The following is a 233,397-nucleotide window of genomic DNA, read 5'->3' as shown; positions in this document are numbered from 1 at the left end:
CGGAAAAGAAAAGCAATCATTTTACAAATAAAGTTATACTTTTACAACAATAAAGTTGGAATATTTGAAGAATTAACTTGTAATTTTATAAGAAAAAAGTTCTAATCTTTGGAGAAAAAAATATTAGAAGCATACTCATAATATTCAGAGAAAATGTCATAATATTCAGAGAAAAACTAGGTTTTTTAAGTTTTTCTTTGGTTTTAATGTCGAATTGACTAAAATTGACTAAATTTGAAAAAAAAAAGGCAAAAATACAAATAAAACGTGGAAAAAAACAAAAGAGCAAAAATGGGAAAAAAGTAATCATTTTACAAAAAAAAGTTATACTTTTAAAGCAATAAAGTTGGAATATTTGAATAATAAACTTATAATTTTGTAAGAAAAAAGTTCTAATCTTAGGAGAAAAAAATATTAGAAGCATACTCATACTATTCAGAGAAAAATGTCATAATATTCAGAGAAAAATGATGTTTTTTTAAGTTTTTCTTTAGTTTAAAAAAAAGTCAAAAATACAATTAAAACATGAAAAAAAAGCGCATCAGAAGATGACAACCCAGGAGATCACACTACCACCACCATATTTGACTGCTGTTATGATGTTCTTTCTCAGAAATGCAGCATTACTTTTACACCACATGTAATGGGACACAAAGTTCATCTTTTGTCTGATCAGACCACAGAGTATTTTCCCAAAGGTCTCTGGGATCATCAAGATGTATTCTGGCAAAATTGAGATGAGCCTTAATGTTCTTTTGGTTCAGCAGTGGCTGTGCATTTTCCCCGGTGTCTTGGCGTCATGAACACTGGCCTTTATGGAAGCAGGTGAGGCCTGCAGTTCTTTGGATGTTGTTGTGGGGTCTTTTGTGGCTTCTTGGATGAGTTGTTGCTGCACTCTTGGGGTCCTTTTGGTTGACCGGCCACTCCTGTGAAGGTTCACCACTGTTCCATGTTTTTGATATTTGTGGATAATGGCTCTCACTGTGGTTTGCTGGTGTCGCAAAGCTTAAGAAATGGCTTTTTAACCTTTTACAGACTGATAAATCTCAATTAATCTCAGTTATGTTATGTTTTAGCAGGATGGGCAATCACTTTTTCACACAGGTCCATGTAGGGTTTTTTTTCCATTAATAATAAAAATTTTCATTTAAAAACTGCATTTTGTGTTTGTGTTGTCTGTTTGACAATCCGAAACATTTAAGTGTGGCAAGCATGCACAAAAACAAAGAAATCCGAAAGGGGGCAAACACTTTTTCACACCACTGATAAGGTAAAACTATTATAATTATTAGACATACAATTCAAAAACATGTTTTACAAGAACAACAGCATTTTACAGAAAAATACTTTCAATGAGTTTCATAAATGTGTGAGACATGTTTAGGATTTAAACCTGGATGGTGTCGCAACAATGGCAATGGAAGAGAGCGGGAGAGGGTTATAGAGTGGAATCTAATTTAATAATGATAACAGTCACTTTTATTGCAAATGTTGATCCGACACCGTAGGAGAATGTTACCATGAAGCTAGCCGTCAAGGAGCAGAGGAGGCTCTCATTGCTGATGTATATGCTGTACATATACTGTATATAGTTTTATTAACATTGCACATGAAATCATGTAGCATCAACCAGCTTCAGCATTTTATATGAAAGTAGTAAGTTCTCATGTCCATCTCACAGGTGTGTTGTTTTCAGCATCTGCTCGAACATTATTTCATTGGCCAATGGCAATACTGAGACACAGCTTGTTAATTAGCATATGATATACCCTTTATGTATTAATGACAAAAAATATCTTATATTATTTTGATATTTAGTTATTAATGTTGGACTGTATCCGCTCATGGTTCTTCAGAAGTCAGCGTTGGCTTCACATATCACTAATAGGGTAGCCCGGCTTATCTCTCAGTTGCAGGCATGGAATGATATTAGGTAGATATAGAGTAATAGAGCTGAAGGGGAGCTGGTATGACCCATAGTTGTTTTTATTAGTATGTTTCAAGCTTATGATACATTCACAGTACCTCATTCGTTATGGAATAGGTACCATTCAAAATAGGAAGATGTATATGTCAGTGATAGAGATGTTTTTTTGCGAGATACATTTTGCTACCAGGTCCCCACGTATCTAATTTGTTGTTGCATGGTGTCATAGATTTGAAAAATACATGTGATTTTCGACTAAACGTGAAAGCACCAGAAGGTTGACGAGGGCATTCCTACACGACGTGAACGCAGCATAGAACGACATCAAGCAGAGGTGAAAAGTGTGGATCACGTTTTCATCCCGCGAAGGCGTACTTGAACGGACATTTTGGTGAAGGTCGGATGGGAGCTGTGCATACGGAACACACATCGAGGCTGTGCTGACAACGAGGCCGCATTGATGTCGTCGTTCGTCGGGCAGCTCGTTGAAATTTGCTAGCCAGCAAACGGAGGAGGAGCTGCTGGCTAGCTAGCTAGCTTGCTAGCTCCCGCTGCCACCACCACCACCACCATCACCATCGCTCCTAGCCAGCTGTGCATCGCCTGTCTTCCCACCATGGGGAACACAGCCACTGCCAAGAAGGGCAATGAGCAAGAAAGCGGTAAGCAAGCACCGGTGAGATGGTGTTAAATGTGGACTTTAATGTGCGTGAATGATGAGGCTTCAGCAGCGTTAGCCGATGCTGCACTAACTGTACTGTACTCTTATCATTGCAGCACTCAGACCATTTTTGGCAGGGCAGTTGACAAGTTCAGTCGGTACATCTCCATGGCGTCTATTTATGTTGTAATTACACAAAAACCTTATATTGAAATCTTAGGAGCATCCAGTTAATGAGCGTATGTGTTATTGTGAGTGTTCCCCACTACAAATACACTAATGAGCTCGTCGCTTTAACCTTTGCAATCACACAATATCTTTGAAAAGTATTTATTTTGAGAGTTCAAAGGGTCAAACTCATACAGTCTGTATATTCACCACAGTGAAATATTTCAAGAAAGTAAGGCCTTCACAGTAAAAATTGAATTTAAATGCAGGGTGTTTACTTGTGCATTACAGTTACAGTGATGGCAGTGCTTGCTAATAATATATATATAAATATAATACATAAAACATAATTGCCTTCAGAGTAGTTGCACTTGTTGAGGTCTGTCCTATCTTATAGATTCCATGGGGAGCTTCGTAGTGTAAATGTTGGTATTAATGTAATACCGATTACATACAATATTAATATGTCAGAAGCCAGCATTTTCTTCATGACACACATGAATTTTGCATGGCGCTTTGTGGTATGGTGGCACGTGATAATGACCCTGTCTCGCAGGTTCCATCGGTGTGGCGCCCATAAACGTGTATTTTGACACACAACTTGCTCCTCCCCCTCTAAACCCTGCTCGCTAGATGTTGACGTTCTCCAACGATTTCGGATCAACGGTGAATAGTTACTCAACACTAATGGATAATAATGACATATGATCCATGAACAGAAAGAATCTGAGTAACAATGGAGACGTTGTATTTATGTTGCAGCTCAGCAACTTTGGTGCCTTTAAAGACCCACCAACAAAGTATGAAATATCAACACTTGATGGAAAAACTGCTTTCCTTGCCTACAAACAGGGAGGAAGAGAGATCACTCTACAGCACCTTGGCGTGCTTGCTCCTTAGAACAACGGCATGAACGCAGTGAGCCCTTTGTCAGCCATGCAGTCCGCTAGCATACACACAGGATGCAGAAGTAACATAATAATATATTTTATTTATAAAGCGCTTTTCACAAATACATACAGTATGTTTTGTCTTGTCTCGCAAACCCCTACTGTTAATATTTGGGCAGATCCGCCCACCCCTTGTGTTTAGTGTACTGTCTATGATAATCTTATCCATACTGGACCATCTCTCTCTCTCACACACACACACACACACACACACACACACACACACACACACAGTGGACCGATCTTGACCTGCTTTCTAATCCAAGCAGTCTAAAGGGTGTCTTATTGAAAACCAGTAGTTCCTGTCTTGTGGCCGTGTTTACTGTTATCATGATGCTGTCATGCAAACAGCAAACTCCACAGACGTATGTTTATGTTTAGATTCAGACTAACAGCGCCAGAGTAGTCTGGAAGTCTCCTAGGACTTGTCTCTCTGGCTTATAAAGTCACGTGTCACAAATATAAAGTTGCTTTTCTTTTTCTTCCAGTGTAGTTAGATTGAAGTCGGCGTAGAACAAGCCAGTAATGTGCTGATAATTTATCTCTGTGTGCCCAAGGGTGTTACAAAATTGCGGAAAGTTTTTGACATGATCTGGGCCTTATATGGGGTATGTTTGGTGACTCAAGTGGCTGTTCTAAATGATCCAGCATGCTTCACTACATGGGCACGTGATTTCTCTGAGCCAATCAATAAAGAAAAAACATGAACGACAAGGACACTTCAGCTTCTGCGCGGGTTGCCCTCCTGTTTGGTCATTTTTACAAACCTTTTACCCCATCACAAATCGTGGCAATAAAATAATCAGTTCCTGAGTCAACGTGTTGCCATCGGGTGATGTTTTAACTCTAATATGTAAACATTCTTAAAGTCATATGTAAGTCAAAAGCAACAAATTGTGTCCAACAAACTTTCTACTTCTCTGGTGGTCGTCATCACATTTTCCCTCGTTGCCATCACTGGTGCCCCTCCGTGGTGGCATCACACACAAAAACAAAGAAAAAGCAAAAAAACCTGTATGTGGGGTTGAGCCAGGGTTGTCCAAACTTTTTCCCAAGAAAGGATGCAACTTTGCCACTATGATATTTTGTAAAGCAACACATAGATATGATCAGAACATAGATACATTTCAAGATAAAAAAAATGCATAATGAAGCCAATTATTAATATAAACTTCACTTTTTGCTTTTTTTCCCTCACATTTATTTACAATTATTTAAACTTTTGGAATGGAATGAGAAGCATCATTTTTTGTAGTATTATAACTTTATTCTCTTATTTGTCTATTTTCATATTATAATTTTTTCCCCAACCTAATTTTCACAAACCACAACTTTATTTAGTTTTTATTTCATAAGAGTCTTGAACCAGTCATGATGTACTATGCATATCACTATATTGACAGTTACTATGGTACCCATTATGTCATTGTATAGTCATACACCTCGTACTTTGGTACGTGACAAAAATTAAATTAAATTTAAAAAAAACTTAAAGTACATTAGGAAAGCAGGAAGTGAACAAATGTAACAGTTACAGATTGTAAAAGAACCAGATGGAGGGCGAGGATTTAATAAGCTTTGCTTCTTCCTACTTCTTTTGGACATGTGGAACTATGAACTAATTATGTGATGCATTCAATTGTAATCTGATGCATGTTCGAATGAAATATTACCATTACCATAATGTTATGACTTTAAAAAAATGTGATGTCATAGTCTAATTTTTATGGCCTTTGTGGGCATACCTAGAAAATTGGGGAATCAATCGGAAAGTTAGTTAAAACATAATAGATTTTGAAAATCTATCTGTGGCGGTACAAATTTGTTAGTGACAGGCAGCAGCAAATAAATGAATGCAAGGGAAACACTGATGAAATATTTCTTAATATTGTGATATAATCGATCGATGTAATTACATTACTTAAAAGCAAAGTTGGAAAGCTGGGGGTAAAAACAAAAAAAATGGAACCAAAGTTCATGCTAATAATATGCTTTTCATTCAAGTGGAGATGGTGTAGAAGAAGAAAAGATGCAGTGGGACAGTCACTGAAAGTGAAGTGCTTGAACAGGAAGCTTAACTTGATGTGGTTAGCCGAGCATTGCAGAGCACTCGACTTAGTACAGGAAACTGCTGATTCTCATCGGGCCTGGAAACCCTGACTTTACTCGCCAGCCTTTTCTCTTAAAACATTTTTAAAAATTCAACTCGATATGGCCCAGGGTAAAGATCTGTCCTTTGCCAGTCGCCTTTTTCACAAATGTCGTAAAAGTAGCCAAGAGCAGAGGGTACAAGACAACGAGCTGCCTTACGTCTCCGAGTTCAGCATCGTGTGGGAGAAGTTAAGTAAGTGCTCTGCTCGCTCGTGCACGTCAGCGTTTCAAGATGCGAGCTGCATCGGTTCTGTCTCTTGTTACTTTTGTTAGGAGAGTTGGTTACCGAAACAGAAAAGTGGCATATGTGCTGTTTGTACCATTCAGTACATGCTGCGATCCGTGTTGTGTGAGCTAATAAAGCAACATATTGCGCTGACATGTCGTTGCATTACAATGCACTACGCTTAGACGTGTCACAAGCGTCTCGAATAACGCAGCCAAGATTTAATCTCACAATACTTGCACAGGATTGCGCCATTTTAGAGCAACAGCATTGAGGGTTAAAGGGAAATATACAAAGTAAGTAAATCTTCAACAAACTGCAAAGCCTGTGTTTGTGATTAAGGAAGATGTAGTCACCCATGCAATTCTAATATTTTTAATGACGCTCTTGTTTTGTTTACGTGGACATGTGGCTCTCTTATTCTGAAGGACAGTCACAGAAATGTGTTCTGTATATGTGGCGAATGTATTTACGGATAAGATGGGCTATGTTCAAAAATAAATATGTCGTATTTATTATCGTATGTTTTCACTCAGAACTTGGACGTGGTCATCGAGCACTGTAAAACGTTTCTTACATTGAAGTCGTAAAACACATACTCATCGAGCCCGAGTCACGCACACGCAACCACACAAGCTAACCCCTGTTAGCTTCCACTCAAGCTTTGTGAGAGGAAATTCAGCCAAATTTCACTGACTTTTATCGCCATTTCAAACTGTTTAGGTCAGGAGGGTATTGTTTCGTGTTTGTTATGATTTTGAGCAGTCTGCTGAGTAAATACTGCCACACACAAGCGTCGCTTCTCCGCACGAAGACAGTAGTATTTCATTCATCGTATACAGTATAGTATTCACCAGTCATCAGCTCGGCTTGTTTACGTTGTCATTTATACCGGTATAAGTCATTTTTTTATCATTGGCAGAATCTATACAAGTATCTAGGAGGAAGTCGTCATGATGAGACTACTACATTGCTTAGTTATCACTGTGTTTTATAGGAGCAGATCCTTTTACATGTTCAAGGATACCATCTTTATCCTTCACGATGGTCCTCACGTTTAATTTTTCTATAGTTCAGAGCATTTTCACAATGTTTCATTTCTTTTTTTTAATGTGCTGCCTTCAGGTGAGTCTGCATCACACACATAACAACCGTATTTTCCGGACTATAAGTCGCACTTTTTTTCATAGGTTGGCTGTTCCTGCGACTTTATACTCCAGAGCGACTTGTAAATGAAAAAACTTACATAAACACTGGACACCTTTTCTGTTCATGTTTATTTTTTGTGTAGCTGAATCACCATTGTGTTAGCATATCTTACACCTATTCAGCCTGTTCTCTATTCTTTTATTGTTAGAACTTGCCTTCCAAGAGGACGTAATGTCTGTTTTGGTCAAGTAGTGTGTAAAATAAATTACCCGCAAAAAATGCAACTTATACTCCAGTGCGACTTATGTATGTTTTTTCCTACCTAATTATGCATTTTTGGCCTTGTGCGACTTATACTCCGGAGGGACTTGTAGTCCAGAAAATACAGTAATTACTTTTTTTGCACAATATTAATAATTAATGGGAGTACGTACGTAACCAGGAAATGTATGGCAAATGTTTGAATTACCAGGTACTGTGCCACTTTCTTTATGTTTTGTTATTGTCATTTCTCCTTCCACATTTCTGGCAAATACACACTACCGCTCTAAAGTTTGGGATCACTTGCATATTTCTTTGCATTCCAAAGAAAAACACATTTTCATGCATTTCACAAACAATTTTTTCCATTTCACAAACATTTTTACCCATTTCACAAACAATTAAATGAATCAGATGATTTTCAAAGGAGGATGTACATTTTTGCATAGAGGCCTACTGTCAACAACAGTCAGTCCTCTTCATCAATCTCCTGGTATGGCTGCTAATCCAAGTTTATCATTTCATTAGGCTAATAGATGATTAGAAAAGCCATCTAAAAATCTAAACTAAAACTAAAATCTCTTACCATGCTGTTAACTACTCCCTTCAGAGAGCAGCACAAACTGAGTCTAACAAGGACAGAAAAACGATGCACAACTGTGCAAGAAGACAAATATCTGAGAGTGTGTAGTTTAAGACAAAGACGCCTCACAGGTCGTCACCTGGCAGCTGCACTAAATAGTAGCCGTCAAACACCAGTGTCAGTATCAACAGTGAAGCGGCGACTTCAGGATGCTGGACTTCATAGCAAGACTGCCAAGAAAAAGCCATATCTCAGACTGGCCAAAAACATTTCCGAGTGATCCCAAACTTTTGAGCAGTAGTGTATGTGTTTTATGGGAGTCTTTTCTCTGCTGTTTTTGGAGTATAATCTGATAACAGCCTGTCCTTATTCAACATATTACACTAAGACAGACACACTCACCGATTGTAATGTGAAAACAATAAAGCTGTCATTGTTCTAACGTTACATAAGACACCCTTGACTGTTTTTCTAATTAGCCTTCCCGTAGGCCTTGGAGGAAAATAGTGCTTCAGGGTGTGATGTCAGGTGGTGGGAGATATCGTTTGTATGCCGTCTTCTCAGTGCCATTCTGTTGCGTGTGTTACATTGAATCACACGTCTTGAATGTTTCTCCTTCTCTCTTTTTTTCTTCCTCATCACTTCCATCCAACTGGCTCAATGTTCCTGAAAACCCTTGGCGATCTTGTAGAGACTTTTGGTACGCTGACTTTTCTCTGAGATGTCCTCAGTCACAGAATGGGTGCTGGGCTCAGATCTATTTTATTATACAGGGGTGTCCAAAGTGCGTTCCGCCGCTGTCTTTTTTGATATTTGTATGGCCCTTTTGCACATTCTAAGAACACAATTAAACAGGAAAAGAGCAGGCATTTTATGAGAATAATGTCAAAATATTAGGAGAGTAAAGTTATAATAATAAGAGCGGTAATGTTTTGAGGGGGGGAAGTCCTTATATTGTTGGGGTGGGGCAAAGGTTTTTGAAGCAAAAAGTTGAAATATTAAAGAAAAAAAAGTGCATTTCAAAAGTTGTAATATGAGGAAAAAACTAAATGTACAATTAGGTTGTTATATTGCGAGAATAAAGTTATAAAAATAAGAGATAAAAGTGGTAGTTAAGAAGTTGTAATTTTAGGATAAAATCATAAAATTGTGAGGAAAAAATATTTTATCAGCATAAAGTCAATGTTAAAGAAAAAAAAGATATTATTTTTTCAAAAGCAGTACAATCGGAAAAAAAACTATATTAAATAATTAAAATAATAATCAGGTTTGCAAAAAATATTGTAATATTCCAAGTACAATTTACAAGCTGGCAACAATGGACGATCCCTGATCTGAAGCCCCAAACAGGCAAAGACAGCAATAATTCAGTGACTCTGGACTGGACTCATGTCTGCTGTGTCTGCTTTTCATGATGTTCTATCAAGTCCCTGCATTGTCTCTTATGTTCTGCATTTTGCCTCGTTGCCCTGCTTGCCTGTTTTGATGATAATTATATCACGATCACAGCTTCACTTTAAATTTGGTCAGTCCTGCCAAGCCTTCCAACAAAATGACCCACAGTAGATGACCACATATTCATGATTCGGCACTCACAACCTTGCAAATGTGTGGATTTTGTGCATAAAATCTTCATATAATCATGAGCTTATCAACCCAAATTCCTACCTCACTCACAGTGCAATCCAAATAATACAACAAGCAACTCATGTGAAGCATAACCTAACTGCACCACGCGGGCTACGTGGGCATCAAAATAAGCTATAGCATCATTGCAGGGACTTAACAGATGGTCGCCGCTAGCATAGCAAGCTACCGAGTTAGCTACTTAGCCTCTCCAGTTTACTTATTCTAACCATAAAGTGTTTCAAATGGAGTTGGGAGGAAAGCCAAACATTTACCACTTCCACACTGAATGAGGAGAACCTTTTTTTCCCCACTTGATCTCAGCCATGGTATGTCGGCTGGGCTTTGTTAGCTCAGTAGGCGTTCTCCATTGTGAGAGGTCATCTAACCGCATGTCTGGCAACATCACTGATACCCAGTGATCACAATACTACATACTACATAACTTGTCTTTCAATTTTTTTGACAAATAATCGGCCATAGTCACCCATGAAACAGCCATCATTATTATTATTGCTTGTTTTCAAAACGCAGTATAGTGATGGACGACTGTACTATTATTTATACAAAAGTATTACCCGCAAAGCATGCCAGGGACTCAGGAGTTCCACATGTGTTGCTTATTGTGTTATTTTTGGTTGCACCGTGAGTGAGGGAGGCATTTGATTTGGTGACGTCCTGGTGGTTTGTGTTATTTTTTCAGGTGACTCAATAATTTATGGGTTTTTTTTGCCTGAATAGCGGTGATCTACTGAGCATCACTTTATTGATAATTTCCTGCTCATGACTTTCCTCTTCCTGTTGAGGCTTGTGGTTTGTTTTTCCTGTTTTGTAGTCCTTTCTTGCTCAGTACTTGAAATGTGCCGGACTTTAAAACAGAATTCGCCCTTGTTTGTTTGATATTAACTGATATTATTTGAGTGTCTAATAATATATACTAATAATGTATATCTGCTTTTTTCAGTGAAAGAGTTCTTAGCTAAAGCCAAAGAAGATTTTTTAAGAAAATGGGAGTGTCCGCCACAGGTATCATGAAATGAAACCAGATCATTTATCTTCACTTTTAGATAATTTACAGCTACCTACTTCCTTCTCAGCAGGTTTCACAATTGTACTTTCATATAAAAAACAAAACCATGTGTCCATCAGCATGTGCAGTACGTGAGCTAAGACTAAGCCAGACTAAATTGGAATTGATAAAATTTTTGCTCCTCAGAGCACAACGTGCCTGGACGACTTTGACAGGTTCAAGACTCTGGGAACCGGCTCCTTTGGCCGAGTACTGCTGGTCAAGCATAAAGGAACAAACCAGTTCTACGCCATGAAGGTCTTGGACAAACAAAAAGTAGGTAAAAGTAAAAGTAGGTAAAGAAACTCTGTGCGTCTCGTGAAAGGAAATGGAATGCTTCCTCCCTGAGAGGTGCTTAACATTGTGATCTTAAAATAGTGACGGGAACGCCACTGGTGTTGGCGACTTTCCAATTCTAAATGAACACATATCCTCAAGTCATGCTTTTAAAATTCTTTTAAATTCAGAATTCTTGAAAATGCTTACAGCATACAGCAAGGCAAGTTGTGGTAATCGGGTCAATGAGTGATGTTGCTTGTGCAGGTGGTGAAGTTGAAGCAGATCGAGCACACGCTGAATGAAAAGAGAATACTGCAGGCCGTCTCCTTTCCCTTCCTCGTCAGATTGGAGTATGCTTTCAAGGTGAGTGCTGCTCTTGATGCTCTTCCCGTTACAAAACCTCTGGACTCCACTGTCTTATCTTCCTTCAACAGGACAACTCAAACCTCTACATGGTAATGGAATATGTGCCGGGCGGAGAGATGTTCTCGCACCTCAGACGCATTGGAAGGTTCAGGTGTGCATTCCATGATATTGTAGATACACCGGATGGAACTTTTGAGGTCCAATATGTTACAACTCTGGATTTGTTCGTCTTGGAATAGGCAAAGTTTATTTCTAGAGCACAGTTTGTACACAAGGTAATTAAAAGTGCTTTACAGAAAAGAAGGGTAGACTCATTCTATAAAACATAAAATAATTATTACATGAAATGACATCAAATCTAACCTTAAAGAAGCATTTATTGATAGAAGCACCGACCCATGGGGGAGTCCCGCAGGTCATAACCATTTGGTGGTCTGAGACACAATTACCAATTCCCATAAAGTACTTCCTGTCCTGCAGACAGGACTTGAACCAGTTTACAGCAGTACCAGAGATTCCCATCCGGTTTTCTAACCTCTGTAATAAGATCACATGGTCAACTGTGTCAAAGGCAGCACTGTCTCCACCCTTCCTTCTTTCAGTGAACACCATGCACGATTTTATGCAGCTCAGATAGTGCTCACCTTCGAGTACCTCCACTCTTTAGACCTCATCTACAGAGACCTGAAGCCCGAAAACCTACTCATCGATCAGCATGGCTACATCCAGGTATGGCTGGATGGATGAGACGACCATAAATATGACATTTCAGTACATTATGCTGTCTCTCTCCTCCCCCTCTGAATCCTCTTGCTAGCTTGATCGATATTCTCCTTAGATTCTTTAGATTTTCCTTAGATCAACATTTGCAATGAAAGTCAAAGTTATTAGATTAGATCATATTGGGAAATTAGGTTGCATAAAAAGTAGTTGAGTAATAGTTTTAGTGGGTGGGTTTTCGCAGAAATGGTTTTTTTTTTTTCAGAAAAATCTAAACCTGAAAGCTGAATCACAAATATGCATTGCATATGAATATTAAGTCCACAAATGTGATTGATGTTGTTCTGCCTTAAGGTCACAGACTTCGGCTTTGCCAAAAGAGTAAAGGGCAGAACCTGGACATTGTGTGGAACTCCCGAGTACCTGGCTCCAGAGATCATCCTCAGCAAGGTACTTTGTATTTGCACTGTAAGATACTGTCGTTGGCTGCATTTGAAGCTTGAAAATGCAGCGGTTAGGATTTTGTATGTGGCTTCACTCATCCATTTATTGTGGCTTCTGTTTGGTATTGTTTTTTTTTTAAAATAAAATATAGAATATAATGCCTTTTATTGTCACTATACACATGTACTGTGAGATTGTAACAATTTGAGATGCGTAACAGTTATGTCATACAAGCAATTTTAACTTTATAAATACATGAACTCTAATGATAATTATTTGGCACTGGTGCATGCTACTGAGGGGGTAAAATGACAAAAATATTACATATACATTTCACGTTCAGGCAGTACTGTTCTGAACCAACAGCATATGATCATTGCCTGTTGGTGTGATGAAATATGATCCTGAGTGTACGCCTTTAGTTCACAAAATATGTCTTTGTGCAGGTGTACCGGCTTTTAGACAGTTTTTTGTCATTTTATTTGACTCGTTGTACCAAATGTTGTGCAATGATGGGGCAAAAAAACATCAAGCACACTAAAAACCTTATCAGCCACCTGAAAATGTTTCCAAAGCAATTGGAAAGTGTGACAGGTTTTCGGTTATTGGTACCATACCGATTTTGAGAAGCATAAATTAAAAAAAAAAAAAAAAAAAGTTATCGTGCATCTCAGAAGTACATAAATACTTACGTCTCCTTCCAGGGCTACAACAAAGCTGTGGACTGGTGGGCGCTTGGAGTCCTCATGTATGAGATGGCCGCTGGTTACCCTCCATTTTTTGCAGATCAGCCCATACAGATCTACGAGAAGATTGTATCTGGCAAGGTACTAGGGGAACGGACCACTAAGCTTCTTCAGCCCTTTTAATGTCAAATTAAGTGGGCTGACTGTGCACCACCTCAATCCCTCCCGTAGGTACGATTCCCCTCCCACTTCACCTCCGACCTGAAGGATTTGCTGAGAAATCTCCTACAGGTGGACTTAACTAAGAGATTTGGGAACCTGAAAAATGGTGTAAACGACATCAAAAATCACAAGTGGTTCTCCACAACAGACTGGATTGCCATCTATGAGAGAAAGGTAAGACTTTCTACTCAATAGTATTTGTAGCTCTCTCCACGACAACAGACACAGGTCAGTTCTTTGAAACGGGCGTTTAATATATGAGCTTGTTTCTCATACATCCATGCCTTCACGCCGTGAGAACTGCATTCAACCGGATCCAAACGGTACATGTCACAAAAATGATCCCGTCATATCAAACATATTCAAATGAAACTTAATATCATAAAACTAATTAACAACTTAAAATATATACCTCGTTGGCTGCTGGTCGTGAAAAGAGGTCCTTAAAGTCTTGGAAATCCGGATGACTGTTAGCTTCCCACTTAGACAGTACGTGCAAAAGACGTGCTGTGCGTTTATAACTTCCCCTTTTGTCCTTCACTTAATGCTGCCACTTAGCAGCACAAACAAGAATATTTAGTTCCGCCATGGGAACAACGAAAACATACACAATAAATTCATTAACTTATTTGTCATTTAATTACAATAATGTACAATATTTTAACCCGTTTTAAGCTTCAATGAAATAAATTATTAATTAACTAAATTCATAAACTGATTTAATAATTATTCTTAGTGCATTTCTGTAACAGCACTTACACTCCCACCAAATCACTTAAACTGTAATTTGTGATTTTCTTGTAAACAAAACTAGGAATGAGTGAAATGCTTAGGATGCATGTGAATGTGATCTAACTAGCTTCAAGTAGTGTGACCACTTTGTGAATAGGTCTCTCAATGTGTACTGATCTGGTATGTGATTTGCCTTTATCAAATGTAGTATCAGTGATCAGTAGTTTCAGTTTTCGCACCATGCCGTCTGGACTGGGGTACGTTTCCACAACTCTGGCAAGCTTCCACTCACTTCTTGGTGAGTTGTCATCTTGTACGATCACAATGTCATCCACTTGTGAGTTCCTTAAGGGTCTTTGCCATTTTTGCCGCTGTTGGAGGTTTAATAGATATTCCCGTTTCCATCTTTGCCAGAATTCGTTGGCTAGGAACTGCACTCTTCTCCACCTTTTGTTCAGATAGAGGTTTTCCTTGCAAAACTGTCCAGGTGGGGGCAGTACGATCGACGATTTCATGGTCAAGACATGGGTAGGGGTCAGAGGCTCTGGGCCAGTAGGATCATGGAGATGTTCAACACTCAAAGGCCTGCTGTTGATTATAGCCATTGTTTCATAGAGAAACGTTCTTAGGGTTGTGGTATCAAGCCTGCCTGCAGACTTGTCAAGCATGATTGTCAGGATGCTGCGAATTGTTCGAATCTGACGTTCCCATACTCCACCCATATGGCTTGCAGAGGGGACGTTCATCACAAATTCACAACCCATTGCTCGTTGCCGTTCCTGATCCATTCCCTTGAGCAACTCTCTCCTTGCTCCCATGAAATTTGTTCCCCGATCGCATCTCACTTGGCGGACAGGTGCTCTGATGGCTATGAATGTTCGAAGCGCATTCATGAACGCATCTGTTGTCAAGTCATCCAGTGCTTCGATGTGCACTGCTCTACAGCATAAGCATGTAAACAGCAATCCATATCGTTTCAATTCCTTTCTTCCTTCCTTTACGAGAAAGGGACCAAAACAGTCAATGCCGCAGTATGTAAAGGGAGGGGATGCTTCTGTTCGCTCCTCTGGAAGGTCTGCCATTTGCTGAACCTCGGTTGTTCGTCGGTATTTCCTACATTTAACACACCTGTAAATGTGCGAGGATACCACATTTCCACATCCTATGATCCATATTCCGTGCACTCTTAACTCGTTCATGTACACGCTCATGATGATGTTTGATGAGCAGGGCTGACACATGAGATTTCTTGGGAAGTATAGCAGGGTGTTTTACATCTTAGTGCAAGGCTGACTGGGATAGCCTTCCTCCCACCCTGAGAACATTGTCGGTGTCCAAGAAGGGATTTAAGCGATGTAGCTTGGTGTACTTGTTTGAGGGCCTTCCCTTTGGAACTTTATTATGCAGATGTCTTCAGCAAAGGCTTCTGCTTGCACTAGCTTTATAATGAAGAGCTCTGCTCTTCTTCTTTCTTCAAGGTTTGTTGCTTCGTTGGGTTTTGGCTGAAGTCCTTTGAATTCTCTTACAAACCTCTTGAGCCTGGCCACAGCTCTTACTGCTCTGGACCAGTCAGAGAACTTATTGAGACGGCTTAAAATCAAATTCAGTTCTTTTGTCTTAACTGTGTGGACATGAGTCTTGCGAAGCTCAGGATCTGTGATCTCGACTTCTCCCACCATCTGCTCTTTATATGGAAGAATTTTCTGCCAAAGAAAGTCTGGGCCTTTCAGCCAGTTGGAATCCTTTAGCTGAGCTGCATTTACTCCTCTTGAAGCGGAGTCGGCTGGGTTGTTGGCAGAGCTGACATATTGCCATTGTTCGGGGCTTGTACTGGATCTGATACGTTGGACCCGGTTGGCTACAAATGTGTGGAACCTCTTCGCATCGTTGGTCACGTAGCCAAGAATCACCTTTGAGTCAGTCCAGTAATAGTCTTGAATGTTCTCAATCTCAAGCTCTCTGCGAATAACATCCACGTTGCGGACAGAAGTCACAGCTGATGAAAGTTCAAGTCTTGGGATAGTCATTATTTTGGTAGGGGCTACTCTTGCTTTCCCCATGACGAGTGAGCAGCTGATCTGTCCTGCTTTACTTATCACTCGAAGGTATGAACAAGCACCGTATCCTGTGCAACTGGCATCGGAAAAGTTGTGAAGCTCATGTCGTGTGATCTCATCAAAACTTGCAGGGAGATAACTTCTTGGGATCTTTAGGGCTGCCAATTGAGGCAGATCTCTTAGCCATGACTCCCATCTTGGAAGGATGTCCTCAGGCAGATCTTCATCCCAGCCTACTTTACCTCTACATAGTTCCTGAAGGATCTGTGTGCCGACTAGGATGAAGGGGGCTACAAACCCTAATGGATCGTAGACAGAAGCAACAGTGGAGAGTACTCCTCTTCTTGTCAGTGGGTTATCCTTGACGATGACCCTGAATCGGAATTCATCTGCTTCGACACACCACTGTACTCCAAGGGCTCGCTCGATATGCTCCCCTAGTGCCATGTCTAGATCCCTGGTTTGGGCACGTTCTTCTGGTGGTATTGTGGCAATGACATCCTTGTCATTGGACACAAACTTGTGTAGTCGCAATTTTCCTGTACTGCACAAGGCTCTTGACTCTGTCACCAGATGTATGGCTTCAGCAGGTGACTTTAAGCTTGTTAAGCCATCATCGACGTAAAAGCTTCTCTGGATGAACTTAATTGATTCTTCGCTGAACTTTCCATGGCCCTTTGCTGCCAGATGTTTCAGTGCAAAGTTGGAGCAGCCTGGTGAAGAAGCTGCACCAAAGAGATGTACGCGCATACGGTACACTGAGGGTTTGGTGTCCAGATCACCTTTGTCCCACCATAGGAACCTTAAATAATCTTGTGCTCCTTTATAACATGAAATTGATGAAACATTCTTTCAACATCACACATTATGGCTACTGGACCCTTTCTGAATCGACACAGCACACCCACTAATGTGTTCGTCAGGTCTGGTCCAGTCAAAAGATGATCATTCAGAGAGGTTTCTTGGAAGCGTGCAGTCGAAAACCACACGGATCTTCCCGGGTTTGTGGGGGTGGTAGACTCCGTGATGCGGAATATACCATGTTGGTTGGTTATCGAGTTTGGACTTTGGAACTTTCTCTGCATCTCCTCTCTCTATTATGTCATTCATGAAATGGACATAGTCCTTGTAGTATTCCTCATTTCTCCTGAGTCGTCGCTCTAATGAGGCAAGCCTGTGGACCGCACACGGTTTATTGTTTGGGAGAATGAGTTTTTCTGTCTTGAAAGGAAGCGGGAGCTCGTAGTGGCCATCTTCCTTTTGTGTTATTCCCTCCTTCGCCTTTGACAAGAAAAGAAGGTCTTCCTGGGAGACTGGATTGTCATCTGCCGTGTGATCCACAAAGTCGGACTCTAGAACTTTGATTTGAGTTTGATTTGAGTTGATCTCTTTAACTCGGTTTCTACACACAAAGTGCACTTTTGTTTTAAGCTCATCTGATGGCTGTACAGTGGGAGTAACTTGTCGTATTATGATTCTGTGACTGGTTCCTATTGCATCACTATAATTACTTGCTGGATTTGAGCAACCCACAATGCTCCAGCCGAGATCTGTTCGCTGAGCATATGGATAGTTTTCTTTGCTGGATAGGACCTCTCTTGGAAGAAGGGCTTGCTTACAGTATTTAATGATGATATCGTCCTCATTCATTCATTCATTCATTTTCTACCGCTTATCCTCGCGGGGGATGCTGCAGCCTATCCCAGCTGTCATACCTATGGACAATTTGGAGTCGGCAATTAACCTAGCATGTTTTTGGAATGTGGGAGGAAACCGGAGTACCCTGAGAAAACCCACGCATGCACAGGGAAAACATGCAAACTCCACACAGAGATGGCCGAGGGTGGGATGTAGTCCTCAAATTAGCATAATTTAACATGAAGCGTTTGTCGAAAGTGAGTAAAAAAAAAACACGAAACGCATAAAAATATGTTTAGAAATACAAAGGAAATTTCTTCTGTTCCTTTTTTTTTTGCTAGATTTTCTTACATTTCAGAAATTAAACAGAGCTGTCTGTGAGTTAAAAAAAAATTGTGTTTATTTTTTGACCCGATTGTGGTAAGTGGATTTCCGACAAATTAGATTTATAGATGGAATATCTTGGTAGTTAGAGCATCGAAAAACTGCCTATGACCTTCTAAATATGTTTTTGAACATTATTAGAGCCGTCTAGACATATAACACACACCTTACACTCCTATTAGCCAATAGAAAATAAGACCTTTAGACAGTTACTTTGTGTCAGCCCACATTTGTGTCTGCTACTGTCTCATCATTATATTATATCTCAATATGACTGACGCCTAGTGACCAGTGTCAAATACCACACATCACTATGTCATGAATGTGTCTTCTGAAGGCCGTTTATTTGTATTTTACTTCATTTAGCCATTTCTATGCTCAATGTAGGCAAAAACAGGCTTCTAACGTGGTTTTTCAAAAATATATGAATAAATCATCTCTGTTTTGTGGTTGACTATTACTAAAAACATGCAAGTTTATGACTTTCAGGAGACGCATTGATAGCATGTTGACATGTAGTATTCTACACTTGTCACTAGGTTTCAGTGATGTTACAATATTGATGCGACAATAGCCACTGCAGCGAAGTTAAAAAGAACAACAATAAACTCTCCCAATGGTACCATATACACAGTGTTTGGTCTTATTTATTATTTTATTATGTCTACTATATTGGGTAATAGTCAATGTAACTACCGTATATTCCGGACTATAAGTCACACTTTTTTTCATAGGTTGGCTGTTCCTGCGACTTATACTCCAGAGCGACTTATAAATGAAAAAACTGTTTATGTTAAAATAAATACTGGACACCTTTTCTGTTCATGTTTATTTTTTGTGTAGCTCAATAACCATTGTGTTAGCATATCTTACACCTATTCAGCCTGTTCTCTATTCTTTTATTGTTAGAACTTGCCTTCCTAGATGACGTAATGTCTGTTTTGGTCAAGTAGCTTGTAAAATGAATTACCCGCAAAAAATGTGACTGAGACTCCAGTGCGACTTATGTATGTTTTTTTCTAATTATGCATTTTTGGCCTTGTGCCACTTATACTCCGGAGTGACTTGTAGTCCAGAAAATACGATATATATTTCATGTCTAGATGGCTCCAATAATGCTAAAAAGCATATAAAGTGGTAAACAGGCTTTCTTTGCTCTAACTATGAAAATATTCCTTTCATAAATAAGGAATTCACTTACCAAGGTTGAGTCTGGACCCAATTGACTGCGATAAACGAGGGATTACTGTGCTTACTTTCATGTCAGAGTCGCCATTTTGAAAACATATATCTAGAGAGGTCTAATCACTCGCTACTATGAGTTGGCAACACTGATCCCTCCCTGCTCCGTCTTCATATTGTCTAGCAGACCAGGTCCCTTATAACATGGCCAAGTTCAATGCATAAATGAATGCATGGGAATCACTGGCCACGTATACATGGACCCAAATATTCCAATTTCATTCGGGTTATTTGCTCAAACGGAAAGAATGTAGCCTTTGTATACACCTCATTTCGAAAGAAAATTGCCAATCCTATTGGACATATAATCAGATTCACGGGGGTGGAATATTCCTTTTCCCCAATCCGATTGAGGTATCTTGTACCCGCTCAAACGGAAAGTTGTCAGGGTGTTTTCTTCTTTGTGGTATTTTTTGTTCTTCTGTTGTTTATTGGTGGTTGGCAAGCAGCTTCCGTGTGTATTACAGCCATCTGTGGAACAGAATCTAAACCCTTCTATACGCCATTCAGAAGTCCACCTTTATTCAAAAAGAAAATATATATCGATAAAAACATGTACCAAGCTTAATTATAAAATATTAGCAAGATTGAACTTTATCTTTTCCTGTTCTCGGGTGCGTTCTTTCAGCGAATGCTGAGATATGACGTAACACACAGCTTGAGATGTTCTTCGATTTAAAAAAAGAAATGGAGGCGAGCAATCGGCACTGGACTGCTGTGGAAAGTTTGTTTTTGATTCAAACTAAATTTCAAGACTGGACGAACGAAAAACTGGCAATACGGAGTTATTCCAACAAGTGAAAGAAAAACTCGAGGAAGTCGGTATCACGTGATGTTGGTGTTTACGTTTTACTGCACATGCCTCATTGACTATTCTGGTTGATTATAGCAGCGCATGTAGACAAGAGATTGGAATATTCCTTTCCATGTATACCATTGCTTTCGGAAAGGTCATTTGGAAAGAGAAAAACTCCTCATGTAAACGTGGCTACTGTAAGTATTTTGTGCATCTGTTAGTAACTTTCAGCTTTACTCTTAGGTTGAAGCACCCTTCTTACCCAAGTGCAGAGGACCGGGGGACACAAGCAACTTTGACGACTATGAAGAGGAGGACATTCGTATCTCGCAAACAGAAAAGTGCGCAAAAGAGTTTGCTGAATTCTAGTGAGTGGGTGACAGGTCCCATCAGGGCTCACGTGTTCGGGGATATTTGCACTTTCCTAGGAGTTCAGGTGGAACTGTGGCTGTCATGTGTCCAAAACAAATGCTCTGTTCTTTTGTTACACACACCTGAATGAGGTCCTTTCTGCCACGTCCTTTTTGCGTGTTCTTCAACACACAAACACATACACACGCACTTCACAATCCACACCATCTTATCCTCTCTAGTCACATTTTTTTCCATGAAATTCCAAATAATGCCCATCCTTGTGTGGCACAAAGAAAAATAGTAGCAGCTGGTATTTCATTTTGTCTTTTTTGAGTAGTGTCATTGTTTGTTGTCGATTTCACTTGAATATTAAGCTCTGAGCCACACTGACAAGTCAACGCTTCAGACCGTTGATTTGGTCGCAGATAATCGTTGTTCACACAGAGGTACACACTCAGTTATAATAGCCTTCACTATTCATTCACTGTAGAGGGAACATGTTACACAGGCATGCGCATGAGCAGTAGGAGCTGCCATGCTAAAGGGCACCTCAACAGTGCTTTGCAAGTGAGCGGGTCCAAATTACAGTCAGTCGCTAGTCTTTAAAGAGATTCATCAACTTTGCTTAAATATGTTATATAGTATATTCTTAGTAATTGTGTTCTACATTTTTTATTTTAAATTTACAAAAATGACATTTATACTTGATGGCGCAATCCATGATGAACTTGCTAGCAACTCGGCCTCATTTCTGGAGGTGACCTCATTGGGGTGATAGTTCTCAGCTAAAGCAGAGTAAACAAACACTTCCTGAGGGTAGGTGGTTGACTTTGTTCGGTATATTTTTCATCAAAATAGTAGTCATACCAAAGTGTCGTGTTGCTGCTGGATGTTCACGGTATCTGAATGATACTGTAAAGTTGTCTTCTTTTGCAAAAGACAGAGGTTTAAGACAGCAACAAATGAAGCAAGCACAGAGAACGAGATGGACGTCCAAATCCACGTCTACTTCGATTTTGTTCATTCAATAATCATTTCACTGATGACTGCTATGAAGGAACACTCTTTTGCATTTGGCTTACATACAATAAACATAAACACATTTCCAAAACACCGCTATGTTTGTTTACCTGAGTGACTACTCCAATGGCATCACTTCTCGAAATGAGGCTGAACTGCGAGAGCTAGCTTGTCATGGCTAGCACTATCAACTATAAATGGAATCTTTGCAAATTTACCCTTTCCATTAAAAAATTGAACGATGTAAAACATTATTACAAACAAATAATATATAATCATAAAATCTATATTCAAGTTGAATGCCTATATTTACGGTATATACCTATTAAAGATCAAAAGTCCCTACAATTGGAAAAAATCCTGGAGAAGTTCAGATATTTCACCCCGATAGAAATTCCGATTCCCCATCGGAATCAAGAATTGTTAGCAACCAGAATTTAAACGTGGATTGTTCAAATTCAAGTTAATTCAATCCAAGTTACAAATGCCCATTGTAACTTGAAAACCATTGGCCTAAATGGAAGGGCTTCAGAAAAAATAGGTGAAAAGAAAAGGGCGTTCCCAATATGTTTTTTTTTCCATGGGGCTTGGAATTACTTGGCCAGGCCCTATCGCTGGTGAGTGATGTTGACTTTGAAGGCTTAACAGAGCACCTAAAAAAAAAAAGCACCTGGTTTTATTATGCCTCGCTCCCACTATATTGTGGATAAAACTACCCCACATGCATACAAGTAAATGGCTCACTTTTTGTCATACCTACCGTTCCTCACCACACTATACCATGAGTCATAATAATAATAATAAATATATATTGGTATTGTATCGGAAGTGAAAAGTTGCATTGGGACCCCCCCTAAAGTGTTCTTTGTTTGTCCAAGCTCACCCCTCGCAGCTGCAAGTCCATTCATGGAAGCCCTCACGCTGGATGACATTTCCACTTCAGTCCAGTAGATGTCAGTAATGCACATTTCAAATCGCTGCTGTCCAACACATGAAGAAAGCTGGAATGCTAATGCTAAAAACAATGCTAACCACAATGCAATGTGCTTCCCTTATCATTTGTGCCTTGATCTGTGCCCAAAATTCAAAGGTATGCACATAAACACAAGCATAAGATTCACAATATGATTTAGCATGCTGGTCCGCTTCCTTTTTTTGGCGGGCCAAGTGGGCGGAGTTTGGGGAAATCTATTTTGTAACTTAGGGAAATTGTCATTTAGGTTCACTGGAGAATTGAATTGACCCATAGATGTGAATGTGTTGTATGTATGCGAGCCGTGATTGGTTGCTGAAAAAGATGAATGAAAATCTGCACTGGAGTTTGGCAACGTTTGCAGTTACAAAAGCACATTTACGGCACAGGACAAGCTCCTTTTTGAGCTGAAAACTTCTTTTACACGACTTGAGACGTTACAATGAAATTCTGACAGGAATCTTATGGAGAAGGGATTTCAACTTTTGGCCAGATAGGAGGGATATTGGTTGCCCCTCCCACCTAACAAAGTTAACAAAGTTAAAAGTTACATGCTTGTTTTGGTTAGTTTATTGATTATCATTCATTGTGTGACACTCGATAGAAATATGAATTTGTGATTATAACCACATGAGGCATTTTGTGGTTGTTTCAGCATGACCAAATGTGATTTTCTGAAGCAGATGGATGGGACAAGACTGAAATATGAAGAATTTGTCATTCATGTTATTTTATTGCAGTGTTTCCCATACGTTCATTTAATTGTGGCGGCCCATTATTCATAAATTTGGCTCTACCGCTTTGCCTTCGCTTATAAAAACATAACAGTTTTTCCAAAGAATTGACTTGCAACAAATCTAGTCAAGATGCTTTTGGCAACAAGCAATCATCTCAACGAGCAGTGGGGGTCTGCTGTGGCCCCCCTCTTGCGGATTTAAAAGCACCCACAGGCACCTGTTGAATAAAGTTAATTTGTATTTGTATTAGGGCTGTCAAATGTAAATAGTGGCAACTCATTTATTTTATTACCTTTACATTTTTAGCATCATTAACACATATCTTTGTGATGATGGCTTGAGGAGCTAAAAATAGCGTTCCTACACAACCAAAGTCTGCTGTTTAATAACTTTTCTCTGACCTGAACGCATCAACAGCAGTGCAATGCCAACACTATACGGTATATCCATCTCCAACTCACAAACACATCTCTAGTCCTCCATGGAGCCACGCTTCCTTATTGTTGCATTCACTGGCACTCCAGAAGTCACAACGTCTTACTCAGCAACAATTACATCACCCACCGCCGCCACAAATAGATTGCACTCCTGTGGGAAACACTGCCTATAATTTGTAGCATTTTTAGCCTACATCCAGGCACAGGAGATTTTTCCCGTCCCATAGTTCTTATATTTAATGAGTGCAAGTGAATTGTATAGAATCTTTTTGAGATATAATTTTATCAGGAAAACTAATGAGGTAGTATGTGATCTGCTGCACATTGACAAATATTCCCATTGCAGACGTAATCATGCAGAATGCTAATGTTTCACACACATATAATTGTCATTTTTAATGGATTTTCAATGTAGTTTTTATTGCTGATTGTGATTTAGCAGCACATTTCACTGCCATATGTTTTTACAGTTTAGGATAGATATATACTTCATTTACAGCTTAAAAAACTTTAAAAAAATCAAACAAAGCTCTTCCAATTGAATATTGTGGGGTTTTTTTTTTGTTTAACACTTGATATTGTTTGGGTTTGCTTGTTTGTTTTTTTTAGCACTGAATGTATTGTACTTTCCATTGTGTAACATTTCCCTCCATAATCTGACTACTGCACTCCAGTATTCCAGTATATCCACTCCACTACAGTATTGGATGCAGAAAGTGTCCAAAAGGTATGGAGGTGACCATTTTGCTTCTCCTGTCCAGTCATTCTTGTGTACAAAGCTATAGGACTTTTCCTTGAAGCGTAATTCTTGCCCCCACTAGTAGCTATAAAATGTGTTCCAAACGAATGCATATTCTACAAAGAGTGTTCCATATTCTATTCACCTCTTGTTTAACCACAGAAGCCACATTTGCTTGTTTGTTTCGGAGCCTTGCCATAGCGCCGCAAAATAGGCTGAAGTTTTTAAGATGACAGTATTTGTTCCATGCAGGTCAAACACTCAGGTTTTAGATGTCACACTTTGTTGGAAGAAATCACGCAAATGTTCAAAGCAGGGGTGTCCAAACCTTTCACATCAAGGGGGCACATACTGGACTAAAAATGAAAGATTCAACTTTGCCACTTTGATATTTTGTAGGAAGTCATATTTTAAAAAAAACTGCATCTCAGTTTAGTGATATAAGTGAAAAATTTTGATTTCTTGGCAGATGACAACTTTATTTTTGTTTTTTTTTTATTTTTGTTGAAAAATTACATTTTTAGAATGTGCCGCGGGCCACACTTTGGACACCCCTGGTTCAACGTCTTTGTCCCGTAAGTTATCATGGTGCTTGAGTCCCTGGAGATGAGACGCAATGCAAACCCAATCCAGTTCAAAAAGGTTTGCAGAATGAAGGTACTTGTGTTGTAGGCTAACTTGATGCAATATTATATTTTATTCTTATTAATTTTCTTCTATTTTATTGACATTTGAAAGCACTTAAATTATGTCATCAATGATCATTTCCCTACAGACACAAATTAATGGCAGTTGACGTTGGTGACCCCATTGTTCACATTGAGCCCCAGTTTAGCTCAGTGGGGTTGAGCAGAATATTGTTGTGGCTACCTGATATTTCTCATAGGACAAGATCTGCTAATGAACACCCTGATGTTGAGCATGTTTCCATCCAAAGCGCCTGTACTGTACATCGATCCTGCCGCATCTTTTTGTGTGAATCCACAGTTCTTTAAGTGTGGAATGTTTTGTCACATGTAATGTAAACAAAGGCACTTTTCCCAGTGTCTGTTCATTCCTTTGAATAAAGAACATCAGTTTGGGTTCTCTCTCTAGTTAATCACACATGCCAGTATGGGATTAACAATCTGAAATGTCTTTATATGTAGTTTGTGAGAGTTATTTTCTTTGCCCATAATAATCTAAATAGCGCACATGTTTTTTTTTTCCTCACCTAATCTTATTTGTGTTTGCAGGGGTGTGTAAAATTTGTAAAATTGCTGTAGCAAATTTTATGTAAGAAAAGATATGCCACTATAATAAAACATTATAGTTAAAAACATTAAACATTAAAAACATTATCATGGAAATATCAGTGTTTTTAATTATTATTTTTTGTTGGTTTAGTTCTTTCATATCAGCTTTTCTGTTTTTAATCACATTTTTAATATCAGCATTGCTAATTTTTATTCTGTATCAGATTTTATTTTTTGTTGATAGTTTCTTAATATCAGCACTTTTTAAATTATTATTTTTATATCAGCATTTTTTGTGTATTGCTGTAACACCAGCATGAATGTCCTGTTTATTTTTACCTAGTTTTTTTTAGTACTAGTATTTTATCATATCAGCACTTATTTTTGTTGCGAATCAACATTGCAACCCATCAACATTTTATTGTGTATTTTTTAATATCAGCACTTATTTATATTTGTTAAATATTAACATTAATTTTGTTAGTTTAGTTGCATAGTATCAGTCTTCATTTTGTTCATCTTTTTATATCCACAGATAATTTTTGTAACATTAGCATTTATATTTTCATTTTGAATAGCAGGCAAAGCACCACAGCCACTTGAAGGGTCCGAACTACGTTTCCCATAATCCTCTAGTGACGTGTGCGAAGGAAGCTATGACGCTAAGGAGCTAGTTGGCTTTGATTAATTTTTGATTTTATCAAATGAATAACCTCATATTTCGCTGATAAAACACCACGGGGACCCGGAAACTTTTTGCCGCCACACGTAAGTGTTTAACTTTGACCAACCCCTATTTAAAGAAAAAAAAGTAAAACAAAATTTTAAAATGTCTTCGATTTTGTATTAGCAAAGCCAGCTAACTGTCCATGTTAGCTTGACAAAATACGAAAAGGCAGCTTCATTCTTTCGTATGAGAGACTATTTCTTGTGACTTTTGAGCTCATTTGAGCTACATTGTGTTCTACGGTTAAAGTTAAAGTAACGTGCACGGAATTGTGTTGACGCGATTATGCTATGTTTAATGGCGCTATGGCTGCGAAATGAGAGTTTAGGGGCGTCATTTTTCACAGTTCCGTTGTCTTTTATCGCAAGAGTAGCAGCTTTGTTTGACTGACCATCCCTCCTCTCCCAAGTCCTCCTGCACAGGTTGCTGTTTGCCTCTCTTTCCCCTCACATTTCTCCTCTTAACAGCTCATTCTTATCTAGCAGCTGCCAGACTCCGAGAGGAAGGATGACGTTAAAGCTGACAACCATTCTTTCAACTCGACAGGACAACTAAAAGCATCTGATGAAAATTAACTGCAGCGTTACAGACTGTAAGTATCATTGCTATATTGAAGAATATACACTCTGGCTTGTTTATAGGTGAGAGAGAATGTGTGATAATGATGTAGTTTATCTGGGACACACATAAAGTATATTGCATGTTTACATTTACACAATACAACATGTCTGAAAAGGAGTCAGAAGAAGCGGAACATATTGAATCTACCTGTCGTCGGTTCTGCACATGCACGTGAGCGACGTGAATTCCTCTTCGCAGATTTTTTACTACAGCCCTTGCTGTTGCTGTTATTTTTGAACTGCATAAACATAAATGTCTATAAGCATACTTCATATATGTAATATGTTAATACCTGGGTTGTTTATATTATTATTATATATTATAATAATAATATAAACAAAAAATAATAAAATTATTTTTCTATATTGTGTATTTTGTACCGCTTAACTGATTATGTACTGTTGCTGCTGTGCAATGCAAATTTCCCCACTGAGGGACGAATAAAGGCATATCTTATCTTATCTTAATATATTGGGTTATTTATTAGTGGCTAACACCACTTCTGTTATCAATAGTGGCATAGAAAGCCTTTGTCTGTTTGGTATAAATGTGGAAAGATTGCATCGCAACCAAGGCTGAATTGTTAGTGCTAGCAAACCCTGCACTGATAGAAACTTTTTTCCACCTACCCAAAATCAACTGGAAAAAAACACCCCAGACCAGCTGGACCAGACGGACAAGTGTCACATAGTGACACACGGAGCACAGAGCACATGCTATCACAACACAGTCCAACTAGTGGGCCCGTTACCTTTCGGAAGTGGCGTGAGGCTCTGCGTCACCACGCCATAAAAATAGTTGTTGGTGTTAGCTGCTACAATAACAATGTCGCTGTAGCGTGGTTTGGGGCTTTAGAGTCGAAATAGGTGTGTCCCAATACGTGCATTATTAGCTCCCACATGCTGGCTTTTTTGGAAAAGGAAATATGTATAGTCATGTTTCACATAAAGGGGGGTGACATATATTGCAGATGCGTTGTAGGAATTGTGTTGTCTGATGTTTAGGAGCCATAATAGATGGACGGATGACTCAGATTACCGAAAAAATAGGCCAACCGGATGTGTAGATGTTCTTTACATGCTGAGAACTGATGGTGTTTCTGTTTAATAACTAAAGAAGAGGTTAAATGTGTGATAGTAGAGTTAATAGTTTGTAGATAGTTTTGCCAGTAAAATAAATAAAGGGGTATGAGTTGACAGATTGCTAAATGTCATAACCACATGTCAAAAGTCATGGCTCTTTTGTTTGTGTTGTTGCAGCCGTCATGGAAGACAAGGCGAATGGTTCCGCGGACACCAAAAGGTAGTGTCATAATCTATTACTGGAGACTGAAAATGATGTGTGTGCAAAAGGCTCAGTATAAAGTGCAAAACTCTTGGGCCACCATTCAACTGTTTTTTTTTTCGCTATTTTTTTTAATCATAGTGTGAATGATTGTTGTCTATATGTGCCCTGCCATTGGCTGGCCCCCACTCTAGGGTGTACCCCGCCTCTCGCCCAAAGTCAGCTGGGACAGGCTCCACCATAGCCCTGTGACCCAAGTGAGGATAAGCGGCATAGAAAATGAATTAATTATTTTTTTTTTTATATAATTTTGTTTATTTCTGTGACGTAGGATTCAGCATTTATAAATTAAATATTTTTGTAGTTTTTGTTTACAGCATTCTAAGTACGCTTTTTCACATTATTAGAGCCTTCCAGACATGGAATAACACCCCTATAGTCACCTTTACAATCCTTTTACCCAATATGTAAAAGAAAATAACACTTGTGCATGGAAAATTAATAAGTGAATGATTTTTTTAAACTTTTTTACAAAATAAAATGGTGAAGACTTAACCGTATCTCCTTGTATCGGGTGCCGGGTCATGTACTTACTCAACTTCAGAAAGTACCAGGTAACTTTTAGGAGTAGCAGATGCCTTTTAGGGCAGTCAAATTATTACATATTTTAATCAGATTAATCACGGTTTTCAAATGAATTAATCAGGATTAATCACCATTTGCAACTATATCTGAAATATGTAAATTTTTATTTTATTGAAAGTAATTATACTTCCACAATTACAATATCAGAATATCCGCGTATTGTTTGTCTTTCTCTTTCTGTTTATTTAGACCGCACATAATAAGAAAGTATTTGTGATGTTCCGATTGTCCCTGAATGCATCGCGCGGTCATCTAGTGACAGGGAGGAAGTGTCGTTCCCAGGATGAGCTGACTAGAGACGTGTTTGTGAGTTGGAGATATATACTGTATATGGTGTTGGAATTGCACTGCTGTCAGAGTACAGTTATTAAAGAGTGGCAGACTGTGGGGAGCTATGTAACAGAGAGGTGTGGTGAGGTTTTTATGTAAAAAAAAAAAATTATTACATTTTTTTATGTAAATATATATATACAGCAATTAGCGTGTTTTTCAGCTGACATCGAAAATGTACAGCAAAATATTGCCTTGGTTTGCATACATTCTTCAGTTAGCGTACAACAAGGCGCTGGCCTTGTTGTGTGATTAATGTACTGCGTGAGTCCAACTGTGCTATGTTTTTAAATCACAAAACATCCTTAGCTTCTAGCGAGCTTGCAAAGTTAAAAAATGGCAACAAGACTGTCTATGATGTCATCAGCGGTTGACGCTTGAAAACAGACGTCACCTTCCTGTTTTGTTACCAGTTATTTGTTGAATTCAGTGGTGTTTCTCATCTTCTTTATCAAAACACTGACACTTGAAACTCCATTTTGGGTTCTTCAGGAGAGAAAAACACTATTGGAAAAACAGGAAGGTTATGGCTTTGCGGTGTCACGCAGCCACGTGGTTGATTCTTTGGGAATCAAGAATCCCATCAAGAATCACGTCTTCAATGACGGTAAAAGTAACCTTAAATGTTCATGTATCCCTGCCATTCATCATTGATGTACATTTATCATATCTTTATCATATGTTTATCAAATGTTTTCTGCATGTAAAAGCATAAGACTTTTACACAGTGCTGTAGATGACTGTATGAATATACTGTACCTATGCAGTGATCTTAAATGTAATCATGATAGTTTTTGTCCACAGTCCAGTGGAGAACGGTCAGCTTCCAGACCCCGCCAACTGGGCGGTTGCCGATGTGGTCAATTATTTTAAAGCAACGGGGTTCGAGGAGCAAGCCACAGCGTTCCAAGACCAGGTTGGACTTGGCGCCCCTCTGTCTTAAAAAAAAAAAAAAATTCTTTCTTGTGGTGTCCAATCACAATAAAAATCTCCTTCCTCCTGACAGGAAATCGATGGCAAGTCCCTACTCCTGATGACGCGTAATGACGTCTTGACGGGCCTGTCGATAAAGCTGGGCCCGGCACTGAAGATCTACGAGTATCACGTGAAGCCGCTGCAGACCCAGCACCTGAAGAGCAACGCCTGTTAGCACGCCATCAGGCAGCCCGCTGCTCCCCCCGCCCCACCCCTCCTCAGTGACAATCAACACCCTGCTGAGTGTTCACAGAGACTCCACCCTCCATCCACACGGCACCTTAAGAAAGGATCGGTTTGAATTTGTTTTTACACATGTGGACCCCCTAAAACATGGGTGGCACACGGGGTCCACTCAGCTGTTTACCCTTTCAGTTCTTCTTACTCCTGCTGCTTGAAATTGTATTTTAGTTTTCATTTCTCATCTTTTATTTAAGACAAGGAAACTTGTCAGTAATGGTATTCCAGAAGTGTGTGTGTGTATTGTGTGTGTAAAATAAGTTCATGAAGTAGTGATGTTTTTAAAAGTATTAGTACGTATGATGGTGTACATGTACATAGTGAAAACCCAAATAACGTATGTGTGCGCACTACAGGCTGGTGCAAATTTAAAATGGAATTGTAATTACAGGAAGTGGAATTAAATTCATTGCAAGTTAGAAATAATTTATCAGTGTTTGGCTTAAATACTAAAAATATCAAAAAAATAACACACAAATTGGCTCTGTTTTGAATACTCTTCTGGCACTTTGTCCTCTTCCATAATTGTAATATTAATACATCAAAATAAAATGATCTGTTTCATGGAAATGCTGTAATTGATAATCGTTGATGGAAATATATAAACAGTCTTGTATGGATTATACTGTAAAGCAGTAAACTTCTTCCAGCCATACTGAAATAGGAAAGTATGCGAGCGTCACCTTTACAATTTTTTAACATATATGCTTTTTATATTTCATATACATATATAATATAAAATAAACTGTGTTATCGGTGGCAAAGCATTTTTTTGTACAAATATTTCAACATTCTTGTACATTTTTGTTTTGTAATATTATTCTTTTTATTCTCAGAATATTCTGTCTTGATTATTGTAATATTCTAACTTTCACCTAACCGGATTTTTATAAAACCGCAACTTATTCTTTTCTTTTGTTTCTTATAATTTTATGACATTCAAAAAAAAATTCTTCAATATTTCAACTACTAAAGTGACCAAATTAAATTATTCGTTTTTAAAAATTTGATATTTAATATTTTTATATTTCTACTTGATGCCATTTTTCTCTAAATATTGTGACTTTATTCTCCTCATACTTCATCTTTATTGCACCAACATTATAAATTGGAATTTCATTTCTGCTTCCTGTGTCCAACCACAATTCAATTCTAATTTTTGTTCTTTTAATTCATGAAGTGTTAAGTTTTCCCACACACACAAAAGGAATTTTCTCTGAAGTATAAATGTGTGTAATTATGCTGTCCCTACCTGTGGTGCTTCATAATGACTGTAATTGTGTGTGTGTGTGTGAGAGAGAGAGAGAGAGAGAGAGAGAGAGAGAGAATGACTTTTGATTGATGTACTTGTGCAACACTGGAGTTTGGCTATTTCAATCAAAGACTTGCAATAAATGGTGCTCTTTTCTCACCAAAGAACAACACCAGTTTATTGGTGCTTCGAATACCATACTGTATATAGCAGAGGTAGGGAACCTATGGCTCGGGAGCCAGGTAGGGCTCTTTTGATGACTGTATCTGGCTCTCAAGCATTTCTTACCACAATAAAAATGTATTTTTGCTAACATTTTAAAGTAAACCATCACCGAAATGACTGTTGAAAATAATATTCAAAATCAACAACTTTCTTATGCATTTTAATTCGTCCATCTATATTCTGCTGCAATACGGCCAACCATATCTATCTTTCCTGATGATATTTTCCAGGTCAAACACCAAAACTTGATTATTACTGGGTAATGCTGTAGTCTACCTCGGTCATTGAGATGTCAAAAAAACATGTAAATGTAAACTTTCCTCCTTTAGTCAAATAGCTAAAGCTGCAGAACCAAGCCTTCTGGTGAAGATGGCCAAAAGAATGAAATACGTGTACTGAATACGGTTCAAAACTATGCAGCAGCAGAAGTTGCATTAATGGCAGCAAGTATTTGATTTATTATTAGACACTGCGCTGCTCACGAAAGTATGCTGGCCACACCCCATTGGCGTGGGGTAGTGTGCCTGGTCTACATAATTAGAGCCCATTATATCTAAAACTGTTGGTCTTACATAAAAATGCACACATTTTATTGCATTCAAAATGTATATGGCTCTCGCAGATACACATTTTAAAATATCTGGCCTTCATGGCTCTCTTAGCCAAAAAGGTTCCCGACCCCTGGTATATAGTATATACAATAAAAACACAGTATACTTTTTCATCTTATCAGCTTTTCTTTTGTTGTACGTGCAAATGGTTTCAGAGCTTGGCTTGTGGTTTCCTGCGCACCGTCCCTGCAATGTTTCCGGATGGATTGTCGAGCGGGAGAAGAACCTGTGACGATAAGGCAGAACAAGTCAGGTAAACAAACGATGTCACGCCCACACCACTTCATGCACGGTACCGTATACAGAACTTGCCTCGTCTTTGTTTTCCAGGCCCATTTTTATCATGTCGATGGTAAAGTAGTGCTGGTTGGGCATGACGATCTCGATTTCATCCACCTGGGGAAAATGTGCACACGTCAACTAAGAAGAAAGGTAATGATTCTATTCCGGTGTGTCCAAAGTGCGGCTCGAGGGCCATTTACGGCCCAAGAATATGTTTTATACTTTATGCCGCTTTCCCTCACTAAGCTAATTCATTAGTTATATTACTACTCAGTACCACCAAAATATGCAAAGATCCTTATCAATTGCTTTGGCTCATTTGCTGAAACTGACCAGACTTTCTCAACACTCTTGGTTCTTTTAGCGAAAATCAATTTGGACGATTCAGCACAACACCGTGGTTCACCTGCAAAATATCTCATACAGGATCTCTCCCAAAACACTTAACTCATATGCCATATGAATTGTCAGTGCCTGCAAAATGCATAGCCCCTTTAGCATTGTCAATGTTTCCATGTTTTGTCACTATGACAGAGGACCATTGAAGGTCAGGACTCCTGATCTTTAACATTATTACAGCTCCCCAGACACCCCAATGTCACCATTGTTCTACGTGTTCCTGTTCTCTGTGCTTTCTGGTGCTACCATATCTTACTTATTGTGTGGAAATATGGGTTAATAACTATAAAAGCAATCGTCACTCGCTAAATGTACTGCAAAAAAGGTCAGTAAGGATAATTCATAATTCCGCCTATAGAGAACATACTAACTCCTTATTTCTAAAATCACAAATACTTAAACTTGCTGATATAGTTAATCTTCAAACAGCTAAAATAATGCATAAGGCTAGAAATAACCAATTAGCTAAAAATGTCATCCAATACTTCTCTACAAGAGAGGAGAAATATGATCTCAAAGAAGGAAACACTTATATGGTAGGACTGCATTAAAAAGCCATAGCATTTCAGTATGTGGAATCAAACTATGGAATGGATTGAGTAAGGAAATCAAACAATGCACAACGATGAACCAATTCAAGAAACAATACAAGCAGTTGATGTTTGCTAAATACATGGATGAAGAGTCTTGAATCCTTACGCCCGAAGACAGCTGGGACCCTCGTGAGGAAAAGCGGTAGAAAATGAATGAATGAAGAGTCTTGAATCAGTCATGATGTGCTATATATATATCACTATATTGACACTTACTATGGTACCCATTATGTCATTGTATGGTCATATCACCTCGCACTTCGGTACATGACAAAAAAAAACCTAAACTATATTAGGAAAGCAGGAAGTGAACAAATGTAACAGTTACTGATTGTAAAAGTACCAGATGGAGGGGTAGGATTTAATAAGCTTTGCTTCTTCCTACTCCTTTTGGACATGTGGAACTGTGAACTGATTATGTGATGCACTCAATTGTAATCTGATGCATGTTCAAATGAAATATTACCATTACCAAGAAGCAAAGTTACCATGCCATTTACTGTACAGAGTTGGCATGCCAAGGTGCATTGACAGTACCTACCTCAGGAACCCTATCCAGGACCAGAACTTGTGTATCATAGAGGGTCTTCTGCACAGAGGGTGAGAACTCTCCACGGTCGTACGGCCCTGCAAACTTCTCAACAATGCTATCTTTGATGCATTTCCTATCAGGACAGATGAGATAAAGGATTGCAGTTTTTTCATGGCTTCACACTGGAAATATATATTTTTATCACATTACCACGCAGAATCATAGCTGACATCTTGACTCTTGTTGTAGCGCCACCTGGCATAGACGGTGGTACAGAAAAGCCTGTCTCTGGCCTCTTGCAGTGTTGTGAAGCGGTCACGGAAAAAACCCACAAAACCAGACTGAGTGGTTTTCAACACCTTCATGTTCTTGAGTCCGCTGTGGATCACCGGGGTACCTGAGGAGGGTGACAGTGAGGCGGCCATTCTTCAGAAATACTCCCACTAATGTGAAATACGACAAGATACGGTAAAGTTGACGAGTGCGGTACTTTTGACATGCTGTTCCACATCGCAGAAGCGTAAAGCCTCTGGGCTGTAAATGAAGGCGTGGGCGTGATCAACCCCATTCTGAAAGAAGACAGAATGATCAGATTGCTGCACATTTATCAAGACAGTAATCAAGTACAGTAATCGGTAAGTTGATTTTTGCCAAGTATGATTTTGTACTTATAAATTGAATATTTTTGTAGTCAGAGCTTAGAAAAATCTGTTTGCCACCTTCTAAAACACTTGTTTTAACATTAGAGCCTTCTAGAGCCTTCCTATGAAATAACAACTCTATAGTCGCTTTTCCCCTCCAATTACCAAAGATAGTAGACTAAATAATTAGGGGAGATGAGTGGCAGGGATGTTGGGGGTTAAGAGTTATATTTTTTATAATAAATAAATTAAGAAAGAATGTTGGTTTGCGGTCACCAATAGTCACAAATACAGGAATTTTACATGATTTTGATTTTGATTTTACATGAACAATAATGTATATACAATGTATATATCATATATATCAATAATGTATATATAATGTATATATCATATATATCAATAATGTGACTGTGATTGTTGGTGTGACACACAAGCACCAGACTATTATTGCAGGTTTGAATGATCTCACAATATTCCCCAACACCTGCGACTTGTTTGGCAGCAAACTAAGTAACCTGAACTAAACTCCAAAACCCTGACGTCACTTCCTGTCCAGAGGGAATCCTAAATTTACTTACACTACCGCTCAAAAGTTTGGGATAAGTTGGAAATGTTTTTGGCCAGTCTGAGATATGGCTTTTTCTTGGCAGTCCAGCATCCTGAAGTCGCCGCTTCACTGTTGATATTGACACTGGTGTTTGACGGCTACTATTTAGTGCAGCTCCCAGGTGATGACCTGTAAGGCGTCTTTGTCTTAAACTACACACTCTCAGATATTTGTCTTCTTGCACAGTTGTGCATTGTTTTTCTGTCCTTGTTAACCCAGTTTGTGCTGCTCTCTGAAGGGAGTAGTTAACAGTTTTAGTTTAGATTTTTAGATGGCTTTTCTAATCATCTATTAGCCTTATAAAATGATGTGCTTGGATTAGCAGCCATACCAGGAGATTGATGCAGAGGACTGGCAGTTGTTGATGGTAGGCCTCTATGCAAAAATGTACATCCTTCTTTGAAAATCATCTCATTCATTTTCAATTGTTTCTGAAATGCATGAAAATGTGTTTTTCTTTGGAAAACCAAGACATTTTCAAGTGATCCCAAACTTTTGAGCGGTAGTGTATGTTGGTCAGGTCCGCAACTAATTAACCGTGATAAATGAGGGATTACTGTATTCAGGTCAATACAGTGCAGCAGATCTTGCGTATTTGTGGAATTATGGTGGATTTTTTTTCTGAATAAACTGTTTTTTGTTTTGGGATTTTTTTCATAAAACGCATCTCACTTACCATAATTTGGTAGTAATGTATAAATGTGTGATAATACAGGTAAAGTGTACACCATATATAATGATATGATTCACTGATTTCCTCAAGCATTGAGATTCCGCGCTTTGTCATCTGTCCTTGAATGCACCATTGTTGTGTGTTGTCACTGGCTATCCAGTGGCTCTGATTTATTATGCTGGTTTATGATACATTTTATACTTTTAAGTGTTTAATAAGTGCCTGAGGCATATTTAGGTCTTAAACGTCTGCAGTCTCCAAGACCAGAATTTCACTTGACATAGTCATGGGAAAAAGTTCAAAGGTTATTGGGACAAAAGAGACAAGTTAACCTTTGTAATAAAAGAAAAACATAAATAATAATGTATATTTGTGTATGTACCTTCTCCAGCCTTCTCCATGGCACCTCCTCCATGTACACCTTGACCCTCAGCACATGGTTGAAAGAGCTCAGGAAATGATGACAAAGATCCAAACAGAACAGCTCAATCGTTTTTACCTGAGCACAAAACAAAGCGGTAGACGGTGCGTTAGACATAACACGTTATGACGTTGTTAACAAGGTATTGCACCAATATTTTTGTAACTTGTCCTATTCAGGAGTCTAACGACCCCTGAGTCGAGGCTGTTGTTGTTTTTGTGTGGCGCTACCCACCCCCTTGAGCTTGGCCAATGCGTGGACAGTGTTCTTGATGGTGTCCGTGGGGATGATGTCAGAGTTGTCTCCGGTTAAGTAGTCTTTGCGGGACCTGAGCGTGAGCTCCACGTCGGCCTTGAGCTCGATGATGCTGTGGTGGATCCCCTCTCTCCTGATGCACAACAACTTCACGTTGTTCTTGCCGTAGTTGGTTTGCACAAATTCAGTATTCTGCCATCAGGAGACAAAACCGGTTATTCCACCTTGCAAATTTTTTCATCTCTGTATCTTGAAGGCATACTGTATATTCAGTCATCATAACATTTTAAAACAAGTTAATCGCCTGCATTGAAGTAAGGAAAAAGATAAGACCCTCCCATTGTATGGCAACTGGCAGCAAGTTATTTATCCTTAACTGATGTAGTGCGTAGCTGTCACATATACAGTGGAACCAACAGAAACCGAAATTTACCAAAACTGAAGTGCGCAATGTGCTTGAACCCTAATCAGTGAAGGGCAAACTTTGTTGTTCACTGTTCTGTGCATGTGTTCTATGACCAAATACACCAGCCATACACGCACATTAAAGATGATTAGTCGGAATCTGCCTATAGTGTCCCAACTCGCACAACCTGAGTCACCAATGTGGAGGGCTTTGCTGTTTGCTTACCAAGACAGTTTACCAAAACCGAGACATATTTTTGACATTCATTTTAATTAAAACCCGAATCCAATTAAATTGGGCGTATTTTTGGCAAAACTGTTGATTGAAAACTGGATCCGGTGAACACCAAGACACATTTTTGGTCAAAGTTTTTATCAAAAAGAAATCCAAGGAAAACCGAAGCATATTTTTGTCAAAAATTTTCATCGGAAAACTAGATTTTTGGGGGGCAAAAATGAATTTTTTTGCAAAAGATTTCACGGAAAACCTAGAAATACTGTATTTTTAAAAAACATTTTCATAGAAAACTGAATCCAGAAAATACAGAGGTGGAAGGTGGGTTAAAACCGGTGTCATTTCATTGACATGACCCAGAAACACAAACAATACAACTATTGTTTTCAAATGTGGACTTTTGAATTATGTTCTAGCAGCCCCTTGAGCCTGTTTAGGAAAACAATATATCATCTCCCTCACTTGTTGAATTGCTTTTGAAGGTGACAGCGTGTAGGTAAAACAGCCCGTAGTTACACCCATCACTTCATGCAGGACAGAGTTGAAAAAAAAAAAAAACACACACACAAAAAAAAACCACACAAAACAAAATCAGTCTTCACTACGCATCTTAAAGCTCTGCCCACTATCCATCACTTCTTTTGCAAATAGCTAACTTGATGGTGTTTTCTGTTATTAATTGGTTCCAAAGGGTCAGACGAAAACGGAAATGTTCGAAAACCTATTTAAGCGATAGTGTCACGTTTCGGCATGTCTATGTTGCGGTGCGACCCCAGGATGCAGAGAGCAGGACCAAATGCAGGTAAAATAATATTTATTCTTGCTATAATAGCAGCAGAAGAAAAGGCAACTGAACTTGCTGACGGACAAACAACAATAATCCCACAAAGGGGAGATGCACACACCTGAACTAAATACAAACACAAATTAGGGACAGGTGTGGGTGATTAAGGCAACCAAGGACGACAGGGCAAAACAGGAAGTTAAATACAAAATAAGAGTACAAAACGGACACCAAAACCTAGGCCGGAAACTCAAACATAAACTGTCACGTGCGAACCCACACAGGGCGTGACAGTACACCCCCCACAAGGACGGATCCCAGACGTCCGAAACAGTTCAGAGGGAAGGGTGGTGGGGGGACCGGAGGTGGGTCGCCGACGGGACCCTTCAGGGGGCCGGCCAGGGCAGCAGGCCCGGCGGAGCCAGCAAGACCCCTCCACGTGATGGAGGGAATGGTTAGGTCGGTAAACACCCTCCGGGGGCGCCCTCGACCAAGCGCAAGGTAGGCGTCCTCAGGGGGGCGCCCTGGGTGCGACGGCGAAGAAGCAGGCGTCCGGCCCTGACGCGGAGACGGCGAAGAAGCAGGCGTCCGGCCCTGACGCGGAGACGGCGAAGAAGCAGGCGTCCGGCCCTGACGCGGAGACGGCGAAGAAGCAGGCGTCCGGCCCTGACGCGGAGACGGCGAAGAAGCAGCGGTCCCGGCCACAGCCACTTGTTTGGGCTTGAAGCTGCGCGGCTTGGGCACGGGCGGGATCAGGGACGCCGCGCAGCTTGGCATGGGAGCCGGGTCTTGAGAACCCCTCGGGCTGCGCGGCTTGGGCACAGGCGGAATCCGAGACACCACCCAGCTTGGCACGGGAGCCGGGTCTTGGGAACCCCAGGGGCTGCGCGGCTTGGGCACTGGAGGAATCTGTGAGGCCACACAGCTTGGCACGGGAGCCGGGTCTTGGAAACCCCTGGGGCTGCGTGGCTTGGGAACTGGAGGAATCTGTGAGGCCACGCAGCTTGGCACGGGAGCCGGGTCTTGGGAACCCCAGGGGCTGCGTGGCTTGGGAACTGGAGGAATCTGAGAGGCCACGCAGCTTGGCACGGGAGCCGGGTCTTGGAAACCCCTGGGGCTGCGTGGCTTGGGAACTGGAGGAATCTGTGAGGCCACGCAGCTTGGCACGGGAGCCGGGTCTTGGAAACACCTGGGGCTGCGTGGCTTTGGCACTGGAGGAAGCCGGGGCGCCTCGCCACTTGGCGCGGGAGCCGTCGGGGAATGCACGACGGGCTGGGATTCGGCAACAGCGAGAGGGTTGAGCTGTGCCGTGGCGTGACATGGCGAGGCGGAAGAGGGCGGCCACACCTCTTGGCGACGTGCCGTGCGTCGGCGACGCCGCCGCGTCGGAGGGTGTGCAGCGGGTACTGGGAACACCGACGCCATGGGCACTAGGGTGCCGTCCGGCCCCCACACCATGGTATCCAGTTCCTCCGGCGTGTACCTTGCACATTCCTGCTCCATCGCCTCGAAGAACTGCCGGGTCCATTCGTCGAGCTCCGCGGGATCGTCATCGGGTTCGTCGAAGCCGGCAGGGCATGAGGGCGGGTGCACCTCGACTTGGCGTGGATGGGAAGGCGAACTAGGCGTCGCTCTGTGGCGCCGCGGCTTGTGTCGGCGTCGCGGAGGATTTGGAGCGTCATCGATGGGTCCGGGATACAACCACGCTGTAGCGACGAACGTGTCGTCCGGACCGCACACCAAGTCCTCCATCTCCCATAGCGGTATCGCCATTTCCTCGTCCTCCATGGCCTTCAAACGCTGCCAGGTCCAAAAATCGCTCTCCGCGAGGTCGTCGTCACTTGGTGGGATTATTCTGTCACGTTTCGGCATGTCTATGTTGCGGTGCGACCCCAGGATGCAGAGAGCAGGACCAAATGCAGGTAAAATAATATTTATTCTTGCTATAATAGCAGCAGAAGAAAAGGCAACTGAACTTGCTGACGGACAAACAACAATAATCCCACAAAGGGGAGATACGCACACCTGAACTAAATACAAACACAAATTAGGGACAGGTGTGGGTGATTAAGGCAACCAAGGACGACAGGGCAAAACAGGAAGTTAAATACAAAATAAGAGTACAAAACGGACACCAAAACCTAGGCCGGAAACTCAAACATAAACTGTCACGTGCGAAGCCACACAGGGCGTGACAGATAGACCCACATTTCGTTGCACATACTACAGCACGGAACGTTGTCAATACTAACGGTATTGCTCATCATGTCTACTATATTGGGTAAAATACTGGGTGACTATAGGGGTGTTATATCATGTTTAGAAGGCTCTAATGTAAAAAATATATATTTTTAGAAAGTCAATACAGGGTTTCCGTGCTCCAACTACAAAAATTAATTCATTTTCTACTGCTTATCCTCACGAGGGTCGTGGAGGGTGCTGTCTTCGGGCGAGAGGCAGGGTACACCCTGGACTGGTCGCCAGCCTATCACCTATCACTCATATAGACAAACAACCATTCACACTCACATTCATACCTATGGACAATTTGGAGTCGCCAATTAGCCTAGCATGTTTTTGGAATGTGGGAGGAAACCGGAGTACCCGGAGAAAACCCACGCATGCACGGGAAGAACATGCAAACTCCACACAGAGAAGGCCGAGGGTGGGATTGAGCTCAGGTCTCCTAACTGTGAGGTCTGTGCGCTAACCACTTGCAGCCACAGAGATGTATTTAAACAAAATGTAATTAAAAACAGAGAAAGATTTTTGACTAAAATTTGTATCAAAAACCGGGGCATGCTAGTACCAGAGTTTGAGTGTGCAGGATGTGGAAAGACGCCATCTGTCATCCTGGATCATATAGGGACATATATTATATTGTACGTAGGGCATGTATCTACAGAAAAGTGCAGAATGCAAAGACTGATGAAATACTTTTTCTGGTCACAACCTGGCTGGTAAATACTCATTCTTATGAGCACAATCTAAAAATGATTATACGCTGTAGTGTGTGTATGCTAAATAGTTACCTGAATGGAAGCAGTTGCCATTTTTTCTTCGCTTCAAACGATCCTCCACCGCTGCCTTGTCTTCAGCAAAAGGTGGCTTGGCAGGTCCACAAGCATTTTGTAAAGAGGGAGGTTCTCCCTTTGCCCTCCAGCCATTGGAGCATTGCTGAACCCGGATGAACCTCCAACATACGCCACTCACACTTCACTTATGTCATGCAAAAGATTAATACCGTGTGTAGGCGCATTTCATCCCTTTTATTTTTTGTAGATCTTCTTTACTTTCCAAACACTGTTTACCTGCAAAGTCTCCTCAGTATTTATTCAGTTAAATTCATAATTTGACTGTTAAGTATTTAAAAATATGCATTAAATACCGAATATGAGCCATTACTAGTAAAAAAAAAAGTTACATATTTTTTGCCTGAACTAAGCATTTTCAAACATAAAATGAAGTACCATAAAATATAAATATAAGGCATTCAGAAGACGCATTTAAAGATGTTCCGATGATATGTAGTATTGTACACTGGTCACTAGGTGCCTGTAATGTTCCTGTGATGTTGAGTGAGACACACAAGCACCATCCAGACTTGATTGTTGGAATAACAGGCTTTTAATGCAGCATTGAATGATCTATCAACAGGCACAATAATCCCTAAAATGGACTACAGTTGCAGCTGTAACCTACACCAAACTCAACGCTTGGCTGTGTGTGATGCTGCTGTTTCCTGTAGTAATGAAGCCGGGGAGCCTGTCGACTTGACAGTAATAGCCTGACTGAATACTGTAGATTAATACTGGGTGATTCTATTTGTTGTTGTTGTTGTACAATGAACTCACCATTGAATCTGATACAGGTTCATCATATACAAGCTGCCCAAATACAAGATTGGTGAGGACGACAGTTGGGTGGACTACATGTACCTGGACGCACCTGGCAACTGAGCAAATTCATGGTTAACACCACTCAAGGGGCAATCGGAAACCCCCTGGATCAGCTTTACAGCGAAGCGTTTTACCAGTTTTACCAGTAGTTTAGCAACCACTAAATTCTTTGCCAAGAAATTTCACCATAATGCTTCTTTGCAATAAATTGTTTACTGAAGTGCCTTGTGATTGGCTGGAGACCAGTTCAGGGTGTACCCCGCCTCTCGCCCAAAGACAGCTGGGATAGGCTCCAGCACCCCCCGCGACCCTCGTGAGGAAAAAGCGGTAGAAAATGAATGAATGAATGAATGAATGTTTCCTGAAGCATTTTTTGATGGTTGAAGGAAACTCACCCAGGTTTTCACGGCGACATCCAGCACAATGGAGTAACCTTATATAAATTGTACACAGCCAACTACTTATAGCCGCGTTCCTCCTTAATGGTTTATTGCACTTGGTATAGACCTGGGAAACTTTACTAATCTATTAGCGATCAGAAGGACCTGTTTATCTTATCCGAGGTGTGACCGGAACAACCTAAAGGGAATCTTCTCATACAAACGGCTTACTCTTTTATATTCTCATACAAACGGCTTACTCTTTTATATTCATTCTTTTATATTTATTCATTCATTCATTTTCATTCATTCATTTTTTACCGCTTATACTCATGAGGGTCGCAGGGGTGCTGGAGCCTATCCCAAATGTCTTTGGGCTAGAGGCGGGGTGGTCGCCAGCCAATCACAGGGCAAATATAAACAAACAACCATTCACACTCACATGGACAATTTGGTGTCGCCAATTAACCTAGCATGTTTTTGGAATGTGGGAGGAAACCGGAGTACCTGGAGAAAACCAGTCTGCACGGGGAGAACATGCAAACTCCGCACAGAGATGGCCGAGGGTGGGATTGAACTCGGGTTTCCTAACTGTGAGGTCTGCGCGCTAACCACCCAACCGACGTGCAGCCCTAGTGGTTATAATATGGGACAAAAATATTTTTTTAACACGTGCTTCGCTCATTGACCTCCTTCCTACGATTTCAGATCAACATTTGCAATAAAAGTGACTTTTATTAGATTAGATTGAGCTCCAGAAGCCTCCCCTTCTCTCCTAACTCGCAACAACATCCAGTTTTAAGTCCAATCTACAAACTCGGGTCTCCTAGCTGCGAGGTCTGCACGCTAACCACTCCAACGCCGTGCCGCTCTTTTTTAAGACTTAAAAACAACAGAAAAGTTGAATGAAGGAAATTTAATAGTAAATTTGGCAAGGGCTATAAGCAGCAAAATATGTAAAATAATACATTACTTTGTCTTTCAAAGTACTGTTGAGCTCCATTCACATATGAACAAAAGTTGTAAAAATGTCCCGACGCAAATTGTAAATATCAGGAATGTATCATTACAGTCAGATGGAAACGGTCATAAAACGCACCATTTTTCCAGCACAGCTTTTCATTGCTGCTGATGGATCAATATAAATTTGTTCCCAAGGACACAACAGGGCCAAAGAACATCCTTTTCATAACCTCTGTTGACTTTGCTCCATGTGCGCTTGGATGTCTGTGTTTGTTATGCGTGCTTCTGTGTGTACATTCCAACTTGTTTTTTTTTTCATGTTTCCAACAGGAGTACTGCCATTTGACACTTCCCAAGACTTCTGGCTCTCCCACAGCATTGCCCGTTTCCCTTCCTTCCCAGAGAAGGGTTACCTGTACCCGTCCTCTGGGAAAGTCAATGGCCAGACTCTGTGTGTGAGCATCCCCTATCAACACTTCCTCCGTATTAGTGAGTGAACCCTTTCCAAACAGTATGACTTGTTGTGTACATATTTACAGAACACAACTCTTCACCTGCATGCTCATCCGCCATGTTTGAGAACACTTGTTATATAATCACACGCACACATACTTGAACTCTGTTCACGTTACCTCTATTCCAGTCATGGCGGTTAATTGGTTCCAGACACGACCACGGTAAGTGAATTTTTGCTAAGTAGGATTTAATATTAAAAAATATTTGAAATATTTACATTATATATAGTAATATTAATATGTATATAATATATGAAATATTTTCAAAGTAGAAGCATCAAAAACCCTTTCTGACCTTCTAAATACAATTTTTAACATTACATATTGACATATAAGAGCCCTTCTAGACATAAAATAACACCCCTATAGTCACTGTTATATAAGCCACCGTAGACTTAAATAAGAAGCATTGGCAGCATACAAGCACAGAACATGCAGTTACATTCACACAGGAGCTGCTGTCGACCACTCTCTACACTGCCAAACCTGCTCCTAGCACTCAGCTAACCAGTCACAAATATTGTATTACACTCCATATCACATCTTTTAGTCATTTTTATGCTTGAAAATGTTTCATGCAGGCCACAAATATGCACAATTTGCTTACATATGTATATAGTTTTAGTAACAATAGATCATATTCAACCATTCATTCATTCATTCATTTTCTACCGCTTATCCTCACTTCGGGCGAGAGGCAGGGTACACGATAGACTGGTCGCCAGCCAATCACAGGGCACATATAGACAAACAACCATTCACACTCACATTCATACCTATGGACAATTTGGAGTCGCCAATTAACCTACCATGTTTTTGGAATGTGGGAGGAAACCGGAGTACTCGGAGAAACCCACACATGCACAGGGAGAACATGTAAACTCCACACAGAGATTGCCGAGGGTGGAATTGAACCCGGGTCTCCTAACCATGATGTAGCGAGAGACGACTGCACGTGATATGAAATATGTGTGTTTTAATGTCTTCATATTTTGTTTGATCCACATGATGTGTCGTGGTGTGTCTTCTTTCGGCTTGTGCGCTTTGCCCAACGGCAGCCCGGCAGCTGGTGTATCTTTTCCCACGCTTCTTCAACTGCTCCGTGCCGCCTGCGTTCGCCATCAAGCTGCCTGGGCTGGCCCACTTATGCGCTGGCAAGCGGCCTGTGGCGCAGTCCGATAAGAACATGGAGCAGCTCTTCACCCTGCAGGGAGAGATGTTCTTCACGTTTGCCAAATCCAAGCGTTTTGTGGATGGTGAGGGGTTTTCTTTTCTTAGTAAAACAGTTTTGGTTAGTGAATACTGTATATGCTGCTATACAAACTATAACGATACCAAATATAAATATACTAACTTCTGACCGGCCCCCATCCAGACATCTACTCAGGCTGGGTGGCTCAGATCCTCAACACAAGCCTGATGGTGAAGTCCTGGCAGAGACAAAACCACAAACTGCCCTCCAACTGCTCCCGAGTCACGTCAAGAGGATTTGCCTCCTGGCAGCCGCCCCCTTCTACTCTCTGTACGACCACTCCAAGTGGTGTGTGTCATGGGCTCACAAGGACCAGGTGACATGCTTGGCAGACCTGAATAGGGTGAAGACCCAAATGTGGCGTGGCGGGGGGGTGGTGTGACTGGTACATTGGTTGCTGAATCCAAATGGAATCTTTTTTTTTATATTAAAAATAACCTTTTGGTTGTAGCCAAGTGCTACATGCCATTTTGAACTCAACTGCTTCAATATGATTAAATTCATAAGACGTGTGTCCAGAGTGCGGCCCAGGGTGTTTTTTTTTTTCCAGAAATAAACTATAAAATAAATTGTTAAATAAATAACTAAAATAATTATATAAATTGTAGGAATATTATATAAAAATGATTATAAAAATTATTATGCAAATTTGTCTTCCTTTTTTTACAGATTGGGGACTCCTATAGAGCTTGCAGAATCTGCACCTATTCCAACTGTATTTGCTTGGCTCTTTTTCACTTTTGAAAATACTGGAAGACTGACACTTTTATTCAATTGGCGTCTATATTTTATAATGTAAGAGTCATGTCATCATCAAATGTAATCGTTTAGTCGTATTAAATTCTGTTTTTTAAATATATTTTTAAGCTTATCTGTATTTAGATGCACATTAAATCGTTTACCACAGAGATTTTGTTTCATTCTTATTATAAAAAAATATTTTTTTCAATGTAATTATGAGTTAACTATGGGCAAAATGTGTTTAATGGTGATGAAATATTAGAATTGACTACTAATTTTAATATTTTAAGGGGAAATATGTTTCCATATTATATTTATTATTTTCTCCACATTCCAAAAACATGAACGTGAGTTTGAGTCATAGTATTCCGGAGTGAAGCCCGCCTCTCGACCAAAGTCAGCTGGGATAGGTTCCAGCATATGAGCAATACAGAAGATGGATAAATGGATGGAGTTACAGCTACAACCAATATAAACTCTGTATTCATATACAATATGAATATTTACACAACCATAAAATCCATGTTCCCTTGCATGACATTCATCCATTCATTTATATTCTATGCCGCTTATCCTCACTAGGGTCGCGTTTATGCTGTGTACGTAAATAAAACGTAAATAAAGTGATTATCAAATTAATACAGTGCTATTATCTTCCTTTTTATAACACTTTTACTGTTATGTACTTGTGTGAAAGCGTTCACCGCCCACGTTTTAACACCTCTTCACCAGTAGGGGTCGCGCGTCCTAACTATGTGACCCGGATGTGAACACAGTAAGAAGCGGAAACGGCTACCAAGCACGTGAAGCAGTCCTCTTCGTAAACACACATCCAGGGCAAGATGGAGATCACAGAAGTCCCTGTCTCTACAGGCGGCAAAAGTAAGAAAAAGAAGAATAAAAACGCAAACAAGAAGAGTGAGGAGAAGGCAGACGACATGGGTGTTCGCGACGTCGGAGTGAAAGAAGAGATGAAGGAGGCCCCCGTCGCTTTTCCTCCAACATTCAGTGTGTCCGAAATCAAGAATAAACAGCGAAGACATCTCATGTTTATGAAACTAAAACAGGAGAAAAGAAAGGTAAACTAGTAATTATCATTATCACAATAAGTGTTATAGATAGGCAAACATGACATTTACATGTTCGACACTGAAAGTGTGAAAGTGGTAATACAGTGTTATTACCAATGAAATGTAATGAAAATACTTATTTACTGTTTCATTAGCTTAACCCTTAACCTAAGTCAGTGTGTGTGTGTGTTTTTTTTTGTATTCCAGCAAAAGATGGAGCTGAAGAAAAAGAGGAAAAGAGAGCAAAAAGCTCTCGGTGACAAGGTGAGTTTCTTCTTATAATACAGGGCTCTACATTAAAAACAACAATGACTTGCCCATGGGGAATCCTTAAGGTGAGGACTACTTGCCCGAACTTGCCCCATGTAAAATGAAAAGACCGCCATAATGATATCATATATCAATATATGCTGATAATTCATCAGATAATAGTACTAACGCATTGTATTTGGAGGAATGTCTGAAACGTATGTTAACATGGCATGCCATACTACCTTACACATGGTAGTCGTAGTAAGCAGTGATATTTATAAGTTGTGCTCCACAATGAAACATTATTGAATAGACACATTTGTGTACTAGTAAAGTGTTTTTAATCCAGAAAAAAATGCTCAATGGTCAAAGAATAATTTGTGACGCAAAGGTGAGGAAAAATCCACAGAGAAATGGAAGCGCTAGATTTTGTAGCTTGTGCAAAATCAGCACTTGGTATTGGATCTAATCGGTGGTGTTTCATTGTGACCACTTCAAATTGTCACAGCAATGTGATTCACTCACCTGTGCCATCATTTGATATGCTGCCGCTAATAAAATACTTGTTTAGGAGGCACTGCTTCATCACTTTTTGCTGTTTTCCTTCACAAGTTGTTGAACAATTACACCATGTTGGAAGGGACGCCATGATAGATGTTTTCCTAGTCAAACCATAGCTGATTGGTTGATCGCCAACAAGAACGGGTGTGGGTAAAACGTGGACTGTGGAGAATAAATGATTCTGATTGGTCCATTTCAAGATTTGCAAGGATTGGTTTGCAAATTAGCACCGGAATTACGCAGTCCGTGTTTTACAAACACCCAACAAGAACCGCTTTTAAAAAAAACTCTTGGCAGTATGGCATGCCAAAGTACACTTGCCCCACGGGAATATCACTGATTGGATTTACTTGCCCCAATTTTGTTTTAACTTGCCCCGGGCCATCGGTACATTGTTATTGTCGAGCCCTGTAATATCAGATATTTGTTATTATTAAGTATAATTAACGCATGTGAACCAGGGCAAACACGCCTCACCGTTATGACGGCAGAAATCCCTTTGTCATTTATTTTTCTGTTCATAAAATACAGTCAAATTGCCATGTTTCAGACATAGATGCAAATGGTGATTAAATAATGATGAATTAATTTCAAAAGTGACACCCATAATAAAAAAAACACATGCCACATATCAGATTCTTCCGGCTAAGCACTCTAAAAAGAGGACTTTAGGTCCCAAGTGACTCCCAAGATATTTTTGTTGCTTCAAAGTAAAGCTGGTAAAGTTATGTTTTATTCCCTCTGTTCCTGATCTAGGCACCGCCAAAACAAGTCCCCAAGACGATAGAGAACCAGAGAGTCTACGATGAGACGATGGTGGACCCACACGATGAAGAGGTTCTGTGGGGTTTATCCAGCCGTCCTCATTTGTGATGCATCATGGTAGATTAATTAATTTTGTGATCATGTGTTCAGATCGCATTTGATGAAGCAACAGATGAATTTTCCGCCTACTTCAACGGGCTAACAAGCCCCAAAGTTCTCATCACAACGTCGGACAGACCCAGAGGGGTGAGCGCCTGTTTGTCCTTCGGGTTCCTTCTCCTTGAAGATGCTTCAGGGTGCTTGTGTGTGTTTCCTGTAGAGGACGGTGAAGTTCTGCGAGCAACTGGCCACGGTCATACCAGATGCCCACGTCTACTACAGACGTGGCTTGGCGCTGAAGAGGATCATTCCCCAATGTGTCGCCAGGAACTTCACATACCTGATTGTCATCAACGAGGACCGCAGAATGCCCAGTATCCTCTACTGTGTCGTAAACATCTAATTCCAGACCTGCTAACATGTAGTAGTAGTTTAGTAGTAGCATGGTTTGTTCCTGGCACACATTTTCAGCTTTGAATATGCTTTGTTCTCCTGTACACATTTTGTTGTATTTTACCAGTTTCAGATTTGAGGTCCGCCTCTGTGACTGGTTGGTTGCCTCGAAGTACATTATTTCCCGTCTTTGTACACCTCATTCAGAGGGTTGACAGCGCGCCAACGCTTTCTCCTTCCATTTCGAGTCTGCTGACTGGTCCCCTTCTCTCTTTGTTCACTTGCTATGAGTGGAAGCCATCAAGCTAAATAGTGGACGAGAGTCACAAGCTCGGCTGCATGACAGTCGAGTGGTTAGCGCGCAGACTTCACAGCTAGGAGACCAGCGTTCAATTCAACCCTCAGACATCTCTGTGCGGAGTTTGCATGTTCTCCCCATGCATGCATGGGATAAGCGGTAGAAAATGAGTGGCGTATGTTGGAGGTTCATCCGGGTTCAGCAATGCTCCAATGGCTGGAGGGCAAAGGGAGAACCTCCCTCTTTACAAAATGCTTGTGGACCTGCCAAGCCACCTTTTGCTGACGACAAGGCAGCGGTCGAGGATCATTTGAAGCGAAGAAAAAAATGGTGACCGCTTCTATTCAGGTAACTATTTAGCATACACACACTGCAGCGTATAATCATTTTTAGATTGTGCTCATAAGAATGAGTATTTACCAGCCAGGTTGTGACCAGAAAAAGTATTTCATCAGTCTTTGCATTCTGCACTTTCCTGTAGATACATGCCCTACGTACAATATAATGTATTTCCCTATATGATCCAGGATGACAGATGCCGTCTTTCCACATCCTGCACACTCGAACTCTGTACTAGTATTCCCCCGGTTTTTGATACAAATTTTAGTCAAAAATCTCTCTCTGTTTTTAATTAAATTTTTTTCAAAATACATCTCTGTGGCTGCACGGCGGTCAAGTGATTAGCGCACAGACCTCACAGCTAGGAGACCTGAGCTCAATCCCACCCTCGGCCTTCTCTGTGTGGAGTTTGCATGTTCTTCCCGTGCATGCGTGGGTTTTCTCCGGGTACTCCGGTTTCCTCCCACATTCCAAAAACATGCTAGGTTAATTGGCGACTCCAAATTGTCCATAGGTATGAATGTGAGTGTGAATGGTTGTTTGTCTATATGTGCCCTGTGATTGGCTGGCGACCAGTCCAGGGTGTACCCTGCCACTCGCCCGAAGACAACTGGGATAGACTCCAGCACCCCCGCGACCCTCGTGAGGATAAGGTAGAAAATGAATGAATCGTCACTCTGCTACACTTGGTGGGTTTCCTGTAGATGTTGTTGGCTGGCATGCGGTTCCTTCGTCATGAACGTGGTCTTTCTTAACAAGTCTTAAGATGGGATGGTTCTTTGTCACCTGCCTGAAGGTCCAACTGCACACTTCAAGGTCAGCAGCGTTCGACTACGCAAGGAGATGAAAGTAAGTAAGAAAAATGATTGATGTATGATTATGATAAATCAGTGGATTGTGGTGTGTTGGGAAGGTGCGGAAATAAATTATTCAACATCTATTTTTCATGTATTTATTTTTGAAAGACTGTTAATAAGCCATGAAGTTAAAAACATGTCTTGATTGTCCCCCGTTGTGAGCTGATGAATGATGGCCAGAGAGGAGCCACCCCGCCTGGGTTTACTGCTGCACTCTGTCATCTCAACACCATCCTGCTGCTTTGTCTTCACAGAGGCGAGGCAAGGAGCCCACTGAGCATTTTCCAGAAGTGATTCTCAACAACTTCAGCACACGTTTGGGCCACAGTGTGGGCCGACTCTTTGCAGCTCTCTTCCCTCAGAACCCGCAGTTTGTGGGTCGGCAGGTGGCCACCTTCCACAACCAGAGAGACTTCATCTTCTTCCGACTCCACAGGTGAGGCCTTTGCTGGCCCGGGGTCACATCAGCACAACAGCTCGGATTACCATATGTCATTTGCATGCGTGAAGGTACATCTTCAAGAACGAGAAGAAGGTCGGCATTCAGGAGCTGGGACCTCGCTTCACCCTCAAGCTTCGCTCTCTGCAGAAAGGCACCTTTGATTCAAAGTTTGGAGAGTACGAGTGGGTCCTGAAGGTGATCTTTTCATGCATTCCACGCAGGGCAACAAAGCAACATGACATTTTCTCCAAACACACCCAGTTCAGAATTTTTTCTCAGGAAAAAAAAATGCCACTCCTAAAAAAAAAAGCTGTGCTTTGGTCCTGCTATCGCCACGTTCAGTCATGTTTTTCTTGTGTTTCCAGCGCCATGAAATGGATGCCTGCAGGCGGAAATTCCAGCTGTGAATGCAAAAAAACAAACACTTCTTCCCAGATGACACAAGGACACCACTGTTTGTTATCCCTTGCTTGTTTGTGCTCTTCACTTCACATGAGGCTAGTCCTACCATACATGAGTCCACTTCACTTTAAACACAGCATGCGTGAGCTCACTGGACTGGAAAACTTAATAGTAGGTCAGGATGGGTAGGTCATCATATGAGTCAAATATAAAATAAATCATTCATCTCGCTCACCCTGGACTACATTCACACTAATTTCATTCATGGAATCACTCCTCTCACTCCAGTACAAACATCATCACTCAACAAGAGACTGGAAATACTCCACAGAGGCAAATTGTAGTAAAACAGCAGACGTGATGAGACATAATTGAAGGATAATTGAAGCCAATTCTATCATGATGTGAATGGCCTTGTGTGAGTACACCCTTATTCTCTTAATTACACACTCAATACAGCAGAAAATGCATTTTGTACTAATTAAATTTTAAATCATTTCTGATGTGAAATAACTTCTTACACACCTCCTTGCACTTAATTGGTTCCAGGCATGAATCTCCGTTTTTACGACCTTCTAAATTTGCTCAACATTATTACAGCCCTCTAAACATGAAATCCTGCCCTTTACACTGTTACTCAATATAGTCCACATAAGAGAAAATAACACAGTAATACTTTATAATATAGGCTCACACACGTACCCCAGCGTAGTTTTTTCAGTCATGCCTCATAAAACATACTTGTACATTATAATTACACACATAGTTTTTACACACAATCACTAACTTTTGAACGTACTACCCAAAACAAGCCCAAAGGTACTCACAAGGTACTCAGGCCCTTAATAATTATGGGTGATAATTATAATGTGTAATAATTATGTGTGAGTACAGTACTGTGTTAATATTGTACGTATAATATGAATATCTCATCCCCAGTGGTGAGTACTGTGGAGTAAAGGAGCCAGTATGAAATGTGAAAACCATTTTATTCTTGGAGTCGGATATGGAAAAGCTGTACAAGGCACATGTGTGTGGTGGTGGGGGGGTTAATTAGTTGGTTTTATTCATACATTACATTTACACTTATTGTGCCACCTTGGCACCTGGATGTGTTTATTTGTTAATAATAATAATAATGAAGTGAGTTGCTTGTTCCCAATTTTCCCTCAACACTCCTTAGGCGATTTTAGTCCAGAATGCAAAACCTGCAGTAAACAGCCTCAAGGCACCACATTGGTGAATCCCTGCGAAGAGAAAATACGTTATGATATTTTTTTCAAGTATAATTCAGACCGTAGATGTCAAGCCAATGCTCACAGAGGGAGGGGATCGCTGCTATAGGAAGGAGCAGACTTTCTGCGGTCTGAACGGGTTGTTGCTGGACGACATGCCGGTGAGCAGGGGGTCCTGTTGGGCGTTCTGAAGACAAAACTGCTGCAGGTCCGCAGCGGCTTGGGACACCTAACCACAACCAGGATGAAAAGATTGATTAAGATTGCCAAATTTGTCATTTTCGGTATAGACGTCACGATCTTTTTCGGTCAAAGCCAAACACGCCCTAAAATGAAAAAGAGGCATACGCTTTTTTTTCTTACCTTTACTCGGTTCATTCCCGCTTCAAGGCGTAGCTGTTGAACGATTTTCTTCATTGCGACGATGTTGGATGACATTGTGGCGATATAACTCCTTTGGTCTCGAAACAATACAGTTCTTCAACTTGATAACAAGCGACTTCTTCATCAACACTCGACTTCCGGCTTTTGTGGAGGCGTGGCCTCTTAGTGTTGCTTTCAAGGACTCGGAACGCAATACGAACTGGCAGACACCTCAGTGTTTCACAGTACCATACTGTTCACCGCCTTGAATGTTGCTTTCAGGGGCTCGGAATACAAGTGGAATTGACCTCTCTTATATTATTAGTTTGATTGTAGGTTATTTATGTTACATTACCATACTGTGTGAAATTACGTTCTAACACTAACATGTACACTAACACTCACGAACATTAAAAAATAAAGCCGACGAAGAAATTATTCCTACATTTCCTGGAGTATTTGAATGCGACTTTCGAGGAGCGGAAACGCGGTTACAATGTGTCACTGCGACACAAGACTTCCGTACTTGCAAACAAAAAACTTCCGTACTTCGAAATGTATCTTATCCTGAGGGCGCGAATTTCCACAGTATAATCCTGAATTCGTGTCGTTGTGTACCGAAAATGACGACCGCTTCCTCATCTTTTTCTTAACTTTTTCATTGTGAATTATAACCACTTAGTTAAGGAAACAAACAATTTTGCTAGTAAGACCACTCTCTTTTGCTACGTCGCCAAGATGGCGGCGACTGAGAGCGGTAAGTGTCCACTTCTGGAGCGTGTTGTGTGGAACATCCGGGTACCGGGTACCCACTGCGTTCAGTGTGAACGCACTTACGTGCTCAAAGTATGGAAGTGCGCGAATTGAAACACAATCCTCTGTGTATTTTATCGGTTCTTTGTAGTGATTTGATTGCGTTTTGCTTATCTTGTTTAAAAAAAAACCGCAAGCTTTACAAATGATGCATTCAAAGTCCTCCTCCTTTTCTTTAGTGGCAGCACCAGAGCAACCAATGCCGGCACCCTCATAAAGTCCCTGCAGTGTGGACAATTCCACTTTAGTTTCTGAAGCGCCCGCCTCCAGCAGAGCAAACAAACCGTAGTGGTCATAAAAGAAAGACACGAGTGGTCGCAGTCTGGAACCGCAGAAGATGGAGCTGTCTTGCCAATCTGCTCACACCGTGGATAGAAGACCCATCAGCTGCAAGGTGTGTTCACGTTATTGTGGAGCACTTTTTCCTCCTCTTGAGTGTTTTTTGTCGTTGTTTTCTGTGCTCAGTTGTTGGAGCTCCATGTTCTCTATGTGCCTGATGAACAGTGGAACGTCAAGCTGAATAAAGTCCCTGCAGATGCCACAGAGAGCTTCATATCCGCCGGCTTCATCAGGTTTTATTCTGATTCAGTCAACCATTTAGTTTATGGAAACCAAATGTGCCGATATCATTTATTTATTGTTGTATTGAAGCATAAAAACTATCTGGATTTGGAATTTGAAGTAGTTGGTTTTGCTCAAAAGTTGAAAATGTATCTAATATCACAAAAGGTCACAATATCTGGAGAATAAAGTGCTAATGTCGGGGCAAAAAATAATGCTATGAGGCAAAAGTGACGAGATACAAAAATGTAAAATATTACAGGGGAAAGTCCTAATATTTTAAGACTGAAGATGTGTTTTTTTCAAGAAAAAAAAATCATAATCATAACACGACCAAAAAAAGAGTTTTTTAACAACGTATATCAGCATAAAATGTGATATTGGTCTTCTATCTTCTTCTTGGCTTAATGCATGCTAATGTTTATAACAAACCCACACTGTGCTCCTCTATAAGGAGTTTATGGCAATGATAATGGTTTTATTTCATTTGAACATGCATCAGACTACAATTGAGTGCATCCCATAATCAGTTCACAGTTCCACATGTCCAAAAGGAGTAGAAAGAAGCAAAGCTTATTAAATCCTACCCCTTTATGAAATCGAAGCTTATTAAATCCCACTTTTACAATCAGTAACTGTTACATTTGTTCACTTTCTGCTTTCCTGTTTATGTCAAATATAGAAGTCATACAGAAGTCATACTATAGTCATACAGAAGTCATACATAAGGTTGCTATATTTTCAAAATATATTTTTTAGAAATGTTATTGTTCCATCAATGTTCAGAAATAAAAATAGGTGAAAGTGAGCAAAGCAGTCCAGCTGAAGGAAGGCCAGGATACTTTGATATTTTGGTCTTTATTACAGTGCCTGGTGTTTGTTTGTGTGATTTTGGTCAGGGCTCATCCTGACGTCACCCTCAAAGCTCTGAGGACGGAACTGGGAGACTTTCTGGGCTCGGAGCGGAACATGGACAGGTTCTCCTTCCTGAAATGCGTGGGCCGCAGCCTGGCTCTGGTGGGTGGTGGAAAGACGGCGGGTGGTGACCGAAGCGCTTGACATGTTGTGTGTTGTGACAGGTGAAAAGCAAACAGGAAAAGGAGGTGAAAGTGAAAACATTTGCTCCACCACACGTAAGCAGAGCTTCAGCCTCGGAATTCCTCCATTGATCAAGCATCAGAGCGCACACTGCCGATTGCAGAAAGAAAGGCTTTTATTGTGGCGGTGTTTGTTTGTGGTCTGTTGCCAGGCCGCCCAGCCAGAGCTCTACCTCCTCTCCACAGTGGACAACCACAGCAGCCTTTACTCCCACTCTCTCAGCCCAGACACCAGCAGCAGCTCACCGGACCCCCCAACCTTTTACCCCCACAAGACGTGGAGCTCTCCAGCAGAGACAAAGGAGTCTGTGAAATTCCCACACATTCCCCAGTCTTCCCATCAGCTCCCTCCCACCTATAGCCTGGAGGAGGAGGAGGAGGAGCAGAGCTACAGTTCCTCAGAGGGACACGAAGGACACCAGGAGGAGGTGGAGGATGAGGAGGAGGAAGAAGAGGGTGGATGTGACAAAAAGGCGGAGTGTGGGCTGAGAAAGTCTCAGAACCAAAAGAGAAGTCAACCACTTTCACACTATGAAGGTAAAACTCAATCGGGGGGGAACCTGTATAGAACACAAAGTCACAGTATCAGAATGAATACATATACATGTAAAAACAACATGATGTATCCACAATACACAACATTAAAAACATAATATTAACAACTATTTAAAGAGTGTCGCAAAGCATGATGGGAGATGGCACTGGACTTACTATTTGGCATACCCTACTGCTACCACAATTGTGGCAAATTAGGAAAAGTCGTATCGCGCAGCTGGTAGATGGTTGGTTCAATTTCCAATTTGAGTTTCAAATTACTGTACTAATTTACTCTTACTTTCATTGTACGTTTTAGTGTACTTCCACAGCATTTCAGCCCAGCTTCAGCTCCTGAATGGCTCCTGTGTTCATTTGAAATTTCATTTTTAGCACTTTCAGAATAATAAATAGAAACCACAAGCTAAGAATTGTTAGTAGTAATAGTATTACAAATATTATTAGTGTTGTTGTAGCTTTGTTTTTAAATGTATAATATAATTATGATCATTTTTAATAGTGCTATTATTGTATTAATGTTTTGTTATGTTTAATTATGTAAATATATTATGAACATATTAAATGTGCTCTTTATTCTTAAATTATTTTATTATTTATTGTTATTTAAAGTATGTTTTTTATGTTACATTACAAGGTTATAGTAGTTGCTGAGGAACTAATGAGTAGTTACTGAGGTAGATTTGTTGCTGTGTTGTGTTGTTGTGGAAGGTTGAACTACTGTACATTTGTGTACCTTATCATAGTTTTCCTTTTGACACTGAATGAATCTTTCCCAAGTGAATCCTGACCATGTTTTTGCGTGACTCAGCGTTGGCTGAGAAGGAGGAAGGAAGGAGCAGAAAGAAGAAAGGTTACCAGAAGGGAAGCAGAGCGTCCAGGGAATTGATGGAGGAAGCAGATTCAGACAGGTGAGCTGCACCGTGGTTCTTCTGCTATCATCACCCTGCTGGTTCTTCTAACTCCCTGCAGGCTCGGGAAGATGTTTCAGTCTCAGAGGAGCAAAGCAGCAGTTGGGGTAAGGTGTGATTCCTATCTTTGAAAGCTGGCCTTTCTCACAGGAACAGCAACTATTTATGTTTCTTCGCTTTGAAGGCGACCGAAAGCCCGATGGTGTTATCCCGACCCGTACGCTGCACTTCTCCCCCTCCTGGTCTGGACCTGACCATGACTACCCAAAAGGCGGCTACATCCACCAACAGTAAGCTAGGAAACCAACACACACGAGCAATAAAATGCATTTAAGATGACTTTTTGTCTGCAAGGAGAGGAACTGATTGAAGAAATCAGACTGGTGAAGGAGGAACGGAAGCAGCTGGAGTGGAAAAGACAGGAACTGCTTAGGAAAGGAAAAGACTTGTTGGCCCAGAACCGACACCGCAGGAACCAAGGTGGGAAACATTTTATTTTTTTAAGATGAAGCAGTAAAAATGACTTTGTCTTTTTTATGTTTTTTTTAAATGTTTATATTTAATAGGTTGATAAAATGTTTTGTAAATAACATAAACCTAGTTTGTAAACTCTAAAAGGTAATGGTTTTGAATCAATATTTAGGGCTCGAGCACTGACCAGTGCGAAAGCCCTATTGTAATCGTAATGTTTATTAGGGCTCGAGCACTGACCAGTGCGAAAGCCCTATTGTAATCGTAATGTTTATTATTATTAGGGCTCGAGCACTGACCAGTGCGAAAGCCCTATTGTAATCGTAATGTTTATTAGGGCTCGAGCACTGACCAGTGCGAAAGCCCTATTGTAATCGTAATTAGGGCTCGAGCACTGACCAGTGCGAAAGCCCTATTGTAATCGTAATGTTTATTATTATTAGGGCTCGAGCACTGACCAGTGCGAAAGCCCTATTGTAATCGTAATGTTTATTATTAGGGCTCGAGCACTGACCAGTGCGAAAGCCCTATTGTAATCGTAATGTTTATTAGGGCTCGAGCACTGACCAGTGCGAAAGCCCTATTGTAATCGTAATGTTTATTATTATTATTAGGGCTCGAGCACTGACCAGTGCGAAAGCCCTATTGTAATCGTAATGTTTATTATTATTATTAGGGCTCGAGCACTGACCAGTGCGAAAGCCCTATTGTAATCGTAATGTTTATTATTATTATTATTATTATTATTAGGGCTCGAGCACTGACCAGTGCGAAAGCCCTATTGTAATCGTAATGTTTTTTATTATTATTATTCTTCTCCCAAAATGAGCGCCATTTTGAGGGCCTCAACATGCCCGAAAACTCACCAAATTTGGCGAGCGCATCAGGTCTGGCGAAAAATTTGATATTTTATGTGTTTCAAATATAATGTTCCAAAAAAAAACCTTGAATTTTAAAAAAAATTAGCCCCCGCCACCACTTTCACCGATCGTCACGAAACTTGGTGGAGACGTCTATCGTGACAGGACGGACCAAAAAGTCTCAAGAACCCATATTGGAAAACGAACAGGAAGTCGGCCATTTTGGATGGCGCCGGCCTTTTTCGGGCCAGAAGTTGGGGTCGTATCTCGACGAACTCCTCCTAGGGGGTTTGACCGAATGAGTCCGTTGTAGCATCAACGGACACTAGACGGATGGCCCACGTTAAATTGCGAAGGATTTTGGGCTGCTACTTAGGATGTAGGCGTGGCACGCCACCAAACTTTTACTTTAACCTTAACTTTTACCTTATCTGGCCCTGCCTGGTGTCTGGCCTTGCCTTGAAGCAATGTACATCAAAGTCAATACACAGTTTGACTGACAGACTGATGATGTCAGTTGATGGACTGTGATGTGTGTAAAGCACATGTGGTGGGCGTGGCCACGGCGAATGGTCAGCCTTCGCCATTGACCATCGAAGGCTCATATTTCACAGGCTGCTGAAATCTTACACGTAAGGTCAGAATCCAGGCCTGAGCGCCCTGGTGGTGCTCCCATGTGACACCAATCTAAATTGACACACTAGCGCCACCTAGAAGTTTCAAATCATTATCCCTCGCCACCCGTTGCACGTATCACTATGATTTTCGGTGGAGAAGTCTATCATGACAGGACGCACCTAACGCTCCAGAACCCATGTTCAAAACACAGCGCCACCAACTGGTGGAAATGTATATCTGCCATAACTTCCTGATTCATGGTCAGATTGTCTTGAAATTTTTTTTGGTGTGTTGGGTCAATCTCTGGTCTGTTATACTGTGTGTACATAGACTGTATAGCACCACCTATTGGTGGCAATGTATATCAGCTGTAACTTCCTTCCACATGGTCGGATCGTCTCTAAATTTTTTTGGGTCGGTCGGGTCACCCTCCACTCTTTGAATCTGCGTGTCCATAGACTCTAGAGCGCCACCAACTGGTGGAAATGTATATCTGCCGTAACTTCCTCCCACATGGTTGGATCTGCCCGAATTTTTTTCTGGTGGTTCGGGGTACCCTCTGGTCTATGACAGTGTGGGTACATACGCTATAGCGCCACCAACTGGTGGAAATGTATATCAGCCGTAACTTCCTTCCGCACGGTCGGATCGGCACCTAATTTTTTCTGGTGGTTCGGGGTACCCTCCGGTCCGTTACCGTGTGGACGCATAGACTGTATAGCGCCACCCACAGGCGGAAACGTATATCCGCCGCAAGTACCTACCGCACGGTCCAATCGTCGTGAATTTTTTTATGGTGGTTCGGGGCGCCGGACGGAACGTGACCGCGCACCAGCCTCGCCGCCGGCGTCGCCCCCTCCGGGCGGAAAATTGCAAGTGCCGTAACTCCCTTACCGCTTATCCCATCGCTGCGGTTTTTCGTACGGTGCGTCCGCGCGCCCGTCCGAACATGCGCGCGCCCCCGACCCGCGTGTACCCCCGACCGCGTCGGGGTGCTCGAGCCCGCTCATCACTGCTTGCAGTTTTAATTATTATTATTATTCTTCTCCGCCTTTGAGCGCCATTTTGAGGGCCTTAACATGCCCGAAAACTCACCAAATTTTGCGAGCGCATCAGGTCTGGCGAAAAATTTGATATTTTATGGGTTTCAAATATAATGTTCCAAAATTGGCTCTCTAGCGCCACCTTGAAATTTAAAAAAAATTGGCCCCCGCCACCAGTTTCACCGATCGTCACGAAACATGGTGGAGACGTCTATCGTGACAGGACGGACCAAAAAGTCTCAAGAACCCATATTGGAAAACGAACAGGAAGTCGGCCATTTTGGATGGCGCCGGCCTTTTTCGGGCCAGAAGTTGGGGTCGTATCTCGACGAACTCCTCCTAGGGGGTTTGACCGAATGAGTTCGTTGTTGCATCAACGGACACTAGACGGATGGCCGACGTTAAATTGCGAAGGATTTTGGGATATTCCATACGATGTGGGCGTGGCACGCCCCCAAATTTTGCCCTTTTTCATCTGTCCGGGCCTTGCACGCTGAGCGTAACTGTAAACGTGAATAACTTGGCTCCACGTGGTCAGATCTTCATCATACTTGGTACATGTGATCATGGCCCCGCCCCGAAGGTCCCCGTAGGTCACTTCCTGATTTCGTCGCAGCGCCACCTATTGGCGACAGGCTAAAGGCGTGTCATCTACATGAGGCCTTTTCTGGCAGGAGATTCATCAGATGAACACCGAGGTCACAAGGTCACTGCCTGACAGCCTGGTGAAGCCTGTTGATGGACCATGATGCAGGAAAAGCGCACGTGGTGGGCGTGGCCTGGCGGCGAATGCTCAGGCCTCGCCGTTTACAAAGAAAGGGTCATCATTCGCCCGCAGAAGGTTGCATGTGCTTGAAAACTCATAAGGGGGGGGGGGCAGATTCCAGGCCTGAGGGCCCTGGTGGGGCCCCCATTTGAAACCAAGCCAAATTGACTCACTAGCGCCACCTACAAGTTTTAAAATAATTATCCCTCGCCTCCCGTTGCACGTATGGGCATGATTTTCGGAGGAGACATCACTCGTGACAGGACGCACAAAAAAGTCTCAAGAACCCATGTTCAAAATCCAACAGGAAGTCGGCCATTTTAGGTGGCGGCGGCCATTTGGGGGAGGATGTAGGGGTCGTATCTCGACGAACTCCTCCTAGGGGGTTTGACCGAATGAGTCCGTTGTAGCATCAACGGACACTAGACGGATGGCCCACGTTAAATTGCGAAGGATTTTGAGCTGCTACTTAGGATGTGGGCGTGGCACGCCACCAAACTTTTACTTTAACCTTAACTTTTACCTTATCTGGCCCTGCCTGGTGTCTGGCCTTGCATTGAAGCAATGTACATCAAAGTCAATACACAGTTTGACTGACAGACTGATGATGTCAGTTGATGGACTATGATGTGTGTAAAGCACATGTGGTGGGCGTGGCCACGGCGAATGGTCAGCCTTCGCCATTGACCATCGAAGGCTCATATTTTGCCCGCAGAAGGTCACAAGCTGCTGAAATCTTACACGTAAGGTCATAATCCAGGCCTGAGCGCCCTGGTGGTGCTCCCATGTGACACCAATCTAAATTGACACACTAGCGCCACCTAGAAGTTTCAATTCATTATCCCTCGCCACCCGTGGCACGTATCACTATGATTTTCGGTGGAGACGTCTATCATGACGGGACGCACCTAACGCTCCAGAACCCATGTTCAAAACACAGCGCCACCAACTGGTGGAAATGTATATCTGCCGTAACTTCTTGATTCATGGTCAGATTGTCTTGAAATTTTTTTTTGGTTTGTTGGGTCAATCTCTGGTCTGTTATACTGTGTGTACATAGACTGTATAGCGCCACCAACTGGTGGAAATGTACATCAGCTGTAACTTCCTTCCACATGGTCGGATCGGCCCCAAATTTTTTCTGGTGGTTTGGGGTACCCTCTGGTCTATGACTGTGTGTGTACATACACTCTATAGCGCCACCAACTGGCGGAAATGTATATAGCCATAGCTTCCTTCCACATGGTCGGATCGTCTCTAAATTTTTTTTGGTCGGTCGGGTCACCCACCACTCTTTGAATCTGCGTGTCCATAGACTCTATAGCGCCACCAACTGGTGGAAATGTATATCTCCCGTAACTTCCTTCCACATGGTCGGATCTGCCCAAATTTTTTTCTGGTGGTTCGGGGTACCCTCTGGTCTATGACAGTGTGTGTAACTCCCTTACCGCTTATCCGATCGCTGCGGTTTTTCGTACGGCGCGTCCGCACGCCCGTCCGGTCGCGCGCGCGCCCCCGACCCGCGCGCACCCCCGACCCGCGCGTACCCCCGACCGCGTCGGGGTGCTCGAGCCCGCTCATCACTGCTTGCAGTTTTAATTATTATTAGGGCTCGAGCACTGACCAGTGCGAAAGCCCTATTGTAATCGTAATTAGGGCTCGAGCACTGACCAGTGCGAAAGCCCTATTGTAATCGTAATGTTTATTATAATTATTATTATTATTATTATTATTATTATTCTGCCGATTCGACGGCCATTTTGAGGGCCTGAACATGCCCGAAAACTCACCAAATTTTGCAAGCGCGTCAGGTCTGCCGAAAATTGCGATCTGGTGGGGGTCCCGAAAACAATGTTCCAAAATTGACTCTCTAGCGCCACCTTTTATTTTTGAAAAAATTGGCCCCCGACACCAGTTTCACCTATCGTCACGAAACTTTGTGGAGACGTCTATCGTGACAGGACGGACCAAAAAGTCTCAAGAACCCATATTGGAAAACGAACAGGAAGTCGGCCATTTTGGATGGCGCCGGCCTTTTTCGGGCCAGAAGTTGGGGTCGTATCTCGACGAACTCCTCCTAGGGGGTTTGACCGAATGAGTCCGTTGTTGCATCAACGGACACTAGACGGCTGGCCGACGTTAAATTGCGAAGGATTTTGGGATATTCCATACGATGTGGGCGTGGCACGCCCCCAAATTTTGCCCTTTTTCATCTGCCCGGGCCTTGCACGCTGAGCGTAACTGTAGACGTGAATAACTTGCCTCCACATGGTCAGATCTTCATCATACTTGGTACATGTGATCATGGCCCCGCCCCGAAGGTCCCCGTAGGTCACTTCCTGATTTCGTCGCAGCGCCACCTATTGGCGACAGGCTAAAGGCGTGTGATCTACATGAGGCCTTTTCTGGCAGGAGATTCATCAGATGAACACCGAGGTCACAAGGTCACTGCCTGACAGCCTGGTGAAGCCTGTTGATGGACCATGATGCAGGAAAAGCGCACGTGGTGGGCGTGGCCTGGCGGCGAATGCTCAGGCCTCGCCGTTTACAAAGAAAGGGTCATCATTCGCCCGCAGAAGGTCGCATGTGCTTGAAAACTCATAAGGGGGGGCAGATTCCAGGCCTGAGGGCCCTGGTGGGGCCCCCATTTGAAACCAAGCCAAATTGACTCACTAGCGCCACCTACAAGTTTTAAAATAATTATCCCTCGCCTCCTGTTGCACGTATGGGCATGATTTTCGGAGGAGACATCACTCGTGACAGGACGCACAAAAAAGTCTCAAGAACCCATGTTCTAAAACCAACAGGAAGTCGGCCATTTTAGGTGGCGGCGGCCATTTGGGGGAGGATGTAGGGGTCGTATCTCGACAAACTCCTCCTAGGGGGTTTGACCGAATGAGTCCGTTGTAGCATCAACGGACACTAGACGGATGGCCCACGTTAAATTGCGAAGGATTTTGGGCTGCTACTTAGGATGTGGGCGTGGCACGCCACCAAACTTTTACTTTAACCTTAACTTTTACCTTATCTGGCCCTGCCTGGTGTCTGGCCTTGCCTTGAAGCAATGTACATCAAAGTCAATACACAGTTTGACTGACAGACTGATGATGTCAGTTGATGGACTGTGATGTGTGTAAAGCACATGTGGTGGGCGTGGCCACGGCGAATGGTCAGCCTTCGCCATTTACCATCGAAGGCTCATATTTCGCCCGCAGAAGGTCACAGGCTGCTGAAATCTTACACGTAAGGTCAGAATCCAGGCCTGAGCGCCCTGGTGGTGCTCCCATGTGACACCAATCTAAATTGACACACTAGCGCCACCTAGAAGTTTCAAATCATTATCCCTCGCCACCCGTTGCACGTATCACTATGATTTTCGGTGGAGAAGTCTATCATGACAGGACGCACCTAACGCTCCAGAACCCATGTTCAAAACACAGCGCCACCAACTGGTGGAAATGTATATCTGCTGTAACTTCCTCACGCATGGTCGGATCGTCTCCTAATTTTTTGGGTGGGTTCGGTCACCCTCCAGTCTGTGACTGTGTGTGTATATGGACTCTATAGCGCCACCAACTGGTGGAAATGTATATCTGCCATAACTTCCTGATTCATGGTCAGATTGTCTTGCAATTTTTTTTGGTGTGTTGGGTCAATCTCTGGTCTGTTATACTGTGTGTACATAGACTGTATAGCACCACCTATTGGTGGCAATGTATATCAGCTGTAACTTCCTTCCACATGGTCGGATCTGCCCCAAATTTTTTCTGGTGGTTTGGGATACCCTCCAGTCTATGACTGGGTGTGTACATAGACTCTATAGCGCCACCAACTGGTGAAAATGTATATCTGCCGTCACTTCCTCCCACTTGGTCCGATCTGCCCAAATTTTTTTCTGGTGGTTTGGGGTACCCTCTGGTCTATGACTGTGTGTGTACATACACTATAGCGCCACCAACTGGTGGAAATGTATATCAGCTGTAACTTCCTTCCACATGGTCGCATCGGCCCCAAATTTTTTCTGGTGGTTTGGGGTACCCTCTGGTCTATGACTGTGTGTGTACATAGACTGTATAGCACCACCAACTGGTGGAAATTTATATCTGCCGTAACTTTCTCCCACATGGTCGGATCTGCCCGAATTTTTTTCTGGTGGTTCGGGGTACCCTCTGGTCTATGACAGTGTGTGTACATACGCTATAGCGCCTCCAACTGGTGGATATGTATATCAGCTGTAACTTCCTTCCACATGGTCGGATCGGTCCCAAATTTTTTCTGGTGGTTCGGGGTACCCTCTGGTCTATGACTGTGTGTATACATAGACTCTATAGCGCCACCAACTGGTGGAAATGTATATAGCCGTAACTTCCTTCCACATGGTCGGATCGTCTCTAAATTTTTTTTGGTCGGTCGGGTCACCCTCCACTCTTTGAATCTGCGTGTCCATAGACTCTATAGCGCCACCAACTGGTGGAAATGTATATCTGCCGTAACTTCCTCCCACATGGTCGGATCTGCCCGAATTTTTTTCTGGTGGTTCGGGTTACCCTTTGGTCTATGACAGTGTGTGTACATACGCTATAGCGCCACCAACTGGTGGAAATGTATATCAGCCGTAACTTCCTTCTGCACGGTCGGATCGGCACCTAATTTTTTCTGGTGGTTCGGGGTACCCTCCGGTCCGTTACCGTGTGGGCGCATAGACTGTATAGCGCCACCCACAGGCGGAAACGTATATCCGCCGCAAGTACCTACCGCATGGTCCGATCGTCGCAAATTTTTTTATGGCGGTTCGGGGCGCCGGACGGGACGTGACCGCGCACCAGCCTCACCGCCGGCGTCGCCGGAAAATTGCGAGTGCCGTAACTCCCTTACCGCTTATCCCATCGTTGCGGTTTTTCGTACGGTGCGTCCGCGCGCCCGTCCGAACACGCGCGCGCCCTCGACCCGCGTGTACCCCCGACCCGCGCGTACCCCCGACCGCGTCGGGGTGCTCGAGCCCGCTCATCACTGCTTGCAGTTTTAATTATTATTATTATTATTATTATTATTCTGACGAAATGACGGCCTTTTTGAGGGCCTGAGCATGCCCGAAAACTCACCAAATTTGGCGAGCGCATCAGGTCTGGCGAAAAATTTGATATTTTATGGGTTTCAAATATAATGTCCCAAAATTGGCTCTCTAGCGCCACCTTGAATTTTAAAAAAAATTAGCCCCCGCCACCACTTTCACCGATCGTCACGGAACTTGGTGGAGACGTCTATCGTGACAGGACGGACCAAAAAGTCTCAAGAACCCATATTGGAAAACGAACAGGAAGTCGGCCATTTTGGATGGCGCCGGCCTTTTTCGGGCCAGAAGTTGGGGTCGTATCTCGACGAACTCCTCCTAGGGGGTTTGACCGAATGAGTCCGTTGTTGCATCAACGGACACTAGACGGATGGCCGACGTTAAATTGCGAAGGATTTTGGGATATTCCATACGATGTGGGCGTGGCACGCCCCCAAATTTAGCCCTTTTTCATCTGTCCGGGCCTTGCACGCTGAGTGTAACTGTAGACGTGAATAACTTGGCTCCACGTGGTCAGATCTTCATCATACTTGGTACATGTGATCATGGCCCCGCCCCGAAGGTCCCCGTAGGTCACTTCCTGATTTCGTCGCAGCGCCACCTATTGGCGACAGGCTAAAGGCGTGTCATCTACATGAGGCCTTTTCTGGCAGGAGATTCATCAGATGAACACCGAGGTCACAAGGTCACTGCCTGACAGCCTGGTGAAGCCTGTTGATGGAGCATGATGCAGGAAAAGCGCACGTGGTGGGCGTGGCCTGGCGGCGAATGCTCAGGCCTCGCCGTTTACAAAGAAAGGGTCATCATTCGCCCGCAGAAGGTCGCATGTGCTTGAAAACTCATAAGGGGGGGCACATTCCAGGCCTGAGGGCCCTGGTGGGGCCCCCATTTGAAACCAAGCAAAATTGACTCACTAGCGCCACCTACAAGTTTTAAAATAATTATCCCTCGCCTCCCGTTGCATGTATGGGCATGATTTTCGGAGGAGACATCACTCGTGACAGGACGCACAAAAAAGTCTCAAGAACCCATGTTCAAAAACCAACAGGAAGTCGGCCATTTTAGGTGGCGGCGGCCATTTGGGGGAGGATGTAGGGGTCGTATCTCGACGAACTCCTCCTAGGGGGTTTGACCGAATGAGTCCGTTATAGCATCAACGAACACTAGACTGATGGCCCACGTTAAATTGCGAAGGATTTTGGGCTGCTACTTAGGATGTGGGCGTGGCACGCCACCAAACTTTTACTTTAACCTTAACTTTTACCTTATCTGGCCCTGCCTGGTGTCTGGCCTTGCCTTGAAGCAATGTACATCAAAGTCAATACACAGTTTGACTGACAGACTGATGATGTCAGTTGATGGGCTGTGATGTGTGTAAAGCACATGTGGTGGGCGTGGCCACGGCGAATGGTCAGCCTTCGCCATTGACCATCGAAGGCTCATATTTTGCCCGCAGAAGGTCACAGGCTGCTGAAATCTTACACGTAAGGTCAGAATCCAGGCCTGAGCGCCCTGGTGGTGCTCCCATGTGACACCAATCTAAATTGACACACTAGCGCCACCTAGAAGTTTCAATTCATTATCCCTCGCCACCCGTTGCACGTATCACTATGATTTTCGGTGGAGAAGTCTATCATGACAGGACGCACCTAACGCTCCAGAACCCATGTTCAAAACACAGCGCCACCAACTGGTGGAAATGTATATCTGCTGTAACTTCCTCACGCATGGTCGGATCGTCTCCTAATTTTTTTGGGTGGGTTCGGTCACCCTCCAGTCTGTGACTGTGTGTGTATATGGACTCTATAGCGCCACCAACTGGTGGAAATGTATATCTGCCATAACTTCCTGATTCATGGTCAGATTGTCTTGAAATTTTTTTTGGTGTGTTGGGTCAATCTCTGGTCTGTTATACTGTGTGTACATAGACTGTATAGCACCACCTATTGGTGGCAATGTATATCAGCTGTAACTTCCTTCCACATGGTCGGATCTGCCCCAAATTTTTTCTGGTGGTTTGGGATACCCTCCAGTCTATGACTGGGTGTGTACATAGACTCTATAGCGCCACCAACTGGTGAAAATGTATATCTGCCGTCACTTCCTCCCACTTGGTCCGATCTGCCCAAATTTTTTTCTGGTGGTTCGGGGTACCCTCTGGTCTATGACAGTGTGTGTACATACGCTATAGCGCCTCCAACTGGTGGATATGTATATCAGCTGTAACTTCCTTCCACATGGTCGGATCGGTCCCAAATTTTTTCTGGTGGTTCGGGGTACCCTCTGGTCTATGACTGTGTGTATACATAGACTCTATAGCGCCACCAACTGGTGGAAATGTATATAGCCGTAACTTCCTTCCACATGGTCGGATCGTCTCTAAATTTTTTTTGGTCGGTCGGGTCACCCTCCACTCTTTGAATCTGCGTGTCCATAGACTCTATAGCGCCACCAACTGGTGGAAATGTATATCTGCCGTAACTTCCTCCCACATGGTCGGATCTGCCCGAATTTTTTTCTGGTGGTTCGGGGTACCCTTTGGTCTATGACAGTGTGTGTACATACGCTATAGCGCCACCAACTGGTGGAAATGTATATCAGCCGTAACTTCCTTCCGCACGGTCGGATCGGCACCTAATTTTTTCTGGTGGTTCGGGGTACCCTCCGGTCCGTTACCGTGTGGGCGCATAGACTGTATAGCGCCACCCACAGGCAGAAACGTATATCCGCCGCAAGTACCTACCGCACGGTCCGATCGTCGCAAATTTTTTTATGTCGGTTCGGGGCGCCGGACGGGACGTGACCGCGCACCAGCCTCGCCGCCGGCGTCGCCCCCTCCGGGCGGAAAATTGCAAGTGCCGTAACTCCCTTACCGCTTATCCCATTATTGCAGTTTTTCGTACGGTGCGTCCGCGCGCCCGTCCGAACACGCGCGCGCCCCCCACCCGCGTGTACCCCCGACCCGCGCGTACCCCCGACCGCGTCGGGGTGCTCGAGCCCGCTCATCACTGCTTGCAGTTTTAATTATTATTATTATTATTATTCTGCCAACCGTCGGCCTTTTTGGGGGCCTCAACATGCCCGAAAACTCACCAAATTTGCTGAGCGCATCAGGTCTGGCGAAAAATTTTATATTTTATGGGTTTCAAATATAATGTCCCAAAATTGGCTCTCTAGCGCCACCTTGAAGTTTAAAAAAAATTAGCCCCCGCCACCAGTTTCACCGATCGTCACGAAACTTGGTGGAGACGTCTATCGTGACAGGACGGACCAAAAAGTCTCAAGAACCCATATTGGAAAACGAACAGGAAGTCGGCCATTTTGGATGGCGCCGGCCTTTTTCGGGCCAGAAGTTGGGGTCGTATCTCGACGAACTCCTCCTAGGGGGTTTGACCGAATGAGTCCGTTGTTGCATCAACGGACACTAGACGGATGGCCGACGTTAAATTGCGAAGGATTTTGGGATATTCCATACGATGTGGGCGTGGCACGCCCCCAAATTTTGCCCTTTTTCATCTGTCCGGGCCTTGCACGCTGAGCGTAACTGTAGACGTGAATAACTTGGCTCCACGTGGTCAGATCTTCATCATACTTGGTACATGTGATCATGTTCCTGCCCCGAAGGTCCCCGTAAGTCACTTCCTGATTTCGTCGCAGCGCCACCTATTGGCGACAGGCTAAAGGCGTGTCATCTACATGAGGCCTTTTCTGGCAGGAGATTCATCAGATGAACACCGAGGTCACAAGGTCACTGCCTGACAGCCTGGTGAAGCCTGTTGCTGGAGCATGATGCAGGAAAAGCGCACGTGGTGGGCGTGGCCTGGCGGCGAATGCTCAGGCCTCGCCGTTTACAAAGAAAGGGTCATCATTCGCCCACAGAAGGTCGCATGTGCTTGAAAACTCATAAGGGGGGGCAGATTCCAGGCCTGAGGGCCCTGGTGGGGCCCCCATTTGAAACCAAGCCAAATTGACTCACTAGCGCCACCTACAAGTTTTAAAATAATTATCCCTCGCCTCCCGTTGCACGTATGGGCATGATTTTCGGAGGAGACATCACTCGTGACAGGACGCACAAAAAAGTCTCAAGAACCCATGTTCAAAAACCAACAGGAAGTCGGCCATTTTAGGTGGCGGCGGCCATTTGGGGGAGGATGTAGGGGTCGTATCTCGACGAACTCCTCCTAGGGGGTTTGACCGAATGAGTCCGTTGTAGCATCAACGGACACTAGACGGATGGCCCACGTTAAATTGCGAAGGATTTTGGGCTGCTACTTAGGATGTGGGCGTGGCACGCCACCAAACTTTTACTTTAACCTTAACTTTTACCTTATCTGGCCCTGCCTGGTGTCTGGCCTTGCCTTGAAGCAATGTACATCAAAGTCAATACACAGTTTGACTGACAGACTGATGATGTCAGTTGATGGACTGTGATGTGTGTAAAGCACATGTGGTGGGCGTGGCCACGGCGAATGGTCAGCCTTCGCCATTGACCATCGAAGGCTCATATTTTGCCCGCAGAAGGTCACAGGCTGCTGAAATCTTACACGTAAGGTCAGAATCCAGGCCTGAGCGCCCTGGTGGTGCTCCCATGTGACACCAATCTAAATTGACACACTAGCGCCACCTAGAAGTTTCAGTTCATTATCCCTCGCCACCCGTTGCACGTATCACTATGATTTTCGGTGGAGAAGTCTATCATGACAGGACGCACCTAACGCTCCAGAACCCATGTTCAAAACACAGCGCCACCAACTGGTGGAAATGTATATCTGCTGTAACTTCCTCACGCATGGTCGGATCGTCTCCTAATTTTTTTGGGTGGGTTCGGTCACCCTCCAGTCTGTGACTGTGTGTGTATATGGACTCTATAGCGCCACCAACTGGTGGAAATGTATATCTGCCATAACTTCCTGATTCATGGTCAGATTGTCTTGAAATTTTTTTTGGTGTGTTGGGTCAATCTCTGGTCTGTTATACTGTGTGTACATAGACTGTATAGCACCACCTATTGGTGGCAATGTATATCAGCTGTAACTTCCTTCCACATGGTCGGATCTGCCCCAAATTTTTTCTGGTGGTTTGGGATACCCTCCAGTCTATGACTGGGTGTGTACATAGACTCTATAGCGCCACCAACTGGTGAAAATGTATATCTGCCGTCACTTCCTCCCACTTGGTCCGATCTGCCCAAATTTTTTTCTGGTGGTTTGGGGTACCCTCTGGTCTATGACTGTGTGTGTACATACACTATAGCGCCACCAACTGGTGGAAATGTATATAGCCGTAACTTCCTTCCACATGGTCGGATCGTCTCTAAATTTTTTTTGGTCGGTCGGGTCACCCTCCACTCTTTGAATCTGCGTGTCCATAGACTCTATAGCGCCACCAACTGGTGGAAATGTATATCTGCCGTAACTTCCTCCCACATGGTCGGATCTGCCCGAATTTTTTTCCGGTGGTTCGGGGTACCCTCTGGTCTATGACAGTGTGTGTACATACGCTATAGCGCCACCAACTGGTGGAAATGTATATCAGCCGTAACTTCCTTCCGCACGGTCGGATCGGCACCTAATTTTTTCTGGTGGTTCGGGGTACCCTCCGGTCCGTTATCGTGTGGGCGCATAGACTGTATAGCGCCACCCACAGGCGGAAACGTATATCCGCCGCAAGTACCTACTGCACGGTCCGATCGTCGCGAATTCTTTTATGGCGGTTCGGGGCGTCGGACGGGACGTGACCGCGCACCCGCCTCGCCGCTGGCGTCGCCCCCTCCTGGCGGAAAATTGCAAGTGCCGTAACTCCCTTAGCGCTTATCCCATCGCCGCGGTTTTTCGTACGGCGCGTCCGCGCGCCCGTCCGGACACGCGCGCGCCCCCGACCCGCGTGTACCCCCGACTCGCGCGTACCCCCGACCGCGTCGGGGTGCTCGAGCCCGCTCATCACTGCTCGCAGTTTTAATTATTATTATTATTATTATTATTATTATTATTCTGCCAACCGTCGGCCTTTTTGAGGGCCTCAACATGCCCGAAAACTCACCAAATTTGGCGAGCGCATCAGGTCTGGCGAAAAATTTGATATTTTATGGGTTTCAAATATAATGTTCCAAAATTGCCTCTCTAGCGCCACCTTGAATTTTAAAAAAAATTAGCCCCCGCCACCACTTTCACCGATCGTCACGAAACTTGGTGGAGACGTCTATCGTGACAGGACGGACCAAAAAGTCTCAAGAACCCATATTGGAAAACGAACAGGAAGTCGGCCATTTTGGATGGCGCCGGCCTTTTTCGGGCCAGAAGTTGGGGTCGTATCTCGACGAACTCCTCCTAGGGGGTTTGACCGAATGAGTCCGTTGTTGCATCAACGGACACTAGATGGATGGCTGACGTTAAATTGCGAAGGATTTTGGTATATTCCATACGATGTGGGCGTGGCACGCCCCCAAATTTTGCCCTTTTTCATCTGCCCGGGCCTTGCACGCTGAGCGTAACTGTAGACGTGAATAACTTGGCTCCACGTGGTCAGATCTTCATCATACTTGGTACATGTGATCATGGCCCCGCCCCAAAGGTCCCCGTAGGTCACTTCCTGATTTCGTCGCAGCGCCACCTATTGGCGACAGGCTAAAGGCGTGTCATCTACATGAGGCCTTTTCTGGCAGGAGATTCATCAGATGAACACCGAGGTCACAAGGTCACTGCCTGACAGCCTGGTGAAGCCTGTTGATGGACCATGATGCAGGAAAAGCGCACGTGGTGGGCGTGGCCTGGCGGCGAATGCTCAGGCCTCGCCGTTTACAAAGAAAGGGTCATCATTCGCCTGCAGAAGGTTGCATGTGCTTGAAAACTCATAAGGGGGGGCAAATTCCAGGCCTGAGGGCCCTGGTGGGGCCCCCATTTGAAACCAAGCCAAATTGACTCACTAGCGCCACCTACAAGTTTTAAAATAATTATCCCTCGCCTCCCGTTGCACGTATGGGCATGATTTTCGGAGGAGACATCACTCGTGACAGGACGCACAAAAAAGTCTCAAGAACCCATGTTCTAAAACCAACAGGAAGTCGGCCATTTTAGGTGGCGGCGGCCATTTGGGGGAGGATGTAGGGGTCGTATCTCGACGAACTCCTCCTAGGGGGTTTGACCGAATGAGTCCGTTGTAGCATCAACAGACACTAGACGGATGGCCCACGTTAAATTGCGAAGGATTTTGGGCTGCTACTTAGGATATGGGCGTGGCACGCCACCAAACTTTTACTTTAACCTTAACTTTTACCTTATCTGGCCCTGCCTGGTGTCTGGCCTTGCCTTGAAGCAATGTACATCAAAGTCAATACACAGTTTGACTGACAGACTGATGATGTCAGTTGATGGACTGTGATGTGTGTAAAGCACATGTGGTGGGCGTGGCCACGGCGAATGGTCAGCCTTCGCCATTGACCATCGAAGGCTGATATTTTGCCCGCAGGCTGCTGAAATCTTACACGTAAGGTCAGAATCCAGGCCTGAGCGCCCTGGTGGTGCTCCCATGTGACACCAATCCAAATTGACACACTAGCGCCACCTAGAAGTTTCAATTCATTATCCCTCGCCACCCGTTGCACGTATCACTATGATTTTCGGTGGAGACGTCTATCATGACAGGACGCACCTAACGCTCCAGAACCCATGTTCAAAACACAGCGCCACCAACTGGTGGAAATGTATATCTGCCGTAACTTCCTGATTCATGGTCAGATTGTCTTGAAATTTTTTTGGGTGTGTTGGGTCAATCTCTGGTCTGTTATACTGTGTGTACATAGACTGTATAGCGCCACCAACTGGTGGAAATGTATATCACCTGTAACTTCCTTCCACATGGTCGGATCGTCTCCAAATTTTTTTGGGTGGGTTCGGTCACCCTCCAGTCTGTGACTGTGTGTGTATATAGATTCTATAGCGCCACCAACTGGTGGAAATGTATATCTGCTGTAACTTCCTGATTCAGGGTCAGATTGTCTTGAAATTTTTTTGGTGTGTTGGGTCAATCTCTGGTCTGTTATACTGTGTGTACATAGACTGTATAGCGCCACCAACTGGTGGAAATGTTTATCACCTGTAACTTCCTTCCACATGGTCGGATCGTCTCCAAATTTTTTTGGGTGGGTTCGGTCACCCTCCAGTCTGTGACTGTGTGTGTATATAGATTCTATAGCGCCACCAACTGGTGGAAATGTATATCTGCTGTAACTTCCTGATTCATGGTCAGATTGTCTTGAATTTTTTTTTGGTGTGTTGGGTCAATCTCTGGTCTGTTATACTGTGTGTACATAGACTGTATAGCGCCACCAACTGGTGGAAATGTGTATCACCTGTAACTTCCTTCCACATGGTCGGATCGGCCCCAAATTTTTTCTGGTGGTCTGGGGTACCCTCTGGTCTATGACAGTGTGTGTACATACACTATAGCACCACCAACTGGTGGAAATGTATATCTGCCGCAACTTCCTTCCACATGGTCGGATCAGTCCCAAATTTTTTTTGGTGGTTTGGGGTACCCTCTGGTCTATGACTGTGTGTGTACATAGACTGTATAGCGCCACCAACTGGTGAAAATGTATATCTGCCGTAACTTCCTTATGCATGGTCGGATCGTCTCCACATTTTTTTTGCTGGGTTTGGTCACCCTCCACTCTGTGACCGGGTGTGTATATAGACTCTATAGCGCCACCAACTGGTGAAAATGTATATCTGACCTAACTTCCTCCCACATGGTCGGATCGGTCCCAAATTTTTTCTGGTGGTTCGGGGTACCCTCTGGTCTACGACTGTGTGTATACATAGACTCTATAGCGCCACCAACTGGTGGATATGTATATCAGCTGTAACTTCCTTCCACATGGTCGGATCGTCTCTAAATTTTTTTTGGTCGGTCGGGTCACCCTCCACTCTTTGAATCTGTGTGTCCATAGACTCTATAGCGCCACCAACTGGTGGAAATGTATATCTGCCGTAACTTCCTCCCAAATGGTCGGATCTGCCCGAATTTTTTTCTGGTGGTTCGGGGTACCCTCTGGTCTATGACAGTGTGTGTACATACGCTATAGCGCCACCAACTGGTGGAAATGTATATCAGCCGTAACTTCCTTCCGCACGGTCGGATCGGCACCTAATTTTTTCTGGTGGTTCGGGGTACCCTCCGGTCCGTTACCGTGTGGGCGCATAGACTGTATAGCGCCACCCACAGGCGGAAACGTATATCCGCCGCAAGTACCTACCGCACGGTCCGATCGTCGCAAATTTTTTTATGGCGGTTCGGGGCGCCGGACGGGACGTGAACACGCACCAGCCTCGCCGCCGGCGTCGCCCCCTCCTGGCGGAAAATTGCAAGTGCCGTAACTCCCTTACCGCTTATCCCATCGCCGCGGTTTTTCTTCCGGCGCGTCCGCGCGCCCGTCCGAACACGCGCGCGCCCCCGACCCGCGAGTACCCCCGACCCGCGCGTACCCCCGACCACGTCGGGGTGCTCGAGCCCGCTCATCACTGCTTGCAGTTTTAATTATTATTATTATTATTATTATTCTGCCGATTCGACGGCCATTTTGAGGGCCTGAACATGCCCGAAAACTCACCAAAGTTTGCAAGCGCGTCAGGTCTGCCGAAAATTTCGATCTGGTGGGGGTCCCGAAAACAATGTTCCAAAATTGACTCTCTAGCGCCACCTTTTATTTTTGAAAAAATTGGCCCCCGACACCAGTTTCACCTATCGTCACGAAACTTTGTGGAGACGTCTATCGTAACAGGACGGACCAAAAAGTCTCAAGAACCCATATTGTAAAACGAACAGGAAGTCGGCCATTTTGGATGGCGCCGGCCTTTTTCGGGCCAGAAGTTGGGGTCGTATCTCGACGAACTCCTCCTAGGGGGTTTGACCGAATGAGTCCGTTGTTGCATCAACGGACACTAGACGGCTGGCCGACGTTAAATTGCGAAGGATTTTGGGATATTCCATACGATGTGGGCGTGGCACGCCCCCAAATTTTGCCCTTTTTCATCTGCCCGGGCCTTGCACGCTGAGCGTAACTGTAGACGTGAATAACTTGCCTCCACATGGTCAGATCTTCATCATACTTGGTACATGTGATCATGGCCCCGCCCCGAAGGTCCCCGTAGGTCACTTCCTGATTTCGTCGCAGCGCCACCTATTGGCGACAGGCTAAAGGCGTGTCATCTACATGAGGCCTTTTCTGGCAGGAGATTCATCAGATGAACACCGAGGTCACAAGGTCACTGCCTGACAGCCTGGTGAAGCCTGTTGATGGACCATGATGCAGGAAAAGCGCACGTGGTGGGCGTGGCCTGGCGGCGAATGCTCAGGCCTCGCCGTTTACAAAGAAAGGGTCATCATTCGCCCGCAGAAGGTCGCATGTGCTTGAAAACTCATAAGGGGGGGCAGATTCCAGGCCTGAGGGCCCTGGTGGGGCCCCCATTTGAAACCAAGCCAAATTGACTCACTAGCGCCACCTACAAGTTTTAAAATAATTATCCCTCGCCTCCCGTTGCACGTATGGGCATGCTTTTCGGAGGAGACATCACTCGTGACAGGACGCACAAAAAAGTCTCAAGAACCCATGTTCAAAAACCAACAGGAAGTCGGCCATTTTAGGTGGCGGCGGCCATTTGGGGGAGGATGTAGGGGTCGTATCTCGACGAACTCCTCCTAGGGGGTTTGACCGAATGAGTCCGTTGTAGCATCAACGGACACTAGACGGATGGCCCACGTTAAATTGCGAAGGATTTTGGGCTGCTACTTAGGATGTGGGCATGGCACGCCACCAAACTTTTACTTTAACCTTAACTTTTACCTTATCTGGCCCTGCCTGGTGTCTGGCCTTGCCTTGAAGCAATGTACATCAAAGTCAATACACAGTTTGACTGACAGACTGATGATGTCAGTCGATGGACTGTGATGTGTGTAAAGCACATGTGGTGGGCGTGGCCACGGCGAATGGTCAGCCTTCGCCATTGACCATCGAAGGCTCATATTTTGCCCGCAGAAGGTCACAGGCTGCTGAAATCTTACACGTAAGGTCAGAATCCAGGCCTGAGCGCCCTGGTGGTGCTCCCATGTGACACCAATCTAAATTGACACACTAGCGCCACCTAGAAGTTTCAAATCATTATCCCTCGCCACCCGTTGCACGTATCACTATGATTTTCGGTGGAGAAGTCTATCATGACAGGACGCACCTAACGCTCCAGAACCCATGTTCAAAACACAGCGCCACCAACTGGTGGAAATGTATATCTGCTGTAACTTCCTCACGCATGGTCGGATCGTCTCCTAATTTTTTGGGTGGGTTCGGTCACCCTCCAGTCTGTGACTGTGTGTGTATATGGACTCTATAGCGCCACCAACTGGTGGAAATGTATATCTGCCATAACTTCCTGATTCATGGTCGGATTGTCTTGAAATTTTTTTTGGTGTGTTGGGTCAATCTCTGGTCTGTTATACTGTGTGTACATAGACTGTATAGCACCACCTATTGGTGGCAATGTATATCAGCTGTAACTTCCTTCCACATGGTCGGATCTGCCCCAAATTTTTTCTGGTGGTTTGGGGTACCCTCTGGTCGATGACTGTGTGTGTACATACACTATAGCGCCACCAACTGGTGGAAATTTATATCAGCTGTAACTTCCTTCCACATGGTCGCATCGGCCCCAAATTTTTTCTGGTGGTTTGGGGTACCCTCTGGTCTATGACTGTGTGTGTACATAGACTGTATAGCACCACCAACTGGTGGAAATTTATATCTGCCGTAACTTTCTCCCACATGGTCGGATCTGCCCGAATTTTTTTCTGGTGGTTCGGGGTACCCTCTGGTCTATGACTGTGTGTATACATAGACTCTATAGCGCCACCAACTGGTGGAAATGTATATAGCCGTAACTTCCTTCCACATGGTCGGATCGTCTCTAAATTTTTTTTGGTCGGTCGGGTCACCCTCCACTCTTTGAATCTGCGTGTCCATAGACTCTATAGCGCCACCAACTGGTGGAAATGTATATCTGCCGTAACTTCCTCCCACATGGTCGGATCTGCCCGAATTTTTTTCTGGTGGTTCGGGGTACCCTTTGGTCTATGACAGTGTGTGTACATACGCTATAGCGCCACCAACTGGTGGAAATGTATATCAGCCGTAACTTCCTTCTGCACGGTCGGATCGGCACCTAATTTTTTCTGGTGGTTCGGGGTACCCTCCGGTCCGTTACCGTGTGGGCGCATAGACTGTATAGCGCCACCCACAGGCGGAAACGTATATCCGCCGCAAGTACCTACCGCATGGTCCGATCGTCGCAAATTTTTTTATGGCGGTTCGGGGCGCCGGACGGGACGTGACCGCGCACCAGCCTCGCCGCCGGCGTCGCCCCCTCCGGGCGGAAAATTGCAAGTGCCATAACTCCCTTACCGCTTATCCCATCGTTGCGGTTTTTCGTACGGTGCGTCCGCGCGCCCGTCCGAACACACGCGCGCCCTCGACCCGCGTTTACCCCCGACCCGCGCGTACCCCCGACCGCGTCGGGGTGCTCGAGCCCGCTCATCACTGCTTGCAGTTTTAATTATTAGGGCTCGAGCACTGACCAGTGCGAAAGCCCTATTGTAATCGTAATGTTTATTATTATTATTATTATTATTATTATTATTATTATTATTCTGCCAACCGTCGGCCTTTTTGAGGGCCTCAACATGCCCGAAAACTCACCAAATTTGGCGAGCGCATCAGGTCTGGCGAAAAATTTTATATTTTATGGGTTTCAAATATAATGTTCCAAAATTGCCTCTCTAGCGCCACCTTGAATTTTAAAAAAAATTAGCCCCCGCCACCACTTTCACCGATCGTCACGAAACTTGGTGGAGACGTCTATCGTGACAGGACGGACCAAAAAGTCTCAAGAACCCATATTGGAAAACGAACAGGAAGTCGGCCATTTTGGATGGCGCCGGCCTTTTTCGGGCCAGAAGTTGGGGTCGTATCTCGACGAACTCCTCCTAGGGGGTTTGACCGAATGAGTCCGTTGTTGCATCAACGGACACTAGACGGATGGCCGACGTTAAATTGCGAAGGATTTTGGGATATTCCGTACGATGTGGGCGTGGCACGCCCCCAAATTTTGCCCTTTTTCATCTGCCCGGGCCTTGCACGCTGAGCGTAACTGTAGACGTGAATAACTTGCCTCCACGTGGTCAGATCTTCATCATACTTGGTACATGTGATCATGGCCCCGCCCCGAAGGTCCCCGTAGGTCACTTCCTGATTTCGTCGCAGCGCCACCTATTGGCGACAGGCTAAAGGCGTGTCATCTACATGAGGCCTTTTCTGGCAGGAGATTCATCAGATGAACACCGAGGTCACAAGGTCACTGCCTGACAGCCTGGTGAAGCCTGTTGATGGACCATGATGCAGGAAAAGCGCACGTGGTGGGCGTGGCCTGGCGGCGAATGCTCAGGCCTCGCCGTTTACAAAGAAAGGGTCATGATTCGCCCGCAGAAGGTCGCATGTGCTTGAAAACTCATAAGGGGGGTCAGATTCCAGGCCTGAGGGCCCTGGTGGGGCCCCCATTTGAAACCAAGCCAAATTGACTCACTAGCGCCACCTACAAGTTTTAAAATAATTATCCCTCGCCTCCCGTTGCACGTATGGGCATGATTTTCGGAGGAGACATCACTCGTGACAGGACGCACAAAAAAGTCTCAAGAACCCATGTTCAAAAACCAACAGGAAGTCGGCCATTTTAGGTGGCGGCGGCCATTTGGGGGAGGATGTAGGGGTCGTATCTCGACGAACTCCTCCTAGGGGGTTTGACCGAATGAGTCCGTTGTAGCATCAACGAACACTAGACGGATGACCCATGTTAAATTGCGAAGGATTTTGGGCTGCTACTTAGGATGTGGGCGTGGCACGCCACCAAACTTTTACTTTAACCTTAACTTTTACCATATCTGGCCCTGCCTGGTGTCTGGCCTTGCCTTGAAGCAATGTACATCAAAGTCAATACACAGTTTGACTGACAGACTGATGATGTCAGTTGATGGACTGTGATGTGTGTAAGGCACATGTGGTGGGCGTGGCCACGGCGAATGGTCAGCCTTCGCCATTGACCATCGAAGGCTCATATTTCGCCCGCAGAAGGTCACAGGCTGCTGAAATCTTACACGTAAGGTCAGAATCCAGGCCTGAGCGCCCTGGTGGTGCTCCCATGTGACACCAATCTAAATTGACACACTAGCGCCACCTAGAAGTTTCAATTCATTATCCCTCGCCACCCGTTGCACGTATCACTATGATTTTCGGTGGAGACGTCTATCATGACAAGACGCACCGAACGCTCCAGAACCCATGTTCAAAACACAGCGCCACCAACTGGTGGAAATGTATATCTGCCGTAACTTCCTTATACATGGTCGGATCGTCTCCAATTTTTTTTGGGTGGGTTCGGTCATCCTCCAGTCTGTGACTGTGTGTGTATATAGACTCTATAGCGCCACCAACTGGTGGAAATGTATATCTGCCGTAACTTCCTGATTCATGGTCAGATTGTCTTGAATTTTTTTTTGGTGTGTTGGGTCAATCTCTGGTCTGTTATACAGTGTGTACATAGACTGTATAGCACCACCAACTAGTGGAAATGTACATCAGCTGTAACTTCCTTCCACGTGGTCGGATCGGCCCCAAATTTTTTCTGGTGGTTTGGGGTACCCTCTGGTCTATGACTGTGTGTGTACATAGACTGTATAGCGCCACCAACTGGCGAAAATGTATATCTGCCGTAACTTCCTTATGCATGGTCGGATCGTCTCCACATTTTTTTGGCTGGGTTGGGTCAATCTCTGGTCTGTTATACTGTGTGTACATAGACTCTATAGCGCCACCAACTGGTGGAAATGTTTATCAGCCGTATCTTCCTTCCACATGGTCGGATCGGTCCCAAATTTTTTCTGGTGGTTTGGGGTACCCTCTGGTCTATGACTGTGTGTGTACATACACTCTATAGCGCCACCAACTGGCGGAAATGTATATAGCCATAGCTTCCTTCCACATGGTCGGATCGTCTCTAAAATTTTTTTGGTCGGTCGGGTCACCCACCACTCTTTGAATCTGCGTGTCCATAGACTCTATAGCGCCACCAACTGGTGGAAATGTATATCTGCCGTAACTTCCTCCCACATGGTCGGATCGGCCCGAATTTTTTTCTGGTGGTTCGGGGTACCCTCTGGTCTATGACAGTGTGTGTACATACGCTATAGCGCCACCAACTGGTGGAAATGTATATCAGCCGTAACTTCCTTCCGCACTGTCGGATCCGCACCTAATTTTTTCTGGTGGTTTGGGGTACCCTCCAGTCCGTTACCATGTGGGCGCATAGACTGTATAGCGCCACCAACAGGCGGAAACGTATATCCGCCACAAGTACCTACCGCACGGTCCGATCGTTGCGAATTTTTTTATGGCGGTTCGGGACGTCGGACGGGACTTGACCGCGCACCCGCCTCACCGCCGGCGTCGCCCCCTCCTGGCGGAAATTTGTAAATGCCGTAACTCCCTTACCGCTTATCCAATCGCCACGGTTTTTCGTACGGCGCGTCCGCACGCCCGTCCGGTCGCGCGCGCGCCCCCGACCCGCGCGCAACCCCGACCCGCGCGTACCCCCGACCGCGTCGGGGTGCTCGAGCCCGCTCATCACTGCTTGCAGTTTTAATTATTATTATTATTATTCTGACAAAAGGACGGCCATTTTGAGGGCCTGAACATGCCCGAAAACTCACCAAATTTGCTGAGCGCATCAGGTCTGGCGAAAAATTTGATATTTTATGGGTTTCAAATATAATGTTCCAAAATTGGCTCTCTAGCGCCACCTTGAAATTTAAAAAAAATTGGCCCCCGACACCAGTTTCACCTATCGTCACGCAACTTGGTGGAGACGTCTATTGTGACAGGACGGACTAAAAAGTCTCAAGAACCCATATTGGAAAACGAACAGGAAGTCGGCCATTTTGGATGGCGCCGGCCTTTTTCGGGCCAGAAGTTGGGGTCGTATCTCGACGAACTCCTCCTAGGGGGTTTGACCAAATGAGTCCGTTGTTGCATCAACGGACACTGGACGGATGGCCGACGTTAAATTGCGAAGGATTTTGGGATATTCCGTATGATGTGGGCGTGGCACGCCCCCAAATTTTGCCCTTTTTCATCTGACCGGATCTTGCACGCTGAGCGTAACTGTAGACGTGAATAACTTGGCTCCACGTGGTCAGATCTTCATCATACTTGGTACATGTGATCATGGCCCCGCCCCGAAAGTCCCCGTAGGTCACTTCCTGATTTCGTCGCAGCGCCACCTATTGGCGACAGGCTAAAGGCGTGTCATCTACATGAGGCCTTTTCTGGCAGGAGATTCATCAGATGAACACCGAGGTCACAAGGTCACTGCCTGACAGCCTGGTGAAGCCTGTTGATGGACCATGATGCAGGAAAAGCGCACGTGGTGGGCGTGGCCTGGCGGCGAATGCTCAGGCCTCGCCGTTTACAAAGAAAGGGTCATCATTCGCCGGCAGAAGGTCGCATGTGCTTGAAAACTCATAAGGGGGGGCAGATTCCAAGCCTGAGGGCCCTGGTGGGGCCCCCATTTGAAACCAAGCCAAATTGACTCACTAGCGCCACCTACAACTTTTAAAATAATTATCCCTCGCCTCCCGTTGCACGTATGGCCATGATTTTCGGAGGAGACATCACTCGTGACATGACGCACAAAAAAGTCTCAAGAACCCATGTTCTAAAACCAACAGGAAGTCCGCCATTTTAGGTGGCGGCGGCCATTTGGGGGAGGATGTAGGGGTCGTATCTCGACGAACTCCTCCTAGGGGGTTTGACCGAATGAGTCCGTTGTAGCATCAACGGACACTAGACGGATGGCCCACGTTAAATTGCGAAGGATTTTGGGCTGCTCCTTAGGATGTGGGCGTGGCACGCCACCAAACTTTTACTTTAACCTTAACTTTTACCTTATCTGGCCCTGCCTGGTGTCTGGCCTTGCCTTGAAGCAATGTACATCAAAGTCAATACACAGTTTGACTGACAGACTGATGATGTCAGTTGATGGACTGTGATGTGTGTAAAGCACATGTGGTGGGCGTGGCCACGGCGAATGGTCAGCCTTCGCCATTGACCATCGAAGGCTCATATTTCGCCCGCAGAAGGTCACAGGCTGCTGAAATCTTACACGTAAGTTCAGAATCCAGGCCTGAGCGCCCTGGTGGTGCTCCCATGTGACACCAATCTAAATTGACACACTAGCGCCACCTAGAAGTTTCAATTCATTATCCCTCGCCACTCGTTGCACGTATCACTATGATTTTCGGTGGAGACGTCTATCATGACAGGACGCACCTAACGCTCCAGAACCCATGTTCAAAACACAGCGCCACCAACTGGTGGAAATGTATATCTGCTGTAACTTCCTCACGCATGGTCGGATCGTCTCCTAATTTTTTTGGGTGGGTTCGGTCACCCTCCAGTCTGTGACTGTGTGTGTATATAGACTCTATAGCGCCACCAACTGGTGGAAATGTATATCTGCCGTAACTTCCTGATTCATGGTCAGATTGTCTGGAAATTTTTTTTGGTATGTCGGGTCAATCTCTGGTCTGTTATACTGTGTGTACATAGACTGTATAGCGCCACCAACTGGTGGAAATGTATATCACCTGTAACTTCCTTCCACATGGTCGGATCGTCTCCAAATTTTTTTGGGTGGGTTCGGTCACCCTCCAGTCTGTGACTGTGTGTGTATATAGATTCTATAGCGCCACCAACTGGTGAAAATGTATATCTGCCGTCACTTCCTCCCACTTGGTCTGATCTGCCCAAATTTTTTTCTGGTGGTTTGGGGTACCCTCTGGTCTATGACTGTGTGTGTACATACACTATAGCGCCACCAACTGGTGGAAATGTATATCAGCTGTAACTTCCTTCTACATGGTCGGATCTGCCCCAAATTTTTTCTGGTGGTTTGGGGTACCCTCCGGTCTATGACTGTGTGTGTACATAGACACTATAGCGCCACCAACTGGTGAAAATGTATATCTGCCGTAACTTCCTCCCACTTGGTCCGATCTGCCCAAATTTTTTTCTGGTGGTTCGGGGTACCCTCTGGTCTATGACAGTGTGTGTGCATACACTATAGCGCCACCGACTGGTGGAAATGTATATCAGCTGTAACTTCTTTCCACATGGTCGCATCGGCCCCAAATTTTTTCTGGTGGTTTGGGGTACCCTCTGGTCTATGACTGTGTGTGTACATAGACTCTATAGCGCCACCAACTGGTGGAAATGTAGATCTGCCGTAACTTCCTCCCACATGGTCGGATCTGCCCGAATTTTTTTCCGGCGGTTCGGGGTACCCTCTGGTCTATGACAGTGTGTGTACATACGCTATAGCGCCACCAATTGGTGGAAATGTATATCAGCCGTAACTTCCTTCCGCACGGTCGGATCGGCACCTAATTTTTTCTGGTGGTTCGGGGTACCCTCCGGTCCGTTACCGTGTGGGCGCATAGACTGTATAGCGCCACCCACAGGCGGAAACGTATATCCGCGGCAAGTACCTACCGCACGGTCCGATCGTCGCGAATTTTTTTATGGCGGTTCGGGGCGCCGGACGGGACGTGACCACGCACCAGCCTCGCCGCCGGTGTCGCCCCCTCCTGGCAGAAAATTGCAAGTGCCATAACTCCCTTACCGCTTATCCCATCGCCGCGGTTTTTCATACGGCGCGTCCGCGCGCCCGTCCGGACACGCGCGCGCCCCCGAACCGCGCGTACGCCCGACCCGCGCGTACCCCCGACCGCGTCGGGGTGCTCGAGCCCGCTCATCACTGCTTGCAGTTTTAATTAGGGCTCGAGCACTGACCAGTGCGAAAGCCCTATTGTAATCGTAATGTTTATTAGGGCTCGAGCACTGACCAGTGCGAAAGCCCTATTGTAATCGTAATGTTTATTATTATTATTATTATTATTATTCTGCCAACCGTCGGCCTTTTTGAGGGCCTCAACATGCCCGAAAACTCACCAAATTTGCTGAGCGCATCAGGTCTGGCGAAAAATTTTATATTTTATGGGTTTCAAATATAATGTTCCAAAATTGGCTCTCTAGCGCCACCTTGAATTTTAAAAAAAATTAGCCCCCGCCACCAGTTTCACCGATCGTCACGAAACTTGGTGGAGACGTCTATCATGACAGGACGGACCAAAAAGTCTCAAGAACCCATATTGGAAAACGAACAGGAAGTCGGCCATTTTGGATGGCGGCGGCCTTTTTCGGCCCAGAAGTTGGGGTCGTATCTCGACGAACTCCTCCTAGGGGGTTTGACCGAATGAGTCCGTTGTAGCATCAACGGACACTAGACGGCTGGCCGACGTTAAATTGCGAAGGATTTTGGGATATTCCATACGATGTGGGCGTGGCACGCCCCCAAATTTTGCCCTTTTTCATCTGCCCGGGCCTTGCACGCTGAGCGTAACTGTAGACGTGAATAACTTGGCTCCACGTGGTCAGATCTTCATCATACTTGGTACATGTGATCATGGCCCCGTCCCGAACGTCCCCGTAGGTCACTTCCTGATTTCGTCGCAGCGCCACCTATTGGCGACAGGCTAAAGGCGTGTCATCTACATGAGGCCTTTTCTGGCAGGAGATTCATCAGATGAACACCGAGGTCACAAGGTCACTGCCTGACAGCCTGGTGAAGCCTGTTGATGGACCATGATGCAGGAAAAGCGCACGTGGTGGGCGTGGCCTGGCGGCGAATGCTCAGGCCTCGCCGTTTACATAGAAAGGGTCATCATTCGCCCGCAGAAGGTCGCATGTGCTTGAAAACTCATAAGGGGGGGCAGATTCCAAGCCTGAGGGCCCTGGTGGGGCCCCCATTTGAAACCAAGCCAAATTGACTCACTAGCGCCACCTACAAGTTTTAAAATAATTATCCCTCGCCTCCCGTTGCACGTATGGGCATGATTTTCGGAGGAGACATCACTCGTGACAGGACGCACAAAAAAGTCTCAAGAACCCATGTTCGAAAACCAACAGGAAGTCGGCCATTTTAGGTGGCGGCGGCCATTTGGGGGAGGATGTAGGGGTCGTATCTCGACGAACTCCTCCTAGGGGGTTTGACCGAATGAGTCCGTTGTAGCATCAACGGACACTAGACGGATGGCCCACATTAAATTGCGAAGGATTTTGGGCTGCTACTTAGGATGTGGGCGTGGCACGCCACCAAACTTTCACTTTAACCTTAACTTTTACCTTATCTGGCCCAGCCTGGTGTCTGGCCTTGCCTTGAAGCAATGTACATCAAAGTCAATACACAGTTTGACTGACAGACTGATGATGTCAGTCGATGGACTATGATGTGTGTAAAGCACATGTGGTGGGCGTGGCCACGGCGAATGGTCAGCCTTCGCCATTGACCATCGAAGGCTCATAATTTGCCCGCAGAAGGTCACAGGCTGCTGAAATCTTACACGTAAGGTCAGAATCCAGGCCTGAGCGCCCTGGTGGTGCTCCCATGTGACACCAATCTAAATTGACACACTAGCGCCACCTAGAAGTTTCAATTCATTATCCCTCGCCACCCGTGGCACGTATCACTATGATTTTCGGTGGAGACGTCTATCATGACAGGACGCACCTAACGCTCCAGAACCCATGTTCAAAACACAGCGCCACCAACTGGTGGAAATGTATATCTGCCGTAACTTCCTTATACATGGTCGGATCGTCTCCAATTTTTTTTTGGGTGGGTTCGGTCACCCTCCAGTCTGTGACTGTGTGTGTATATAGACACTATAGCGCCACCAACTGGTGGAAATGTATATCTGCCGTAACTTCCTGATTCATGGTCAGATTGTCTTGAAATTTTTTTTGGTGTGTTGGGTCAATCTCTGGTCTGTTATACTGTGTGTACATAGACTGTATAGCGCCACCAACTGGTGGAAATGTATATCACCTGTAACTTCCTTCCACATGGTCGGATCGTCTCCAAATTTTTTTGGGTGGGTTCGGTCACCCTCCAGTCTGTGACCGTGTGTGTATATAGATTCTATAGCGCCACCAACTGGTGGAAATGTATATCTGCTGTAACTTCCTGATTCATGGTCAGATTGTCTTGAAATTTTTTTTGGTGTGTTGGGTCAATCTCTGGTCTGTTATACTGTGTGTACATAGACTCTATAGCGCCACCAACTGGTGAAAATGTATATAGCCGTCACTTCCTTCCACATGGTCGGATCGGCCCCAAATTTTTTCTGGTGGTCTGGGGTACCCTCTGGTCTATGACTGTGTGTGTACATACACTATAGCGCCACCAACTGGTGGAAATGTATATCTGCCGCAACGTCCTTCCACATGGTCGGATCAGTCCCAAATTTTTTCTGGTGGTTTGGGGTACCCTCTGGTCTATGACTGTGTGTGTACATAGACTGTATAGCGCCACCAACTGGTGAAAATGTATATCTGCCGTAACTTCCTTATGCATGGTCGGATCGTCTCCACAGTTTTTTTGCTGGGTTGGGTCACCCTCCACTCTGTGACCGGGTGTGTATATAGACTCTATAGCGCCACCAACTGGTGAAAATGTATATCTGCCCTAACTTCCTCCCACATGGTCGGATCGGCCCGAATTTTTTTCCGGTGGTTCGAGGTACCCTCTGGTCTATGACAGTGTGTGTACATACGCTATAGCGCCACCAACTGGTGGAAATGTATATCTGCCGTAACTTCCTTCCGCACGGTCGGATCGGCACCTAATTTTTTCTGGTGGTTCGAGGTACCCTCCGGTCCGTTACCGTGTGGGCGCATAGACTGTATAGCGCCACCCACAGGCGGAAATGTATATCCGCCGCAAGTACCTACCGCACGGTCCGATCGTTGGGAATTTTTTTATGGCTGTTCGTGGCGTCGGACGGGACGTGACCGCGCACCCGCCTCGCCGCCGGCGTCGCCCCCTCCTGGCGGAAAATTGCAAATGCCGTAACTCCCTTACCGCTTATCCCATCGCCGCGGTTTTTCGTACGGCGCGTCCGCGCGCCCGTCCGGACACGCGCGCACCCCCGACCCGCGCGTACCCCCGACCCGCGCGTACCCCCGACCGCGTCGGGGTGCTCGAGCCCGCTCATCACTGCTTGCAGTTTTAATTATTATTATTATTATTCTGACGAAATGACGGCCTTTTTGAGGGCCTGAACATGCCCGAAAACTCACCAAATTTGGCGAGCGCATCAGGTCTGGCGAAAAATTTGATATTTTATGGGTTTCAAATATAATGTCCCAAAATTGGCTCTCTAGCGCCACCTTGAATTTAAAAAAAAATTAGCCCCCGCCACCACTTTCACCGATCGTCACGAAACTTGGTGGAGACGTCTATCGTGACAGGACGGACCAAAAAGTCTCAAGAACCCATATTGGAAAACGAACAGGAAGTCGGCCATTTTGGATGGCGCCGGCCTTTTTCGGGCCAGAAGTTGGGGTCGTATCTCGACGAACTCCTCCTAGGGGGTTTGACCGAATGAGTCCGTTGTTGCATCAACGGACACTAGACGGATGGCCGACGTTAAATTGCGAAGGATTTTGGGATATTCCATACGATGTGGGCGTGGCACGCCCCCAAATTTTGCCCTTTTTCATCTGTCCGGGCCTTGCACGCTGAGCGTAACTGTAGACGTGAATAACTTGGCTCTACGTGGTCAGATCTTCATCATACTTGGTACATGTGATCATGTTCCCGCCCCGAAGGTCCCCGTAGGTCACTTCCTGATTTCGTCGCAGCGCCACCTATTGGCGACAGGCTAAAGGCGTGTCATCTACATGAGGCCTTTTCTGGCAGGAGATTCATCAGATGAACACCGAGGTCACAAGGTCACTGCCTGACAGCCTGGTGAAGCCTGTTGATGGAGCATGATGCAGGAAAAGCGCACGTGGTGGGCGTGGCCTGGCGGCGAATGCTCAGGCCTCGCCGTTTACAAAAAAAGGGTCATCATTCGCCCGCAGAAGGTCGCATGTGCTTGAAAACTCATAAGGGGGGGCAGATTCCAGGCCTGAGGGCCCTGGTGGGGCCCCCATTTGAAACCAAGCCAAATTGACTCACTAGCGCCACCTACAAGTTTTAAAATAATTATCCCTCGCCTCCCGTTGCACGTATGGGCATGATTTTCGGAGGAGACATCACTCGTGACAGGACGCACAAAAAAGTCTCAAGAACCCATGTTCAAAAACCAACAGGAAGTCGGCCATTTTAGGTGGCGGCGGCCATTTGGGGGAGGATGTAGGGGTCGTATCTCGACGAACTCCTCCTAGGGGGTTTGACCGAATGAGTCCGTTGTAGCATCAACGGACACTAGACGGATGGCCCACGTTAAATTGCGAAGGATTTTGTGCTGCTACTTAGGATGTGGGCGTGGCACGCCACCAAACTTTTACTTTAACCTTAACTTTTACCTTATCTGGCCCTGCCTGGTGTCTGGCCTTGCCTTGAAGCAATGTACATCAAAGTCAATACACAGTTTGACTGATAGACTGATGATGTCAGTTGATGGACTGTGATGTGTGTTAAGCACATGTGGTGGGCGTGGCCACGGCGAATGGTCAGCCTTCGCCATTGACCATCGAAGGCTCATATTTCGCCCGCAGAAGGTCACAGGCTGCTGAAATCTTACACGTAAGGTCAGAATCCAGGCCTGAGCGCCCTGGTGGTGCTCCCATGTGACACCAATCTAAATTGACACACTAGCGCCACCTAGAAGTTTCAATTCATTATCCCTCGCCGCCCGTTGCACGTATCACTATGATTTTCGGTGGAGACGTCTATCATGACAGGACACACCTAACGCTCCAGAACTCATGTTCAAAACACAGCGCCACCAACTGGTGGAAATGTATATCTGCTGTAACTTCCTCCCACTTGGTCCGATCTGCCCAAATTTTTTTCTGGTGGTTTGGGGTACCCTCTGCTTTATGACAGTGTGTGTACATACACTATAGCGCCACCAACTGGTGAAAATGTATATCTGCCATAACTTCCTCCCACATGGTCGGATCGGTCCAAAATTTTTTCTGGTGGTTTGGGGTACCCTCTGGTCTATGACTGTGTGTGTACATAGACTCTATAGCGCCACCAACTGGTGGAAATGTATATATGCCGTAACTTCCTGATTCATGGTCAGATTGTCTTGAATTTTTTTTTGGTGTGTTGGGTCAATCTCTGGTCTGTTATACTGTATGTACATAGACTGTATAGCGCCACCAATTGGTGGAAATGTATATCAGCTGTAACTTCCTTCCACATGGTCGGATCGGCCCCTAATTTTTTCTGGTGGTTTGGGGTACCCTCTGGTCTATGACTGTGTGTGTACATAGACTCTATAGCGCCACCAACTGGTGGAAATGTATATAACTGTAACTTCCTTCCGCATAGTCTGATCGTCTCTAAATTTTTTTTGGTCAGTCGGGTCACCCTCCACTCTTTGAATCTGCGTGTCCATAGACTCTATAGCGCCACCAACTGGTGGAAATGTATATCTGCCGTAACTTCCTCCCACATGGTCGGATCTGCCCGAATTTTTTTCCGGTGGTTCGGGGTACCCTCTGGTCTATGACAGTGTGTGTACATACGCTATAGCGCCACCAACTGGTAGAAATGTATATCAGCTGTAACTTCCTTCCACATGGTCGTATCGGCCCCAAATTTTTTCTGGTGGTTTGGGGTACCCTCTGGTCTATGACTGTGTGTGTACATAGACTCTATAGCGCCACCAACTGGTGAAAATGTATATCTGCCGTAACTTCCTTCCACATGGTCGGATCGGTCCCAAATTTTTTCTGGTGGTTTGGGGTACCGTCTGGTCTATGACTGTGTGTGTACATAGACTCTATAGCGCCACCAACTGGTGGAAATGTATATAGCCGTAACTTCCTTCCACATGGTCGGATAGTCTCTAAATTTTTTTTTGGTCGGTCGGGTCACCCTCCACTCTTTGAATCTGCGTGTCCATAGACTCTATAGCGCCACCAACTGGTGGAAATGTATATCTGCCGTAACTTCCTCCCACATGGTCGGATCTGCCCGAATTTTTTTCCGGTGGTTCGGGGTACCCTCTGGTCTATGACAGTGTGTGTACATACGCTATAGCGCCACCAACTGGTGGAAATGTATATCAGCCGTAACTTCCTTCCGCACGGTCGGATCGGCACCTAATTTTTTCTGGTGGTTCGGGGTACCCTCCGGTCCGTTACCGTGTGGGCGCATAGACTGTATAGCGCCACCCACAGGCGGAAACGTATATCCGCCGCAAGTACCTACCGCACGGTCCGATCGTCGCGGATTTTCTTATGGCGGTTCGGGGCGTCGGACGGGACGTGACCGCGCACCCGCCTCGCCGCCGGCGTCGCCCCCTCCTGGCGGAAAATTGCAAGTGCCGTAACTCCCTTACCGCTTATCCCATCGCCACAGTTTTTCGAACGGCGCGTCCGCGCGCCCGTCCGGACCCGCGCGCGCCCCCGACCCGTGCGTACCCCCGACCCGCGCGTACCCCCGACCGCGTCGGGGTGCTCGAGCCCGCTCATCACTGCTCGCAGTTTTAATTAGGGCTCGAGCACTGACCAGTGCGAAAGCCCTATTGTAATCGTTCCGTTTCTTTTTCTTATTAGGGCTCGAGCACTGACCAGTGCGAAAGCCCTATTGTAATCGTTCCGTTTCTTTAGGGCTCGAGCACTGACCAGTGCGAAAGCCCTATTGTAATCGTAATGTTTATTATTATTATTATTATTATTATTATTATTCTGCCGATTCGACGGCCATTTTGAGGGCCTGAACATGCCCGAAAACTCACCAAATTTTGCAAGCGCGTCAGGTCTGCCGAAAATTTCGATCTGGTGGGGGTCCCGAAAACAATGTTCCAAAATTGACTCTCTAGCGCCACCTTTTATTTTTGAAAAAATTGGCCCCCGACACCAGTTTCACCTATCGTCACGAAACTTTGTGGAGACGTCTATCGTGACAGGACGGACCAAAAAGTCTCAAGAACCCATATTGTAAAACGAACAGGAAGTCGGCCATTTTGGATGGCGCCGGCCTTTTTCGGGCCAGAAGTTGGGGTCGTATCTCGACGAACTCCTCCTAGGGGGTTTGACCGAATGAGTCCGTTGTTGCATCAACGGACACTAGACGGCTGGCCGACGTTAAATTGCGAAGGATTTTGGGATATTCCGTACGATGTGGGCGTGGCACGCCCCCAAATTTTGCCCTTTTTCATCTGCCCGGGCCTTGCACGCCGAGCGTAACTGTAGACGTGAATAACTTGCCTCCACATGGTCAGATCTTCATCATACTTGGTACATGTGATCATGGCCCCGCCCCGAAGGTCCCCGTAGGTCACTTCCTGATTTCGTCGCAGCGCCACCTATTGGCGACAGGCTAAAGGCGTGTCATCTACATGAGGCTTTTTCTGGCAGGAGATTCATCAGATGAACACCGAGGTCACAAGGTCACTGCCTGACAGCCTGGTGAAGCCTGTTGATGGACCATGATGCAGGAAAAGCGCACGTGGTGGGCGTGGCCTGGCGGCGAATGCTCAGGCCTCGCCGTTTACAAAGAAAGGGTCATCATTCGCCCGCAGAAGGTCGCATGTGCTTGAAAACTCATAAGGCGGGGCAGATTCCAGGCCTGAGGGCCCTGGTGGGGCCCCCATTTGAAACCAAGCCAAATTGACTCACTAGCGCCACCTACAAGTTTTAAAATAATTATCCCTCGCCTCCCGTTGCACGTATGGGCATGATTTTCGGAGGAGACATCACTCGTGACAGGACGCACAAAAAAGTCTCAAGAACCCATGTTCAAAAACCAACAGGAAGTCGGCCATTTTAGGTGGCGGCGGCCATTTGGGGGAGGATGTAGGGGTCGTATCTCGACGAACTCCTCCTAGGGGGTTTGACCGAATGAGTCCGTTGTAGCATCAACGGACACTAGACGGATGGCCCACGTTAAATTGCGAAGGATTTTGGGCTGCTACTTAGGATGTGGGCGTGGCACGCCACCAAACTTTTACGCTAAAGGCGTGTCATCTACATGAGGCTTTTTCTGGCAGGAGATTCATCAGATGAACACCGAGGTCACAAGGTCACTGCCTGACAGCCTGGTGAAGCCTGTTGATGGACCATGATGCAGGAAAAGCGCACGTGGTGGGCGTGGCCTGGCGGCGAATGCTCAGGCCTCGCCGTTTACAAAGAAAGGGTCATCATTCGCCCGCAGAAGGTCGCATGTGCTTGAAAACTCATAAGGCGGGGCAGATTCCAGGCCTGAGGGCCCTGGTGGGGCCCCCATTTGAAACCAAGCCAAATTGACTCACTAGCGCCACCTACAAGTTTTAAAATAATTATCCCTCGCCTCCCGTTGCACGTATGGGCATGATTTTCGGAGGAGACATCACTCGTGACAGGACGCACAAAAAAGTCTCAAGAACCCATGTTCAAAAACCAACAGGAAGTCGGCCATTTTAGGTGGCGGCGGCCATTTGGGGGAGGATGTAGGGGTCGTATCTCGACGAACTCCTCCTAGGGGGTTTGACCGAATGAGTCCGTTGTAGCATCAACGGACACTAGACGGATGGCCCACGTTAAATTGCGAAGGATTTTGGGCTGCTACTTAGGATGTGGGCGTGGCACGCCACCAAACTTTTACTTTAACCTTAACTTTTACCTTATCTGGCCCTGCCTGGTGTCTGGCCTTGCCTTGAAGCAATGTACATCAAAGTCAATACACAGTTTGACTGACAGACTGATGATGTCAGTTGATGGACTGTGATGTGTGTAAAGCACATGTGGTGGGCGTGGCCACGGCGAATGGTCAGCCTTCGCCATTGACCATCGAAGGCTCATATTTCGCCCGCAGAAGGTCACAGGCTGCTGAAATCTTACACGTAAGGTCAGAATCCAGGCCTGAGCGCCCTGGTGGTGCTCCCATGTGACACCAATCTAAATTGACACACTAGCGCCACCTAGAAGTTTCAAATCATTATCCCTCGCCACCCGTTGCACGTATCACTATGATTTTCGGTGGAGAAGTCTATCATGACAGGACGCACCTAACAATCCAGGACCCATGTTCAAAACACAGCGCCACCAACTGGTGGAAATGTATATCTGCTGTAACTTCCTCACGCATGGTCGGATCGTCTCCTAATTTTTTGGGTGGGTTCGGTCACCCTCCAGTCTGTGACTGTGTGTGTATATGGACTCTATAGCGCCACCAACTGGTGGAAATGTATATCTGCCATAACTTCCTGATTCATGGTCAGATTGTCTTGAAATTTTTTTTGGTGTGTTGGGTCAATCTCTGGTCTGTTATACTGTGTGTACATAGACTGTATAGCACCACCTATTGGTGGCAATGTATATCAGCTGTAACTTCCTTCCACATGGTCGGATCTGCCCCAAATTTTTTCTGGTGGTTTGGGATACCCTCCAGTCTATGACTGGGTGTGTACATAGACTCTTTAGCGCCACCAACTGGTGAAAATGTATATCTGCCGTCACTTCCTCCCACTTGGTCCGATCTGCCCAAATTTTTTTCTGGTGGTTTGGGGTACCCTCTGGTCTATGACTGTGTGTGTACATACACTATAGCGCCACCAACTGGTGGAAATGTATATCAGCTGTAACTTCCTTCCACATGGTCGCATCGGCCCCAAATTTTTTCTGGTGGTTTGGGGTACCCTCTGGTCTATGACTGTGTGTGTACATAGACTGTATAGCACCACCAACTGGTGGAAATTTATATCTGCCGTAACTTTCTCCCACATGGTCGGATCTGCCCGAATTTTTTTCTGGTGGTTCGGGGTACCCTCTGGTCTATGACAGTGTGTGTACATACGCTATAGCGCCTCCAACTGGTGGATATGTATATCAGATGTAACTTCCTTCCACATGGTCGGATCGGTCCCAAATTTTTTCTGGTGGTGCGGGGTACCCTCTGGTCTATGACTGTGTGTATACATAGACTCTCTAGCGCCACCAACTGGTGGAAATGTATATAGCCGTAACTTCCTTCCACATGGTCGGATCGTCTCTAAATTTTTTTTTGGTCGGTCGGGTCACCCTCCACTCTTTGAATCTGCGTGGTTTGGGGTACCCTCTGGTCTATGACTGTGTGTGTACATAGACTGTATAGCACCACCAACTGGTGGAAATTTATATCTGCCGTAACTTTCTCCCACATGGTCGGATCTGCCCGAATTTTTTTCTGGTGGTTCGGGGTACCCTCTGGTCTATGACAGTGTGTGTACATACGCTATAGCGCCTCCAACTGGTGGATATGTATATCAGATGTAACTTCCTTCCACATGGTCGGATCGGTCCCAAATTTTTTCTGGTGGTGCGGGGTACCCTCTGGTCTATGACTGTGTGTATACATAGACTCTATAGCGCCACCAACTGGTGAAAATGTATATCTGCCGTAACTTCCTCCCACATGGTCGGATCTGCCCGAATTTTTTTCTGGCGGTTCGGGGTACCCTCTGGTCTATGACAGTGTGTGTACATACCCTATAGCGCCACCAACTGGTGGAAATGTATATCAGCCGTAACTTCCTTCCGCACGGTCGGATCGGCACCTAATTTTTTCTGGTGGTTCGGGGTACCCTCCGGTCCATTACCGTGTGGGCGCATAGACTGCATAGCGCCACCCACAGGCGGAAACGTATATCCGCCGCAAGTACCTACCGCACGGTCCGATCGTCACAAATTTTTTTATGGCGGTTCGGGGCGCCGGACGGGACGTGACTGCGCACCCGCCTCGCCGCCGGCGTCGCCCCCTCCTGGCGGAAAATTGCAAGTGCCGTAACTCCCTTACCGCTTATCCCATCGCCGTGGTTTTTCGTACGGCGCGTCCACGCGCCCGTCCGGACACACGCGCGCCCCCGACCCACGCGTACCCCCGACCCACGCGTACCCCCGACCGCGTCGAGGTGCTCGAGCCCGCTCATCACTGCTTGCAGTTTTATTTTATTAGGGCTCGAGCACTGACCAGTGCGAAAGCCCTATTGTAATCGTTCCGTTTCTTTTTATTATTATTATTATTCTTCTCCGCCTTTGAGCGCCATTTTGAGGGCCTGAACATGCCCGAAAACTCACCAAATTTGCCGAGCGCATCAGGTCTGGCGAAAAATTTGATATTTTATGGGTTTCAAATATAATGTTCCAAAATTGGCTCTCTAGCGCCACCTTGAAATTAAAAAAAAATTGGCCCCCGCCACCAGTTTCACCGATCGTCACGAAACTTGGTGGACACGTCTATCGTGGCAGGACGGACCAAAAAGTCTCAAGAACCCATATTGGAAAACGAACAGGAAGTCGGCCATTTTGGATGGCGGCGGCCTTTTTCGGGCCAGAAGTTGGGGTCATATCTCGACGAACTCCTCCTAGGGGGTTTGACCGAATGAGTCAGTTGTTGCGTCAACGGACACTAGACGGATGGCCGACGTTAAATTGCGAAGGATTTTGGGATATTCCGTATGATGTGGGCGTGGCACGCCCCCAAATTTTGCCCTTTTTCATCTGTCCGGGCCTTGCACGCTGAGCGTAACTGTAGACGTGAATAACTTGGCTCCACGTGGTCAGATCTTCATCATACTTGGTACATGTGATCATGGCCCCGCCCCGAAAGTCCCCGTAGGTCACTTCCTGATTTCGTCGCAGCGCCACCTATTGGCGACAGGCTAAAGGCGTGTCATCTACATGAGGCCTTTTCTGGCAGGAGATTCATCAGATGAACACCGAGGTCACAAGGTCACTGCCTGACAGCCTGGTGAAGCCTGTTGATGGACCATGATGCAGGAAAAGCGCACGTGGTGGGCGTGGCCTGGCGGCGAATGCTCAGGCCTCGCCGTTTACAAAGAAAGGGTCATCATTCGCCCGCAGAAGGTCGCATGTGCTTGAAAACTCATAAGGGGGGGCAGATTCCAAGCCTGAGGGCCCTGGTGGGGCCCCCATTTGAAACCAAGCCAAATTGACTCACTAGCGCCCCCTACAACTTTTAAAATAATTATCCCTCGCCTCCTGTTGCACGTATGGGCATGATTTTCGGAGTAGACATCACTCGTGACAGGACGCACAAAAAAGTCTCAAGAACCCATGTTCTAAAACCAACAGGAAGTCCGCCATTTTAGGTGGCGGCGGCCATTTGGGGGAGGATGTAGGGGTCGTATCTCGACGAACTCCTCCTAGGGGGTTTGACCGAATGAGTCCGTTGTAGCATCAACGGACACTAGACGGACGGCCCACGTTAAATTGCGAAGGATTTTGGGCTGCTACTTAGGATGTGGGCGTGGCACGCCACCAAACTTTTACTTTAACCTTAACTTTTACCTTATCTGGCCCTGCCTGGTGTCTGGCCTTGCCTTGAAGCAATGTACATCAAAGTCAATACACAGTTTGACTGACAGACTGATGATGTCAGTTGATGGACTATGATGTGTGTAAAGCACATTTGGTGGGCGTGGCCACGGCGAATGGTCAGCCTTCGCCATTGACCATCGAAGGCTCATATTTTGCCCGCAGAAGGTCACAGGTTGCTGAAATCTTACACGTAAGGTCAGAATCCAGGCCTGAGCGCCCTGGTGGTGCTCCCATGTGACACCAATCTAAATTGACACACTAGCGCCACCTAGAAGTTTCAATTCATTATCCCTCGCCACCCGTTGCACGTATCACTATGATTTTCGGTGGAGACGTCTATCATGACAGGACGCACCTAACGCTCCAGAACCCATGTTGAAAACACAGCGCCACCAACTGGTGGAAATGTATATCTGCCTAAACTTCCTTCCACATGGTCGGATCGTCTCCAAATTTTTTTGGGTGGGTTCGGTCACCCTCCAGTCTGTGACTGTGTGTGTATATGGTCTCTATAGCGCCACCAACTGGTGGAAATGTATATCTGCCGTAACTTCCTGATTCATGGTCAGATTGTCTTGAAATTTTTTTTGGTGTGCCGGGTCAATCTCTGGTCTGTTATACTGTGTGTACATAGACTGTATAGCGCCACCAACTGGTGGAAATGTATATCACCTGTAACTTCCTTCCACATGGTCGGATCGTCTCCAAATTTTTTTGGGTGGGTTCGGTCACCCTACAGTCTGTGACTGTGTGTGTATATAGATTCTATAGCGCCACCAACTGGTGGAAATGTATATCTGCTGTAACTTCCTGATTCATGGTCAGATTGTCTTGAAATTTTTTTTGGTGTGTTGGGTCAATCTCTGGTCTGTTATACTGTGTGTACATAGACTCTATAGCGCCACAACTGGTGGAAATGTACATCAGCTGTAACTTCCTTCCACATGGTCGGATCTGCCCCAAATTTTTTCTGGTGGTTTGGGATACCCTCCAGTCTATGACTGGGTGTGTACATAGACTCTATAGCGCCACCAACTGGTGAAAATGTATATCTGCCGTCACTTCCTCCCACTTGGTCCGATCTGCCCAAATTTTTTTCTAGTGGTTTGGGGTACCCTCTGGTCTATGACAGTGTGTGTACATACACTCTAGCGCCACCATTTGGTGGAAATGTATATCTGCCGTAACTTCCTTCCACATGGTCGCATCGGCCCCAAATTTTTTCTGGTGGTTTGGGGTACCCTCTGGTCTATGACTGTGTGTGTACATAGACTGTATAGCGCCACCAACTGGTGGAAATGTATATCTGCCGTAACTTTCTCCCACATGGTCGGATCTGCCCGAATTTTTTTCTGGTGGTTCAAGGTATCCTCTGGTCTATGACAGTGTGTGTACATACGCTATAGCGCCACCAACTGGTGGAAATGTATATCAGCTGTAACTTCCTTCCACATGGTCGGATCGGTCCCAAATTTTTTTTGCTGGGTTGGGTCACCCTCCACTCGGTGACTGGGTGTGTACATACACTCTATAGCGCCACCAACTGGTGAAAATGTATATCTGCCGTAACTTCCTTCCACATGGTCGGATCGGTACCAAATTTCTTCTGGTGGTTTGGGGTACCCTCTGGTCTATGACTGTGTGTGTACATAGACTTTATAGCGCCACCAACTGGCGGAAATGTATACAACCATAGCTTCCTTCCACATGGTCGGATCGTCTCTAAATTTTTTTTGGTCGGTCGGGTAACCCTCCACTCTTTGAATCTGCGTGTCCATAGACTCTATAGCGCCACCAACTGGTGGAAATGTATATCAGCTGTATCTTCCTTCCACATGGTCGGATCGGTCCCACATTTTTTCTGGTGGTTTGGGGTACTCTCTGGTCTATGACTGTGTGTGTACATACACTCTATAGCGCCACCAACTGGTGGAAATGTATATAGCCGTAACTTCCTTCCACATGGTCGGATCAGGCCCAAATTTTTTCTGGTGGTCTGGGGTACCCTCTGGTCTATGACTGTGTGTGTACATAGACTCTATAGCGCCACCAACTAGTGGAAATGTATATCTGCCGTAACTTCCTCCCACATGGTCGGATCTTCCCGAATTTTTTTCTAGTGGTTCGGGGTACCCTCTGGTCTATGACAGTGTGTGTACATACGCTATAGCGCCACCAACTGGTGGAAATGTATATCTGCCGTAACTTCCTTCCACATGGTCGGATCGGCACCAAATTTTTTCTGGCGGTTTGGGGTACCCTCTGGTCTATGACTGTGTGTGTACATAGACTGTATAGCGCCACCAACTGGTGGAAATTTATATCTGCCGTAACTTTCTCCCACATCTTCGGATCTGCCCGAATTTTTTTCTTGTGGTTTAAGGTATCCTCTGGTCTATGACAGTGTGTGTACATACGCTATAGCGCCACCAACTGGTGGAAATGTATATCAGCTGTAACTTCCTTCTACATGGTCGGATCAGTCCCAAATTTTTTCTGGTGGTTCGGGGTACCCTCTGGTCTATGACTGTGTGTAAACATAGACTCTATAGCGCCACCAACTGGTGGAAATGTATATAGCTGTAACTTCCTTCCACATGGTCGGATCGTCTCTAAATTTTTTTTGGTCGGTCGGGTCACCCTCCACTCTTTGGATCTGCGTGTCCATAGACTCTATAGCGCCAACAACTGGAGGAAATGTATATCTACCGTAACTTCTTCCCACATGGTCGGATCTGCCCGAATTTTTTTCTGGTGGTTCGGGGTACCCTCTGGTCTATGACAGTGTGTGTACATACGCTATAGCGCCACCAACTGGTGGAAATGAATATCAGCCGTAACTTCCTTCTGCACGGTCGGATCCGCACCTAATTTTTTCTGGTGGTTCGGGGTACCCTCCGGTCCGTTACCATGTGGGCGCATAGACTGTATAGCGCCACCAACAGGCGGAAACGTATATCCGCCACAAGTACCTACCGCACGGTCCGATCGTCGCAAATTTTTTTATGGAGGTTCGGGGCGCCGGACGGGACGTGACCGCGCACCTTGCCGCCGGAGTCGCCCCCTCCTGGCGGAAAATTGCAAGTGCCGTAACTCCCTTACCGCTTATCCCATCGCCGCGGTTTTTCGTACGGCGCGTCCGCGCGCCCGTCCGGACACGCACGCGCCCCGACCCGCGCGTACCCCCGACCCGCGCGTACCCCCGACCCGCGCGTACCCCCGACCCGCGCGTACCCCCGACCGCGTCGGGGTGCTCGAGCCCGCTCATCACTGCTTGCAGTTTTAATTATTATTATTATTCTTCTCCGCCTTTGAGCGCCATTTTGAGGGCCTGAACATGCCCGAAAACTCACCAAATTTGCCGAGCGCATCAGGTCTGGCGAAAAATTTGATATTTTATGGGTTTCAAATATAATGTTCCAAAATTGGCTCTCTAGCGCCACCTTGAAATTAAAAAAAAATTGGCCCCCGCCACCAGTTTCACCGATCGTCACGAAACTTGGTGGACACGTCTATCGTGGCAGGACGGACCAAAAAGTCTCAAGAACCCATATTGGAAAACGAACAGGAAGTCGGCCATTTTGGATGGCGGCGGCCTTTTTCGGGCCAGAAGTTGGGGTCATATCTCGACGAACTCCTCCTAGGGGGTTTGACCGAATGAGTCCGTTGTTGCGTCAACGGACACTAGACGGATGGCCGACGTTAAATTGCGAAGGATTTTGGGATATTCCGTACGATGTGGGCGTGGCACGCCCCCAAATTTTGCCCTTTTTCATCTGCCCGGGCCTTGCACGCTGAGCGTAACTGTAGACGTGAATAACTTGGCTCCACGTGGTCAGATCTTCATCATACTTGATACATGTGATCATGGCCCCGCCCCGAAGGTCCCCGTAGGTCACTTCCTGATTTCGTCGCAGCGCCACCTATTGGCGACAGGCTAAAGGCGTGTCATCTACATGAGGCCTTTTCTGGCAGGAGATTCATCAGATGAACACCGAGGTCACAAGGTCACTGCCTGACAGCCTGGTGAAGCCTGTTGATGGACCATGATGCAGGAAAAGCGCACCTGGTGGGCGTGGCCTGGCGGCGAATGCTCAGGCCTCGCCGTTTACAAAGAAAGGGTCATCATTCGCCCGCAGAAGGTCGCATGTGCTTGAAAACTCATAAGGGGGGGCAGATTCCAGGCCTGAGGGCCCTGGTGGGGCCCCCATTTGAAACCAAGCCAAATTGACTCACTAGCGCCACCTACAAGTTTTAAAATAATTATCCCTCGCCTCCCGTTGCACGTATGGGCATGATTTTCGGAGGAGACATCACTCGTGACAGGACGCACAAAAAAGTCTCAAGAACCCATGTTCAAAAACCAACAGGAAGTCGGCCATTTTTGGTGGCGGCGGCCATTTGGGGGAGGATGTATCTCGACGAACTCCTCCTAGGGGGTTTGACCGAATGAGTCCGTTGTAGCATCAACGGACACTAGACGGATGGCCCACGTTAAATTGCGAAGGATTTTGGGCTGCTACTTAGGATGTGGGCGTGGCACGCCACCAAACTTTTACTTTAACCTTAACTTTTACCTTATCTGGCCCTGCCTGGTGTCTGGCCTTGCCTTGAAGCAATGTACATCAAAGTCAATACACAGTTTGACTGACAGACTGATGATGTCAGTTGATGGACTATGATGTGTGTAAAGCACATGTGGTGGGCGTGGCCACGGCGAATGGTCAGCCTTCGCCATTGACCATCGAAGGCTTATATTTTGCCCGCAGAAGGTCACAGGCTGCTGAAATTTTACACGTAAGGTCATAATCCAGGCCTGAGCGCCCTGGTGGTGCTCCCATGTGACACCAATCTAAATTGACACACTAGCGCCACCTAGAAGTTTCAATTCATTATCCCTCGCCACCCGTGGCACGTATCGCTATGATTTTCGGTGGAGACGTCTATCATGACAGGACGCACCTAACGCTCCAGAACCCATGTTCAACACAGCGCCACCAACTGGTGGAAATGTATATCTGCTGTAACTTCCTCACGCATGGTCGGATCGTCTCCTAATTTTTTGGGTGGGTTCGGTCACCCTCCAGTCTGTGACTGTGTGTGTATATGGACTCTATAGCGCCACCAACTGGTGGAAATGTATATCTGCCATAACTTCCTGATTCATGGTCAGATTGTCTTGAAATTTTTTTTGGTGTGTTGGGTCAATCTCTGGTCTGTTATACTGTGTGTACATAGACTGTATAGCACCACCTATTGGTGGCAATGTATATCAGCTGTAACTTCCTTCCACATGGTCGGATCTGCCCCAAATTTTTTCTGGTGGTTTGGGATACCCTCCAGTCTATGACTGGGTGTGTACATAGACTCTATAGCGCCACCAACTGGTGAAAATGTATATCTGCCGTCACTTCCTCCCACTTGGTCCGATCTGCCCAAATTTTTTTCTGGTGGTTTGGGGTACCCTCTGGTCTATGACTGTGTGTGTACATACACTATAGCGCCACCAACTGGTGGAAATGTATATCAGCTGTAACTTCCTTCCACATGGTCGCATCGGCCCCAAATTTTTTCTGGTGGTTTGGGGTACCCTCTGGTCTATGACTGTGTGTGTACATAGACTGTATAGCACCACCAACTGGTGGAAATTTATATCTGCCGTAACTTTCTCCCACATGGTCGGATCTGCCCGAATTTTTTTCTGGTGGTTCGGGTTACCCTTTGGTCTATGACAGTGTGTGTACATACGCTATAGCGCCACCAACTGGTGGAAATGTATATCAGCCGTAACTTCCTTCTGCACGGTCGGATCGGCACCTAATTTTTTCTGGTGGTTCGGGGTACCCTCCGGTCCGTTACCGTGTGGGCGCATAGACTGTATAGCGCCACCCACAGGCGGAAACGTATATCCGCCGCAAGTACCTACCGCATGGTCCGATCGTCGCAAATGTTTTTATGGCGGTTCGGGGCGCCGGACGGGACGTGACCGCGCACCAGCCTCGCCGCCGGCGTCGCCCCCTCCGGGCGGAAAATTGCAAGTGCCGTAACTCCCTTACCGCTTATCCCATCGTTGCGGTTTTTCGTACGGTGCGTCCGCGCGCCCGTCCGAACACGCGTGCGCCCTCGACCCGCGTGTACCCCCGACCCGCGCGTACCCCCGACCGCGTCGGGGTGCTCGAGCCCGCTCATCACTGCTTGCAGTTTTAATTAGGGCTCGAGCACTGACCAGTGCGAAAGCCCTATTGTAATCGTAATGTTTATTATTAGGGCTCGAGCACTGACCAGTGCGAAAGCCCTATTGTAATCGTTCCGTTTCTTTTTCTTATTATTATTATTATTCTTCCGCGCCTTTGAGCGCCATTTTGAGGGCCTTAACATGCCCGAAAACTCACCAAATTTGCCGAGCGCATCAGGTCTGGCGAAAAATTTGATATTTTATGGGTTACAAATATAATGTTCCAAAATTGGCTCTCTAGCGCCACCTTGAAATTTAAAAAAAATTGGCCCCCGCCACCAGTTTCATCGATCGTCACGAAACTTGGTGGAGACGTCTATCGAGACAGGACGGACCAAAAAGTCTCAAGAACCCATATTGCAAAATGAACAGGAAGTCGGCCATTTTGGATGGCGGCAGCCTTTTTCGGGCCAGGAGTAGGGGTCGTATCTCGACGAACTCCTCCTAGGGGGTTTGACCGAATGAGTCCGTTGTTGCATCAACGGACACTAGACGGATGGCCAACGTTAAATTGCGGAGGATTTTGGGATATTCCGTACGATGTGGGCGTGGCACGCCCCCAAAATTTGCCCTTTTTCATCTGCCCGGGCCTTGCACGCTGAGCGTAACTGTAGACGTGAATAACTTGGCTCCACGTGGTCAGATCTTCATCATACTTGGTACATGTGATCATGGCCCCGCCCCGAAGGTCCCCGTAGGTCACTTCCTGATTTCGTCGCAGCGCCACCTATTGGCGACAGGCTGAAGGCGTGTGATCTACATGAGGCCTTTTCTGCCAGGAGATTCATCAGATGAACACCGAGGTCACAAAGTCACTGCCTGACAGCCTGGTGAAGCCTGTTGATGGACCATGATGCAGGAAAAGCGCACGTGGTGGGCGTGGCCTGGCGGCGAATGCTCAGGCCTCGCCGTTTACAAAGAAAGGGTCATCATTCGCCCGCAGAAGGTCGCATGTGCTTGAAAACTCATAAGGGGGGGCAGATTCCAGGCCTGAGGGCCCTGGTGGGGCCCCCATTTGAAACCAAGCCAAATTGACTCACTAGCGCCACCTACAAGTTTTAAAATAATTATCCCTCGCCTCCCGTTGCACGTATGGGCATGATTTTCGGAGGAGACATCACTCGTGACAGGACGCACAAAAAAGTCTCAAGAACCCATGTTCAAAAACCAACAGGAAGTCGGCCATTTTAGGTGGCGGCCATTTGGGGGAGGATGTAGGGGTCGTATCTCGACGAACTCCTCCTAGGGGGTTTGACCGAATGAGTCCGTTGTAGCATCAACGGACACTAGACAGATGGCCCACGTTAAATTGCGAAGGATTTTGGGCTGCTCCTTAGGATGTGGGCGTGGCACGCCACCAAACTTTTACCTTAACTTTTACATTATCTGGCCCTGCCTGGTGTCTGGCCTTGCCTTGAAGCAATGTACATCAAAGTCAATACACAGTTTGACTGACAGACTGATGATGTCAGTTGATGGACTGTGATGTGTGTAAAGCACATGTGGTGGGCGTGGCCATGGCGAATGGTCAGCCTTCACCATTGACCATCGAAGGCTCAAATTTTGCCCGCAGAAGGTCACAGGCTGCTGAAATCTTACACGTAAGGTCAGAATCCAGGCCTGAGCGCCCTGGTGGTGCTCCCATGTGACACCAATCTAAATTGACACACTAGCGCCACCTAGAAGTTTCAATTCATTATCCCTCGCCACCCGTTGCACGTATCACTATGATTTTCGGTGGAGACGTCTATCATGACAGGACGCACCTAACGCTCCAGAACCCATGTTCAAAACACAGCGCCACCAACTGGTGGAAATGTATATCACCTGTAACTTCCTTCCACATGGTCGGATCTGCCCCAAATTTTTTCTGGTGGTTTGGGATACCCTCCTGTCTATGACTGGGTGTGTACATAGACTCTATAGCGCCACCAACTGGTGGAAATGTATATCTGCCGTAACTTCCTCCCACATGGTCGGATCTGCCCGAATTTTTTTCTAGTGGTTCGGGGTACCCTCTGGTCTATGACAGTGTGTGTACATACGCTATAGCGCCACCAACTGGTGGAAATGTATATCACCTGTAACTTCCTTCCACATCGTCGGATCGTCTCCAAATTTTTTTTGGTGGGTTCGGTCACCCTCCAGTCTGTGACTGTGTGTGTATATAGACTCTATAGCGCCACAACTGGTGGAAATTTATATCTGCCGTAACTTTCTCCCACATGGTCGGATCTGCCCGAATTTTTTTCTGGTGGTTCGGGGTACCCTCTGGTCTATGACAGTGTGTGTACATACGCTATAGCGCCTCCAACTGGTGGAAATGTATATCTGCTGTAACTTCCTGATTCATGGTCAGATTGTCTTGAAATTTTTTTTGGTGTGTTGGGTCAATCTCTGGTCTGTTATACTGTGTGTACATAGACTGTATAGCGCCACCAACTGGTGAAAATGTATAGCTGTCGTAACTTCCGTCCACATGGTCGGATCGGTCCCAAATTTTTTCTGGTGGTTTGGGGTACCCTCTGGTCTAAGACTGTGTGTGTACATAGACTCTATAGCGCCACCAACTGGTAAAAATTAATAGCTGTCGTAACTTCCGTCCAGATGGTCGGATCGGTCCCAAATTTTTTCTGGTGGTTTGGGGTACCCTCTGGTCTATGACTGTGTGTGTACATAGACTGTATAGCGCCACCAACTGGCGAAAATGTATATCTGCCGTAACTTCCTTATGCATGGTCGGATCGTCTCCACATTTTTTTGGCTGGGTTGGGTCACCCTCCACTCTGTGACCGGGTGTGTACATAGACTCTATAGCGCCACCAACTGGTGAAAATGTATATCTGCCGTAACTTCCTTCCACATGGTCGGATCGGTCCCAAATTTGTTTTGCCGGGTTGGGTCACCCTCCACTCTGTGACTGGGTGTGTACATAGACTCTATAGCGCCACCAACTGGTGAAAATGTATATCTGCCGTAACTTCCTTCCACATGGTCGGATCGGTCCCAAATTTTTTCTGGTGGTCTGGGGTACCCTCTGGTCTATGACTGTGTGTGTACAAAGACTCTATAGCGCCACCAACTGGTGGAAATGTATATAGCCGTAACTTCCTTCCACATGGTCGGATCGTCTCTAAATTTTTTTTGGTCGGTCGGTTCACCCTCCACTCTTTGAATCTGCGTGTCCATACACTCTATAGCGCCACCGACTGGTGGAAATATATATCTGCCGTAACTTCCTCCCACATGGTCGGATCTGCCCGAATTTTTTTCCGGTGGTTCGGGGTACCCTCTGGTCTATGACAGTGTGTGTACATACGCTATAGCGCCACCAACTGGTGGAAATGTATATCAGCCGTAACTTGCTTCCGCACGGTCGGATCGGCACCTAATTATTTCTGGTGGTTCGGGGTACCCTCCGGTCCGTTACCGTGTGGACGCATAGACTGTATAGCGCCACCCACAGGCGGAAACGTATATCCGCAGCAAGTACCTACCGCACGGTCCGATCGTCGCGGATTTTTATATGGCGGTTCGGGGCGTCGGACGGGACGTGACCGCGCACCCGCCTCGCCGCCGGCGTCGCCCCCACCTGGCGGAAAATTGCAAGTGCCGTAACTCCCTTACCGCTTATCCCATCGCCGCCGTTTTTCGTACGGTGCGTCCGCGCGCCCGTCCGAACACGCGCGCGCCCCCGACCCGCGCGTACCCCCCACCCGCGCGTACCCCCGACCGCGTCGGGGTGCTCGAGCCCGCTCATCACTGCTCGCAGTTTTAATTATTATTATTATTCTTCCGCGCCTTTGAGCGCCATTTTGAGGGCCTTAACATGCCCGAAAACTCACCAAATTTGCCCAGCGCATCAGGTCTGGCGAAAAATTTGATATTTTATGGGTTACAAAGATAATGTTCCAAAATTGGCTCTCTAGCGCCACCTTGAAATTTAAAAAAAATTGGCCCCCGCCACCAGTTTCATCGATCGTCACAAAACTTGGTGGAGACGTCTATCGTGACAGGACGGACCAAAAAGTCTCAAGAACCCATATTGCAAAACGAACAGGAAGTCGGCCATTTTGGATGGCGGCGGCCTTTTTCGGGCCAGGAGTAGGGGTCGTATCTCGACGAACTCCTCCTAGGGGGTTTGACCGAATGAGTCCGTTGTTGCATCAACGGACACTAGACGGCTGGCCGACGTTAAATTGCGAAGGATTTTGGGATATTCCATACGATGTGGGCGTGGCACGCCCCCAAATTTTGCCCTTTTTCATCTGCCCGGGCCTTGCATGCTGAGCGTAACTGTAGACGTGAATAACTTGCCTCCACGTGGTCAGATCTTCATCATACTTGGTACATGTGATCATGGCCCCGCCCCGAAGGTCCCCGTAGGTCACTTTCTGATTTCGTCGCAGCGCCACCTATTGGCGACAGGCTAAAGGCGTGTCATCTACATGAGGCCTTTTCTGGCAGGAGATTCATCAGATGAACACCGAGGTCACAAGGTCACTGCCTGACAGCCTGGTGAAGCCTGTTGATGGAGCATGATGCAGGAAAAGCGCACGTGGTGGGCGTGGCCTGGCGGCGAATGCTCAGGCCTCGCCGTTTACAAAGAAAGGGTCATCATTCGCCCGCAGAAGGTCGCATGTGCTTGAAAACTCATAAGGGGGGGCAGATTCCAGGCCTGAGGGCCCTGGTGGGGCCCCCATTTGAAACCAAGCCAAATTGACTCACTAGCGCCACCTACAAGTTTTAAAATAATTATCCCTCGCCTCCCGTTGCACGTATGGGCATGATTTTCGGAGGAGACATCACTCGTGACAGGACGCACAAAAAAGTCTCAAGAACCCATGTTCAAAAACCAACAGGAAGTCGGCCATTTTAGGTGGCGGCGGCCATTTGGGGGAGGATGTAGGGGTCGTATCTCGACGAACTCCTCCTAGGGGGTTTGACCGAATGAGTCCGTTGTAGCATCAACGGACACTAGACGGATGGCCCACGTTAAATTGCGAAGGATTTTGGGCTGCTACTTAGGATGTGGGCGTGGCACGCCACCAAACTTTTACTTTAACCTTAACTTTTGGCCACGGCGAATGGTCAGCCTTCGCCATTGACCATCGAAGGCTCATATTTCGCCAAATTTTTTTCTGGTGGTTTGGGGTACCCTCTGGTCTATGACTGTGTGTGTACATACACTATAGCGCCACCAACTGGTGGAAATGTATATCAGCTGTAACTTCCTTCCACATGGTCACATCGGCCCCAAATTTTTTCTGGTGGTTTGGGGTACCCTCTGGTCTATGACTGTGTGTGTACATAGACTGTATAGCACCACCAACTGGTGGAAATTTATATCTGCCGTAACTTTCTCCCACATGGTCGGATCTGCCCGAATTTTTTTCTGGTGGTTCGGGGTACCCTCTGGTCTATGACAGTGTGTGTACATACGCTATAGCGCCTCCAACTGGTGGATATGTATATCAGCTGTAACTTCCTTCCACATGGTCGGATCGGTCCCAAATTTTTTCTGGTGGTTCGGGGTACCCTCTGGTCTATGACTGTGTGTATACATAGACTCTATAGCGCCACCAACTGGTGGAAATGTATATAGCCGTAACTTCCTTCCACATGGTCGGATCGTCTCTAAGTTTTTTTTTGTCGGTCGGGTCACCCTCCACTCTTTGAATCTGCGTGTCCATAGACTCTATAGCGCCACCAACTGGTGGAAATGTATATCTGCCGTAACTTCCTCCCACATGGTCGGATCTGCCCGAATTTTTTTCTGGTGGTTCGGGTTACCCTTTGGTCTATGACAGTGTGTGTACATACGCTATAGCGCCACCAACTGGTGGAAATGTATATCAGCCGTAACTTCCTTCTGCACGGTCGGATCGGCACCTAATTTTTTCTGGTGGTTCGGGGTACCCTCCGGTCCGTTACCGTGTGGGCGCATAGACTGTATAGCGCCACCCACAGGCGGAAACGTATATCCGCCGCAAGTACCTACCGCATGGTCCGATCGTCGCAAATTTTTTTATGGCGGTTCGGGGCGCCGGACGGGACGTGACCGCGCACCAGCCTCGCTGCCGGTGTCGCCCCCTCCGGGCGGAAAATTGCAAGTGCCGTAACTCCCTTACCGCTTATCCCATCGCCGCGGTTTTTCGTACGGCGCGTCTGCGCGCACGTCCGGACACGCGCGCGCCCCCGACCCGTGCGTACCCCCGACCCGCGCGTACCCCCGACCGCGTCGGGGTGCTCGAGCCCGCTCATCACTGCTTGCAGTTTTAATTAGGGCTCGAGCACTGACCAGTGCGAAAGCCCTATTGTTATCGTAATGTTTATTATTATTATTATTATTATTATTATTATTATTATTAATATTCTGACGAAATGACGGCCTTTTTGAGGGCCTGAACATGCCCGAAAACTCACCAAATTTGGCGAGCACATCAGGTCTGGCGAAAAATTTGATATTTTATGGGTTTCAAATACAATGTCCCAAAATTGGCTCTCTAGCGCCACCTTGAATTTTAAAAAAAATTAGCCCCCGCCACCAGTTTCACCGATCGTCACGAAACTTGGTGGAGACGTCTATCGTGACAGGACGGACCAAAAAGTCTCAAGAACCCATATTGGAAAACAAACAGGAAGTCGGCCATTTTGGATGGCGCCGGCCTTTTTCGGGCCAGAAGTTGGGGTCGTATCTCGACGAACTCCTCCTAGGGGGTTTGACCGAATGAGTCCGTTGTTGCATCAACGGACACTAGACAGATGGCCGACGTTAAATTGCGAAGGATTTTGGGATATTCTATACGATGTGGGCGTGGCACTCCCCCAAATTTTGCCCTTTTTCATCTGTCCGGGCCTTGCACGCTGAGCGTAACTGTAGACGTGAATAACTTGGCTCCACGTGGTCAGATCTTCATCATACTTGGTACATGTGATCATGGCCCCGCCCCGAAGGTCCCCGTAGGTCACTTCCTGATTTCGTCGCAGCGCCACCTATCGGCGACAGGCTAAAGGCGTGTCATCTACATGAGGCCTTTTCTGGCAGGAGATTCATCAGATGAACACCGAGGTCACAAGGTCACTGCCTGACAGCCTGGTGAAGCCTGTTGATGGACCATGATGCAGGAAAAGCGCACGTGGTGGGCGTGGCCTGGCGGCGAATGCTCAGGCCTCGCCGTTTACAAAGAAAGGGTCATCATTCGCCCGCAGAAGGTCGCATGTGCTTGAAAACTCATAAGGGGGGGCAGATTCCAGGCCTGAGGGCCCTGGTTGGGCCCCCATTTGAAACCAAGCCAAATTGACTCACTAGCGCCACCTACAAGTTTTAAAATAATTATCCCTCGCCTCCCGTTGCACGTATGGGCATGATTTTCAGAGGAGACATCACTCGTGACAGGACGCACAAAAAAGTCTCAAGAACCCATGTTCAAAAACCAACAGGAAGTCGGCCATTTTAGGTGGCGGCGGCCATTTGGGGGAGGATGTAGGGGTCGTATCTCGACGAACTCCTCCTAGAGGGTTTGACCGAATGAGTCCGTTGTAGCATCAACGGACACTAGACGGATGGCCCACGTTAAATTGCGAAGGATTTTGGGCTGCTACTTAGGATGTGGGCGTGGCACGCCACCAAACTTTTACTTTAACCTTAACTTTTACCTTATCTGGCCCTGCCTGGTGTCTGGCCTTGCCTTGAAGCAATGTACATCAAAGTCAATACACAGTTTGACTGACAGACTGATGATGTCAGTTGATGGACTATGATGTGTGTAAAGCACATGTGGTGGGCGTGGCCACGGCGAATGGTCAGCCTTCGCCATTGACCATCGAAGGCTCATATTTCGCCCGCAGAAGGTCACAGGCTGCTGAAATCTTACACGTAAGGTCAGAATCCAGGCCTGAGCGCCCTGGTGGTGCTCCCATGTGACACCTATCTAAATTGACACACTAGCGCCACCTAGAAGTTTCAATTCATTATCCCTCGCCACCCGTTGCACGTATCACTATGATTTTTGGTGGAAAAGTCTATCATGACATGACGCACCTAACGCTCCAGAACCCATGTTCAAAACACAGCGCCACCAACTGGTGGAAATGTATATTTGCCGTAACTTCCTTACGCATGGTCGGATCGTCTCCTAATTTTTTTGGGTGGGTTCGGTCACCCTCCAGTCTGTAACTGTGTGTGTATATGGACTCTATAGCGCCACCAACTGGTGGAAATGTATATCTGCCATAACTTCCTGATTCATGGTCAGATTGTCTTGAAATTTTTTTTGGTGTGTTGGGTCAATCTCTGGTCTGTTATACTGTGTGTACATAGACTGTATAGCACCACCTATTGGTGGCAATGTATATCAGCTGTAACTTCCTTCCACATGGTCGCATCGGCCCCAAATTTTTTCTGGTGGTTTGGGGTACCCTCTGGTCTATGATTGTGTGTGTACATAGACTGTATAGCGCCACCAACTGGTGGAAATGTATATCTGCCGTAACTTTCTCCCACATGGTCGGATCTGCCCGAATTTTTTTTTGGTGGTTCAGGGTACCCTCTGGTCTATGACAATGTATGTACATACGCTATAGCGCCTCCAACAGGTGGAAATGTAAATCAGCTGTTACTTCCTTCTACATGGTCGGATCAGTCCCAAATTTTTTCTGGTGGTTCGGGGTACCCTCTGGTCTATGACTGTGTGTATACATAGACTCTATAGCGCCACCAACTGGTGGAAATGTATATAGCCGTAACTTCCTTCCACATGGTCGGATCGTCTCTAAATTTTTTTTGGTCGGTCGGGTCACCCTCCACTCTTTGGATCTGCGTGTCCATAGACTCTATAGCGCCACCAACTGGTGGAAATGTATATCTGCCGTAACTTCCTCCCACATGGTCGGATCTGCCCGAATTTTTTTCTGGTGGTTCGGGGTACCCTCTGGTCTATGACAGTGTGTGTGCATACGCTATAGCGCCACCAACTGGTGGAAATGTATATCAGCCGTAACTTCCTTCCGCACGGTCGGATCCGCACCTAATTTTTTCTGGTGGTTTGGGTTACCCTCCGGTCCGTTACCATGTGGGCGCATAGACTGTATAGCGCCACCAACAGGCGGAAACGTAGATCCGCCACAAGTACCTACCGCACGGTCCGATCGTTGCGAATTTTTTTATGGCGGTTCGGGACGTCGGACGGGACGTGACGTGACCGCGCACCCGCCTCACCACCGGCGTCGCCCCCTCCTGGCGGGAATTTGTAAATGCCGTAACTCCCTTACCGCTTATCCGATCGCCGCGGTTTTTCGTACGGCGCGTCCGCACGCCCGTCCGGTCGCGCGCGCGCCCCCGACCCGCGCGCACCCCCGACCCGCGCGAACCCCCGACCGCGTCGGGGTGCTCGAGCCCGCTCATCACTGCTCGCAGTTTTAATTATTATTATTATTATTATTCTGACAAAAGGACGGCCATTTTGAGGGCCTGAACATGCCCGAAAACTCACCAAATTTGCTGAGCGCATCAGGTCTGGCGAAAAATTTGATATTTTATGGGTTTCAAATATAATGTTCCAAAATTGGCTCTCTAGCGCCACCTTGAAATTTAAAAAAAATTGGCCCCCGCCACCAGTTTCATCGATCGTCACAAAACTTGGTGGAGACGTCTATCGTGACAGGACGGACCAAAAAGTCTCAAGAACCCATATTGCAAAACGAACAGGAAGTCGGCCATTTTGGATGGCGGCGGCCTTTTTCGGGCCAGGAGTAGGGGTCGTATCTCGACGAACTCCTCCTAGGGGGTTTGACCGAATGAGTCCGTTGTTGCATCAACGGACACTAGACGGCTGGCCGACGTTAAATTGCGAAGGATTTTGGGATATTCCATACGATGTGGGCGTGGCACGCCCCCAAATTTTGCCCTTTTTCATCTGCCCGGGCCTTGCATGCTGAGCGTAACTGTAGACGTGAATAACTTGCCTCCACGTGGTCAGATCTTCATCATACTTGGTACATGTGATCATGGCCCCGCCCCAAAGGTCCCCGTAGGTCACTTTCTGATTTCGTCGCAGCGCCACCTATTGGCGACAGGCTAAAGGCGTGTCATCTACATGAGGCCTTTTCTGGCAGGAGATTCATCAGATGAACACCGAGGTCACAAGGTCACTGCCTGACAGCCTGGTGAAGCCTGTTGATGGAGCATGATGCAGGAAAAGCGCACGTGGTGGGCGTGGCCTGGCGGCGAATGCTCAGGCCTCGCCGTTTACAAAGAAAGGGTCATCATTCGCCCGCAGAAGGTCGCATGTGCTTGAAAACTCATAAGGGGGGGCAGATTCCAGGGCTGAGGGCCCTGGTGGGGCCCCCATTTGAAACCAAGCCAAATTGACTCACTAGCGCCACCTACAAGTTTTAAAATAATTATCCCTCGCCTCCCGTTGCACGTATGGGCATGATTTTCGGAGGAGACATCACTCGTGACAGGACGCACAAAAAAGTCTCAAGAACCCATGTTCAAAAACCAACAGGAAGTCGGCCATTTTAGGTGGCGGCGGCCATTTGGGGGAGGATGTAGGGGTCGTATCTCGACGAACTCCTCCTAGGGGGTTTGACCGAATGAGTCCGTTGTAGCATCAACGGACACTAGACGGATGGCCCACGTTAAATTGCGAAGGATTTTGGGCTGCTACTTAGGATGTGGGCGTGGCACGCCACCAAACTTTTACTTTAACCTTAACTTTTACCTTATCTGGCCCTGCCTGGTGTCTGGCCTTGCTTTGAAGCAATGTACATCAAAGTCAATACACAGTTTGACTGACAGACTGATGATGTCAGTTGATGGACTGTGATGTGTGTAAAGCACATGTGGTGGGCGTGGCCACGGCGAATGGTCAGCCTTCGCCATTGACCATCGAAGGCTCATATTTCGCCCGCAGAAGGTCACAGGCTGCTGAAATCTTACACGTAAGGTCAGAATCCAGGCCTGAGCGCCCTGGTGGTGCTCCCATGTGACACCAATCTAAATTGACACACTAGCGCCACCTAGAAGTTTCAAATCATTATCCCTCGCCACCCGTTGCACGTATCACTATGATGTTCGGTGGAGAAGTCTATCATGACAGGACGCACCTAACGCTCCAGAACCCATGTTCAAAACACAGCGCCACCAACTGGTGGAAATGTATATCTGCTGTAACTTCCTCACGCATGGTCGGATCGTCTCCTAATTTTTTTGGGTGGGTTCGGTCACCCTCCAGTCTGTGACTGTGTGTGTATATGGACTCTATAGCGCCACCAACTGGTGGAAATGTATATCAGCTGTAACTTCCTTCCACATGGTCGGATCTGCCCCAAATTTTTTCTGGTGGTTTGGGATACCCTCCAGTCTATGACTGGGTGTGTACATAGACTCTATAGCGCCACCAACTGGTGAAAATGTATATCTGCCGTCACTTCCTCCCACTTGGTCCGATCTGCCCAAATTTTTTTCTGGTGGTTTGGGGTACCCTCTGGTCTATGACTGTGTGTGTACATACACTATAGCGCCACCAACTGGTGGAAATGTATATCAGCTGTAACTTCCTTCCACATGGTCACATCGGCCCCAAATTTTTTCTGGTGGTTTGGGGTACCCTCTGGTCTATGACTGTGTGTGTACATAGACTGTATAGCACCACCAACTGGTGGAAATTTATATCTGCCGTAACTTTCTCCCACATGGTCGGATCTGCCCGAATTTTTTTCTGGTGGTTCGGGGTACCCTCTGGTCTATGACAGTGTGTGTACATACGCTATAGCGCCTCCAACTGGTGGATATGTATATCAGCTGTAACTTCCTTCCACATGGTCGGATCGGTCCCAAATTTTTTCTGGTGGTTCGGGGTACCCTCTGGTCTATGACTGTGTGTATACATAGACTCTATAGCGCCACCAACTGGTGGAAATGTATATAGCCGTAACTTCCTTCCACATGGTCGGATCGTCTCTAAGTTTTTTTTTGTCGGTCGGGTCACCCTCCACTCTTTGAATCTGCGTGTCCATAGACTCTATAGCGCCACCAACTGGTGGAAATGTATATCTGCCGTAACTTCCTCCCACATGGTCGGATCTGCCCGAATTTTTTTCTGGTGGTTCGGGTTACCCTTTGGTCTATGACAGTGTGTGTACATACGCTATAGCGCCACCAACTGGTGGAAATGTATATCAGCCGTAACTTCCTTCTGCACGGTCGGATCGGCACCTAATTTTTTCTGGTGGTTCGGGGTACCCTCCGGTCCGTTACCGTGTGGGCGCATAGACTGTATAGCGCCACCCACAGGCGGAAACGTATATCCGCCGCAAGTACCTACCGCATGGTCCGATCGTCGCAAATTTTTTTATGGCGGTTCGGGGCGCCGGACGGGACGTGACCGCGCACCAGCCTCGCTGCCGGTGTCGCCCCCTCCGGGCGGAAAATTGCAAGTGCCGTAACTCCCTTACCGCTTATCCCATCGCCGCGGTTTTTCGTACGGCGCGTCTGCGCGCACGTCCGGACACGCGCGCGCCCCCGACCCGTGCGTACCCCCGACCCGCGCGTACCCCCGACCGCGTCGGGGTGCTCGAGCCCGCTCATCACTGCTTGCAGTTTTAATTATTATTATTATTATTATTCTGACAAAAGGACGGCCATTTTGAGGGCCTGAACATGCCCGAAAACTCACCAAATTTGCTGAGCGCATCAGGTCTGGCGAAAAATTTGATATTTTATGGGTTTCAAATATAATGTTCCAAAATTGGCTCTCTAGCGCCACCTTGAAATTTAAAAAAAATTGGCCCCCGACACCAGTTTCACCTATCGTCACGAAACTTGGTGGAGACGTCTATCGTGACAGGACGGACTAAAAAGTCTCAAGAACCCATATTGGAAAACGAACAGGAAGTCGGCCATTTTGGATGGCGCCGGCCTTTTTCGGGCCAGAAGTTGGGGTCGTATCTCGACGAACTCCTCCTAGGGGGTTTGACCGAATGAGTCCGTTGTTGCATCAACGGACACTAGACGGATGGCCGACGTTAAATTGCGAAGGATTTTGGGATATTCCATACGATGTGGGCGTGGCACGCCCCCAAATTTTGCCCTTTTTCATCTGTCCGGGCCTTGCACGCTGAGCGTAACTGTAGACGTGAATAACTTGGCTCCACGTGGTCAGATCTTCATCATACTTGGTACATGTGATCATGGCCTCGCCCCGAAAGTCCCCGTAGGTCACTTCCTGATTTCGTCGCAGCGCCACCTATTGGCGACAGGCTAAAGGCGTGTCAACTACATGAGGCCTTTTCTGGCAGGAGATTCATCAGATCAACACCGAGGTCACAAGGTCACTGCCTGACAGCCTGGTGAAGCCTGTTGATGGACCATGATGCAGGAAAAGCGCACGTGGTGGGCGTGGCCTGGCAGCGAATGCTCAGGCCTCGCCGTTTACAAAGAAAGGGTCATCATTCGCCCGCAGAAGGTCGCATGTGCTTAAAAACTCATAAGGGGGGGCAGATTCCAGGCCTGAGGGCCCTGGTGGGGCCCCCATTTGAAACCAAGCAAAATTGACTCACTAGCGCCACCTACAAGTTTTAAAATAATTATCCCTCGCCACCCATTGCACGTATGGGGATGATTTTTGGAGGAGACATCACTCGTGACAGGACGCACAAAAAAGTCTCAAGAACCCATGTTCAAAAACCAACAGGAAGTCGGCCATTTTAGGTGGCGGCGGCCATTTGGGGGAGGATGTAGGGGTCGTATCTCGACGAACTCCTCCTAGGGGGTTTGACCGAATGAGTCCGTTGTAGCATCAACGGACACTAGACGGATGGCCCACGTTAAATTGCGAAGGATTTTGGGCTGCTACTTAGGATGTGGGCGTGGCACGCCACCAAACTTTTACTTTAACCTTAACTTTTACCTTATCTGGCCCTGCCTGGTGTCTGGCCTTGCCTTGAAGCAATGTACATCAAAGTCAATACACAGTTTGACTGACAGACTGATGATGTCAGTCGATGGACTGTGATGTGTGTAAAGCACATGTGGTGGGCGTGGCCACGGCGAATGGTCAGCCTTCGCCATTGACCATCGAAGGCTCATATTTCGCCCGCAGAAGGTCACAGGCTGCTGAAATCTTACACGTAAGGTCAGAATCCAGGCCTGAGCGCCCTGGTGGTGCTCCCATGTGACACCAATCTAAATTGACACACTAGCGCCACCTAGAAGTTTCAATTCATTATCCCTCGCCACCCGTGGCACGTATCGCTATGATTTTCGGTGGAGACGTCTATCATGACAGGACGCACCTAACCCTCCAGAACCCATGTTCAAAACACAGCGCCACCAACTGGTGGAAATGTATATCTGCCGTAACTTCCTGATTCATGGTCAGATTGTCTTGAATTTTTTTTTGGTGTGTTGGGTCAATCTCTGGTCTGTTATACTGTGTGTACATAGACTGTATAGCGCCACCAACTGGTGGGAATGTACATCAGCTGTAACTTCCTTCCACATGGTCGGATCGGCCCCAAATTTTTTCTGGTGGTTTGGGGTACCCTCTGGTCTATGACTGTGTGTGTACATAGACTGTATAGCGCCACCAACTGGTGAAAATGTATATCTGCCGTAACTTCCTTATGCATGGTCGGATCGTCTCCACATTTTTTTGGCTGGGTTGGGTCAATCTCTGGTCTGTTATACTGTGTGTACATAGACTCTATAGCGCCACCAACTGGTGGAAATGTATATCAGCCGTATCTTCCTTCCACATGGTCGGATCGGTCCCAAATTTTTTTTGCTGGGTTGGGTCACCCTCCACTCTGTGACTGTGTGTGTACATAGACTCTATAGCGCCACCAACTGGTGAAAATGTATATCTGCCGTAACTTCCTTCCACATGGTCGGATCGGTCCCAAATTTTTTCTGGTGGTTCGGGGTACCCTCTGGTCTATGACTGTGTGTATACATAGACTCTATAGCGCCACCAACTGGCGGAAATGTATATAGCCATAGCTTCCTTCCACATGGTCGGATTGTCTCTAAATTTTTTTTGGTCGGTCGGGTCACCCACCACTCTTTGAATCAGCGTGTCCATAGACTCTATAGCGCCACCAACTGGTGGAAATGTATATCAGCTGTAACTTCCTTCCACATGGTCGGATCGTCTCCAAATTTTTTTGGGTGGGTTCGGTCACCCTCCAGTCTGTGACTGTGTGTGTATATAGACTCAATAGCGCCACAACTGGTGGAAATGTATATCTGCCGTAACTTCCTCCCACTTGGTCCGATCTGCCCAAATTTTTTTCTGGTGGTTTGGGGTACCCTCTGGTCTATGACAGTGTGTGTGCATACACTATAGCGCCACCAACTGGTGGAAATGTATATCAGCTGTAACTTCTTTCCACATGGTCGCATCGGCCCCAAATTTTTTCTGGTGGTTTGGGGTACCCTCTGGTCTATGACTGTGTGTGTACATAGACTGTATAGCGCCACCAACTGGTGGAAATGTATATCTGCCGTAACTTCCTCCCACATGGTCGGATCTGCCCGAATTTTTTTCCGGCGGTTCGGGGTACCCTCTGGTCTATGACAGTGTGTGTACATACGCTATAGCGCCACCAACTGGTGGAAATGTATATCAGCCGTAACTTCCTTCCGCACGGTCGGATCGGCACCTAATTTTTTCTGGTGGTTCGGGGTACCCTCCGGTCCGTTACCGTGTGGGCGCATAGACTGTATAGCGCCACCCACAGGCGGAAACGTATATCCGCCGCAAGTACCTACCGCACGGTCCGATCGTCGCAAATTTTTTTATGGCGGTTCGGGGCGCCGGACGGGACGTGTCCGCGCACCCGCCTCGCCGCCGGCGTCGCCCCCTCCTGGCGGAAAATTGCAAGTGCCGTAACTCCCTTACCGCTTATCCCATCGCCGCGGTTTTGGTACGGCGCGTCCGCGCGCCCGTCCGAACACGCGCGCCCCCGACCCGCGCGTACCCCCGACCCGCACGTACCCCCGACCGCGTCGGGGTGCTCGAGCCCGCTCATCACTGCTTGCAGTTTTAATTAGGGCTCGAGCACTGACCAGTGCGAAAGCCCTATTGTAATCGTAATGTTTATTAGGGCTCGAGCACTGACCAGTGCGAAAGCCCTATTGTAATCGTAATGTTTATTATTATTATTATTATTATTATTATTATTATTCTGACGAAATGACGGCCTTTTTGAGGGCCTGAACATGCCCGAAAACTCACCAAATTTGACGAGCGCATCAGGTCTGGCGAAAAATTTTATATTTTATGGGTTTCAAATATAATGTTCCAAAATTGGCTCTCTAGCGCCACCTTGAATTTTTAAAAAAATTAGCCCCCGCCACCACTTTCACCGATCGTCACGAAACTTGGTGGAGATGTCTATCGTGACAGGACGGACCAAAAAGTCTCAAGAACCCATTTTGGAAAACGAACAGGAAGTCGGCCATTTTGGATGGCGCCGGCCTTTTTCGGGCCAGAAGTTGGGGTCGTATCTCGACGAACTCCTCCTAGGGGGTTTGACCGAATGAGTCCGTTGTTGCATCAACGGACACTAGACGGATGGCCCACGTTAAATTGCGAAGGATTTTGGGATATTCCATACGATGTGGGCGTGGCACGCCCCCAAATTTTGCCCTTTTTCATCTGTCCGGGCCTTGCACGCTGAGCGTAACTGTAGACGTGAATAACTTGGCTCCACGTGGTCAGATCTTCATCATACTTGGTACATGTGATCATGGCCCCGCCCCAAACGTCCCCGTAGGTCACTTCCTGATTTCGTCGCAGCGCCACCTATCGGCGACAGGCTAAAGGCGTGTCATCTACATGAGGACTTTTCTGGCAGGAGATTCATCAGATGAACACCGAGGTCACAAGGTCACTGCCTGACAGCCTGGTGAAGCCTGTTGATGGACCATGATGCAGGAAAAGCGCACGTGGTGGGCGTGGCCTGGCGGCGAATGCTCAGGCCTCGCCGTTTACAAAGAAAGGGTCATCATTCGCCCGCAGAAGGTCGCATGTGCTTGAAAACTCATAAGGGGGGTCAGATTCCAGGCCTGAGGGCCCTGGTGGGGCCCCCATTTGAAACCAAGCCAAATTGACTCACTAGCGCCACCTACAAGTTTTAAAATAATTATCCCTCGCCTCCCGTTGCACGTATGGGCATGATTTTCGGAGGAGACATCACTCGTGACAGGACGCACAAAAAAGTCTCAAGAACCCATGTTCAAAAACCAACAGGAAGTCGGCCATTTTAGGTGGCGGCGGCCATTTGGGGGAGGATGTAGGGGTCGTATCTCGACGAACTCCTCCTAGGGGGTTTGACCGAATGAGTCCGTTGTAGCATCAACGGACACTAGACGGATGGCCCACGTTAAATTGCGAAGGATTTTGGGCTGCTACTTAGGATGTGGGCGTGGCACGCCACCAAACTTTTACTTTAACCTTAACTTTTACCTTATCTGGCCCTGCCTGGTGTCTGGCCTTGCCTTGAAGCAATGTACATCAAAGTCAATACACAGTTTGACTGACAGACTGATGATGTCAGTTGATGGACTGTGATGTGTGTAAAGCACATGTGGTGGGCGTGGCCACGGCGAATGGTCAGCCTTCGCCATTGACCATCGAAGGCTCACAGGCTGCTGAAATCTTACACGTAAGGTCAGAATCCAGGCCTGAGCGCCCTGGTGGTGCTCCCATGTGACACCAATCTAAATTGACACACTAGCGCCACCTAGAAGTTTCAATTCATTATCCCTCGCCACCCGTTGCACGTATCACTATGATTTTCGGTGGAGACGTCTATCATGACAAGACGCACCGAACGCTCCAGAACCCATGTTCAAAACACAGCGCCACCAACTGGTGGAAATGTATATCTGCCGTAACTTCCTGATTCATGGTCAGATTGTCTTGAAATTTTTTTTGGTGTGTTGGGTCAATCTCTGGTCAGTTATACAGTGTGTACATAGACTCTATAGCGCCACCAACTGGTGGAAATGTACATCAGCTGTAACTTCCTTCCACATGGTCGGATCGGCCCCAAATTTTTTCTGGTGGTTTGGGGTACCCTCTGGTCTATGACTGTGTGTGTACATAGACTGTATAGCGCCACCAACTGGCGAAAATGTATATCTGCCGTAACTTCCTTATGCATGGTCGATTCGTCTCCACATTTTTTTGGCTGGGTTGGGTCAATCTCTGGTCTGTTATACTGTGTGTACATAGACTCTATAGCGCCACCAACTGGTGGAAATGTATATCAGCCGTATCTTCCTTCCACATGGTCGGATCGGTACCAAATTTTTTTTGCTGGGTTGGGTCACCCTCCACTCTGTGACTGTGTGTGTCCATAGACTCTATAGCGCCACCAACTGGTGGAAATGTATATCTGCCGTAACTTCCTCCCACATGGTCGGATCTGCCCAAATTTTTTTCTGGTGGTTCGGGGTACCCTCTGGTCTATGACAGTGTGTGTAACTCCCTTACCGCTTATCCGATCGCCGCGGTTTTTCGTACGGCGCGTCCGCACGCCCGTCCGGTCACGCGCGCGCCCCCGACCCGCGCGTACCCCCGACCGCGTTGGGGTGCTCGAGCCCGCTCATCACTGCTTGCAGTTTTAATTATTAGGGCTCGAGCACTGACCAGTGCGAAAGCCCTATTGTAATCGTAATGTTTATTAGGGCTCGAGCACTGACCAGTGCGAAAGCCCTATTGTAATCGTAATGTTTAAGAAGAACTCAAGAACCCATGTTCGAAAACCAACAGGAAGTCGGCCATTTTAGGTGGCGGCGGCCATTTGGGGGAGGATGTAGGGGTCGTATCTCGACGAACTCCTCCTAGGGGGTTTGACCGAATGAGTCCGTTGTAGCATCAACGGACACTAGACGGATGGCCCACATTAAATTGCGAAGGATTTTGGGCTGCTACTTAGGATGTGGGCGTGGCACGCCACCAAACTTTCACTTTAACCTTAACTTTTACCTTATCTGGCCCAGCCTGGTGTCTGGCCTTGCCTTGAAGCAATGTACATCAAAGTCAATACACAGTTTGACTGACAGACTGATGATGTCAGTCGATGGACTATGATGTGTGTAAAGCACATGTGGTGGGCGTGGCCACGGCGAATGGTCAGCCTTCGCCATTGACCATCGAAGGCTCATAATTTGCCCGCAGAAGGTCACAGGCTGCTGAAATCTTACACGTAAGGTCAGAATCCAGGCCTGAGCGCCCTGGTGGTGCTCCCATTTGACACCAATCTAAATTGACACACTAGCGCCACCTAGAAGTTTCAATTCATTATCCCTCACCACCCGTTGCACGTATCACTATGATTTTCGGTGGAGACGTCTATCATGACAGGACGCACCTAACGCTCCAGAACCCATGTTCAAAACACAGCGCCACCAACTGGTGGAAATGTATATCTGCTGTAACTTCCTCACGCATGGTCGGATCGTCTCCTAATTTTTTGGGTGGGTTCCGTCACCCTCCAGTCTGTGACTGTGTGTGTATATGGACTCTATAGCGCCACCAACTGGTGGAAATGTATATCTGCCATAACTTCCTGATTCATGGTCAGATTGTCTTGAAATTTTTTTTGGTGTGTTGGGTCAATCTCTGGTCTGTTATACTGTGTGTACATAGACTGTATCGCACCACCTATTGGTGGCAATGTATATCAGCTGTAACTTCCTTCCACATGGTCGGATCTGCCCCAAATTTTTTCTGGTGGTTTGGGGTACCCTCCAGTCTATGACTGGGTGTGTACATAGACTCTATAGCACCACCAACTGGTGGAAATTTATATCTGCCGTAACTTTCTCCCACATGGTCGGATCTGCCCGAATTTTTTTCTGGTGGTTCGGGGTACCCTCTGGTCTATGACAGTGTGTGTACATACGCTATAGTGCCTCCAACTGGTGGATATGTATATCAGCTGTAACTTCCTTCCACATGGTCGGATCGGTCCCAAATTTTTTCTGGTGGTTCGGGGAACCCTCTGGTCTATGACTGTGTGTATACATAGACTCTATAGCGCCACCAACTGGTGGAAATGTATATAGCCGTAACTTCCTTCCACATGGTCGGATCGTCTCTAAAATTTTTTTGGTCGGTCGGGTCACCCTCCACTCTTTGAATCTGCGTGTCCATAGACTCTATAGCGCCACCAACTGGTGGAAATGTATATCTGCCGTAACTTCCTCCCACATGGTCGGATCTGCCCGAATTTTTTTCTGGTGGTTCGGGTTACCCTTTGGTCTATGACAGTGTGTGTACATACGCTATAGCGCCACCAACTGGTGGAAATGTATATCAGCCGTAACTTCCTTCTGCACGGTCGGATCGGCACCTAATTTTTTCTGGTGGTTCGGGGTACCCTCCGGTCCGTTACCGTGTGGGCGCATAGACTGTATAGCGCCACCCACAGGCGGAAACGTATATCCGCCGCAAGTACCTACCGCACGGTCCGATCGTCGCAAATTTTTTTATGGCGGTTCGGGGCGCCGGACGGGACGTGACCGCGCACCAGCCTCGCCGCCGGCGTCGCCCCCTCCGGGTGGAAAATTGCAAGTGCCGTAACTCCCTTACCGCTTATCCCATCGTTGTGGTTTTTCGTACGGTGCGTCCGCGCGCCCGTCCGAACACGCGTGCGCCCTCGACCCGCGTGTACCCCCGACCCGCGCGTACCCCCGACCGCGTCGGGGTGCTCGAGCCCGCTCATCACTGCTTGCAGTTTTAATTATTAGGGCTCGAGCACTGACCAGTGCGAAAGCCCTATTGTAATCGTAATGTTTATTATTATTATTATTCTGCCAACCGTCGGCCTTTTTGAGGGCCTCAACATGCCCGAAAACTCACCAAATTTGGCGAGCGCATCAGGTCTGGCGAAAAATTTGATATTTTATGGGTTTCAAATATAATGTTCCAAAATTGGCTCTCTAGCGCCACCTTGAATTTTAAAAAAAATTAGCCCCCGCCACCAGTTTCACCGATCGTCACGAAACTTGGTGGAGACGTCTATCGTGACAGGACGGACCAAAAAGTCTCAAGAACCCATATTGGAAAATGCACACGAAGTCGGCCATTTTGGATGGCGGCGGCCTTTTTCGGGCCAGAAGTTGGGGTCGTATCTCGACGAACTCCTCCTAGGGGGTTTGACCAAATGAGTCCGTTGTTGCATCAACGGACACTAGACGGATGGCCGACGTTAAATTGCGAAGGATTTTGGGATATTCCATACGATGTGGGCGTGGCACGCCCCCAAATTTTGCCCTTTTTCATCTGTCCGGGCCTTGCACGCTGAGCGTAACTGTAGACGTGAATAACTTGGCTCCACGTGGTCAGATCTTCATCATACTTGGTACATGTGATCATGGCCCCGCCCCGAAGGTCCCCGTAGGTCACTTCCTGATTTCGTCGCAGCGCCACCTATTGGCGACAGGCTAAAGGCGTGTCATCTACATGAGGCCTTTTCTGGCAGGCGATTCATCAGATGAACACCGAGGTCACAAGGTCACTGCCTGACAGCCTGGTGAAGCCTGTTGATGGACCATGATGCAGGAAAAGCGCACGTGGTGGGCGTGGCCTGGCGGCGAATGCTCAGGCCTCGCCGTTTACAAAGAAAGGGTCATCATTCGCCCGCAGAAGGTCGCATGTGCTTGAAAACTCATAAGGGGGGGCAGATTCCAGGCCTGAGGGCCCTGGTGGGGCCCCCATTTGAAACCAAGCCAAATTGACTCACTAGCGCCACCTACAAGTTTTAAAATAATTATCCCTCGCCTCCCGTTGCACGTATGGGCATGATTTTCGGAGGAGACATCACCCGTGACAGGACGCACAAAAAAGTCTCAAGAACCCATGTTCAAAAACCAACAGGAAGTCGTCCATTTTAGGTGGCGGCGGCCATTTGGGGGAGGATGTAGGGGTCGTACCTCGACGAACTCCTCCTAGGGGGTTTGACCGAATGAGTCCGTTGTAGCATCAACGGACACTAGACGGATGGCCCACGTTAAATTGCGAAGGATTTTGGGCTGCTCCATTGGATGTGGGCGTGGCACGCCACCAAACTTTTACTTTAACCTTAACTTTTACCTTATCTGGCCCTGCCTGGTGTCTGGCCTTGCCTTGAAGCAATGTACATCAAAGTCAATACACAGTTTGACTGACAGACTGATGACGTCAGTCGATGGACTATGATGTGTGTAAAGCACATGTGGTGGGCGTGGCCACGGCGAATTGTCAGCCTTCGCCATTGACCATCGAAGGCTCATATTTCGCCCGCAGAAGGTCACAGGCTGCTGAAATCTTACACGTAAGGTCAGAATCCAGGCCTGAGCGCCCTGGTGGTGCTCCCATGTGACACCAATCTAAATTGACACACTAGCGCCACCTAGAAGTTTCAATTCATTATCCCTCGCCACCCGTGGCACGTATCACTATGATTTTCGGTGGAGACGTCTATCATGACAGGACGCACCTAACGCTCCAGAACCCATGTTCAAAACACAGCGCCACCAACTGGTGGAAATGTATATCTGCCGTAACTTCCTCACGCATGGTCGGATCGTCTCCTAATTTTTTTGGGTGGGTTCGGTCACCCTCCAGTCTGTGACTGTGTGTGTACATGGACTCTATAGCGCCACCAACTGGTGGAAATGTATATCTGCCATAACTTCCTGATTCATGGTCAGATTGTCTTGAAATTTTTTTTGGTGTGTTGGGTCAATCTCTGGTCTGTTATACTGTGTGTACATAGACTGTATAGCACCACCTATTGGTGGCAATGTATATCAGCTGTAACTTCCTTCCACATGGTCGGATCTGCCCCAAATTTTTTCTGGTGGTTTGGGATACCCTCCAGTCTATGACTGGGTGTGTACATAGACTCTATAGCGCCACCAACTGGTGAAAATGTATATCTGCCGTCACTTCCTCCCACTTGGTCCGATCTGCCCAAATTTTTTTCTGGTGGTTTGGGGTCCCCTCTGGTCTATGACTGTGTGTGTACATAGACTGTATAGCACCACCAACTGGTGGAAATGTATATCCGCCGTAACTTTCTCCCACATGGTCGGATCTGCCCGAATTTTTTTCTGGTGGTTCGGGGTACCCTCTGGTCTATGACTGTGTGTATACATAGACTCTATAGCGCCATCAACTGGTGGAAATGTATATAGCCGTAACTTCCTTCCACATGGTCGGATCGTCTCTAAATTTTTTTTGGTCGGTCGGGTCACCCTCCACTCTGTGAATCTGCGTGTCCATAGACTCTATAGCGCCTCCAACCGGTGGAAACGTATATCAGCTGTAACTTCCTTCCACATGGTCGGATCAGTCCCAAATTTTTTCTGGTGGTTCGGGGTACCCTCTGGTCTATGACTTTGTGTATACATAGACTCTATAGCGCCACCAACTGGTGGAAATGTATATAGCCATAACTTCCTTCCACATGGTCGGATCGTCTCTAAAATTTTTTTTGGTCGGTCGGGTCACCCTCCACTCTTTGAATCTGCGTGTCCATAGACTCTATAGCGCCACCGACTGGTGGAAATGTATATCTGCCGTAACTTCCTCCCACATGGTCGGATCTGCCCGAATTTTTTTCCGGTGGTTCGGGGTACCCTCTGGTCGATGACAGTGTGTGTACATACGCTATAGCGCCACCAACTGGTGGAAATGTATATCAGCCGTAACTTCCTTCCGCACGGTCGGATCGGCACCTAATTTTTTCTGGTAGTTCGGGGTACCCTCCGGTCCGTTACCGTGTGGGCGCATAGACTGTATAGCGCCACCCACAGGCGGAAATGTATATCCGCCGCAAGTACCTACCGCACGGTCCGATCGTCGCAAATTTTTTTATGGCGGTTCGGGGCGTCGGACGGGACGTGACCGCGCACCAGCCTCGCCGCCGGCGTCGCCCCCTCCTGGCAGAAAATTGCAAGTGCCGTAACTCCCTTACCGCTTATCCCATCGCCGCGGTTTTTCGTACGGCGCGTCCGCGCGCCCGTCCGGACACGCGCGCGCCCCCGACCCGCGCGTACCCCCGACCCGCGCGTACCCCCGACCGCGTCGGGGTGCTCGAGCCCGCTCATCACTGCTTGCAGTTTTAATTAGGGCTCGAGCACTGACCAGTGCGAAAGCCCTATTGTAATCGTTCCGTTTTTTATTATTATTATTATTCTGACGAAAGGACGGCCATTTTGAGGGCCTGAACATGCCCGAAAACTCACCAAATTTTGCAAGCGCGTCAGGTCTGGCGAAAATTTCGATCTGGTGGGGGTCCCGAAAACAATGTTCCAAAATTGACTCTCTAGCGCCACCTTTTATTTTTGAAAAAATTGGCCCCCGCCACCAGTTTCACCGATCGTCACGAAACTTGGTGGAGACGTCTATCATGACAGGACGGACCAAAAAGTCTCAAGAACCCATATTGTAAAACGAACAGGAAGTCGGCCATTTTGGATAGCGGCGGCCTTTTTCGGGCCAGAAGTTGGGGTCGTATCTCGACGAACTCCTCCTAGGGGGTTTGACCGAATGAGTCCGTTGTTGCATCAACGGACACTAGACGGATGGCCGACGTTAAATTGCGAAGGATTTTGGGATATTCCATACGATGTGGGCGTGGCACGCCCCCAAATTTTGCCCTTTTTCATCTGTCCGGGCCTTGCACGCTGAGCGTAACTGTAGACGTGAATAACTTGGCTCCACGTGGTCAGATCTTCATTATACTTGGTACATGTGATCATGGCCCCGCCCCGAAGGTCCCCGTAGGTCACTTCCTGATTTCGTCGCAGCGCCACCTATTGGCGACAGGCTAAAGGCGTGTCATCTACATGAGGCCTTTTCTGGCAGGAGATTCATCAGATGAACACCGAGGTCACAAGGTCACTGCCTGACAGCCTGGTGAAGCCTGTTGATGGACCATGATGCAGGAAAAGCGCACGTGGTGGGCGTGGCCTGGCGGCGAATGCTCAGGCCTCGCCGTTTACAAAGAAAGGGTCATCATTCGCCCGCAGAAGATCGCATGTGCTTGAAAACTCATAAGGGGGGGCAGATTCCAGGCCTGAGGGCCCTGGTGGGGCCCCCATTTTAAACCAAGCCAAATTGACTCACTAGCGCCACCTAGAAGTTTTAAAATAATTATCCCTCGCCTCCCGTTGCACGTATGGGCATGATTTTCGGAGGAGACATCACTCGTGACAGGACGCACAAAAAAGTCTCAAGAACTCATGTTCTAAAACCAACAGGAAGTCCGCCATTTTAGGTGGCGGCGGCCATTTGGGGGCGGCAGTAGAGGTCGTATCTCGACGAACTCCTCCTAGGGGGTTTGACCGAATGAGTCCGTTTTAGCATCAACGGACACTAGACGGATGGCCCACGTTAAATTGCGAAGGATTTTGGGCTGCTCCATAGGATGTGGGCGTGGCACGCCACCAAACTTTTACTTTAACCTTAACTTTTACCTTATCTGGCCCTGCCTGGTGTCTGGCCTTGCCTTGAAGCAATGTACATCAAAGTCAATACACAGTTTGACTGACAGACTGATGATGTCAGTTGATGGACTGTGATGTGTGTAAAGCACATGTGGTGGGCGTGGCCACGGCGAATGGTCAGCCTTTGCCATTGACCATCGAAGGCTCATATTTTGCCCGCAGAAGGTCACAGGCTGCTGAAATCTTACACGTAAGGTCAGAATCCAGGCCTGAGCGCCCTGGTGGTGCTCCCATGTGACACCAATCTAAATTGACACACTAGCGCCACCTAGAAGTTTCAATTCATTATCCCTCGCCACCCGTGGCACGTATCACTATGATTTTCGGTGGAGACGTCTATCATGACAGGACGCACCTAACGCTCCAGAACCCATGTTCAAAACACAGCGCCACCAACTGGTGGAAATGTATATCACCTGTAACTTCCTTCCACATGGTCGGATCGTCTCCAAATTTTTTTGGGTGGGTTCGGTCACCCTCCAGTCTGTGACTGTGTGTGTACATAGACTCTATAGCGCCACAACTGGTGAAAATGTATATCTGCCGTCACTTCCTCCCACTTGGTCCGATCTGCCCAAATTTTTTTCTGGTGGTTTGGGGTACCCTCTGTTCTATGACTGTGTGTGTACGTACGCTATAGCGCCTCCAACTGGTGGAAATGTATATCAGCTGTAACTTCCTTCCACATGGTCGGATCAGTCCCAAATTTTTTCTGGTGGTCCGGGGTACCCTCTGGTCTATGACTGTGTGTATACATAGACTCTATAGCGCCACCAACTGGTGGAAATGTATATAGCCGTAACTTCCTTCCACATGGTCGGATCGTCTCTAAATTTTTTTTGGTCTGTCGGGTCACCCTCCACTCTTTGAATCTGCGTGTCCATAGACTCTATAGCGCCACCAACTGGTGGAAATGTATATCTGCCGTAACTTCCTCCCACATGGTCGGATCTGCCCGAATTTTTTTCCGGCGGTTCGGGGTACCCTCTGGTCTATGACAGTGTGTGTACATACGCTATAGCGCCACCAACTGGTGGACATGTATATCAGCCGTAACTTCCTTCCGCACGGTCGGATCGGCACCTAATTTTTTCTGGTGGTTCGGGGTTTCCCTCCGGTCCGTTACCGTGTGGGCGCATAGACTGTATAGTGCCACCCACAGGCGGAAACGTATATCCGCCGCAAGTACCTACCGCACGGTCCGGTCGTCGCGAATTTTTTTATGGCGGTTCGGGGCACCGGACGGGACGTGACCGCGCACCCGCCTCGCCGCCGGCGTCGCCCCCTCCTGGCGGAAAATTGCAAGTGCCGTGACTCCCTTACCGCTTATCCCATCGCCGCGGTTTTTCGTACGGCGCGTCCGCGCGCCCGTCCGGACCCGCGCGCGCCCCCGACCCGCGCGTACCCCCGACCCGCGCGTACCCCCGACCGCGTCGGGGTGCTCGAGCCCGCTCATCACTGCTTGCAGTTTTAATTAGGGCTCGAGCACTGACCAGTGCGAAAGCCCTATTGTAATCGTAATGTTTATTATTAGGGCTCGAGCACTGACCAGTGCGAAAGCCCTATTGTAATCGTAATGTTTATTATTTTTATTAGGGCTCGAGCACTGACCAGTGCGAAAGCCCTATTGTAATCGTAATGTTTATTATTATTATTATTATTATTCTGCCAACCGTCGGCCTTTTTGAGGGCCTCAACATGCCCGAAAACTCACCAAATTTGCTGAGCGCATCAGGTCTGGCGAAAAATTTTATATTTTATGGGTTTCAAATATAATGTTCCAAAATTGGCTCTCTAGCGCCACCTTGAATTTAAAAAAAAATTAGCCCCCGCCACCAGTTTCACCGATCGTCACGAAACTTGGTGGAGACGTCTATCGTGACAGGACGGACCAAAAAGTCTCAAGAACCCATATTGGAAAACGAACAGGAAGTCGGCCATTTTGGATGGCGCCGGCCTTTTTCGGGCCAGAAGTTGGGGTCGTATCTCGACGAACTCCTCCTAGGGGGTTTGACCGAATGAGTCCGTTGTTGCATCAACGGACACTAGACGGATGGCCGACGTTAAATTGCGAAGGATTTTGGGATATTCCATACGATGTGGGCGTGGCACGCCCCCAAATTTAGCCCTTTTTCATCTGTCCGGGCCTTGCACGCTGAGCGTAACTGTAGACGTGAATAACTTGGCTCCACGTGGTCAGATCTTCATCATACTTGGTACATGTGATCATGGCCCCGCCCCGAAGGTCCCCGTAGGTCACTTCCTGATTTCGTCGCAGCGCCACCTATTGGCGACAGGCTAAAGGCGTGTCATCTACATGAGGCCTTTTCTGGCAGGAGATTCATCAGATGAACACCGAGGTCACAAGGTCACTGCCTGACAGCCTGGTGAAGCCTGTTGATGGACCATGATGCAGGAAAAGCGCACGTGGTGGGCGTGGCCTGGCGGCGAATGCTCAGGCCTCGCCGTTTACAAAGAAAGGGTCATCATTCGCCCGCAGAAGGTCGCATGTGCTTGAAAACTCATAAGGGGGGGCAGATTCCAAGCCTGAGGGCCCTGGTGGGGCCCCCATTTGAAACCAAGCCAAATTGACTCACTAGCGCCACCTACAACTTTTAAAATAATTATCCCTCGCCTCCCTTTGCACGTATGGGCATGATTTTCGGAGGAGACATCACTCGTGACAGGACGCACAAAAAAGTCTCAAGAACCCATGTTCTAAAACCAACAGGAAGTCCGCCATTTTAGGTGGCGGCGGCCATTTGGGGGAGGATGTAGGGGTCGTATCTCGACGAACTCCTCCTAGGGGGTTTGACCGAATGAGTCTGTTGTAGCATCAACGGACACTAGACGGATGGCCCACGTTAAATTGCGAAGGATTTTGGGCTGCTACTTAGGATGTGGGCGTGGCACGCCACCAAACTTTTACTTTAACCTTAACTTTTACCTTATCTGGCCCTGCCTGGTGTCTGGCCTTGCCTTGAAGCAATGTACATCAAAGTCAATACACAGTTTGACTGACAGACTGATGATGTCATTCGATGGACTATGATGTGTGTAAAGCACATTTGGTGGGCGTGGCCACGGCGAATGGTCAGCCTTCGCCATTGACCATCGAAGGCTCATATTTTGCCCGCAGAAGGTCACAGGCTGCTGAAATCTTACACGTAAGGTCAGAATCCAGGCCTGAGCGCCCTGGTGGTGCTCCCATGTGACACCAATCTAAATTGACACACTAGCGCCACCTAGAAGTTTCAATTCATTATCCCTCGCGACCCGTTGCACGTATCACTATGATTTTCGGTGGAGAAGTCTATCATGACAGGACGCACCTAACGCTCCAGAACCCATGTTGAAAACACAGCGCCACCAACTGGTGGAAATGTATATCACCTGTAACTTCCTTCCACATGGTCGGATCGTCTCCAAATTTTTTTGGGTGGGTTCGGTCACCCTACAGTCTGTGACTGTGTGTGTATATAGATTCTATAGCGCCACCAACTGGTGGAAATGTATATCTGCTGTAACTTCCTGATTCATGGTCAGATTGTCTTGAAATTTTTTTTGGTGTGTTGGGTCAATCTCTGGTCTGTTATACTGTGTGTACATAGACTCTATAGCGCCACAACTGGTGGAAATGTACATCAGCTGTAACTTCCTTCCACATGGTCGGATCGGTCCCAAATGTTTTTTTTGCTGGGTTGGGTCACCCTCCACTCGGTGACTGGGTGTGTACATACACTCTATAGCGCCACCAACTGGTGGAAATGTATATCTGCCGTAACTTTCTCCCACATGGTCGGATCTGCCCGAATTTTTTTCTGGTGGTTCAAGGTGTCCTCTGGTCTATGACAGTGTGTATACATACGCTATAGCGCCACCAACTGGTGGAAATGTATATCAGCTGTAACTTCCGTCCACATGGTCGGATCGGTCCCAAATTTTTTCTGGTGGTTTGGGGTACCCTCTGGTCTATGACTGTGTGTGTACATAGACTTTATAGCGCCACCAACTGGCGGAAATGTATACAACCATAGCTTCCTTCCACATGGTCGGATCGTCTCTAAATTTTTTTTGGTCGGTCGGGTCACCCTCCACTCTTTGAATCTGCGTGTCCATAGACTCTATAGCGCCACCAACTGGTGGAAATGTAGATTTGCCGTAACTTCCTCCCACATGGTCGGATCTGCCCGAATTTTTTTCTGGTGGTTCGGGGTACCCTCTGGTCTATGACAATGTGTGTACATACGCTATAGCGCCTCCAACTGGTGGAAATGTATATCAGCTGTAACTTCCTTCTACATGGTCGGATCAGTCCCAAATTTTTTCTGGTGGTTCGGGGTACCCTCTGGTCTATGGCTGTGTGTATACATAGACTCTATAGCGCCACCAACTGGTGGAAATGTATATAGCCATAACTTCCTTCCACATGGTCGGATCGTCTCTAAATTCTTTTTGGTCGGTCGGGTCACCCTCCACTCTTTGGATCTGCGTGTCCATAGACTCTATAGCGCCACCAACTGGTGGAAATGTATATCTGCCGTAACTTCCTCCCACATGGTCGGATCTGCCCGAATTTTTTTCTGGTGGTTCGGGGTACCCTCTGGTCCGTTCCCATGTGGGCGCATAGACTGTATAGCGCCACCAACAGGCGGTAACGTATATCCGCCACAAGTAACTACCGCACGGTCCGATCGTTGCGAATTTTTTTATGGCGGTTCGGGTCGTCGGACGGGACGTGACCGCGCACCCGCCTCGCCGCCGGCGTCGCCCCCTCCTGTCGGAAATTTGTAAATGCCGTAACTCCCTTACCGCTTATCCGATCGACGCGGTTTTTCGTATGGCGCGTCCGCACGCCCGTCCGGTCGCGCGCGCGCCCCCGACCCGCGCGCACCCCCGACCCGCGCGTAACCCCGACCGCGTCGGGGTGCTCGAGCCCGCTCATCACTGCTCGCAGTTTTAATTATTATTATTAGGGCTCGAGCACTGACCAGTGCGAAAGCCCTATTGTAATCGTAATGTTTATTATTATTATTATTATTATTATTATTATTATTATTCTGACGAAATGACGGCCTTTTTGAGGGCCTGAACATGCCCGAAAACTCACCAAATTTGGCGAGCGCATCAGGTCTGGCGAAAAATTTGATATTTTATGGGTTACAAATATAATGTTCCAAAATTGCCTCTCTAGCGCCACCTTGAATTTTAAAAAAAATTAGCCCCCGCCACCACTTTCACCGATCGTCACGAAACTTGGTGGAGACGTCTATCGTGACAGGACGGACCAAAAAGTCTCAAGAACCCATATTGGAAAACGAACAGGAAGTCGGCCATTTTGGATGGCGCCGGCCTTTTTCGGGCCAGAAGTTGGGGTCGTATCTCGACGAACTCCTCCTAGGGGGTTTGACCGAATGAGTCCGTTGTTGCATCAACGGACACTAGACGGATGGCCGACGTTAAATTGCGAAGGATTTTGGGATATTCCGTACGATGTGGGCGTGGCACGCCCCCAAATTTTGCCCTTTTTCATCTGTCCGGGCCTTGCACGCTGAGCGTAACTGTAGACGTGAATAACTTGGCTCCACGTGGTCAGATCTTCATCATACTTGGTACATGTGATCATGGCCCCGCCCCGAAGGTCCCCGTAGGTCACTTCCTGATTTCGTCGCAGCGCCACCTATTGGCGACAGGCTAAAGGCGTGTGATCTACATGAGGCCTTTTCTGGCAGGAGATTCATCAGATGAACACCGAGGTCACAAGGTCACTGCCTGACAGCCTGGTGAAGCCTGTTGATGGACCATGATGCAGGAAAAGCGCACGTGGTGGGCGTGGCCTGGCGGCGAATGCTCAGGCCTCGCCGTTTACAAAGAAAGGGTCATCATTCGCCCGCAGAAGGTCGCATGTGCTTGAAAACTCATAAGGGGGGGCAGATTCCAGGCCTGAGGGCCCTGGTGGGGCCCCCATTTCAAACCAAGCCAAATTGACTCACTAGCGCCACCTACAAGTTTTAAAATAATTATCCCTCGCCTCCCGTTGCATGTATGGGCATGATTTTCGGAGGAGACATCACTCGTGACATGACGCACAAAAAAGTCTCAAGAACCCATGTTCTAAAACCAACAGGCAGTCCGCCATTTTAGGTGGCGGCGGCCATTTGGGGGAGGATGTAGGGGTCGTATCTCGACGAACTCCTCCTAGGGGGTTTGACCGAATGAGTCCGTTGTAGCATCAACGGACACTAGACGGACGGCCCACGTTAAATTGCGAAGGATTTTGGGCTGCTACTTAGGATGTGGGCGTGGCACGCCACCAAACTTTTACTTTAACCTTAACTTTTACCTTATCTGGCCCTGCCTGGTGTCTGGCCTTGCCTTGAAGCAATGTACATCAAAGTCAATACACAGTTTGACTGACAGACTGATGATGTCAGTTGATGGACTGTGATGTGTGTAAAGCACATGTGGTGGGCGTGGCCACGGCGAATGGTCAGCCTTCGCCATTGACCATCGCAGGCTCATATTTCGCCCGCAGAAGGTCACAGGCTGCTGAAATCTTACACGTAAGGTCAGAATCCAGGCCTGAGCGCCCTGGTGGTGCTCCCATGTGACACCAATCTAAATTGACACACTAGCGCCACCTAGAAGTTTCAATTCATTATCCCTCGCCACCCGTTGCACGTATCACTATGATTTTCGGTGGAGACGTCTATCATGACAGGACGCACCTAACGCTCCAGAACCCATGTTCAAAACACAGCGCCACCAACTGGTGGAAATGTATATCTGCTGTAACTTCCTCACGCATGGTCGGATCGTCTCCTAATTTTTTTGGGTGGGTTCGGTCACCCTCCAGTCTGTGACTGTGTGTGTATATGGACTCTATGGCGCCACCAACTGGTGGAAATGTATATCTGCCATAACTTCCTGATTCATGGTCAGATTGTCTTGAAATTTTTTTTGGTGTGTTGGGTCAATCTCTGGTCTGTTATACTGTGTGTACATAGACTGTATAGCACCACCTATTGGTGGCAATGTATATCAGCTGTAACTTCCTTCCACATGGTCGGATCTGCCCCCAATTTTTTTTGGTGGTTTGGGATACCCTCCAGTCTATGACTGGGTGTGTACATAGACTCTATAGCGCCACCAACTGGTGAAAATGTATATCTGCCGTCACTTCCTCCCACTTGGTCCGATCTGCCCAAATTTTTTTCTGGTGGTTTGGGGTACCCTCTGGTCTATGACTGTGTGTGTACATACACTATAGCGCCACCAACTGATGGAAATGTATATCAGCTGTAACTTCCTTCCACATGGTCGCATCGGCCCCAAATTTTTTCTGGTGGTTTGGGGTACCCTCTGGTCTATGACTGTGTGTATACATAGACTCTATAGCGCCACCAACTGGTGGAAATGTATATAGCTGTAACTTCCTCCCACATGGTCCGATCGTCTTTAAATTTTTTTTGGTCGGTCGGGTCACCCTCCACACTTTGAATCTGCGTGTCCATAGACTCTATAGCGCCACCAACTGGTGGAAATGTATATCTGCCGTAACTTCCTCCCACATGGTCGGATCTGCCCGAATTTTTTTCCAGTGGTTCAGGGTACCCTGTGGTCTATGACAGTGTGTGTACATACGCTATAGCGCCACCAACTGGTAGAAATGTATATCAGTTGTAACTTCCTTCCACATGGTCGGATCGGTCCCAAATTTTTTCTGGTGGTTTGGGGTACCCTCTGGTCTATGACTGTGTGTGTACAGAGACTCTATAGCGCCACCAACTGGTGGAAATTTATATCTGCCGTAACTTTCTCCCACATGGTCGGATCTGCCCGAATTTTTTTCTGGTGGTTCGGGGTACCCTCTGGTCTATGACAGTGTGTGTACATACGCTATAGCGCCTCCAACTGGTGGATATGTATATCAGCTGTAACTTCCTTCCACATGGTCGGATCGGTCCCTAATTTTTTCTGGTGGTTCGGGGTACCCTCTGGTCTATGACTGTGTGTATACATAGACTCTATAGCGCCACCAACTGGTGGAAATGTATATAGCCGTAACTTCCTTCCACATGGTCGGATCGTCTCTAAATTTTTTTTGGTCGGTCGGGTCACCCTCCACTCTTTGAATCTGCGTGTCCATAGACTCTATAGCGCCACCAACTGGTGGAAATGTATATCTGCCGTAACTTTCTCCCACATGGTCGGATCTGCCCGAATTTTTTTCTGGTGGTTCGGGTTACCCTTTGGTCTATGACAGTGTGTGTACATACGCTATAGCGCCACCAACTGGTGGAAATGTATATCAGCCGTAACTTCCTTCCGCACGGTCGGATCGGCACCTAATTTTTTCTGGTGGTTCGGGGTACCCTCCGGTCTGTTACCGTGTGGGCGCATAGACTGTATAGCGCCACCCACAGGCGGAAACGTATATCCGCCGCAAGTACCTACCGCATGGTCCGATCGTCGCAAAGTTTTTTTATGGCGGTTCGGGGCGCCGGACGGGACGTGACCGCGCACCAGCCTCGCCGCCGGCGTCGCCCCCTCCGGGCGGAAAATTGCAAGTGCCGTAACTCCCTTACCGCTTATCCCATCGTTGCGGTTTTTCGTACGGTGCATCCGCGCGCCCGTCCGAACACGCGCGCGCCCCCGACCCGCGTGTACCCCCGACCCGCGCGTACCCCCGACCGCGTCGGGGTGCTCGAGCCCGCTCATCACTGCTTGCAGTTTTAATTAGGGCTCGAGCACTGACCAGTGCGAAAGCCCTATTGTAATCGTAATGTTTTTTATTATTATTATTCTTCTCCCAAAATGAGCGCCATTTTGAGGGCCTCAACATGCCCGAAAACTCACCAAATTTGGCGAGCGCATCAGGTCTGGCGAAAAATTTGATATTTTGTGGGTTTTAAATATAATGTTCCAAAATTGCCTCTCTAGCGCCACCTTGAATTTAAAAAAAAATTAGCCCCCGCCACCAGTTTCACCGATCGTCACGAAACTTGGTGGAGACGTCTATCGTGACAGGACGGACCAAAAAGTCTCAAGAACCCATATTGGAAAACGAACAGGAAGTCGGCCATTTTGGATGGCGCCGGCCTTTTTCGGGCCAGAAGTTGGGGTCGTATCTCGACGAACTCCTCCTAGGGGGTTTGACCGAATGAGTCCGTTGTTGCATCAACGGACACTAGACGGATGGCCGACGTTAAATTGCGAAGGATTTTGGGATATTCCGTACGATGTGGGCGTGGCATGCCCCCAAAATTTGCCCTTTTTCATCTGTCCGGGCCTTGCACGCTGAGCGTAGCTGTAGACGTGAATAACTTGGCTCCACGTGGTCAGATCTTCATCATACTTGGTACATGTGATCATGGCCCCGCCCCGAACGTCCCCGTAGGTCACTTCCTGATTTCGTCGCAGCGCCACCTATTGGCGACAGGCTAAAGGCGTGTCATCTACATGAGGCCTTTTCTGGCAGGAGATTCATCAGATGAACACCGAGGTCACAAGGTCACTGCCTGACAGCCTGGTGAAGCCTGTTGATGGACCATGATGCAGGAAAAGCGCACGTGGTGGGCGTGGCCTGGCGGCGAATGCTCAGGCCTCGCCGTTTACAAAGAAAGGGTCATCATTCGCCCGCAGAAGGTCGCATGTGCTTGAAAACTCATAAGGGGGGGCAGATTGCAGGCCTGAGGGCCCTGGTGGGGCCCCCATTTGAAACCAAGCCAAATTGACTCACTAGCGCCACCTACAAGTTTTAAAATAATTATCCCTCGCCTCCCGTTGCACGTATGGGCATGATTTTCAGAGGAGACATCACTCGTGACAGGACGCACAAAAAAGTCTCAAGAACCCATGTTCAAAAACCAACAGGAAGTCGGCCATTTTAGGTGGCGGCGGCCATTTGGGGGAGGATGTAGGGGTCGTATCTCGACGAACTCCTCCTAGGGGGTTTGACCGAATGAGTCCGTTGTAGCATCAATGGACACTAGACGGATGGCCCACGTTAAATTGCGAAGGATTTTGGGCTGCTACTTAGGATGTGGGCGTGGCACGCCACCAAACTTTTACTTTAACCTTAACTTTTACCTTATCTGGCCCTGCCTGGTGTCTGGCCTTGCCTTGAAGCAATGTACATCAAAGTCAATACACAGTTTGACTGACAGACTGATGATGTCAGTCGATGGACTGTGATGTGTGTAAAGCACATGTGGTGGGCGTGGCCACGGCGAATGGTCAGCCTTCGCCATTGCCCATCGAAGGCTCATATTTTGCCCGCAGAAGGTCACAGGCTGCTGAAATCTTACACGTAAGGTCAGAATCCAGGCCTGAGCGCCCTGGTGGTGCTCCCATGTGACACCAATCTAAATTGACACACTAGCGCCACCTAGAAGTTTCAATTCATTATCCCTCGCCACCCGTGGCACGTATCACTATGATTTTCGGTGGAGACGTCTATCATGACAGGACCCACCTAACGCTCCAGAACCCATGTTCAAAACACAGCGCCACCAACTGGTGGAAATGTATATCTGCCGTAACTTCCTGATTCATGGTCGGATCGTCTCCAATTTTTTTTGGGTGGGTTCGGTCACCCTCCAGTCTGTGACTGTGTGTGTATATAGACTCTATAGCGCCACCAACTGGTGGAAATGTATATCTGCCGTAACTTCCTGATTCATGGTCAGATTGTCTTGAAATTTTTTTTGGTGTGTCGGGTCAATCTCTGGTCTGTTATACTGTGTGTACATAGACTGTATAGCGCCACCAACTGGTGGAAATGTATATCACCTGTAACTTCCTTCCACATGGTCGGATCGTCTCCAAATTTTTTTGGGTGGGTTCGGTCACCCTCCAGTCTGTGACTGTGTGTGTATATAGATTCTATAGCGCCACCAACTGGTGAAAATGTATATCTGCCGTCACTTCCTCCCACTTGGTCTGATCTGCCCAAATTTTTTTCTGGTGGTTTGGGGTACCCTCTGGTCTATGACTGTGTGTGTACATACACTATAGCGCCACCAACTGGTGGAAATGTATATCAGCTGTAACTTCCTTCTACATGTTCGGATCTGCCCCAAATTTTTTCTGGTGGTTTGGGGTACCCTCTGGTCTATGACAGTGTGTGTGCATACACTATAGCGCCACCAACTGGTGGAAATGTATATCAGCTGTAACTTCCTTCCACATGGTCGCATCGGCCCCAAATTTTTTCTGGTGGTTTGGGGTACCCTCTGGTCTATGACTGTGTGTGTACATAGACTGTATAGCGCCACCAACTGGTGGAAATGTATATCTCCCGTAACTTTCTCCCACATGGTCGGATCTGCCCGAATTTTTTTCTGGTGGTTCGGGGTACCCTCTGGTCTATGACAGTGTGTGTACATACACTATAGCGCCTCCAACTGGTGGAAATGTATAACAGCTGTAACTTCCTTCCACATGGTCGGATCAGTCCCAATTTTTTTCTGGTGGTTCGGGGTACCCTCTGGTCTATGACTGTGTGTATACATAGACTCTATAGCGCCACCAACTGGTGGAAATGTATATAGCCATAACTTCCTTCCACATGGTTGGATCGTCTCTAAATTTATTTTTGGTCGGTCGGGTCACCCTCCACTCTTTGAATCTGCGTGTCCATAGACTCTATAGCACCACCAACTGGTGAAAATGTATATCTGCCGTAACTTCCTCCCACATGGTCGGATCTGCCCGAATTTTTTTCTGGCGGTTCGGGGTACCCTCTGGTCTATGACAGTGTGTGTACATACGCTATAGCGCCACCAACTGGTGGAAATGTATATCAGCCGTAACTTCCTTCCGCACGGTCGGATCCGCACCCAATTTTTTCTGGCGGTTCGGGGCACCCTCCGGTCCGTTACCGTGTGGGCGCATAGACTGTATAGCGCCACCCACAGGCGGAAACGTATATCCGCCGCAAGTACCTACCGCATGGTCCGATCGTCGCAAATTTTTTTATGGCGGTTCGGGGCGCCGGACGGGACGTGACCGCGCACCAGCCTCGCCGCCGGCGTCGCCCCCTCCGGGCGGAAAATTGCAAGTGCCGTAACTCCCTTACCGCTTATCCCATCGTTGCGGTTTTTCGTACGGTGCGTCCGCGCGCCCGTCCGAACACGCGCGCGCCCTCGACCCGCGTGTACCCCCGACCCGCGCGTACCCCCGACCGCGTCGGGGTGCTCGAGCCCGCTCATCACTGCTTGCAGTTTTAATTATTATTATTATTATTATTATTCTGCCAACCGTCGGCCTTTTTGAGGGCCTCAACATGCCCGAAAACTCACCAAATTTGGCGAGCGCATCAGGTCTGGCGAAAAATTTTATATTTTATGGGTTTCAAATATAATGTTCCAAAATTGGCTCTCTAGCGCCACCTTGAATTTTAAAAAAAATTAGCCCCCGCCACCAGTTTCACCGATCGTCACGAAACTTGGTGGAGACGTCTATCGTGACAGGACGGACCAAAAAGTCTCAAGAACCCATATTGGAAAACGAACAGGAAGTCGGCCATTTTGGATGGCGCCGGCCTTTTTCGGGCCAGATGTTGGGGTCGTATCTCGACGAACTCCTCCTAGGGGGTTTGACCGAATGAGTCCCTTCTTGCATCAACGGACACTAGACGGATGGCCGACGTTAAATTGCGAAGGATTTTGGGATATTCCATACGATGTGGGCGTGGCACGCCCCCAAATTTTGCCCTTTTTCATCTGTCCGGGCCTTGCACGCTGAGCGTAACTGTAGACGTGAATAACTTGGCTCCACGTGGTCAGATCTTCATCATACTTGGTACATGTGATCATGGCCCCGCCCCGAACGTCCCCGTAGGTCACTTCCTGATTTCGTCGCAGCGCCACCTATCGGCGACAGGCTAAAGGCGTGTCATCTACATGAGGCCTTTTCTGCCAGGAGATTCATCAGATGAACACCGAGGTCACAAGGTCACTGCCTGACAGCCTGGTGAAGCCTGTTGATGGACCATGATGCAGGAAAAGCGCACGTGGTGGGCGTGGCCTGGCGGCGAATGCTCAGGCCTCGCCGTTTACAAAGAAAGGGTCATCATTCGCCCGCAGAAGGTCGCATGTGCTTGAAAACTCATAAGGGGGGGCAGATTCCAGGCCTGAGGGCCCCGGTGGGGCTCCCATTTGAAACCAAGCCAAATTGACTCACTAGCGCCACCTACAAGTTTTAAAATAATTATCCCTCGCCTCCCGTTGCACGTATGGGCATGATTTTCGGAGGAGACATCACTCGTGACAGGACGCACAAAAAAGTCTCAAAAACCCATGTTCTAAAACCAACAGGAAGTCCGCCATTTTAGGTGGCGGCGGCCATTTGGGGGAGGATGTAGGGGTCGTATCTCGACGAACTCCTCCTAGGGGGTTTGACCGAATGAGTCCGTTGTAGCATCAACGGCCACTAGACGGATGGCCCACGTTAAATTGCGAAGGATTTTGGGCTGCTACTTAGGATGTGGGCGTGGCACGCCACCAAACTTTTACTTTAACCTTAACTTTTACCTTATCTGGCCCTGCCTGGTGTCTGGCCTTGCCTTGAAGCAATGTACATCAAAGTCAATACACAGTTTGACTGACAGACTGATGATGTCAGTTGATGGACTGTGATGTGTGTAAAGCACATGTGGTGGGCGTGGCCACGGCGAATGGTCAGCCTTCGCCATTGACCATCGAAGGCTGATATTTTGCCCGCAGAAGGTCACAGGCTGCTGAAATCTTACACGTAAGGTCAGAATCCAGGCCTGAGCGCCCTGGTGGTGCTCCCATGTGACACCAATCCAAATTGACACACTAGCGCCACCTAGAAGTTTCAAATCATTATCCCTCGCCACCCGTTGCACGTATCACTATGATTTTCGGTGGAGACGTCTATCATGACAGGACGCACCTAACGCTCCAGAACCCATGTTCAAAACACAGCGCCACCAACTGGTGGAAATGTATGTCTGTCGTAACTTCCTTATACATGGTCGGATCGTCTCCAATTTTTTTTGGGTGGGTTCGGTCACCCTCCGGTCTGTGACTGTGTGTGTATATAGACTCTATAGCGCCACCAACTGGTGGAAATGTATATCTGCCGTAACTTCCTGATTCATGGTCAGATTGTCTTGAAATTTTTTTGGGTGTGTTGGGTCAATCTCTGGTCTGTTATACTGTGTGTACATAGACTGTATAGCGCCACCAACTGGTGGAAATGTATATCACCTGTAACTTCCTTCCACATGGTCGGATCGTCTCCAAATTTTTTTGGGTGGGTTCGGTCACCCTCCAGTCTGTGACTGTGTGTGTATATAGATTCTATAGCGCCACCAACTGGTGGAAATGTATATCTGCTGTAACTTCCTGATTCATGGTCAGATTGTCTTGAATTTTGTTTTGGTGTTTTGGGTCACTCTCTGGTCTGTTATACTGTGTGTACATAGACTGTATAGCGCCACCAACTGGTGGAAATGTGTATCACCTGTAACTTCCTTCCACATGGTCGGATCGGCCCCAAATTTTTTCTGGTGGTCTGGGGTACCCTCTGGTCTATGACAGTGTGTACATACACTATAGCACCACCAACTGGTGGAAATGTATATCTGCCGCAACTTCCTTCCACATGGTCGGATCAGTCCCAAATTTTTTTTGGTGGTTTGGGGTACCCTCTGGTCTATGACTGTGTGTGTACATAGACTGTATAGCGCCACCAACTGGTGAAAATGTATATCTGCCGTAACTTCCTTATGCATGGTCGGATCGTCTCCACATTTTTTTTGCTGGGTTGGGTCACCCTCCACTCTGTGACCGGGTGTGTATATAGACTCTATAGCGCCACCAACTGGTGAAAATGTATATCTGCCCTAACTTCCTCCCACGTGGTCGGATCGGTCCCAAATTTTTTCTGGTGGTTCGGGGTACCCTCTGGTGTATGACTGTGTGTATACATAGACTCTATAGCGCCACCAACTGGTGGATATGTATATCAGCTGTAACTTCCTTCCACATGGTCGGATCGTCTCTAAATTTTTTTTGGTCGGTCGGGTCACCCTCCACTCTTTGAATCTGTGTGTCCATAGACTCTATAGCGCCACCAACTGGTGGAAATGTATATCTGCCGTAACTTCCTCCCAAATGGTCGGATCTGCCCGAATTTTTTTCTGGTGGTTCGGGGTACCCTCTGGTCTATGACAGTGTGTGTACATACGCTATCGCGCCACCAACTGGTGGAAATGTATATCAGCCGTAACTTCCTTCCGCACGGTCGGATCGGCACCTAATTTTTTCTGGTGGTTCGGGGTACCCTCCGGTCCGTTACCGTGTGGGCGCATAGACTGTATAGCGCCACCCACAGGCGGAAACGTATATCCGCCGCAAGTACCTACCGCACGGTCCGATCGTCGCAAATTTTTTTATGGCGGTTCGGCGCGCCGGACGGGACGTGACCACGCACCAGCCTCGCCGCCGGCGTCGCCCCCTCCTGGCAGAAAATTGCAAGTGCCGTAACTCCCTTACCGCTTATCCCATCGCCGCGGTTTTTCGTACGGCGCGTCCGCGCGCCCGTCCGAACACGCGCGCGCCCCCGACCCGCGCGTACCCCCGACCGCGTCGGGGTGCTCGAGCCCGCTCATCACTGCTTGCAGTTTTAATTATTATTATTATTATTATTCTGCCGATTCGACGGCCATTTTGAGGGCCTGAACATGCCCGAAAACTCACCAAATTTTGCAAGCGCGTCAGGTCTGCCGAAAATTTCGATCTGGTGGGGGTCCCGAAAACAATGTTCCAAAATTGACTCTCTAGCGCCACCTTTTATTTTTGAAAAAATTGGCCCCCGACACCAGTTTCACCTATCGTCACGAAACTTTGTGGAGACGTCTATCGTGACAGGACGGACCAAAAAGTCTCAAGAACCCATATTGTAAAACGAACAGGAAGTCGGCCATTTTGGATGGCGCCGGCCTTTTTCGGGCCAGAAGTTGGGGTCGTATCTCGACGAACTCCTCCTAGGGGGTTTGACCGAATGAGTCCGTTGTTGCATCAACGGACACTAGACGGCTGGCCGACGTTAAATTGCGAAGGATTTTGGGATATTCCATACGATGTGGGCGTGGCACGCCCCCAAATTTTGCCCTTTTTCATCTGCCCGGGCCTTGCACGCTGAGCGTAACTGTAGACGTGAATAACTTGCCTCCACATGGTCAGATCTTCATCATACTTGGTACATGTGATCATGGCCCCGCCCCGAAGGTCCCCGTAGGTCACTTCCTGATTTCGTCGCAGCGCCACCTATTGGCGACAGGCTAAAGGCGTGTCATCTACATGAGGCCTTTTCTGGCAGGAGATTCATCAGATGAACACCGAGGTCACAAGGTCACTGCCTGACAGCCTGGTGAAGCCTGTTGATGGACCATGATGCAGGAAAAGCGCACGTAGTGGGCGTGGCCTGGCGGCGAATGCTCAGGCCTCGCCGTTTACAAAGAAAGGGTCATCATTCGCCCGCAGAAGGTCGCATGTGCTTGAAAACTCATAAGGGGGGGCAGATTCCAGGCCTGAGGGCCCTGGTGGGGCCCCCATTTGAAACCAAGCCAAATTGACTCACTAGCGCCACCTACAAGTTTTAAAATAATTATCCCTCGCCTCCCGTTGCACGTATGGGCATGATTTTCGGAGGAGACATCACTCGTGACAGGACGCACAAAAAAGTCTCAAGAACCCATGTTCAAAAACCAACAGGAAGTCGGCCATTTTAGGTGGCGGCGGCCATTTGGGGGAGGATGTAGGGGTCGTATCTCGACGAACTCCTCCTAGGGGGTTTGACCGAATGAGTCCGTTGTAGCATCAACGGACACTAGACGGATGGCCCACGTTAAATTGCGAAGGATTTTGGGCTGCTACTTATGATGTGGGCGTGGCACGCCACCAAACTTTTACTTTAACCTTAACTTTTACCTTATCTGGCCCTGCCTGGTGTCTGGCCTTGCCTTGAAGCAATGTACATCAAAGTCAATACACAGTTTGACTGACAGACTGATGATGTCAGTTGATGGACTGTGATGTGTGTAAAGCACATGTGGTGGGCGTGGCCACGGCGAATGGTCAGCCTTCGCCATTGACCATCGAAGGCTCATATTTCGCCCGCAGAAGGTCACAGGCTGCTGAAATCTTACACGTAAGGTCAGAATCCAGGCCTGAGCGCCCTGGTGGTGCTCCCATGTGACACCAATCTAAATTGACACACTAGCGCCACCTAGAAGTTTCAAATCATTATCCCTCGCCACCCGTTGCACGTATCACTATGATTTTCGGTGGAGAAGTCTATCATGACAGGACGCACCTAACGCTCCAGAACCCATGTTCAAAACACAGCGCCACCAACTGGTGGAAATGTATATCTGCTGTAACTTCCTCACGCATGGTCGGATCGTCTCCTAATTTTTTGGGTGGGTTCGGTCACCCTCCAGTCTGTGACTGTGTGTGTATATGGACTCTATAGTGCCACCAACTGGTGGAAATGTATATCTGCCATAACTTCCTGATTCATGGTCAGATTGTCTTGAAATTTTTTAGGTGTGTTGGGTCAATCTCTGGTCTGTTATACTGTGTGTACATAGACTCTATAGCGCCACCAACTGGTGAAAATGTATATCTGCCGTCACTTCCTCCCACTTGGTCCGATCTGCCCAAATTTTTTTCTGGTGGTTTGGGGTACCCTTTGGTCTATGACTGTGTGTGTACATACACTATAGCGCCACCAACTGGTGGAAATGTATATCAGCTGTAACTTCCTTCCACATGGTCGCATCGGCCCCAAATTTTTTCTGGTGGTTTGGGGTACCCTCTGGTCTATGACTGTGTGTGTACATAGACTGTATAGCACCACCAACTGGTGGAAATTAATATCTGCCGTAACGTTCTCCCAGATGGTCGGATCTGCCCGAATTTTTTTCTGGTGGTTCGGGGTACCCTCTGGTCTATGACAGTGTGTGTACATACGCTATAGCGCCTCCAACTGGTGGATATGTATATCAGCTGTAACTTCCTTCCACATGGTCGGATCGGTCCCAAATTTTTTCTGGTGGTTCGGGGTACCCTCTGGTCGATGACTGTGTGTATACATAGACTCTATAGCGCCACCAACTGGTGGAAATGTATATAGCCGTAACTTCCTTCCACATGGTCGGATCGTCTCTAAATTTTTTTTGGTCGGTCGGGTCACCCTCCACTCTTTGAATCTGCGTGTCCATAGACTCTATAGCGCCACCAACCGGTGGAAATGTATATCTGCCGTAACTTCCTCCCACATGGTCGGATCTGCCCGAATTTTTTTCTGGTGGTTCGGGGTACCCTTTAGTCTATGACAGTGTGTGTACATACGCTATAGCGCCACCAACTGGTGGAAATGTATATCAGCCGTAACTTCCTTCCGCAGGGTCGGATCGGCACCTAATTTTTTCTGGTGGTTCGGGGTACCCTCCGGTCCGTTACCGTGTGGGCGCATAGACTGTATAGCGCCACCGACAGGCGGAAACGTATATCCGCCGCAAGTACCTACCGCACGGTCCGATCGTCGCAAATTTTTTTATGGCGGTTCGGGGCGCCGGACCGGACGTGACCGCGCACCAGCCTCGCCGCCGGCGTCGCCCCCTCCGGGCGGAAAATTGCAAGTGCCGTAACTCCCTTACCGCTTATCCCCTCGTTGCGGTTTTTCGTACGGTGTGTCCGCGCGCCCGTCCGAACACGCGCGCGCCCCCGACCCGCGTGTACCCCCGACCCGCGCGTACCCCCGACCGCGTCGGGGTGCTCGAGCCCGCTCATCACTGCTTGCAGTTTTAATTAGGGCTCGAGCACTGACCAGTGCGAAAGCCCTATTGTAATCGTAATGTTTATTATTATTATTATTATTATTATTATTATTATTATTATTATTATTATTATTATTATTATTATTATTATTCTGCCAACCGTCGGCCTTTTTGAGGGCCTCAACATGCCCGAAAACTCACCAAATTTGGCGAGCGCATCAGGTCTGGCGAAAAATTTTATATTTTATGGGTTTCAAATATAATGTTCCAAAATTGGCTCTCTAGCGCCACCTTGAATTTTAAAAAAAATTAGCCCCCGCCACCAGTTTCACCGATCGTCACGAAACTTGGTGGAGACGTCTATCGTGACAGGACGGACCAAAAAGTCTCAAGAACCCATATTGGAAAACGAACAGGAAGTCGGCCATTTTGGATGGCGCCGGCCTTTTTCGGGCCAGAAGTTGGGGTCGTATCTCGACGAACTCCTCCTAGGGGGTTTGACCGAATGAGTCCGTTCTTGCATCAACGGACACTAGACGGATGGCCGACGTTAAATTGCGAAGGATTTTGGGATATTCCATACGATGTGGGCGTGGCACGCCCCCAAATTTTGCCCTTTTTCATCTGTCCGGGCCTTGCACGCTGAGCGTAACTGTAGACGTGAATAACTTGGCTCCACGTGGTCAGATCTTCATCATACTTGGTACATGTGATCATGGCCCCGCCCCGAAAGTCCCCGTAGGTCACTTCCTGATTTCGTCGCAGCGCCACCTATTGGCGACAGGCTAAAGGCGTGTCATCTACATGAGGCCTTTTCTGCCAGGAGATTCATCAGATGAACACCGAGGTCACAAGGTCACTGCCTGACAGCCTGGTGAAGCCTGTTGATGGACCATGATGCAGGAAAAGCGCACGTGGTGGGCGTGGCCTGGCGGCGAATGCTCAGGCCTCGCCGTTTACAAAGAAAGGGTCATCATTCGCCCGCAGAAGGTCGCATGTGCTTGAAAACTCATAAGGGGGGGCAGATTCCAGGCCTGAGGGCCCTGGTGGGGCCCCCATTTCAAACCAAGCCAAATTGACTCACTAGCGCCACCTACAAGTTTTAAAATAATTATCCCTCGCCTCCCGTTGCACGTATGGGCATGATTTTCGGAGGAGACATCACTCGTGACAGGACGCACAAAAAAGTCTCAAGAACCCATGTTCAAAAACCAACAGGAAGTCGGCCATTTTAGGTGGCGGCGGCCATTTGGGGGAGGATGTAGGGGTCGTATCTCGACGAACTCCTCCTAGGGGGTTTGACCGAATGAGTCCGTTGTAGCATCAACGGACACTAGATGGATGGCCCACGTTAAATTGCGAAAGATTTTGGGCTGCTACTTAGGATGTGGGCGTGGCACGCCACCAAACTTTTACTTTAACCTTAACTTTTACCTTATCTGGCCCTGCCTGGTGTCTGGCCTTGCCTTGAAGCAATGTACATCAAAGTCAATACACAGTTTGACTGACAGACTGATGATGTCAGTCGATGGACTGTGATGTGTGTAAAGCACATGTGGTGGGCGTGGCCACGGCGAATGGTCAGCCTTCGCCATTGACCATCGAAGGCTCATATTTTGCCCGCAGAAGGTCACAGGCTGCTGAAATCTTACACGTAAGGTCAGAATCCAGGCCTGAGCGCCCTGGTGGTGCTCCCATGTGACACCAATCTAAATTGACACACTAGCGCCACCTAGAAGTTTCAATTCATTATCCCTCGCCACCCGTTGCACGTATCACTATGATTTTCGGTGGAGACGTCTATCATGACAGGACGCACCTAACGCTCCAGAACCCATGTTCAAAACACAGCGCCACCAACTGGTGGAAATGTATATCACCTGTAACTTCCTTCCACATGGTCGGATCTGCCCCAAATTTTTTCTGGCGGTTTGGGGTACCCTCCGGTCTATGACTGGGTGTGTACATAGACTCTATAGCGCCACCAACTGGTGAAAATGTATATCTGCTGTAACTTCCTCCCACTTGGTCCGATCTGCCCAAATTTTTTTCTGGTGGTTTGGGGTACCCTCTGCTTTATGACAGTGTGTGTACATACACTATAGCGCCACCAACTGGTGAAAATGTATATCTGCCATAACTTCCTCCCACATGGTCGGATCGGTCCAAAATTTTTTCTGGTGGTTTGGGGTACCCTCTGGTCTATGACTGTGTGTGTACATAGACTCTATAGCGCCACCAACTGGTGGAAATGTATATCAGCTGTAACTTCCTCCCACATGGTCGGATCGGTCCAAAATTTTTTCTGGTGGTTTGGGGTACCCTCTGATCTATGACTGTGTGTGTACATAGACTCTATAGCGCCACCAACTGGTGAAAATGTATATCTGCCATAACTTCCTCCCACATGGTCGTATCAGTCCCAAATTTTTTCTGGTGGTTCGGGGTACCCTCTGGTCTATGACTGTGTGTATACATAGACTCTATAGCGCCACCAACTGGTGGAAATGTATATAGCCGTAACTTCCTTCCACATGGTCGGATCGTCTCTAAATTTTTTTTGGACGGTCGGGTCACCCTCCACTCTTTGAATCTGCGTGTCCATAGACTCTATAGCGCCACCAACTGGTGGAAATGTATATCTGCCGTAACTTCCTCCCACATGGTCGGATCTGCCCAAATTTTTTTCCGGTGGTTCGGGGTACCCTCTGGTCTATGACAGTGTGTGTACATACGCTATAGCGCCACCAACTGGTGGAAATGTATATCAGCCGTAACTTCCTTCCGCACGGTCGGATCGGCACCTAATTTTTTCTGGTGGTTCGGGGTACCCTCCGGTCCGTTACCGTGTGGGCGCATAGACTGTATAGCGCCACCCACAGGCGGAAACGTATATCCGCAGCAAGTACCTACCGCACGGTCCAATCGTCGCGAATTTTTATATGGCGGTTCGGGGCGCCGGACGGGACGTGACCGTGCACCCGCCTCGCCGCCGGCGTCGCCCCCTCCTGCCGGAAAATTGCAAGTGCCGTAACTCCCTTACCGCTTATCCCATCGCCGCGGTTTTTCGTACGGCGCGTCCGCGCGCCCGTCCGGACACACGCGCGCCCTCGACCCGCGCGTACCCCCGACCCGCCCGTACCCCCGACCGCATCGGGGTGCTCGAGCCCGCTCATCACTGCTTGCAGTTTTAATTATTATTATTATTATTATTATTCTGCCAACCGTCGGCCTTTTTGAGGGCCTCAACATGCCCGAAAACTCACCAAATTTGGCGAGCGCATCAGGTCTGGCGAAAAATTTTATATTTTATGGGTTTCAAATATAATGTTCCAAAATTGGCTCTCTAGCGCCACCTTGAATTTCAAAAAAAATTAGCCCCCGCCACCACTTTCACCGATTGTCACGAAACTTGGTGGAGACGTCTATCGTGACAGGACGGACCAAAAAGTCTCAAGAACCCATATTGGAAAACGAACAGGAAGTCGGCCATTTTGGATGGCGCCGGCCTTTTTCGGGCCAGAAGTTGGGGCCGTATCTCGACGAACTCCTCCTAGGGGGTTTGACCGAATGAGTCCGTTGTTGCATCAACGGACACTAGACGGATAGCCGACGTTAAATTGCGAAGGATTTTGGGATATTCCATACGATGTGGGCGTGGCACGCCCCCAAATTTTGCCCTTTTTCATCTGTCCGGGCCTTGCACGCTGAGCGTAACTGTAGACGTGAATAACTTGGCTCCACGTGGTCAGATCTTCATCATACTTGGTACATGTGATCATGGCCCCGCCCCGAACGTCCCCGTAGGTCACTTCCTGATTTCGTCGTAGCGCCACCTATCGGCGACAGGCTAAAGGCGTGTCATCTACATGAGGCCTTTTCTGCCAGGAGATTCATCAGATGAACACCGAGGTCACAAGGTCACTGCCTGACAGCCTGGTGAAGCCTGTTGATGGACCATGATGCAGGAAAAGCGCACGTGGTGGGCGTGGCCTGGCGGCGAATGCTCAGGCCTCGCCGTTTACAAAGAAAGGGTCATCATTCGCCCGCAGAAGGTCGCATGTGCTTGAAAACTCATAAGGGGGGGCAGATTCCAGGCCGAGCTTGAAACCAAGCCAAATTGACTCACTAGCGCCACCTACAAGTTTTAAAATAATTATCCCTCGCCTCCCGTTGCACGTATGGGCATGATTTTCGGAGGAGACATCACTCGTGACAGGACGCACAAAAAAGTCTCAAGAACCCATGTTCTAAAACCAACAGGAAGTCGGCCATTTTAGGTGGCGGCGGCCATTTGGGGGAGGATGTAGGGGTCGTATCTCGACGAACTCCTCCTAGGGGGTTTGACCGAATGAGTCCGTTGTAGCATCAACAGACACTAGACGGATGGCCCACGTTAAATTGCGAAGGATTTTGGGCTGCTACTTAGGATGTGGGCGTGGCACGCCACCAAACTTTTACTTTAACCTTAACTTTTACCTTATCTGGCCCTGCCTGGTGTCTGGCCTTGCCTTGAAGCAATGTACATCAAAGTCAATACACAGTTTGACTGACAGACTGATGATGTCAGTTGATGGACTGTGATGTGTGTAAAGCACATGTGGTGGGCGTGGCCACGGCGAATGGTCAGCCTTCGCCATTGACCATCGAAGGCTGATATTTTGCCCGCAGGCTGCTGAAATCTTACACGTAAGGTCAGAATCCAGGCCTGAGCGCCCTGGTGGTGCTCCCATGTGACACCAATCCAAATTGACACACTAGCGCCACCTAGAAGTTTCAATTCATTATCCCTCGCCACCCGTTGCACGTATCACTATGATTTTCGGTGGAGACGTCTATCATGACAGGACGCACCTAACGCTCCAGAACCCATGTTCAAAACACAGCGCCACCAACTGGTGGAAATGTATATCTGCCGTAACTTCCTGATTCATGGTCAGATTGTCTTGAAATTTTTTTGGGTGTGTTGGGTCAATCTCTGGTCTGTTATACTGTGTGTACATAGACTGTATAGCGCCACCAACTGGTGGAAATGTATATCACCTGTAACTTCCTTCCACATGGTCGGATCGTCTCCAAATTTTTTTGGGTGGGTTCGGTCACCCTCCAGTCTGTGACTGTGTGTGTATATAGATTCTATAGCGCCACCAACTGGTGGAAATGTATATCTGCTGTAACTTCCTGATTCATGGTCAGATTGTCTTGAATTTTTTTTTGGTGTGTTGGGTCAATCTCTGGTCTGTTATACTGTGTGTACATAGACTGTATAGCGCCACCAACTGGTGGAAATGTGTATCACCTGTAACTTCCTTCCACATGGTCGGATCGGCCCCAAATTTTTTCTGGTGGTCTGGGGTACCCTCTGGTCTATGACAGTGTGTGTACATACACTATAGCACCACCAACTGGTGGAAATGTATATCTGCCGCAACTTCCTTCCACATGGTCGGATCAGTCCCAAATTTTTTTTTGGTGGTTTGGGGTACCCTCTGGTCTATGACTGTGTGTGTACATAGACTGTATAGCGCCACCAACTGGTGAAAATGTATATCTGCCGTAACTTCCTTATGCATGGTCGGATCGTCTCCACATTTTTTTTGCTGGGTTTGGTCACCCTCCACTCTGTGACCGGGTGTGTATATAGACTCTATAGCGCCACCAACTGGTGAAAATGTATATCTGCCCTAACTTCCTCCCACATGGTCGGATCGGTCCCAAATTTTTTCTGGTGGTTCGGGGTACCCTCTGGTCTATGACTGTGTGTATACATAGACTCTATAGCGCCACCAACTGGTGGATATGTATATCAGCTGTAACTTCCTTCCACATGGTCGGATCGTCTCTAAATTTTTTTTGGTCGGTCGGGTCACCCTCCACTCTTTGAATCTGTGTGTCCATAGACTCTATAGCGCCACCAACTGGTGGAAATGTATATCTGCCGTAACTTCCTCCCAAATGGTCGGATCTGCCCGAATTTTTTTCTGGTGGTTCGGGGTACCCTCTGGTCTATGACAGTGTGTGTACATACGCTATAGCGCCACCAACTGGTGGAAATGTATATCAGCCGTAACTTCCTTCCGCACGGTCGGATCGGCACCTAATTTTTTCTGGTGGTTCGGGGTACCCTCCGGTCCGTTACCGTGTGGGCGCATAGACTGTATAGCGCCACCCACAGGCGGAAACGTATATCCGCCGCAAGTACCTACCGCACGGTCCGATCGTCGCAAATTTTTTTATGGCGGTTCGGGGCGCCGGACGGGACGTGAACACGCACCAGCCTCGCCGCCGGCGTCGCCCCCTCCTGGCGGAAAATTGCAAGTGCCGTAACTCCCTTACCGCTTATCCCATCGCCGCGGTTTTTCTTCCGGCGCGTCCGCGCGCCCGTCCGAACACGCGCGCGCCCCCGACCCGCGAGTACCCCCGACCCGCGCGTACCCCCGACCACGTCGGGGTGCTCGAGCCCGCTCATCACTGCTTGCAGTTTTAATTAGGGCTCGAGCACTGACCAGTGCGAAAGCCCTATTGTAATCGTAATGTTTATTAGGGCTCGAGCACTGACCAGTGCGAAAGCCCTATTGTAATCGTAATGTTTATTATTATTATTATTATTATTATTATTATTCTGCCAACCGTCGGCCTTTTTGAGGGCCTCAACATGCCCGAAAACTCACCAAATTTGGCGAGCGCATCAGGTCTGGCGAAAAATTTTATATTTTATGGGTTTCAAATATAATGTTCCAAAATTGGCTCTCTAGCGCCACCTTGAATTTTAAAAAAAATTAGCCCCCGCCACCACTTTCACCGATCGTCACGAAACTTGGTGGAGACGTCTATCGTGACAGGACGGACCAAAAAGTCTCAAGAACCCATATTGGAAAACGAACAGGAAGTCGGCCATTTTGGATGGCGCCGGCCTTTTTCGGGCCAGAAGTTGGGGTCGTATCTCGACGAACTCCTCCTAGGGGGTTTGACCAAATGAGTCCGTTCTTGCATCAACGGACACTAGACGGATGGCCGACGTTAAATTGCGAAGGATTTTGGGATATTCCATACGATGTGGGCGTGGCACGCCCCCAAATTTTGCCCTTTTTCATCTGTCCGGGCCTTGCACGCTGAGCGTAACTGTAGACGTGAATAACTTGGCTCCACGTGGTCAGATCTTCATCATACTTGGTACATGTGATCATGGCCCCGCCCCGAACGTCCCCGTAGGTCACTTCCTGATTTCGTCGCAGCGCCACCTTTCGGCGACAGGCTAAAGGCGTGTCATCTACATGAGGCCTTTTCTGGCAGGAGATTCATCAGATGAACACCGAGGTCACAAGGTCACTGCCTGACAGCCTGGTGAAGCCTGTTGATGGACCATGATGCAGGCAAAGCGCACGTGGTGGGCGTGGCCTGGCGGCGAATGCTCAGGCCTCGCCGTTTACAAAGAAAGGGTCATCATTCGCCCGCAGAAGGTCGCATGTGCTTGAAAACTCATAAGGGGGGGCAGATTCCAGGCCTGAGGGCCCTGGTGGGGCCCCCATTTGAAACCAAGCCAAATTGACTCACTAGCGCCACCTACAAGTTTTAAAATAATTATCCCTCGCCTCCCGTTGCACGTATAGGCATGATTTTCGGAGGAGACATCACTCGTGACAGGACGCACAAAAAAGTCTCAAGAACCCATGTTCTAAAACCAACAGGAAGTCGGCCATTTTAGGTGGCGGCGGCCATTTGGGGGAGGATGTAGGGGTCGTATCTCGACGAACTCCTCCTAGGGGGTTTGACCGAATGAGTCCGTTGTAGCATCAACGGACACTAGACGGATGGCCCACGTTAAATTGCGAAGGATTTTGGGCTGCTACTTAGGATGTGGGCGTGGCACGCCACCAAACTTTTACTTTAACCTTAACTTTTACCTTATCTGGCCCTGCCTGGTGTCTGGCCTTGCCTTGAAGCAATGTACATCAAAGTCAATACACAGTTTGACTGACAGACTGATGATGTCAGTCGATGGACTGTGAGGTGTGTAAAGCACATGTGGTGGGCGTGGCCACGGCGAATGGTCAGCCTTCGCCATTGACCATCGAAGGCTCATAATTTGCCCGCAGAAGGTCACAGGCTGCTGAAATCTTACACGTAAGGTCAGAATCCAGGCCTGAGCGCCCTGGTGGTGCTCCCATGTGACACCAATCTAAATTGACACACTAGCGCCACCTAGAAGTTTCAATTCATTATCCCTCGCCACCCGTGGCACGTATCACTATGATTTTCGGTGGAGAAGTCTATCATGACAGGACGCACCTAACGCTCCAGAACCCATGTTCAAAACACAGCGCCACCAACTGGTGGAAATGTATATCTGCCTTAACTTCCTTCCACATGGTCGGATCAGGCCCAAATTTTTTCTGGTGGTCTGGGGTACCCTCTGGTCTATGACTGTGTGTGTACATAGACTGTATAGCGCCACCAACTGGTGGAAATGTATATCTGCCGTAACTTTCTCCCACATGGTCAGATCTGCCCGAATTTTTTCTGGTGGTTCGGGGTACCCTCTGGTCTATGACAGTGTGTGTACATACGCTATAGCACCACCAACTGGTGGAAATGTATATCAGCTGTAACTTCCTTCCACATGGTCGGATCGGTCCCAAATTTTTTTTGCTGGGTTGGGTCACCCTCCACTCTGTGACTGGGTGTATACATACACTCTATAGCGCCACCAACTGGTGAAAATGTATATTTGCCGTAACTTCCTTCCACATGGTCGGATCTGTCCCAATTTTTTTCTGGTGGTTTGGGGTACCCTCTGGTCTATGACTGTGTGTGTACATAGACTCTATAGCGCCACCAACTGGTGGAAATGTATATAGCCGTAACTTCCTTCCACATGGTCGGATCGTCTCTAAATTGTTTTTGGTCGGTCGGGTCACCCTCCACTCTTTGAATCTGCGTGTGCATAGACTCTATAGCGCCACCAACTGGTGGAAATGTATATCTGCCGTAACTTCTTCCCACATGGTCGGATCTGCCCGAATTTTTTTCCGGTGGTTCGGGGTACCCTCTGGTCTATGACAGTGTGCGTACATACGCTATAGCGCCACCAACTGGTGGAAATGTATGTCAGCCGTAACTTCCTTCCGCACGGTCAGATCGGCACCTAATTTTTTCTGGTGGTTCGGGGTACCCTCCGGTCCGTTACCGTGTGGGCGCATAGACTGTATAGCGCCACCCACAGGCGGAAACGTAAATCCGCCGCAAGTACCTACCGCATGGTCCGATCGTTGCGAATTTTTTTATGGCAGTTCGGGGCGCCGGACGGGACGTGACCGCGCACCAGCCTCGCCGCCGGCGTCGCCCCCTCCTGGCGGAAAATTGCAAGTGCCGTAACTCCCTTACCGCTTATCCCATCGCCGCGGTTTTTCGTACAGCGCGTCCGCGCGCCCGTCCGAACATGCGCGCGCCCCCGACCCGCGCGTACCCCCGACCGCGTCGGGGTGCTCGAGCCCGCTCATCACTGCTTGCAGTTTTAATTAGGGCTCGAGCACTGACCAGTGCGAAAGCCCTATTGTAATCGTAATGTTTATTATTAGGGCTCGAGCACTGACCAGTGCGAAAGCCCTATTGTAATCGTAATGTTTATTATTATTATTAGGGCTCGAGCACTGACCAGTGCGAAAGCCCTATTGTAATCGTAATGTTTATTATTATTATTATTATTATTATTATTATTATTATTATTATTATTATTATTATTATTATTATTATTCTGCCAACCGTCGGCCTTTTTGAGGGCCTCAACATGCCCGAAAACTCACCAAATTTGCTGAGCGCATCAGGTCTGGCGAAAAATTTTATATTTTATGGGTTTCAAATATAATGTTCCAAAATTGGCTCTCTAGCGCCACCTTGAATTTTAAAAAAAATTAGCCCCCGCCACCAGTTTCACCGATCGTCACGAAACTTGGTGGAGACGTCTATCATGACAGGACGGACCAAAAAGTCTCAAGAACCCATATTGGAAAACGAACAGGAAGTCGGCCATTTTGGATGGCGGCGGCCTTTTTCGGCCCAGAAGTTGGGGTCGTATCTCGACGAACTCCTCCTAGGGGGTTTGACCGAATGAGTCCGTTGTAGCATCAACGGACACTAGACGGCTGGCCGACGTTAAATTGCGAAGGATTTTGGGATATTCCATACGATGTGGGCGTGGCACGCCCCCAAATTTTGCCCTTTTTCATCTGCCCGGGCCTTGCACGCTGAGCGTAACTGTAGACGTGAATAACTTGGCTCCACGTGGTCAGATCTTCATCATACTTGGTACATGTGATCATGGCCCCGTCCCGAACGTCCCCGTAGGTCACTTCCTGATTTCGTCGCAGCGCCACCTATTGGCGACAGGCTAAAGGCGTGTCATCTACATGAGGCCTTTTCTGGCAGGAGATTCATCAGATGAACACCGAGGTCACAAGGTCACTGCCTGACAGCCTGGTGAAGCCTGTTGATGGACCATGATGCAGGAAAAGCGCACGTGGTGGGCGTGGCCTGGCGGCGAATGCTCAGGCCTCGCCGTTTACATAGAAAGGGTCATCATTCGCCCGCAGAAGGTCGCATGTGCTTGAAAACTCATAAGGGGGGGCAGATTCCAAGCCTGAGGGCCCTGGTGGGGCCCCCATTTGAAACCAAGCCAAATTGACTCACTAGCGCCACCTACAAGTTTTAAAATAATTATCCCTCGCCTCCCGTTGCACGTATGGGCATGATTTTCGGAGGAGACATCACTCGTGACAGGACGCACAAAAAAGTCTCAAGAACCCATGTTCGAAAACCAACAGGAAGTCGGCCATTTTAGGTGGCGGCGGCCATTTGGGGGAGGATGTAGGGGTCGTATCTCGACGAACTCCTCCTAGGGGGTTTGACCGAATGAGTCCGTTGTAGCATCAACGGACACTAGACGGATGGCCCACATTAAATTGCGAAGGATTTTGGGCTGCTACTTAGGATGTGGGCGTGGCACGCCACCAAACTTTCACTTTAACCTTAACTTTTACCTTATCTGGCCCAGCCTGGTGTCTGGCCTTGCCTTGAAGCAATGTACATCAAAGTCAATACACAGTTTGACTGACAGACTGATGATGTCAGTCGATGGACTATGATGTGTGTAAAGCACATGTGGTGGGCGTGGCCACGGCGAATGGTCAGCCTTCGCCATTGACCATCGAAGGCTCATAATTTGCCCGCAGAAGGTCACAGGCTGCTGAAATCTTACACGTAAGGTCAGAATCCAGGCCTGAGCGCCCTGGTGGTGCTCCCATTTGACACCAATCTAAATTGACACACTAGCGCCACCTAGAAGTTTCAATTCATTATCCCTCACCACCCGTTGCACGTATCACTATGATTTTCGGTGGAGACGTCTATCATGACAGGACGCACCTAACGCTCCAGAACCCATGTTCAAAACACAGCGCCACCAACTGGTGGAAATGTATATCTGCCGTAACTTCCTTATACATGGTCGGATCGTCTCCAATTTTTTTTGGGTGGGTTCGGTCACCTTCCAGTCTGTGACTGTGTGTGTATATATAGACTCTATAGCGCCACCAACTGGTGGAAATGTATATCTGCCGCAACTTCCTTCCACATGGTCGGATCAGTCCCAAATTTTTTCTGGTGGTTTGGGGTACTCTCTGGTCTATGACTGTGTGTGTACATAGACTGTATAGCGCCACCGACTGGCGAAAATGTATATCTGCCGTAACTTTGTTATGCATGGTCGGATTGTCTCCACATTTTTTTTCCTGGGTTGGGTCACCCTCTAGTCTGTGACCAGGTGTGTATATAGACTCTATAGCGCCACCAACTGGTGAAAATGTATATCTGCCCTAACTTCCTCCTACATGGTCGGATCTGCCCGAATTTTTTTCCGGTGGTTCGGGGTACCCTCTGGATTGTGACTGTGTGTGTACATAGACTGTATAGCGCCACCAACTGGCGAAAATGTATATCTGCCGTAACTTCGTTATGCATGGTCGGATCGTCTCCACATTTTTTTTGCTGGGTTGGGTCACCCTCCACTCTGTCACCTGGTGTGTATATACGTAGACTCTATAGCACCACCAACTGGTGAAAATGTATATCTGCCCTAACTTCCTCCCACATGGTCGGATCTGCCCGAATTTTTTTCCGGTGGTTCGTGGTACACTCTGGTCTATGACAGTGTGTGTACATACGCTATAGCGCCACCAACTGGTGGAAATGTATATCTGCCGTAACTTCCTTCCGCACGGTCGGATCGGCACCTAATTTTTTCTGGTGGTTCAGGGTACCCTCCGGTCCGTTACCGTGTGGGCGCATAGACTGTATAGCGCCACCCACAGGCGGAAACGTATATCCGCCGCAAGTACCTACCGCACGGTCCGATCGTCGGGAATTTTTTTATGGCTGTTCGGGGCGTCGGACGGGACGTGACCGCGCACCCGCATCGCCGCCGGCGTCGCCCCCTCCTGGCGGAAAATTGCAAGTGCCGTAACTCCCTTACCGCTTATCCCATCGCCGCGGTTTTTCGTACGGCGCGTCCGCGCGCCCGTCCGGACACACGCGTGCCCCGACCCGCGCGTGCCCCGACCCGCGCGTACCCCCGACCCGCGCGTACCCCCCACCCGCGCGTACCCCGACCCGCGCGTACCCCCGACCCGCGCGTACCCCCGACCGCGTCGGGGTGCTCGAGCCCGCTCATCACTGCTTGCAGTTTTAATTATTATTATTATTATTATTCTGACGAAATGACGGCCTTTTTGAGGGCCTGAACATGCCCGAAAACTCACCAAATTTGGCGAGCGCATCAGGTCTGGCGAAAAATTTGATATTTTATGGGTTTCAAATATAATGTCCCAAAATTGGCTCTCTAGCGCCACCTTGAATTTTAAAAAAAATTAGCCCCCGCCACCACTTTCACCGATCGTCACGAAACTTGGTGGAGACGTCTATCGTGACAGGACGGACCAAAAAGTCTCAAGAACCCATATTGGAAAACGAACAGGAAGTCGGCCATTTTGGATGGCGCCGGCCTTTTTCGGGCCAGAAGTTGGGGTCGTATCTCGACGAACTCCTCCTAGGGGGTTTGACTGAATGAGTCCGTTGTTGCATCAACGGACACTAGACGGATGGCCGACGTTAAATTGCGAAGGATTTTGGGATATTCCATACGATGGGGGCGTGGCACGCCCCCAAATTTTGCCCTTTTTCATCTGTCCGGGCCTTGCACGCTGAGCGTAACTGTAGACGTGAATAACTTGGCTTCACGTGGCCAGATCTTCATCATACTTGGTACATGTGATCATGGCCCCGCCCCGAAGGTCCCCGTAGGTCACTTCCTGATTTCGTCGCAGTGCCACCTATTGGCGACAGGTTAAAGGCGTGTCATCTACATGAGGCCTTTTCTGGCAGGAGATTCATCAGATGAACACCGAGGTCACAAGGTCACTGCCTGACAGCCTGGTGAAGCCTGTTGATGGACCATGATGCAGGAAAAGCGCACGTGGTGGGCGTGGCCTGGCGGCGAATGCTCAGGCCTCGCCGTTTACAAAGAAAGGGTCATCATTCGCCCGCAGAAGGTCGCATGTGCTTGAAAACTCATAAGGGGGGTCAGATTCCAGGCCTGAGGGCCCTGGTGGGGCCCCCATTTGAAACCAAGCCAAATTGACTCACTAGCGCCACCTACAAGTTTTAAAATAATTATCCCTCGCCTCCCGTTGCACGTATGGGCATGATTTTCGGAGGAGACATCACTCGTGACAGGACGCACAAAAAAGTCTCAAGAACCCATGTTCTAAAACCAACAGGAAGTCCGCCATTTTAGGTGGCGGCGGCCATTTGGGGGAGGATGTAGGGGTCGTATCTCGACGAACTCCTCCTAGAGGGTTTGACCGAATGAGTCCGTTGTAGCATCAACGGACACTAGACGGATGGCCCACGTTAAATTGCGAAGGATTTTGGGCTGCTACTTAGGATGTGGGCGTGGCACGCCACCAAACTTTTACTTTAACCTTAACTTTTACCTTATCTGGCCCTGCCTGGTGTCTGGCCTTGCCTTGAAGCAATGTACATCAAAGTCAATACACAGTTTGACTGACAGACTGATGATGTCAGTTGATGGACTGTGATGTGTGTAAAGCACATGTGGTGGGCGTGGCCACGGCGAATGGTCAGCCTTCGCCATTGACCATCGAAGGCTCATATTTTGCCCGCAGAAGGTCACAGGCTGCTAAAATCTTACACGTAAGGTCAGAATCCAGGCCTGAGCGCCCTGGTGGTGCTCCCATGTGACACCAATCTAAATTGACACACTAGCGCCACCTAGAAGTTTCAATTCATTATCCCTCGCCACCCGTGGCACGTATCACTATGATTTTCGGTGGAGACGTCTATCATGACAGGACGCACCTAACGCTCCAGAACCCATGTTCAAAACACAGCGCCACCAACTGGTGGAAATGTATATCTGCTGTAACTTCCTCACGCATGGTCGGATCGTCTCCTAATTTTTTTGGGTGGGTTCGGTCACCCTCCAGTCTGTGACTGTGTGTGTATATGGACTCTATAGCGCCACCAACTGGTGGAAATGTATATCTGCCATAACTTCCTGATTCATGGTCAGATTGTCTTGAATTTTTTTTTGGTGTGTTGGGTCAATCTCTGGTCTGTTATACTGTGTGTACATAGACTGTATAGCACCACCTATTGGTGGAAATGTATATCACCTGTAACTTCCTTCCACATGGTCGGATCGTCTCCAAATTTTTTTGGGTGGGTTCGGTCACCCTCCAGTCTGTGACTGTGTGTGTATATAGGTTCTATAGCGCCACCAACTGGTGGAAATGTATATCTGCTGTAACTTCCTGATTCAGGGTCAAATTGTCTTGAAATTTTTTTGGTGTGTTGGGTCAATCTCTGGTCTGTTATACTGTGTGTACATAGATTGTATAGCGCCACCAACTGGTGGAAATGTTTATCACCTGTAACTTCCTTCCACATGGTCGGATCGTCTCCAAATTTTTTTGGGTGGGTTCGGTCACCCTCCAGTCTGTGACTGTGTGTGTATATAGATTCTACAGCGCCACCAACTGGTGGAAATGTATATCTGCTGTAACTTCCTCACGCATGGTCGGATCGTCTCCTAATTTTTTTGGGTGGGTTCGGTCACCCTCCAGTCTGTGACTGTGTGTGTATATGGACTCTATAGCGCCACCAACTGGTGGAAATATATATCTGCATTAACTTCCTGATTCATGGTCAGATTGTCTTGAAATTTTTTTTGGTGTGTTGGGTCAATCTCTGGTCTGTTATACTGTGTGTACATAGACTGTATAGCACCACCTATTGGTGGCAATGTATATCAGCTGTAACTTCCTTCCACATGGTCGGATCTGCCCCCAATTTTTTCTGGTGGTTTGGGATACCCTCCAGTCTATGACTGGGTGTGTACATAGACTCTATAGCGCCACCAACTGGTGAAAATGTATATCTGCCGTCACTTCCTCCCACTTGGTCCGATCTGCCCAAATTTTTTTCTGGTGGTTTGGGGTACCCTCTGGTCTATGACTGTGTGTGTACATACACTATAGCGCCACCAACTGGTGGAAATGTATATCAGCTGTAACTTCCTTCCACATGGTCGGATCGGCCCCAAATTTTTTCTGGTGGTTTGGGGTACCCTCTGGTCTATGACTGTGTGTGTACGTAGACTCTATAGCGCCACCAACTGGTGAAAATGTATATCTGCCGTAACTTCCTTCCACATGGTCGGATCGGTCCCAAATTTTTTCTGGTGGTTTGGGGTACCCTCTGGTCTATGACTCTTTGTGTACATAGACTCTATAGCGCCACCAACTGGTGGAAATGTATATAGCTGTAACTTCCTTCCACATGGTCCGATCGTCTCTAAATTTTTTTTGGTCGGTCGGGTCACCCTCCACACTTTGAATCTGCGTGTCCATAGACTGTATAGCGCCACCAACTGGTGGAAATGTATATCTGCCGTAACTTCCTCCCACATGGTCGGATCTGCCCGAATTTTTTTCCAGTGGTTCAGGGTACCCTCTGGTCTATGACAGTGTGTGTACATACGCTATAGCGCCACCAACTGGTAGAAATGTATAACAGCTGTAACTTCCTTCCACATGGTCGGATCGGCCCCAAATTTTTTCTGGTGGTTTGGGGTACCCTCTGGTCTATGACTGTGTGTGTACGTAGACTCTATAGCGCCACCAACTGGTGAAAATGTATATCTGCCGTAACTTCCTTCCACATGGTCGGATCGGTCCCAAATTTTTTCTGGTGGTTTGGGGTACCCTCTGGTCTATGACTCTTTGTTTACATCGACTCTATAGCGCCATCAACTGGTGGAAATGTATATAGCCGTAACTTCCTTCCACATGGTCGGATCGTCTCTAAAATTTTTTTGGGTCGGTCGGGTCACCCTCCACTCTTTGAATCTGCGTCTCCATAGACTCTATAGCGCCACCAACTGGTGGAAATGTATATCAGCTGTAACTTCCTTCCACATGGTCGGATCGGTCCCAAATTTTTTTTGCTGGGTTAGGTCACCCTCCACTCTGTGACTGGGTGTGTACATAGACTCAATAGCGCCACCAACTGGTGAAAATGTATATCTTCCGTGACTTCCTTCCACATAGTCGGATCGGTCCCAAATTTTTTCTGGTGGTTTGGGGTACCCTCTGGTCTATGACTGTGTGTGTACATAGACTCTATAGCGCCACCAACTGGTCCGAACACGCATGCGCCCCCGACCCGCGCGTACCCCCGACCCGCGCGTAGCCCCGACCGCGTCGGGGTGCTCGAGCCCGCTCATCACTGCTTGCAGTTTTAATTATTATTATTATTATTAGGGCTCGAGCACTGACCAGTGCGAAAGCCCTATTGTAATCGTTCCGTTTCTTTTTATTATTATTATTATTCTTCTCCGCCTTTGAGCGCCATTTTGAGGGCCTGAACATGCCCGAAAACTCACCAAATTTGGCGAGCGCATCAGGTCTGGCGAAAAATTTGATATTTTATGGGTTTCAAATATAATGTTCCAAAATTGGCTCTCTAGCGCCACCTTGAAATTTAAAAAAAATTGGCCCCCGCCACCAGTTTCACCGATCGTCACGAAACTTGGTGGAGACGTCTATTGTGACAGGACGGACCAAAAAGTCTCAAGAACCCATATTGTAAAACGAACAGGAAGTCGGCCATTTTGGATGGCGCCGGCCTTTTTCGGGCCAGAAGTTGGGGTCGTATCTCGACGAACTCCTCCAAGGGGGTTTGACCGAATGAGTCCGTTGTTGCATCAACGGACACTAGACGGATGGCTGACGTTAAATTGCGAAGGATTTTGGGATATTCCGTACGATGTGGGCGTGGCACGCCCCCAAATTTTGCCCTTTTTCATCTGTCCGGGCCTTGCACGCTGAGCGTAACTGTAGACGTGAATAACTTGGCTCCACGTGGTCAGATCTTCATCATACTTGGTACATGTGATCATGGCCCCGCCCCGAAGGTCCCCGTAGGTCACTTCCTGATTTCGTCACAGCGCCACCTATTGGCGACAGGCTAAAGGCGTGTCATCTACATGAGGCCTTGTCTGGCAGGAGATTCATCAGATGAACACCGAGGTCACAAGGTCACTGCCTGACAGCCTGGTGAAGCCTGTTGATGGACGATGATGCAGGAAAAGCGCACGTGGTGGGCGTGGCCTGGCGGCGAATGCTCAGGCCTCGCCGTTTACAAAGAAAGGGTCATCATTCGCCCGCAGAAGATCGCATGTGCTTGAAAACTCATAAGGGGGGGCAGATTCCAGGCCCGAGGGCCCTGGTGGGGCCCCCATTTGAAACCAAGCCAAATTGACTCACTAGCGCCACCTAGAAGTTTTAAAATAATTATCCCTCGCCTCCCGTTGCACGTATGGGCATGATTTTCGGAGGAGACATCACTCGTGACAGGACGCACAAAAAAAGTCTCAAGAACCCATGTTCAAAAACCAACAGGAAGTCGGCCATTTTAGGTGGCGGCAGCCATTTGGGGGAGGATGTAGGGGTCGTATCTCGACGAACTCCTCCTAGGGGGTTTGACCGAATGAGTCCGTTGTAGCATCAACGGACACTAGACGGATGGCCCACGTTAAATTGCAAAGGATTTTGGGCTGCTACTTAGGATGTGGGTGTGGCACGCCACCAAACTTTTACTTTAACCTTAACTTTTACCTTATCTGGCCCTGCCTGGTGTCTGGCCTTGCCTTGAAGCAATGTACATCAAAGTCAATACACAGTTTGACTGACAGACTGATGATGTCAGTCGATGGACTGTGATGTGTGTAAAGCACATGTGGTGGGCGTGGCCACGGCGAATGGTCAGCCTTCGCCATTGACCATCGAAGGCTCATATTTTCCCCGCAGAAGGTCACAGGCTGCTGAAATCTTACACGTAAGGTCAGAATCCAGGCCTGAGCGCCCTGGTGGTGCTCCCATGTGACACCAATCGAAATTGACACACTAGCGCCACCTAGAAGTTTCAATTCATTATCCCTCGCCACCCGTGGCACGTATCACTATGATTTTCGGTGGAGACGTCTATCATGACAGGACGCACCTAACGCTCCAGAACCCATGTTCAAAACACAGCGCCACCAACTGGTAGAAATGTATATCACCTGTAACTTCCTTCCACATGGTCGGATCGTCTCCAAATTTTTTTGGGTGGGTTCGGTCACCCTCCAGTCTGTGACTGTGTGTGTACATAGACTCGATAGCGCCACAACTGGTGAAAATGTATATCTGCCGTCACTTCCTCCCACTTGGTCCGATCTGCCCAAATTTTTTTCTGGTGGTTTGGGGTACCCTCTGTTCTATGACTGTGTGTGTACATACGCTATAGCGCCTCCAACTGGTGGAAATGTATATCAGCTGTAACTTCCTTCCACATGGTCGGATCAGTCCCAAATTTTTTCTGGTGGTTCGGGGTACCCTCTGGTCTATGACTGTGTGTATACATAGACTCTATAGCGCCACCAACTGGTGGAAATGTATATAGCCGTAACTTCCTTCCACATGGTCGGATCGTCTCTAAATTTTTTTTGGTCGGTCGGGTCACCCTCCACTCTTTGAATCTGCGTGTCCATAGACTCTATAGCGCCACCAACTGGTGGAAATGTATATCTGCCGTAACTTCCTCCCACATGGTCGGATCTGCCCGAATTTTTTTCTGGTGGTTCGGGGTACCCTTTGGTCTATGACAGTGTGTGTACATACGCTATAGCGCCACCAACTGGTGGAAATGTATATCAGCCGTAACTTCCTTCCGCACGGTCGGATCGGCACCTAATTTTTTCTGGTGGTTCGGGGTACCCTCCGGTCCATTACCATGTGGGCGCATAGACTGTATAGCGCCACCAACAGGCGGAAACGTATATCCACCACAAGTACCTACCGCACGGTCCGATCGTTGCGAATTTTTTTATGGCGGTTCGGGACGTCGGACGGGACTTGACCGCGCACCCGCCTCGCCGCCGGCGTCGCCCCCTCCTGGCGGAAATTTGTAAATGCCGTAAATCCCTTACCGCTTATCCGATCGCCGCGGTTTTTCGTACGGCGCGTCCGCACGCCCGTCCGGTCGCGCGCGCGCCCCCGACCCGCGCGCACCCCCGACCCGCGCGTACCCCCGACCGCGTCGGGGTGCTCGAGCCCGCTCATCACTGCTTGCAGTTTTAATTATTAGGGCTCGAGCACTGACCAGTGCGAAAGCCCTATTGTAATCGTAATGTTTATTATTATTATTATTATTATTATTCTGCCAACCGTCGGCCTTTTTGAGGGCCTCAACATGCCCGAAAACTCACCAAATTTGCTGAGCGCATCAGGTCTGGCGAAAAATTTTATATTTTATGGGTTTCAAATATAATGTTCAAAAATTGGCTCTCTAGCGCCACCTTGAATTTTAAAAAAAATTAGCCCCCGCCACCAGTTTCACCGATCGTCACGAAACTTGGTGGAGACGTCTATCGTGACAGGACGGACCAAAAAGTCTCAAGAACCCATATTGGAAAATGCACACGAAGTCGGCCATTTTGGATGGCGGCGGCCTTTTTCGGCCCAGAAGTTGGGGTCGTATCTCGACGAACTCCTCCTAGGGGGTTTGACCGAATGAGTCCGTTGTTGCATCAACGGACACTAGACGGATGGCCGACGTTAAATTGCGAAGGATTTTAGGATATTCCATACGATGTGGGCGTGGCACGCCCCCAAATTTTGCCCTTTTTCATCTGTCCGGGCCTTGCACGCTGAGCGTAACTGTAGACGTGAATAACTTGGCTCCACGTGGTCAGATCTTCATCATACTTGGTACATGTGATCATGGCCCCGCCCCGAAGGTCCCCGTAGGTCACTTCCTGATTTCGTAGCAGCGCCACCTATTGGCGACAGGCTAAAGGCGTGTCATCTACATGAGGCCTTTTCTGGCAGGAGATTCATCAGATGAACACCGAGGTCACAAGGTCACTGCCTGACAGCCTGGTGAAGCCTGTTGATGGACCATGATGCAGGAAAAGCGCACGTGGTGGGCGTGGCCTGGCGGCGAATGCTCAGGCCTCGCCGTTTACAAAGAAAGGGTCATCATTCGCCCGCAGAAGGTCGCATGTGCTTGAAAACTCATAAGGGGGGGCAGATTCCAGGCCTGAGGGCCCTGGTGGGGCCCCCATTTGAAACCAAGCCAAATTGACTCACTAGCGCCACCTACAAGTTTTAAAATAATTATCCCTCGCATCCCGTTGCACGTATGGTCATGATTTTCGGAGGAGACATCACTCGTGACAGGACGCACAAAAAAGTCTCAAGAACCCATGTTCAAAAACCAACAGGAAGTCCGCCATTTTAGGTGGCGGCGGCCATTTGGTGGAGGATGTAGGGGTCGTATCTCGACGAACTCCTCCTAGGGGGTTTGACCGAATGAGTCCGTTGTAGCATCAACGGACACTAGACGGATTGCCCACGTTAAATTGCGAAGGATTTTGGGCTGCTACTTAGGATGTGGGCGTGGCACGCCACCAAACTTTTACTTTAACCTTAACTTTTACCTTATCTGGCCCTGCCTGGTGTCTGGCCTTGCCTTGAAGCAATGTACATCAAAGTCAATACACAGTTTGACTGACAGACTGATGATGTCAGTTGATGGACTGTGATGTGTGTAAAGCACATGTGGTGGGCGTGGCCACGGCGAATGGTCAGCCTTCGCCATTGACCATCGAAGGCTCATATTTTGCCCGCAGAAGGTCACAGGCTGCTGAAATCTTACACGTAAGGTCAGAATCCAGGCCTGAGCGCCCTGGTGGTGCTCCCATGTGACACCAATCTAAATTGACACACTAGCGCCACCTAGAAGTTTCAATTCATTATCCCTCGCCACCCGTTGCACGTATCACTATGATTTTCGGTGGAGAAGTCGATCATGACAGGACGCACCTAACGCTCCAGAACCCATGTTCAAAACACAGCGCCACCAACTGGTGGAAATGTATATCTGCCATAACTTCCTGATTCATGGTCAGATTGTCTTGAATTTTTTTTTGGTGTGTTGGGTCAATCTCTGGTCTGTTATACTGTGTGTACATAGACTGTATAGCACCACCTATTGGTGGCAATGTATATCAGCTGTAACTTCCTTCCACATGGTCGCATCGGCCCCAAATTTTTTCTGGTGGTTTGGGGTACCCTCTGGTCTATGACTGTGTGTGTACATAGACTGTATAGCACCACCAACTGGTGGAAATTTATATCTGCCGTAACTTTCTCCCACATGGTCGGATCTGCCCCAATTTTTTTCTGGTGGTTCGGGGTACCCTCTGGTCTATGACAGTGTGTGTACATACGCTATAGCGCCACCAACTGGTGGATATGTATATCAGCTGTAACTTCCTTCCACATGGTCGGATCGGTCCCAAATTTTTTCTGGTGGTTCGGGGTACCCTCTGGTCTATGACTGTGTGTATACATAGACTCTATAGCACCACCAACTGGTGGAAATTTATATCTGCCGTAACTTTTTCCCACATGGTCGGATCTGCCCCAATTTTTTTCTGGTGGTTCGGGGTACCCTCTGGTCTATGACAGTGTGTGTACATACGCTATAGCGCCACCAACTGGTGGATATGTATATAGCCGTAACTTCCTTCCACATGGTCGGATCGTCTCTAAAATTTTTTTGGTCGGTCGGGTCACCCTCCACTCTTTGAATCTGCGTGTCCATAGACTCTATAGCGCCACCAACTGGTGGAAATGTATATCTGCCGTAACTTCCTCCCACATGGTCGGATCTGCCCGAATTTTTTTCCGGTGGTTCGGGGTACCCTCTGGTCGATGACAGTGTGTGTACATACGCTATAGCGCCACCAACTGGTGGAAATGTATATCAGCCGTAACTTCCTTCCGCACGGTCGGATCGGCACCTAATTTTTTCTGGTCGTTCGGGGTACCCTCCGGTCCGTTACCGTGTGGGCGCATAGACTGTATAGCGCCACCCACAGGCGGAAACGTATATCCACCGCAAGTACCTACCGCACGGTCCGATCGTCGCGAATTTTTTTATGGCGGTTCGGGGCGCCGGACGGGACGTGACCGCGCACCAGCCTCGCCGCCGGCGTCGCCCCCTCCTGGCAGAAAATTGCAAGTGCCATAACTCCCTTACCGCTTATCCCATCGCCGCGGTTTTTCATACGGCGCGTCCGCGCGCCCGTCCGCGCGCCCGTCCGGACACGCGCGCGCCCCCGAGCCGCGCGTACCCCCGACCCGCGCGTACCCCCGACCGCGTCGGGGTGCTCGAGCCCGCTCATCACTGCTTGCAGTTTTAATTATTATTATTATTATTATTATTATTATTATTCTGCCAACCGTCGGCCTTTTTGAGGGCCTCAACATGCCCGAAAACTCACCAAATTTGGCGAGCGCATCAGGTCTGGCGAAAAATTTTATATTTTATGGGTTTCAAATATAATGTTCCAAAATTGGCTCTCTAGCGCCACCTTGAATTTTAAAAAAAATTAGCCCCCGCCACCACTTTCACCGATCGTCACGAAACTTGGTGGAGACGTCTATCGTGACAGGACGGACCAAAAAGTCTCAAGAACCCATATTGGAAAACGAACAGGAAGTCGGCCATTTTGGATGGCGCCGGCCTTTTTCGGGCCAGAAGTTGGGGTCGTATCTCGACGAACTCCTCCTAGGGGGTTTGACCGAATGAGTCCGTTGTTGCATCAACGGACACTAGACGGATGGCCGACGTTAAATTGCGAAGGATTTTGGGATATTCCATACGATGTGGGCGTGGCACGCCCTCAAATTTTGCCCTTTTTCATCTGTCCGGGCCTTGCAAGCTGAGCGTAACTGTAGACGTGAATAACTTGGCTCCACGTGGTCAGATCTTCATCATACTTGGTACATGTGATCATGTTCTCGCCCCGAAGGTCCCCGTAGGTCACTTCCTGATTTCATCGCAGCGCCACCTATTGGCGACAGGCTAAAGGCGTGTCATCTACATGAGGCCTTTTCTGGCAGGAGATTCATCAGATGAACACCGAGGTCACAAGGTCACTGCCTGACAGCCTGGTGAAGCCTGTTGATGGACCATGATGCAGGAAAAGCGCACGTGGTGGGCGTGGCCTGGCGGCGAATGCTCAGGCCTCGCCGTTTACAAAGAAAGGGTCATCATTCGCCCGCAGAAGGTCGCATGTGCTTGAAAACTCATAAGGGGGGGCAGATTCCAGGCCTGAGGGCCCTGGTGGGGCCCCCATTTGAAACCAAGCCAAATTGACTCACTAGCGCCACCTACAACTTTTAAAATAATTATCCCTCGCCTCCCGTTGCACGTATGGGCATGATTTTCGGAGGAGACATCACTCGTGACAGGACGCACAAAAAAGTCTCAAGAACCCATGTTCAAAAACCAACAGGAAGTCAGCCATTTTAGGTGGCGGCGGCCATTTGGGGGAGGATGTAGGGGTCGTATCTCGACGAACTCCTCCTAGGGGGTTTGACCGAATGAGTCCCTTGTAGCATCAACGGACACTAGACGGATGGCCCACGTTAAATTGCGAAGGATTTTGGGCTGCTACTTAGGATGTGGGCGTGGCACGCCACCAAACTTTTACTTTAACCTTAACTTTTACCTTATCTGGCCCTGCCTGGTGTCTGGCCTTGCCTTGAAGCAATGTACATCAAAGTCAATACACAGTTTGACTGACAGACTGATGATGTCAGCTGATGGACTGTGATGTGTGTAAAGCACATGTGGTGGGCGTGGCCACGGCGAATGGTCAGCCTTCGCCATTGACCATCGAAGGCTCATATTTTGCCCGCAGAAGGTCACAGGCTGCTGAAGTCTTACACGTAAGGTCAGAATCCAGGCCTGAGCGCCCTGGTGGTGCTCCCATGTGACACCAATCTAAATTGACACACTAGCGCCACCTAGAAGTTTCAATTCATTATCCCTCGCCACCCGTGGCACGTATCACTATGATTTTCGGTGGTGACGACTATCATGACGGGACGCACCTAACGCTCCAGAACCCATGTTCAAAACACAGCGCCACCAACTGGTGGAAATGTATATCTGCCGTAACTTCCTGATTCATGGTCAGATTGTCTTGAAATTTTTTTTGGTGTGTTGGGTCAATCTCTGGTCTGTTATACTGTGTGTACATAGACTGTATAGCACCACCAACTGGTGGAAATGTACATCAGCTGTAACTTCCTTCCACATGGTCGGATCGGCCCCAAATTTTTTCTGGTGGTTTGGGGTACCCTCTGGTCTATGACTGTGTGTGTACATAGACTGTATAGCGCCACCAACTGGTGAAAATGTATATCTGCCGTAACTTCTTTATGCATGGTCGGATCGTCTCCACATTTTTTTTGCTGGGTTGGGTCAATCTCTGGTCTGTTATACTGTGTGTACATAGACTCTATAGTGCCACCAACTGGTGGAAATGTATATCAGCCGTATCTTCCTTCCACATGGTCGGTTCGGTCCCAAATTTTTTTGCTGGGTTGGGTCACCCTCCACTCTGTGACTGTGTGTGTATATAGACTCTATAGCGCCACAACTGGTGGAAATGTATATCAGCTGTAACTTCCTTCCACATGGTCGGATCTGCCCCAAATTTTTTCTGGTGGTTTGGGGTACCCTCTGGTCTATGACTGTGTGTGTACATAGACTGTATAGCGCCACCAACTGGTCAAAATGTATATCTGCCGTAACTTCCTCCCACATGGTCGGATTTGCCCAAATTTTTTTCTGGTGGTTCAGGGTACCCTCTGGTCTATGACTGTGTGTGTACACACACTATAGCGCCACCAACGTGTGGAAATGTATATCAGCTGTAACTTCCTTCCACATGGTCGCATCGGCCCCAAATTTTTTCTGGTGGTTTGGGGTACCCTCTGGTCTATGACTGTGTGTGTACATAGACTGTATAGCGCCACCAACTGGTGGAAATGTATATCTGCCGTAACTTTCTCCCACATGGTCAAATCTGCCCAAATTTTTTTCTGGTGGTTCGGGGTACCCTCTGGTCTATGACAGTGTCTGTACATACGCTATAGCGCCACCAACTGGTGGAAATGTATATCTGCCGTAACTTCCTTCCACATGGTCGGATCGGCACCAAATTTTTTCTGGCGGTTTGGGGTACCCTCTGGTCTATGACTGTGTGTGTACATAGACTGTATAGCGCCACCAACTGGTGGAAATATATATCTGCCGTAACTTCCTCCCACATGGTCGGATCGGTCACAAATTTTTTTTGCTGGGTTGGGTCACCCTCCACTCTGTGACTGGGTGTGTACATACACTCTATAGCGCCACCAACTGGTGAAAATGTATATCTGCCGTAACTTCCTTCCACATGGTCGGATCGCTCCCACATTTTTTTCCGGTGGTTCTGGGTACCCTCTGGTCTATGACAGTGTGTGTACATACGCTATAGCGCCACCAACTGGTGGAAATGTATATCAGCCATAACTTCCTTCCGCACGGTCCAATCGGCCCCAAATTTTTTCTGGTGGTTTGGGGTACCCTCTGGTCTATGACTGTGTGTGTACATAGACTGTATAGCGCCACCAACTGGTCAAAATGTATATCTGCCGTAACTTCCTCCCACATGGTCGGATCTGCCCAAATTTTTTTCTGGTGGTTCAGGGTACCCTCTGGTCTATGACTGTGTGTGTACACACACTATAGCGCCACCAACGTGTGGAAATGTATATCAGCTGTAACTTCCTTCCACATGGTCGCATCGGCCCCAAATTTTTTCTGGTGGTTTGGGGTACCCTCTGGTCTATGACTGTGTGTGTACATAGACTGTATAGCGCCACCAACTGGTGGAAATGTATATCTGCCGTAACTTTCTCCCACATGGTCAAATCTGCCCAAATTTTTTTCTGGTGGTTCGGGGTACCCTCTGGTCTATGACAGTGTCTGTACATACGCTATAGCGCCACCAACTGGTGGAAATGTATATCTGCCGTAACTTCCTTCCACATGGTCGGATCGGCACCAAATTTTTTCTGGCGGTTTGGGGTACCCTCTGGTCTATGACTGTGTGTGTACATAGACTGTATAGCGCCACCAACTGGTGGAAATATATATCTGCCGTAACTTCCTCCCACATGGTCGGATCGGTCACAATTTTTTTTTGCTGGGTTGGGTCACCCTCCACTCTGTGACTGGGTGTGTACATACACTCTATAGCGCCACCAACTGGTGAAAATGTATATCTGCCGTAACTTCCTTCCACATGGTCGGATCGCTCCCACATTTTTTTCCGGTGGTTCTGGGTACCCTCTGGTCTATGACAGTGTGTGTACATACGCTATAGCGCCACCAACTGGTGGAAATGTATATCAGCCATAACTTCCTTCCGCACGGTCCAATCGGCACCTAATTTTTTCTGAAGGTTCGGGGTACCCTCCGGTCTGTTACTGTGTGGGCGCATAGACTGTATAGCGCCACCCACAGGCGGAAACGTATATCCGCCGCAAGTACCTACCGCACGGTCCGATTGTCGCGAATTTTTTTATGGCGGTTCGGGGCGTCGGACGGGATGTGACCGCACACCCGCCTCGCCGCCGGCGTCGCCCCCTCCTGGCGGAAAATTGCAAGTGCCGTGACTCCCTTACCGCTTATCCCATCGCCGCAGTTTTTCGTACGGCGCGTCCACGTGCCCATCCGGTCGCACGCGCGCCCCCGACCCGCGCGTACCCCCGACCAGCTTGTACCCCCGACCCGCCCGTACCCCCGAGCGCGTCGGGGTGCTCGAGCCCGCTCATCACTGCTTGCAGTTTTAATTATTATTATTATTATTCTGCCAACCGTCGGCCTTTTTGAGGGCCTCAACATGCCCGAAAACTCACCAAATTTGACGAGCGCATCAGGTCTGGCGAAAAATTTTATATTTTATGGGTTTCAAATATAATGTTCCAAAATTGGCTCTCTAGCGCCACCTTGAATTTTTAAAAAAATTAGCCCCCGCCACCACTTTCACCGATCGTCACGAAACTTGGTGGAGATGTCTATCGTGACAGGACGGACCAAAAAGTCTCAAGAACCCATTTTGGAAAACGAACAGGAAGTCGGCCATTTTGGATGGCGCCGGCCTTTTTCGGGCCAGAAGTTGGGGTCGTATCTCGACGAACTCCTCCTAGGGGGTTTGACCGAATGAGTCCGTTGTTGCATCAACGGACACTAGACGGATGGCCCACGTTAAATTGCGAAGGATTTTGGGATATTCCATACGATGTGGGCGTGGCACGCCCCCAAATTTTGCCCTTTTTCATCTGTCCGGGCCTTGCACGCTGAGCGTAACTGTAGACGTGAATAACTTGGCTCCACGTGGTCAGATCTTCATCATACTTGGTACATGTGATCATGGCCCCGCCCCAAACGTCCCCGTAGGTCACTTCCTGATTTCGTCGCAGCGCCACCTATCGGCGACAGGCTAAAGGCGTGTCATCTACATGAGGACTTTTCTGGCAGGAGATTCATCAGATGAACACCGAGGTCACAAGGTCACTGCCTGACAGCCTGGTGAAGCCTGTTGATGGACCATGATGCAGGAAAAGCGCACGTGGTGGGCGTGGCCTGGCGGCGAATGCTCAGGCCTCGCCGTTTACAAAGAAAGGGTCATCATTCGCCCGCAGAAGGTCGCATGTGCTTGAAAACTCATAAGGGGGGTCAGATTCCAGGCCTGAGGGCCCTGGTGGGGCCCCCATTTGAAACCAAGCCAAATTGACTCACTAGCGCCACCTACAAGTTTTAAAATAATTATCCCTCGCCTCCCGTTGCACGTATGGGCATGATTTTCGGAGGAGACATCACTCGTGACAGGACGCACAAAAAAGTCTCAAGAACCCATGTTCAAAAACCAACAGGAAGTCGGCCATTTTAGGTGGCGGCGGCCATTTGGGGGAGGATGTAGGGGTCGTATCTCGACGAACTCCTCCTAGGGGGTTTGACCGAATGAGTCCGTTGTAGCATCAACGGACACTAGACGGATGGCCCACGTTAAATTGCGAAGGATTTTGGGCTGCTACTTAGGATGTGGGCGTGGCACGCCACCAAACTTTTACTTTAACCTTAACTTTTACCTTATCTGGCCCTGCCTGGTGTCTGGCCTTGCCTTGAAGCAATGTACATCAAAGTCAATACACAGTTTGACTGACAGACTGATGATGTCAGTTGATGGACTGTGATGTGTGTAAAGCACATGTGGTGGGCGTGGCCACGGCGAATGGTCAGCCTTCGCCATTGACCATCGAAGGCTCATATTTCACAGGCTGCTGAAATCTTACACGTAAGGTCAGAATCCAGGCCTGAGCGCCCTGGTGGTGCTCCCATGTGACACCAATCTAAATTGACACACTAGCGCCACCTAGAAGTTTCAAATCATTATCCCTCGCCACCCGTTGCACGTATCACTATGATTTTCGGTGGAGAAGTCTATCATGACAGGACGCACCTAACGCTCCAGAACCCATGTTCAAAACACAGCGCCACCAACTGGTGGAAATGTATATCTGCCGTAACTTCCTTATACATGGTCGGATCGGCTCCAATTTTTTTTGGGTGGGTTCGGTCACCCTCCAGTCTGTGACTGTGTGTGTATATAGACTCTATAGCGCCACCAACTGGTGGAAATGTATATCTGCCGTAACTTCCTGATTCATGGTCAGATTGTCTTGAAATTTTTTTTGGTGTGTCGGGTCAATCTCTGGTCTGTTATACTGTGTGTACATAGACTGTATAGCGCCACCAACTGGTGGAAATGTATATCACCTGTAACTTCCTTCCACATGGTCGGATCGTCTCCAAATTTTTTTGGGTGGGTTCGGTCACCCTCCAGTCTGTGACTGTGTGTGTATATAGATTCTATAGCGCCACCAGCTGGTGAAAATGTATATCTGCCGTCACTTCCTCCCACTTGGTCCGATCTGCCCAAATTTTTTTCTGGTGGTTTGGGGTACCCTCTGGTCTATGACAGTGTGTGTGCATACACTATAGCGCCACCAACTGGTGGAAATGTATATCAGCTGTAACTTCCTTCTACATGGTCGGATCTGCCCCAAATTTTTTCTGGTGGTTTGGGGTACCCTCCGGTCTATGACTGTGTGTGTACATAGACACTATAGCGCCACCAACTGGTGAAAATGTATATCTGCCGTAACTTCCTCCCACTTGGTCCGATCTGCCCAAATTTTTTTCTGGTGGTTTGGGGTACCCTCTGGTCTATGACAGTGTGTGTGCATACACTATAGCGCCACCAACTGGTGGAAATGTATATCAGCTGTAACTTCCTTCCACATGGTCGCATCGGCCCCAAATTTTTTCTGGTGGTTTGGGGTACCCTCTGGTCTTTGACTGTGTGTGTACATAGACTGTATAGCGCCACCAACTGGTGGAAATGTATATCTGCCGTAACTTTCTCCCACATGGTCGGATCTGCCCGAATTTTTTTCTGGTGGTTCGGGGTACCCTCTGGTCTATGACAGTGTGTGTACATACACTATAGCGCCTCCAACTGGTGGAAATGTATAACAGCTGTAACTTCCTTCCACATGGTCGGATCGGTCCCAAATTTTTTCTGGTGGTTCGGGGTACCCTCTGGTCTATGACTGTGTGTATACATAGACTCTATAGCGCCACCAACTGGTGGAAATGTATATAGCCATAACTTCCTTCCACATGGTTGGATCGTCTCTACATTTTTTTTTGGTCGGTCGGGTCACCCTCCACTCTTTGAATCTGCGTGTCCATAGACTCTATAGCGCCACCAACTGGTGAAAATGTATATCTGCCGTAACTTCCTCCCACATGGTTGGATCTGCCCGAATTTTTTTCTGGCGGTTCGGGGTACCCTCTGGTCTATGACAGTGTGTGTACATACGCTATAGCGCCACCAACTGGTGGAAATGTATATCAGCCGTAACTTCCTTCCGCACGGTCGGATCCGCACCCAATTTTTTCTGGCGGTTCGGGGTACCCTCCGGTCCGTTACCGTGTGGGCGCATAGACTGTATAGCGCCACCCACAGGCGGAAACGTATATCCGCCGCAAGTACCTACCGCACGGTCCGATGGTCGCAAATTTTTTTATGGCGGTTCGGGGCGCCGGACGGGACGTGACCGCGCACCCGCCTCGCCGCCGGCGTCGCCCCCTCCTGGCGGAAAATTGCAAGTGCCGTAACTCCCTTACCGCTTATCCCATCATTGCGGTTTTTCGTACGGCGCGTCCGCGCGCCCGTCCGGACACGCGCGCGCCCCCGACCCGCGCGTACCCCCGACCCGCGCGTACCCCCGACCGCGTCGGGGTGCTCGAGCCCGCTCATCACTGCTTGCAGTTTTAATTATTATTATTATTATTATTATTATTATTCTGCCAACCGTCGGCCTTTTTGAGGGCCTCAACATGCCCGAAAACTCACCAAATTTGGCGAGCGCATCAGGTCTGGCGAAAAATTTTATATTTTATGGGTTTCAAATATAATGTTCCAAAATTGGCTCTCTAGCGCCACCTTGAATTTTAAAAAAAATTAGCCCCCGCCACCAGTTTCACCGATCGTCACGAAACTTGGTGGAGACGTCTATCGTGACAGGACGGACCAAAAAGTCTCAAGAACCCATATTGGAAAACGAACAGGAAGTCGGCCATTTTGGATGGCGCCGGCCTTTTTCGGGCCAGAAGTTGGGGTCGTATCTCGACGAACTCCTCCTAGGGGGTTTGACCGAATGAGTCCGTTCTTGCATCAACGGACACTAGACGGATGGCCGACGTTAAATTGCGAAGGATTTTGGGATATTCCATACGATGTGGGCGTGGCACGCCCCCAAATTTTGCCCTTTTTCATCTGTCCGGGCCTTGCACGCTGAGCGTAACTGTAGACGTGAATAACTTGGCTCCACGTGGTCAGATCTTCATCATACTTGGTACATGTGATCATGGCCCCGCCCCGAACGTCCCCGTAGGTCACTTCCTGATTTCGTCGCAGCGCCACCTATCGGCGACAGGCTAAAGGCGTGTCATCTACATGAGGCCTTTTCTGCCAGGAGATTCATCAGATGAACACCGAGGTCACAAGGTCACTGCCTGACAGCCTGGTGAAGCCTGTTGATGGACCATGATGCAGGAAAAGCGCACGTGGTGGGCGTGGCCTGGCGGCGAATGCTCAGGCCTCGCCGTTTACAAAGAAAGGGTCATCATTCGCCCGCAGAAGGTCGCATGTGCTTGAAAACTCATAAGGGGGGGCAGATTCCAGGCCTGAGGGCCTTGGTGGGGCCCCCATTTCAAACCAAGCCAAATTGACTCACTAGCGCCACCTACAAGTTTTAAAATAATTATCCCTCGCCTCCCGTTGCACGTATGGGCATGATTTTCGGAGGAGACATCACTCGTGACAGGACGCACAAAAAAGTCTCAAAAACCCATGTTCTAAAACCAACAGGAAGTCCGCCATTTTAGGTGGCGGCGGCCATTTGGGGGAGGATGTAGGGGTCGTATCTCGACGAACTCCTCCTAGGGGGTTTGACCGAATGAGTCCGTTGTAGCATCAACGGACACTAGACGGATGGCCCACGTTAAATTGCGAAGGATTTTGGGCTGCTACTTAGGATGTGGGCGTGGCACGCCACCAAACTTTTACTTTAACCTTAACTTTTACCTTATCTGGCCCTGCCTGGTGTCTGGCCTTGCCTTGAAGCAATGTACATCAAAGTCAATACACAGTTTGACTGACAGACTGATGATGTCAGTCGATGGACTATGATGTGTGTAAAGCACATGTGGTGGGCGTGGCCACGGCGAATGGTCAGCCTTCGCCATTGACCATCGAAGGCTCATATTTTGCCCGCAGAAGGTCACAGGCTGCTGAAATCTTACACGTAAGGTCAGAATCCAGGCCTGAGCGCCCTGGTGGTGCTCCCATGTGACACCAATCTAAATTGACACACTAGCGCCACCTAGAAGTTTCAATTCATTATCCCTCGCCACCCGTGGCACGTATCACTATGATTTTCGGTGGAGACGTCTATCATGACAGGACGCACCTAACGCTCCAGAACCCATGTTCAAAACACAGCGCCACCAACTGGTGGAAATGTATATCTGCCGTAACTTCCTTATACATGGTCGGATCGTCTCCAATTTTTTTTTGGGTGGGTTCGGTCACCCTCCAGTCTGTGACTGTGTGTGTATATAGACACTATAGCGCCACCAACTGGTGGAAATGTATATCTGCCGTAACTTCCTGATTCATGGTCAGATTGTCTTGAAATTTTTTTTGGTGTGTTGGGTCAATCTCTGGTCTGTTATACTGTGTGTACATAGACTGTATAGCGCCACCAACTGGTGGAAATGTATATCACCTGTAACTTCCTTCCACATGGTCGGATCGTCTCCAAATTTTTTTGGGTGGGTTCGGTCACCCTCCAGTCTGTGACCGTGTGTGTATATAGATTCTATAGCGCCACCAACTGGTGGAAATGTATATCTGCTGTAACTTCCTGATTCATGGTCAGATTGTCTTGAAATTTTTTTTGGTGTGTTGGGTCAATCTCTGGTCTGTTATACTGTGTGTACATAGACTCTATAGCGCCACCAACTGGTGAAAATGTATATAGCCGTCACTTCCTTCCACATGGTCGGATCGGCCCCAAATTTTTTCTGGTGGTCTGGGGTACCCTCTGGTCTATGACTGTGTGTGTACATACACTATAGCGCCACCAACTGGTGGAAATGTATATCTGCCGCAACGTCCTTCCACATGGTCGGATCAGTCCCAAATTTTTTCTGGTGGTTTGGGGTACCCTCTGGTCTATGACTGTGTGTGTACATAGACTGTATAGCGCCACCAACTGGTGAAAATGTATATCTGCCGTAACTTCCTTATGCATGGTCGGATCGTCTCCACAGTTTTTTTGCTGGGTTGGGTCACCCTCCACTCTGTGACCGGGTGTGTATATAGACTCTATAGCGCCACCAACTGGTGAAAATGTATATCTGCCCTAACTTCCTCCCACATGGTCGGATCGGCCCGAATTTTTTTCCGGTGGTTCGAGGTACCCTCTGGTCTATGACAGTGTGTGTACATACGCTATAGCGCCACCAACTGGTGGAAATGTATATCTGCCGTAACTTCCTTCCGCACGGTCGGATCGGCACCTAATTTTTTCTGGTGGTTCGGGGTACCCTCCGGTCCGTTACCGTGTGGGCGCATAGACTGTATAGCGCCACCCACAGGCGGAAATGTATATCCGCCGCAAGTACCTACCGCACGGTCCGATCGTTGGGAATTTTTTTATGGCTGTTCGTGGCGTCGGACGGGACGTGACCGCGCACCCGCCTCGCCGCCGGCGTCGCCCCCTCCTGGCGGAAAATTGCAAGTGCCGTAACTCCCTTACCGCTTATCCCATCGCCGCGGTTTTTCGTACGGCGCGTCCGCGCGCCCGTCCGGACACGCGCGCACCCCCGACCCGCGCGTACCCCCGACCCGCGCGTACCCCCGACCGCGTCGGGGTGCTCGAGCCCGCTCATCACTGCTTGCAGTTTTAATTAGGGCTCGAGCACTGACCAGTGCGAAAGCCCTATTGTAATCGTTCCGTTTCTTTTTCTTATTATTAGGGCTCGAGCACTGACCAGTGCGAAAGCCCTATTGTAATCGTTCCGTTTCTTTTTCTTCTTATTATTATTATTATTATTATTCTTCTCCGCCTTTGAGCGCCATTTTGAGGGCCTTAACATGCCCGAAAACTCACCAAATTTGGCGAGCGCATCAGGTCTGGCGAAAAATTTGATATTTTATGGGTTTCAAATACAATGTTCCAAAATTGGCTCTCTAGCGCCACCTTGAAATTTAAAAAAAATTGGCCCCCACCACCAGTTTCACCGATCGTCACGAAACTTGGTGGAGACGTCTATCGTGACAGGACGGACCAAAAAGTCTCAAGAACCCATATTGCAAAACGAACAGGAAGTCGGCCATTTTGGATGGCGCCGGCCTTTTTCGGGCAAGAAGTTGGGGTCGTATCTCGACGAACTCCTCCTAGGGGGTTTGACCGAATGAGTCCGTTGTTGCATCAACGGACACTAGACGGCTGGCCGACGTTAAATTGCGAAGGATTTTGGGATATTCCATACGATGTGGGCGTGGCACGCCCCCAAATTTTGCCCTTTTTCATCTGCCCGGGCCTTGCACGCTGAGCGTAACTGTAGACGTGAATAACTTGCCTCCACATGGTCAGATCTTCATCATACTTGGTACATGTGATCATGGCCCCGCCCCGAAGGTCCCCGTAGGTCACTTCCTGATTTTGTCGCAGCGCCACCTATTGGCGACAGGCTAAAGGCGTGTCATCTACATGAGGCCTTTTCTGGCAGGAGATTCATCAGATCAACACCGAGGTCACAAGGTCACTGCCTGACAGCCTGGTGAAGCCTGTTGATGGACCATGATGCAGGAAAAGCGCACGTGGTGGGCGTGGCCTGGCGGCGAATGCTCAGGCCTCACCGTTTACAAAGAAAGGGTCATCATTCGCCCGCAGAAGGTCGCATGTGCTTGAAAACTTATAAGGGGGGGCAGATTCCAGGCCTGGGGGCCCTGGTGGGGCCCCCATTTGCAACCAAGCCAAATTGACTCACTAGCGCCACCTACAAGTTTTAAAATAATTATCCCTCGCCTCCCGTTGCACGTATGGGCATGATTTTCGGAGGAGACATCACTCGTGACAGGACGCACAAAGAAAGTCTCAAGAACCCATGTTCAAAAACCAACAGGAAGTCGGCCATTTTAGGTGGCGGCGGCCATTTGGGGGAGGATGTAGGGGTCGTATCTCGACGAACTCCTCCTAGGGGGTTTGACCGAATGAGTCCGTTGTAGCATCAACGGACACTAGACGGATGGCCCACGTTAAATTGCGAAGGATTTTGGGCTGCTACTTAGGATGTGGGCGTGGCACGCCACCAAACTTTTACTTTAACCTTAACTTTTACCTTATCTGGCCCTGCCTGGTGTCTGGCCTTGCCTTGAAGCAATGTACATCAAAGTCAATACACAGTTTGACTGACAGACTGATGATGTCAGTCGATGGACTGTGATGTGTGTAAAGCACATGTGGTGGGCGTGGCCACGGCGAATGGTCAGCCTTCGCCATTGACCATCGAAGGCTCATATTTCGCCCGCAGAAGGTCACAGGCTGCTGAAATCTTACACGTAAGGTCAGAATCCAGGCCTGAGCGCCCTGGTGGTGCTCCCATGTGACACCAATCTAAATTGACACACTAGCGCCACCTAGAAGTTTCAAATCATTATCCCTCGCCACCCGTTGCACGTATCACTATGATTTTCGGTGGAGAAGTCTATAATGACAGGACGCACCTAACGCTCCAGAACCCATGTTCAAAACACAGCGCCACCAACTGGTGGAAATGTATATATGCCGTAACTTCCTGATTCATGGTCAGATTGTCTTGAATTTTTTTTTGGTGTGTTGGGTCAATCTCTGGTCTGTTATACTGTGTGTACATAGACTGTATAGCGCCACCAATTGGTGGAAATGTATATCAGCTGTAACTTCCTTCCACATGGTCGGATCGGCCCTTAATTTTTTCTGGTGGTTCGGGGTACCCTCTGGTCTATGACTGTGTGTGTACATAGACTCTATAGCGCCACCAACTGGTGGAAATGTATATAGCTGTAACTTCCTTCCACATGGTCTGATCGTCTCAAAATTTTTTTTGGTCAGTCGGGTCACCCTCCACTCTTTGAATCTGCGTGTCCATAGAATCTATAGCGCCACCGACTGGTGGAAATGTATATCTGCCGTAACTTCCTCCCACATGGTCGGATCTGCCCGAATTTTTTTCCGGCGGTTCGGGGTACCCTCTGGTCGATGACAGTGTGTGTACATACGCTATAGCGCCACCAACTGGTGGAACTGTATATCAGCCGTAACTTCCTTCCGCACGGTCGGATCGGCACCTAATTTTTTCTGGTCGTTCGGGGTACCCTCCGGTCCGTTACCGTGTGGGCGCATAGACTGTATAGCGCCACCCACAGGCGGAAACGTATATCCGCCGCAAGTACCTACCGCACGGTCCGATCGTCGCGAATTTTTTTATGGCGGTTCGGGGCGCCGGACGGGACGTGACCGCGCACCAGCCTCGCCGCCAGCGTCGCCCCCTCCTGGCAGAAAATTGCATGTGCCGTAACTCCCTTACCGCTTATCCCATCGCCGCGGTTTTTCATACGGCGCGTCCACGCGCCCGTCCGGACACGCGCACGCCCCCGAACCGCGCGTACCCCCGACCCGCGCGTACCCCCGACCGCGTCGGGGTGCTCGAGCCCGCTCATCACTGCTTGCAGTTTTAATTATTATTATTATTATTCTTCCGCGCCTTTGAGCGCCATTTTGAGGGCCTTAACATGCCCGAAAACTCACCAAATTTGCCCAGCGCATCAGGTCTGGCGAAAAATTTGATATTTTATGGGTTACAAATATAATGTTCCAAAATTGGCTCTCTAGCGCCACCTTGAAATTTAAAAAAAATTGGCCCCCGCCATCAGTTTCATCGATCGTCACGAAACTTGGTGGAGACGTCTATCGTGACAGGACGGACCAAAAAGTCTCAAGAACCCATATTGCAAAACGAACAGGAAGTCGGCCATTTTGGATGGCGGCGGCCTTTTTCGGGCCAGGAGTAGGGGTCGTATCTCGACGAACTCCTCCTAGGGGGTTTGACCGAATGAGTCCGTTGTTGCATCAACGGACACTAGACGGATGGCCGACGTTAAATTGCGAAGGATTTTGGGATATTCCGTACGATGTGGGCGTGGCACGCCCCCAAAATTTGCCCTTTTTCATCTGCCCGGGCCTTGCACGCTGAGCGTAACTGTAGACGTGAATAACTTGGCTCCACGTGGTCAGATCTTCATCATACTTGGTACATGTGATCATGGCCCCGCCCCGAAGGTCCCCGTAGGTCACTTCCTGATTTCGTCGCAGCGCCACCTATTGGCGACAGGCTAAAGGCGTGTGATCTACATGAGGCCTTTTCTGCCAGTAGATTCATCAGATGAACACCGAGGTCACAAAGTCACTGCCTGACAGCCTGGTGAAGCCTGTTGATGGACCATGATGCAGGAAAAGCGCACGTGGTGGGCGTGGCCTGGCGGCGAATGCTCAGGCCTCGCCGTTTACAAAGAAAGGGTCATCATTCGCCGGCAGAAGGTCGCATGTGCTTGAAAACTCATAAGGGGGGGCAGATTCCAGGCCTGAGGGCCCTGGTGGGGCCCCCATTTTAAACCAAGCCAAATTGACTCACTAGCGCCACCTACAAGTTTTAAAATAATTATCCCTCGCCTCCCGTTGCACGTATGGGCATGATTTTCGGAGGAGACATCACTCGTGACAGGACGCACAAAAAAAGTCTCAAGAACCCATGTTCAAATACCAACAGGAAGTCGGCCATTTTAGGTGGCGGCGGCCATTTGGGGGAGGATGTAGGGGTCGTATCTCGACGAACTCCTCCTAGGGGGTTTGACCGAATGAGTCCGTTGTGGCATCAACGGACACTAGACGGATGGCCCACGTTAAATTGCGAAGGATTTTGGGCTGCTACTTAGGATGTGGGCGTGGCACGCCACCAAACTTTTACTTTAACCTTAACTTTTACCTTATCTGGCCCTGCCTGGTGTCTGGCCTTGCCTTGAAGCAATGTACATCAAAGTCAATACACAGTTTGACTGACAGACTGATGATGTCAGTCGATGGACTATGATGTGTGTAAAGCACATGTGGTGGGCGTGGCCACGGCGAATGGTCAGCGTTCGCCATTGACCATCGAAGGCTCATATTTTGCCCGCAGAAGGTCACAGGCTGCTGAAATCTTACACGTAAGGTCAGAATCCAGGCCTGAGCGCCCTGGTGGTGCTCCCATGTGACACCAATCTAAATTGACACACTAGCGCCACCTAGAAGTTTCAATTCATTATCCCTCGCCACCCGTTGCACGTATCACTATGATTTTCGGTGGAGACGTCTATCATGACAGGACGCAACTAACGCTCCAGAACCCATGTTCAAAACACAGCGCCACCAACTGGTGGAAATGTATATCTGCCGTAACTTCCTGATTCATGGTCAGATTGTCTTGAAATTTTTTTTGGTGTGTTGGGTCAATCTCTGGTCTGTTATACTGTGTGTACATAGACTCTATAGCGCCACCAACTGGTGGAAATGTATATCAGCCGTATCTTCCTTCCACATGGTCGGATCGGTCCCAAATTTGTTTTGCTGGGTTGGGTCACCCTCCACTCTGTGACTGTGTGTGTACATAGACTCTATAGCGCCACCAACTGGTGAAAATGTATATCTGCCGTAACTTCCTTCCACATGGTCGGATCGGTCCCAAATTTTTTCTGGTGGTTTGGGGTACCCTCTGGTCTATGACTGTGTGTGTACATACACTCTATAGCGCCACCAACTGGTGGAAATGTATATAGCCGTAACTTCCTTCCACATGGTCGGATCAGGCCCAAATTTTTTCTGGTGGTCTGGGGTACCCTCTGGTCTATGACTGTGTGTGTACATAGACTGTATAGCGCCACCAACTGGTGGAAATGTATATCTGCCGTAACTTTCTCCCACATGGTCGAATCTGCCCGAATTTTTTTCTGGTGGTTTGGGGTACCCTCTGGTCTATGACTGTGTGTGTACATAGACTCTATAGCGCCACCAACTAGTGGAAATGTATATCTGCCGTAACTTCCTCCCACATGGTCGGATCTGCCCGAATTTTTTTCTAGTGTTTCGGGGTACCCTCTGGTCTATGACAGTGTGTGTACATACGCTATAGCGCCACCAACTGGTGGAAATGTATATCTGCCGTAACTTCCTTCCACATAGTCGGATCGGCACCAAATTTTTTCTGGCGGTTTGGGGTACCCTCTGGTCTATGACTGTGTGTGTACATAGACTGTATAGCGCCACCAACTGGTGGAAATTTATATCTGCCGTAACTTTCTCCCACATGGTCGGATCTGCCCGAATTTTTTTCTGGTGGTTCAAGGTATCCTCTGGTCTATGACAGTGTGTGTACATACGCTATAGCGCCACCAACTGGTGGAAATGTATATAGCCGTAACTTCCTTCCACATGGTCGGATCGTCTCTAAAATTTTTTTGGTCGGTCGGGTCACCCTCCACTCTTTGGATCTGCGTGTCCATAGACTCTATAGCGCCACCAACTGGAGGAAATGTATATCTGCCGTAACTTCCTCCCACATGGTCGGATCTGCCCGAATTTTTTTCTGGTGGTTCGGGGTACCCTCTGGTCTATGACAGTGTGTGTACATACGCTATAGCACCACCAACTGGTGGAAATGAATATCAGCCGTAACGTCCTTCCGCACGGTCGGATCCGCACCTAATTTTTTCTGGTGGTTCGGGGTACCCTCCGGTCCGTTACCATGTGATGTACGACCCGCGCGTACCCCCGACCGCGTCGGGGTGCTCGAGCCCGCTCATCACTGCTTGCAGTTTTAATTATTATTATTATTATTCTGACGAAATGACGGCCTTTTTGAGGGCCTGAACATGCCCGAAAACTCACCAAATTTGGCGAGCGCATCAGGTCTGGCGAAAAATTTGATATTTTATGGGTTTCAAATATAATGTCCCAAAATTGGCTCTCTAGCGCCACCTTGAATTTTAAAAAAAATTAGCCCCCGCCACCACTTTCACCGATCGTCACGAAACTTGGTGGAGACGTCTATCGTGACAGGACGGACCAAAAAGTCTCAAGAACCCATATTGGAAAACGAACAGGAAGTCGGCCATTTTGGATGGCGCCGGCCTTTTTCGGGCCAGAAGTTGGGGTCGTATCTCGACGAACTCCTCCTAGGGGGTTTGACCGAATGAGTCCGTTGTTGCATCAACGGACACTAGACGGATGGCCGACGTTAAATTGCGAAGGATTTTGGGATATTCCATACGATGTGGGCGTGGCACGCCCCCAAATTTTGCCCTTTTTCATTTGTCCGGGCCTTGCACGCTGAGCGTAACTGTAGACGTGAATAACTTGGCTCCACGTGGTCAGATCTTCATCATACTTGGTACATGTGATCATGTTCCCGCCCCGAAGGTCCCTGTAGGTCACTTCCTGATTTCGTCGCAGCGCCACCTATTGGCGACAGGCTAAAGGCGTGTCATCTACATGAGGCCTTTTCTGGCAGGAGATTCATCAGATGAACACCGAGGTCACAAGGTCACTGCCTGACAGCCTGGTGAAGCCTGTTGATGGAGCATGATGCAGGAAAAGCGCACGTGGTGGGCGTGGCCTGGCGGCGAATGCTCAGGCCTCGCCGTTTACAAAGAAAGGGTCATCATTCGCCCGCAGAAGATCGCATGTGCTTGAAAACTCATAAGGGGGGGCAGATTCCAGGCCTGAGGGCCCTGGTGGGGCCCCCATTTGAAACCAAGCCAAACTGACTCACTAGCGCCACCTACAAGTTTTAAAATAATTATCCCTCGCCTCCCGTTGCACGTATGGGCATGATTTTCGGAGGAGACATCACTCGTGACAGGACGCACAAAAAAGTCTCAAGAACCCATGTTCAAAAACCAACAGGAAGTCGGCCATTTTAGGTGGCGGCGGCCATTTGGGGGAGGATGTAGGGGTCGTATCTCGACGAACTCCTCCTAGGGGGTTTGACCGAATGAGTCCGTTGTAGCATCAACGGACACTAGACGGATGGCCCACGTTAAATTGCGAAGGATTTTGGGCTGCTACTTAGGATGTGGGCGTGGCACGCCACCAAACTTTTACTTTAACCTTAACTTTTACCTTATCTGGCCCTGCCTGGTGTCTGGCCTTGCCTTGAAGCAATGTACATCAAAGTCAATACACAGTTTGACTGACAGACTGATGATGTCAGTCGATGGACTGTGAGGTGTGTAAAGCACATGTGGTGGGCGTGGCCACGGCGAATGGTCAGCCTTCGCCATTGACCATCGAAGGCTCATAATTTGCCCGCAGAAGGTCACAGGCTGCTGAAATCTTACACGTAAGGTCAGAATCCAGGCCTGAGCGCCCTGGTGGTGCTCCCATGTGACACCAATCTAAATTGACACACTAGCGCCACCTAGAAGTTTCAATTCATTATCCCTCGCCACCCGTGGCACGTATCACTATGATTTTCGGTGGAGAAGTCTATCATGACAGGACGCACCTAACGCTCCAGAACCCATGTTCAAAACACAGCGCCACCAACTGGTGGAAATGTATATCTGCTGTAACTTCCTGATTCATGGTCAGATTCTCTTGAAATTTTTTTTGGTGTCTTGGGTCAATCTCTGGTCTGTTACACTGTGTGTACATAGACTGTATAGCGCCACCAACTGGTGGAAATGTACATCAGCTGTAACTTCCTTCCACATGGTCGGATCGGCCCCAAATTTTTTCTGGTGGTTTGGGGTACCCTCTGGTCTATGACTGTGTGTGTACATAGACTGTATAGCGCCACCAACTGGCGAAAATGTATATCTGCCGTAACTTCCTTATGCATGGTCGGATCGTCTCCACATTTTTTTGGCTGGGTTGGGTCAATCTCTGGTCTGTTATACTGTGTGTACATAGACTCTAGAGCGCCACCAACTGGTGGAAATGAATATCAGCCGTATCTTCCTTCCACATGGTCGGATCGGTCCCAAATTTTTTTTGCTGGGTTGGGTCACCCTCCACTCTGTGACTGTGTGTGTACATAGACTCTATACCGCCACCAACTGGTGAAAATGTATATCTGCCGTAACTTCCTTCCACATGGTCGGATCGGTCCCAAATTTTTTCTGGTGGTTTGGGGTACCCTCTGGTCTATGACTGTGTGTGTACATAGACTCTATAGCGCCACCAACTGGTGGAAATGTATATCTGCTGTAACTTCCTCACGCATGGTCGGATTGTCTCCTAATTTTTTTGGGTGGGTTCGGTCACCCTCCAGTCTGTGACTGTTTGTGTATATGGACTCTATAGCGCCACCAAGTGGTGGAAATGTATATCTGCCATAACTTCCTGATTCATGGTCAGATTGTCTTGAAATTTTTTTTGGTGTGTTGGGTCAATCTCTGGTCTGTTATACTGTGTGTACATAGACTGTATAGGACCACCTATTGGTGGCAATGTATATCAGCTGTAACTTCCTTCCACATGGTCGGATCTGCCCCAAATTTTTTCTGGTGGTTTGGGATACCCTCCAGTCTATGACTGGGTGTGTACATAGACTCTATAGCGCCACCAACTGGTGGAAATGTATATCAGCTGTAACTTCCTTCCACATGGTCGCATCGGCCCCAAATTTTTTCTGGTGGTTTGGGGTACCATCTGGTCTATGACTGTGTGTGTACATAGACTGTATAGCGCCACCAACTGGTGGAAATTTATATCTGCCGTAACTTTCTCCCACATGGTCGGATCTGCCCGAATTTTTTTCTGGTGGTTCGGGGTACCCTCTGGTCTATGACAGTGTGTGTACATACGCTATAGCGCCTCCAACTGGTGGATATGTATATCAGCTGTAACTTCCTTCCACATGGTCGGATCTGCCCCAAATTTTTTCTGGTGGTTTGGGAGGGTACTCCAGTCTATGACTGGGTGTGTACATAGACTCTATAGCGCCACCACCTGGTGAAAATGTATATCTGCCATCACTTCCTCCCACTTGGTCCGATCTGCCCAAATTTTTTTCTGGTGGTTCGGGGTACCCTCTGGTCTATGACTGTGTGTGTACATACACTATAGCGCCACCAACTGGTGGAAATGTATATCAGCTGTAACTTCCTTCCACATGGTCGCATCGGCCCCAATTTTTTTCTGGTGGTTTGGGGTACCCTCTGGTCTATGACTGTGTGTGTACATAGACACTATAGCGCCACCAACTGGTGGAAATGTATATAGCCGTAACTTCCGTCCACATGGTCGGATCGTCTCTAAATTTTTTTTGGTCGGTCGGGTCACCCTCCACTCTTTGAATCTGCGTGTCCATAGACTCTATAGCGCCACCAACTGGTGGAAATGTATATCTGCCGTAACTTCCTCCCACATGGTCGGATCTGCCCGAATTTTTTTATGGTGGTTCGGGGTACCCTCTGGTCTATGACAGTGTGTGTACATACGCTATAGCGCCACCAACTGGTGGAAATGTATATCAGCCGTAACTTCCTTCCGCACGGTCGGATCGGCACCTAATTTTTTCTGGTGGTTCGGGGTACCGTCCGGTCCGTTACCGTGTGGGCGCATAGACTTTATAGCGCCACCCACAGGCGGAAACGTATATCCGCCGCATGTACCTACCGCACGGTCCGATCGTCGCGAATTTTTTTATGGCGGTTCGGGGTGCCAGACGGGACGTGACCGCGCACCAGCCTCGCCGCCGGCGTCGCCCCCTCCTGGCGGAAAATTGCAAGTGCCGTAACTCCCTTACCGCTTATCCCATCGCCGCCGTTTTTCGTACGGTGCGTCCGCGCGCCCGTCCGAACACGCGCGCGCCCCCGACCCGCGCGTACCCCCCACCCGCGCGTACCCCCGACCGCGTCGGGGTGCTCGAGCCCGCTCATCACTGCTTGCAGTTTTAATTTTATATGTATTTTTAGGAAATATTTTCATTTATGACAGTAAAACAAATGAAGTTATTTAATGTATTGTTCAAATGAAATAAATTTATCAAATTACATTTGATAATATTTTGTTAAAACAAAAAATTAAAGAACAAAACTATATATTTATATAATAATATAATATAATACATTTTGGGGGGTTAAGGTTAATAGGTTTAAACTAATCAAATGGTTTTTTTTTTAGATATGAACAATCTAAAAATAAAAAATGACAAATAATTGTAGGCCACATTGTTTAATTATTAATCATTTTTAATAACTTTTACTTTTTTAAATTACAAATTATTTTTTTAAGTCTAATTCAATCTAATTAAATTATGTTTAAATGTTTGTTTCTAATGAAAACAAAGGACAATTATTTTAGAATTTCACATTTGTTTCATATTTAAATAATCCAAAACAAATTTAAATAAATAAAAAATGAAATAATTAAAAAACAGAAATCATTTTTAATAGATGAAATCAAACATATAAGTAATATTATAAAATGTTTTCTTATAGGAATGTAAAAGTACTTCCAACACAATAATTGGATTATTTCCAGAAGAATTTAGGTGAATTTTGTCCTGAATTTTGGCTGAACGAGGTACAGCCCAAGGTGTGGTATCGGTCCCACGTATACTTGGACCAAAATACTTGGTCAAACCCCATCCAAGCACACTGATTTCTTCTGATTTTCCAAGCCCGTGACAGCTGGAAGAAGAAGTATTTTGATACCAAGAAGACCACCGCCCCTTTAGAAGAGGCTCTGAAGAGCGTGCGACAAGAGCTGGAGACGTTTTACAACAAAGTCCTGCACCAGCTGCACGCCAGAGACAACAGAAGCAAGCCACAAAAACAAGGCAGATGCTCTGAAAAGGTTTCCAATGTCACTTTTTTCGCTAAACATCAACATTTGCGGCTTTCTAATGAATGGATTTCTCCTCCATCTCATGTTTCAGAATGAGCTCATCATTCAGATATTGACAGAGAGCCATGAAATTGACAACCTGAAGAGGAACGTGGAGGACGCCAAGATGAAGCTGGTGACAGAAATTAAGGTAAAAGCTTGAATCCCGTCCAACGGCTGGACCGAGACCTTCGCTAAACATCTCGACTTGTGTTGCAGCTCAGGAAACAGGCTGCCACAGAACTCAGGGGATTGAAGGCGGAGCTGGCCCAGAAGAAGAGTCAGTCCTGCCATCACAGGGCCGTGGCGCCTTTAAGCTTTGGGAGTGCAGCGGTAGGCAAATAATCAAAATTCCAGAAGAGGTCCATCTGAAAGTCACAATATAAAAACACAATCATCAACTGGATGTCCATGCTCCTGCCATCTCACATTAGGGGGTTGCCGAGCCACAGCTGTTCTTTTGTTACCATTAAAATAAAATGTTAGTGTTCACAGACACTCCTGTAGCTGATTTTTGATAATTGAAAATAATACCGTTAAAACCTTAATTTACTCGCCTGTATCGTTGTTGACAGCAGTAACGTGGGAGTAACGGCATGAAAAATATTTCAGTTTTCCTTAATTTTCGCTTTCCAGCGATGAGTAATGTCATTAATTGCTATTTACATTGTTACAACACATTTACTGAAATGTGGCAAGTAATTATGCACTGATATCGATATCAAACATCCACATGTGGCTTCCTACTGATACACAGGTAGCTAAACAGCTAGTGGACAGAGCTGTCGTTGAAAACACTGCTCCCCTAGCGTTTTGGTAGAGCACTGTAAGAAAGGAGCTCTACCCTCATCTTCTGAAATGTCCCAATGGCACACAACAGCTCCCATTCTTGGACGTATTTGCAGCTTTTTCTAAGAAGTAAGGCAATAATTACATTTAGGAAGGAGTAATTCCCTTACTCATTCAATTATTTGGGGGGGGAATTTAATTCATAACTATTGTAAATTGCTTTTTAAAAAGTAATTTAGCCAACAGTAGTTAACAAGTCAATGACTACGATCAAACATCCCTAATTATAAATCATAATAATAAATAAATGTAAATGAAAAAGCAAAAAATACCTGGCTTCTTAACTTACCAATACTACTACAATACGAAGATTTCTTCTTGCTGGATGACAAATGTGAAGGCGAGTCATGTCATAAATATTCTTGTAAGACAAGTTAACCACCGTCAGTGTCTGCTTACATCACATGTATACCAGAAGTTTCTGGTATACATAGCAGAGCCTCGCTTTCATGGTAGTTGGTGAGTAATTAATACACATTGATTAAAAAAAAGTTTATTTTTGGACCAAAACATTTAAATAAATGAATATAAAATTGTGAAAATTATTTATGAAGCAGAAAATGATCAGTAAAACTAAGCTAAAACCAACTCACTTTTTAAATAATTTTAATTTTTTTTAATTTAACATTGATTTAAAAAAAATGTTGTAACAATTGAATATGAATGTGTCTCTTTAAAAGTTAGCGCAAAAAAAACAACAAAGAAAAGCCAAAGAGTTTCTCGACTTTCAACTTTTATTGTATATTGTGTGTAAAAATCAGAAAGGTGCTCAATAAGAGTCATTAAAACAAAGTGCAGAGAGTGAATCACTCTTTCAGCGCAGTGGAATGTCTTGTTTTGAAAAGGTAGCGGCAATAAAAGCCAGAATAAAGTCCGAGGTGCAAGAATGTGCGGTGTTGCTGCCACAAAAAGGACTTGTTGACTTAGCAACGACAACATAAATGTCTCCCGCCGTAAACTTTAGCCTAGCTAGCATCCAAACAGAGCGTTCCACATCTTGGCGCTCTGCTGCCTAGCAACAGGATGGTCGCTGTAGTCTAAGATGTTACCGTTCCACATACCCACGCCCCGCAAACCTTTCCATTTGACATAACCACTTTTCAGGCAAATACTTTCTGGGTCATCATACCAAATTTGATGAATCTGTCCTTGTGAGTCCTGAAAGGGGAGGGAAACAAAAACACAGATGACTGACAGCCAAGTAAATCCAACAGGGAAGTAAACTTCCCTGATTGATAACAACAAACCTTGTAATTGAAGTAGGGAGCCTGCTGCCTGTCGTCCCACAGCCGACCAGACAAGGAGCTATCCACCTGCTTCATTATCCAGCTGTACGGCTTCTGCTTTCCGGCAGCGTCACTGCACGGGGCGCCACGGAACGGCACACTGGCGATATAACACACTCCATCCTGACACAGCAGGAGACACAATCATTCACACACAGGAGAACCAATTTCGGATGAACATTTGCCACACAATCCATCTTTAATCCCTACATATGCCCATGTGGTACGTACGTGTCGACCTGCCGAGAAGGTGGATGTCCTACCTGGGAAAAGTTGAGGCAAGGGTAGTCATAGCCGTACCATGGCACACCCATCACTAACTTCTTTGGATCAATATTCATTTTCAAATACTGATCGTAGCCTGGAGACCGAGACACGATGAGGTCATCAGCAGTACTGGGTTTGACATGTGAGTCAAACAAAAACCTTTAAGCGTTTGAACGAGGGGGGCGTTGGCCATGGCGATGCAGTCCCCCAGGATCTGGCTCTGCTCGTCGTAGGACATCACAAACACCAAGTCGCAGGATTCGGCGATGCTGACGGAATCGTAGCAGCGTTTGTCGATGCATTTGGGCGACCAGGCGACATCGAAGGATACCTGCAGGTGAGAATTGGGTCAGCGGGTACACGGGTACGTTACAGGTGTGCTGCCAGTGACGTGGTCACCTGAGAACCAGGGATCTCCTTGTGGAAAGCCTCTGTGGTCTCTTTGACCAGGTCTGTTAAAGCAAAGTACTCAGGCGTGCCTTCGGCTACTGCTTGTTCAATGTCGATGTTGATCCCATCCATAAATTGACTTTTGGCCAAGTTGACCTTTTCGGTAATCCAGCCTGTCCTGTTGGTTTGGTCCACAACGTACGCCAGGGGAACATCACCTGTTTTTCCAAAGACGCACACCATGAAGACAACCATGTCATCTTATTTAGGAGAAAAACTAAAGTACCTTTGAGAACGACCCGCGCTCCTTGGGAATGAGCGTGGCACATGAGCTCAGCGTCATATTTCCCAAATGTCGCCACAGTCGTCACTACACTCCAGTTGTACGACTTCCACGTCTTTCCCCCCACATCAAACACAAACACCTGAGAGAACACACGAGTCACACTTAGATAGATAGCGAGACTTCCTTTATTGATAGCAGTGAAATTGCCAATGAAATGTCGTTGCCTGGCTCCCATATTATTATTATTATTACATTATAATTAATATATTATTAACATAATATATTATATAATAATAATATGGAGAATAAATAGATGACATAAACGTGTCACTATAGAAGTGACAAAGTTGCAAAATCTTCAAAATAATAATTTGATAAATATTCATAAATTCATATGAATAAATAATAATAAATAATAATAATAATGTGGAGAATAAATAGATTACATTTTGTGCATCCTGTTGGCCCTTGCTCATTGCAGGGGAATGGAACATTAGGTGTGTTAAGAAGCAGTTACAACGCCATCTAGCGTAAGAAGGTGGAACTACAAGATCCATTCACCTGCAGTTCAATGAGCAAGGGCCAACAGGTTGCACAAAATAAATCTGTCACTTGAATTTAATTTGTATTTAACTAACAAAATAAAATTGTTGTCAAATATCTTAAGTAAATACTTTGTTTTGAGTGACTAACGATCATAGCAAGCATTTATTTTACCTACTGGTGTATTGGAGGAAATGAAAGCAGTTTAAAAAGGGAAGTTGCGACTCATGAAATCCATAAAACAAACAGGACGTGTTCTCAAAGTAAAAAGATACGTTACAATACATTACATGACATTAAATTAAACCACACACTCGAGGCCAACCTGCCATTTTGTTTCTTAAACAACAAGCTAGTTGATGCGAATGGTGTCTGTAATACTGCCATGCTGTTACACGTCATTTATTGTCAATATTGAAAAAGTACCTCGAAGTCTTTTTGATCGCGTATCTGCTGACAGAGCTCGGGTCTTTCACATGGACAAACGTCGGCCCAGCTCACCATTAATATCGACGATAAAAATAAGTAAATAAGTAAATGATTAGGAGACATTTTTAATAAGGACTCCCTCGTCTAAAATACCACTAACAAATTCGGAAGAGCTCGTGCCCGACGAGGGACAAACCGGAAGTATTTCCTTAGCAGTAATTTTTACATATATTAAAAAAATCTAGGACTCACTTATGACAACTCTTAAGTTGGCTACGCTATACTTTACAAAACAAGGTAATATCGACGAACAAACATTAGGTGTTTTAATCAGGACTTCCTTGTCGAACAAAACTGAAAACCTCGGAAGAGTTCTCGTGCTACAGTGACCGACGAGAAACAAACCGGATGTACATGTTTGTGGTATAAAGAGCACAAATACACGTAAAAACACAATTTCAGAGACGGCCTATTATTAACAACATTAAAGAGTGTCTTTTCCACATTCACGCTACTTTTAATGCCTTCTCTTGTTGGAATTTGACCTCCTGTTCTTAGGTCAGTGATTCCTGTGGGTGTCGTGTTGGAGGCAAGAGATGACAACGAACTTGTCAGTTATATGGTTTACTCTCAGACCAGTCAGAGCTCCGGGCTCATAAGTCTTTCCCCTAACACCTGCAGAGACGTAGGCTTTACTTTACCGCTAGCTGCAAATGAGTGCTGTCCCTGCCCGGCTTTTATTATGCTAAGAAATGTCGGTCGATCTCTGGCGTATCACAGGTGCCCGCCCCCGTCCTCGGCCGACGTCTTCTCACCAACCCAGGGCGGGCGGGGTGGAGCGGTGGAGCCAGCCGTTATCGACAGGCCACGGCTGCCGACGTCATGTTATGTGTAGTTAGTCAAAATTGTGGATGTGTAGGAGAGCTGCGGAACTGTATGTGCCTGAAAGCGATTATGTGTCCTGTGATTTGCCCAAGGCTGCTTGGTTCTACTTGATTAAATGTAGTGCATAGTTATATGAGTGAGACACAAAAAATAGGAGATAAACATACATGAGACCCAAAAAAATAGGAGTCAAACACACATGAAATCCTTCACTCTGTACGGATGTACACCGTGTGAAGCTGGAGGTATTGAATCATTTCGGTCTGTAACGTCATAAGCATACCGGTCAACGCTCCTGTTTTCGAGCGACTGGAGTGCTTTATGGGACGTGGCACACACGTGCCATATATGGAGAAAATTTTGACCACAAAGCCTATAGGTTGCTTGAAATACATTATCGCAGCCAGTGAAACACTGTCTCATTTTCGCTCTAACTCCACAGCGGTGCTGACGTGACTGACAGCGGTCAGTCATGTTGCGGATAGAACGGGATGCGAAGCTGCGTCAGGCACATTTGGAATGAGCCTCCTGGCACCTTTTGCTGGCTCACTATGACCCGCCGTATCATCCTTTGCTCACAATTTTTTTCAGATTGAATAAAGTACATTTGCGAACAATGGTTGTGTGTAACAAGCAATAAAGCACATCACACTACATGTGTTCCATAAGTGCCAAAACGCTCTTCGGAGGCCTTCTCTGAGCGAGTGGAGTGCTTTTTTGGACGTGGCACATGTGGACATGTGCCATATGTAACGGAGTTAAAAATGCACTTTATTATTTATTTTCTAAATGTGTGAATATTATTATTTAGTTGTGTGAATTTTATCTCAATGAGTTATTTATTTTTCCTATCTTGTTTACTCTAATTCATTGCTTTCTTTGTATGTGTGTTTATTTTATCTTTTCACTTCTGCTTCTCCCGGGCTTCCGTAGTTGGCCCCAGCTACGGAAGCACTCCCTCTCTTTGCCACACAACGTGGTTGGCATTGACGAGGGTAAGTTTAGTCAAAGAGCTGTAGACAAAATGTGTTGTTTAGTTTAAGATTTGGTTATCTGTGTTGTGTATATTGTTTTTATGTCGATGTATTTGTCATTTCAAGTGGTTTTATGTTATTTCGATCGTTGGTTTTAGTTAAAAGGGCTTCTTTTCATTTACATTTCTGGCGGGATTTGTGTTACATTAGGCCCGTTGTGGTTTTTGTTAAAATGTGTAATTTATGTCCCGTCTGTGTAGGGTGCAGAAGTGTAGGAAAAGGACATTTATATTCATTTTTTCATTCTTTCATCAGAAACCTGACAAAGGCCGTTACACTGGTGCCGTGACCCTTTGGATTGCCAGATCAGCTTGATGCTCATCGCCGTGGATGCTGTGTTGCCGTCCTGAGCCTCATTACAAGTTTTCTGGTCAGGTTTTTGAAGGACTGATACAGAACCTGGTCCGCACACGCACTCAAGAAGTGGGATTCCTCTTCGATATATTGATATTGTACATGTTGCAAGCCACCTTACTTCTTTAATCACTTTGCTATTACGTGAATCCACAACGCAGGTACATCTGAGGGCTTGTGGCCACCAGTAATCTAACTATGGATAGGTTTGCTACTCCCACTTTACCTAAAGGTGTTTGGTTCCACATTAATGTTGACGGTGGGACATTCGATGTTCATGTCTGACGGTTGTACAGACTCTGGGTTAGGTCAAGGGTCGAGCTGTACTCCTGTGGGTGGGATGTTTGCAGGGGGTCCCCAAACTTCCACTCCCCGCAGTGATGTTGGTACCATACATCAACTCACAGACATGGTGGGTCAGTTAGGTGCCCAGATAGGTGAGTCCATTGTTTCAAAGCTGATGTCAGCTGGTGTTGTAAACTTGAATGGTGACCACCACACATTCTCACCTTCTCAGGCGACTCAATGTGATGCTACGCGACATGAACCGTCGTGGTTTTTGTTAAATGTGCATTTAACAAAAAACGGGTTTTTTGTTAAATGTGACAGTACATGTTAAGTCTGACAAAGTGCTACCAACATTTAGGGGTGACAACAGTGACAAATACTCAGTTCAGGACTGGATTGACTTGACTAAGACTCACCTCAGAAAAGAAGAAATCCCTGTGTGTGAACATACAGAAGAAATCATGGGCCATTTAGTTGGCAAGGCCAGAGATGTCGTGAAGATTGCCTTGCGTAGTGATCCTACACTTGACGATTCACGAAAGTCTGCTCTGATATTTGATGTTCTTCTCCATTATTTCAGTGATGCTCCCTCATGTCTCCCCCTGGCTGACTTTTATGCCACTCTGCCTAAGCCAAAGGAGAACCCAGTCGACTACTGGATAAGGCTGAACAAGGCAGCAGACCTTGCGCTTGAAGGCTTGCGTAGGCAAGGGTAGCGGACTGAGAACATGGCTGATGAGGTGGCGCTCATGTTCGTCAAACACTGCCCGGACCCAGAGTTGTCCAGCACCTTGAAGTGTAAGCCAATTCATGAGTGGACCTCTCGTGATGTCCAGGTGAGGGTGGATGATTATCAGAGAGAGTTGAGAGCAGGTGGCAGGACTGCCGATGCCTCACAGCTGAAGAGCCACGTCGCCATCATCACCCCTGGGCAGTGCTGTCCGCCATCGTTAAACTGTGCTAAGTCTGAGCAGTTTCACACTCAGGGTCCCTTGTCCGCCCCTCCTCACGAGCCGTGCCACTCTCTGAATTCCCCACCTTTACCTTCCCATAACCAACTTGTGTGCCAGTCTCTTTACCCTCCTGCAACATCTGTCTCTGCTCAGAGTATTCCACAGCATGCTCAGTGTCAGGCCTCTCTACCAGCTGTGGCGCAGAACGTTCAACAGTCGGAAGAGGACCCTCTCACTCATATGGTCGACATGTTTCAAGTGATGATGGAGAAAATGCAAACGCGTAACACGTTTAGTCAATTCCGAGGTGGGAGGTTCCAACGCACACCTCGTGACCGCCGTAGCAGGGAGTCTGCTTGTAAAGTGTGTAATGACTCAAGCCACACCACCATATCACATTGTATGTCTGAAAGACTGTGTTTTGCCTGCTACAGCCCTGGCCACACCAAACTGACGTGCCCTGCTAATGCTTCCTTGCAGTCTCAGGGAAACGAGCTGACCTGTATTTGGAGGGAGGTAGTACAGGTCCACACCTCAGACTCCCAAATTGATGACATGTATGATGCTGAGACTGTTTATGCTTCAGTGAAAGACTCTGGTAGTAATTCTGTTGTTGTTTACCAGAACATTCACAAAGTTGGCAGCAGCAGTCTGTTTTACACTACTGCTGACATAGGTGGAAAGGTCAAAATGGGCGGGTTGCTGGACAGTGGTTCCATGGCCTGCAGCATCAGTGAGACTGCCGAGATGAAGTTGAGAGAGGCTGGTGTGCTGTCTGATCTCAAACTCATTAATGTGAATGTGGTCCTCATCGGATGTGGCGGACTCCGAGTGAAACCAAAATGTGCTTTTGATGTCGAGATGGAGGTGTATGGTTGTAGGATGCTGGTCCCCACACTTGTTGTTCCAGGTCAACACGATGAGTTGATATTGGGGACCAATGTTATAAAGCACATCCTTCATGAGTCCAAACTTTGTCGGTCCTACTGGACAACAGTGTCAAGCCCCTGTCCATCTGGAGACCCAGAATCCGAACAATTCCTGTCCATGCTCTCTGGCTTGAGCCCTTGGAAGGGTGGAGGCATGCCTGATAGGGTTGGTACAGTTAGGTGTAACTCAGCCACCTGTCTCGAGCCTGGCCGTGAATACCTTATCTGGGGTAAACCTCCCAGAGACACTGCTCTCTCCGCAGTCATGAGGGAGCCCACGTCATGCCGGTCGGCTCCCAGAGGTGTTCTAGTGGCAAAGATTGTAACTACACTGTGGGGAGACAGATGGGTTCCGATTAAGCTCTCACGCCACCATCTTGACTGTGGAGAAGCAAAGGGGTTTGTGCACCGTATACACCTGTCAGACGGGTTCCCCCTGGCCAGTACCAGAAACTACGGCAAGTGTTGAGTGAGATGGAGGAGAAGGAGATCATTAGAAAATCAACCAGATTTACGCATCTGTACAGACTTTCGCTGGATGAACAAGAGAACTCTGAAGGATGCTCATCCCCTCCCTCACCAAGCGGATTGTTTGGCAGCACTGGGTGGGAACTGCCTGTTTAGCACTATGGATTTAACCTCCGGGTTCTACAACATGCCGCTTCATAAGGATGACAAGAAGTATTCGGCCTTCATGACTCCCATGGGCTTGTATGAATACAACCGCCTGCCACAGGGTCTCTGCAATAGTCCGGGAAGCTTCATGCGTATGATGACCAGCTAACTAAGTCTTCTGTGCTACCTGGGTGATCTGTTGGTGTTCGCGCCTGACGAAGAGACGGCTTTGCAGCGGCTGGTTTTGTGAGGCTTCGTGGCCATAACCTGAAGCTGGCTCCCAAAAAGTGCTTCTTCCTCAGAAAGTTTGTTAAATTTCTTGGCCACATTATTGATGAGAATGGTGTTTCAACAGACCCTGCTAAGATTGAGAATATCACGAACATGACAACTTTTGACCTCATGGAGCCGATGGTGTTACCCCATCTCTGAAGCGGATAAGGTCCTTTTTGGGAATGGTGAATTACTATCAACACTTTGTGCCGAAGTACTCTGCCATTGCTAAGCCACTCTTTGCTCTCCTTAAAGGTGAAAGGAAGAAAGGCAAGCTCGGAAATAACCGGTCGAGTAGAAAGTTGTGTAGATCCGATTGGGGTCCAGAGCAGAAGCAAGCCTTTTGTGACTTGAAGGCCTCGCTGATTGGCAGTGTTGTTTTGGCTCATCCTGATTTCAACCGCCCCTTCATGCTGTCAACCGATGCATCCCTTGATGGCATCGGTGCTGTGTTGTCTCAGGTACAGGAGGGCGAAGCACGTGCCAGGCCCATTGCTTTTGCCAGCAAGTCGTTGTCTCAGTCCCAAAAGAACTACCCAGCCCACCGCTTGGAGTTTCTGGCCCTGAAATGGTCAGTATGTGATAGGTTCAGCCACTGGCTGAAAGGCCATAAATTCACTGTCTGGACTGATAACAATCCGTTGACGCATATCCTGACGAAGCCGAAACTTGACTGTTGTGAACAACGCAGGGTGGCGAAGTTGGCAAGTTATGATTTTGACATCAAGTATGTCCCTGGCCAGCTTAACACCGTGGCCGATGCCTTGAGCCGTGTGCCTTTTGTCAGGGAGACTGTTGGTCCGCTGTTGGAGGCTGCTATCTGAACCTTATGCCAACCTCCTTACTGAAGTCAAAGACGTATCACATTCCAATGTCCAAAATGCCTTCCGGATGTCAAGTGGTCATGAGAGACCTTCTCCAGCGAGTGTCACTGCCCAATCTGTGCCCAGTCCACTGCATATGCATGTGCAATCTGTTGGATCGGAGGAGGTATCTGCTGTGTTGCACTCGATCATGGAATGGGACGCAGGTCCAAGAGCCCGTGCTGTTGAAGCGTTGCAGTACCTACCACAGCTAGTTCCACCTGGTCAAGACACCTTACCTTACAGAAAAAGATCTCCGTGATAAGCAGTTGCAAGACAGAACTCTATCCCGTGTTCTGCATTATGTTGAGAGGCATAGGAGACCTTCTAGAAGGAAGAGATTTAAGGAACCTGCATCTGTCATCAAGTATGTGAAGCATTGGGACAAGCTGACTGTAAGCAATGGCGTGCTATATAGGATTTCAAGGGACCAGAAGACCAAGGCAACGCGCTTCCAATATGTTGTCCCTGAATCTCTCAAGGATGAGGTCTTACAAGGAGTCCATGATGGAGCAGGACATCAAGCTCAGTTCAGGAGCCTCAGCTTGACAAGACAGAGATTTTTCTGGCTGAACCTCGACCATGACTAGGACTGACCAGTCCCCCATTGCACCATGTACTAGTACGCGTTCTCAGGTCAGGTCTAAGTTTGGTCGCATCATTAGACCAGTTAACAGACTCATACAGACCATGTCTAGGCAGGACGTTGACCAGGACAGGTTTAATGTAAAGGCCATCTGTAAGTCTGCGTTGCAGGCCTTAACGGATTGAGTTTTGTTTTTGTGATATAATCGTATGTATGGTTTTGGTATCCTGCCAAGTCATGGGCCTTCCTCGCACTGCGTTTTTGGGGTTTTGTGGGGTGTAAATTGTTTTTATGTCGATGTATTTGTCATTTCAAGTGGTTTTATGTTATTTCAATCGTTGGTGTTAGTTAAAAGGGCTTCTTTTCATTTCTGGCGGGATTTGTGTTACATTAGGCCCGTCTTGGTTTTTGTTCAAATGTGTAATTTAAGTCCCGTCTGTGCAGAAGTGGAGGAAAAGGAAGTTTATATTCATTTTTTCATTATTTCATCAGGTATGTGTTTTTCACAAGTATTAATCATAATACTTTTTCGCGTGCCATTAATTGCTCCTTCCCCTTCTCCCCCCCGCTCCGTTACTTGTGTTGGCCACTAGTCGGCAGTGTTGTGAAACTGTAAATATAAAATCTGTGTTTTGTTTACAAATAAAACAAGGACTTGCTCTCTTTGCCACACAACGTAGTTGGCATTGATGAGGGGTGCAGAAGTGGAGGAAAAGGAAGTTTATATTCATTTTTTCATTCTTTCATCAGAAACCTGACAAAGGCTGTTACACATACGTATATGGAGAAAATTTTTACCACAAAGCCTATAGATTGCTTGAAATACATTATCACAGCCAGTGAAACACTTTTTCTCATTTTCGCTCTAACTCCACAACAATGCTTCTCAGCCACGTGAAACTGTTGCTGATTGAACGGAATGCGAAGCTGCGTCAGGCACACGTAGAATGAGCCCCCTGGCACCTTCTGCTGGCTCACAATGACGCACCGTATCATCCTTTGCTCACAATGTGTTTGAGAGCGAATAAAGTGCATTTTCGAACAATGGTTGTGTGTGCCAAGCAATAAAGCACATCACACTGAATGTGTTCCATAAGTGCCAAAACACTCTTCGGAGGCCTTCACTGAGCGAGTGGAGTGCTTTTTTGGACGTGGCACACATGTGCCATATATGGAGAAAAATTTTACCACAAAGCCTATAAGTTGCTTGAAATGCATTATCACAGCGAGAGAAACACATTTTCTCAAATTAGCTGCAACTCCACAGCAGTGCTTCTCAGCCACCTGTAACTGTTGCAGATAGATTGGGATGCGAAGCTGCGTCAGGCGCACTTAGAATGAGCCTCCTCGCACCTTCCGCTGTCTCACAATGACACGCCGAATCATGCTTTGCTCACAATGTGTTTGAGAGCGAATAAAGTGCATTTTCGAACAATGGTTGTGTGTGCCAAGCAATAAAGCACATCACACTAAATGTGTTCCATAAGTGCCAAAACACTCTTCGGAGGCCTTCACTGAGCGAGTGGAGTGCTTTTTTGGACGTGGCACACATGTGCCATATATGGTGAAAATTTTTACCACAAAGCCAATAGGTTGCTTGAAATACATTCTCACAGCGAGAGAAGCACATTTTCTCATTTTAGCTGTAACTCCACAGCAGTGCTTCTCAGCCACCTGAAACTGTTGCACATAAAAGGGCTGCGAAGCTGTGTCGGGCACACTTGGAATGAGCCTCCTGGCACCTTCCACTGGCTCACAATGACCTGCCGAAATCATCATTTGCTCACAATGTGATTGAGAGCGAATAAAGTGCATTTTCGAACAATGGTTGTGTGTGCCAAGCAATAAAGCACATCACACTAAATGTGTTCCATAAGTGCCAAAACGCGCTTCGGAGGCCTTCTCTGAGCGAGTGGAGTGTTTTTTTGGACGTGGCACACATGTGCCAATAATGGAGAAAATTTTTACCACAAAGCCTATAGGTTGCTTGAAATCCATTATCACAGCGCGAGAAACACATTTTCTCATTTTACCTGTAACTCCACAGCAGTGCTTCTCAGCCACCTGAAACTGTTGCAGATAGAACGGGATACGAAGCTGCGTCAGGCACTTAGAATGAGCCTCCTCGCACCTTCCGCTTTCTCACAATGACACGCCGTATCATGCTTTCCTCACAATGTGTTTGAGAGCGAATAAAGTGCATTTTCGAACAATGGTTGTGTGTGCCAAGCAATAAAGCACATCACACTAAATGTGTTCCATAAGTGCCAAGACGCGCTTCGGAGGCCTTCTTTGAGCGAGTGGAGTGCTTTTTTGGACGTGGCACACATGTGCCATATATGGAGAAAATTTTTACCACAAAGCCCATAGTTTGCTTGAAATACATTAACACAGCGAGAGAAACACATTTTCCCATTTTAGATTTAACTCTACAGCAGTGCTTCTCAGCCACCTGAAACTGTTGCAGATAGAACGGGATACGAAGCTGCGTCAGGCACACTTAGAATGAGCCTCCTCGCACCTTCCACTGTCTCACAATGACACGCCGTATCATACTTTCCTCACAATGTGTTTGAGAGCGAATAAAGTGCATTTTCGAACAATGGTTGTGTGTGCCAAGCAATAAAGCACATCACACTAAATGTGTTCCATAAGTGCCAAACCGCGCTTCGGAGGCCTTCTCTGAGCGAGTGGAGTGCTTTTTTGGACGTGGCACACATGTGCCATATATGGAGAAAATTTTTACCACAAAGCCTATAGGTTGCTTGAATGGAGTAAATTTTTACATTTTTTTGGCACAAGGCCTATAGGTTGGTTGAATGGAGTAAATTTTTACATTTTTTTTTACCACAAAGCCTATAGGTTGCTTGAAATCCATTATCACAGCGCGAGAAACACATTTTCTCATTTTACCTGTAACTCCACAGCAGTGCTTCTCAGCCACCTGTAACTGTTGCAGAGAGAACGGGATGCGAAGTTGCGTCAGGCACACTTAGAATTAGCCTTCTCGCACCTTCCGCTGTCTCACAATGACACGCCGTATCATGCTTTGCTCACAATGCGTTTGAGAGCGAATAAAGTGCATTTTTGACCAATGGTTGTGTGTGCCAAGCAATAAAGCACATCACACTAAATGTGTTCCATAAGTGCCAAGACGCGCTTCGGAGGCCTTCTCTGAGCGAGTGGAGTGCTTTTTTTGACGTGGCACACATGTGCCATATATGGAGGAAATTTTTACCACAAAGCCTATAGGTTGCTTGAAATACATTATCACAGCGAGAGAAACACATTTTCTCATTTTAGATTTAACTCCACAGCAGTGCTTCTCAGCCACCTGAAACTGTTGCAGATAGAACGGGATACGAAGCTTCGTCAGGCACTTAGAATGAGCCTCCTCGCACCTTCCGCTGTCTCACAATGACACGCCGTATCATGCTTTCCTCACAATGTGTTTGAGAGCGAATAAAGTGCATTTTCGAACAATGGTTGTGTGCCAAGCAATAAAGCACATCACACTAAATGTGTTCCATAAGTGCCAAGACGCGCTTCGGAGGCCTTCTCTGAGCGAGTGGAGTGCTTTTTTGGACGTGGCACACATGTGCCATATATGGAGAAAATTTTTACCACAAAGCCCATAGTTTGCTTGAAATACATTATCACAGCGAGAGAAACACATTTTCTCATTTTAGATTTAACTCCACAGCAGTGCTTCTCAGCCACCTGAAACTGTTGCAGATAGAACGGGATACGAAGCTTCGTCAGGCACTTAGAATGAGCCTCCTCGCACCTTCCGCTGTCTCACAATGACACGCCGTATCATGCTTTCCTCACAATGTGTTTGAGAGCGAATAAAGTGCATTTTCGAACAATGGTTGTGTGTGCCAAGCAATAAAGCACATCACACTGAATGTGTTCCATAAGTGCCAAAACACTCTTCGGAGGCCTTCACTGAGCGAGTGGAGTGCTTTTTTGGACGTGGCACACATGTGCCATATATGGAGAAAAATTTTACCACAAAGCCTATAAGTTGCTTGAAATGCATTATCACAGCGAGAGAAACACATTTTCTCAAATTAGCTGCAACTCCACAGCAGTGCTTCTCAGCCACCTGTAACTGTTGCAGATAGATTGGGATGCGAAGCTGCGTCAGGCGCACTTAGAATGAGCCTCCTCGCACCTTCCGCTGTCTCACAATGACACGCCGAATCATGCTTTGCTCACAATGTGTTTGAGAGCGAATAAAGTGCATTTTCGAACAATGGTTGTGTGTGCCAAGCAATAAAGCACATCACACTAAATGTGTTCCATAAGTGCCAAAACACTCTTCGGAGGCCTTCACTGAGCGAGTGGAGTGCTTTTTTTGGACGTGACACACCATGTGCCATAGATGTAGAAAAATTTTACCACAAAGCCTATAAGTTGCTTGAAATGCATTATCACAGAGACAAACACATTTTCTCAATTTAGCTGTAACTCCACAGCAGTGCTTCTCAGTCACCTGAAACTGTTGCAGATAGATCGGGATGCGAAGCGGCGTCAGGCACACTTAGAATGAGCCTCCTCGCACCTTCCGCTGTCTCACAATGATACGACGTATCATGCTTTGCTCACAATGTGTTTGAGAGCGAATAAAGTGCATTTTCGAACAATGGTTGTGTGTGCCAAGCAATAAAGCACATCACACTAAATGTGTTCCATAAGTGCCAAAACGCGCTTCGGAGGCCTTCTCTGAGCGAGTGGAGTGCTTTTTTGGACGTGGCACACATGTGCCATATATGGAGAAAATTTTTACCATAAAGCCTATAGGTTGCTTGAATGGAGTACATTTTTACATTTTTTTTTACCACAAAGCCTATAGGTTGCTTGAAATCCATTATCACAGCAAGAGAAACACATTTTCTCATTTTACCTCTAACTCCACTGCAGTGCTTCTCAGCCACCTGTAACTGTTGCCAAGAGAACGAGATGCGAAGCTGCGTCAGGCACACTTAGAATTAGCCTCCTCGCACCTTCTGCTGTCTCACAATGACACGCCGTATCATCCTTTGCTCACAATGCGTTTGAGAGCGAATAAAGTGCATTTTTGACCAATGGTTGTGTGTGCCAAGCAATAAAGACATCACACTAAATGTGTTCCATAAGTGCCAAGACGCGCTTCGGAGGCCTTCTCTGAGCGAGTGGAGTGCTTTTTTTGACGTGGCACACATGTGCCATATATGGAGAAAATTTTTACCACAAAGCCTATAGGTTGCTTGAAATACATTATCACAGCGAGAGAAACACATTTTCCCATTTTAGATTTAACTCCACAGCAGTGCATCTCAGCCACCTGAAACTGATGCCGATAGAACGGGATACGAAGCTGCGTCAGGCACACTTAGAATGAGCCTCATCGCACCTTCCGCTGTCTCACAATGACCCGCCGTATCATGCTTTGCTCACAATGTCTTTGAGAGCGAATAAAGTGCATTTTCGAACAATGGTTGTGTGTGCCAAGCAATAAAGCACATCACACTAAATGTGTTCCATAAGTACCAAAATGCATTTCGGAGGCCTTCTCTGAGCGAGTGGAGTGTTTTTTTGGACGTGGCACACATGTGCCATAGATGGAGAAAAGTTTTACCACAAAGCCTATAAGTTGCTTGAAATGCATTATCACAGCGAGAGAAACACATTTTCCCATTTTAGATTTAACTCCACAGCAGTGCTTCTCAGCCACCTGAAACTGCTGCAGGTGGAACGGGATGCGAAGGTGCGTCAGGCACACTTAGAATGAGCCTCCTCGCACCTTCCCGCTGTCTCACAATGACCCGCCGTATCATGCTTTCCTCAAAATGTGTTTGAGAGCGAATAAAGTGCATTTTCGAACAATGGTTGTGTGTGCCAAGCAATAAAGCACATCATAATAAATGTGTTCCATACGTGCCAAAACGCGCTTCGGAGGCCTTCTCTGAGCGAGTGGAGTGTTTTTTGGACGTGGCACACATGTGCCATATATAGAGAAATTTTTTACCACAAAGCCTATAGGTTGCTTGAATGGAGTAAATTTTTACATTTTTTTGGCACAAGGCCTATAGGTTGGTTGAATGGAGTAAATTTTTACATTTTTTTTACCACAAAGCCTATAGGTTGCTTGAAATCCATTATCACAGCGCGAGAAACACATTTTCTCATTTTACCTGTAACTCCACAGCAGTGCTTCTCAGCCACTTGTAACTGTTGCAGAGAGAACGGGATGCGAAGCTGCGTCAGGCACACTTAGAATTAGCCTTCTCGCACCTTCCGCTGTCTCACAATGACACGCCGTATCATGCTTTGCTCACAATGCGTTTGAGAGCGAATAAAGTGCATTTTTGACCAATGGTTGTGTGTGCCAAGCAATAAAGCACATCACACTAAATGTGTTCCATAAGTGCCAAGACGCGCTTCGGAGGCCTTCTCTGAGCGAGTGGAGTGCTTTTTTTGACGTGGCACACATGTGCCATATATGGAGGAAATTTTTACCACAAAGCCTATAGGTTGCTTGAAATACATTATCACAGCGAGAGAAACACATTTTCTCATTTTAGATTTAACTCCACAGCAGTGCTTCTCAGCCACCTGAAACTGTTGCAGATAGAACGGGATACGAAGCTTCGTCAGGCACTTAGAATGAGCCTCCTCGCACCTTCCGCTGTCTCACAATGACACGCCGTATCATGCTTTCCTCACAATGTGTTTGAGAGCGAATAAAGTGCATTTTCGAACAATGGTTGTGTGCCAAGCAATAAAGCACATCACACTAAATGTGTTCCATAAGTGCCAAGACGCGCTTCGGAGGCCTTCTCTGAGCGAGTGGAGTGCTTTTTTGGACGTGGCACACATGTGCCATATATGGAGAAATTTTTTACCACAAAGCCCATAGTTTGCTTGAAATACATTAACACAGCGAGAGAAACACATTTTCCCATTTTAGATTTAACTCTACAGCAGTGCTTCTCAGCCACCTGAAACTGTTGCAGATAGAACGGGATACGAAGCTGCGTCATGCACCCTTAGAATGAGCCTCATCGCACCTTCCGCTGTCTCACAATGACCCGCCGTATCATGCTTTGCTCACAATGTGTTTGAGAGCGAATAAAGTGCATTTTCGAACAATGGTTGTATGTGCCAAGCAATAAAGCACATCATAATAAATGTGTTCCATAAGTGCCAAAACGCGCTTCGGACGCCTTCTCTGAGCGAGTGGTGTGCTTTTTTTGGACGTGACACACCATGTGCCATAGATGTAGAAAAATTTTACCACAAAGCCTATAAGTTGCTTGAAATGCATTATCACAGAGACAAACACATTTTCTCAATTTAGCTGTAACTCCACAGCAGTGCTTCTCAGTCACCTGAAACTGTTGCAGATAGATCGGGATGCGAAGCGGCGTCAGGCACACTTAGAATGAGCCTCCTCGCACCTTCCGCTGTCTCACAATGATACGACGTATCATGCTTTGCTCACAATGTGTTTGAGAGCGAATAAAGTGCATTTTCGAACAATGGTTGTGTGTGCCAAGCAATAAAGCACATCACACTAAATGTGTTCCATAAGTGCCAAAACGCGCTTCGGAGGCCTTCTCTGAGCGAGTGAGTGCTTTTTTGGACGTGGCACACATGTGCCATATATGGAGAAAATTTTTACCATAAAGCCTATAGGTTGCTTGAATGGAGTACATTTTTACATTTTTTTTTTACCACAAAGCCTATAGGTTGCTTGAAATCCATTATCACAGCAAGAGAAACACATTTTCTCATTTTACCTGTAACTCCACTGCAGTGCTTCTCAACCACCTGTAACTGTTGCCAAGAGAACGAGATGCGAAGCTGCGTCAGGCACACTTAGAATTAGCCTCCTCGCACCTTCTGCTGTCTCACAATGACACGCCGTATCATGCTTTGCTCACAATGCGTTTGAGAGCGAATAAAGTGCATTTTTGACCAATGGTTGTGTGTGCCAAGCAATAAAGCACATCACACTAAATGTGTTCCATAAGTGCCAAAACGCGCTTCGGAGGCCTTCTCTGAGCGAGTGGAGTGCTTTTTTTGACGTGGCACACATGTGCCATATATGGAGGAAATTTTTACCACAAAGCCTATAGGTTGCTTGAAATACATTATCACAGCGAGAGAAACACATTTTCCCATTTTAGATTTAACTCCACAGCAGTGCTTCTCAGCCACCTGAAACTGATGCAGATTGAACGGGATACGAAGCTGCGTCAGGCACACTTAGAATGAGCCTCCTCGCACCTTCCGCTGTCTCACAATGACCCGCCGTATCATGCTTTCCTCAAAATGTGTTTGAGAGCGAATAAAGTGCATTTTCGAACAATGGTTGTGTGTGCCAAGCAATAAAGCACATCACACTAAATGTGTTCCATAAGTGCCAAACCGCGCTTCGGAGGCCTTCTCTGAGCGAGTGGAGTGCTTTTTTGGACGTGGCACACATGTGCCATATATGGAGAAAATTTTTACCACAAAGCCTATAGGTTGCTTGAATGGAGTAAATTTTTACATTTTTTGGCACAAGGCCTATAGGTTGGTTGAATGGAGTAAATTTTTACATTTTTTTTACCACAAAGCCTATAGGTTGCTTGAAATCCATTATCACAGCGCGAGAAACACATTTTCTCATTTTACCTGTAACTCCACAGCAGTGCTTCTCAGCCACCTGTAACTGTTGCAGAGAGAACGGGATGCGAAGTTGCGTCAGGCACACTTAGAATTAGCCTTCTCGCACCTTCCGCTGTCTCACAATGACACGCCGTATCATGCTTTGCTCACAATGCGTTTGAGAGCGAATAAAGTGCATTTTTGACCAATGGTTGTGTGTGCCAAGCAATAAAGCACATCACACTAAATGTGTTCCATAAGTGCCAAGACGCGCTTCGGAGGCCTTCTCTGAGCGAGTGGAGTGCTTTTTTTGACGTGGCACACATGTGCCATATATGGAGGAAATTTTTACCACAAAGCCTATAGGTTGCTTGAAATACATTATCACAGCGAGAGAAACACATTTTCTCATTTTAGATTTAACTCCACAGCAGTGCTTCTCAGCCACCTGAAACTGTTGCAGATACAACGGGATACGAAGCTTCGTCAGGCACTTAGAATGAGCCTCCTCGCACCTTCCGCTGTCTCACAATGACACGCCGTATCATGCTTTCCTCACAATGTGTTTGAGAGCGAATAAAGTGCATTTTCGAACAATGGTTGTGTGCCAAGCAATAAAGCACATCACACTAAATGTGTTCCATAAGTGCCAAGACGCGCTTCGGAGGCCTTCTCTGAGCGAGTGGAGTGCTTTTTTGGACGTGGCACACATGTGCCATATATGGAGAAAATTTTTACCACAAAGCCCATAGTTTGCTTGAAATACATTAACACAGCGAGAGAAACACATTTTCCCATTTTAGATTTAACTCTACAGCAGTGCTTCTCAGCCACCTGAAACTGTTGCAGATAGAACGGGATACGAAGCTGCGTCATGCACCCTTAGAATGAAACTCATCGCACCTTCCGCTGTCTCACAATGACACGCCGTATCATGCTTTCCTCACAATGTGTTTGAGAGCGAATAAAGTGCATTTTCGAACAATGGTTGTGTGCCAAGCAATAAAGCACATCACACTAAATGTGTTCCATAAGTGCCAAGACGCGCTTCGGAGGCCTTCTCTGAGCGAGTGGAGTGCTTTTTTGGACGTGGCACACATGTGCCATATATGGAGAAAATTTTTACCACAAAGCCCATAGTTTGCTTGAAATACATTAACACAGCGAGAGAAACACATTTTCCCAATTTTAGATTTAACTCTACAGCAGTGCTTCTCAGCCACCTGAAACTGTTGCAGATAGAACGGGATACGAAGCTGCGTCATGCACCCTTAGAATGAGCCTCATCGCACCTTCCGCTGTCTCACAATGACCCGCCGTATCATGCTTTGCTCACAATGTGTTTGAGAGCGAATAAAGTGCATTTTCGAACAATGGTTGTATGTGCCAAGCAATAAAGCACATCATAATAAATGTGTTCCATAAGTGCCAAAACGCGCTTCGGACGCCTTCTCTGAGCGAGTGGTGTGCTTTTTTTGGACGTGACACACCATGTGCCATAGATGTAGAAAAATTTTACCACAAAGCCTATAAGTTGCTTGAAATGCATTATCACAGAGACAAACACATTTTCTCAATTTAGCTGTAACTCCACAGCAGTGCTTCTCAGTCACCTGAAACTGTTGCAGATAGATCGGGATGCGAAGCGGCGTCAGGCACACTTAGAATGAGCCTCCTCGCACCTTCCGCTGTCTCACAATGATACGACGTATCATGCTTTGCTCACAATGTGTTTGAGAGCGAATAAAGTGCATTTTCGAACAATGGTTGTGTGTGCCAAGCAATAAAGCACATCACACTAAATGTGTTCCATAAGTGCCAAAACGCGCTTCGGAGGCCTTCTCTGAGCGAGTGGAGTGCTTTTTTTGACGTGGCACACATGTGCCATATATGGAGGAAATTTTTACCACAAAGCCTATAGGTTGCTTGAAATACATTATCACAGCGAGAGAAACACATTTTCCCATTTTAGATTTAACTCCACAGCAGTGCTTCTCAGCCACCTGAAACTGATGCAGATTGAACGGGATACGAAGCTGCGTCAGGCACACTTAGAATGAGCCTCATCGCACCTTCCGCTGTCTCACAATGACCCGCCGTATCATGCTTTGCTCACAATGTCTTTGAGAGCGAATAAAGTGCATTTTCGAACAATGGTTGTGTGTGCCAAGCAATAAAGCACATCACACTAAATGTGTTCCATAAGTGCCAAAACGCATTTCGGAGGCCTTCTCTGAGCGAGTGGAGTGTTTTTTTGGACGTGGCACACATGTGCCATAGATGGAGAAAAGTTTTACCACAAAGCCTATAAGTTGCTTGAAATGCATTATCACAGCGAGAGAAACACATTTTCCCATTTTAGATTTAACTCCACAGCAGTGCTTCTCAGCCACCTGAAACTGCTGCAGATGGAACGGGATGCGAAGGTGCGTTAGGCACACTTAGAATGAGCCTCCTCGCACCTTCCGCTGTCTCACAATGACCCGCCGTATCATGCTTTCCTCAAAATGTGTTTGAGAGCGAATAAAGTGCATTTTCGAACAATGGTTGTGTGTGCCAAGCAATAAAGCACATCACACTAAATGTGTTCCATAAGTGCCAAACCGCGCTTCGGAGGCCTTCTCTGAGCGAGTGGAGTGCTTTTTTGGACGTGGCACACATGTGCCATATATGGAGAAAATTTTTACCACAAAGCCTATAGGTTGCTTGAATGGAGTAAATTTTTACATTTTTTTGGCACAAGGCCTATAGGTTGGTTGAATGGAGTAAATTTTTACATTTTTTTTACCACAAAGCCTATAGGTTGCTTGAAATCCATTATCACAGCGCGAGAAACACATTTTCTCATTTTACCTGTAACTCCACAGCAGTGCTTCTCAGCCACCTGTAACTGTTGCAGAGAGAACGGGATGCGAAGTTGCGTCAGGCACACTTAGAATTAGCCTTCTCGCACCTTCCGCTGTCTCACAATGACACGCCGTATCATGCTTTGCTCACAATGCGTTTGAGAGCGAATAAAGTGCATTTTTGACCAATGGTTGTGTGTGCCAAGCAATAAAGCACATCACACTAAATGTGTTCCATAAGTGCCAAGACGCGCTTCGGAGGCCTTCTCTGAGCGAGTGGAGTGCTTTTTTTGACGTGGCACACATGTGCCATATATGGAGGAAATTTTTACCACAAAGCCTATAGGTTGCTTGAAATACATTATCACAGCGAGAGAAACACATTTTCTCATTTTAGATTTAACTCCACAGCAGTGCTTCTCAGCCACCTGAAACTGTTGCAGATAGAACGGGATACGAAGCTTCGTCAGGCACTTAGAATGAGCCTCCTCGCACCTTCCGCTGTCTCACAATGACACGCCGTATCATGCTTTCCTCACAATGTGTTTGAGAGCGAATAAAGTGCATTTTCGAACAATGGTTGTGTGCCAAGCAATAAAGCACATCACACTAAATGTGTTCCATAAGTGCCAAGACGCGCTTCGGAGGCCTTCTCTGAGCGAGTGGAGTGCTTTTTTGGACGTGGCACACATGTGCCATATATGGAGAAATTTTTTACCACAAAGCCCATAGTTTGCTTGAAATACATTAACACAGCGAGAGAAACACATTTTCCCATTTTAGATTTAACTCTACAGCAGTGCTTCTCAGCCACCTGAAACTGTTGCAGATAGAACGGGATACGAAGCTGCGTCATGCACCCTTAGAATGAGCCTCATCGCACCTTCCGCTGTCTCACAATGACCCGCCGTATCATGCTTTGCTCACAATGTGTTTGAGAGCGAATAAAGTGCATTTTCGAACAATGGTTGTATGTGCCAAGCAATAAAGCACATCATAATAAATGTGTTCCATAAGTGCCAAAACGCGCTTCGGACGCCTTCTCTGAGCGAGTGGTGTGCTTTTTTTGGACGTGACACACCATGTGCCATAGATGTAGAAAAATTTTACCACAAAGCCTATAAGTTGCTTGAAATGCATTATCACAGAGACAAACACATTTTCTCAATTTAGCTGTAACTCCACAGCAGTGCTTCTCAGTCACCTGAAACTGTTGCAGATAGATCGGGATGCGAAGCGGCGTCAGGCACACTTAGAATGAGCCTCCTCGCACCTTCCGCTGTCTCACAATGATACGACGTATCATGCTTTGCTCACAATGTGTTTGAGAGCGAATAAAGTGCATTTTCGAACAATGGTTGTGTGTGCCAAGCAATAAAGCACATCACACTAAATGTGTTCCATAAGTGCCAAAACGCGCTTCGGAGGCCTTCTCTGAGCGAGTGAGTGCTTTTTTGGACGTGGCACACATGTGCCATATATGGAGAAAATTTTTACCATAAAGCCTATAGGTTGCTTGAATGGAGTACATTTTTACATTTTTTTTTTACCACAAAGCCTATAGGTTGCTTGAAATCCATTATCACAGCAAGAGAAACACATTTTCTCATTTTACCTGTAACTCCACTGCAGTGCTTCTCAACCACCTGTAACTGTTGCCAAGAGAACGAGATGCGAAGCTGCGTCAGGCACACTTAGAATTAGCCTCCTCGCACCTTCTGCTGTCTCACAATGACACGCCGTATCATGCTTTGCTCACAATGCGTTTGAGAGCGAATAAAGTGCATTTTTGACCAATGGTTGTGTGTGCCAAGCAATAAAGCACATCACACTAAATGTGTTCCATAAGTGCCAAAACGCGCTTCGGAGGCCTTCTCTGAGCGAGTGGAGTGCTTTTTTTGACGTGGCACACATGTGCCATATATGGAGGAAATTTTTACCACAAAGCCTATAGGTTGCTTGAAATACATTATCACAGCGAGAGAAACACATTTTCCCATTTTAGATTTAACTCCACAGCAGTGCTTCTCAGCCACCTGAAACTGATGCAGATTGAACGGGATACGAAGCTGCGTCAGGCACACTTAGAATGAGCCTCCTCGCACCTTCCGCTGTCTCACAATGACCCGCCGTATCATGCTTTCCTCAAAATGTGTTTGAGAGCGAATAAAGTGCATTTTCGAACAATGGTTGTGTGTGCCAAGCAATAAAGCACATCACACTAAATGTGTTCCATAAGTGCCAAACCGCGCTTCGGAGGCCTTCTCTGAGCGAGTGGAGTGCTTTTTTGGACGTGGCACACATGTGCCATATATGGAGAAAATTTTTACCACAAAGCCTATAGGTTGCTTGAATGGAGTAAATTTTTACATTTTTTTGGCACAAGGCCTATAGGTTGGTTGAATGGAGTAAATTTTTACATTTTTTTTACCACAAAGCCTATAGGTTGCTTGAAATCCATTATCACAGCGCGAGAAACACATTTTCTCATTTTACCTGTAACTCCACAGCAGTGCTTCTCAGCCACCTGTAACTGTTGCAGAGAGAACGGGATGCGAAGTTGCGTCAGGCACACTTAGAATTAGCCTTCTCGCACCTTCCGCTGTCTCACAATGACACGCCGTATCATGCTTTGCTCACAATGCGTTTGAGAGCGAATAAAGTGCATTTTTGACCAATGGTTGTGTGTGCCAAGCAATAAAGCACATCACACTAAATGTGTTCCATAAGTGCCAAGACGCGCTTCGGAGGCCTTCTCTGAGCGAGTGGAGTGCTTTTTTTGACGTGGCACACATGTGCCATATATGGAGGAAATTTTTACCACAAAGCCTATAGGTTGCTTGAAATACATTATCACAGCGAGAGAAACACATTTTCTCATTTTAGATTTAACTCTACAGCAGTGCTTCTCAGCCACCTGAAACTGTTGCAGATAGAACGGGATACGAAGCTTCGTCAGGCACTTAGAATGAAACTCATCGCACCTTCCGCTGTCTCACAATGACACGCCGTATCATGCTTTCCTCACAATGTGTTTGAGAGCGAATAAAGTGCATTTTCGAACAATGGTTGTGTGCCAAGCAATAAAGCACATCACACTAAATGTGTTCCATAAGTGCCAAGACGCGCTTCGGAGGCCTTCTCTGAGCGAGTGGAGTGCTTTTTTGGACGTGGCACACATGTGCCATATATGGAGAAAATTTTTACCACAAAGCCCATAGTTTGCTTGAAATACATTAACACAGCGAGAGAAACACATTTTCCCAATTTTAGATTTAACTCTACAGCAGTGCTTCTCAGCCACCTGAAACTGTTGCAGATAGAACGGGATACGAAGCTGCGTCATGCACCCTTAGAATGAGCCTCATCGCACCTTCCGCTGTCTCACAATGACCCGCCGTATCATGCTTTGCTCACAATGTGTTTGAGAGCGAATAAAGTGCATTTTCGAACAATGGTTGTATGTGCCAAGCAATAAAGCACATCATAATAAATGTGTTCCATAAGTGCCAAAACGCGCTTCGGACGCCTTCTCTGAGCGAGTGGTGTGCTTTTTTTGGACGTGACACACCATGTGCCATAGATGTAGAAAAATTTTACCACAAAGCCTATAAGTTGCTTGAAATGCATTATCACAGAGACAAACACATTTTCTCAATTTAGCTGTAACTCCACAGCAGTGCTTCTCAGTCACCTGAAACTGTTGCAGATAGATCGGGATGCGAAGCGGCGTCAGGCACACTTAGAATGAGCCTCCTCGCACCTTCCGCTGTCTCACAATGATACGACGTATCATGCTTTGCTCACAATGTGTTTGAGAGCGAATAAAGTGCATTTTCGAACAATGGTTGTGTGTGCCAAGCAATAAAGCACATCACACTAAATGTGTTCCATAAGTGCCAAAACGCGCTTCGGAGGCCTTCTCTGAGCGAGTGGAGTGCTTTTTTTGACGTGGCACACATGTGCCATATATGGAGGAAATTTTTACCACAAAGCCTATAGGTTGCTTGAAATACATTATCACAGCGAGAGAAACACATTTTCCCATTTTAGATTTAACTCCACAGCAGTGCTTCTCAGCCACCTGAAACTGATGCAGATTGAACGGGATACGAAGCTGCGTCAGGCACACTTAGAATGAGCCTCATCGCACCTTCCGCTGTCTCACAATGACCCGCCGTATCATGCTTTGCTCACAATGTCTTTGAGAGCGAATAAAGTGCATTTTCGAACAATGGTTGTGTGTGCCAAGCAATAAAGCACATCACACTAAATGTGTTCCATAAGTGCCAAAACGCATTTCGGAGGCCTTCTCTGAGCGAGTGGAGTGTTTTTTTGGACGTGGCACACATGTGCCATAGATGGAGAAAAGTTTTACCACAAAGCCTATAAGTTGCTTGAAATGCATTATCACAGCGAGAGAAACACATTTTCCCATTTTAGATTTAACTCCACAGCAGTGCTTCTCAGCCACCTGAAACTGCTGCAGATGGAACGGGATGCGAAGGTGCGTTAGGCACACTTAGAATGAGCCTCCTCGCACCTTCCGCTGTCTCACAATGACCCGCCGTATCATGCTTTCCTCAAAATGTGTTTGAGAGCGAATAAAGTGCATTTTCGAACAATGGTTGTGTGTGCCAAGCAATAAAGCACATCACACTAAATGTGTTCCATAAGTGCCAAACCGCGCTTCGGAGGCCTTCTCTGAGCGAGTGGAGTGCTTTTTTGGACGTGGCACACATGTGCCATATATGGAGAAAATTTTTACCACAAAGCCTATAGGTTGCTTGAATGGAGTAAATTTTTACATTTTTTTGGCACAAGGCCTATAGGTTGGTTGAATGGAGTAAATTTTTACATTTTTTTTACCACAAAGCCTATAGGTTGCTTGAAATCCATTATCACAGCGCGAGAAACACATTTTCTCATTTTACCTGTAACTCCACAGCAGTGCTTCTCAGCCACCTGTAACTGTTGCAGAGAGAACGGGATGCGAAGTTGCGTCAGGCACACTTAGAATTAGCCTTCTCGCACCTTCCGCTGTCTCACAATGACACGCCGTATCATGCTTTGCTCACAATGCGTTTGAGAGCGAATAAAGTGCATTTTTGACCAATGGTTGTGTGTGCCAAGCAATAAAGCACATCACACTAAATGTGTTCCATAAGTGCCAAGACGCGCTTCGGAGGCCTTCTCTGAGCGAGTGGAGTGCTTTTTTTGACGTGGCACACATGTGCCATATATGGAGGAAATTTTTACCACAAAGCCTATAGGTTGCTTGAAATACATTATCACAGCGAGAGAAACACATTTTCTCATTTTAGATTTAACTCCACAGCAGTGCTTCTCAGCCACCTGAAACTGTTGCAGATAGAACGGGATACGAAGCTTCGTCAGGCACTTAGAATGAGCCTCCTCGCACCTTCCGCTGTCTCACAATGACACGCCGTATCATGCTTTCCTCACAATGTGTTTGAGAGCGAATAAAGTGCATTTTCGAACAATGGTTGTGTGCCAAGCAATAAAGCACATCACACTAAATGTGTTCCATAAGTGCCAAGACGCGCTTCGGAGGCCTTCTCTGAGCGAGTGGAGTGCTTTTTTGGACGTGGCACACATGTGCCATATATGGAGAAAATTTTTACCACAAAGCCCATAGTTTGCTTGAAATACATTAACACAGCGAGAGAAACACATTTTCCCAATTTTAGATTTAACTCTACAGCAGTGCTTCTCAGCCACCTGAAACTGTTGCAGATAGAACGGGATACGAAGCTGCGTCATGCACCCTTAGAATGAGCCTCATCGCACCTTCCGCTGTCTCACAATGACCCGCCGTATCATGCTTTGCTCACAATGTGTTTGAGAGCGAATAAAGTGCATTTTCGAACAATGGTTGTATGTGCCAAGCAATAAAGCACATCATAATAAATGTGTTCCATAAGTGCCAAAACGCGCTTCGGACGCCTTCTCTGAGCGAGTGGTGTGCTTTTTTTGGACGTGACACACCATGTGCCATAGATGTAGAAAAAATTTACCACAAAGCCTATAAGTTGCTTGAAATGCATTATCACAGAGACAAACACATTTTCTCAATTTAGCTGTAACTCCACAGCAGTGCTTCTCAGTCACCTGAAACTGTTGCAGATAGATCGGGATGCGAAGCGGCGTCAGGCACACTTAGAATGAGCCTCCTCGCACCTTCCGCTGTCTCACAATGATACGACGTATCATGCTTTGCTCACAATGTGTTTGAGAGCGAATAAAGTGCATTTTCGAACAATGGTTGTGTGTGCCAAGCAATAAAGCACATCACACTAAATGTGTTCCATAAGTGCCAAAACGCGCTTCGGAGGCCTTCTCTGAGCGAGTGGAGTGCTTTTTTGGACGTGGCACACATGTGCCATATATGGAGAAAATTTTTACCATAAAGCCTATAGGTTGCTTGAATGGAGTACATTTTTACATTTTTTTTACCACAAAGCCTATAGGTTGCTTGAAATCCATTATCACAGCAAGAGAAACACATTTTCTCATTTTACCTCTAACTCCACTGCAGTGCTTCTCAGCCACCTGTAACTGTTGCCAAGAGAACGAGATGCGAAGCTGCGTCAGGCACACTTAGAATTAGCCTCCTCGCACCTTCTGCTGTCTCACAATGACACGCCGTATCATGCTTTGCTCACAATGCGTTTGAGAGCGAATAAAGTGCATTTTTGACCAATGGTTGTGTGTGCCAAGCAATAAAGCACATCACACTAAATGTGTTCCATAAGTGCCAAGACGCGCTTCGGAGGCCTTCTCTGAGCGAGTGGAGTGCTTTTTTTGACGTGGCACACATGTGCCATATATGGAGGAAATTTTTACCACAAAGCCTATAGGTTGCTTGAAATACATTATCACAGCGAGAGAAACACATTTTCCCATTTTAGATTTAACTCCACAGCAGTGCTTCTCAGCCACCTGAAACTGATGCAGATTGAACGGGATACGAAGCTGCGTCAGGCACACTTAGAATGAGCCTCATCGCACCTTCCGCTGTCTCACAATGACCCGCCGTATCATGCTTTGCTCACAATGTCTTTGAGAGCGAATAAAGTGCATTTTCGAACAATGGTTGTGTGTGCCAAGCAATAAAGCACATCACACTAAATGTGTTCCATAAGTGCCAAAACGCGCTTCGGAGGCCTTCTCTGAGCGAGTGAGTGCTTTTTTGGACGTGGCACACATGTGCCATATATGGAGAAAATTTTTACCATAAAGCCTATAGGTTGCTTGAATGGAGTACATTTTTACATTTTTTTTTTTACCACAAAGCCTATAGGTTGCTTGAAATCCATTATCACAGCAAGAGAAACACATTTTCTCATTTTACCTGTAACTCCACTGCAGTGCTTCTCAACCACCTGTAACTGTTGCCAAGAGAACGAGATGCGAAGCTGCGTCAGGCACACTTAGAATTAGCCTCCTCGCACCTTCTGCTGTCTCACAATGACACGCCGTATCATGCTTTGCTCACAATGCGTTTGAGAGCGAATAAAGTGCATTTTTGACCAATGGTTGTGTGTGCCAAGCAATAAAGCACATCACACTAAATGTGTTCCATAAGTGCCAAAACGCGCTTCGGAGGCCTTCTCTGAGCGAGTGGAGTGCTTTTTTTGACGTGGCACACATGTGCCATATATGGAGGAAATTTTTACCACAAAGCCTATAGGTTGCTTGAAATACATTATCACAGCGAGAGAAACACATTTTCCCATTTTAGATTTAACTCCACAGCAGTGCTTCTCAGCCACCTGAAACTGATGCAGATTGAACGGGATACGAAGCTGCGTCAGGCACACTTAGAATGAGCCTCCTCGCACCTTCCGCTGTCTCACAATGACCCGCCGTATCATGCTTTCCTCAAAATGTGTTTGAGAGCGAATAAAGTGCATTTTCGAACAATGGTTGTGTGTGCCAAGCAATAAAGCACATCACACTAAATGTGTTCCATAAGTGCCAAACCGCGCTTCGGAGGCCTTCTCTGAGCGAGTGGAGTGCTTTTTTGGACGTGGCACACATGTGCCATATATGGAGAAAATTTTTACCACAAAGCCTATAGGTTGCTTGAATGGAGTAAATTTTTACATTTTTTTGGCACAAGGCCTATAGGTTGGTTGAATGGAGTAAATTTTTACATTTTTTTTACCACAAAGCCTATAGGTTGCTTGAAATCCATTATCACAGCGCGAGAAACACATTTTCTCATTTTACCTGTAACTCCACAGCAGTGCTTCTCAGCCACCTGTAACTGTTGCAGAGAGAACGGGATGCGAAGTTGCGTCAGGCACACTTAGAATTAGCCTTCTCGCACCTTCCGCTGTCTCACAATGACACGCCGTATCATGCTTTGCTCACAATGCGTTTGAGAGCGAATAAAGTGCATTTTTGACCAATGGTTGTGTGTGCCAAGCAATAAAGCACATCACACTAAATGTGTTCCATAAGTGCCAAGACGCGCTTCGGAGGCCTTCTCTGAGCGAGTGGAGTGCTTTTTTTGACGTGGCACACATGTGCCATATATGGAGGAAATTTTTACCACAAAGCCTATAGGTTGCTTGAAATACATTATCACAGCGAGAGAAACACATTTTCTCATTTTAGATTTAACTCCACAGCAGTGCTTCTCAGCCACCTGAAACTGTTGCAGATAGAACGGGATACGAAGCTTCGTCAGGCACTTAGAATGAGCCTCCTCGCACCTTCCGCTGTCTCACAATGACACGCCGTATCATGCTTTCCTCACAATGTGTTTGAGAGCGAATAAAGTGCATTTTCGAACAATGGTTGTGTGCCAAGCAATAAAGCACATCACACTAAATGTGTTCCATAAGTGCCAAGACGCGCTTCGGAGGCCTTCTCTGAGCGAGTGGAGTGCTTTTTTGGACGTGGCACACATGTGCCATATATGGAGAAAATTTTTACCACAAAGCCCATAGTTTGCTTGAAATACATTAACACAGCGAGAGAAACACATTTTCCCATTTTAGATTTAACTCTACAGCAGTGCTTCTCAGCCACCTGAAACTGTTGCAGATAGAACGGGATACGAAGCTGCGTCATGCACCCTTAGAATGAAACTCATCGCACCTTCCGCTGTCTCACAATGACACGCCGTATCATGCTTTCCTCACAATGTGTTTGAGAGCGAATAAAGTGCATTTTCGAACAATGGTTGTGTGCCAAGCAATAAAGCACATCACACTAAATGTGTTCCATAAGTGCCAAGACGCGCTTCGGAGGCCTTCTCTGAGCGAGTGGAGTGCTTTTTTGGACGTGGCACACATGTGCCATATATGGAGAAAATTTTTACCACAAAGCCCATAGTTTGCTTGAAATACATTAACACAGCGAGAGAAACACATTTTCCCAATTTTAGATTTAACTCTACAGCAGTGCTTCTCAGCCACCTGAAACTGTTGCAGATAGAACGGGATACGAAGCTGCGTCATGCACCCTTAGAATGAGCCTCATCGCACCTTCCGCTGTCTCACAATGACCCGCCGTATCATGCTTTGCTCACAATGTGTTTGAGAGCGAATAAAGTGCATTTTCGAACAATGGTTGTATGTGCCAAGCAATAAAGCACATCATAATAAATGTGTTCCATAAGTGCCAAAACGCGCTTCGGACGCCTTCTCTGAGCGAGTGGTGTGCTTTTTTTGGACGTGACACACCATGTGCCATAGATGTAGAAAAATTTTACCACAAAGCCTATAAGTTGCTTGAAATGCATTATCACAGAGACAAACACATTTTCTCAATTTAGCTGTAACTCCACAGCAGTGCTTCTCAGTCACCTGAAACTGTTGCAGATAGATCGGGATGCGAAGCGGCGTCAGGCACACTTAGAATGAGCCTCCTCGCACCTTCCGCTGTCTCACAATGATACGACGTATCATGCTTTGCTCACAATGTGTTTGAGAGCGAATAAAGTGCATTTTCGAACAATGGTTGTGTGTGCCAAGCAATAAAGCACATCACACTAAATGTGTTCCATAAGTGCCAAAACGCGCTTCGGAGGCCTTCTCTGAGCGAGTGGAGTGCTTTTTTTGACGTGGCACACATGTGCCATATATGGAGGAAATTTTTACCACAAAGCCTATAGGTTGCTTGAAATACATTATCACAGCGAGAGAAACACATTTTCTCATTTTAGATTTAACTCCACAGCAGTGCTTCTCAGCCACCTGAAACTGTTGCAGATAGAACGGGATACGAAGCTTCGTCAGGCACTTAGAATGAGCCTCCTCGCACCTTCCGCTGTCTCACAATGACACGCCGTATCATGCTTTCCTCACAATGTGTTTGAGAGCGAATAAAGTGCATTTTCGAACAATGGTTGTGTGCCAAGCAATAAAGCACATCACACTAAATGTGTTCCATAAGTGCCAAGACGCGCTTCGGAGGCCTTCTCTGAGCGAGTGGAGTGCTTTTTTGGACGTGGCACACATGTGCCATATATGGAGAAAATTTTTACCACAAAGCCCATAGTTTGCTTGAAATACATTAACACAGCGAGAGAAACACATTTTCCCAATTTTAGATTTAACTCTACAGCAGTGCTTCTCAGCCACCTGAAACTGTTGCAGATAGAACGGGATACGAAGCTGCGTCATGCACCCTTAGAATGAGCCTCATCGCACCTTCCGCTGTCTCACAATGACCCGCCGTATCATGCTTTGCTCACAATGTGTTTGAGAGCGAATAAAGTGCATTTTCGAACAATGGTTGTATGTGCCAAGCAATAAAGCACATCATAATAAATGTGTTCCATAAGTGCCAAAACGCGCTTCGGACGCCTTCTCTGAGCGAGTGGTGTGCTTTTTTTGGACGTGACACACCATGTGCCATAGATGTAGAAAAAATTTACCACAAAGCCTATAAGTTGCTTGAAATGCATTATCACAGAGACAAACACATTTTCTCAATTTAGCTGTAACTCCACAGCAGTGCTTCTCAGTCACCTGAAACTGTTGCAGATAGATCGGGATGCGAAGCGGCGTCAGGCACACTTAGAATGAGCCTCCTCGCACCTTCCGCTGTCTCACAATGATACGACGTATCATGCTTTGCTCACAATGTGTTTGAGAGCGAATAAAGTGCATTTTCGAACAATGGTTGTGTGTGCCAAGCAATAAAGCACATCACACTAAATGTGTTCCATAAGTGCCAAAACGCGCTTCGGAGGCCTTCTCTGAGCGAGTGGAGTGCTTTTTTGGACGTGGCACACATGTGCCATATATGGAGAAAATTTTTACCATAAAGCCTATAGGTTGCTTGAATGGAGTACATTTTTACATTTTTTTTACCACAAAGCCTATAGGTTGCTTGAAATCCATTATCACAGCAAGAGAAACACATTTTCTCATTTTACCTCTAACTCCACTGCAGTGCTTCTCAGCCACCTGTAACTGTTGCCAAGAGAACGAGATGCGAAGCTGCGTCAGGCACACTTAGAATTAGCCTCCTCGCACCTTCTGCTGTCTCACAATGACACGCCGTATCATGCTTTGCTCACAATGCGTTTGAGAGCGAATAAAGTGCATTTTTGACCAATGGTTGTGTGTGCCAAGCAATAAAGCACATCACACTAAATGTGTTCCATAAGTGCCAAGACGCGCTTCGGAGGCCTTCTCTGAGCGAGTGGAGTGCTTTTTTTGACGTGGCACACATGTGCCATATATGGAGGAAATTTTTACCACAAAGCCTATAGGTTGCTTGAAATACATTATCACAGCGAGAGAAACACATTTTCCCATTTTAGATTTAACTCCACAGCAGTGCTTCTCAGCCACCTGAAACTGATGCAGATTGAACGGGATACGAAGCTGCGTCAGGCACACTTAGAATGAGCCTCATCGCACCTTCCGCTGTCTCACAATGACCCGCCGTATCATGCTTTGCTCACAATGTCTTTGAGAGCGAATAAAGTGCATTTTCGAACAATGGTTGTGTGTGCCAAGCAATAAAGCACATCACACTAAATGTGTTCCATAAGTGCCAAAACGCGCTTCGGAGGCCTTCTCTGAGCGAGTGAGTGCTTTTTTGGACGTGGCACACATGTGCCATATATGGAGAAAATTTTTACCATAAAGCCTATAGGTTGCTTGAATGGAGTACATTTTTACATTTTTTTTTTACCACAAAGCCTATAGGTTGCTTGAAATCCATTATCACAGCAAGAGAAACACATTTTCTCATTTTACCTGTAACTCCACTGCAGTGCTTCTCAACCACCTGTAACTGTTGCCAAGAGAACGAGATGCGAAGCTGCGTCAGGCACACTTAGAATTAGCCTCCTCGCACCTTCTGCTGTCTCACAATGACACGCCGTATCATGCTTTGCTCACAATGCGTTTGAGAGCGAATAAAGTGCATTTTTGACCAATGGTTGTGTGTGCCAAGCAATAAAGCACATCACACTAAATGTGTTCCATAAGTGCCAAAACGCGCTTCGGAGGCCTTCTCTGAGCGAGTGGAGTGCTTTTTTTGACGTGGCACACATGTGCCATATATGGAGGAAATTTTTACCACAAAGCCTATAGGTTGCTTGAAATACATTATCACAGCGAGAGAAACACATTTTCCCATTTTAGATTTAACTCCACAGCAGTGCTTCTCAGCCACCTGAAACTGATGCAGATTGAACGGGATACGAAGCTGCGTCAGGCACACTTAGAATGAGCCTCCTCGCACCTTCCGCTGTCTCACAATGACCCGCCGTATCATGCTTTCCTCAAAATGTGTTTGAGAGCGAATAAAGTGCATTTTCGAACAATGGTTGTGTGTGCCAAGCAATAAAGCACATCACACTAAATGTGTTCCATAAGTGCCAAACCGCGCTTCGGAGGCCTTCTCTGAGCGAGTGGAGTGCTTTTTTGGACGTGGCACACATGTGCCATATATGGAGAAAATTTTTACCACAAAGCCTATAGGTTGCTTGAATGGAGTAAATTTTTACATTTTTTTGGCACAAGGCCTATAGGTTGGTTGAATGGAGTAAATTTTTACATTTTTTTTACCACAAAGCCTATAGGTTGCTTGAAATCCATTATCACAGCGCGAGAAACACATTTTCTCATTTTACCTGTAACTCCACAGCAGTGCTTCTCAGCCACCTGTAACTGTTGCAGAGAGAACGGGATGCGAAGTTGCGTCAGGCACACTTAGAATTAGCCTTCTCGCACCTTCCGCTGTCTCACAATGACACGCCGTATCATGCTTTGCTCACAATGCGTTTGAGAGCGAATAAAGTGCATTTTTGACCAATGGTTGTGTGTGCCAAGCAATAAAGCACATCACACTAAATGTGTTCCATAAGTGCCAAGACGCGCTTCGGAGGCCTTCTCTGAGCGAGTGGAGTGCTTTTTTTGACGTGGCACACATGTGCCATATATGGAGGAAATTTTTACCACAAAGCCTATAGGTTGCTTGAAATACATTATCACAGCGAGAGAAACACATTTTCTCATTTTAGATTTAACTCCACAGCAGTGCTTCTCAGCCACCTGAAACTGTTGCAGATAGAACGGGATACGAAGCTTCGTCAGGCACTTAGAATGAGCCTCCTCGCACCTTCCGCTGTCTCACAATGACACGCCGTATCATGCTTTCCTCACAATGTGTTTGAGAGCGAATAAAGTGCATTTTCGAACAATGGTTGTGTGCCAAGCAATAAAGCACATCACACTAAATGTGTTCCATAAGTGCCAAGACGCGCTTCGGAGGCCTTCTCTGAGCGAGTGGAGTGCTTTTTTGGACGTGGCACACATGTGCCATATATGGAGAAAATTTTTACCACAAAGCCCATAGTTTGCTTGAAATACATTAACACAGCGAGAGAAACACATTTTCCCATTTTAGATTTAACTCTACAGCAGTGCTTCTCAGCCACCTGAAACTGTTGCAGATAGAACGGGATACGAAGCTGCGTCATGCACCCTTAGAATGAAACTCATCGCACCTTCCGCTGTCTCACAATGACACGCCGTATCATGCTTTCCTCACAATGTGTTTGAGAGCGAATAAAGTGCATTTTCGAACAATGGTTGTGTGCCAAGCAATAAAGCACATCACACTAAATGTGTTCCATAAGTGCCAAGACGCGCTTCGGAGGCCTTCTCTGAGCGAGTGGAGTGCTTTTTTGGACGTGGCACACATGTGCCATATATGGAGAAAATTTTTACCACAAAGCCCATAGTTTGCTTGAAATACATTAACACAGCGAGAGAAACACATTTTCCCAATTTTAGATTTAACTCTACAGCAGTGCTTCTCAGCCACCTGAAACTGTTGCAGATAGAACGGGATACGAAGCTGCGTCATGCACCCTTAGAATGAGCCTCATCGCACCTTCCGCTGTCTCACAATGACCCGCCGTATCATGCTTTGCTCACAATGTGTTTGAGAGCGAATAAAGTGCATTTTCGAACAATGGTTGTATGTGCCAAGCAATAAAGCACATCATAATAAATGTGTTCCATAAGTGCCAAAACGCGCTTCGGACGCCTTCTCTGAGCGAGTGGTGTGCTTTTTTTGGACGTGACACACCATGTGCCATAGATGTAGAAAAATTTTACCACAAAGCCTATAAGTTGCTTGAAATGCATTATCACAGAGACAAACACATTTTCTCAATTTAGCTGTAACTCCACAGCAGTGCTTCTCAGTCACCTGAAACTGTTGCAGATAGATCGGGATGCGAAGCGGCGTCAGGCACACTTAGAATGAGCCTCCTCGCACCTTCCGCTGTCTCACAATGATACGACGTATCATGCTTTGCTCACAATGTGTTTGAGAGCGAATAAAGTGCATTTTCGAACAATGGTTGTGTGTGCCAAGCAATAAAGCACATCACACTAAATGTGTTCCATAAGTGCCAAAACGCGCTTCGGAGGCCTTCTCTGAGCGAGTGGAGTGCTTTTTTGGACGTGGCACACATGTGCCATATATGGAGAAAATTTTTACCATAAAGCCTATAGGTTGCTTGAATGGAGTACATTTTTACATTTTTTTTACCACAAAGCCTATAGGTTGCTTGAAATCCATTATCACAGCAAGAGAAACACATTTTCTCATTTTACCTCTAACTCCACTGCAGTGCTTCTCAGCCACCTGTAACTGTTGCCAAGAGAACGAGATGCGAAGCTGCGTCAGGCACACTTAGAATTAGCCTCCTCGCACCTTCTGCTGTCTCACAATGACACGCCGTATCATGCTTTGCTCACAATGCGTTTGAGAGCGAATAAAGTGCATTTTTGACCAATGGTTGTGTGTGCCAAGCAATAAAGCACATCACACTAAATGTGTTCCATAAGTGCCAAGACGCGCTTCGGAGGCCTTCTCTGAGCGAGTGGAGTGCTTTTTTTGACGTGGCACACATGTGCCATATATGGAGGAAATTTTTACCACAAAGCCTATAGGTTGCTTGAAATACATTATCACAGCGAGAGAAACACATTTTCCCATTTTAGATTTAACTCCACAGCAGTGCTTCTCAGCCACCTGAAACTGATGCAGATTGAACGGGATACGAAGCTGCGTCAGGCACACTTAGAATGAGCCTCATCGCACCTTCCGCTGTCTCACAATGACCCGCCGTATCATGCTTTGCTCACAATGTCTTTGAGAGCGAATAAAGTGCATTTTCGAACAATGGTTGTGTGTGCCAAGCAATAAAGCACATCACACTAAATGTGTTCCATAAGTGCCAAAACGCATTTCGGAGGCCTTCTCTGAGCGAGTGGAGTGTTTTTTTGGACGTGGCACACATGTGCCATAGATGGAGAAAAGTTTTACCACAAAGCCTATAAGTTGCTTGAAATGCATTATCACAGCGAGAGAAACACATTTTCCCATTTTAGATTTAACTCCACAGCAGTGCTTCTCAGCCACCTGAAACTGCTGCAGATGGAACGGGATGCGAAGGTGCGTTAGGCACACTTAGAATGAGCCTCCTCGCACCTTCCGCTGTCTCACAATGACCCGCCGTATCATGCTTTCCTCAAAATGTGTTTGAGAGCGAATAAAGTGCATTTTCGAACAATGGTTGTGTGTGCCAAGCAATAAAGCACATCACACTAAATGTGTTCCATAAGTGCCAAACCGCGCTTCGGAGGCCTTCTCTGAGCGAGTGGAGTGCTTTTTTGGACGTGGCACACATGTACCATATATGGAGAAAATTTTTACCACAAAGCCTATAGGTTGCTTGAATGGAGTAAATTTTTACATTTTTTTGGCACAAGGCCTATAGGTTGGTTGAATGGAGTAAATTTTTAGATTTTTTTTACCACAAAGCCTATAGGTTGCTTGAAATCCATTATCACAGCGCGAGAAACACATTTTCTCATTTTACCTGTAACTCCACAGCAGTGCTTCTCAGCCACCTGTAACTGTTGCAGAGAGAACGGGATGCGAAGTTGCGTCAGGCACACTTAGAATTAGCCTTCTCGCACCTTCCGCTGTCTCACAATGACACGCCGTATCATGCTTTGCTCACAATGCGTTTGAGAGCGAATAAAGTGCATTTTCGAACAATGGTTGTGTGCCAAGCAATAAAGCACATCACACTAAATGTGTTCCATAAGTGCCAAGACGCGCTTCGGAGGCCTTCTCTGAGCGAGTGGAGTGCTTTTTTGGACGTGGCACACATGTGCCATATATGGAGAAAATTTTTACCACAAAGCCCATAGTTTGCTTGAAATACATTAACACAGCGAGAGAAACACATTTTCCCAATTTTAGATTTAACTCTACAGCAGTGCTTCTCAGCCACCTGAAACTGTTGCAGATAGAACGGGATACGAAGCTGCGTCATGCACCCTTAGAATGAGCCTCATCGCACCTTCCGCTGTCTCACAATGACCCGCCGTATCATGCTTTGCTCACAATGTGTTTGAGAGCGAATAAAGTGCATTTTCGAACAATGGTTGTATGTGCCAAGCAATAAAGCACATCATAATAAATGTGTTCCATAAGTGCCAAAACGCGCTTCGGACGCCTTCTCTGAGCGAGTGGTGTGCTTTTTTTGGACGTGACACACCATGTGCCATAGATGTAGAAAAAATTTACCACAAAGCCTATAAGTTGCTTGAAATGCATTATCACAGAGACAAACACATTTTCTCAATTTAGCTGTAACTCCACAGCAGTGCTTCTCAGTCACCTGAAACTGTTGCAGATAGATCGGGATGCGAAGCGGCGTCAGGCACACTTAGAATGAGCCTCCTCGCACCTTCCGCTGTCTCACAATGATACGACGTATCATGCTTTGCTCACAATGTGTTTGAGAGCGAATAAAGTGCATTTTCGAACAATGGTTGTGTGTGCCAAGCAATAAAGCACATCACACTAAATGTGTTCCATAAGTGCCAAAACGCGCTTCGGAGGCCTTCTCTGAGCGAGTGGAGTGCTTTTTTGGACGTGGCACACATGTGCCATATATGGAGAAAATTTTTACCATAAAGCCTATAGGTTGCTTGAATGGAGTACATTTTTACATTTTTTTTTACCACAAAGCCTATAGGTTGCTTGAAATCCATTATCACAGCAAGAGAAACACATTTTCTCATTTTACCTCTAACTCCACTGCAGTGCTTCTCAGCCACCTGTAACTGTTGCCAAGAGAACGAGATGCGAAGCTGCGTCAGGCACACTTAGAATTAGCCTCCTCGCACCTTCTGCTGTCTCACAATGAC

The 233,397-nt window shown here is 46.9% G+C and overlaps 8 protein-coding genes across 22 annotated transcripts; 5 read left to right on the top strand and 3 right to left on the bottom strand.

Annotated features, from left to right (window-relative positions):
* Positions 1 to 2,104: 2,104 nt before the first annotated feature.
* prkacba (protein kinase, cAMP-dependent, catalytic, beta a) lies at positions 2,105 to 25,679 on the top strand. Of its 7 annotated transcripts, XM_058072245.1 has the most exons (13): positions 2,105 to 2,589; positions 2,705 to 2,746; positions 3,313 to 3,422; positions 3,519 to 6,050; positions 10,667 to 10,728; positions 10,919 to 11,047; positions 11,315 to 11,413; positions 11,485 to 11,567; positions 12,019 to 12,145; positions 12,491 to 12,586; positions 13,285 to 13,407; positions 13,498 to 13,662; positions 20,581 to 25,679. In XM_058072245.1, exons 4-13 carry the CDS (start codon positions 5,918 to 5,920, stop codon positions 20,704 to 20,706), a joined length of 1,143 nt encoding a protein of 380 aa, XP_057928228.1. In that variant the 5' UTR covers positions 2,105 to 2,589; positions 2,705 to 2,746; positions 3,313 to 3,422; positions 3,519 to 5,917; the 3' UTR covers positions 20,707 to 25,679. The 7 variants fall into 7 exon arrangements, with proteins under 7 accessions (XP_057928228.1, XP_057928226.1, XP_057928230.1 ...); XM_058072243.1 differs by lacking the exon at positions 2,705 to 2,746; XM_058072247.1 differs by lacking the exons at positions 2,705 to 2,746; positions 3,313 to 3,422; positions 3,519 to 6,050 and adding an exon at positions 8,768 to 8,776 and having other exon boundaries at positions 2,110 to 2,589.
* A 728-nt stretch (positions 25,680 to 26,407) lies between these two features.
* Positions 26,408 to 32,072, top strand: samd13 (sterile alpha motif domain containing 13). Of its 7 annotated transcripts, none has more exons than XM_058072257.1 (5): positions 26,408 to 26,600; positions 27,045 to 27,151; positions 28,440 to 28,482; positions 30,231 to 30,355; positions 30,446 to 32,072. In XM_058072257.1, exons 3-5 carry the CDS (start codon positions 28,461 to 28,463, stop codon positions 30,587 to 30,589), a joined length of 291 nt encoding a protein of 96 aa, XP_057928240.1. In that variant the 5' UTR covers positions 26,408 to 26,600; positions 27,045 to 27,151; positions 28,440 to 28,460; the 3' UTR covers positions 30,590 to 32,072. The 7 variants fall into 7 exon arrangements, with proteins under 7 accessions (XP_057928240.1, XP_057928241.1, XP_057928237.1 ...); XM_058072258.1 differs by having other exon boundaries at positions 27,042 to 27,151; XM_058072254.1 differs by having other exon boundaries at positions 26,416 to 26,600; positions 30,244 to 30,355; positions 30,446 to 32,071.
* uox (urate oxidase) lies at positions 32,046 to 41,769 on the bottom strand. The gene is made up of 8 exons (XM_058072252.1): positions 41,605 to 41,769; positions 37,128 to 37,340; positions 36,855 to 36,971; positions 35,039 to 35,117; positions 34,759 to 34,945; positions 34,558 to 34,681; positions 33,055 to 33,138; positions 32,046 to 32,968 (listed from the first exon to the last, which is right to left on the bottom strand). The coding sequence occupies exons 1-8, from the start codon at positions 41,623 to 41,625 to the stop codon at positions 32,894 to 32,896; spliced, it is 900 nt and encodes a 299-aa protein (XP_057928235.1). The 5' UTR covers positions 41,626 to 41,769; the 3' UTR covers positions 32,046 to 32,893.
* On the top strand, positions 39,665 to 46,218 carry dnase2b (deoxyribonuclease II beta). Its single transcript, XM_058072251.1, is given in 5 exon segments — positions 39,665 to 40,494; positions 44,145 to 44,303; positions 45,388 to 45,585; positions 45,705 to 45,797; positions 45,800 to 46,218. Coding segments are annotated over 5 exon segments (1,113 nt in total). The 5' UTR covers positions 39,665 to 39,995; the 3' UTR covers positions 45,964 to 46,218.
* An 878-nt stretch (positions 46,219 to 47,096) lies between these two features.
* rpf1 (ribosome production factor 1 homolog) lies at positions 47,097 to 52,629 on the top strand. The gene is made up of 9 exons (XM_058072924.1): positions 47,097 to 47,401; positions 47,600 to 47,656; positions 48,962 to 49,042; positions 49,121 to 49,216; positions 49,290 to 49,443; positions 50,866 to 50,948; positions 51,211 to 51,392; positions 51,467 to 51,593; positions 51,764 to 52,629. Exons 1-9 carry the CDS (start codon positions 47,165 to 47,167, stop codon positions 51,803 to 51,805), a joined length of 1,059 nt encoding a protein of 352 aa, XP_057928907.1. The 5' UTR covers positions 47,097 to 47,164; the 3' UTR covers positions 51,806 to 52,629.
* A 141-nt stretch (positions 52,630 to 52,770) lies between these two features.
* LOC131129387 (guanine nucleotide-binding protein G(I)/G(S)/G(O) subunit gamma-5) lies at positions 52,771 to 53,844 on the bottom strand. Its single transcript, XM_058072925.1, has 3 exons — positions 53,399 to 53,844; positions 53,121 to 53,264; positions 52,771 to 53,047 (listed from the first exon to the last, which is right to left on the bottom strand). The coding sequence occupies exons 1-2, from the start codon at positions 53,471 to 53,473 to the stop codon at positions 53,139 to 53,141; spliced, it is 201 nt and encodes a 66-aa protein (XP_057928908.1). The 5' UTR covers positions 53,474 to 53,844; the 3' UTR covers positions 52,771 to 53,047; positions 53,121 to 53,138.
* A 58-nt stretch (positions 53,845 to 53,902) lies between these two features.
* Positions 53,903 to 193,895, top strand: spata1 (spermatogenesis associated 1). Of its 3 annotated transcripts, none has more exons than XM_058072923.1 (13): positions 53,903 to 54,155; positions 54,391 to 54,605; positions 54,716 to 54,783; positions 55,672 to 55,789; positions 55,852 to 55,905; positions 56,022 to 56,406; positions 57,233 to 57,332; positions 57,394 to 57,439; positions 57,517 to 57,622; positions 57,687 to 57,812; positions 193,135 to 193,310; positions 193,393 to 193,491; positions 193,560 to 193,895. In XM_058072923.1, exons 2-13 carry the CDS (start codon positions 54,549 to 54,551, stop codon positions 193,683 to 193,685), a joined length of 1,461 nt encoding a protein of 486 aa, XP_057928906.1. In that variant the 5' UTR covers positions 53,903 to 54,155; positions 54,391 to 54,548; the 3' UTR covers positions 193,686 to 193,895. The 3 variants fall into 3 exon arrangements, with proteins under 3 accessions (XP_057928906.1, XP_057928904.1, XP_057928905.1); XM_058072921.1 differs by having other exon boundaries at positions 53,905 to 54,155; positions 54,677 to 54,783; XM_058072922.1 differs by having other exon boundaries at positions 53,922 to 54,605; positions 54,677 to 54,783.
* Positions 193,896 to 194,914: 1,019 nt separating this feature from the next.
* On the bottom strand, positions 194,915 to 197,659 carry ctbs (chitobiase, di-N-acetyl-). The gene is made up of 7 exons (XM_058073450.1): positions 197,388 to 197,659; positions 196,419 to 196,557; positions 196,142 to 196,350; positions 195,902 to 196,073; positions 195,739 to 195,836; positions 195,437 to 195,598; positions 194,915 to 195,347 (listed from the first exon to the last, which is right to left on the bottom strand). The coding sequence occupies exons 1-7, from the start codon at positions 197,511 to 197,513 to the stop codon at positions 195,159 to 195,161; spliced, it is 1,095 nt and encodes a 364-aa protein (XP_057929433.1). The 5' UTR covers positions 197,514 to 197,659; the 3' UTR covers positions 194,915 to 195,158.
* Between the last annotated feature and the right edge of the window lie 35,738 nt (positions 197,660 to 233,397).

This window comes from Doryrhamphus excisus, chromosome 5 (genome assembly GCF_030265055.1).
Source record: "Doryrhamphus excisus isolate RoL2022-K1 chromosome 5, RoL_Dexc_1.0, whole genome shotgun sequence".
NCBI lineage: Eukaryota > Metazoa > Chordata > Actinopteri > Syngnathiformes > Syngnathidae > Doryrhamphus > Doryrhamphus excisus.
The sequence above is the reverse complement of the archived record's forward strand: the minus strand, read 5'-3'. Positions and strand labels throughout refer to the sequence as shown.

Bases quoted from the DNA above. Each gene is read 5' to 3' on its own strand.
- prkacba (XM_058072243.1), top strand. From the start codon at position 5,918: ATGGCCCAGGGTAAAGATCTGTCCTTTGCCAGTCGCCTTTTTCACAAA. The intron at 13,408-13,497 runs GTACTAGGGGAA...TCCCTCCCGTAG, and splicing joins AGAAGATTGTATCTGGCAAG to GTACGATTCCCCTCCCACTT. The intron at 13,663-20,580 runs GTAAGACTTTCT...CTTTACTCTTAG, and splicing joins TTGCCATCTATGAGAGAAAG to GTTGAAGCACCCTTCTTACC.
- samd13 (XM_058072254.1), top strand. From the start codon at position 27,124: ATGAAAATTAACTGCAGCGTTACAGACT. The intron at 27,152-28,439 runs GTAAGTATCATT...GTGTTGTTGCAG, and splicing joins TAACTGCAGCGTTACAGACT to CCGTCATGGAAGACAAGGCG. The intron at 30,356-30,445 runs GTTGGACTTGGC...TCCTCCTGACAG, and splicing joins CCACAGCGTTCCAAGACCAG to GAAATCGATGGCAAGTCCCT.
- uox (XM_058072252.1), bottom strand. From the start codon at position 41,625: ATGGCAACTGCTTCCATTCAG. The intron at 36,972-37,127 runs GTGGGTAGCGCC...TTTTGTGCTCAG, and splicing joins CATTGGCCAAGCTCAAGGGG to GTAAAAACGATTGAGCTGTT. The intron at 33,139-34,557 runs GTAGGTACTGTC...CATTTTCCCCAG, and splicing joins TCCTGGATAGGGTTCCTGAG to GTGGATGAAATCGAGATCGT.
- rpf1 (XM_058072924.1), top strand. From the start codon at position 47,165: ATGGAGATCACAGAAGTCCCTGTCTCTACAGGCGGCAAAAGTAAGAAA. The intron at 49,043-49,120 runs GTTCTGTGGGGT...TCATGTGTTCAG, and splicing joins TGGACCCACACGATGAAGAG to ATCGCATTTGATGAAGCAAC. The intron at 49,217-49,289 runs GTGAGCGCCTGT...TGTTTCCTGTAG, and splicing joins CGTCGGACAGACCCAGAGGG to AGGACGGTGAAGTTCTGCGA.
- LOC131129387 (XM_058072925.1), bottom strand. From the start codon at position 53,473: ATGTCATCCAACATCGTCGCAATGAAGAAAATCGTTCAACAGCTACGC. The intron at 53,265-53,398 runs GTAAGAAAAAAA...GGTTGTGGTTAG, and splicing joins CGGGAATGAACCGAGTAAAG to GTGTCCCAAGCCGCTGCGGA.
- spata1 (XM_058072921.1), top strand. From the start codon at position 54,549: ATGGAGCTGTCTTGCCAATCTGCTCACACCGTGGATAGAAGACCCATC. The intron at 57,333-57,393 runs GTGAGCTGCACC...AACTCCCTGCAG, and splicing joins GAGGAAGCAGATTCAGACAG to GCTCGGGAAGATGTTTCAGT. The intron at 57,440-57,516 runs GTAAGGTGTGAT...TTCGCTTTGAAG, and splicing joins GGAGCAAAGCAGCAGTTGGG to GCGACCGAAAGCCCGATGGT.
- ctbs (XM_058073450.1), bottom strand. From the start codon at position 197,513: ATGTCTCCTAATCATTTACTTATTTACTTATTTTTATCGTCGATATTA. The intron at 196,558-197,387 runs GTACTTTTTCAA...GTGTTCTCTCAG, and splicing joins GCGATCAAAAAGACTTCGAG to GTGTTTGTGTTTGATGTGGG. The intron at 196,074-196,141 runs GTGACCACGTCA...TCTCACCTGCAG, and splicing joins AGGAGATCCCTGGTTCTCAG to GTATCCTTCGATGTCGCCTG.